The sequence below is a fragment of the Aotus nancymaae genome, unplaced genomic scaffold (assembly GCF_030222135.1).
Source record: "Aotus nancymaae isolate 86718 unplaced genomic scaffold, 86718_ANA_hifiasm-v0.15.2.pri h1tg000040l, whole genome shotgun sequence".
Lineage (NCBI taxonomy): Eukaryota > Metazoa > Chordata > Mammalia > Primates > Aotidae > Aotus > Aotus nancymaae.
This window is the reverse complement of record NW_026988454.1, coordinates 86,153,706-86,442,063: the sequence shown is the minus strand read 5'-3', so window position 1 is coordinate 86,442,063 and position 288,358 is coordinate 86,153,706. Positions and strand designations below refer to the sequence as shown.

The 288,358-nt window shown below is 36.8% G+C and overlaps 1 protein-coding gene across 3 annotated transcripts; it reads left to right on the top strand.

Annotated features, from left to right (window-relative positions):
* Positions 1–56,587: 56,587 nt before the first annotated feature.
* Positions 56,588–287,237, top strand: BCKDHB (branched chain keto acid dehydrogenase E1 subunit beta). Of its 3 annotated transcripts, XM_012471787.3 has the most exons (10): positions 56,588–56,812; positions 72,261–72,338; positions 73,912–73,980; positions 114,658–114,791; positions 115,358–115,513; positions 117,735–117,843; positions 144,900–144,997; positions 147,290–147,400; positions 219,698–219,784; positions 287,089–287,237. In XM_012471787.3, the coding sequence occupies exons 1-10, from the start codon at positions 56,611–56,613 to the stop codon at positions 287,227–287,229; spliced, it is 1,185 nt and encodes a 394-aa protein (XP_012327210.1). In that variant the 5' UTR covers positions 56,588–56,610; the 3' UTR covers positions 287,230–287,237. The 3 variants fall into 3 exon arrangements, 2 of the variants coding, with proteins under 2 accessions (XP_012327210.1, XP_064216967.1); XM_064360897.1 differs by lacking the exons at positions 219,698–219,784; positions 287,089–287,237 and adding an exon at positions 201,671–202,405; XR_010336695.1 differs by lacking the exons at positions 117,735–117,843; positions 287,089–287,237.
* Positions 287,238–288,358: the final 1,121 nt, after the last annotated feature.

Here is a 288,358-nt window from a genome sequence, read left to right as displayed (position 1 = left end):
CTCAGAGGGAATTGTTCAAACTTGAGTCAGATCATGTTGCTCCTTTGCTCAATACATTCCAACTGAGGCTCCTCTGATATAGAGGAAGCGCCCAAGTTCTTTACAGGACAGGTCTCCCCTGCTCTAAGCAACTGTATGAACGTGTCAGGCGCCCTCCTACCTTACGTGCCTTGGGCTTTCTGTTCCCTCTTCCTAAAATGCCTTTTCCCGAACAGTCTCAAGGCATGTTCCCTCACTGCCTTGTGTTTATACATATGTCCTTTTCTTAGTGAGGCCTTCATTAAATAGCACACTTAATACAATTTCCCTATTCCCTATACTTCATACCCCTTTCCTTGCATTACTACTTTTTATCATATCCTTCCAACATTCTCTATACATGAATTACTTAATTTACTTTTTTGTCTTCCCTCATTGTAATGCCAGTTCCCAGAATGCACAACTTATTTATTTATTTATTGTAGAGAGGGGTTCTTACTGTGTTGCCCAGGCTGGTCTTGAACTTCTGGCCTCAAGTGATCCTCCCACTTTGGACTCCTAAAGTGATGGGAGCATTGCAGGCATGAGCCACAGCAAATTTTATATTGGTTTTGTTCAGTTCTGTATTCCCAGTGCCTAATGCAATGCCTGATCCAGAGCTGACACTTATAAATATTGTTTAGCTATGTCAATAAAAACTATTTCTTTTTGGAAGAAAAGAACAAATTATAATTTTTTAAATGGAGAAGCATTATTAGCCTTATTAGCAAATCATGGGTAGCTCAACAGACCGATGTATCCTGTCAAGTGCTAGACAACAAGAGACATCCTTAATGGGTCCCACCCTTCCTTCCTTCCTTCCTTCCTTCCTTCCTTCCTTCCTTCCTTCTTTCCTTCTTTCCTTCCTTCCTTCCTTCCCTCCCTCCTCTCCTTTCATTCTTTCTTTTCTTTCTTTCTCTCTTTCCCTCCCTCCCTCCCTTTCCTTCCTTCCTTCCTTCCTTCCTTCCTTCCTTCCTTCCTTTTTCTTGAGATGGAGTCTCCCTCTCTCACCCAGGCTGAAGTGCAGGGGCATGATCTCAGCTGAATGCAACCTCCACTTCCCGGGTTCAAGCAATTCTCCTGTCTCAGCCTCCTGAGTAGCTGGGACTACAAGCACTCACCACCTTGCCCAGTTAATTTTTGTATTATTAGTAGAGATGGGGTTTCACCATGTTGACCAGGCTGGTCTCAAACTCCAGACCTCAGGTGATTTGCCCACTTTGGCCTCCCAACGTGCTGGGATTATGGGTGTGAGCCACTGCACCTGGCCCCACATGCTTGTCTCTGTGTTTCTCCTCTTCCTATGATATGAAGGGAAGCAACTTTGTTGACTTGCAGCTGTAGTCCAGATGTCCTGGCATTGACTTTCTGGTCTTGCTCATACCATAATAGAGCACATTCGTGGAAGTGTTAACAAGACGGCAAGGGGCAAGCAGTGTACTGATGTGTGCCCACAGCTCTGGGAAGCCACTGAGGGCAGGATGCAAGCAGTGCTGTCCCCCCTCTCCACCCCGTTGCCATCTCCCAGGAAAATCCCTGGCTCTTCGCTCTGATGGAGACTCACCAATGGCTCTTTATAATAACCAGATATTCTCTCCACCCCAACCTGGGGTTTCCCTAGGCAACCTTAGGCTTGCTCAGATTCTTCATAGAGCTGGAAAGAGCCCCTTGTGGTAAGGGCCAGAGGTGCTGAGAATGCTACCCATCACAGAAGTCTGGAATCTCATCCAGTGGGCTAGTGAGTCAGAGTTCACAGGTTCCAACCCCCATGGTAGGTGTGGAGTGGCAGTGACAACAGCTGTGGTTTAGATCCTAATCAGGAATTTCTGGTTTTGGGTGTGAGTTTGTGTAAATGACTGATTTGAAACCATGCTCTAAGACTCAGACTAAGACAGGCATGCTAAGTGGGTCAGGTCAGTATGGAGGACAGTGTCAATCACAAGTTGCCCAATCTACCCTGTGAGTGCCCAGAACACACTCTTCGCTCTCTTGCCAATCTCTCCTTTCATTTTGTCCTCATTAGCTGGCCCTTGCCACTTAATTTTACACATGACCAGGAGCCATGTGTAACAAGGTGGGAGGATGAAATTCAAGCAGCAATTCATTATGAGAAAGATAGAATTTTTCATCTTCCTCTTATAATTAAGATGGCTTTGCATCCATCCTTCTCCATTTTTTTCTTGCTATTTTAATCCACAGATGTGGATTCTAAAACTGTTGTCTTCCTCTTTCCATACTTCTTCCACACCTATTCCAACTGTCCACCAGTTTCTTTCACTGATTCCTTCCTATTCTTTTGCTTCCATTTTTCTAACCAGCATCCTTGTCCACCATCCCATCTCACTCTCGTAGTGGTCTTCAGTCCATCACGTACAACTCTAGCTCTCAAGATGTGATCCCTGGACCAGCAGCATCAGTATCACTTGGGACTGCACTAGAAATGCAGACTCTCAGCCTTCTTCCCAGACTTCCTGAATTCAAGCAATTTGTATTTTAACAAGCCCTCTGAGGAGGAGCCTCTTAACCACTGAGGAATATTATAAGCAGATTCATCTGCTAATTTTTTTTTTGAGACAGGGTCTCCCTCTGTCACTTGGGCTAGAGTGGCATGATCATTGCTCACTGTAGCCTCAGACTGTTGGGCTCAAGCGATCTTCCCGCCTCCCTCCTGAATAGCTGGGACTACAAGTGCATGCCAACATGCCTGGCTAATTTTTAAAATTTTTTGTAGAAATAAGGATTCGCGTTGCCCAGGCTGGTATTGAACTGCTGGACTCAAGCCATCCTCCCACTCACTTCCCAAAGCGCTGGGATTACAGGCACAAGCCACTGCACATGATTCAGAAATCTTGAAGGGCTCCCCATTCTCTACAGGCTTAAGTTCAAACATAATCCTGGACCTGGATGGAATTTTCAAGGTCTCCCAAAACTGTATTAGCTTCTGTTCTTTGCATTTGCTTTGCTCCAGTCAGACTCCTTGTCCTCTAATGTTCCTGCCCTCCCATGACACCTCCTCCCATACTCTTTATGCTTACTCATATCCTGTACATCTGCAGCAGCATAAGCCAAGACTTACTTCCAAGCCCAGACCAGAGCTTTCTTCTTCCTCTGAACTTATTCTTGTCTTATGCATTTATATGGTCTAATGCATCATTTAGCACCTAGTCCCTTTACCTTGCATTGAAAATCCCTATTTTATGTCTATGGATCTAGATTTCCCATGGGAATAGGTGTGTCTCACAGACATTCTTTCCATTTTGTTTCTTTTAATCAAAATGTCACCATTTTAAAAAAACAGGTTTGAGCACTTACTGTTTACAAAAGTGTTTCCCAAACATGCCTGGTGATAGGAACACTTAGGTATTTGATCAAACCATGAATTCTCAGGGCCCTTCACTGAAGATTCCAATAGAGAAAGCCTATGGTAGGGCCTTGGGAAGCTATATTTTCCACAAATGCACCAGGTATTCTTATTTTTGGGCCAGTTTTAGAAACACTGATATAGGATATAAGGAAGTAATCAGGCATTGTGAGTGTAACACAAAGATATTTAATGTTATAAAACATCAAGAAGTGTATAATCTTTATGAGGAATCTAGAATGAAAATCCCTTTTATTCTGTCTGACTCTGTGAGCTGAGAGATTTTGACATTCATGAACCACTAAAAGCTAGGGAATTTTCTCCCTGAATCCTACATTGCAAAATTTTCTAAGAGGGCAGTCTTGTTTTTAGAATGGAATCATTCAGACCAACCAGTGTCATTTTGTAAATAAAGAAAGTGAGCCCAGAAAGTTTAACAATTTGATCAAGAATGGATTGCTGTTTATTGTCAGAGATGAGTATAAATCTGAAGCAACATTCTATACCTCTTAATATATATATATATGTTTGTAGATTTTAAAAACAATTACATTGCTTTTTAAAAAGTTATGTCTTATGAATATTTTATGTAAAGACAAGAATACTACATAATTTGATCCCAAACTTTAAGAAGTGATACCTATTTTTTTTTAAAGTTAATAACTGAGATAAATAGAAAAATAATATAAAAGCAACTATCACAGTGACTAGAATAAACCTGGCATTAATATCTGTCTATCCTTCTGGTCTTTGAATTACGAATTCAGACCCTAACCTGAAAGTTCATCCATTTTCATTGTTTTAAGAATTAAGAGCATTCATTGGCTTTATAATTATTCAGACTAGAGTTTGAATCCTGGCCTTGTTACACACTGTGTAATTTTGTTCATAATTATTTAATATTTAATATTAATAATAAATATGTTCATAGTTACATATTTATCTGTGTAAGCCTAGAGTTCTTTACCTCAAAGTAGTAATAATAATGCCTTGCATGATATCCCTGAAGATTAAATGCAGTTTAGTGATGCTTGGAAAGTGCTAAGCACAGTGTCAGGCATTTACTAAGTACTCAATTCATGAATTACTGTATTATTGATTTGCAGCAACACTTTACTCTGATGAGTACCTTCTTATAAAGAGGAAATAATGGAAAGAATGATATCCGAGCCAACTACCTGACTGAATCGTAGAACCATCACTGAATACTTGCCGGATCTTGGAAATGTTATTTAACTGCTCCATGCCTGAGTTATTACCTGTATTTTGCAGATGAAGACCTTGTATCTAACTCATGGGGTCATTGTGGAAAGTGAATAAGTTAGTATATGAAAAGTGCTTCGTTCAGTGCCTGACACAACATAAATATTCAACAATATCAGTTATCATTAATTATCTCTTTCTATGCACTTACTGGCCTTCAGATTTTCGAACTCTGAAGAGATCATCTCTTCCTATTGGCAAGACTGAACTGAGAACATTTTTCTTTTTGTCTGTCAATTTCTAGGACATTTCCAAGTTTTTCATTCATCTCTGCATTTCTGCCTCTTAAGGTTGGAGGACCCTTTGCTCAATAGTTAGAAAATAAACAATTAGGCATGAAAGAAATGGCCAACAGGAAGGGAACAGGAAGAACACTGCCAATATATTGGATGTTTAGAGCAATTTTGAAAATAAAAAAAAAGCACTAGAGAAAATAATATAAATTATCAAAAGAGTTATTAATAATCTAGATGACTAGAAACTATGATAAAATCCCTTGAAACTAGCCCCCTTTTCCTGACTTGAGAAGAAAGTAATGTTAGGTCTAGAAATTCTCATTCTGATCTTCTTACCTATTGATCCAATCCCATCCTCACTAGTCCTTTAGGCAAAGCTCTTGCTGCAGTCATCTTTCCAGAGTATTGCGTGCACTGCTTCCCATTTTTGTGTGCACTGCAGCAGACTCTAACGGCCTTCCCAGTAGCCTTTTCCCAACTGTCCAGGGGCAGGGATCTGCTTCTGCAGGAGTATCCATCACTTGCCTGTGGGATTCAGACAAGGCTGGCTCTATTCCCAGTTCAAGCAGTCAGTCCTGATTGGTTTAAAGGCATCATGCATCATGGTGGTCTCATTTTCCTGCCAGTGATTGGTTTAGACATGGGCATATATCTTAATTCTAGCCAATGAAAGATGAAGAATAGTATGCCAGGAAGTTTATTTATAGGAAATAAATTCATGGGAAGAAGTAGTCCGTTCTGGGTGTAGTTATGCCTGCATTTGATATCATGAACTGCGGTAGCTTTCCTGCAACTGTGAGAACTAGGAGTAGGAGGGCAAAGCAAAAGGATGCAAAAAAAATGTGGGTCCCTGGTGATGTTGTAAAGAATGAGGTGACCCATAATAAAGCCATCTTACCCTTGAGAGTTCTTGTTAGACGGGATAATAAATTTTCGTTATTATTTATGCCAAGTTGAGTTGTTATTTCTAGTTAGAAGTACCCCTAAATAACATACAAACCCTTGTTCTACACAGACGAAGGCATTTTTTCTCCAGGTCTCATAACTTCAAGTTTTACCATGTTTGGGAAGCAACCCAGAAAAGTCCCAGTTCAGAATAATTTTCCTCTCCACTGAACTCCCTTATCTACTCGGTTTGGCGTTTCCCTCCCTCCCTCCCCCTGCCTTTCTCTCTTTCTCTCTCTCCACTCCCTCACCTCTCTTTTTCATCCCTTAAATGTAAGACCCTAAATTAGATCTTTTTGGTATTATTTACAAGCATACCACCCAAAAAACACAAACACTTTAATGTATCTTCTATGGTATTAAAGATGGAAGGAGAACAATTTTGATCTATCTAGTCTGCACACTGTTTTGTACTCACATGTGTGATTGGCAATATGTTTTAATGTAAAGAGTGTAGATTTGGGAATTTACAGATCAGAGTTTGACTCCAGGCATCATCATTTACTAACTGTGGGTTTCATGCAAATTGCTTAACCTTTATAGATGTTTTCTCATACATAAAATATGGTTAATAATACATGGCAGCGTTTAGTGAGGATTAAATGGGGCAACACAAGTAAAATGCCTAGGATGTGATGGACACCCAATACCATCATATGTAATAACTACCCATGTGTATCTATATACACAAATTTTTCTTTATTCATGGTTGCTGAAGAAGAAAATATATGCAAAGAGAACAGTGAACAGTGGGCAGTGGAATAAGTAGAGGGTCTTATCAGATCTGGAAGATATTTAGACACCATTTCCTTAATATCCTTATTGTACGGATGAGGAGACAGAGACTCAGAAGTTTTCTAAGATTTGTCAAGTCCCGCTGCTCCTTGCTGTATTTTTATGTATACAAATTAGCTTCTTTCTCCAGAATATGTGATTCTGATGATTAAGGTATATCTACTTCCAAACTTTGTTTCTTCTACCAGCATTAGAACTTGGGTCACTTGGCGAAGAAAGAAGTGTCAATAGAAACACTTTCAAGACCAGGCCAAGTGGAATTGGGTAAGAGAGAACCGGTCAGGGAGATCTAAAAAAGAAAATCACGTCATTCTTCCCAAGAGATACAACGTGAAACTTAGAAATGTGAGCTATTACTCAAAGCGAAGAATAAGGAGTGCTGGAGATCATCTCCATTCTAATTCAGATACTATCATAGGCGTTATAATCTCGGAAATTCATTTAGTCTTATTTTTCTCATGCATACATGGCCTTGTTATTTAAGTAATATTTTCTCCTTGTTATTTGAAAAGTCACAATAAATGACAGAGGAAGAGTAGAAACAAGGAAAACAAGAATGTGGAAAGCTTTGGTCACCATTAAATTTACTTTTAAGTCAAACACCAACACCCCACAGGACCCTGATTTGCTCCAACTCATGACACTATTGAAATTTACTCAAAAGAATACTCAGTGTTTTTTTTGTGATCCAGGATGAGTAGGATTTGTAGATAAAACAGTGATTAGGCTTTGTGTCCATTTTCCTGTCTCTTTAGTACAGCAGGTGTCTCTGCATGAGGAGATGGAATTTATTCCTAAACTCAGAAGCCATGACATAAACATTATGTCCTGAGACCAATCACTGTTAAGGTAGAGAAAGTGAAGAAGCCCAAGTAGGTCTTGGGTCCCCAGAACAGAAGTAGAGGATTCTTGGCAGCTGACATACCTAGTCACAGCGGGTGGCTGTTGCAGGAGTAAATCACGATACACGATTATGTAGGTGAGCCAAGTTTACATGGTAGCAGAAGACCTTATTTATGCCTAAGTTACAAAATCAGCTCCAGGAGTCAGCCAGGAATCTCGCCAATCTTCATCTTCCTTCCTTCCCACTATGCACACCCTTGAAAGACTACAGATCAAGGGAATCAGGCATTCCTGCAGTTCCCTCTTGTCTCCATATGCTTTCCGGTCCTGTACTCTTCAGACTCACATAGATGCTGAAGTTGCTTCTGTGAGCTTCCTTACTTGGAATATATATTTTTTTCTTTTTAAACTCAACCATTTAAATTCTTTTACTTGATTTTTTTGCTTCCTTTTTCCTGTCTTACATTAGATAGTAGAGATCATATTTCAGCTATTTCATTACAGTGAAATATTTTTGTTTAAATTGTTCTTCAATAATGGTAAGTAGAATTGTTAAGGTTGGCTTACATGAGACTAAACAAGCATTCACAAAGACATGATCATCCAGTATCATGGAGGGACACATTCAAGAATATCTATGACAACGCTTTTATAGGCTAGGGCTTGGAGGTAATCTTGGTATATGTCATGGTGGAAATGGGAAAGTAATGTGGGAAATGCTATCAACAGTGGTCTAGATGCTCATGGAGGGCCATGCATAGATCTTTTTAAAGACAGTACTAAGGAAGCAAGAAGCAGAATCAGTTCCATAGCACAGTAAGACTGGAGTCAATTAAAATAAATGCACACAAGAAAATAAGTGTTTTTCAGAGACATACAAATAAAATGATACATGTCAAAAATTAAAATGCATGTATATTTAAGGGGACGGCAATGGTAGTGGAGACAGGAATAAATTGATGTAAAAATAAAGACGGCATTTGCATGTGTCAGCAATGATAATGCTCCATTAATATGACAATAATGTGATGAATGTGGATGAACTCAACTCTCTGTACTTGAGGTTTCACATAAATATATGAATATCTTTATTAAGGGGAATTCTCTGAGTAGGGTAGTTGAGAGAGGTTTCTGAGTGGGCTGGTATGAATCACAAATGCTGTTTCCATAAAGGGGCAGACTTGATGCATCCCAATAATGGACTTATCTAAAATCTGGAAAGTAACGTCTCCCACAGCCAGTAGCAACCTTCTTATCTGGCAAATAGATGTAAATGTCAACATGATTGTGATCCTGGCAGGTATTGCTGAGGGCCATGTAGTTTGCATCATCGAACATAGATATCAAATGCTTGTCCAAGGTAATATTTTCAGCATTCTATCGGGGGTAATACCTAATGTTTGTACACTTTATATTATTCAAAGCACTTTTTAAAAAATCCCCTTTGATTCTCCTAAAGGTGGCTGAGTCAGATATTATTATATACGTCACAGATAAAGACTGTGAAACACAGCATAGCTCAGTGATTGTCCCATGTCACACAAGTTAGTAGAAGATTTGGTCTAAAGCCCATGCTTCTGAAGGAACTGGTATGTTTCTTTTCTCTCTCCTCATAAGAATATACAAGCTGACTGGGTCATGTCTCTTTTTGCTTTATTCCCAGAAAGTTCAGAGCCAGATTTGAAGCCTTGTGAAAGAATTTCAACCGCCCTTATCATCTGCATATTTGTGTCCTTTCTGCATTGGTCTTAAACTTACTTTTTTCTTTTTTTTCCTGGTCATAATTCTTTATTTCCACTTATATTTCTACTCTTCTATTATTCTAGAGCCACTATAGACTACACTGGATAATTGGTAGAAGAGGCGGGAGTATAGATAAATGCATGAATGTAAAGAAAAGGAAAAAAATTTTTCACAACACTTAAATAAACCATTGCTTCTTGGGAAGAAGAGATCAGATAATTGGCTCTAATGAGCCTCGCCACATTTAGAAAATCTCTGTTTGGATTATGTATGATTTAATTATTATTTGGACAACTATGATTAATGAGAGAACAAATCTCTATAACTTCTATTGAGTAAAAAAGATAATTTTAGATTTTAAAATTTAGCAAATCAAAATGACCCTAGTTCAGTATACCTTATTTTGTTACGGGTAAAGAACAGCCAGCCATCCAATGAAATTAAGTTCTCTGGAGCAGCCTGGTTTTTGAGCATCAAATTAAGATACTGGGTTTGTGACTTCTGTCCTCCATTCATTATATGGATTGCCCTTCACATTGGATCATGTGTCCTCAACTCACCTGTCCAGCTTCATCCCTCTCCCGTCACTTCCCTCTGGCATCTGACATTCCACAGATTCACAAACTTCCTAGCTGATACCCATACTGAGTCCTCTGATGAATTCCCTTTCACTACTTCCCCTTTCAGGCCAAGTTCATGTCATCTCTCTTAACCTTTCTTTGATTTGGGTTCCTCATTGATCAGATTACTCAAGCAGAAGCCATCTTCTCTATGCTTCATAAGATTTTGAAAATGCCACCGTTATTATTGGCTTATTTGTCTCCCCTGATATATTGTGAACTCTTTAAGTTCTTGTAACTATTTCATGGTCATCTAGGCCCTGATGTGGCCTATTATCGGGCTTGGCTCATAGGAGGTATCCAATTTACCTTTCATAATGAGTGAACACAGCTGGTTGAAAAGATGTCCAATGAGGTACCTCATGCATAGGTCAACAAGACCTTTCACCAGGTCACAGTCATATCTCGTCCAGAAATGGTTTATTTTGGTTTGATCTCTACTCCCTCGGCTCCCAATTATAAAAACTTATTGCCTTTCATTTTTTTTTACCTTACTTTGGTCTCTTTTTAAATTTTTATTGTTTTGAGACAGAGTCTGACTCTGTCACCCAGGTTAGGGTGCAGTGGTGTGACCTTGGCTCACTGCAACCTCCTCTTCCTGGGTTCAAGTGATTCTTCTGCCTCAGCCTCCTGAGTAGCTTAGATTACAGTGCTCTTCATTGGCCTTGCTAATTTTTGTGTTTTTCATAGAGACAGAGTTTCACCCTGTTGGCCAACCTGGTCTCGAACTTGTGACCTCATGTTATCCTACTTCCTCGGCCTCCCACCTTTATTCTTTATTTTTCCTAATGATTAAGTGTATTTTATCTCAGAGCCTAGCTGCCTGCTTTAAGAGTTATTTTTTGATTGCCACTATTTAATAAAAACATCTCATATTTTATCTGGCAAAAGATGCAGAGGTCAACATGATTGTCATGTTAAAGGATATATAGGTTTTAGGATATAGAAATATTTATATTCTATGAAATGTGTCTGAAAGTATATACAGTTGGCCTTCTATATTTACGGGTTCCACATTGTGGACTCAACCAACCAGATTGAAAATTTTGAAAAAATACTCATAAAAAATAATACAGTAAAAATACATAATTGTAAATATAATATAATAATGACTTATATAGTCCTTATATTATATTAGATAGTAAAAGTAATTTAGACATGATTTAAAGTATGTGGGGGATATGCATAGATTATATGCAAATACAATGCCATTTTACATAAGGAACTTGAGCATCTGCAGCTTTTGTTATTTGTAGAAGTACTGGAACCAATCACCCATGGATACAAATGAATGATTATATATATATATGTATAATATATATATGTGTGTGTATATATACATGCACAGTATACTGATATATATGTATATGTGTATATATATATATGTGTATTCTTATTATGAAATATGGTTTCTATGATCAGTTCCTAAGTGTCAAGATTGAGCTTTAACTGAACTTTTAAGTTTCACTCTCCTAATATGAAATAAATATGAATTATTTACAGAAAACCTAGAGATAAATACCAGTTTTTAAAAAGCCATGCTTGTTATGTTCTCACTTATTAGTGGGAGTTGAACAATGAGAATTCATGGACACAGGGAGGGAAACATCACACACTGGGGCCTGTCAGAGGGTGGGGGACTAGGGGAGGGACAGCATTAGGAGAAATAACTAATGTAGATGATGGGTTCATGGGTGCAGCAAACCACCACGGCATGTGTATACCTATGTAACAAGCCTGAACACTCTGCACATGTACCCCTGAACTTAAAGTATAATAAAATAAAAAAAAGAAATACCATTTGACCCAGCAATCCCATTACTGGGTATATACTCAAAGGAGTATAAATCATTCTGTTATAAAGACACATGCATATGTATGTTTATTGTGGCACTGTTCACAATAGCAAAGACCTGGAACCAACCCAAATGCCTATCAATGACAGACTAGATAAAGAAAATGTGGCACATATACACCATGGAATACTATGCAGCCATAAAAAGGATGAGTTCATGTTCTTAGCAGGGACATGGGTGACGCTGGAAACCATCATTCTCAGCAAACTAGCACAAGAACAGAAAACCAAACACTGCATGTGCTCACTCATAAATGGGAGTAGAATAATGAGAACACATGGATACAGGGAGGGGAACATCACACACCGGGGCCTGTCAGGAGGAGGGGGACTAGGGGAGGGATAGCATTAGAAGAAATACCTAATGTAGATGATGGCGTGATGGATGCAGCAAACCACCATGGCACATTTATACCTATGTAACAAACCTGCACGTTCTGCACTTGTATCCCAGAACTTAAAGTATAATTAAAAAAAGAAAAACAGTCATGCTCATTATTATGCATGTGTTCATCCCTTTATTATAAGAACATTTATTGACTCCAGAAGTGGAATAAATGCTATGATACAAAAATAAGATGAACAATACCTATGTCCAAAAAGCTAATGGGAGCATAGCAGGAGCTGATGCTAGAGTTGGGTGTAGAGTCTAGACATGAAGAACTGTGTATATCATGCTAAGGAGCTGGTTCTTTCCCCGTCACCAGTAAGGAATTCTTAAAGCCTTTGAAGCAGGATAGACACAAGATCTTGCCTCTATTTGTACTTTAAAATATTCTCCCTAATTCTTTGAGAAAAATGGAATAATGGCGATATAAACCAGTAGATTATTGCTAAAGGCCAGGAGGGAGAAATTGAGAGCTTAACTATGGCAGTGGGTAAGGGATGGAGAGGAAAGGATGGATTAAGCAAATAAGTAAAATAAACAGAATGGTCACTGTAATTAAAGAAGGTGGAAAAGGGAAATACCTAGGACAATTATGGGTTTCTAGCTGGGCATTGTGGGAGTGCCATTTATGGGAAAAGGGAACACAGAAGACCAAAATTAAACAAGAATTCATATGTAAAAATAACTACGTCTCATAAGTAGTTATGTGTGAAAGTGGAAATTCTGTCACTTATCATCATTATTTAAAAGTCAAGGTCCTGAAAATAACACTTTAAATTAAATTTAATTTGACTATAAGAGAGCGTAACATGTTTCTTTGGTCAGGCTATTTGTTTTACCTTTATATTCTCGGAAACAAATGTATTGTTGAAATGAGAAGCTGAGGCTGAAAAATGGCTTGGGTCCAACTCTTCTGAATTTCAGTATGCTATGCTGGTGTCTCTGCTGGTTACTATCAATGTGATGATCACTTGGGTCTGATAATGCCCCAAACTACCGAAAGCACAACTGGTTAGTTAGAATTAATAGAATTCCCCACCCCCCAACAAATTTAATGATTTAAATCATTGCCAGTCAACCATTTTGCAAATGTAGGCTATATAATAAGTCCAAGTTGAGTAAGTATATGAATGGTGTATGAATAGACAATACAAAAAAAAAAGATAGTAATGGCTAAAAGGTATTGAGCACATATTATATGCCAGGTGCTATTCTAAATCTTTTCGATTAATCTTCACAAGTCATGGAATTAATGACTACTATACTACTCATTTTGAAGATGGGGAAACTGAATCGCAAGCTTACCGAAGGCCATCTGCAAGTAGGTAGTTCAAGCTAGTAGAATATAACACCAGATCCTGAACTCTTAACCATTATACTAAAATGTAGTGAATAATGACCTCCTAATACAGAGTAAAAAGGTGTTGAAGTCCCCAGTTGTTATTGTTTTGGGGTCTGTCTCTCTCTTTAGATCTGAAAATATTTGCTTTATATATCTAGGTGCTCTGATGTTGGGTCCATATATATTTACAATAGCTATATTCTCTTGCTGAATTTATCCCTTTATCATTTTTTAATTCTTATTGTCTCTTTTTAGAGTTTTTGACTTCGAATTGTTTTATTTGATATAAAAAATATAGCGGTTCCTGCTTGTTTTTGGTTTCTGTTTGCATAGACTATCCTTTTCCATCTATTTCACATTCAGTTTATATGTGTTTTTCAGATGAAGTGAGTTTCTTGTAGGCAGTACGTAGTTGAGTCATTTTCTATCTCTAAGGTGGGGAATTTAATTCATTTGCATTCAAGGTCATTATTGATAGGTGAAGACTTATGTCACAGTGTTAATTGTTTTCTAGTTGTCTTACATATCCTTTGTTCTTTTCTTCCTTTATACATTGTTTATCATTGTAGTTTAGTGGTTTTCTGTAGTGATAGGGTTTCATTTCTTTTTCTCTTTGTGTATCTGCTCTACCAGTGAGTTTTATACGTTTGCATGGTTTCATAATAGTCATTTTTTTACTTTAAGATGTAGGACTCACTTGAAGATTTTTGCAAGCCCAGGCTAGTGGGGATAAATTCCCTCAGTTTTCGCTTGTCTCAAAAAGGCTTTATTTTTCTCTTGTCTGAAAGATAGCTTTGCTGGGTATAGTGTTCTTGACTGCCAGGTTTTTCTCCTTTGAGCACTTTGACTATTTCATTCCATTTTCTTCTGGTTTATAAGGCTACTGCAGAGAAATATATGTTATTCTAATGGAGATTCCTTTATGTGTGACTCGATGCTTTTATCTTGATGTTTTTAGAATTCTCTTTGTCTTTGACTTTTAACAGTTTCACTATAATGTGCCACAGTGAGTAGATTGTTAGACTGAATCTTTTTGGAGACCTTTAAGCTCCTAGATCTGGATATCAATATCTCTCCTTGCATGGAAAGATTTTAGCTATTATTATATTAAATAGGTTTTGCTACACCATTTTCCTTCTCTTTTCTATTTGGAACTCCCATAAATGAGAACATTTGTTCACTTAATGAGGTCCTTTAAGTTGTGTAGCCTTTCTTTACTCTTTTTCATTTTTATTTCCTTTATTTTGTTCTGGCTGGATAATTTCAAATACCCTATCTTCAAGTTGAGAGACACTCTGCTTTTTTTTTTTTTTTTTTTTTTTGAGACAGAGCCTCACTCTGTTGCCCAGGCTAGAGTGCAGCAGTGCAATCTTGGCTTACTGCAGTCTCCGCCTCCCAGGTTCAAGCAATTGTCCTGCCTCAGCCTCCTGAGCAGCTGGGACTACAGGTACATGCCACAATGCCCAACTACTTTTTGTATTTTTAGTAAAGATATGGTTTCACCATGTTGGCCAGGCTGGTCTTGAACTCCTGATCTCAAGTGATCTGCCCTCCTTGGCCTCCCAAAGTGCTGGGGTTACAGGCATGGGACACCGTGCCCAGCCCAAGTTCAGAGATTTTTTTATCTGCTTGATCAAGGCTGCTGTTGAAGCTCTCTATTATTTCTTAAATTCATAGAAATAATTAGGGCAGTATTTCTCTTGGCTTTTTAAATGATTTTTACCTCTGTTGAATTTATCATTTGTATCATAATTTTTTAAATTTTGTTGAATTTTCTGTCTATATTTTCTTGTGTCTCATTGAGTTTTCTTAAGATCACTATTTTGAATTTATTTTCCATCAGTTTGTTGATTTTACTTTCATTGAGGTCTGTAACCAGATAGTTACTATATTTCTTTGGTGGTATTATATTTTTTGCTTGCTTTTACATGTTGTGTCTGTGTGTCCCTATGTTGATGTCTGTGTATCTGATGGAACAATAACCTCTTCCAAAATTTCTATAATGGCTTTTGTAGAGAAAAGCTTTCATCTACAGTTGGGTTTTGGTGGGCCAGTTTGGAAGGATGTAGTGATTTTATTTTCAGACAGGTACTGTGCAGTCAAGAACACTATACCCAGCAAAGCTACCCTCTGATAGCTTCTGCAGCTGTTCAATGTCAACAACAACTGTGAGAACCTCAGTATCATAAGCTGTAGAAGTTTGTGGCATAGCAGTGGCAGTGTAGGTCAGTGTCAAGGGCTTTTGAAGTTCTCCTATTTTTGTTTTCCCTACAATGAAGAGGCTTAGAGGAGGGAATCCTTCTTGATACCAAGTGTGAGGTGGCTTACTATTAATAGCAGCTGCAGTGGCACTGAATTCCAGGTGCAGGTGCTTAAGGCAGCTGTGGGGCCAGGATCCTAGGCTCAGGGTCTCACAAACCTATTGTGATACCTGGGTCTTGGGTTGCTGGTTCATTCTCTGTAGCAGGGTTGGCTGTAGGTAGCCTACAGGACCAGAATCTATGATTCTGAGGTACCACCTAGCACTGCTCATGGAACTGGATCGTAGCTACAATTCTTACCTTTTCGGGACGTGGCACAGCACTGGCCCACTTCCAGGGAAGAAGGAGTGCTGTGGATGTTTGGGACTGTGGAGCAGGGAATGGCTATAATTTGGGTGTCTGAGCCAATAAGGTTCAGTGTCAACTTGGGTCCCAGGGGATGAGGCACCATATAGTGACTCTAGACTCTGGAATGGTGGGGCTCAGCAGTATACCGACTCTATGAGGCTACATGCAGTGGCAGCAGGTACCCTAAAATTGTGGAGCACAGCTATGATTTGGGCCCTAGGGTTAGGGGAAGAAATAGCACAGCAATGATTCCCCTTCCCAATGAGAACAGTGTCTCAGCAGCTCAGACCCTAGAGAACTATTTCTTCTCCAGGGAAGCAGTGTCCTAGAGTTTGGACAAGGTGTCTGAGTTCAGCCACTGCTCTGTTTCCCTGGGATGTGTTGTACTATGTCAGCTCAGCCCTGAGATGTGTAGCTGCTAACAGCTTGGCAAGGCACCACTTCCCCAGGGGGCAATGTGCTGCTTCAGCTCAGGCCCAGGTGGTGTGACTGTTGTGGGCAGCCCAAGCACCACTTCCCCAAGATGGTTGGCACGGCTTCAGGTTAGTTACTGGAGTGTGTGACTGCTGTGGGTGGCCAAGGCACTGTTTCTTGGGATGCAAGCAGCTGCAACAACTTAGGCTTTGGGGAGGAGGGGCTGCTTTGAGTAGCCAAGGTACTTGCTTTCTCAGGAGAAAGAGTTCTGTTTTGTCTACAGCTCAAGGAGGAGGAAGGAGCAGGCAGAGTAGCTCCACATCTACTTGGTCTCACAGGATAAAGTGTAACAGCTGCTCAAAGCTAGACATGGGGATGTCAGGCCACTGGCCTAGGGTGGTTTGGTGGTAGCTTAGTCTCAGGGGTGAAAAGAAGCCATGGCTATTTGTCTTTGGAGAACGACACACTTCTGTAGTAGTCCCAGTTTCCAGATAGTACAGCACAGGAGCCACAGGCCACAGGGAACAGGGACAGTGTTAGCTCCTCTGGAGACAGCACAGGTATGTAGACCCCAGGAAGCTCCCTCAGCTGGACTTAGTGCCTGTGAGGACTGTAGGGAACCCCAAGGGCCAGGTCTGTAGGTGTCCAAGGTGTCGATGGATGTTCCTGGGATCCTCTTCATCTCTAACTGATGAAGACGAGTCAAGACCTGGTGAAATACTATGAAGTGTTCGCCTGTAACCTTTGTGTTATATTTCGTCCTTCTCAGTGTCAAACTCTCCCTTCCCCTCTGTTTCGTTAATTCTTCCTCATTTTCTGAGGCTGTCTCTCAATTCAATCAAAGATTTGAGATCATCATTTACATTCTAAAACTCATTGATTTTAGCTTGTTAATTCTCCTAGGTTTTGGCATTTTAAATCCTTTAATCTCTTTTTATCTTTCAACAAATTATTTATTAACATCACATTACAACGAGTGACAAAAATTAGCATCTAATTCTAGACATTTAGAGTTAGATTCTAGAATGAGGCGTTGGAATAGAAAAAAATATTTTGTTTTCTTGTGATTGTAAAACTGTCATCTTAGTTTAGGTACAGCTAGTGCAACATTTTGTTCAACCCCACAGGCTCCATTCCCTTGACTATTTGTAATATGCTTGGGTTGCTCACAGGAGAAAGACACGGTCAACATCAGTAGTGAGCAACATTTTCAAAATGCATTTTCTTGTCTTAAATAAAAGTTATGCCATTATTCCAGTAATCTCATATGGTCTTATTACTTCTGAACATAAGACATGAGCTTTCAACATTCATGTAGGTGAATATTTCCCATGTTTTTTGAGGATTCCCAAAAGACTTCAGGAAGATCCCAAAGTAATTTCATGTGTTTAATTTTTTCACAATAAAAGAAAGGAGCAGTGTCAATCCGTGAGAGACAGACAAGCAGTTTAATTAAGACCCTCTTCATAGCTCAGTTTCTGGTGCATGAAGAGATTCAATTAGCCCTCTTGCTCTCAGTTCTTAGAAAGAAGAATTTGAGAGGAATAAGAGCAATAGCTACCTGTATTATTTCATAGCCTAAGAAGAGAGAAAATAGATGTTAAAAAAACAGAAGCCAAATCCTTTCATCCTAGGCTATCTGAAAAAGAGAGATTCTGTGGAGCATGGATGCAGAAAAGAAGGAGTTTTGCTTATGAGAAAAAAGAAACTCTGGACACGATCACTCAAGACCAGAGAAACAACCACTAAAAGAAATTAGTGTCAATTTCATTGTCACCAGGAGGGCACATACCAGAGAAGCTGGGACAAAGCCTGGGATAGAGCCCTTAGCATTCTTAGGCTTACTGGTGCTGTGGTTCAACAGTTTTTGAGGGGATGGAGAGAACCAGAGACCACCACCATCTTGTGTAAAAAGGATATGATAGCAATAAAAAGGCTTCGAAAATCAGCTACAGATCAGGTTGTACACCATCTGAAATCCAGCCTGTACTTGCTTTCTTGTGAAGGGCTTGAGAAGTACAGAGATACCTTAAACATGTGAAGGTGACTCTTTTGAAAGGCAGAAGGGGGCCTCTTCATGAACCCTTTCTACTCATTGGTTTTCCTGTCACTTCACCATTAAAGCTAGAAAAGAAGTTGCAAGCTATCTCACTCAGCTAGCTTCTTATTTGGATGCGACATGAATACTATATACACAATTTAATGAATGACTAAATCTTCCTGGTTCTTCCATTGCACAGGGTCAATATTTGTCTTCAACCAAATAGCTATGATCTTGTTCAAAAAAAAAACTTGTAAACACGGGCCTGATTTTTTTAGTCTCTATCCCAGAAAATTGGTGGATCGCTCCTTGGTTTTTGTATGATTCAGTGACTGACTTTGCCACATCCGTGTGCTGTCGTAGCCTTGCAGCAACTGCTTTGGGTTTATCATCTTCCTGGTGGACTAATGGTTCACCAATGATGCCATCAATTCCATATCCACGAGGTGAATTGAATTCCAGGTTATAGGCCCTTCTGCTAGGAGAAGATCTTTAAGTATTTCAAATGGAATGTTCAACCTGATCACTAGATGCACTTCACAGGTTTTGTCCAGGACATCAGCTTGTCCTAATGTCCTAGGAAAGTCATCTGGGAGGCAGTGCTGCCACATCTCTTCTCCAACTCCAACATCATTAGGCATGTGATCGCAGGTCTGGAACCAAAAGACCTTTCTCTATGTACTGCTTGGCCGTGTCACCGACTCTTACTCTTGACGTTCTCCCACGAGAAGTGGCTGCTAGAGAAATGTCAGAGGCCTAAGTTCTGGGCGATCCTCTTGCACAAGGCACCCTTGTCGCACAAGGTACACTTGCCCTAAGCAAGCAGCAAGAGGATGGCTGCTCAGGAATTTGGAAGCCACTGCTTTGCTAGGAGGGTGGTGGCCAAATGCGCAGCCCAGATGGCAGTCCCAGAGGAAGCCCCAGAGAATTTTGTTTCTTGGCTCCTACCTCTGGCACCTTCTGCTCACATTGAAACTTGCCAGCCACCCGCCCTTTGGCTGGAGGCAGAACTCCAAGAGGCTTCTGGTTCAGACACTGCAGGGTGACCTTTTATTTTCAATTCTTAAAGACATTTCAGAAAATTAGGGCAGGCATGGTAGGTAATTTTAAGAGTAGGCATGCCTTTTTCTTAGGCATAAAAGCACACTGTAGGAGCATCCAATACTTCAAGGATTCAAACTAAATCCTCTTTCTCCTTACAACGATGTAAGAAACAAGGCAAAATTAAATAGGCACAGATTATTTGACTCTTGAAGGAGAAGAATAAAAGAATCTCTTGAATGATCCAGGCATATATATATAAATATATATCTCCAATGTAAATATATATATCCAATGTAAATATATGTGTACACACATACACACACACACATATATATGTTTCTATTGCTGAGTACCTTTAAAGCCTTAGTTATCTCCTAGCCCTCCTATTCTCAGAACTAGTAGTATGCAGGAAAAGGCAAGAACAAAGGACAAATGTCCCAAAATCCCAAAGAGAGTGTGACCAAAGAAACTGACAAGATAGAAATGCAGAAATGGGTCCAGGGGAGCCTAAACTAAGAAGAAGATAGGAGAAAAGTGTTCCGCCTGCCTTGGGCTCCCAAACTGCTGGGATTACAGGCATGAGCCACCATACCCGGCCGACATACTTATTACAATATAGGAGATTTCACCGGAAAGTTCCTTTGTGTTATTTCCTAGTCAATCCTCCATCTCTTGTGGTCGTGTCTCTAAGATGGCCCAGTGATTACCACCTGTTGATATTATGCCCCTGTGTAATGTCTTTCCACATTAAATAACGTTGACCAGGGTAACAATAGGATACTGGGGAAATGATGGAGCTTCTCTTTTTAAGATTGGTTTATAAAGACATTGCAGCTTTCTTCTTTTTTTTTTCTTGCTCTGTTGCCCAGGCTAGGGTGCAGTGGCATGATCTTGGCTCACTGCAACCTCTGCCTCCCAGGTTCAAGTGATTCTCCTGCCTCAGCCTCCCGAGTAGCTGGGATTACAGGCATGTACAACCACATCCAGGTAATTTTTGTATTTGTGGTAGAGACGGGCTTTCGCCGTGTTGCCGGACTGGTCTCAAACTTCTGACCTCAGGTGATCTGCCCACCTCAGCCTCTCAAAGTGCTGGGATTATAGGCATGAGCCACTGCGCCTGGCCACCATTGCAAATTTCTCTAGGGGAAGCCAGCTGCCAAATTGTGAGGGCACTCAAGTAGCTTTATGGAAAGACTCATGTGGCAAGGAGCTGAGGCCTGTTGTCAACAGCCAGCAGGGAACCAAGACTTTTTGCCAACAGCCATCTTGGAAGTGAATAAACCAGCTCAAATCACATCAAACCTTGAGAGAAGTGCAGCCCTGGACAATGTACTGACCTTAGTCTCCTGAGAGATCCTGAAAAAGAAACATTGGCCTATACCACTCCCAAATTTCTAACCCACAGAAATTATTTGATAATGAAATTCTGATTTCAAGCTGTTAAACTTGGGGTGTTTGTTATGTAGCAACAGATAGCACTAAACCCCCCCACCTCTGATTTTTTCCTTATGATTAAATTTGCCTACTTAAGAACATCATACAAATAGACTCGTACTGTTTTATTAAAAATAAAATTATGTAATTTAATTTTATTCTTAATAGTTTGAACTTTTTCCTGAAACTTTTCTAATGAAATTTTTGCTGACTGAATTACAAAAGAGCAGCAGCTAATGGAAAGCACCTCTTACTTGTCTAGCAGTTTCTTATTTGAGTGTGTATGCATGTATGTGTGTATGTGTTTAATTATTTAGCCTTTTAAATATATTTTCTTTTCATTTAAGAGAATTTTGTTTAATCTGTAGGAATGAGCCTTTTGAGATGTCTCACATAACCTGGTTTCCATAAGGACCTAACTCAGGGCCTTGAATCTAGTAGGTATTCAATAAACAAACAGTAAATACGTAACTAAAATAATCAGTTATTGCCATCAATTCCAATTGCCTGAGTGATAGAGGATCAGACTGTGTGCCACTTGTGCTGCATTTTGTCACTCATACTTCCTGAACTTTCACCTATGTTACAAATCATACAGATGTAGGTGTTTGATGGGGCCAGCCTAAGCATTCTGTAGCAATGTACAGCAGCTGGGCTGTATCTTGCATCATTGTATGATTTAAAAATCATACCCTACTTAAAACCTGCAGGCTTTGGCTGGTAATCTGTCCTCAGGAATGTCAAGACTAAATCAAAAAGATGTACAGAATACAATCCCTCTTTTCTGAACACAATCTCTCTTTTACAACCTCTCTGAATAATACTGTTATTCATTTTGGAAAGAATATGCCATATGTAATTTCAAATATAGAAAAATGTAGATGCATTTTATCTACAGCCAGTATACTGTGTGAAAACTGTTGTATAATGGAAATTTTGAAAGAAGACTGTAGTCTGTTGCTTAGATGGTGTGGAATTATAGAATCTGGCATTAGCAATGAAAACTTCTTAGTAGTCCTTGGGCCATCTTTTCTCACACATTTGGGAGACTAGCTCAAATAGAAAATTGTGTATTCAGTTACAGATGACATGAATTCAAAACATTAGGAAGAGGGGCTCCCATAGTCATTCTTAGAAAGCCACGTTCACCTTCTGATGATTTTAAAAAATCTTTTTTTAAAAAAAATCGTGTGTGTGTGTGTGTAGAGAGAAAGAAAGAGAGATGATTTTTGCTATGTTGCCCAAGCTAATCTTGAACTCCAGGCCTCAAGTGATCCTTTCACTTCAGCCTCTCAAAGTGCTTGGATTACAGGTATGAGCCACCACACCTAGCCCTGTGCCTTTTCAAAAACATGTTTTTTTTTTTAATTTTAAAAAAATTTTAGACTTGTAATCCCAACACTTTTGGAGGCCGAGGCCAGAGAATTACTTGAGGTCAGGAGTTTGAAACCAGCCTGAGTGACATGGTGAAACCCCATCTGTATCACAAATACAAAAATTAGCCAGGCATGGTGGTACATGTCTGTAATTGCAGCTACTGCGGGGGCTGAGACATGAGAATTGCTTGAACCTGGGAGGCGGAGGTTGCAGTGAGCTGAGATTGTGCCACACTATTCCAGCCTGGGTGACAGAGTGAGACTCTGTCTCAGAAAAAGAAAAATAAAATTATACAACTAAAAGTAATTCATACTAATTGAGGCCGTCGCTAGGAGAGTGGAATGCAGAAAGCAGATAACCAAAATGTAAATTCTTAAGACTCCAGATATGATGAGTCCTGCCAAAAAGACAAAAGAGTCAACTTGAAGGGGCTCCCATTGGCTAAATCTGGGACAATTGGAATAAAAAAATTAATGATGATAGTAATGCATTATAATCCATTAATAAGAAACCACATCCCTGAATAAACACATAAATGATTATGAAAAGCCATTTTTTAAAGTGGAGTTCTAAGTAACATGCACAGAATGATGGAAATAGAAAAATTATTATTTGGTAAACACCACAGTAATAATTGTTTTCAGATCAGGATTCATCAATGAGTGATAAAATTTGCTCCTAAAAGTATTTGCATAGTGTCAAAGTATTTTCCTGCAAGACAATTATTGGTTACAAGGAGAAAAATAGTAACTTTACAGTAGAGAAACCTGTCGGATACCACTTTAACCAAATGGTCAGTTAGTCTCAAAGCTGAAGAAACACATTGATACCATGTGTCTTCTATTAAGCCTCAACGAAGAGGACACAAAATCATTTCTGTGATATTATTGCTAAAAAATGCATAACCTGAATTTAATCATAAACAAATATCAACAAGCCCAAGATGACAGATGTGCTACAAAACAACAGGCCTGTACTCTTCATAAATGTCAAGGTCTTGAAAGGCAAAGGAAGACACAGAAATTGTCTGGATCAGTGCTTCAGAACTTTAGCATATATCATACATACCTGGGAGAGCTTGTTAAAAACATAGATTGCTGGCTGCGCACGATGGCTCACACCTATAATCCTGGCACTTTGAGAGGCGGAGGTGAGAAGACTGCTTGAGTCCAGGAGTTCTAGACCAGCCTGAGCGACCCAACTTAGTGAGACCCTGTCTCTAAAAATTTTTATTTTTTTTAGTTAGCCAGGTGTGGGGATGTAAGCCTATGGTCCTAGCTACTCAGGAAGCTGAAGGTGGAGGATCCTTGAGACTGGAGTGAGCTAAGATTTCACTACTGCATTCCAGCCTGGACAACAGTGCCAGACCCTGTCTCAAAAGACAAAACAAAACACAGGTTGCTGACCCCCTAATTCCCACTCAGAGATTCTGATTAGTAGGTCTGAGATGGGGTCTGAAAATCTGCATATCTAACAAGTTCCTAGGTGACAGCACATGTTGGTGGGCTGGGGATCCCCCTCTTTGAGAACCAGTGTTCTAGAATGGGCAAGCTATGGCCCATCAGCCACATTCAGCCTGTTGATTGTTTTTCTAAATAGAGTTGCACTGGAACATAACCACATCCGTTTATATATACTCTATGGCTACTTTCGGCCAAGTTGAGTCGTTCTCAGAGAGACTGTCTGGCCTGAAGAGTATAAAAAAATATTTACTATCTGGCCCTATAGAGAACAAATTTGCTGAGCTGTGTTCTATAATGTAGATTAGCTAGGCAATATGACAAATGTATGTGTGATCCTGTCTTGAATTAGAATCTATGTAAGAAAAAAGGATATTTAGTGGGACAATTGTTAAAATTTGAATAAGGTCTGTAGACTAAATAATACATTTTATCAATATTACTTTTCTGGTTTTGGTCACTATAGTGTGATTATATAAGAAGTTAATATTTCTAGAATCTGGATGGAGAGTACATGGGAATTGTTTGTATAATTTTTATAATTTTGTATAAGTATACAATTATTTTGAAATAAATGCTTAGAGAAAACCTTAAACAGAAAAAAAATTTGTCCCTTATAAGATATTACATAGGTAACTGGGCTGAAACTGTGTTAACAAAGTGTACTTGGGCTATGAATGATTATGGGCAATCTGAATTGCTCCCTGAATGGTGAGGAAAATTACGCTAATTCCCCAGTTACAGAACAAGCTTCAATCTATGGGTCAGAAATTGATTTTGACTTTTACCCAGATGTAGAAGACATTTTGAAAAAAAAAAAAAGCAGCTGACACCCAATTGGCCTCTCAATCACAGCTCTTGGTCGGGAGATATTGCTTGTCAGGTTGTGTGTGTGTGTGTGTGCGCGCGTGCGTGCGTGTGTATCTGCAGAACTGTACCGGACTGGCTTATAGTAAGCATTTTTCTATTATCAATTGGTCTCACTGATACTATTATTGTGCTTGATTTTGTTGTAATGAAACTCCCAGATTGTCACCTAGTATCTTTGTAAGGAGCAAGGAGGAGCTGTTTGGGACACCTACTTCTGGCAACTGAGCAACATGGGAAGAATTTCAGCTTCAAGTACACCTTGTTCCTACAGACTTCTCTGTAATCCATTCTTGTGTCCCTTTCCCACATCCCCCGGCAGAGAGAAGGCAAAGAGGAATCCATTCTAATTTCCTTTTTTCCTCTACCCCAGACCTTTTAAACTTGGTGCAGATTCTTTCTGGGAACCAAACAGTTCTGTGACTTGTCTATATTAAGTGAAGAGCTTCAACAATTTCTAATCTCACATAATTTAAAAATAACAATTTTCTTTTAAAAGAAGCAGGGCAATGTGCAGTTTTTCCCCCTTTACATGATTTTTTGCTTTTAGTTTGCACTACAATTTCTCCACTGAGGTCTCAGGCCTGGTACTTAAGCCTGCCGTAGGCGCTGAGCTCAAGGAAAAGCTCTTTTGAGCAATAATGGAGCTCCCACCACTCCTGCACCTGCTCCCTCCTCCGGAAACTCAGAGTGCTCCTTTCTCCTGATTAGGCTTGGTGGGTGACCTGGTGCTGAGTTTCTGCCGTCTTGAAGTTTTATGACCAGTGATAGGAAAGAAGTGGGTAGAATTCACATCTATTCCAAAATTAGCTTACAGAAATCAGTTGGGGAACGCAGGTGAAGTCTCCAGAAGCATATTCCACCACTACAACCTTATTTCTCTTAGATGGATCCCTACTAATCCCCCTTTTGTACCTTTTATTAGTCCTTACAATGTTAATACTAATGTGACATAGGCATCAGTATCCTCATTTTCTAGGTGAGGAAATGAAAGCTTAGGGATAAATAATTTGCCCTGGAATATACAGTTTGTAATTCTTAGCTTGTTCTTATCTAGCTTATTTTTCCTTCATTTATTTATAAAGGATTACAGGTAATATAACAGGGGCACCCTTCTGCTTACTGAACAAGGTCTACGAGGAAAGCCTTTCCAGTCTTCCACTGCTGTTTTCAAATTCCCTTTTCCACACAGATCAAGACTTATCACATACACACACACACACACACACACACAAAATACTCTTATACAATAAATGATGCCAATACCAGCTTCTCCAGACCCCAAAGATTTAGGGAAAGTCTAACTTTGAGCCTCAGCAACCCCTTCTTCCAAATTCACACTTTCTTCCATAACAGTCTCACTCATCTAAGGTTTTCTCTAGAAGAAAAAGCATGCTGCCATGTGGCCAAGGGCAGGGCCCATGTTTGGATAGAGAGGAGTAGAGGTAACCTTTCATCCCAAGAGTGGGTGCTTTTGTTTGGAGAAAGAGTTGGCTGACTGCCTGCTTTATGTCCCCTTTGACCTGATGATGGCACTTGCAAGCTTTGGAAACTGTCAGGGAGGCCAAACGGTTGCAACCTCCTTGTTGGATCAAGGGTGTATCCACATTTCACAAGGGAGTACTGTGTAGCATTTCAAAATAACTTTCCAAGAAATTTAATTTTTGTCTTTTAATTTTAATTTTTAAAAGTAAACGTAGGGATTGAGAATGTTGCTGTATGATAATGGCCATGTGGTTATTTAAGAAAATGCAAGTTTTTAAAGAGATGTATACTAAAATGTGTATGGATGAAATGTTATATTAGCCTTAGCATACTCTAGCAACAATAACAACCAAAAAGCCAGACAAAACAAGTAGGAAAAATCTTGATAATCACTGAAACTGGGTGATGGATAAATGTGAGTTAATTTTATAGTTGGTTCTACTTTTGTCTATACTCTTGACATTGTTCATAATAAAAATTAAAAAAAAAATGAAAGTGTGAGCCTGTAAGAAGATGTACAGAGAAGGCAACGGTGTCCTTTCCGAGGCTCTCCAGCTTCTGCTTTCTTAAGTGTGTTTATTTTATTCTTTATAGCGTAAATGTGAACTTAGGTAAATTACCTAAACTCTCTGAGTCTCAGTTTTATTCATTACTTGTTTTATAGTCACCTATATTTTTATTAAGTGGTAAATAGATTATGAAATCCAACAGTTGATGAGAATGAGTGTAATTTCTAAAAGACTGGAACACTTTGTTTGGGTCTCTGTCCTGTTGCTTAGAGCAAAAGTTAAAGTATATTGTTTTGGCATTAAATAAAAAGTGGATTTTTATGTAAAAAAGAACAATTAAAAACAGATATAAGAAACACTTTGGTGTTTATTAGAAACAATATAGTAATAATGACATGATACATAAGCGTATACAGCATTAACATAAATTACGTTAATAGAATATCATATTAACGATTATCCTGTAGGTTATTATAATTTTCAATATAAAAGCATATAATAAATATTGGTATCCCACCATCATATTGATATCTCTGTGTACAATTAAGGAAGCAGAAGTCGGCCATATGATCCCCAACCTTCTTTCGGGTGATGTATTAAGTCAGAGTAGGCTGGGCTATGCTGTGGTAAGAAATCTCGCTTGCTTACTCAAGCTCTGTCTTGCATGTTATAAGATATTGTGACATGGACATCAAAACAAGCATATTTCAGGTTGCCACAGCAGAGAGAACTGGCGGGTCATTTGTCCTGAAGTAGGATATATTCCTTTTACATATTGGCCCATGGCTATTTAGTGAGCAGTAAATGTCCCTGCCACAGGTGGGTATGTGACAAATATAGACCCACCCTAGATCTGAATCTGCTGTCACTTCTGGCTGGGAAGATCCAAAAAGGCTTGAGAAAGAAGTATTGTTTTTGTTTTTTTCTTTTTTCTTTTTTCTTTTTTTTGAGATGGAGTCTTGATGTGTCACCCAGGCTGGAGTGTAGTGGCATGATCTTGGCTCACTGCAACCTCCGCCTCCTGGGTTCAAGTGATTCTCCTGCCTCAGCCTCCCAAGTAGGTTGCATTACAGGTGCCCACCAGCACACCAGGCTAGCTTTTGTATTTTTAGTAGAGACGAGGGTTTCGCTATGTTGGCCAGGCTGTTCTCGAACTCCTCACCTCAAGTGATCTGCCCTCCTTGGCCTCTCAAAGTGCTGTGATTACAGGTGTGAGCCATTGCACCTAGCCTGGAAAAGAAGAATTGTTTTTGTAGGATCTAGATTGAACAGTTACTCTAGAGAAGCAATGCTGGGAGTGGCGAGGTAGCCTGCAGATAAAGGAAGAGCACAGAAATAATAAAGGACTAAATGTTTTAGAGATCTATTTTGCTATAAAGGACAGGCTCTTTAGGAAGTTCTGGGAATAAAAATTCAAAATCTTTATTAGTCAGTTTGTAGAGAGTCACTCATACCATGCTAAGGGGTATGGAAAAACTTACTAAAAGTGTTTGAAACTTGAATTGATACTATGGAATAGGAAGGAATAGTCTAACCATGCCATGCTATGGATAAGAGTTCCCCAAACCTAGGAAAGTAAAGAGACTTGCCCACAGCCATATAGCTAATTAGTAAAAGACCCAAGATCAATGTCAATTTTCCGATTCTAAATTCAGATTTGTGCAGCTACCCCATGATTTGGGAAGATTAATCTGGAAGTTGTGCACAGCATGGACACCATGGTAGGGAGGCCACAAATGGGGAGACAAATTTAGACGATATACTTTTTTCGAAATGAAGGAGAAAGGACTCCGAATTAGATCAGTTATTAAGAGAAACAGATAGTTATGTGATTGGACTTAGAGGGTGCTTTCCCATTCCTTCTTAATCCCATTTACAAGGAATTTAGCTACATTTACACTCCTACCTCTGATGAGGTTGGGAGGAAAAAATGAATGTGTGTAGCTTCACATCACATTCTCTCTCCTTATTTTCCTCCTCTGCTATGCAGTGAGGAGGGACTGTGGTGGTCAAACTTAGCTTTGACTGGGTAGATGCATTTGATTCTGTGTCAGGGAGGTGAGAGTTAATTAACATGCTCATGTGGCCATAGAACAAACCACCTTTTCAAACTCACTATCATCAGTAAGAAAGCTACTACCTTGATTACTATTTGTGTCTTTCATGAGACTTATATTTCAATTGGCTCTAAACTCAGGAGAAGAAAGAGTGGTTATTTATTATCCCCTTCAAAAATAGCAATAAAAGGAATAGAGGCTGTAAAAAAGAATTGTAGAATTTTAAAATGAAAAAAAACAAAAAACAAAAAAACAAAAAACCTCAGAAATCATCAAATCATCCAGGTCAACACCTTCTATTTAAACAAAGGGGAACTGAGTTCCAGAAAGTTTGACACATCTGCAGTTAAGTGTTGAATCTAGTTCAAGAATCTTTTTCCTACTTGATTGTGGATTAGATGTTATTGGGAAAAGAACAGACTCTAAATAGAAATAAGAAACTAGCAGCATGGGCAGCAGGAAAATGGAAATGTCGACCTGGAGATATTAAATTGTTTAAGAGATTTATTTTTCTTCCAGAAAGTTTTCTGTTTTGGTATCCAAATGTCTCACTAATTCATTTATGCTTTCCACCTTTAATGGCATGTATTGAAAGTTCTTCCCTGCTCCAGTCATGTAAACATGTACTGAGAAAATACAAGTAAATATAGAGAATGCAAATAAACATATATGGCATAGATTGAAAATATAGATAATATTTATGGCTTAATTTTTTACATAAAGATTTTAATCTAACTGGAATTTTGGTATATGGCTTGAGTTAGGTGTTTAAATATTCAGGTCAAAATATAATTTACTGGAAAACCCATCCTTTTCTCACTGATTTTAAAGTACCAGCTCTGTCATATACCACTCATACATGCTGGGACTATTTCTGAACTGCCCTTTTTGTCCATCAATTTGTCTGGCAGCATCTTTGCCAATTCCACTCTATAGTAGGCAGTATTGGACTTCACATGAAAATCATCATAGTCAGCATGGACATTCAAGTCAGGCACTGAATTCCAGCTTACCTGGGTTTGAATCCAGGCTATACCACTTGTAGATGTATGTCCGTAACTATGTGAACGAACCCTCTTTGAGCTCAGTTTATTCATCTGAAGAGTGATAAGAATTGTTCCTGACAGAATTGCTCTGAAGACCAGAGAAAATACATATAATGTGCTTGCTACTCTTTCCTGCACAAAGAGGAGAGCTTTCATTATCATTGGCCTCTGAATGATGGGGGAAAGAGATGAGAATTGTGAGGGACAGAGAAGAGGAAGCCCAAGAACAGTGCTTTGAAGGATACTTTATTTAGAAGAGTAGAAGGAGGAAGAGGAATCTGAAAGAAATAATGAGATTTTAGAGAAAGAGGGGAAAAAGAAGTGGCAGGCTAAAGGAGGGGGAAAAAAAGATTAGTCAACAGTGTCAAATGTCTCGCATCAGTCCGGAGAGATGAGCGCTGAGAAAAGGCTAGTGTTGAGTGTCACCTTTTACTTCCTTTAAGATGACAATTTCAGGGTTATGCCTGTGCTGAAGCCAGGAAAATGTCATCATGGTTAACTCTATTTGCTTGTTCTTATTGATCTGTTTATTTTGACTGACCTTATGTGCATCTTGGTCTATCTGTTATGATTCTTCATGAGAAACCACAGTTAATTCAACATCAGCAATCACCAACTTGAGAGTCTTCAGGACCAGTGCTACAACTCATCCCTCAACCCAATAAAGCAAAGCCCAGGTTTCCTAAGATGACATTTATAACCCTCATGATCTAAGCCTAAGGACTGTTTCAACTTCACTCCCTGTTGCTGTTTGTTATGTATCCTTTTGTCCTATTCCAAAGGAACCTGTTCTAACACACTGCTCTGCCTTTGCTCAAGCTAATGTTTAACTATGTGGAATGTTAGCTCCCTATATTAAAGACCCTGGTCCAATGTCATTCTTTTCACATGGCCCCCCTTTTCTTGGCTGAAAGAAATATTCAATGTTTCATTTTCAGTCTTTCAAGAGCAACCTGGCCAATGTAGTAAAACCCGTCTCTACTAAAAATATATATTTTAAAAAATTAGCCAGGCCTGGTGGCACATGCCAGTACTCCCAACTGCTAGGGAGGCTGAGGCACAGAACCCGGGAGGTGGAGGTTGCAGTGAGCCAATATTGCACCACTGCACTCTAGCCTGAGTGACAGAGCAAGACTCCATCTCAAAAAAAAAAAAAAAAAAAAATGCAATGGAAATTCCCAGGCCCTGTCCCTCCTTCGGTGGTCTAGAGTAGAGTCTCGAACTTCGTATTTTGACTTGCATCTAGCTGATAATGATGCAGTAGTAAAGGAACTCACTGATAAACATTTTTGTGTTTAATTTTTTTCTTTTTTTGAGACAGGGTTTCTCTTGCCCAGGCTAAAGTGCAATAGGGTGATCATAGTTCACTGCAGTCTTGAACTCCTGGGCTCAAAAGATCCTCCTGCCACAGCCTTCTGAATAGTTAAGACTACACACACATGCCACCATTCCCAGCTAAGTTATTTTATTTTTATTTTGTAGAGATGGAGTTCGCTATATTGCACAGACTGTTCTTGAACTCCTGGCCTTCAAGTGATCTTCTTGCCTTGGGCTCCCAAAGATCCTGGGATTACAAACCTGAGTAACCACGTCTGACCCATTTTTGTATTCTTTAAGGGAGTTATTTCTTTCTACTTTGTATTGCGCACTACATGTTTTGCAGAATGGTCTCTGGAACAACTTGCCTGTATCTGTCCTAGCTTACACACGTTTCCAATGAATTGATATTTCTGTGCACCAAGGGTTTTAAAGTTGGAAAGGAGGCCTATGTTGGTTGGTTGGTGAGCCACACCCAAAGAGGGAAGCAACATTAATTAGCCATCTTCCTCTCCTCCCAGCTATGGCTCCAGGGCAGGACCTTAACAGGTGCAAGGATGCCTCTTGCTCAGCATGACAGACATTGGTGACCACTTGCGCCATACAGATGGTCATGGAATCATCTGAACAGGAAGGAAAATCCTGCTGTAGTGTCGGTGGAATTGTGTAAGGTCTTGAGTTTGGGTGAGCCAGTCCAGAAACTATTCTACATGACTTTTTTAACCTTGGAGATGAAGACTTTTGAAGGCATGATTTGTGTCTGGTTTGTATTAGTTTTCACATGGTATTCAACATCTTTTTGCTGAATGAAAAGGATAGTAAATATACACTACTTTGCTCTGGGAAAAGAAGCACATGAGTACTTTGAAGCCAACTCCAAGATGATCTTGGAGGGAGTGGCTTTGATTAAATGACTTATCCCCACATGTGCTCTGTTCTTTTTTATAAATGGAAACTTGTGATGCCTGGCTACTATATATTTTACTTTTTTTTTAAAAAACCATAAGGTGTTTTAAGCCTTTTCGCTATATGTATTTCATAGACATTTTGCATTATTAATAAGCTTTTACTTACAATTCACAGTTATGTCTGCTAAATTCAGTACTGTAAATCCACATCCAAGTTTATAAAGCATAATAAATTTGATGATTGCTTCTTACATTTTGCTTGAAAAGGGTTACTCTAGCTATTTCCTTACTCATACTTCTTTAGAATAATTAAGGACCATGGGAGACCATGTAACATAACTTTAAAAGAAATTTCTGTCAAGACTTGATTTGAACCCCATTTTCTGCCCTAAGCTTCAGCTTTCTCATGTATAAACTGGAGTTAATACCTGCTTTTTAGGAGAGTGAAGATAAAATAAAATAGTGTATGCAATGTATGAGGCTTGGCCTATTATTATTTGACAGATGCAAAGGCAGATATACTGAAAGGCTGAAATGGAATTGCTATTGGAAGGTGAACTAATCAAAAGGCACCTTGAAATCTGTACATTGATTTAGAAAATTTAAATTGTAACCTTTCTTAAATATGTATTATGCAAATCATTGTACAATTGTACTTTGAAGAGTATTATCAAGTGACAATAATTTTTATTATCTCATGCCACCTGGTGTCTCGATCAAGTTACTACAATCCACAATTGTGAGGTTTTTTGGGTGGGAGTGGGGGAGTTGTTTTCTTTTCCAGAGAGATAAGGCAGCTTCCATAATTATGAGTTTCTAATAAAAAACAATCCTAGCTAATGTTACTAGACTTTTTTTTTCTGGAACAGGCACATATAAATCTTTTACATGTTTTTACATATGTAAATTAATTCAACAAATACTGAGTGATTGGTATGTACAAGTAACTTTTATATATCATGTGATTTTGTCATTATGACATCCCTCTAGGTAGCTTTAATGTTCTCTCCATGAGACTTGAAGGGTTAAATTATATACCCAAGGTCATTCAGCTAGAAACAGAACTGGTATTTAAACCAATTACTTCTCTTACTGTGTCTATTATAGCATTTAACAGTTAATTTACCCTAACTTATTTGTATAGTCAGTTTTCTTTTACAAGAGAATCCTTCCAATATAGCAACCCTATCAGAATCTTTAATAGCGTTGCTTTCTTTGGGTCTGAATGTTTATTCTATTTTAATTTCTCAATTCAACTTTTAGTTGTATGTCTTTGAAAGATTTTTTAGTGTTTGCTCTAGGAATTGTAAGGAATTATTTCTTGAGGGCTTCATTCTTAACATATCACTTTTACTTAGACTTAGTATCACATTATTTCATGCAAACTGTAAGAATCTTGGACAGTATAATTCCATTTATACTCCATCCTTTATCCTATCATTGCCTCATATTTTACATCTAAATATATTGCAAACTCCAGAACACAATGTTATAATTTTTACTTTATTTATTTTTATTTTTTTAAAGATGGGGTCTTGCTATGTTGCCCAGGCTGATCTTGAACTCCTAGGCATAAGCAATCCTTTCATCTCAGCCTCCTAAAGCATTAGGATTATAGCTATGAGCCACCATGCTCACCCACAGTTTTTACTTTAAATAGCCATTTGTCTTTTAATGGAATTAAAGGTATGAAAAAAGGTGATACCTTTTTTGTTTACCCACCTGCTTATGGCTTTTGATCCTTTTCATTTCTTAAATCATGTCCTTTCTTTCATTTCTGATTCTGGTTATTTGATTCTTCTCTTTTTTTCTTGGTCAATCTAGCTTAAAGTTTGTCAATTTTTTTTCGATGTTTTCAAAAAACCTAGCTTTTGGTTTCATAATTTACTCTATTTTTTTCTGTTCTTTATTTCATTAATATCCACTCTAATCTCTATTATTTCCTTCTTCTGGTTGCTGTAGACTTAGTTTATTATGTTTTCCCCCCAGTGTCTTAGGCCAGGGATTTGGGTTATTGGTTTGAGTCTTTCTTCTTTTTTAATTAGGCATTTACTGCTGTAAAATTTCCTCTAAGCACTACTTTAGCTACATATGTTTTCATATGTTGTGTCTTCATTTTCAATCATCTGTAACTATTTTCTAATTTCCTGTGCAGTCTGTTGTCACACTGTTTTTAAGAAATACCTGAGATGGGGTAATTCATAAAGAAAAGAGGTTTAATTTGCTCACAGTTCTGCAGACTGTAAGGAAGCATGGCTGGGAGGCCGCAGGAAGCTTATAATCATGGCAGAAGACAGTGAGGAAGCTGGCACATCTTACATGGCTGGAGGAGGAGGAAGAGAGATGGGGAGAGGTGCTACACAGTCTTTAAACAACCAGATCTTGTGATAACTCACTGTCATGAGAGAACAGCACCAAAGGGGAAATATGCCCCCATGATTCAATCACCTCCCTCCAGGCCCCACCTCCAATATTGGGGATTACAATTTGACAAGAGATTTGGGCAGGGACACAGACCCAAACCATGTCATTTCACTTTGATTTATTTTTTGACTCATTTGGTTTTTAATTTCATTCTTTACTCAATTGTGGTCAGAGGACATACTTTGCATTATATCTATTCTCTTCTTCCTTTTTGTTTTAGAGATGGGGTCCCGCTATATTGCACAGGCTGGAGTGCAGTGGCTATTTACAGGTCCAATCATAGTATGGTACAGCCTGAAATCCTGGGCTCAAGTGATCCTCCTGTCTCAGCCTCTTGAGTAGCTATGACTATAGATGTATACCACCATGTCCAACTCTTTCTGTGCTTTTAAATGTATTAATATTCCCACATACCTCTAAATTAACTCCTGTTACCTGGATCTCTGGGGCCATCCTGGTTTCTGTTCTTTCTGAAGCTGTTTGTTTCTTCAATTTTTGTGGGCCATCCTGTATTTTAAAAAGTCATCATAATTCTGTGTAAGTTAGCAAGAAGTGATTTCAGTAGTTGTAACCTAAGAACTCTACTTGATAAAAGAGTGAGTGGGGAAAGGTGGTAGCTGTTCTTCTCCGGACAGAGAACGCAGTGTATACAAAGGCTGTTTGTTGTTTATAGGTTTGTTTGTATGATATATGGACTATTTATATCAAAGACACTGGATGGAGGAAAGCTTATTAGAAATGTAGATAGTCTACCCTAGTCCTACTGAATAAGAGTTTCTCAGTATGGGGCCTAGATAATCTAAAATTTGAACAAGTTTCTCAGGGATTACTCGGAAAAATAAATTTGAGAAACACAGCATAAGGCCACACATTTTGCAACAAGAAAAACATGGACTGGAAAGCTTTAAACTGCTTAAACTGAGCTTAGTCAGTTTAATCTCTTTGATCTTGTTTTCTTATCTGTAAAGTAAGTGTGGTAAGACCTTGTCATCAAGTTGTTTTAAAAGATTAACATGTGCATAGAAAAGATTTTGGTGTTTCCTCAGTACAGGAAGAGTGGCATCAGTTTTAGGTGTTTAGATTCCAAAACCTAAGTGAAAGGTAAAACTTGTGACTAGCTAAAATTACAGTTGAAAATAGTTTAAATCCACAATAATAAAGTGTATCTACATTTATGCATCATGTTGTAGAAAAATGCACTTTTAGTAAGTGTATTACTGAAAATGTTTACTGAAGAGTTAGGATATGTTAGAATAGCTGAACACCATGTAAAGTAGGTTTGTGATTAGAAGCCATGTTCTATTTTTAAAAGATACAAATATATATTCTTAAATTGTTTCTCAGTCATGCTCCAGGTCAAACAAGTGTGGAAGAAGGGCAGGTGATTCTCCGTGTAGTGTCATTCCAGAAACAGCTGATGGGTGTTCTAGCTCTGAAATGTTACCACTTGATGAGGTGTGGGGGGCCGGTGAGAACGGCACGTCTGCCGGGGTCTCTCGACCTGCAAGAGGGTCCCAATACCTGGAAGAGAGAGTGCGCAGAAGAAAAGAAAAGACAGGACAGCTGGAGTCTGGAGGGCTGGCCCTAAAACCAGCAACTTTATTGTACACAGAATTAGTATATATATCTTTTTCTACCTCATTTTACAGGAACATTCTTTGCCCCACCTCATTTACATAAGCATTCTTAGTCCCATCTCAATTATCAGAACAGATGCCATTATCTTAATAAAGGGAAGAGAGAGCCATTAGGCAGTGGAAAACACACAATGGGTACAATCAAGTCACACAATGGGTACAATCAAGTCATGCAGGTAGGTCTCATTATCAGGGTGAGGAAACCTATAGTTAAAATGTTAATGATCTATGCAAGTCAGAGAGGCGATAGACCCATTAACTTTGCAAATAGCAGTCACAGGAACAAGCATGGGACCCATCAATAGAGGGTAACCAAAGTCATAAAACTAGCCCAGAGCAGGTACTTCAAGAAACAATGCCTAGTAAAACCACACAGCCTTCACCCAGCCTTTTAGGTCAGTGGACCAGAAATAGGCTTCTGCAAACTCAAACTTCTATTAAATCTCTCGTTCACTGGTCTCAACTGCTTCCAGGGGGTGAGAAACATGTCCGGGCTCAAGCTCCATTATGGCGGGGACACTGAGTGGTCTCAACGCTGGAGCGATCCCCACATCTCCCACTCCTTTATTTTCTTAAATGCAGTTCAAATATTTTGAGCTGCAAACGCTGGAGGGAGGAGAACACAAGATGAAAGAGAAACGGCAGAAGAATGACAAGCAGAACAACACAGCCACCAATGGCCAGAATGCTGGAAAAAGACGGCAGGTGATAACTGTGGGTCCAGGAAAACAAAGTGTTAACAATATCACGGGCGACAGTATCATCCTGTGGAAGATCCTGGCGCGAAAAATCAATGGCATGAATTTGTTGTAGAAGCCTGAAAACATCAAGGGACAAGTTATTATGACTCCAGATACCTTGCAAATGGGCCTTGACCAGAGGCCAACTCCATTCAGTGTCATTGTAAGGTGTATTGGTAACACAAATATATTTAAAATCAACATGACAGCGTAGTAGCATGCGAGATTGCATCTTGTACACTTTATCCCCCAAAAGGGTAACAGGTTGTTCCAAAACATTAAGTTTAGCTTCCAATTTTTTATCAATATCAATTTGAGTACCCATAGAGACAGAAATATTTTGAGCCAAATGATTAACATAGGTAGCAGTTTGCACACTGTGAGCTAGACTAACAGCAGCTGTAGCAGCAGTAGCTACCACAGAAACAATGGCCAAAATACTAGCAACAAGCAAACCAATAAAGTGTTTAGGATGGACTATGAGGTCTCGTATTTGATGAAGAAGTTGCATACTGTGTTCATCATACCAAGAACCTGTAGGATTAACGGGAAGCATAACATAAGGAGGCTGATGAACAATCATAATAACAGGAGTAGGAAATACAGTTGAATCAATACAGTTAGTAAGAACACAGTTGGGACAAGTTATAAAATAATGTCCACTTTCCTCATCTATAGATATATTCCCATATAGAATACTAAGGAGAGGCTACACAAGCCTGTTCATAAATGATTTGTAGGTCAAAATAGCCAACATGGCTATGAACATTACAGCCAAAGTTTTTGAAATTCCCTGTGAGTTCACAAGTTGGGCTGCTTTAATGCAAAGATGCTTCATCTGGCCCCAGGTAGGCAAGGGAAGATGTTGATGTTCTGTGTCTGGTGATGCTTTCATTTGGCGGTGTCAAAGAGGTGGAGGTGGTGGTGTTAGATGCAGCTATTTGAAGCTTGGGATCAAAGTTCCGGTTTTTCTCATTGACAGGAGGTCCATGTTTCATCAACCACTCCGGTACCCATAACAGGCTTTCAGCAGATCTAGGGAAAACACAAACATGTCCTCGCCCCCATATTAGGACGGGATCAGGTCCATTCCACTTGTTAGTTAAGACATCCTTCCACAGCACCTCAGCTTGTGCTCTGGGACTAGGGTGCCAAAAACGCTCAGCAGCAGAACGTCCTTCTGCATCAAAAATCAAAAAATTAAAAATATATAGAGCATGTCTAAGCCAAGTATGAGGAGTCTTATGTAAATCAGCTCCTGACTCCCCCTGTTTTATTTTTTGTACAGTTAAATTCAAAGTTGCATGAGCGTGTTCTACAATTACTTGTCCTTGTGGATTGTAGGGTATACCTGTACTATGATGAATATGAAACTGAAAGCAAAAAATGATTAAATCCTTTGCTGGTGTAAGCAGGAGCATTAGCTGTTTTAAGGATTTTAGGAGGGCCTAAAATAGAAAAGACCAATAAGCAATGGGCAATAACATCTTTAGCAGCTTTACCTGTATGAACAGAAGCTACTAAAAAATGAGAAAAAGTATCAATAGTTACATATATATATTGAAATTTACCAAAAGGTGTAAAATGAGTGACATTCATTTGATATACATGGCCACTCTATAGTCCTTGAGGATTAACTCCATAATGAAAAGAACTGGCAAGCGAGGAAGACATGCAGAGCATTGTTTAACGATTTGTCAAGTCTGTTCTCAAGTAATTTTAAACTGTAAACAAAGACTGTGAGCATTTTGATGATGCAAAGCATGAGATGCCTGTGACTGTTGAAGAGGAGTTAACACTGGAAAAATAGAATGAGTGAGAAGATCAGCCTGTTGATTTCCTTTACTAAGAAGTCCTGGAAGATTAGAATAAGCTCGAATGTGACCTATAAAAAAGGGATGAGAGCGCCGTTGAAGAGATTCCTGCAGAGGGATTAAAAGGTGAATGATAAAGGAGGAATCAGTTGAGCACAAGGGAGTAGTCTCCAAGTGCTGAGCAAGTTGAACAGCGTATTGGCTATCAGAGTAAATGTTAAGAGGAAAATTCCAATGAGATAAAACAAATTGCACTGCAAGGAGTTCAACTCTTTGAGCTGAGGTTTGCTGAGTCTGAAAAGAAAAAGTTTGATTATTAACTGAGCCAGCAGCAATGCCAGATGAAGATCCGTCTGTGAAAGCCAGGTGTGCTTGTGTTAAAGGTGTCTTGACGCAGATCTGAGGAAAAATGAGTGAATTAAGAGTGTAAAATTGTAAACTTTTATCAGCGGGAAGATGACAACTAATTTTCCTGGAAATCCAGCAAAAGCAATTTGCCAAGTTTCTGAGAATTGCCAAAGCCAAGTTTGTTGAGGGCCTGTATAAGGAACAATTTCTGAAGGCTCATATTCAAACAAAGCAAGGGCACGAGTCCTGCATTTAGCAACCAAAGCTGCAACCAAATCATAATAAGAAGTCACTACCTTTCCACAACTAGCAGGGAGGTGTAGCCATTCTAATATCCCCTGCTGCCAGAAAACACCTGTGGGTGTGTACTGTGTATATAGCACACAAAAGTTCCAGAGTGTCTAGTCTTGAATTCTATTTAATTTAATTTTTTTTTTTTTTTGTTAAGGCTTTTTGAACAATCTGGAGGGTTTGCATGGCTTCAGGAGTAAGCTGGCATGGTGAATCAGGGTTGGAAGGTCCCTTTAGAATATTAAATAAGGGTTTTAAGTCTCCGGTGGTAAGTTTGAGACTAGGTCTGATCCAATTTAAATCACCTAAAAATTTCTGAAAATCATTGAGAGTTTTTAATTGAGAGGTATTTAATTTTGGAATTCCATAAGATATTTTTTGTGATTAATTACTCCTCCTAAATAGAGATAAGGAGCAGAAGATTGGATTTTCTCTGAAGCAACCACAAAGCCAGCATTAGTCAAACATTTCTGCAATTGCACAAAAGCGGATTGCAGAAGAACATCAGTCAAAGCAGCAATTACAATATCATCCATATAGTGAATAAGAAGAATGTCAGAATATTGTTGTTGGACTGGAATAGCCTTTGCAACAAAAGTCTGACAAAGGGTAGGGCTGTTAGCCATGCCCTGAGGCAACACTACCCATACATATCTATCCCAAGGTTGCTCATAATTAGTAGATGGAATACTAAAAACAAACCTTATACAGTCTTTTAAATCAATAACAATTAATTTCTATTCTTGAGGTATTACCACATTGGAAACATTTTTGGTTGCTGCGCTGATAGTGAGCATTACTCATTTGATTTTTAACATAAGCAGCTACAGACATAGCAGCTTGAGCTGTGGCCATAGCCAACCCTTGTTGATAAGAGGACCCAATATCAGCACAAAGCTGAATATAATCAGTGATAGCGCCTTTTTTCTTCCATGGCTGTATGGCTGCTTGACAGGCTGGATTAGCATTTTCAAATGCCAATTGTTTAACTAACAAAGTACCAGCCTTTCCATCTTGAACCAATCGGCCTACTGCCTATAAAAGGTGGGACACAAAATCTCGATAGGGCTCATCAGGTCCTGCTTAATTTTTGCCAACTCCTCAGTCTTAACCCCGGTTGCCGGGAGCTGCCTCCAAGCCTGCAAGGCTAATGTGTTAATCTGCCCATAGGCTACCTGGAGGAGTTGTGCTTGTAAATTAAGATCTTCAAACTGACCTTTGCCAGTAAGCATATCAAAAGAAACTGGAATTTGATGAGTACGATTTCTTTGTGCCTGATCAAAAGCACGATTATCATAATTAGTTCTCCAAAGGAGATAATCTCCACCTGAGAAACAAGCTTTTGTAAGGCGGCCCCAATCATGTGGAGGTAAGGCTTCTTTTGCCAAACCTTCTAATAGAGAAATAGTATAAGGGGCAGTAGGGTTATATTGAGGAACAGCCTCTTTTAATTCTTTTAAAGTTTCAGGTGGGATAGGCTGATATTTATGGACTATTTGTCCCTGAACATTTTCAACTTGTATAACAGGGAAAAGGGAAGGGAAGATACTATTTACATTAGCAAATCCTTTCTTATTAGATAACAAAGCATGAGTTAGGGGAGTTATTGGAGCAGCATCTGTGGCTCCTTAAGTTATGGGCACACTCCCAGTAGAATAGCTTCCTGCACCCATTTCATTTCCTTGTACTACAGGAAAGCACTGCTGATTAGTGACAGCACACGAGCACAGCGAAAGTAAATCCTGAAACTGTCGAGCAAGATCAGGAGGCAAAGTAAAAGTTACCAGGCCAGGGACCCATTGTGGAGTAGTATGGGGAGTCCTGGCTGAATCAACAACAACCTCCGTCAAAGTTTCCAATGGATCAGGCTGGTATTCGGTATGAGAGTCGACCGAGTGTCGCTCTGACTCTTCCTCCTGAGCCACCGGAGGTGGTGCAGCGTACCTATGTAGCGCTGCAGGGGAGAGAGCAGCTGTAGAAGTACAAGGAGGTGCAGAAGAGGGAGAAGGGCAAACATAGCCACGGAGTTTAGACCAAAACAAAACCAATACTTCACACTGAGGTAAAGACTTATTATGGAGACAAAACTGATCAATCTTTTCACCAATAACAAGCCAAGTGGCTTCATCCAATACACCACCTTCGGGTACCCAAGGACAAATTTCTCTAACTATGTGCACAAATTCCTCCACAGTTTTCAGTTTAACATCATGACCATGAGACTTAATCATAGACTGTAAAAGCTGAGTAAACATTTTATTGTCCTTAGACTAGTTGCCCCATGTTTTACTCCAGATTGAACACTTAAATTGAAATCAAAAACTTATATACAAGATTATAAATTGACCAAAACTTACTGCTGCAGCCTTCACTCCAAATACCTTTGAGCGTCACTTTATCTCTCGTGTCCAGGCCCCACGTCGTGGTCGCCAGATGTCGGGGGCCGGTGAGAACGGCACATCTGCCGGGGTCTCTCGACCTGCAAGAGGGTCCCAATACCTGGAAGAGAGAGTGCGCAGAAGACAAGACAAGACAGGACAGCTGGAGTCTGGAGGGCTGGCCCTAAAACCAGCAACTTTATTGTACACAGAATTAGTATATATATCTTTTTCTACCTCATTTTACAGGAACATTCTTTGCCCCACCTCATTTACATAAGCATTCTTAGTCCCATCTCAATTATCAGAACAGATGCCATTATCTTAATAAAGGGAAGAGAGAGCCATCCGGCTACAAGCTTAGGCAGCGGAAAACACACAATGGGTACAATCAAGTCACACAATGGGTACAATCAAGTCACGCAGGTGGGTCTCATTATCAGGGTGAGGAAACCTATAGTTAAAATGTTAATGATCTATGCAAGTCAGAGAGGCGATAGACCCATTAACTTTGCAAATAGCAGTCACAGGAACAAGCATGGGACCCATCAATAGAGGGTAACCAAAGTCATAAAACTAGCCCAGAGCAGGTACTTCAAGAAACAATGCCTAGTAAAACCACACAGCCTTCACCCAGCCTTTTAGGTCAGTGGACCAGAAATAGGCTTCTGCAAACTCAAACTTCTATTAAATCTCTTTCACTGGTTGCGACTGCTTCCAGGGGTTGAGAAACATGTCCGGGCTCAAGCTCCATTATGGCGGGGACACCGAGTGGTCTCAACGCTGGAGCGATCCCCACAATGAGGCAGAAGAAGCGAACTAGAGAAATGGCTACCAGCTGTTAAGTTCTTCCACCCAAGAATGCCCGTCTATACTTGTGGTCAAATTCATTGATTGGCAAAGCAAGACACGTGGCTATGACTGATGTCAGGTGGCTAGAGAAGTTCAATCTACCTGAGTTCTTAAAAGCACAGGGAATAGAAACATTTGTATCAATACTCTTTTCCACATGGGGTCTGGATATTAGTTTGTTTTGAAAGCTCCCTAGATGATTCTAATGTGAAGTCAAGGTGGAGCGCTACTGGTCCAGGGCATATACTCCTTGAAAGAAAGGGAAGAATCAATTGCTCTGCTTAAAGTCTCAAGTTAGTTTGGGTAGGTTAAATGTGTGCATTTTGTGACATAGGCTGACTTCTATCTTGCCTGTGTTTAGGAGTGGTTTACCTGGTGAGGAGAGCAAATTGTCAAGGGTTGTTGGTGGTGACCACTGCCTGCCTGTCCCTGTGCTCTTCCTTCTTTTCCACACTGGTGACATTCTAGTGTCCCAATGAAGTTTCTGATGGAGGTAAGATATGGATCTCAAATTTCTTTTGTCCCAGTATTCGCAATTATGTAAGCCATGATTTTAATTAAGCTTTTAGAAACCTGGCAGTACTCATAAATTACCTGGGGGAATTTTTAAATGTCATTATTGCTGGATTGGTATGTATTTTTACAGATGAGTAGCTCTCTCTAAAACAGTGTTTTACATACAGGCAGATATCAATATTTGGAGCAGTTTTCTGAGCCATTGCTTGTATCTAAATCCTTCCACTGGGCTAGCCCAAACTTCCAATAATGTCACTTTCTGATGCGCTTTCTTCAGTGACTGGCTTATAGGGCTCCTGTCTACATAGCATGGTTCAAGTGCTTAAAGACTGATCACAGTGCATCTCAAGCCCCTGCAGCAGATAAGAAGCCAGAGAGAAGTTGCCAAGATGCTGAGGAAGGGGAAAGAGGAATAACTCACATGCTAGAAGGGACAGGTGGCTTAGGTCAGGGGTTGGCTTAAAATAATGTTGATTAAAACACGGTCTCTGGCACATGCGAGGCTCTTAGTACACACTAGTGAATATTAGAATCAGAATTCTTAAAATTAGAAGTACCCTGAACAACCTGTAAATGAAGCATAAATCCTCCCAAGAGGCTCCCTGAATAGTGTTCATCCATCCTGTGTTTGACTATTTTAATAATAGAGAATTCATTACTTCTCATGACAGTCTACTTAATAAGAAGTTCTTTATATTATACTAGAATTGCTTCTTCCAGTTTCTTATTCTTCCCTCTGGAGCTAAATAGTATATTTAACTCTTCTACAAGGGAGCCCATCAAACTTTGAAGGAAAGCTAATATATCACTTTTAAAATCTTATCTGGACCAAATATCTCTAGATTTTTAACCCTTCTCAAGATGACTTTAGGTCATATTTGAAGAAATCCACAAAACACTTTCTAGAAACTCTTGGACAATGTAAACATCTTCCTAATAGTTTATCAAAAGCATTCATCCAGTTAGCTCCTGTTCTTCAACCAAGTCTCTGGCTGTTATGCCCCTGTCCCCCAAAAGATATGTTGAGCTTGACACTCCCCACCCCCAAACCCAGTATCTAACCACTGGTCCTTATAATTTAAGCTTATTTGGAAGTAGCATCAGGGAAGATGTAATTGGTTAAGATGAGGTTATACTGGAGCAGTGTGGGCTTCTGCAATATGACTGGTGTTGGTGTCCTTATAAGAAGATAGCCATGTAAAGATGTGGAGATTACATGTGATAACAAAGGCAGAGACTAGATTTATGCAACTGCAAGCCAAGGAATGCCAAAGAATTCCAGAGAACCAACAGAAACTGAGGGAAAGGAAGAATTTCCCTACAGGTTTCAGAGGGTGCATGGTCTCGCTGACACCTTGATCTTGGACTTGATCAGAATCACAGACAAGACATTTCTGCAACCAGTTTGTGCTACTTTGTGACAGCATCCCTAGGAAACAAATACACTTTAACTATATTCTGGACTTTCTTTTGATTCCAACAGGATCATTCCATGTAGTAATTCAGTGAAGTAAAGAAAATCAGGGAACTTTTTCATTATCCTAAGTCCTTAGTTGAAACCAATTTCATATAAACAGAGTCTGTGAACTAATGCACTTGATGTTAAACATGCTGTGTGGGGAAGAATCTTTTAGTCAGCATATTTAGATATGCAAATATAACTTTATTTTTCTATAATTTAATTTTTAAATAATAGTGCTATTGAGATATAATTTACATATCATGAAATTCACCCTTTTAATGTACAATTCACTGGTTTTTAGCATATTAATGGAGTTGTGCAACCATCAACATTATTTAATTTTAGAACATTTTTCATCACCCCAAAAAGAAACTTTATATCCATTAGTAGTAATTTTCCACATCCTGTCTCTACTGATTTGCCTATTCTGGACTTTTTATATAAATGGAATTTTATAATATATAGTCTTTTAAAGTGGCTTCTTTCACTTAGCATAATGTTTTCAAATTTCCTCCATGTAACACTACTTCATTACTCTTTAATAACAGATAATATTCTATTTACAGATATATCACTTTTGTTTAACCATTCATCATTTCATGGGTATTTGGATTGTTTTCATTTTTTTGCTATTATGAATAGTGCTGCTATTGTACCAACTTTGATGTGTATACCTTTTCATTTTTCTTTGGTATATACTTAGGAGTGGAATTGCTGGGTCATAAGATAATTAGATAATTATGTTTAAAAAAAACAAAAAAAGGAAAGAAAAATAGAAGAACAAAATTAAAATGATAACTGTGTTTAACATTTTGAGGGTCTGATAAGCTGTTTTCCATAGCAGCTGCATCATTTTACAATCCCACCAGCAATGTACAATGGTTTCACTTGCTGTACAGCCTCACCAACACATTTTATAGATTTCTCTTTTATTTAATCGTCCTAGTGGATATGAAGTGGTATCTCATTGTGGTTTTGATTTCCATTTCTTGAATGACTATTGATGTTGAGAATCTTTTCTTATGTTCATTGGCCACTTGCATATCTTCTTTGGAGAAATGTGATTCAAATCCTTTGTCCATTTCTTTAAATAGACTATTTTTTACAGCAGTATTAGGTTCACAAAAAATTTGAGAGGAGGGTGCAGAAAATTTCCATATACTTTCCCTCAAATACAGAGCTTCCTTAATCATCAATATCTCCACTGCAATGACACATTTGTTATCATCAAGAAACCTACATTAATACATAGTTATCACCCAAAGTCCATAGTTTACATTAGGGTTCACTCTTGGTGTTGTACATTCTGTGCATTTGGATGAACGTATAATGACATATTTCCACCATTATAATATCATACAGAATATTTCCCCTATCCTAAGAACCCTCTGTGCTTTTCCATTTATCCCTTTCTTCCCTCAACTCTTGGCAGCTCTTGATCTCTTTTACTTTCTCCGTAATTTTGCCTTTCCTAGAATGTCATATAGATGGATTCATATAGTATGCAGCCTTTTTAGATTGGTTTCTTTCTCTTAGTCATATACATTTTAACTTCTATGTCTTCTCATGGTTAAATATTTCTTTTTTCTTTCTTTTTCTTTTTCTTTTTTTTTTTTTGAAATGGAGTCTCACTCTGTTATCCAGGCTGGAGTGCAGTGGCAAGATCTCAGCCCACTGCAACCTCTGATTCCCATATTCACACGATCTTCCCACCTCAGCCTCCTGAATAACTGGGACTACAGCCATGCACGACCATGCCCAGCTAATTTTTGTATTTTTAGTAGAGATGGGTTTCACCATGTTGTCCAGGCTGGTCTCAAACTCCTGACCTCAGATGATCTGCCTGTCTTGGCCTCCCAGAGTGCTGGAATTACCGGCATGAGCCACTATGCCCAGCCTAATATTTCTTTTTAGTGCTGAATAATATTCCATTGTCTGGAAGTACCATAGTTTATTTGGTTGCTTCCAAGTTTTGGCAATTATAAACATAGCTGCTATAAATATTCTGCACAGGTTTTAGTGTGGACTTACATTTTCAGCTCATTTGGGTAAATACCAAGCGACACTACTGCTGGATTGCATGGTGAGAATATGTTTAGTTTTATAAAAAACTAAACTGTCTTTCAAAGTGGCTATACCATTTTGCATTGCCACCATCAATGAATGAGAATTCTTTGCCCATTTTTTAATTGGGTAATTTGTCTTTTTTATTGTTGAGTTTATGAGTTGTAAAAAGTATATTCTAGACATAAGTCCCTTATTATTCTGATTGCTGGGTCTCCTCAAGTTCCCTAGATCTTGATGCCATAGCTGCATCTCTCTTGGCCACCTGGGAGAAGCATCCTGCTCTTTCAAATGCCATATGCTGGGGAGCCTGAGGATTTAGTGATACTTTGCTAGGTTCATCTACAAAGAAGGATACCTACAGGTCTTTCTAATCTATAGATCCACCTCCATGGAAGGTGAGAAAAACCATCTCTTACATCAGTATGCAATTTGCAATCTTTTCTTTTGGTCCTAAGCTTTGTGCCCTAACTCATTCAGGTTTTTGAGGTTTAATACTTAGAAACCAGTCTATAGAATTCAAACTCTTCTCTCAAATTATTGTCTCTGTTATCAGGTTTAAAATCTATTTTAAATTCAAAAGCAAGAATTGATTTCTTTTCTTTTCCTTATGATACCTCTGTTTGAGTTTGAAGAGGGCAGAAGCCAGGATATAATACTGCAAAAGTATCATCTTGCTATATAAAATGGTAGTCTAAAAGCAAGCTGAGACTAAGCAGGTACAAGTTGCACAGGTAGTGAAGCTTAGTGAGAGAAAGTGATGCAAGAGTCATTCTAAAGAGTGAAGGGCAACTTTACTTTGTATTGCAACTCCATAGTCATGGGTTCTGCAATTGAAAGTAGCTCAAGCGGGGGGGGGGGGATCCAAGATTGCCGAATAGACACAACTCCAGTGCACAACAGCTAGCGAGAGAGATGCAGAAATCCAGAGATCTCCTAGTTCCAACCAAGGTACCAGGTGCATTTCCACAGGTCTGGTCTGATGGTGAGCAAAGCCCACTTAGGGCAGACCGAGGCGGGGAGGGGTGCTGCTTCGCCCAGAAAGTGTATCTGACCGGCAAGTCGGAGGCTCCCGCTCTGGCACTCTGGTCCAGATACAGTGCTTCCCCCAAAGCCTCAGCAATACACAGAACAGGGGATCTTTGCCAGTCAAGCAGTGTGAATTACAAGTGTGGAGTTGAATAATAATCCAGGATGGTGTCCCAGATTGGCGCACAGACCTAAACAGATGCATAAGCCCAAAAGGCAGCTGGGAGAGCCTGTAGTCTGAGCTATCGCCTCCTCCACCACTCCCCTCAGCCCGGAGAGAGAGGGAGCTGTAAGCTGGAGCAGCTGGGCAGACCCCTACCCCATGACCGGAGAGAGAGGAAGCCGAAAGGGGGAGACAGCTGGGTTAGGCTGGGCGAGTCCCTCCCCTCCCCAACAAACCACAGAGGGATGAAGCTCTGACTCAGTGGGTTGCACAGCCAGTGCCACAGTCTGAGCTGAACCCTGAATGTTCCAGCCCAGTGGAGGAAGGGCACAACCCACCACTAGAGGGGTGCGACTGGGCTACGTGTTTTAACACAAAACACCGGAAGCCTACCTAGCAACAGGATGGCGTTCTTGACAACCCAGCAGCGCCTACAGGTCAGAGGAAGAGTCGGGCCTAATCTCCCAGTAGAAACAAAAAAGACATGGGAAGCTTAGCTAGTAACCTGAAGGAGTCCCTAGAAATCCAGTAGCGCCTCCACAGGCAGACAAGCGACCTCATCAAGCAGCTCCCTGACACCACAGTCAGGTAAATCCTCAAAGATGAGAAAAAACCAGTGCAAAAAAGATGAAACCATCAAAGACCAGAACACCTCTTCTGCTTCAATGGATCACAACTCCTCAACAACACAGGATCACAACTTGACTGAGAAGGAGTGTGAGGAATTGACAGAAACAGGTTTCAGAAGGGGGATAATAACAAACTTTTCTGAGCTAAAGGAACACGTTCTAACTCAATGCAAAGAAACCAAAAACCTTGAAAAAAGGTTAGATAAAATGCTAACTAGAATAACCAGCTTAGAGAAGAACATCAATGACTTGATGGAGTTGAAAAACACAGCACGAGAACTACGTGAAGCAAACACAAGTTTTAATAGCCAAATCGATCAAGCAGAAGAAAGGATATCAGAGATTGAAGATCAACTCAATGAAATAAAAAGAGAAGGCAAGACAAGAGAAAAAAGAGTGAAAAGAAATGAACAAAGCCTCCAAGAAATATGGGATTATGTGAAAAGACCTAACCTACCCTTGATCGTGTACCTGAATATGATGGGGAGAATGAATACAAGCTGGAAAACACGCTCCAGGATATTATCCAGGAGAAATTTGCAAGCCTAGCAAGGCAGTCCAAATTTCAAATTCAAGAAATACAGAGAAGTCCACAAAGATATTCCTCAAGAAGAGCAACCCCAAGGCACATAATCGTCAGATTCACCAGGGTTGAAATGAAGGAAAAATTGCTAAGGGCAGCCAGAGAGAGAGATCAGGTCACCCACAGAGGGAAGCCAATCAGACTCACAGCAGATCTCTCGGCAGAAACCCTACAAGCCAGAAGAGAGTGGGGGCCAATATTCAACATTCTTAAAGAAGAAGAACTTTCAACCCAGAATCTTATATCCAGCCAAACTAAGCTTCGTAAGTGAAGGAGAAATAAAATCCTTTAAGGACAAGCAATTACTGAGAGATTTTGTCACTACCAGACCTGCCCTACTAGAGTTCCTGAAAGAAACACTAAGCATGGAAAGGAACAAGTACCAGTCACTGCAAAAGCAAACAAGTTGGCAAAGACCAAAAATGCAATGAAGAAAATGAGTCAACTAATGGGAAAGAAAACCAGCTAGTAACAAAATGGCAGGATCAAATTCACACATAACAATATTAACATTGAATGTAAATGGCCTCAATGCCCCAATCAAAAGACACAGACTGGCAAACTGGATAAAAAGTCAAAACTCATCAGTGTGCTGTATTTAGGAAACTCATCTCAAATACAAAAACACACATAGACTCAAAATAAAGGGATGGAAGAAGATTTGCCAAGCAAATGGAGAACAAAAAAAAACAGGGGTTGCAATCCTAGTTTCTGATAAAATGGACTTCAAACCAACAAAGATCAAAAGAGACAAAGAAGGACATTACATAATGGTAAAAGGATCAATCTAACAAGAAGAGCTAACTATCCTAAATATATACGCACCCAACACAGGAACACCCAGATACATAAAGCAAGTTCTTAATGACCTAAAATGAGATTTAGACTCCCACACAATAATAGTGGGAGACTTCGACACTCCACTGTCAATATTAGACACATCAATATGGGGATCACTCCGCCAGCGTAGAGACCCCTCCGTGTCTCCGCCATTACAGAGTTAGAGCCCGGACATATTCTCCCCCCCCGCTGAGGGCAGTTGAGCTGAGGAAAAGAAGGAAGTGAAAGAGGCCTGAGTTTTCAGAAGCCTATTCTTGATCCACTGAGCTAATGGCATGTCTGGGTGAGGACTGCGTGACCATTTACGAGACTATTGTCTACCTTGAAGTTCCCGTTCCAGGCTGGTTTTATGACTCTGTTTACCTGCATTCACTAAATCCTGTGATTGCTCACATGTTACTAGAAAATTGCTACCCCTCAAATTATCGCTTGCCTTGATGTTACTTACTGTAACTATAGTTATTGATAAGAGGATAAGAATCTTTATAGGATAAGAATCTTTTGTTTGTTTTGTGTTCAGTGACCTTTAGATAAACCTGTATGCTACCCCCTCCCCTGCTTACTTTGTAATTTTCTGTTCCCTCCTGATAATACTTTTGTAATGGGACCTACGTCAGTCACTGTATGTAAAAACATATATAAATTCTTGTGCAAGAGAATAAACTGTTGTCTTGGGCCTGGTCTGATTCAGCCCTCCAGACCTCATTCTTTCTGTCATTCTTTTCTTCCGCGCACTCTCTCTCCCAGGTATTGGGACCCTCTTGCTGGTCAAGAGACCCCCGGCAGACGTGCTGATCTCACGGACCACAACACATCGACAAGACAGAAAATTAACAAGCATATCCAGGACTTGAAGGCAGAGCTGACCTAATAGACATCTACAGAAATCTCCATCCTAAAACAACAGAATATACATTTTTCTCAGCACCACATTGCACTTACTCTAAAACTGACCACATCATTGGAAGCAAATCACTCCTCAGCAAATGCAAAAGAACAGAATTCATAACAGTCTAGCCCACATCGCAATCAGATTAGAACTCAGGATCAAGAAACACACTCAAACCCACACAACCACTTGGAAACTGAACAACTTGCTTCTGAGTGTCAACTGGATAAACAATCAAAGGAAGGCAGAAATAAAGATGTTCTTTGAAACCAACTGGAATAAAGACACAACTTACCAGAATCTCTGGGACACCTTTAAAGCAGTGTCGAGAGTGAACTTTGTAGCAATATATGCCCATCAGAGAAGAGAGGAAAGATCTAAAATCAATACTCTATTGTCAAAATTGAAAGAGCTAGAGGAGCAAGATCAAAAAAACTCAAAAGCTAGCAGAAGACAAGAAATAACTATGATCAGAGCAGAACTGAAGGAGAGAGAGACACAAAAAACCCTTCAAAAAATCAATCAATCCAGGAACTGGTTTTTTGAAAAGATCAACAAAACAGACAGACTGCTAGCAAGATTAATAAAAAAGAAAATGGAGAAGAATCAAATAGATGCAATAAAAAATGATAAAGGGGATATCACCACTGATCCCACGGAAATACACACTACCATCAGAGGTTACTACAAACAGCTCTATTCACATGAACCAGTAAACCAGGAAGAAATGGATAAATTCCTAAACACTTGTACTCTACCAAGACTAAACCAGGAGGAAGTCGAAACCCTGAATAGACCAATAACAAGGGCTGAAGTAGAGGCAGCAATCAATAGCTTACCAACCAAAAACAGTCCAGGTCCAGACGGGTTCACAGCTGAATTCTACCAGACATACAAAGAGGAGCTGGTTCCATTCCTTCTGAAACTGTATCAAACAATACAAAATGAGGGAATCCTCCCTAACTCATTTTATGAGACCAACATCATCCTGATACCAAAACCAGGCAGAGACTCAACTGAAAAAGAAAACTTCAGGCCAATATCCATGATGAACATCAAAGCAAAAATCTTCAATAAAATACTGGCAAACGGACTGCAACAGCACATCAAGAAGCTTATCCATCATGACCAAGTAGGCTTCATCCCGGAGATGCAAGGCTCGTTCAACATATGCAAATCCATAAATGTAATCCATCACATAAACGGAACCAAAGACAAAAACCACATGATTATCTCAACAGGTGCAGAGAAGGCCTTTGATAAAATTCAACAGCCCTTAATGCTAAAAACTCTCAATAAACTAGGTGTTGACAGAACATATCATAAAATGATAAAAGCTATATATGACAAACCTACAGCCAATATCATACTGAATGGGCAAAAGCTGGAAGAATTCCCTTTGAAATCAGGCACTAGAAAAGGATGCCCTCTCTCACCACTCCTATTCGATATAGTATTGGAAATTGTAGCCAGAGCAATCAGGCAAGAAAAAGAAATAAAGGGTACTCAATTAGGAAAGGAGGAAGTCAAACTGTCTCTATTTGCAGGTGACATGATTTTATATCTAGAAGACCCCATCATCTCAGCCCAAAATCATCTCAAACTGATAAGCAACTTCAGCAAAATCTCAGGATACAAAATCAATGTGTAGAAATCACAAGCATGCCTATACACCAATAACAGACTTAAAGAGAGCCAAATCAGAAATAAACTGCCATTCACAATTGCTACAAAGAGAATAAAATACCTAGGAATACAACTAACAAAGGATGCAAAGGACATCTTCAAGGAGAACTACAAACCACTGCTCAACGAAATAAGAGATGACACAAACAGATGGCAAAACATTCCATGCTCATAGTTAGGAAGAATTAATATCGTGAAAATGGCCATACTGCCCAAAGTAATCTATAGATTCAATGCTATCCCCAATGACCAAGCTACCAATGACCTTCCTCACAGAACTGGAAAAAAACACTTTAAAATTCATATGGAATCACAAGAGAGCCCGCATAGCCAAGATAATCCTAAGCAAAAAGAACAAAGCCGGAGGCATCACACTGCCAGACTTCAAACTATACTACAAGGCTACAGTAATCAAAACAGCATGGTACTGGTACCAAAACAGAGACATAGACGAATGGAACAGAACAGAGACCCCAGAAGAAACACCACACATCTACAACCATCTGATCTTTGACAAACCCAGCAAAAACAAGCAATGGGGAAAGGACCCCATGTTTAATAAATGGTGTTGGGAAAATTGGCTAGCAATGTGCAGAAAGCAGAAACTGGACCCCTACCTGTCACCTTACACTAAAATTAACTCCAGATGGATTAAAGATTTAAACATAAAACCTAACACCATAAAAACACTAGAAGAAAATGTAGGCAAAACCATCCAAGACATAGGCATAGGCAAGGACTTCATGACTAAAACACCAAGAGCAATGGCAACAAAAGCCAAAATAGACAAATGGGATCTAATTAAACTCCAGAGCTTCTGAACAGCTAAAGAAACCATCATTAGAGTGAATTGGCAACCAACAGAATGGGAAAAAATTTTTGCAATCTACCCATCTGACAAAGGGCTAATAACCAGAATCTACAAAGAACTAAAACCGATTTACAAGAAAAAAACAACCCCATTCAAAAGTGAGCTAAGGATATGAACAGACACTTTTCAAAAGAAGACATATATGAGGCCAACAAACATGAAAAAATGCTCATCATCACTGGTCATTAGAGAAATGCAAATCAAAATCACACTGAGATATCGTCTCATGCCAGTTAGAATGGCGATCATTAAAAAATCTGGAGACAACAGATGCTGGAGAGGGTGTGGAGAAATAGGAACATTCCTACACAGTTGTTGGGACTGTAAATTAGTTCAAACATTGTGGAAGACAGTGTGGCGATTTCTCAAGGACCTAGAAATTGAAATTCCATTTGACCCAGCCTTCCCATTACTGGGTATATACCCAAAGAAGTATAAATCGTTCTACTATAAAGACACATGCACACATACGTTCATTGCAGTCCTGTGTACAATAGCAAAGGCCTGGAACCAGCCCAAATGCCCATCAATGATAGACTGGACAAAGAAAATGTGGTACATATACACCATGGAATACCACGCAGCCATAAAGAATGATGAGTTCATGTCCTTTGTAGGGACTTGGATGAATCTGGAAAACATCATTCTCAGCAAACTGACACAAGAATAGAAAGCCAAACACCATATGTTCTCACTCATAGGTGGGTGTTGAACAACAAGAACACGTGGACTCAGGGAGAGGAGCATCACACACTGGCGGCGGTTGGGGGGGTAGGGGAGAGACAGTGGGGGGTGGGGAGGGAGGGGAGGATAATATGGGGAGAAATGCCAGATACAGTATGCACCTAAAGTAAAATAAATAAATTAAAAAAATTTTTAAGACAAATATTTTTTAAATAAATTCTAAAAATTTTGTCTTATATGAAACCTTATAAGTTGACATTGACATTAACATTGTCATTTTAATTACCTATTATTTGAATACCCTATATAATGACATTCAAATTAAAGATTTAGGACCAATGTAAAAAAAAGTAGCTCAAGCAAAGAGGAGAATACATTTTAAGGATATGGTAATGTCTCATAGAACCCCAGGACCAGAAAGCTGTTAGGACTTGGGAATAAATGGAATCAAGAACTCAAAATGTAATTACACTCTTCATCTTTTCTGGTTCACAAAATTACTAAAATTCCCATTTTTTTTTTTTTTTTTTTTTGCATTTCCTAATGGCATTTAAAGATTGCCTGATCTTTCTTTCTAAATTAGACTTCTGAAATTCCCAGAAAAGGACAGTTTACCAAATCAAGTAAATGCAGCCAGGGCTGGGAGAATGGAGGAAAGTCCCATTCTAATAGCATGGAGATTTTCATTGTTATCAGGCAATTGGTGTGGTAGAGTTGGGGAAAATTAAAAAAAAAAAAAGTAGTTTGCAAAGTAGGTGAATCTGGCAGGTGCTATCTTTGTTGTTCCTGGCTACATGTAGTTGGAAGTTAGCACCTCTTAGACCAGCATACAAAACCTTCAAAATCTCCCTTTAATCTGTTTTTTCTACTTTCTCTGTTAACCCTGTATCATTCCCTATTCCCTGAATCTGGAAGCAGCAAGCTACCTTCTCTTCCTGGAAAGCACTGTGCTCTTCATGCCTATCAGCCTTTGCACATGTTTTTTCTTAGTTTGGAATTCCTTTTCCTCCCTAGTCTGCCTGGTTACTTCTACTCATCTTTTAGGTCTGGCTCAGTGTTATTTCTGGAAACACTTGACTTTCAAAGAAGAGTTTATTGCTCTTTTTGTGTTTCACTCTGTTTGCACTATTCTAGGACCCCTATCACACTGGGGTCCTAATCTGTCTCTTTTTTCTACCAACTTGGACATTTTAAAAGTAAAACTATGACTTAATCTTATTTGTCTCAATGGTGGCTTGTCATTGGCTTGTATATAGCAGAGTTCAATAAGATTCCCATCAGTTATTATACTATTTTTCTGTTTTTCTCCCAGACCTAAGTAATCTCAGCAACCCCAGGTCCGTTAACTGTCGATAAGTAGAAAAAAAGCTCTGTTTATTTTTAACCTTGTTCTTTACTCTCTTTATTTTAAACCCAAATTTGACTATTTAAGTGTAATTTCATTTTGTTAGCGCATTCTTTCATTAAAACAAAAATACTCTTCATGAGCTTGCAAAACACTCTCACACTATTAAAACAGCAGAAGTGAATACTAACAAAAACCAAGATGAAAAATTTCCCAAATGTTAAATTTTGGACTTAGTGTGGGAGTAGGAAAAATGGAGACATAATTGTGGTTCTCCCTTAGGCAGTTTTTAATTGCTGTTTCTCAATCTCAGAAATACATCTGTCTGCCTTTCCTTTCACCCAGTTTCTACTCTCTCCTCTCTTTCCCCCGTGCAAAACCAAAGATGGGTTGAGAGGCCAGGCATAATGGAAGAGGAATGTTCTTTTCCTCCCTTTCTTCTTCAAATCCTGTTTTGGGCCCATCCTTCCCCACCCACTCATTTTCATCTGACGTACACAGTCACGATTGCCTCTTGTCATTTTTGATTTTACAATATTTCATATTTTACATGTTTTTTTGGTAAATTCATAGACAGAGAAGGTATCCTGGTAAAACGCTTTGATTAGAACAAATTTACATAGTTGATTAGTATAAATAAAGATTAGTGGCTTAAATTCTCCAGGTTTCAATGCTACTTAGACTAAGCCAGTCTTGTAATTTTCGCTACTTCTGGGCAAAATGTATCTGAATTGCTATTCAGTGGATTTGAAGGATGAAATCTAAGTTTACCTCTTTCATCTCTCATTTAAATTTGGAAAAACAAAATCAATAAAAATTGATATATGCTTATTAAGCATTTCAAGGAGGGTGTGAATAAGGAGTGGAGGCTTTGAGCAGTGACTCCAGCAGTTTTCTGAAAGTCAAAACCAATAACCAATGCCAATCAGTAGCTCTCTTCAGCTTTGACACAATAATAGAGACAGAATAGGAGAGGATAAAAAAGGGTTACATTAAAAAAAAAGTATGGATCTTAAAATGAAAACAACCATTGGAAATGGCACTGTAGATGACACCGGAAAAGATCGCTTCCAGGCACTGTGTGGAACTTTGCAGACTCGGGTCCTCACACCAGGCCCGCACAGCTGACGTCGGGGAGGCTCCACCCCAGAAACTATTTCCTTGGCTCCACCTCCGCCTCCCCAAGCCCATTTTCCGCATGCGCACAAGGAGCAGAAGCCGGCCACCTCGCACGTCGCCTTCCCCGCCCCGGAATTGCCAGTTCCGATTGGTCCATTTCACGGGAACGCCCCTCTGGCCCGACCAATGTGGAAGCCGTCTCGGGTACTCCGCCCTCCCCACTGGCAGCGAGCGGCTGCATTGCTTGAGAAACCCGGCGGCAAGCGGGGATGGCGGCTGTGGCTGTGGCTCCGGCTGCCAGCTGGCTGTTCAGGCTCAGGGCTGCAGGGGCTGAGGGGCACTGGCGTCGGCTCTGTGGCGCGGGCCTGGCGCGGGGCTTTCTGCACCCCGCCGCGACTGGCGAGGATGCGGCCCAGAGGCGGCAGGTGGCTCATTTCACTTTCCAGCCGGACCCGGAGCCCCGGGAGTACGGTGAGCCAGGGACTGCCCACCGGGTCTCGCTGCAGCCCGGACACCCAGGCTCGCAGACGCTCGCGAGGGGCAGGGGCCGGCAGGCAGCAATCCTTGCATCCCAGCTTAATCCTGCCTTACCCTCTAGAACCTCCCTGCCCCAGGGTGTAACTGTGATTCACTTCTTGCTCTAATTTTTGTCACTGTTCCGCCCTTGGGACACAGCCCCCGCTCCCCCGCACCTCTGAGATGGGTGAGAGGGCATGCTGCCGTCTGGAAGGGCCTGAGGGTGGAGGGGTGGTGCCAGGGAACGCCCCCCTTCCTTTCTCGACCATCCTTGCTTTCTCAACTCAGGCCTTAGGTGTTGTTCCAGCCTGTCCGGTAGTGGGCCACTAGCTTTGGTGATATATATATATATATATCGTAAGGATTCAATGTTCATTTTTATGCACAGACACAAGTTACTTTGTCCCTTGGTTTCTTCTTATCTACAGAAAAACAAAACAAAACAAAAAAGCATATATATCCACATATATATATATTTTTTCTGCTGAAACTAAGTAACTGAATTGATTTTCCCAAGGTCACAAAACAGGTTCTTCCTAGAGATGAGAAAGAATCCAGACTTTCCACTTGAGCTTAATACTGAGCTTGTGCCTGCGCTATGCTGCCACTTAGCCAAGGAGGTGAAGGTGATGGGAGAAGGAAGCCATAGGAAGGGAATGTAGCAAACTCCTCATAGTGTGACTATTACATGATTTTTACCATTTCTGCAAGTTTCATGTAATGTTCTAAAGATCCAGTGTTTCTCATCAGAATATCAGGAAATTGTAGGGAAACATGTATTTCTTCCTTGTCTAGTAACTTCTCACGTACACGTTTGAGCTGACATTTTTGGAAGTGTGTCTTTCCTTGTGGATAAGAATGAAGATTTTTCGAGTGCTTACCAGGGTCAGGCACTGTGTGTACGTTTCATCATCTCATTTAAGGCTTAGGACAACCTTAAAAGGTTAGTAATGTTTTTATTCCCGTTTTGCAATTAGGTTAATGGAAGTGTCGAGACAGTTTGTCCAAGATTACACAGATAAGTTAGTGGTAGCTCCAAAGCTCCAGCTTTTGAATCTAATTGGTCATATTCCAGAGCTTCTAGTCTAAACAATGTACTAAAATGTGTGTAGATTTACTAGGAGGGTGTCTCATATAACAGTAGGTACCATAAAGGTTAATAGTAGTTTTTTTTTTACACCACCAAAATAAGCCCTCAATTGTGTCTTCAGAGCAAAGAAATTTTGGCCTCATACTTGAGAAATAGAGTACAGGTTTTCTTAATCCACCTTTCCATAGTTGTAAATTTACTAAAATCTAAGTAAAATGATACCATGTTTATAAGCTTATTCCTGTCATAAAAGTAATACAAGCATATTACAGATAATTTGGATAATGGAGAAAAAGTTAAAAAAAATCACCACCCACTACAGTAAATATTGCTAACATTTTGGTGTGTATCCTTTTTTTTTCTTTCATTTTATTTTACTGTATATCCTTACAGGTATTTCCTTTCAGTTTAGTGTAGTATTTTCCATAATTTTAGTTTTAATACAAATACAATTTACTTAATCAGAAGTATTTTCCTAGAATGTAGTTTTTATAATGTTCTTGAGAATTTAGAAGAAATGTTCCGTGGAGTAAAGATGCTACAATTCTTTTACAAGTTAAAATCTTGACCCTGGAATCCGATTGTCCTAAGTCTGATCTTCTTTTGGCTATCTGTAACTTTGGAGTTATCCTCTATATGCCTCAGGTTCTTCATATGTAAGGGGTTAATAATAATACTTACTTCAGAAGGTTGTTATGAGGGCTACACAAAACAATATTAGTGATATACTAAACACAATGTTTGACAACTGAGAATCAAGCATTCACTCAAGAAGTGGAACCTTTAAATAATTACCATTATGTTTTTGTTGTTTTAGTTTTGCAATTTTATAAATAATGCAGATATAAGCATTTCATGTATATGGCTTTTATGTATCTGAGATTATTTCTTTAGGATAGAGTCCTGAATGTTTTAATGGATTTTTAATGCATAGTTCAAATTTATACTCCAGTTTATACCCCATGATATGTGTAAGAGTGTGAGTATTGGATGTTAATGCTAAAATCAGGTGTGTGCATGTACATTCTTGGGTATTTTGTGCTAACTGTACTTTGTTTTACTTTTTATTTGTTTCATTTCCATTGAGGAAATATTTTCATTCCATTGAGGAATATTTTCTTTTGTTTTTGTTGACTTGATTTATTTTTACTTAAGAATTGAGTATTAGATGCATTTACATATTTTTAAAAGTATATCAGTATTTTTCCCATCAATACCAATACTATCTACCATTATTGCATAGCTGCTCTTTTCCAGGTGTTGTGTTAGACATCAGTTTATAATCCTCACAGTAACCTTGTGAGCTAGATATTATTATGCTCATTTTAAAGATGAGAAAATTGAGGCTAAGAAATGTTAGTACTTGCCCAAGTCTGGTAAGTAGCAAAGCCAGAGTTTGAATCGTGATGTGTTTGACTCCAAAGCCTCCTATACTATTTATATACTAGTATTTTGTCTATTAAAAATATTGAAGAAAGATGCTTTCTGCTTTTCACATGTGCTGCAAATACTTTTGACTCTTTTATTTTGGTTGTTTTGACATATAAAAGGTACTCCTTAAATAGGAGGTAGTCAGATTAGATTCTGAGTAGGTGACACTGATGCTGCTTTATGCTGGTATGTTTGCTGCCTTTATTACACTGTGTTGTTTTCTGAGAACAGTTCATCGTGGCCTTTCCATGCCCCTGATTCTTGGGCATTATATGCATGTGAGCTTGTTTATTCAGTCATTCTATGCGTTTTTATTTTCTTCTGGATGCCAGACTCGGCTAGCTACTAAGGATATGATCGTGGACCTGTTGGAGGGTAATCTGAATCTTCTTTTTGGACACTTTGTCTGCCAGGAAATTCAAAGCTTTTATAGTATTTTCATCCAGGGTTGGGCTACCCATAAGAAGGCCATCTGTATACTGGAATATACTCCCATTCTTTAATTGCAGACCCCTCAGATCCCACTCTGAGGCTCAAGCAAAGAAAAGGGGGCTATCCTGAAAACCCTGGGGGAGCACTGTCCAAGTGTATTGTTGTTTTTCTTTGGTATTAGGATTTTCCCATTCAAAGGCAAAAGGGTATTGGGATTCTGGGGCCAGAGAAATGGAAAAGAAAGCATCTTTTAGGTCTAGGACTGAGAACATTTAGCATCCCCTGGCACCTGAACCAGGAGAGTATATGGATCTGCCACCAATCAGTGGACAGAGATAACAGCCTCATTAATTATTCTGAAGTCTTGAAGTAGCCAGTATTCCTTTAGAAGGCTTTAGAACAGCAAAGGTAGGGCTATTGTAGGGAGAACTTCAGGATCTTAAGAGCCCATGGGTAAGTACTACCTCAGCTGTGGATGCTAGGCCTTTCCTTGCTTCCAGCTTAATTAGATATTGTTTTTGATTGGGAAAATAAATAGCTGGGGATCTTTAAGCTGTATTTTGACTGGCATTGCTGTTTTAGCCTGTCCTGGTTTTCCAATATACAATGACAGTGGGTTAACCTGTTTATTAGTGTGGTCTGGGACATTGTCTGTATTTTTGACTACTAGCAATTTCACCAGATGATGCTTAAATTGTAGTAGTGCCCCTGTTTTAACCACATATTAGTACGTATGTCTCTTTTCAACAGGGGCACTAGACAGCTTGGTACTACTAGAAATTCCTGTTGGAAGATTTGTTTCTCAAATTGACAAATGAAAGGAGGAATAAAGGATCTTATTTATGGCTTTCCTTCTATTCCCATAATGCTTGTGGCCTGGGAGGAAAGTTTTCCAACATAAACAGCAAGGAAAGAAACTGAATTTGTGTAGAAAAGAAACTGAACTTGGGTGCCCATGACATCCAGTTACCTGGGGTTCCTCAGTAGTAATTATGATGTTCCTGAACAGTGGTATTGAGGAAGACCCCGGGCCCCTTCAGTCTTCATCTGATTTCTCTTTTTGGACTGCTAGAATTTTGCCTGACTGAACCCCTAGGTGGGAGCAGGACCAGTCAGTCTTCCAGTGCCAGGGGTCATAACTGGTGCCCTCACATTTTTGGTAGGGGACTGGCAGGGGCTTACTACAGTCCTTTATCCAGTTCTCGTTTTTCTTGCATTCGAAGCAAGAGCCTTTGCTGTCTAGATTATCAGAGGCAAGCAAAACTAACCAAATTTCAAGTGGCTGGTGTGCTCCATCAATTCCTGCAGGCCTGAAATAGGTAGCCTAGGAATTCCAGATAAATAGAACACATGATGACTTGCTGGAAATTCACAGGAAACAAAAATAACTATTCACAGAAACAAATAAAAGCCTTCCACTAGAAACTAAAAAAAAAAAAACAAACTATGGTTTTATATATATGCATTTACAAGTAAAACCTGAAGGAGAACAAATGGCAAACAAATGAAAAGTAGATGCAAAAACAAACAGGAAACCATCCCTAAATTTTTCCTACTTAGTCCACTCTGGAGGCTACAGTGTTATCCAGAGCCCCCCCAAAATCCACATAATGAATATTCCTGATACACAACTCAGTATCCCTAATTCTACCAGTATCACCATACATACTGTCCAATCAAGAAATTCGCTCTAGGCACATGATCGGTAAGCACTCCAGTACCAGTTTGTTTGGTAAAGTTATACTTAAGTTGTGTAAACTTGAAAATTGTTTAGACTTACTTAATTTATGAGTGCTCCTTTAATTATAAGCCAATTTGGTAGACATGACATATAACAAGTGTACATACAAATAAACACATTTAGACGTGGATATACACACACAAATGAAGATCCAGTAGCTTTTACCTTGGAATTCTAGCCATGAAATAGCAATACAAGCCCACTGGTTTTACTTTGTTTGCCCCAATGGGTAATACAATGAAGGCTGTGAACCAAAATTTTGGGTAAAGCAGTTTCCCTGGTAGTTTGATTTTTAAAGGACAAACCTCCCCAGACTCCAAACACTGGGACCAAACAGCACCAAAGGAGAACATCACCTACTAACCAGGCCTGATCCTACTTAGAACAGCAGTACAAAAGACTGGATACATGCACCTCCATCCCACTGTCCCATTCAACAGCAAACTCCAGAATTTCAAACAATACTGGGGGCAAACAGTATTGCAAAATAATATTAAGTTTACCGAATCCCTATTTCCGATGACTATATCAAACACACAAAAACAATGCCCAGAACACAGTCCAACTGCTGCAGCAACAAATAAGCCCAAGAACGTCCAAACTGTCTCATTGTCACCTTGCAAGAGAAAATTCCAAGGAGGCCTTTCACTAGACCTCAGAACCTCTGCTGAGGGCGTCCCCTTTGGAGAGGTTCAGGTCTGGAGTTGGATCCCCTGGGGTGTCCCCCTTTGGGGTCAAATCTTAGAGTGTCAGACGTCTCTGAGTTTAGTTGGGCATGGGTGCTGCTTTGTGTGTTTTCCCCCCAGAGGTGATGGCCTACTATGAACTTTGTTTTGTCCCTGGATAAAGGCCTCGACTTCTAGCATCCTTATAATTTGATAAGACCACACTTTTCCCTTGCTTCCCATTCCACTAGATTGATAGCCATGAACTTTAATGATAGGAACCGGAGGCTGGGTGCATTTCTTTTGTCCTTAGCCAGTCAGAGTAGGATAAAGGAGGTCAAAACTCGTAAGAGACATTATTGTTTACCATTACTGGTTAACCCTATAGGATAATTTGGCATAAGAACCTGTAGGAGAATTTATCATAAGAAAAGAAGGTTTAAGTCACCTGAAATGTGTAAATTCACCCTGTGAGCTGCTGCAGCCAATTGCAACACACGTAGGGATCAGGGACTATAGCCGGGGACTAGGCAGCTTGGTACTACTAGAAATTCCTCGTAGAATTCCTAATAGATTCTAATAGAAAAGAGTCTTCCCCTTCTCCCTCTTGATATGGGCAGCTATCCCCATTTACCCGTTGGCCTTCAGGTAACACTGGAGAGTGGCCCTGGCCAGTTGCCCAGAATTACTAAGGAGCGACTAGGCCACTGAAAGACTGAAAAAGAAAAAAGGAAAAGGACTGAGGCCTCTCATCCAAACTGGGTGGTGGTGGCTTCCACATAGAAAACTCTTGGTTTCACTGGAGAGTGGCTCTGGCCAGAAACCTGCAGTTGCCTCTGTGCTTAGTTAGGCACTGTCCACTGAGGGGCCCGAGTTGGAAAGGGAAAAAGAGAGAGAAAAGCATTCCCCTGTATGAAGCAGAGAGGAAAAGGGAAAGGAGAAGAAAAATAAATCTCCAACTTTGGGCTTACCTCCTGGATGGCTTACCAAAATATGTTACTGGTGGAAGATGTCCAGGTTCTTGGCAGTTTGAACAAAGAATTGGACAGAAGTCACAAAGCAAGGAATAAAATGAAGCAATAAAAGCAGAGATATATTGAAAATGAAAGTACACTCCATAGGTGAGAGCAGACTTGAGCTAGTGGCTCAAGAGTGCAAGTTACAGAATTTCCTGGGATTTGAATATCTTTTAGAGATTTCCCATGGATTAGTGTATGCCCTATGTAAATGAAGTAATGGCCTCATGGTCAGTCTGATTGGTCACTTTCTGCAACCAATCAGAAGCTGAAGTGAAGTTACAGTTATACTCCTATGCAAGTGAAGACTTGGCCCATGACCATCCTGAAGGGATCAGTCAGGTACTCTGAATGTTTTCATCTGCCACACAGAAAAGGGGCTGGAGGATTACCAAGGGAGTAGCCTCTGGTCCTTTTGTTACTTGGGTGTGGAAAGTTGGGGTTTTCCTTTTGATTTAGTTTTAGGAGGTCAGCATGAATTGGCCTTAAGTTCTCTGCCTCCAGACCTATTCTACCTCAAAGGAAAGAAATGGCGAGCTCTGCAATATAATATGGTAGTACTAGATATATATATATATATATATTTAAAGACAGGGTCTCACTCTGTTGCCTAGGCTGGAGTGCAGCCTTTACTTCCCAGGCTCAGGTGATCCGCCTATTCAGCTTCCAGGGTAGCCGGGACTACAGGCATGCACCAGGATGTGAATTTATCCTGGATGAGCTGCCAATTGCACACATAGGGAAAAGATAGAAAAGAGTCCTCCCCATCCCCTTCCCGGTATAAGCAGATATCCCCATTCCCCGCTTGGCCTTCAGGTAACACTGGAGAGTGGCCCCGGCCAGTTGCCTGGCTAATTTTTTGTGGTTTTTGTAGAGACAGGGTTTCACTGTGTTGTCCAGGCTGGTCTTGAACTCCTGGGCTCAAGCAGTCCTCTTGCCTTTGCCCCCCAAAGTGCTGGGATTATAGATATGAGCCACCATGCCTGGTTAGTACTGCTAGATTTAAGCTATATTTTGGAAGTAATACATTTGGAAGTAGGATTTGATAGGTTGAATGTGAAGGACAAATAAAAGGAAGACATTGAAGATACCTCACTGGTCTGTGGCTTGGGCACCTGGGTAGGGGGTAGTGCTGTTTGCTAAGATGGAAAGGGAGCCAACACCAGAGTTCAGTTTTGTGTTGTTGAAAAGCCTAAGACACCCAAGTGGAGAACTGATGACTGTTGGATATAAAAGTCAGAAGCTCAGAGAAGAGCCCTGGCTGGGTTGGAGATAACCATTTGGGAGTCATCAACATATAAAGCAGTTTTAAAACCACTTAGAGATTGAACAGAGGAGCCAGCTTAAAGTAAGGGAAGCACCATTGTTCCTTGACAGAATTTACTAGGTGCCTTGAGATGGGGCAACCCGAAGACTCTAGACACAGTCTCTTCAACTTGACACCTTTGTTCCTCTTACTTTTGTTGTCTTTAGTTGACCCTTCCTGCCTTCCTCTGCCAATACCATTTACTTCCTTTCTTATCATGGATATGTGGCAACACTGGCACCTTAAAATGGCAATTGCATTTATGAGTTTTTCATTTCTTTTTTTTTTTAAGAGATGAGCTTTTGCTGTTTCCCAGGCCGAAGTGCAGTGGCTATTCACAGGCACAATCATCATATACTACAACCCTGAACTCTCCTGGGCTCAAGCAATCCTCCTGCCCCAGCCTCCTGAGTATCTGGGACTATAGTCACACACTACTGTGCCTGGGCCATTTACATTTTAATACAAATGTTCTGTCCCTGACATTTGGATTCTCCCTCAATCTTATTTTATGAAGTAGATGTTGGCTAACTCTTCAGTAGAGTTTAGAATAAGATAGAGGTACATACCTGGCAAATAGAAAGGGATTCCTGGAGAACAGGGTATCTGGAGGGAGAGTGGAGGTTTTGTTGGGGAAAATAGGTAGTGTTTTATGCATCCTGTTATTTCAGGATATGAATTAGTGCTAGATTGTTTCATTAACATCATTCGTTCTTCACGCTTCACCAGGCATATACTGATTGTCACTTGTGTGTTTCTAAGAGGAATATGATGAGAATGTGCTGTAACACACAGGTCTATATCAAGAACTAGGCAGTACTGGGCTGGACGTGGTGGCTCATGCCTGTAATTTCAGCACTTTGGGAGGCCGAGGCGGGCGGATCATGAGGTCAGGAGATCGAGACCATCCTGGCAAACATGGTGAAACCCTGTCTCTACTAAAAATACAAAAAAATTAGCTGGGTGTAGTGGTGCATGCCTGTAGTCCCAGCTATCAGGTGGCTGAGGCAGGAGAATTGCTTGAACCCAGGAGGTGGAGATTGCAGTGAGCTGAGATCGCACCACTGTGCTACAGCCTGGGTGACACTGCAAGGCTCCGTCTCAAAAAAAAAACCCAAAAAAACGAGAACTATGCAGCACAGAGGAAAGCCAGTGCCGAACTGTTGGTACAACTTTTACTCTTTGCAGATAGTCGCTAATTTTCAGTATCATAGCTGTCTATTTTTATGTGTTTGGGTCTAAGCTATAAATATACTCACTGACCATGTGCTCTGCTCTTGGCCTTACTTATTTCTGGAGATTGCTGCCTGGGACCCCATTTGCCCCTTTTCTCAGATGCTCTGTCCCTGTGGGAGGCTTCTTTCTCCCTTCAACGCTGCTGCTGCATACCACATAGTTATTAAAGACTTACACTATCAGACTGTTGATGCAGTAACACCTCTCATTTGCCTCCCTTCTTCTGCAGTTTGTCGTTGAATGTCACATTGGTAGGTCTTTTTTCTTACACATTCTTTTCTCTTGATGTTATTGGTTAAACATTTTTCTTTTAGTTTCTTTAAACCTTTATTGAAACAGTGCTTGCATGTGTTTGTTCATTGATTCATTCAACAAATATTTATTTAGTATTTATTACGTGTGAGGCCCTGTTGTGAGCACTGAAGACACAGCTCTGATCAAAGGCATTTAAGAATACCAATCCTCGAGCTTATGTTCTGTTGTTGTCTTTGCATTCTGCCTACAGTTCACCTCATTTTTTCAGCAATCCCAATGATCTGCATATTCAGGATTCTTTACTTAGTACAATTTCAAGTAAACAGCTCAATGCCAGCCATAGGCAACCATTAACTCACATCCTTTTAACAATAGGCAACTATTAACTCGCAGCCTTGATTTAGGAGAAATTGTGCTGCTGTATTTTGCTGTTGTTTGTTTTGCTATATTGTTTTATCTTGAAAAAGAATTACCAGTCTGGTTTTAAAATGTAGTAGCCATTTATTAATACTGACGATTGCATAATTTGGTAGCTGTATTTAATAAATTTTGGTGATGTATATAATTTTTTTTTAACAGTCTTACCAGTAGTACAGCTTGGTTAGCACACGTTATAAGTAGGTTTATCTTACTTTGGCAGACAAAGCATAGTCTATCAATGGTCTTTGGTGTATCCTCTAGGAGAATAAATAATTCTAGGGAAAATACACATTTTAAAAATTCCTACCTGTGAATACCTTGTGATATTTTTTTGCCTCATCCATAAATCATGCTGTATCCTTAAAAAATAATTGAAAAGTAAATGTTGCTCCATTAAAATTTGTTATTTAAAAATTAGAAAAGTATCTGGTAGAATAGCAATTAATCCAATACCCTAAAATTTTGAATCTATTTGAAAAAAGTATTCAGGAGTGAAAGTTTAGGTATTCACATGGAAATAATTACCTTTAAATACACTTACTAGTAAATTATTTTATACAAGATGAGTAGATTCTTTGTCGTTATCAAGCAATAATTTACATGTTTATTTTGTATGATTTTTATTATTAAAGTCTTTGCTTCCTTCCTACTAATAACTTGCTGAGTATCAGTGCAATAAGATATCATGTCATTCAGTATTACTCTGAATGTTCAGCAGACTTGAAATAAACAGCAACTTAGATATTTAGATATTTTTATTCTGGCTTGGTTCCTAGCTATGGAAATCCTCATAGACAAGTAAAGATCTTGCTTTATGAAATGTATGCAATAGGAGAGTCAGTGGGAATGTCACTAGGATTGGGAAAAATGTTTACCCAAAACAATTATCTTCTGAAGCTGGGCACCAATAAATACTTTAAGAATATTTATGAAATGGAGAAGGATTTAAGGAAAGTACAGATATAACTCGGAGATATTGTGGGTTTGATTTCAGACCCACTGCAGTAAAATGAATATTGCAATATAGTGAATATTATAGTAAAGTGAGTCACACAATATTTTTTGGTTTCCCAGTGCATATAAACATTTTGTTCACACTGTACTGTAGTAAGTGTGCAATAGCATTATGCCTAAAAGATCAGTGTACATACCGTAATTAAGAAATATTTTATTGCTAAAAATTGCTAACAATCATCTGAACCTTTGGCAAGTCATAATGTTTTGCTGGTGGAGGGTGCTGCCTTGATGTTGATAGCTACTGACTGATCAGGGTAGTGGTGGCTGTGACAACTTCTTTTCAAAAAAAAAAAGACAACAATGAAGTTTGCTGCATTGATAGACTCTTCCTTTCATGACAGATTTCTCTGTAGGATGTGATGCTGTTTGATAGCATTTTACCACAGTAGAACTTTTTTCAGAATTGGAATCAGTTCTCCCAAACCCTGCCACTTCTTTATGAACTACATTTATGTAATATTCTTTTTTTTTTTTTTTTTTTTGAGACGGAGTTTCGCTCTTGTTACCCAGGCTGGAGTGCAATGGCTTGATCTCTGCTCACCGCAACCTCCGCCTCCTGGGTTCAGGCAATTCTCCTGCCTCAGCCTCCTGACTAGCTGGGATTACAGGCACGCGCCACCATGCCCAACTAATTTTTTGTATTTTTAGTAGAGACGGGGTTTCACCATGTTGACCAGGATGGTCTCGATCTCTTGACCTCGTGATCCACCCGCCTCGGCCTCCCAAAGTGCTGGGATTACAGACATGAGCCACTGCGCCCGGCACGTTTATGTAATATTCTAAGTCTTTTGTTGTCATTTCAACAGTGTTCATGGCATCTTCATCAGCAATAGATTCCATCTCAAGAATCCACTTTCTTTGGATTTATAGAAAGCAGTAGATTCCATCTCAAGAATTCACTTGCTTTGAATTCTTCAGGTTGCATCCATAAAGAGCAACTCCTCATCCATTAAAATTTTATCATGAGATTGTAGCAATTAAGTCATATCTTTAGGCCGCTCTTTTAGTTCTCCTGCTACTTCTACCATGTCTGCAGTTACATTCTCCTTTGAAGTTTTGAACTCTTCAAAGTCATCCATGAGGCTGGGCACAATGGCTCGTGCCTGTAATCCTACCACTTTGGGAGGCCAAGGCTGGCGGATCATCTGAGTTCAGGAGTTTGAGACCAGCCTGGGCAACATGGTGAGACCTGGTGTCTACTAAAAATACAAAAAAAAAAAAAAAAAAAAAAAAAAAAAATAGCAGGCATGATAGTGCACACTTGTAATCCCTGGGTTGGCTGTGGCATGAGAATTGGTTGAACCCGGGAGGTGGAGGTTGAAAAAATAAATACAAATAAATAAGTAAAGTCATCCATGAGAGTTGGAATCAATTTATTTCAAACTCCTATAAACACTGACTTCTTTTTTACTGTTTTTTGAGATAGAGTCTCAATCTATCACCCAGGCTGGAGTGCAGTGGTGTGATCTTGGCTTACCGCAACCTCTACCTCCTGGGTTTAAATGATTCTTGTGCCTTAGCCTCCTGAGTAGCAGGATTTACAAGTGTGCACCACCACACCCAGCTAATTTTTTTGTATTTTTGGTAGAGGATGGGATTTCACCATGCTGGCTAGACTGGTTTCAAACTCCTGCCTCAAGTGATCCATCCTCCTTGGCTTCGCAAAGCTCTGGGATTACAAATGTGAGCCACCATACCCAGCCAGTGTTGACATTTTGACATTTCGTGAATCATGAACATTCTAAATGGCATCTAGAATAGTTAGTCCTTTCCAGAAGATTTTCAATTTACTTTGCCCAGATCCATCAGAGGAGTCATTATTCATGGCAAATATAGCTTTATAGACTATATTTCTTAAATAATAGGAGTTGAAAGTAGAAATTACTCCTTGATCTGCAAGCCACAGAATTGATGTATTAGCAGGTATGAAATCAATGTTAATCTTATACATCTCTGTCAGAGCTCTTGGGTGACCAGGTGCATTGTCAATGAGCAGTAATATTTTGAAAGGAATCTTTTTTTTTTTTTTTTCCTGAGCAGTAGGTTTCAATAGTCGACTTAAAATATTCAGGAAATCCTGATGTAAATGTGCTGTCATTCAGGCTTTGTTGTTTTCATTGAAAGAGAGCAAGCAGAGTGGATTTAGCATAATTCTCAAGGGTGCTAGGATTTTCAGAATAGTAAATGAACATTGGCTTCAACTTCAAATCACCAGCTACATGAGCCCCTCACAAAGGTGTCCACATGTCCTTTGAAGCCAGACATTGACTTTTCCTCTTTAGCTGTGAAAATCCAAGATGGCATCTTCCAATAGAAAGCTGTTTTGTCTCCATTAAAAATCTGTTGTTTAGTGTAGCCACCTTCATCAATGATCTTAGTGAGATCTGGATAACTTGCTGCAGCTTCTCCATTAGCACTTTATGCTTCAGTTTGCAGTTTTATGTACTATGATGGCTTCTTTTCTTAAACCTCATGAACCAAGCTCTGCTAGCTTTAGATTTTTCTCCTGCAGCTTCCTCACTTCTGTCAGCTTTCATAGCATTGAAAAGAGTTAGGGCCTTGCTCTAGATTAGGCTTTGGCTTAAGGGAATATTGTGTCTGATTTGATTTTCTATCCAGACCACTAAAATTTTCTTCATATCAGCAATAAGGCTATTTTGCTTTCTTATCGTTTGTGTGCTCACTGGAGTAACACTTTAAATTTTCTTCAAGAACTTTTCCTTTGCATTCACAACTAGGCTGTTTGGTGCAAGAAGCCTAGCTTTCAGATTTTCTGGACTTTCATCATGCCTTCTGTGCTAACCTTAGTCATTTTTCACTTATAAAGTGCGAGATATGCAGCTCTTCCTTTTACTTGAAAACTTAGAGGTCACTGTAGAATTCTTGATTGGCCTAATTTTCATATTATTATGTCTCAAGGAATAGACTGAGGAAAGGGAGAGAGAAAGGGGAATGACTGGTCAGTGGATCAGTGAGAACATACATAACATTTATTGAGGTTACTAATGTAATTGTCTTGGGGTGCCATGGCAGAATGTCAGAAGGCTGTGGTACCCCAAGATAATTATACCAGTAATCTCAAAGATTATTGATCACAGATCATGACAACAGATGTAATAGTAATGAAAAAGTTCAAAATTTTATGAGAATTACCAAAATGTGAAGGCACAAAGTAAGCATGCTGTTAGAAAAATGATGCTGATAGACTTGCTTGATACTGGGTTGCTACAAACTTTCAATTTGTAAAAATTGCAATATCTGTGGAGCAAAATAAAGTGAAGCACAATAAGATAAGATATGCCGGTATCTATTAAGTGGCATAGCCTTAGCCATGTGGTATGATTAGACCTGTGGTATAATTATGTATCTTTTGCCATAGGTGATATAAAATAATTTTTGAATAAATTCCTATTGTCTCCACCAAATAGAAGAGTAGAAACAGGCTCTGATTGTGGGCACAGAGGACAGAGGACTTATCTGACTGGGGATTGCCAAAACCTGAAGCCTGGGCATCCAGTACTGTTGAAAGGATGAGGGAGACATTAGATGCCAGAGCAGGTAGAACATCAGAAGGCCGGGGTATCAGTGGATAACAGGAAGAAAGATGTCATATTTCAGAATCTGCTGTGGAGCAATGCCCCGCTAGGGAAGAATATAGGTCTCCAGGAAAAGGACAGTTGAAGGCAGTAGCAGTAGCTGTTATAACCCACATTGGGAGTTACACCTTGACTGTTGGGACATACTAGGCTACTGAATAGCATGGAGGTTAGGTGGGGCAGTGATCAGGGTAAGCAGTAGGTATTTAAAAGATTTGTTATCAGCATGCTGTGGGTTAAGGCAACCACCAGTGTATAGATCAGGCACTAGGATGAAGAGTCGGCCTCTGGATTTGAGGAGATTTAGGCTGAAGCCTTTCTGTGCTCTGAGTTGTACTTTTGCAGAGGAGTTGACCTAAAGTTCTGTGATGACTGTGGGCACTGGGTGGCACCTAGGCTTGAATCAAAGCTCCAGTGTAATGATGTTTCTCAATTCCAACATTTATAACTTTATCAAATGAAGCTTTTCTATACCATTCAGAAAAGTACCAAGGTCAAGATAGAAGGACATGGACAGAGTCCAGAATCTAACAATAAATAGCTAATATTTATTCAGCACTCACTGCATCAGGTACTGTTCCGAGTGTATTACATTTACTGCTTCATTTATTCCTTCCAAAAAATCCATTTAGGGGATGGGCACTGGCTCGCAGATAATCTATTTAAGTAATAAGACAAGAAGAAGGACTAAATATGATGTGATTAGGCATAAGATTATGGTATTTTCCAAACTCCGGCAGTTCTGGGTACTAAAGTTTAACTTTAGCTTTCCTTATTGTTTTATGGTCCATGACGATTTGCTTTTGAAAACATATTTAACACAAGCCACTGGTCATGCGTAATCCTTATGACTTGGTTCCTAACACCTGTCTGTGGTGTCTTCCGAGACCACTCACTTTGACTGGTCCTCTTTTTTGACTTTCCGTAGGTCTTATTGTCTACACACATTAAGTCACTGGGTTATATTCTTTCTTCTTTTTTTATATTATTACAAAAAATTATTTAATATGAGTAAATTTTGCCCCATTAACAAGCTTCTTCTCCAGGTCTGTATTGTTTTTCTATCTTACAATAATTCAGCAGTTTGCATAATGCCTTTCTTTGTATGTTGATTTTAGTCAAGTTGTAATCAACTGTTAAGAAACTGGTTGTTTTTACATATTTTACAATGTATGAAATTTTTTTTTTATTTTTACAGGGCAAACTCAGAAAATGAATCTTTTCCAGTCAATAACAAGTGCCTTGGATAACTCACTGGCCAAAGATCCTACTGCAGGTAATCCTGATTTGTGCTTGAATTGTTGTAGCTGTGTTAATTCCAGAATTGAAGATTTGCTTGAAATATTTATGTGGAGCTCAATGGTTAACATTGAATCTACCTGAAATTTTCAAAGGCCTGCCCAAATGATTAGGGCTAAATAATCAAATTGCAACATTAGTCCACTTATTACCAGTTAGTTCTCATGTATATCTAACACCAAATCAGCTTCCTCTTACAGTATGTGTGGTCCTGATATTATATTCGTAACTTCTGGATTAAAACCTACTATGTACTCCTGTTTCTCTGGCATATAGAAAAAACAAAATACCTTTTGATTCAGCTATTTATTTCTAAAATGAAGACTTGATTTTATGCTTCCCTTTGGGATACATTGTCATTCAGATTGTATTTTGGAAAAAATTATAATATTTATGTATAATTTTATAAGTAACTTAATCTTCATCATATTAAATTATCGATACAAAACCAATTGTTCTTCCATTATATGTTTTCTAAATTTAATTGGCTTTACTTTTATTTGAAGTAAATATATGTATATGTGTATAAATATATGTATATTTTGTATATTGAAGTAAATATATGTATGTGTGTGTACATATATTTAACATGTATCTATTTCTGTATATACAGTATATAAATGTGTGTATGTATGTTTACTACACATTGGGCTTCCACTTGAGAATCTGTAGTTTTAAGATTAAATGAAAAACAGGTTATTTTTTAGGGAGAAGTGAGAGCTGGACTGAAGAATGATTAGATCTTGATTTGTTCTGAATGCTACCTGAGAATGATTGAACTAGATGAGTAAATTCAAACATAGAGAAGGGTGAGTTTTTTCTTGAGGTTCAAAAAGCTGGTTAGGTGCATTTTGAGACTAGCATTCAGCTCTGTGAATACTCTCTATTTTAAAGCTCCTGCCAATTTCCACTCACACCATTCTTTGCCTTGCTCACTGTGTTCCATCATGTTTGCTTCCTTTCTGCTTCACACACGAAATCCCTTTCCTATTTGTGACTGTTCCCTTAGCTTGGAATGTTCTGATGGCTAACTGTATACTATGTCTCAGGAAAAACCACTGGCCTGGAAGTCTGGAGCATGAGTTCTTCCTCTAGCTTTCTGAGTTGGTCAGTCACTTTACTACTTCTCTGGTCTCATTTTCTTCATGGATAAAACAAATGAGATTCTAGATTGGTGGTTCTTTCTTAACTGGGGTGATCTTAGCCCCTACTCCCACAACTGTCTTTACGTTTAACAATGTAAGCGAAGGCACTTTTGGTTGTCTCAACTCTGTGTGTGTGTGTGGGGGGGGGGGGGGGAGTAACTGTCATCCAGTGAGTAGAGACCAGAGGTGCTGCTATATATCTAAATTGCATAGGACAGGCCCTCACAACAAAAGAATAGTCTAGTCTAAAATGTCAATAATGTAGAAGTTGAGAAACCTCGATCTATATCTATGGTTCATTTCTCTTTCGTGATTTAAAATGTAAACATTTAAATTACTTACTTCTCATTGTTAGCATTATTTAGGGATTATTAAGTAAAACATTATTTAAATAATGTTTTTCAGTAATATTTGGTGAAGATGTTGCCTTTGGTGGAGTCTTTAGATGCACTGTTGGCTTGCGAGACAAATATGGTAAGTAAATATCTATATGAATAGTATTCTGATAGAAATTTTACTAAAAGATCTTAAAAATACAAACTATGCCTACTAAATTTTTTGTTATATTCTCATTGTATGGATGAATTCCTTTTCATTTCCAGTGCCACCTGCAGAATCCTTTGGCTTAGATTTCCTCAAATGTCTTCTAGTATCCCTCTGATCTAGTTCATGTTACACATACAGTGTAATTGATTCCAAAATCATCATCATTAAATGTATTGTTTATTGTTTCATTCTTCTGTTCAAGAACCTTTGATGTTTTATTGCTGCCTGCCTCAGCCAATTTCAATTCCATTGCCTGTAGTTCACGATTCTGCCTGTTGGTTTTCTATTAGCAAATTTTACCTTTTCGAGAAGAGAGAGAGAGGGAGAGGGGTTTATTTTTTAAAGAACTGGCTCATGTGATTGTGGGGCTGTCAAGTCCATAGGGCAGCCTGGCTGCCTGAGTTTCAAACTCAGGCAGGGTTTCTGTTTTAGTCTTGAGGCTGAATTTCTTTTTGCTTGGGAAACTGAACTCTTTTAAGGCCGTAAATTGGTTATATGAGGCCTACCCACATTATATAAGGTAATCTGCTTTATTCAAAACCTACTGATTTAAAGCCTAATAACATCTAAAAAATACCTTCACAGCAACTTCCACACCTGTGTTTGACCAAATATTAATAACTGGGTGCCATAGCCTGGTCAAGTTGACATATAATGAACCATTATATACATTATCCTTCTTATCTGTTTTATCCCAGCTGATGTCTTTTAATTGGCATGTGATTGATTTCTCCCCATTGCTTTTATTAATTTCATTTGACTCAGTTAAAATCATCAGAGTGCATTTTGGCCTGTCTTTGAATTCCCACTCTTCTGACTTGCTGTGTAAGGGATGTGTTTTGACCTCTTATTGTAAGGGATACCTTTGAAGTGCTTTTGATACTTTATTTTTTTCTCTTAGTCTTATCTGATTTAGAATTCAGCAAAGCAGTTCTCGTGAGGGCTGGGAGGAGCTGACATCGCCCTCTCTTCTTTCCTTTGCCATTGCTCTATGTTGCTTGTGTGTTCATACAGGGCGAGAGGAGTGAGGGTCTTTAAGATTTTTCAAAAAATTGTCTCTCTTTCTGTTCTGCTGTTTCTGAGGTTATGCTGTACTTAAATACAAGAACCCATACATGTTCCATGTCATGTATTGGGAACTTCCAGCTTAGCCTTGTCTCTTCCATTTGTAGCAGGTTGAGTTTCTGGGTCCAGTCCCTCTGCTTTTTCCTACTTCTAATACCTTCTTAGAGCTTGAGGTAGTTGGGCAAAAGATAATTTTTCCTGATCATTTAGACTCCTGTTACAAACTTTTAGGTCTTTAAAAAACAGTTAAAAATCTTTACACATTTGATTTCAAAAGTAATGCACATACATTGTAGACAACTTGGAGAATATGGAAAAGCATAAAGAAAATAAAAATTGCTCATATTTTCAGAGATAACTTGGAGATAACCACTGTACATATCTTGGAATATATACTTCTAGACAATATTTGAATAGTTTGTATATATTAACTAACATTTCAAACACAGAATTATACTTCTGTAACTGAATCTTTTTTGTATCTGGTGTAGCTATGCTGTGGAACAATGTCTAGACTTCTCGATTCCATCTTGCCTGACTCAGTGTGGTAACATGCCATGTGCTTGTATATGCTGGTGAGTCCTTTGTTGACTGTCTGCCCATGTCCTCTTTCATGACACTCTTCTTACCTCTTCTGTTTGGTGCATTTTATCCATGCCATCTGCTGCTCACCCACTGGTGACTCCTGAATTTCTATCTCTAGTTCAGACTTCTGAGCGTCAGATCTGTGTATTCAGTTTCTGCTGCACATCTTTACCTCAGTGTCCCATAGTCAATTCAGACTCAGCATTTCCACACCTAGCAAATGTATGCCTCCTAGTACATTTCCTATTTTGGTGACTATGTCACCAACCCTTTAGTTACCTAAGCCAGACACTGGGAAAATTCTGAGTGTCTTCCTTCTTTCTAGTTCTCCACAACCAGTGAAGTTGTACACTTGTATCTAATCTGGCCCCTTCCTTCCATTCTTACTGCCCTAGTACTTCAGATCTTTAATTTTTCTCTGCTCGCAAAATTTCATTTCTTTTCTTAGCAATCATCACTTCTTTAGTCTCATTCTCCCTCCAATCCATTCCCTCTCTTGTTGCCAGTGTGATCATTTTAACATGTATATTTCTTAGCAGGACATACAAAAGACTTTGAGATCTACCTAGGTAGCTACCTGACCTCATCTGCTTTTGTTTTTATTTTTAAAACTGTCATTAATTTTCCACACTTTTAAGGGGTTTGACTATGGAAGTTTTCCAGCCAAGTCTTCAAAATCCTTTAGAACGTCTTCCTTTGTTTTTTTGAACTAGTAATCTTGGTGCTCCTGAACCACCACAAATAAGTTATCAACTGATCTCAGACAATGAACCTGTGCCAGACTTCCCAGTGAAATGACAAAATATATCTTGCCGCGGTCTCTGCGGATTTTGCATGGTGATCCAAGTTTCTCTCTCACTTCATCTGCAGCTGTTTGTTCAAAGCCAGTAGGTACAGTGGCTCCAATAGTGACTAGAAGCTCAGATTCACTTTGAGGTCACTTTCTGTCACTTGTACAGACCTCTGGTTCTCATGAAGGTTCACATCTAGGAGTTGGTTAGTGGCTTCTTCATTGTCACACATGTTGGCTGTGCTTCCAAGGTTCCTAATGCTGTCCCTTTAAAAGCAGTACTGTCCCTTTAAAAGCAGTACTGTCCTATGCCTACTTGCCAGGCTCTGGGATCCACAGATGGGCATCAGGAGATTTTGGAAGTAATCTGCCATCTGCAAAGACTCTTTCAGCTCCCGCAGTCCATTGGCCTCTCGCGCTCAGGTCCTATTTTATCTATTTTTTATTTTTTACTCTACAGACCCAGGAACTTGAGCTTATTTTTATTTTTATTAAAACTAATGTTGAGTTACTGGATTTTTCTCTTAAGTCTCTGTTGTTTTTTCATCCCTCTTCCTTTGCACATGCTATCTGAGTCTCTCTCCCCTGTCTGATTACCTGGTAGCCTCAAGTTTCTCCTTCAGAAATTTCCTCTGTGAAATTCTTCCAGACCCTCCAAGCAGACCCAGGCAGTTCTTTGTCACTATTCACACTGCATCTTTTAAGTCTTGAAAGTTGTACTGTATTTTTTTCCCCAACGTATCTCCACGCCAAACAGTTGTCAAAGGCAGCAGATCTTTAAACTGCTTCACGGAATGCATTCCTAGGACCTAATATTGTGTCAGGCAGTATTTATGAAATGCATGCTGTTGAGTGAATTTACCCTTTGCTCTCACTATGACAGTGAATTTACCCTTTGCTCTCTACTGTCTCAGGAAGGGGGTTTCCCTCCCTAAGATTAATTATTTGGGTTGGTCTGATTTTATTTTCCTTAAAAAATAGGTTAAAACAGGGAGAAACTAACTCTTACTTAAATAAGTCCAGTGCTTTTAGAGGACACCTGTGAATTTATATTTCCTGTCATGGCAGGAGCCTGAGCTAACTAATGGCTAAGTAACTCTTAGCTTTATTGTCAACAGCTGCTGTGAATTTTAACAATTTTTTTAGGGCAGTCAAGTTACATTTTAGTAATTTCAGGTTGAGGATGTTGATCAAGAAGAAAAATTAAATCACGGATACACACTAATGAGAATAAGTGAGCTTCTGCTTTCCGAAGTAAAGAATAAAGGAAAGGGTGAAGAGAAAGATATTAAAATGCATTTTTCTTGCGTATTTAAAAAATGTCACATACTTAAAAAAATTATCTGCCCTTTTGAGTATAGACCAGGAATTTTTAGCTATACAGAAGCATAACCGTCTGCTTAGCATTTTTTTAGGATAATTTGTATTTAAAATAACTAAAGGATTATGTTGATATGGTTCATTATAACAATCAAGTCACACTGCCTTAAATGATGAAGCAAAGAAAACCTCTTGTGCCATATCAATTCACTTTCTGAAGAGAGCTGAATGTGGAGTGGGAGAGGATCACAGTCAGTAGATGGCAGCCTACACTTTGAAATGAGAACATCCCTGTTGGCATTGTACCAGTACTTGAACTGCTGCAGCATTTTGTATTCCATCAGAAGGCAGAATTTGAAGGATTGTGCATTACTGACATATGTTGTAAAGCTGAATACTACTTGATATGAAAAAGAAGGAATTGCATAATTAGAGGCAATGCTATAACAAAAGGAAGAGAGACATAGAGCTGTTTGTATTCCAGATGATCCAGATGAGTGTGGACTTAGCATCACTAAACTGCTTCTCTTCCTTGTCCTTTGATAGAACAAAATCGTATGAGTGCTTTGAAAATTAAAAGAAATAAAATAGTATGTCCTCATCAACATTGCATTCCAAATGGCAGCTTTAACTACTGTAGGGAATGAGATGTATTGATTAGAAGCAACAGCTGGAACTCTGGGGAAGCAGGGAATGGGAGAGGGCAGTTAAAGGCAGTTGATTTGTAGGGTGTGTGTGATTTTATGTTGAATGCCACATATGCTTGCTTCCTTCCTTCCTTCCCTCCCTCCCTCCTTCCCTCCCTCCTTCCTTCCTTCCTTCTTTCCTTCTTTTCTCTCCCTCCCTCCCTCCCTTCCTTCCTTCCCTCGCTCTGCCACCCAGGCTGGAGTTCAGTGCAATCTCGGCCTCTGCTCACTGCAATCTCTGCCTCTCAGGTTCCAGTGATTCTCCTGCCTCAGCCTCCCAAGTAGCTGGGACTACAGGTGCCCACCACTATACCCGGCTAATTTTTGTATTTTTATAGAGAGGGGGTTTCACTATGTTGGCTAGGCTGCTCTCAAACTCCTGACCTCAGGTGATCTGCCCGCCTGGGCCTCCCAAAGTGCTGAGATTACAGGTGAGCCTCCATGCCTGACATCACACATGCTTTCATTCACGTAAGTAATGAGACAGATTCCTCATGTCATGTACAAAATCCGTACTCATTATCATTCTCTGAGAGAGAGAGAAAGAAAGAGAGAGTGTATGTGTGCATGTGTGTTATTCAAATAAGATTTTGGTGTGTCAGGTTTAAGGTATGTTTGTAACATTCTTCTGTACTGATATAACTATTGCCTGGCTGTGGTTCTTAGAGTATATTTGGTCCACTTATTGGAGGAAACTTAGGTGAGGAAAGGAATAGCTGAGGACCTCCTGAATTAATCTACAGGCCTAAACATCTGCCTTTTCATGGGACTTGATATTTTTCCATTACTGTATCCATTCCTTTACACCACAAGTATGGCCTGTCATAGCAGCTTGGGAAAACTAATATAACCACTTACTTGTTTTCTTATGTAAACATCACAGAAATGTATAACCAGATACTTTAATACACTGAAGTCAGGACAGAAAACTAGGACAGGCATGTGGTGAAGGCAAGTTTTCGTCTGTAATATACCAAAATGTGGGAGTTGATTTTGGGCCTCAGTGTTCTCATCAGTAAATTGAAGGGAAAAGACCAGGTGGTCCTCCTGGATCCTTCCAGCACATACATTTAGGTCATTTTTGTGGTTTTATTTGCTTTTAAAAAAGAGGAACACAGTTTTTTTTTCATGTTTTGATTCCCTTTACATTTAGAGGTTTTTTTTTTTTGAATATAGTTGTTTTAGCATTTTGGAACCTTAAGCATTTAATTTTTTCTTAAGATGTCCCTTTTCCAGCGTGAGTTTTATTTTATTATTTATTTATTTATTTCAGATTCAGTCTCACTGTGTTACCCAGGCTAGAGTGCAGTGGTGAGATCTCGGCTCATTGCAACCTCCGCTCCTCCCACTGCCTGATTTAAGTGATTCTTGTGCCTCAGTTTCTGAGTAGCTGGGATTACAGGCATACGCCACTACACCTGGATAATTTTTGTATTTTTAGTAGTGATGGGGTTTTACCATGTTGGCCAGGCTAGTCTTGACATCCTGACCTCAAGTGATCTGCCTGTCTTGGCCTCCCGAAGTACTGGGATTACAGACTTGAGCCACTGCACCTGGGTCGTTTTCCAGCATAAGTTTTAAATTTAGGCAAAATCTTTGCTCTCATAATTTTTTGAGAATTATGAAATTAATGTCTTTAACAGAAAAAAATGACCTTCCATTATATGTTCTTGTTGCAAAGAAAGGGTTACTTGGGTGATACTCATATTCTTCGTGTATTTAGTGTCAGGTTTCCATCGTAGAATGACAGTCTGTGATATGGGAGTTTGGTTTCTGGGTTGTTGAAACTAATTTTACCAAAGGAAATAACCGGATAAAATTCATGAAAACTCCTTAGGGAAATCGAATAGATACATGATTTATTTCCCCTATTGAAGTATATTATTTATGACATAAAAGCAGATTGAATATCATATATAGATTGTGAGATGTCTGAGGAATTTGGAGTGAAAACAGATAATAATAAGTTGGCATAAATCTGGTTTCTAATATATTTATTAAAAATACTTTTAAAGGATTGTTAGTAACTTTAAGTTGCTCTTGATATTACAAAATTCCTTTGTTTTCCAAAAGTACACATGTTGGCAGAACTAGATGAACATGTTTAATATGCCTTTTTTTCTCCACAATGCTTTTTTCAAACATTAATTTATTTCTAAAAATTAAGGTCAAATATATGTAACATTTACGTTTTAATCATTTTTACTGTTCATTGTTATTAATTATACATTCACATTGTGGTGCACTTATTACCACCATCCATCACCAGAACTTTTTTCATCTTACAAAACTGAAACACTGTAACCATCAAACAATAACTCCCATTTTCTCTCCAACAGTCCCTGGCAAGAACCCATTCTACTTTCTATCTCTATGAATTTGACTACTGTAAGTGCCTTATGTGAGTGGAATCATACAGTATTTGTCCTTTTGTGACTGGCTTATTTCATTTATAATAATGTCCTCAAAGTTCATCCATGTTGCAGCATGTGTCAAAGTTTCCTCCCTTTTTAAGGCTGCATAATATTTTGTTGTATGCATATACCATATTTTGTTTATCTATTCATTTGTTGATGGTTGTTTGGTTTGCTTCTACCTTTTGGCTATTGTATCTAAGACTGCTATAAATACTGATGTGCAAATATTTGCTAGTGTCACTGCTTTGTTAATTCAGAAGAACAAAGTTAGAGGGCTACTTTCTTTCTTCAAAACTTACTGTAAATCTATAGTTATCAAAACAGTGGGACAATGGCAAAAGACAAACATTGATGAATGGAATAGAATAGAGAACCGAGAAATAAACCCTTGAATATCTGGTCATTAATTTTTGACAATGGTACCAATACCATTTAACAGAGGAAAGGACAGTCTTTTCAACAAATGATGCTGGGAAAACTGGATATTCACATGCAAAAGAATGAATTTGGACCCTTACTTACCATATACAAAAATTAACTCAAAATGGATCAAAGACTTAAATATAAAACTCTTTGAAGAAAATGTAAGGGAAAAGCTTCATTAATTGGATTTGATAATGGTTTTTAAAATATGACTTTAAAGGTATAGGCAACAATAAAAAGATAAATTGGACTGCATCACAGTTAAAAACATGGACTTTGAAGGACACTATTAACAGGGTAAAAAGGCAGTCCACAGAACAGGAGAAAATACTTGCAAGTCACTTATCAGATAAGAGGTCAATATCCAGAATATATAGAGAACTTCTAAAACTCTACAAGAAAAAGAAACCAATAAGTCAATTAAAAATAAGCAAAGGACTTGCACAGACATTTCTCCCAAGAAAATATATAAATTACCAATGAAAAGATGCTCAACGTTACTAATTATTAGGAAATGCAAGTCAGTAGCACAATGGAATACCACTTCATACTCATTAGGATGGCTTTTATCAAGGAAACAGGAAATAACAAGTGTTGCTGAGGATGAAATTGGAATCATTGTGCATTGTTGGTGGGAATGTAAAGTGATGCAACTGGAGTGGAAAACAGTAGGGTAGTTCCTCAAAAAATCAGAATTTCTGTATGATTGCAATATGCCTTTCTTTTTATCTCATTTAAAAAATCCAGCTGAATGAGTTAACATGGAAAATAGAAGGGAAATATTATCGATGCATACTTTATTTACTTTAGCTTTTCTTATTTATTGCTTTGATGACCTTTTGTTATTTTCCAAATAAAGATTTTAGACACTACTAATATTAGCATGAGTACAAATCGTCACTGTATTTTAATTTCTCTAATTTATAACACTGACCTCTCAGAACTTTAGTTCTATATAACATGGATATAGACTAGATAAGAATTTCTCAGCCTATCAGCATTACTTATTTATTTCTCTATTTATTTGTTTAAGAGTCAGGGTCTTGCTCTATTGCCTAGGCTGCAGTGTGGTGGTACAATCACACCTCACTACAGCCTTGAACTCTTGGGCTCAAGCAATTTTCCTGCCTCTCACAGTATTCTCACTGTTGGTCTGTTGACCAGTGGCTTAAAAAATAACATTTAATAAAATAAGATATTTAATATATTTTGTAGGACATCAGAGCTGGGGAGAAATGGAGGGTATATCTAGTCTAGTGGTTTTCAACTGCTCATGATTTTGGCAATGTCTAGAGATATTTTTGGTTGTCACACCTTGGGGGGTACCGCTAGCATCTGGTGGATGGAGACCTAGAATGCTGCTAAACATGCACGGAGCAGCCCCAATAAAGAACTGTCTGGACCAAAATGTCAATACTGTTGAAGCTGGCTGGGCATGATGGCTTACAGTTGTAATCCTAGTGCTTTGGGAGGCCAAGTTGGGAGGATTGCTTGAGACCAAGAGTTTGAGACCAGCCTAGGCACCATAGCAAGATGACCCCCACCCCTACAAAAAAAAATAGTTAAGTAGGATGGCACACATCTGTAGTCCAACTACTTAGGAGGCTGAAGCAGGAGAGCCCAGGAGTTTGAGGCTGCAGTGAGCTGTGATCATACCACTGCATTCCAGTCTTGGTGACAGAATAAGACTCAGACTCTAAAAAGAAAAAAAATAGTGCAGAGAGGCTGAGAAACTCTAATCTATATCCATGTAATGTGGAAACTGAAATTCTGAGAGGTCGAGTTGCTCAGTGTCAAGTGGTCTGGAGCTCGTTTCCTAAAACCTGGTTCTAGGCTTTTTGTACTATATATTTTCCCCTCATTTATAAATGAGCAGCTAATTTATGTAAAACATTAAAAAATAAGGAATTCTAATAAAGCAAAGCTCCTGGGTTTTGATTATTTGTGGAATAAGAAGCTAGTGATCAGAAGCCCATATTAAAAAGTTGAAAAAAATCTATTTTTGTTATTCTCTTGTGTACCAGATTTTCTGAGTGCATTGGGTTATTCTGGGGTGGGAGCTACTGCTCTAACAATTTTTTAAAAAATTTAATTGATGGCCGTGCATGGTGGCTCACGCCTGTAATCCAAGCACTTTGGAGGCCAAGGCGAGCGGATCACCTGAGGTCGGGAGTTCAAGACCAGCCTGACCAACATGGTGAAACCCCATCTTTAAAAAAAAAAAATTAATCGATTAAACAATAAATGTTAGAGCTGCCAACAGGTGTTCTCTTTGACATTTTAAGCATCAGTCAGAATGTAATGACCTTAAGCCAGTTTTTCTCAATCTTATTTAACAATGACATGCTTTTAAAAATTTTCAAATGTATGCATCAACAGGGGCTTGGAAGATAGGCTTGGATTTAAGTGAACAAAGAAAAATGGGAGTATAGGTAATTATTGTCAGAAAGTATAAAATTGATTCATATATCTTTTAAGCTTCACAAGAATTAGAAGAATGAGACCATGTTTATTTTATTTATTTATTTATTTATTTTTTTGGGGGACGAAGTTTCGCTCTTGTTACCCAGGCTGGAGTGCAATGGTGCGATCTCGGCTCGCCGCAACCTCCGCCTCCTGGTTTCAGGCAATTCTCCTGCCTCAGCCTCCTGAGTAGCTGAGATTACAGGCACGCGCCACCATGCCCAGCTAATTTTTTGTATTTTTAGTAGAGACGGGGTTTCACCATGTTGACCAGGATGGTCTGATCTCTTGACCTCGTGATCCACCCGCCTCGGCCTCCCAAAGTGCTGGGATTACAGGCGTGAGCCACCGCGCCTGGCCAATTAGGAATAATATATATTAGAAAAGTAAAAGATCTTTGTTTTGTATTTTTATTGTCAAATATGATATCCACATTGTCGAGCCACACATACATAATATGAAGGATGTTGCTAAATTAGCCTCCTAAATCTGATGCCTAGTGTTCTGAAAATTCTCTTCTAGACTGGTACCTTTAACAGGGCGATTAACTCTGACATTTTTCCTTTCAGAATTTACAAGTTTTTGAATTATTTAGAATTTTCGAATATTTTAATTGTTTTATTTTAATTTGTTTTGTTTTTGACAGCTCACTTTCTTTTTATTTATTTATTTTTATTTTACTTTAAGTTTACTTTAAGTTCTGGGTTACATGAGTAGATCTTGCAGAATTGTTACATAGGTATATGCATGCCATGGTGGGTTTGCTGCCTCCATTCCCCCGTCACCTACATTAGGTATTTCTTCTAATGTTATTCCTCCCCAGTCTCCCCACCGCCGCTATCCCTCCCCTAGTCCCCCATCCCCCAACAGACCTCAGTGTGTGATGTTCCCCTCCCTGTGTCCATGTGTTCTCATTGTTTAGCACCCACTTATGGGTGAGAACATGCGGTTTTCTGTTCTTGTGTTAGTTTGCTGAGAATGATGGTTTCTAGATTCATCCATGTCCCTGCAAAGGACATGAACTCATCGTTTTTTATGGCTGCCTAGTATTCCATGGTGTATATGTACCACATTTTCTTTGTCCAGTCTATCCTCAGTGGGCATTTGGGTTGGTTCCAGGTCTTTGCTATTGTAAACAATGCTGCAATGAAGATACGAGTGTGTGTGTCTTTATAATAGAACAATTTATAATCCTTTGGTTAGATACCCAGTAATGGGATTACTGGGTCAAATGGTATTTCTATTTCTAGATCCTTGAGGAATCGCCACACTGTCTCCCACAATGGTTGGACTAATTTACACTCCCACCAACAGTGTAAAAGTGTTCCTGTTTCTCCACATCCTCTCCAGCATCTGTTGTCTCCAGATTTTTTAATGATCACCGTTATAACTGGCGTGAGATGGTATCTCAATGTGGTTTTGATTTGCATTTCTCTAATGACCAGTGATGATGACCATTGTTTCATATGCTTGTTGGCCTCATGTATGTCTTCTTTTGAAAAGTGTCTGTTCATATCCTTCTCCCACTTTTGAATGGGTTTGTTTTTTTTCTTGTAAATCTGTTTTAGTTCCTTGTAGATAGATTCTGGATATTAGCCCTTTGTCAGATGGGTAGTTTGCAAAATTTTTTTCCCATTCTGTTGGTTGCCATTTCACTCTAATGATTGTTTCTTTTGCTCTGCAGAAGTCCCTAATTAGATCTCGTTTGTCTACTTTGGCTTTTGTTGCCATTGCTTTCGGTGTTTTAGTCATGAAGTCCTTGCCTATGCCTATGTCCTGAATGGTATTGCCTAGGTTTTCTTCTAGGGTTTTTATGGTGTTAGGTCCTAGGTTTAAATCTTTAATCCATTTAATTTTAGTGTAAGGTGTAAGGAAGGGGTCCAGTTTCAGCTTTCTGCACATAGCTAGCCAGTTTTCCCAACACCATTTATTAAACAGGGAATCCTTTCCCCATTACTTGTTTTTGTCAGGTTTGTCAAAGATCAGTTGGTTGTAGATGTGTGGTGTTACTTCCGAGGCCTCTGTTCTGTTCTATTGGTCTTTATCTCTCTTTGGTACCAGTACCATGCTGTTTTGATTACTGTAGCCTTGTAGTATAGTTTGAAGTCAGGTAGCATGATGCCTCCAGCTTTGTTCTTTTTGCTTAGGATTGTCTTGGCTATGCAGGCTCTTTTTTGGTTCTATATGAAGTTTAAAGTGCTTTTTTTCCAGTTCTATGAAGAAGGTCAATGGTAGCTTGATGCGAATAGCATTGAATCTATAGATTACTTTGGGCAGTATGGCCATTTTCACGATATTGATTCTTCCTAACCATGAGCATGGAATGTTTTTGCATCTGTTTGTGTCCTCTCTTATTTCATTGAGCAGTGGTTTGTAGTTCTCCTTGAAGAGGTCCTTCACATCCTTTGTTAGTTGTATTCCTAGGTATTTTATTCTCTTTGTAGCAATTGTGAATGGGAGTTTGCTCATGATTTGGCCCTCTGTTTGTCTGTTATTTGTGTACAGGAATGTTTGTGATTTTTGCATGTTGATTTTGTATCATGAGACTTTGCTGAAGTTGCTTATCAGCTTAGGGAGATTTTGAATGAGGTGATGGGGTCTTCTAAATATACAATCATATCATCTGCAAATAGAGACAATTTGACTTCCTCTTTTCTTAATTGAATACCCTTTAATTCTTTTTCTTGCCTAATTGCTCTCGCTAGAACTTCTAATACTATATTGAATAGGAATGGTGAGAGAGGGCACCCTTTCCTAAGTGCCAGTTTTCAAAGGGAATGCTTCTAGTTTTTGCCCATTCAGTATGATATTCTCTGTGGGTTTGTTGTAAATAGCTTTTATTATTTTGAGATACATTCCGTTGATACCTAGTTTATTGAGAGTTTTTAGCATAACGGGCTGTTGAATGTTATCGAAGGTGTTCTCTGCATCTACTGAAATAATCATGTAGTTTTTGTCTTTTCTTCTGTTTATGTGGTGGATTATGTTTATAGACTTTGTTATGTTGAACCAGCCTTGCATCCCCAGGATGAAGCCTACTTGATTGTGATGTATAAGCTTTTTGATGTGCTGTTGCATTTGGTTTGCCAGTATTTTATTGAAGATTTTTGCATCAATGTTCATTATGGATACTGACCTGAATTCTTTTTTTTTTTTTTTAGTTGTTTCTCTGCCAGGTTTTGGTATCAGGATGATGTTGGTCTCATAAAATGAGTTAGGGAGGATTTTCTCTTTTTGTATTCTTTGGAATAGTTTCAGAAGTAATGGTTCCAGCTTCTCTTTGTATGTCTGGTAGAATTGGCTGTGAACCCATCTAGACCTGGACTTTTTTTTTTTATTGGTAGGCTATTAGTTGCTGCCTCAACTTCAGACCTTGTTTTTGGTCTATTCTGGGGTTCAACATCTTCCTGGTTTAGTCTTGGGAGGGTGTAAGTGTCCAGGAATTTATCCATTTCTTCTAGATTTACTGGTTTATGTGCATAGAGTTGTTTGTAGTAATCTCTGATGGTAGTTTATATTTCTGTGGAATCGGTGGTGATATCCCCTTTATTATTTTTAATGCATCTATTTGATTCTTCTCTATTTTCTTTTTTATTAGTCTGGCTAGTGGTCTATTTTGTTGATCTTTTCAAAAACCATCTACTGGATTTATTGATGTTTTGAAGATTTTTTGTGTCTCTATCTCCTTTAGTTCTGCTGTGATCTTAGTCATTTCTTGTCTTCTCCTAGCTTTTGAATTTGTTTGATCTTACTCTTCTAGCTCTTTTAATTTTGATGATAGGGTGTTGATTTTAGATCTTTCCTTGCTTCTCATATGGGCATTTAGTGCTATACATTTCCCTCTGGACACTGCTTTAAATGTGTCCCAGATATTCTGATACGTTGTATCTTTGTTCTCATTGGTCTCAAAGAACATCTTCATTTCTGTCTTCATTTCATTATTTATTCAATAGTCATTCAGGAGTAGGTTGTCCAGTTTCCATGTAGTTGAGCAGTTTTGAGTGAGTTTCTTAATCCTGAGTTCTAATTTGATTGCACTGTGGTATGGTTGTTATGATTTCTGTTCTTTTGCATTTGCTGAGGAATGATTTACATCCAATTATGTGGTCAGTTTTAGAGTAAGTGCAATGTGGTGTTGAGAAGAATGTATATTCTGTGGATTTAGGGTAGAGAGTTCTGTAGATATCTATTAGGTCTGCTTAGTCCAGATCTGAATTCAAGTCCTGGATATCCTTGTTAGGTTTTTGTCTCGTTGATCTGTCTAATATTGAAAGTGGAGTGTTAAAGTCTCCCACTATTATTGTGTGGAAGTCTCTTTGTAGGTCGTTAAAAATTTGCTTTATGTATCTGGGTGCTCATGTATTTAAGATTGTTAGCTCTTCTTGTTGCATTGATCCGTTTAACATCATGTAATGCACTTGTTTGTCTCTTTTGATCTTTGTTGGTTTAAAGTCCATTTTATCAGAGACTAGGATTGCAACCCCTGCTTTTTCTTGCTCTCCATTTGCTTGGTAAATCTTCCTTCTTCCCTTTATTTTGAGTCTGTATGTGTCTTTGCATGTGAAATGGATCTCCTGAATGCAGCACACCGATGGGTCTTGACTTTTTATTCAGTTTGCCAGTCTGTGCCTTTTGATTGGGGCATTTAGCCCATTTACATTTAAGGTTAATATTGTTATGTGGGAATTTGATCCTGCCATTTTGATACTAGCTGGTTGTTTTGCCTGTTAGCAGTTTCTTCATTGTGTTGATAGTCTTTACCATTTGGTATGTTTTGGCTCTGTAGCTGGTGCTGGTTCTTCTTTTCCATGTTTAGGGCTTCCTTCAGGAGCTCTTGCAAGGCAGGCCTGGTGGTAATGAAATCTCTCAGCAGTTGCTTGTCCGTAAAGGATTTTATTTCTCCTTCACTTATGAAGCTTAGTTTGGCTGGATATGAAATTCTGGGTTGAAAGTTCTTTTCTTTAAGGATGTTGAATATTGGCCCCTACTCTCTTCTGGTTTGTAGGGTTTCTGCCAAGAGATCTGCTGTGAGTCTGATGGGCTTCCCTTTGTGGGTAATCTGACCTTTCTCTCTAGCTGCACTTAGCATTTTTTTCCTTCATTTCGACCCTGGTGAATCTGATGATTATGTGCCTTGGGATTGCTCTTCTTGAGGAGTATCTTTGTGGTGTTCTCTGTATTTCCTGGATTTGAATGTTGGCCTGCCTTGCTAGGTTGGGAAAGTTCTCCTGGATAATATCCTGAAGAGTGTTTTCCAGCTTGGATTCATTCTCCCTGTCACATTCGGGTACACTGATCAAATGTAGATTAGGCCTTTTCACCTAATCCCGTATTTCTTGGAGGCCTTGTTCATTTCTTTTCACTGTTTTCTCTAATCTTGCATTCTTACTTTATTTCATTGAATTGATCTTCAGTCTCTTATATCCTTTCTTCTGCTTGATCGATTGGGCTACTGAAACTTGTATATGCTTCGCGAAGTTCTTGTGCTCTATTTTTCAGCTCCATCAGGTTCTTTATGTTCTTCTTTAAGCTGGTTATTCTAGGTAGCATTTTGTCTTACCTTTTTTCAAGTTCTTCGTTTCTTTGCATTGGGTTAGAACATGTTCCCTTAGCTGAGAGAAGTTTATTACCTACCCTTCTGAAGCCTGCTTCTGTCAATTTGTCAAACTCATTCTCCATCCAGTTTTGTTCCTTGCTAGTGAGGAGTTATGATCCCTTGGAGGAGGAGAGGCATTCTGGTTTTTGGTGATTTCATCCTTTTTGCACTAGTTTCTTCTCATCTTCATGGATTTATCAACGTTTGGTCTTTGAAGTTGGTGACTTTCGGAAGGGATCTCAGTGGATGTCCTTTCTGTTGATGTTGAAGCTATTTCTTTCTGTTTTTTAGTTTTCCTTCTAACAGTCAGGCCCCTCTGCTGCCGGACTGCTGGAGGTCTATTCCAGACCCTACTTCCTTGGGAATCACCTATGGGGGCTGCAAAACGGTGAGGATTGCTGCCTGTTCCTCCTTCTGATATCTGCGTCCCAGAAGGGTACCTGCCAGGTGTCATCCAGAGTTCTTCTGTATGCAGTGCTTCTTTGGATATATGGGGGTCAGGGAGCTGCTTGAGGAGGCAGTCTGTACCTTATCAGAGCTCAAGTGCTATGCTGGGAGCTCGTTGTTCCATTCAGAGCTGCTGGGCAGGGACCTTTATGTCTGCTGCAGTGGAACTCACAACTGCCTCTTTTCCCAGGTGCTCTGGTCTAGGAAGGTGGGGTGTTATAAGTCCCTGATGTGCTGCTGCCCTTTTTCAGAGATACCCTGCCCAGCAAGGAAGGAGTCTAGTCACAGTCTGCCTGCAGAGGTGTTGCTCAGCTGTGGTGGGCTCTGCTCAGCTGCTGTGTAAACTTCCTTGAGGTTTTGTTTACACAGGTACAGTTAGAACTGCCTCAGTAATGGTGGATGCCCTTCCCCTTACAGAGCTTGAGCATCCCGGGTCAAGCTCAAACTGCTGCACTGTCTGTGAAAGTCCCAAGCCAGTGCATTTCACATTGCTGGTCTTTGTGTGGGTGGGACCCACTGAGCCAGATCACTTGTCTCCCTGCTTTCAGCTCCCTCTTTTTCAGGTTAATGGGCAGCTCTGTCTCCCAGGCATTCCAGGTGCTGGTTAAAATGGCCCAAATTTGTGCAGGTTTTTGTGCTGGAAACCCACAGTGCCAGCTGAAGCAGCTGTGCTGGAAACCTGCGGAGTTTGTGGGCTCACGGATAACTCCTGGTCTGTGGGTGGTAAAGACTTTGGGAGAAGTGTAGTATCTGGACCGGAGTGCCGGAGTGGCTGGAAAAGGCCCCTATGGCCTCTGTTGGGTGCGGGGGTGGTTCTGTGGTTCGTTGCACTTCCCGGATGAGGCAGCATCCCACCCTGCCTTGGCTCACCCTCCGTGTGCTACACCCACTGTCCATCCATTCCCATTGAGATGCACCTGGTACCTTGGTTGGAAATGTGGAGATCACATGCCCTCTTTGTTGCTCTTGCTGGGAACTGCACTCCAGAGTTATTCCTATTCGGCCATCTGACAGCTCACTTTCTGATTTTTGCATGTAATGTTCTTTACTTCTTATGTATTTGGAATTGCTTATTTTTTGATTCAGATATAATTTTTGGATTATAAGGTTTTTCTTTTTGCTTTAAACTTCCCATTTCAACCATAGATCATGGGGAAATCGATGTACATAGTTGAAATTTATTTTAGTGAGTAATAAATATTAGATCATAAAATCTAATAAAATCCATAAATATTTTGAAATTTTAATAGAGTTTAACATAAAATGTTATCCACTAAAAAGAGAAATTATGTCAGTCCTAAGAAGAGTTATAAATACTGTCTATTATTGCTCAGGTTGAGTGTCAGGTAATGTGTGACTTCCTGCCATTCTTAGGTATAGCTGACCCATATGTAAAGGTAGATTAGAACATAGAACTATAAGTACTATAATTATATATTTAGCATCTTTCTTTCAGATTAATAATACCTTTTAGAAGGCCACAGGAGTCCCTTTGGGACACAGGAATGGGAATAAAAACATATAAAAATAATACAATTATAAAGTTTGAGGTTTTGACAAATTTGAAAAATGTAGTAGTGCTTCTCTAAATCTCTCTATTCCTCATACTTTTGATTACCATGCTGCAATATCAGCTGTGGTGGGGGAGGAGGAGTGTTGAAAAAAATTTTGCTTTTGTGCTTCCTTGACCTAACTTTGAGACTATTAAGTTTATTTATCTTTTGTCAGAGTCAGTTTTCTCTTTTTTAAAGAAAAACCACATGCGGTGAAGGAATTAAAAATGGGCCCGCTGCCACTGCTGTTTTGGAGATTCTTAGAGTAGCTTAGATCAGTCCAGTTATGAAAAAGATTTTTTTTCTCTTTCAAACAGTGCCACATATTCCTTGATTTCAATTTCTCAGAAGTCTTGAAGATTATCAGTGTAACATTTCTGTCAAATTCCTCAAAATTAAAAAAAAAATCCAGTGAAGAGTATCAATAAATATAGACAATTTAGATTTCCTAAAATTATCAGGGCTGAAAAAGGATCAATATAACAATTTTCTGGAGCAGTACAGATTGGTCAATATCTGGGGATGCTTGTATTCTCCCACCCTGTTTTGTTCATCTTAAAACAGAAATCACAAAGTCTGTTAAATTTCAACTGCTCCCCTTTCTAGGAGTTGCATGCCTGATGGCCATAGCGGGTATGTGGCAACTTCACAATGTCATTCTGCTCAGACATTGAATCGATATTGTCACTTACCTGAAGTTACTTAACTATCTCAGGAAGTTTGAATCTAAATGTGTGGGTTACTACAGCCATACATTCTGTGCCTCTAATTCTATCTTGGAAAACCATTGTTATCGCCTTTATTGCAATTATAAAATCACATAATAATAATAATAAAGTTCACTAGGAAAAATTATTTTCCAATCAGACTAGGAGTAGCCAGTAAAAACAGCCCTACGTGGAAGACAGTATTAATGTCATTTGCCAGCTATTTTTTGAGTGAGACTGCCTATACAAAAGTCATAGAGGATTAGAGCACAGTGCTTTATTTTCCGTTCCCATTTTACATAGATGAGATTTCTCAGTTGCTTTGATTGGCAGAGTTATTGAAGGATCAGTTAGGTAAAGGTTGGCAAATGTCATGTGCTAAGAAATCACTTGGGAAGCTTCTTGGAGAAAAAGTTTTCAGTTTCCTGGTGAGCACTACACCCAAAGGCAGCTTTAGCAATGAAGTGCTTGACCTTCTCTTGTGGCATCCTGCCATCCCTCCCCTCCAGATCCTCTGGCCACCAGCCAGAAGTGGTGGCATCTGGCCAATCATAAATTAGTCAAAGGATTCTTATTCTATAATACTGGCTCTTGGAAACTCGAGTATCTTTAGTATTAAAGAATTTTTTCTCTGTTTCTGGGCAGGCTGCTCATTTAACCCACCTATTCTCTTTTCTGTTCTTTGCCAGCTTGGAGTCTTGCAGAAACAAAGAAACTTGTTTCTAAGCCAAAAGGAAACATACAAACCTAGTAGTACATTCTTAATCAATATCCTATAGACACTGAATTTGAGCATTTTGTTCTTTAAAAAAGTGGAGTTTCTTCAAAACTCAAAAGGAAATTTGAAATCACTTTAGGAACATCTTAATCGTGTAATCAAAGGCAGAAATACACCGTATTAAGTAGTATAAACCCACTGAGTTTATTCAAATCTAAATTAAGCACTGATAGGTTGGACCTGAAAAGGAAAACTTAGGAGTGTTCTCAACAAATTCCTAGATCCAGTAAGGCAACTCAGTCATTTGCATGAATAAGGCACTTCTTTTTTGGTCAAATAAAGATTTTGCAAAGTTTCTGTACAAGAACTATTTAGCATTTATAATATACAATATGTCAAAGAAAGTTACAACTCTGATTGCAATGCATAACTCTTTATATAAAAAGAGAAAGTTTGTTATCTTGACATACATTTAATGCACTAGTTGTGTTCTCTGTCATGACTGAATTCATCCTGCTGTTTGCTGAAGGGGAATCAGGAGGGGAACCTGGATCCATTGGGAGCTTCCAACCTATGCAGCCTCTTCTCATTTCTCTTAGACACTTGTAAGCAGAATTTGAGCCAAATAGACTCAATGAAGCATTCCCTTCATTCAGTTCTGGCCAGATTAACTTAATATGCCCTCATTTCTAGCTCACCCTATTTCTTTCTTAAGAAATAGGGTAGAAAGAAGTTCATGACCCACCTTAAACTCCCGTTACATTTAAAGATTTCAGTAAACTAAAATTTCAGTAAAATTTGTTCTCAGTTTTGCCAGCCTGAGTGATCCTAAGCTGCACAGTATTCATTTCACTAAGGGAGCAACTGCCAAGTTACTGCACAGTCTTTCACTGTTTAAGTTTTCTTGTAGCAGTATAGTGCCAATGCTGTTGTTATTTCATCCCACCTCCCATTTCCCTTAGAATATCTGCATGTTCCAGGGAATACAGGATCAGAGAATAGGCAGCATTCTTTCTGAGAGTTGTATGTAGTTACATAATGTATCAGAATTTCCTTGTTCAGTTTTATTTTTGTAGATCTCTTTCTGCTATTATTTGTGTCTGTTTTGGTTTCTAATTTCTGCTAAATTGCTAAGGGATTCAATCCAACTGTTAGCATCTGATGTGTTTTCTCCCTTCCAGACCACATGGAATCTATCTTTCTCTTGTGAGTCCCTCTTGTGGAGGCTTTAGCAGTTAGTTGGGCAGGGTCTTGCCTTGCCTGTCCTCTTCTTTACTGTGCACAGCCATGAGGACTGTTGTCCATCCTCTGGAGCACACACACAAAAGCCTGTGTTAGTGGTGCAATAACATAAGGATCAGTGGTCCTTGCCTTTGCTAACATTGTGGTATCAGGAGTGCTTGAGGGGACTTTCCCCAAGACCACCTCATGCATACATCAAATCTAAGTAAAAACAATGAACTTGCTATGAACATGTAAGTTTAACACAAGCCACTAGCTTTTGTTTCCAACTAGAATGGTTCTCTAAGTTCCTCTTATGTAGATATTTTGGAACTTCTGCAGCCTGGTTACTCTATCAGTGTTATTTGATTGGGTCAGTTTTATAGTTTCTGCAGAACTGGAAGCTGGCCATTCAAAATAGCTCTGGTTCCATTCACACATGTGATGTGATTGCTGGACCAACTGTCCTCAAGTTGTCAAGAGATAATAAGACAGTGGTGGGTTGAAATACGCTTAGTAGAGAAAGGCTGGTGTTGACTGATACTGTTACCACATTGACTGTAGGTACAGGAAGTAGGTAGTTACTGTTAAAGTGTAATAAACACCACCAGGCTTTGTCTAGGCTAAGGCACTTCTTTAGTGTGCCCTGGGATCACTTCGGTTATTTTCCTGGTTACAGAGACCAATTTTTTAGCACTAAGAGCTTGTTGGAGATGCCATCCTAGGAAGGTAGGTGCCTTCCAGTTTGTATGTGTGTGTATGTTTTTGTGTACATATGTGGAAGAAATATTTGAAATGGGTCTCTGACAGCTACAACGCTGTTTGCTTCACAGCACTGCTTCCCTACCTTGCCCATATGCTGCAATACTGACATGTCAGTCTTACTCCAGAGATTCAGAGTTACTGGTATGGAGTGTGGCCAGGGTGTTGGAGTTTTAAAAGGTCCCCAGGTGATTCAAATGTGTAGCCAAGTTTAAGAACTATTGCTCTGGAAGGCACTAAAATTTTAAAGATGTGGTCCCTGCCTTTAAGGAAATCACAGTATGCATAGGCCCAGGCAAAATTACAGGGAAGTAAAATAACAGTGTAAGAATGAAATAACAATATAAAATGATAAAAAGAATGCCCAGTAACTTTGTTTCTTTTATTTAGGCTAGAATTTAAATTACAGAATTAAATTATACATTAAGAATTTTGATAGAAAATGGCAGCTGAGACTTTTGGAAAAAGAAACGATTGAACATAGGCATCTACTTTTGTTCCTCCCCAAACCACACTAAAATATCAAGGAATCTTTTTTGTAAAGGCCTAAATCCACAGGGATGGGGAGAATGGGATTGGAGACGACCTGAAGAAAATGTTGGAAGCTGGAAGGTAAAGGTCTTAGGAGGCTTGAAAAAACAGAATCTGGAGTGGGCAGTGGGGCAGCCAAGAACCAGCCTGGTTTACATTAAAGAATTGCCCAAAGGCTTAGGAATTGGCTACATTAAGTACTTCTGGGAATAGGGATGAATGATGGAGTGGGGCTTTAGAATAAGGAGAATTGGTTGAAAATCTTTTTAAGAGGCCCTTAGGTCTCTAGCTTCCCTTTGTCACCTGGCAGAATCTTAAGGATAATTCCAAGGAGATTGTATTAATAAAATACATTTAGACGGAAGCGGGGCTGGGAAATGTACTTATTGTTCTGTGTGGACATGTGCTCAGCTAAAACTCTGGGGTTCTGTTACTGTGGGAGAAGGGGAGAATAAATATTGGGGGACAGTTAGCAGTACTATGCTTACATACACACATACTTGCTATATTAATATAATAATATTGATAATGATATTGATGATAACAGTAGCAGCAAACTCTTAGAGTGCTTTTTTGTGCCCAGCACTGTTCTTAGAACTTTATAATATTAACTCACCTAATTCTCAAAATCCTGTAAACTTAGTTCTATTCTTATCCCACTTAGCAGATACATAAACTAAGGTACCAAGAGATGAAATAACTTCACCAAGTTTCACAACTGAAACCAGGCCTGAGACCTCATCTTTCTGTGATTAAATCTGACATCATGATTAAGTTTGAAGAAACTGATTGCTAGTTAATGTTGTTCATTGTATTGGTTTTGTGTTCTCTTTGAAGAAAATATTAGTGATATATATGTTCAAATATAAGGAGTTATTGCTAGTTTTCTAAAAGTATTTTATGTATGTACAAATTCAAGTTGCATTAGAATACAAATAATTTAACCTTTGATGTCTCTCAATTTTTTATGTTTAAAATCAGTTCATACATGTTGAAGACTATCAAGAAGGTGGTATTAGAGTGATTAAATTGTAATCTAAAACATAACTCTGGCCACAGCATAGAGAAGCTGAGACTAAAATAGAGAGACTGGGGTGAGGTGATGGCTGAGTTCAGGGGTCATGACCTCCAGTGTGCATCAGAGGCCTTTGGAATGCTTCTTAGATCACAGAATGCTGGATTCCACCCCCAGGATTTCTGATTTAGTAGGTCTGAGGTGGCGCCCAATAGTCTTTACTTCTAAGAAGTTTTCAGAAGCAGCAGCTGCTGTGGGTCTGAGAACCACAGCACCTAACTGAGAGGTATGGAGAGTCTAAATTGTGGTAGTGGAGGGGAGGGGTAGGTGATGACCTGTTAGTTAGGGAGAATTGACAGGCTTGTGATTCTTTGAAGTTGAGGCAAATGCAGAGGCAAGGATCCAGAGTAGTGATGAGGGGTTACACACTGAATGAAATTCCCATTGGGTGTTGCAATTAGGAGGCCATTGGTACTGACCTCAATAAAAGCAGTATTCATGGAAAAGTAGGGTCAGACATAGGTTAGAAAACTGAGGTTTTGAGGAGATAGGTTAAATCCTATAATATATTATAGAATACATTTAGATTTCTTCAGTTCTGAAATGCTTGATTATACTCTGTATCCCAGCTTATTTTAGTAGGCCATCTGATTTTGACCAAACTAATGCTTCCATCGTCTTCATGATACTTTCTGGCTTTTCACTCACCTTTTGCTTGAAAATAGACATGACATTTTTAAGAAGTGTCCATATCCACTTTATTTCAAGTGAAACTCATCCTTCGGCATATTTGCTTGTTAGTTTTAGATCAGTGTAGAAAACTGATCTACTTGCATTTTCTTCTGTTTGGTGACTTTTGATCTCTTTCTCTTAGATCCTGCTTATGGGTCCTCCGAACACTCAGATTTAAGACGTCAGAGCTGTCAAGCTCTGCTGGTTTTACTTTGGGGCTTCTTTCACTATTGTCCCTGTTGCCACTATCATAGTTCATGCTCTCAGTATTTTTGATCCGAATGATATAATAATTATCATGAGTCTTTGTTCTCACTCTCCTTCCTAGTCTTAATTTAAAAATATCTGTGAGATTGATTTTCCCAAAATAAAGCTCTGATTATAACACTTCTTTACTTAAAATCTTCTCCATATTTAATAGTGAAGTCCAGTCTTCATAGCTTAGTATAAAACCTTTGTTTCTAGCTTCAAGTTTTTTCACCCATATTCTTAGCTGCACTCACATTACCCACAAGTTGCCCCCAGTCTTCTCTGCCTGTCTGCCTTTCTTATGTTGTTCTGCTCCTCAGAAAGCCCTCTTTCCACTTCAAATCCTGCCTCTATTCTGGACCCTGCCCTGCTCATCTTCCTTATAGCCTTTGCTATCTGAAATTCCTTTTAACTATTGTCTGTTTCCATCTAGTACTGTACCTGTAACCCATTATATTTATTTTCAGCCATGTGTTTACTTATTTATTACATTCACCGTCTTGTCTCCCATGATGCCCATAATAATGCCAGACATAAAGATTGGTTGAATGAATGAAGAATGGAAAACCAGTTATCATGATTTAGTGCAAAGAAAGGAAATAAAATGATGATTCATTTAACTGATACAGTAAGTATATTGCATATCAGTGAATGACTTCTAATGGAATTTTGTAAAGCTAATGCGAGTGACAGTTTAAGGAACCTCTTCTAAGTGTAGTCAATCAAGTTTGTCATCTTTGTTTTTTTTTGAGATGGAGTCTCGCTCTGTTGCCCAGGCTGGGGTGCAGTGGTGCAATCTCGGCTCACCACAACCTCTACCTCCTGAGTTCTAGCGATTCTCCTGCCTCAGCCTCCTGATTAGCTGGGATTACAGGCATGTACCTCCACACACAGCTAATTCTTGTATTTTTAGTAGAGACAGGGTTTCACTATGTTGGCCAGGCTGGTCTCAAACTCCTGACCTCAGCTGATCTGCCTGCCTCAGCCTCCCAAAGTGTTAGGATTACAGGCATGAGCCACTGCGCTCGGCCTCATCTTTTTTGATTGTTCAGAAATCTTTTTTATTTAACTTCTTAGCTTTTGATTGAGTCCTAGATATTTCAGTGAGCTGAATACTGTCCTAAATATATGTGAAATGCCACTGTTGTATTATGCTATGTTTGACAAACTTGTTAAACATTGCTTGGATGACACATGTCCATGTGTGTGTACTTATTCACACATCAATTCACATGTATTTTACTTAAGATTAATATGGGCCAACTGTGTTTTCCACACAATGGAATATTAGATGGACTCATGGGTTCACTAGCCTGATTAATGATCTGTACCAGTTATTTTCTGCTTTTTGATACATCTCATTGATGTGTTTTTTGATTCTGTTTTTATTTACTCATTTGAGTGTGAACTAGAAAAATGCTATGCACAAGTAATTAGATTGTAGAAGTGATGTGTAGGATTTGTTGGTTATAATTGATTTTAGATGAAGAAACATTTAGAGCTAGCATAAGAAATGATATTGTAAGTTATGAAAATTAGAAAACATTTCAAATTTAGAATATAATGATATTATTTAATTTTTAAAATTAACTTGTTTTCTTTTTGGCCAAACATCAATCATTTGGGGCTTTTAAACTGTATTGCATTTGGGACCATATTAAGGGTTGTAATTATGGTGTCTGTGTTTTGCTCTCTGCCTGTATGTGGGCCTTGAGTTAGTTCCAGTAGCATTGAGACTCACAGATATTTTGAAAGAACAATATCAGATATAGTTAGTGAATATTGTTTATTTTCTGGTTAAAACAGATTCTTCATTCTCTTGAGCTTTGTTTTATTAATAGGCCCTCAGTTTGGACGTAGAATTCATTTAATGTCAACCTTCTTTTGTTTACAAAGGGGAAAGCTCATTTATTTTTCGTGATTTGTTTCTGAGAAAAGGGCACCAGCCTATTTAGATAGGGCAGTTTAGGCTATTTATAAAGCTAGGCAGGTTAATTGAAATTGACAGCTTGGTAATGTCCTCCTTGGTGAATGACGCACAAGGGTTTTAGATGATGTTGGCATGCTGTTTTCACTTATAGTCAGGAATCAGCTGGAGGAATTTGTGTGCTTTGAGCTCTGGTGTTGACGTAGGTACTGGGTACAGATATGTTTTAGGAAACATCTCATTTCCATATAAATGAAGGAAGATTAAAATGAAAAATTTAGATGGCTTGCCCTTAAATTGAAGCTGGTATCACAAGGATGATGAAAATACTTCTTTTGATTTTCTGAAAAAACAGCTTTGGTTGTATTCAAGCACTGTGTAGTCGTTACAGGTTTATTCAGAGATATTTTTGTATTCATTTTTCTTTGGAATCTGTTTATTCAGCATCAGCTATGTGTACATTAATTGAAAAACTACATTTTTATTGTGTATTCCTCCAAACTCCAACTTTAATCTCTTAGAATTTAGGTTGCTCCATTTAAGAAATTTGTACAGGTACATCAAGAAACTTGATTTTAATAAAAGACAGAAGACCAAAATAGTTTTTCTTTCTTACATGACAAGACTGTTATTCTTTCTTTTTTAAAGACATAGTAAATACCAGTTTGCCTGAAATGAGTTTTTGTGTTTTTCTTTTCAAGTGTTAACCTAAAGGAGAGGCTGAAAAGCTTAAATAGTCACTTAAAGGGGAGTCTAATTTAAGCTTAACTAGTTATATAGTCATATTTCCTGAAACCCAAACATTCAGGTCATAATCATTTATTTCATTTATGACAGGGTGATTTCCAAAGTATAGAAATTTTATCTCTTAGAATCACACTGACCATACACAGAAGCAAATTTCAGTTTATATGAAGTATCGAAACACTAGTGGTTGATTTATTATTAGTTGTAATATATCTTCTATGGGCCCATGGCCCCCAACAAAACTAGCGCTGGGCAATTTCTGAAGACTGGGACTCTTGGCATGCTGAGCTGGTCCTGTACTTCCAGGTTCATGCTGGTACCTTTGTGGATCATCATGTCTGTCATACGGACCTTACTCAAATGTTATGGCAAACAGCACACAGCACATAGCTCAGGGACCCTTGAGGGGAAGAGTGAAGAGTCAGGGCTTGCTTGAAAAGAACTGTGATCTCTTAGGATCAGGTGCCTGCCCCTCATTTCCAAGCAGTGCTTGGAGGGCTTTGGGCCCCCTCGGTTGGGTTCAATCCTTGACCTGTGTAGTCTCTAAGTCGCTGTGGATACATAGCTGCAGCAGTAACATTGTTCTTCAATCCAGGAGTTGCCTTTGATCTTCAGCACTTCATTCTCACTCTTGAGGTCTCTTTTTTGCAGGTGAGCAGTAGCCAGGCTTCCTGTTTATAGCCCCCACTCTGTCCAGTGGTAAACCTCAGGATTTTTAGGTGAAGATGTTTGGATGTGTGCCTCTTTGGTGCCCATTCATGGTCTTGCTAATGGATCCAGATTTGGATTCATAGTATAGAATTGCCTATCACAGCCTTGCTGTTATGGCTGAACTTTCTTTCCCACCCCACCCTTCATCCCAGATAGATAATTCGTATTGTTGAGTGACTCAAGGTACTGTAGACTTCTTCCAGCTGGAGTGGATAGAAGTTGAGGATGAACACAGTACATGCCTAGTGGGCTCCTTCAGCTGATGGTCTTGGATCCTTAAAGACCATGCAACGTCCTCAGTCCTCAGTACTTCTCAGTGCCAATTGTCGGAGGATTCTCGGCTGCCACATGCCTCTCAACTAACAACAATTAAGTCCTGTTGTTTCTACAGTGTTTCTCAAATTCGCCTTTTTATTTTCCTCAACACTATCTTGATAATAGCATTATACATCTTATAATGCTTTATGGTTTGCAGAGCACTTGAATGTACTTTATTTTATCTGATCCTCAGATCAACTCTGATTGATAGCCAGGTTAGTAATTTTTATCCTGATTTTGTGAATGAGGAAACTGAAGCACAATCCAAGATCACACAGCTGGGAAACGGTGGAGCCACATTTAAACCCATGTATCATGATTTCAGAGCCCATGCTTTTAAGCACTATAGTAACTTGCTTATATACACCAAACTTTCTATCTGTCTCCCACTGCTGTGTTTAATCCTCTTGCGCTTCAGCTTTCTTAGTTCGCTTCCCAACTCAGAGTTTGCCCTTTATTTCCTGCCTTTGGTCACACTGTTCCTTCTTCTACCTATGCCTGTTAAAATTCTGCCCATTCTTCAGTGCCTGATTCAGTGTCTTCTTTTTCATAAAACTTTGTATGAGTCCTCCACGCCTAAAAGAATTCCCCTCCCCTCTAATAGCATTTTATTTGTGTGTCATTTTCTGACATCGTAGTTGTATTTGACTTGTCTTCCTATCACATTGTAAGTTGCTTGAGGACAGGATGGTGTTTTATTTATCCCTTTGTCATTTGTAGCAACTAACTACAGTGTTTTGCACATGGTCAAGTACATATAAAAACAAGTTATATCAAGTGATATATTTTTACTGGATCAGAATCAGAGCCTCTGATGGTGTCAAGAGGGTGATTTGGGGGAGCTTGATACTATCTCTTACAACATCTATCTAATAAGATTAGGAAGGTATATTTGAGAAGACTATATCTTCAGTTTGCTCCCTCTCTTAGGATATAACTAATTAATTAAAGGTCTTATCTAAGTTGTGACAGACAGCACTTTGTTCATCTTAAGATAATTTCATTCTAATCTTCCATATTTTTAGTAGTCTCTAATCTAGCAATTGATAATACATAGTAATTGAATTTCTTGGCAAACAAAAGAAGACCCAAATTTTAAGTATCAAAATTATTTTTATTTTACCCTTTAAGGTTTCTTTTATAATGTATTAAAAAGTGAAAGTATTTTTAAAAATTTATGCCTAACTTCAAGAGCATTTTAATTTTTTTGATAACTATCATAATTAAGATAATTTATTGAACTGTAAGATTGACATAGTAAGTTGGAAATTTCATTGAATCTGAACTGATTCGAGGACTTTTTTCGATTTAATTGATTCCTTTCCCCTGTGCCCATTTTTTTAATGAGTGGATTGTGTAAAAACAACTTGACATCTTACTACCAGTAACATCTTAGTTTTATCCACAGGTTTGGAGATTTTACACTACCTTTTTTGAGATGGAAACATGTATAAATTTCCACAGAGTAACAGTGGAACAGGGTTAACAGTGCCATCTCGCTGTGCAATTTATTGTTGAATCAAAGTTTGAATTAGCTGTTTCTTCAAAAGCCCTTTAAAAATATATTCCTAATTACTTAAGTTTTCTTGATCATTTTTATTCCTGTTTTCTTAACACACTTTTTATTTTATTTCATTGTTGGTAGCTAGGTCTCATGCTGTGACAGTTTACAGTAGCTGTCTTATTTGCATTGGTTTTTGGAGAACATATGATGGAATTTTGGGACACTGTCCTCAAAGACTTATTACATTCAGATTACCTATTTAAAACTATTTTGTATTTGTGGCTGTGATGCCAGATAACAAGGTGTAATTTAATAAATTGTAGCATTTGTGAGTTGAGTAGTTTGCAAGAGACAATGTAGGAAGAAATTTCTGTAGCAGAGGGAAGCAATCATTGATTCGGGTGTCAAGCTGCCAGTTACTGGCTATTGACTTTGGTCTAGTCACTTAAGTAAGGATTCAGTTTCCTTATTTGAAGACTATGAAGCTAGTGGGAAGGTTTTCAATAGCACTAGGATTTTGTAATTTTGTAATTAGTTTTTCTGTGGGCTTTTTTCATACTCAATCATAGTTTTTACAGATCATTAAATTATCACATTGATTCTGGCACATTAATTCTCTAGTTCTTAATTTACTTAGAGAACACATTTTTACCCCTTGTGCAATTACTGGTAAATATAACCTTGAATTTATTTTTTTCCCCAATAGATACATATAGGAATATACTTATATTCTCTTTAATTTAGAAATTAATTTTAAAATTAAAGATTAATTTACCTCATAATAATGCAAAGTTTTTTTTTTTTTAAGGTTTTCTTTTTTTTAAATCTTGTTTGGCGCTTAGCTGTTTTTTTGGTGGGATGAGCGAGAGGTTTCTAAAATAGTGCTTTTAAACAATTGCCGCAACCTCCACGGGTAGTTTATTTTTAAGAATACCTTTCCCCCTCTAACGTAGTCTTAAGTAGAATTTTTCTTCTAAAATTGAACAGTGGAGTCAATTATTTTATTTGTCCACACTCCCCCTGCCTGGGGTATTGTTTCTCTAACTGGTGTTAACTAACCCTATGTGTCCAAGAATGTATTCTGGGAGTTCTCACATTTTCTATGAGATTTAAAATTTGGGGTTTTACTGTCAACGATAATCTTGAGAAGGTAGTGTAAGCATTGTCTGGGTCGTCTGAATCACCTGCCATGTAACTAGATACTACCACATGATAAAATTAGTGTTGGTGTGTATTATTGTGTCATGGTATGTGAAGGCCAATTACTTCATATTGTCTGAAGTGTATGAAGCTTTCACTGAGATTCAATTAACAAACAGTGCTAGGAACACCTCTGCTTGCCACACCCAAAAGAACCTGCATTATAGAGATGACTTTCAAGTTTCAGGCAGGTGAATTTTACAGATTCCATTTTTTAATAGAGCAACTTGTAACAATTCATTAGAAATAAGTATATCAGTAAGTACAAAAAGAATTTTCTATACCTGCTTCTAGTGATAATTGAATAAGGCACACATATAGTACAGATTTCAATACGGTTGTGATACCAACCATATCTTTAAGTGACTTCCTTAAATTAGTGTTCAAGGACTGCTTGTTAGTGGTTTTGTTTGGTACAAGGTCCTTAACTGGTTAAGGAAGCCATGTGGTTATCGGTACTGTTTTGTACAGTGCGTTTAGGTGAATAGCTATTGTTTTCATTAGAATGATTAAAGTAAAAACAAAAACAGAAAGAGATTAAATATATTATCAGACTCAAAGCTTTGTTGGCATTGTCATTTCAAGAGAAAACCATTGTACGTTATGCTATATTTTTTATTGTTAATTTGAATTTAATTGGTAATATAGTTATTTTTGTGTTTAATTTATAAATTTGTTTTGCCTTTGTCTTTTAGTCAGGGTAAGATTGCTAAGTTTTGTTTTGTGTATATTAAAATAACATATTAAAAGTGGTTTAAGTTGACATTAGAACACATTTTTCCCTTAAAAGTTGTATATCTAGTACTTGATTTGAGAAACCTCAGTCTATGATACTGAACATTTTTGTATCATAATCATGATGGCTAACCATCAACTAGATGTTTTCTATTTCATTTTCTATGGGTTGCTTAAAATTGTGACTTTTCTTCTTTTCTGTCATTAAAAAATTAATTTCTCTAATACATGGCTACCTAAAATCATGAAATAATCCATTGATCTGTGTGTGGGTAATCGAATATTCAAAATATTGTTACCTGGCCTGATTCTTAGTTTTTGTGATTTTGACTGTCATTTCTATTTTAGTATTATTTTGGTCATTCATTTTTCATTTATTCATACATTGAACAAATATTTTTAAAATTCCACTATGTGCAAGGGACTGTACACAGAATCTTTATATTTGGGTGGGCCTATAGTCTGTCTTCACTGTCACATTTTCTAATTGTTTAAATGAAAAATTTCATGTGTATATTACATAGTGCATATCTATTTCAACTAAACTAAGTCTGCCTTGCTGACATATCTAGACATCTTAGTACATGGTGTTACCACATCATGATTGCCATAGACTGAGATGTCCCTTTCGTCCGAAATGGTGGGTTTTTTAAGCTTGTTACATTCAAATAATATTATTGAATGACTGGTAAATTCAGGACGTCGTAGTAGGTGCGACTGGACTACTAATGAAATGAATGAGACAGTCTGTGTTCTTAGCAGAGGAACTTACAAATTGTAATCTAGTCACTGAATCCTTGGAACTGATTTGGGCTTTGCTGTATGTTGACATTGTTGTATCTATACCCAGAATTGCAGACTCATTGATTACAGAGTGACTTTTGCGTTTAATAAGCATTCATTCAGTAAGCATTTACTAAGCATATACATTTGTTCCTGGTTGATTTTTATTTTCTTTAATTTGTCTCTTACCCATTATGATGACCCAGATATCTTGCCTTGCAATGTTTAGAATAATAGAGGTAGAATCTATAGGACAAGGTTGACAAACAGCTATTTCTAAACAGTGCTTCTGGGAGGTAACAATTTGAAGAATATTGTTATAGGATAGTTATAAATATAGGTAAACTTCCTAAATATGGAAACCTTGGAACCTTGGTGGCATGTGCCACCTGGCATATTATAGAACCATAAAAACAGTGCTGCTTTAAAGCAGAAGCAGAATTAGATAGAGGGAGATGTCCCCAAGAGGTACAGGACCAATGACAGCCTTGGCTAACCCTATGGGATCTGTGCAGTCAGAATGACTCTTTTGCCAACTACTTGTTCCTACTGGGGCTGAAATGGCCAGGCCTATGCACTCTCACACTGATCAGTCAATGGATGGGTGATGCCAAGCATGACCTCAGGCTTAGAGTTTCACTGCAGATAAAACAGGCCCTGAAGGGTCTGATAGCTGAAGTGCTGATATCTGTCAGTCAACAGAATTCTTAGCAACCAAGGCAACATGCTGGGTGATCTTCACAAATGGATGATCTGTACTGCATGCATCATAGTGTTCACCCTAGGCAATAAACTGTGACCATTACCTTGATGACAGGATTTATTATTCAGTGTTCTTTTTCATTTTCTAGCTCTAGATCATAAGTAGCCTAATTTAGGATGCTAATATATGGTAGATTAAGGGGAACATCATTTTCCCCTTATTACTTTCTACTTAGGTGTTAATGTTAGGTAACTCTAATAATAAGGTGACTATAACCCTTGATTTACCAAGGTTAGTCCTGTTTGCCTAGAAATACCCAGTTTAAGCCTGTTTTAGATCAGTTAACATCTAACATCTGTTTATTATTTTTAGTAACTCCTCATAGTCTCAGAAGTATCCCAGTTTGTATCCTAGTACAAGATAAATTGTATTGTTATTCTACTTAGTAATTTTTAAAATTTGTTTGCATATTTATTCTTTAAGTATTTTCCTGGCCTGTCTAATGAAGAGAATGTTCTATTTTCCATTTTTTAAGAGGGAGAAATGGTCTTCTGGATTAGCTTCATATTTTGGCTTTAGTTGAGCCTAAAGCAAATGGATTTTATCTGTATCAAATTTTTAATCATCAAGCTTTAAAATATTGTGAAATCACAACATACTCTATCAAGTATAGTATGAGTGAAATTACTGGAATGTATTATTTATTTCTGTCTCCCACTGTTACAATTGTGTCTATAATGACTTTTATTTCCCTGGTTTATTTTGTAGCTTAGTCACAAATATTTATGTTCTTATTTATCTTTCTGCTCAGAGACTCTGGGACCTGAGCTGTTTCCCTGATGTATTTGATCATTTTCCAGAAGGATATTCCAACCTATTCAAATCTAGGCCCTGAGGAAATACAACTTGCTTAGAGAGAGACAATTTTAAATCTGCTTTTATGTAAATCTTTATGGAAAAAAGAAAAACTTAATTTTATCCCAGGTAGATTTAATAACTTGCAGATTACTTTGTTCACAGATAAACTCTAAAACTAATTAAAGCTTCAGAAAAACATCTAGGGACAGAGAAAACCGAGATTCTCAGCCATTCCCTTAACTTACCAGGAGGTAATAGATTGTCATGTTAAGTTAATGCTTTTTCTTTTTCTTACTTTCTTTTTTTCTCACTTGATCTTAGCCAAAAGGCCGAGAAGCTGCTTTCTTTTTTTCTCATTCTGTCATCCAGGCTGGAATGCAGTGACTTGATCTTGTCTTACTACAGCCTCTGCCTCCTGGGTTCAAGCGATTCTCCTGCCTCAGCCTCCCAAGTAGCAGGGTTTACAGGCATGCAACACCATACCTGGCTAATTTTTTGTATTTTTAGTAGAGACGGGGTTTCGCCATGTTGGCCAGGCTGGTTTCAAATTCCTGGCCTCAAGTGATCCACCCACTTCAACCTCTCAAAGTGTTGTGATTACAGGTGTGAGCCACCACTGTGGTTTCTTTTTCTCAATTGTTTCTCTGCCCTCTTTTCACTATTTTTCTGGACTATAGTTGTAGCTGAATGTTAGCTAGGGAACAGGGCTCACTGGTGAACTCAATTCTACCCATCTCTAACTGCTTAGCGAGAGAAGTCACCTCTGGATTTAAATATGAAGTTTAGTGTTATGTAATGGACAATATCTTTAACAGATGGTGCATGGCCAGTAATATAGAACTTCTTAATCATGTTCCCTTTACAAAAAAAGAACACTATTGGAAAGTTATGGTGTGATTTTATGCTTGATCTTCAACACATGAGAAATTGATAAGTCAAATATACATACAGTCAGCCATCTGGCATTGCACAAATGTTTTCATTGACTTAGGAGGTCATGGAGGTATACAAAGCAGGAGTAGCACAATATAAGAAAATGGCATGTTACATAAATATTTATTTCTTTTATTCTAGTTATCTATACTACTTATAGCAATAAATATATCAGAAATGTTAATTTTATTCAGTTATCTGAGGTTTAGAAAGAAGTGATTTAGATGGCATTTACTTCCCCCCCCCCCCAATCAAAGCTGCTGGGCATTGAGGAACTGTTTCGGAGGAGGCATAGTTTTTTTCTTCACATGAAGTCAAAGCCACTAACCACCTAATTAAACATTGGCTGAGCATGGTTTGCAGCACTTTGATTTATATAGACTCCTTCTTGCAACTTCTTTTGAGCCTCCGAAACTTACCGAGTCATTATAGACCCCAACTGCCCTTAAAAGATAGGAATTTCAACATCTTTCGTTTTAGTCATCATTTGGACGAATGACTTAAATTATCATATATTTCAGGAACATTCATTTCTTGAGCTAAACTGTGTGGTGTGTGTGAAATTACTATATTATCACATAGACACTATTTAATAGTATTGAATTTGAGAAAGTGGGTTCCAAATATCAAATAGCTGAGTAGAAAGTATAAAAAGACTTAATCCAGTTGCTGAGAATGGGGCAGAAAAAAACATGTGATTTTTAAATCCAAAGAAACTAGCTCCCCTTATCTAATGTATCCTTTCAAACTAAAAATGTGTTAAATACTGTCACTGTGCCAGGCAAGTGCTAAGCACTGACACTCTCTCTCCTTGTCCTTTATGGACCTCAGGCTGATCCTCTTTTCTCCCAGCCTGGCTCACTGTCACTCTTTTCAGCACTACTGTTGATGGTCTTTTCAATATATATATATTTTTTTGAGACGGAGTGTCGCTCTTGTTACCCAGGCTGGAGTGCAATGGCGCGATCTCGGCTCACCGCAACCTCCGCCTCCTGGGTTCAAGCAATTCTCCTGCCTCAGCCTCCCGAGTAGCTGGGACTACAGGCACATGCCACCATGCCCAGCTAATTTTTGTATTTTTTAGTAGAGACGGGGTTTCACCTTGTTGACCAGGATGGTCTCGATCTCTTGACCTTGTGATCCACCCGCCTCAGCCTCCCAAAGTGCTGGGATTATAGGCGTGAGCCACCGCGCCCGGCCTGGTCTTTTCAATATTTTTACTTCTCAGCTTCTTATCCTTTTCTTCTCTGGCAATCTTATCCTGCATCCTACCTCAGGCTTTCATTCTCACAGGCATACTTTTGTCATTAGCAAGAACTGCAGTCTCTCCATAATCTCAGTTTGAAGCATCCTCAACTCTGATTAGCACACTTCTGGTACCCTCATTCCAACAATCTTTTGACCTTATTGATTCTTAAAATCTGTGGATTTTACCACCTTATTGCTGTCTTTCATTTCCCTGATCACCTTTCTTTCTTCTATACCCAGTTAAAATTCCATGTCATTATTTGCTTGGCAAAACCTAATTCTAGTTAAATCCATCCCTCTGTGTGAATCCTGAGCTGAATGTCACTGGAGCAAAACATGCCATCATGCAACTGATCTTTAAGTTCAAGGCTAGGAAGTTCGGGGTACTCATGTTGCCTGCCCATGCCTCATGGTCCTGGTCCATTCGGTCTTCCATTCTCCCAGATGGCTATTTCATACATTTCCCCCCCTCAAAACAGCTTCCCCCATCCTTATTCTTAGTTAGTTATGTAGTTTTACATTTAACTGAAAAGATAGATGCTATTAACAAGAACTTGGATAAGCTCTTATCACTGCATGTATCCATGTACCAGCATCAGTGCCCTTATGCCTTCTTCCCTCCTGCACTCTGAAAGAATCTAAATGTTCCTATCAACCCCTCCACACTAGATCCCTTCCCTGTCACCTTTTCAAAGACATGGTTCCAGTTATTATTCCTTCTCTCCATTTCATTGATTTTCTCAAAATAATCAATCTTCTCTACTGATCATTCCCATCAGCCTGCAAATATGCTGTTATTTTTTCAATCTTAAAAATCTCTCTTGCCGGGCATGGTGGCTCACACCTGTAATCCCAGCACTCTAAGAGGCTGTGGTGGGTGGATCACCTGAGGTCAGCAGTTTGAGACAAGCCTGGCCAACATGGTGAAACCCCTGTCTCTACTAAAAATGCAAAAATTAGCCAGGCGTGGTGGTGGGCATCTGTAATCCCAGCTACTCGGGAGGCTGAGGCAGGAGAATTGCTTGAACCCAGGAGGCGGAGGTTGCAGTGAGTGGAGATTGAGCCACTGCACTCTAGTCTGGGTGACAGAGTGAGACTGCATTTCAAAAAAAAAAAAATCTCTCTTGACCCCATTTTTCCCTCTAGTGTGACTGTTCCCTTTCTCTTCTCTCTTCTCTCTTCTGTTTTTTTCTGGTAGAGGGGACAGAATAATTACTCTGTTGCCCAGGTTGGAGTACTGTGGTGTGATAGATTACTGCAGCTTTGACCTTCTGGGCTCAAGTGATCCTCCCATCTCAGCGTCCTGAGTAGCTGGGACTATAGACATGTGCTACCACATCTGGCTAATTTTTTTTTTTTTTGTAGAGATGAGGTTTTGCTATATGGTCTCGAACTCCTGGGCTCAAGCGATCCTCCAGAAGTGGTGGGATTACCGGTGTGAGCCATAGTGCGCCTGGTCTCTTCTCTCCTTTATAGCAACATTTATCCACATAATTGTCACTACTCATGGTCTTCAATTTCTCTGCCGCTGTTCTCCTATTCTGACTTGACGTCACTGCAATCAAGTTTTTTTTTTCTCGTCTCTCTCTCCTACTTTGCAGAAACAGTCATGTTAAGGTCACCAATGATAAAATCCTCAGCCCTCATCTCACTTTCTAATAGTGGTATAGACAGAAGTTAATCACTCTTTTCTTGGAAACACTTTCTTTTGAGACAGCACATTATCCTGGTTTTCCTCCAAACTCTGGCTTGTTTTCCTTTTCAACTTGGCTGATTATGTCTCACCTGCTTGTCTTACTAACATTGGAGTATCTAGGATACAATCTTAGATCTCTTCTTTTCTCTCCATTTAAATTTACTAGGTAATCTTATCCAATCCCTTGTTATTAAATGCTATCTTTATGCTTAAGACTTCCAACTTATATCCAACAATCTAATCGATAGCTCTACCTGAATGTCTGAGGGCATCTCAAAGTGAACATCTCCAAACCTGAGCTCCTGATCTCTCACCCAACATGCTTCTTCATTTTCCCTTTCTCAGTTACTGGGAACTCTGTCCTTCAGGTTACCCAGGCCAAAAGACTTTGAATCATTCTTAGTATTACTCTGACTCATACTCCACATCCATTTCATCAGCAAATCCTATTAGCTCTATCTTTAGAATATATCCAGAGTCTCACACCATTTCTCCACCTTCCCTGCTATTATGCATCATTTTCTCTTACTGAGATTATTGTGGTATCTGATAATCAATCTTGTGGTGTCCACCCTTGCTATTGACAGACTGTTTACAAAATACCAGTCAGAGGCATCTTGTTGAAATGCAGCTCAGAGAATGGCATGACGTTACTCAAGAACTTCCTGTTTTCCTTACTCACCTGCTTTCTGGCTCATTCTCACATTTAAGAGTGTTTACGATGTCATGTCCTCCGGGGCCCTGTCTGATCTCTGTCATCTCCACATTTCATCCTTTAACTCCCTGACTTTATTTCCTATTACTCTTTCTTTTGCTGTAGACCAGGCAATCTGGACTCCTTGCCTTCCCTCTGATGCGTTAGACATTTTCTTACCCAGTGGTTTTTGTACTTGCTGGTCCCTCTGCCCAAAATATTTATTCTCTCAGATATATGCATGGTACCCATCCTCATTTCTTTCAACCCTTTGCTTAACTGCCACCTCTCAGTGGGGCTTTCCCAGTCTCCTTATTTAAAAATCACAGTAGTTTCTACCCACCCACCCCCAACTCCATGCTTCATCATTTAACAAACTAAATGTTTCCTTCATTTATTTTGTTTTTATTTTGTTTCCTCTGACTAGAATCCTTCATGAGGATGTGAATGTTTTCGTTTTGTTTGCTGCTGTTAGGAAACTGTATAATATTAAGTACTTCAAAAACATTTGTTGAATAAATGTATGAATTATTTTAGTCTTTTCAGTATTATAATTTTTCTGTTGCACGTAAGAAATGGAGCCTTAGAGTGTTTAGTAATTCGTGGATATAACACTTAAACCTAGGTCTCTCTTGGCTCATAGCACAGTCACTGTGTGCATTCATTCATCTATCAGAATACTTAGAGGGTACTACAAGAACTTTACATTGGATTAATTGTATCATAAGATAGAGGAAGTCATCAATACGTGCATCTTATTTGTGTTCTTACTCTCAATCAGTATCTGGGAGAAAATAGAAACAGATTTTTAACAGTTTATGTTCAAGTTGCTACACCATGGAAACTTGTCAGAGAGAGTTGTTAAACTATTTCCTCAAATCAAACATGTTTTGGAGTAAGAAAGTTCTGAGAAGCTCATTTTTTTTCTGCTTTCTATTGGCAACAAGGCTATAATTTCTTACCAAGATGAAAAATATCTGAATCCCATGAACTTGAAGTAGCAAGGAATCAATAAGAATGCTGCTAGTTTGGTTAAGGTGGTTCAGGTATTTATTCCAGGGCTGTGAATTCCATGGGAGACAGCTGGAATTTACGTTCATTTTATACCACCGAGTTGTTGTTGGTTCAATGGAATCATAGATTTTCAAAAATTATCAAGCTGCTCACAGTCAAATAGGGAATTGATGAGGAATAGAGGTCACAATTTCAGAAGATAGTCGCAGATCATGATGAGTATGAATCACGCTTTCAGTTTTTGCAGCTGCTTATAGGGTGGCAAACTACAGGATGTGTCTGGTTGGCATTTCCCAGCACCTGCCCCATGTTTCGTTCATATTCAAAGGGAATGATTAAGCTAAAAGTGAATTCTGCATATGAAAAAGAACTGGTATCCTTGGATTATGGAAATGAAATATGAATACCATGTTTCTCCCAAAACATTTGGTTATGTGGCCAGACTGTGGCTATTGTCTTTGTCCATCCAGAACCCTGAAGTTAGAATTTCTAATGAAATGCTTGCATTAGCTGAGAGGTGGTGAAATGTCAAGTGAGAATTGAATTATACGCTAATATAATTGTACCTAGTGGTTTGAATGGATCATCTAAAGGGTTTCTCTAATTTGAAGAGTCTCAAACTCCAAAATTTACCTCCTTGTTGGTGGGCACAGCTCTTTCAATTGGCAGAGATTATTTGCTGCTGGGCTTTTGGAGTCCCCTGCAGGCACAAATGTTGGCAAGGATTTGATCAGTTTATGCACAGATTTTGGGGCTCCCCCATGCTGTGTGTGCTCTTCTTTTAGGGATTTAGTCTCCATTTTCAACTGCTGGTAGCCCCAGATTATTTTCTGACACCTCAGATCAACCAGACTGAGTCTGTTTGAATTCTAGCTGTCCAACTCATAGACTGGGGAGTCCTTTCACAGGACAAGCCTTATGAACGTCTTGGTCATCTACTGGGCTTAATTTCTTTCAAGAGTCAAGACTCCAGTTTATGCCTACTTTTGGTCCTTCAATGCCTTTAAATAGCTGTTTGTTTTATTTTGCCCAGCATTTATAATCATTAAGTGTGGGAAGGATAGTCCGAAAAAGGCATCTCTGATATTGCCTTCAGAACCTCGATAAGCTGTTATGTATAGTTTTTTCATTATTATTGAATTTGAAATACGACTTTCTAATTTCCATCATAGTTTCTTCTTTGAGCTGTGGGTTATTTAGCCATATATTTAAAAACATTTCTAGCATAATAATTTTTCTAATTATCTTTTTATTATTGATTCCTAATTTAATTATACTGTGGTCAGAGAATATATGTAATTTTAATCCTTTAAAATTTGTTGACATTGGATTTGTAGGACAGAATACGGTCAATTAATGTCAGTGTTTTCTGTTTACTTGAAAAGGATTTGTGTTCTTTGCTTTTGGGTGCAGTGTCCTTTTATGTCAGTGAGGCCATGTTTGCTGATCATGTTTAAATCATCTCTATTTTTTTACACTCCCTTAGTTTTTTTGGTATGCCTTTTTTGTCAGTTACTAAGATTAGTACATAAAAAGCATCATCTCCCACTATGTGGTGAATTTGTCCATTTCTCCTTTTAGTTGTGTTAACTTTTTCCATTTATTTGTTAGACATTCCACGGTTAGATAACATTCTGTTGTTAGATAAGTGTAGATTTAGAATTGTTTATTTCTTGTGAATTGAATCCTTAATAGTATGCATTTTCCTTCTTCATCTCCGGTATGCTTTTTTTCTGAAGGTCTGCTTTGCCTGCTATTAATATAGTGACATCAACTTTCTTTTGGTTAGGTTTTTTATTTTATATTTTTCCTTCTTTTTTTTTTTTTAAACAACCTTTCTTTGTGTTTATAGTTTGTGCTTCCTTTCAAATAATTAATTGGGTTTTTCTGTCTTTTATACTAGCAAGACAGTTTTTATTTTCATTGAAACATTAGATTACTTACAATTAGTATAATTATTACTTTGATTTAAATAATTCACCATACTATTTTTTAAAATAGGGACAGGGTTTCACTGTGTTGACCAGGTTGGTCTTGAACTCCTCATCTCAAGTAATCCTCTTTGTCTTGGCCTCCCAAAGTGCTAGGAGTACAGAGGTGAGTCACCGTGGCCAGCCATACTATTTATTTTCTGTTTCCTCTACCTATTCTATACTTCTCCATCCCATTATTAATTTACTGAATTTTTAAATGTATTATGTACAAGGTTACTCTCATTTGCCACATAACCTTTTTTCTTTTTTTCTATTTTAAGGAAAAGATAGAGTTTTTAATACTCCATTGTGTGAACAAGGAATCGTTGGATTTGGAATTGGAATTGCAGTCACTGGAGCTACTGCCATTGCAGAAATTCAGTTTGCAGATTATATTTTCCCTGCATTTGATCAGGTAAGTGAATGACTATTTCTAAGGTTGTTCAGTCCACGAAGTATTGAAGTATTATCTCTACCCTTCCACCCACCACCACCCACATTCAAGGAACATTTTATTACCCTTTTACTAATGTATTAAAATTATCATTTTGTTATGAGCATATATTTAAAGATCTTATAGAATAGTTTAAGCTAATGGATTGGGGCTGGGAAAAGTGGCTCACACTTGCAATCCCAGCACTTTGGGAGGCCAGAGTGGGAGGATCACTTGAGGCCAGGAGTTCAAGACCAGCCTGGGCAACATAATGATAATGAGAACTGATATCTATAAAAACTACAAAAATTAGCTGGGTATGGTGGCATATACCTGTCACCCTATTTATTCTGGAGGCTGAGGCAGGAGGATAACTTGAGCCCAGGAGTCCAAGGCTAGACTGAGCTTTGATCACACCACTGCACTCCCTGGGTGATAGAACAAGACCCTGTCTCTCTAAAAAAAAAAAAAAAAAAAAAAAAGAAAGAAAGAGGACAGATTGGAAGGGAAGGATTCATTATGCCATGCCCTTTCTTTCTGCCCCTCAGATTGTTAATGAAGCTGCCAAGTATCGCTATCGCTCTGGGGATCTTTTTAACTGCGGAAGCCTCACTATCCGGTCCCCTTGGGGCTGTGTTGGCCATGGGGCTCTGTACCATTCTCAAAGTCCTGAAGCATTTTTTGCCCATTGTCCAGGAATCAAGGTATCCTCATTTATGTACTTTATTTGTTTTCTAATTGACGTTTCCATTTTGGTTCATTCTATTAATATCTATGCTTATCTAGAGGAAAGAAAACAAAACAGGATTCTTGGAATTTATGTGAACTTAACTGTATTTAAGAAAGGGAGGTTAGCAGTTCTTTCAAGTATGCTATCCAGTGCCCAGTTTTATCTTTTGAAGCAGCACTGGTTTTATACTCTGGCATTAATTAACTTCATAGACTTCAAAGAATAAGACCAAGAACATAGTTGGTTTACCTCCCCTCTCTTTCAAAGCTTTATGTTTCTTTCTAACTTAAGTCTTTCTCACTTAACTGATGATGGGGTGATTTTAATCTTCTAGTCTATGTTTACCTCAAAGTCAGAGGGATAAGACTTCTGCTCTTCATCTATTTTTACTTGTTAAAAAGACTGAGAGAAAAGTGTCACCTAGATTTTTTTTTTTTCTGTTTAAAATAAGGTAATACTTTCTCAACCAATTAATTTTGAAGCATCTCCTTTTAATAGCCTGTCTTTCACAAAAGCTTAGGTAAAAATATTTTGATTATTTTATGTCCTAATTTTTTGTATTATCATCTTTTCTATTTTTGTTTACTGAATAAGCTTTTCAGGGTATCATTATAGAAACCTACAGATGTGTGAATCCAGAGATGTATATTTGTTTTTTGTCCACATGAATTGGTTGTGAACATTTGTCTATATTTTATTCTTGATTTCCTTTTTGTTTTTTTCTACCAGATCAAAGTTATAAGCTTATCTTAGTTGAGCAGAGGTTGCCTGATTTTTGAATGTGAGCTAGAAGTTGTAGAGTGGGAAAGAAGTCATGTTCGAAGCAAGTTATTTTTGTGCTTGAGTGCAACATTAATTCACATTTAATATTTATAATATTATATTGTTTTTAGGAACAGTCCTTTCTGACTATCCCTACCTTCTTTTTTCTTCCTTCGTTTTCTTTCTTCCTCTTTTTCTTTTTTTCTTCCAGCTAAAATGAACATATACATAAAGTACAGAAGGCTAATATGAAGAAAGCAGATAAAGGGAAACTAAAAAGTAGGAATATAAGATAAAGACATTGTGTGATGTGGTTATTAATGTGTTCAGAGATCCACTGACAGAAAATAAAATAGTGACATTTTTGATGCTCTTTTATTTTTATTTTTTTTCCTCTTTTATTTTTAAAATAAAACCCTTCAATAAAAATGGCTTTGAAAGCCAAATATAGCTTGCCTCAGGAAATCTTGAGTCTTTGTGATAAATTCAGGTTTATTTTCACAACTCTTCCTTGTAAGATTTGTCTTTATACAATTATTTTATAATCATTTAAAATTAGACAAAATTTATGATTTGAGGCAACATGATATAGAAGTTAAGAGCTTGAGCTTTGTTATCAGTGGGAATTGGGTGAGAATCTCTGGTCAAGCAAGCAGTCTGAACTTAGACAAGCTACTTGTTCTCTCTAAACCTCAGTGTCTATTTCTAAAGTGAGGAAAATTATAATAGCTACCTAGTGGGGTTGCTATGAATAGTAGATGAATTAATTCACAGAGTACTTGGCCAAGTTTACACATGTACTTCCTACTGTCATTATCATTTTCCTCATCATCACCTTCATTCTCAAGAAGTTCCTGGGGCCCTTTCCTGTGAAGTGGAAATGTGAACTATCCACACTTTTCTTTTTGCTTTGCCATAACTAGACACTATGGTGCCTGGATCATAAAACTCAGTGGATTAATTTTTCACTTATGAAATGAAGACCATATTTTTTTCATGGGAAAGAAGGAGATTTTAACATGTTAAAACTGGAGAAGAGAGTTGCATGTACTTTGAAAGTAGCAGGAGATTATTAGTAGAAGAGATTTCTTTATAGATAAACACAGGTAGATATTAACAATACTACATTTTTTGCTTCGATGAATGATCTTTGCATGGTCCTTTTACTTTTTATATAGGCAAGTTTAGCTTCTTAAGAGAAGAGTAGTATCTTAGTTAATAGAACATGGTAGGCATCTGATAAATATCTGTTGAATAAAAGACATTTTTATTTTTATATAATAAACTTAGTAAGTAATAATGAGACTAAAATAAATGCCCATTATTTATTTTAAGTTAGTGACAATTGGTTGTTCAAGTATCACTCCTTTTTAAAAGTGACTTTACTGGGATATATTTTACTAAAATTGTCTTAAAAAAATCTGTTTTTGCAGGTGGTTATACCCAGAAGCCCTTTCCAGGCCAAAGGACTTCTTTTGTCATGCATAGAGGATAAAAATCCTTGTATATTTTTTGAACCTAAAATACTTTACAGGGCAGCAGGTAAAGGTTTTCTTTATTTTATATTTGTAAATATCTTTATATACTTTGTTTTTTTATAGCTCAAAAAGTTATATCTTTTTTTTCCCATATGCTTGATTTATATTTTCCTTGTAAAAAAATCCTGAATTTTTTTTTGGTATTTAGTTTGTCCTCAGGTGTAAATTTTACATTTGGGAAAAATTTTGATCATGGAAACAAAGAGGCATTGTGAAGTGGTGGCAACAACAAAGGGACTATGTTTAACTACATGGTAGGTGCTGAGTAAATATGGATTAAACAGAAAAGGAAAAGTAAATGAGCTAATTTTACTAAATAATATCTAAGATTCCTTTTAGCTGAAGTGACCATAAAGGTCTTTCTTCATTTGAATCGGATACCTTTGATTGTGAAGGAGGTGCTGTTAACAATTATGCTGTGCTATCAGGTCTATACTGGGATGCCTGTGTGTAAAGCAGACTGAGAGGTTTGGTCATCCTCTTTTTAGCTCAAAATCCTGATTTAATAAACATACATCTGTGACTGCTAATTTCTTCACTGTAATAGAAATTTTAAATAGCAAATGATTTGTTCTATCTAAATTATGTTTTATATTGAATTCAAGAAACATTATCTTGGCAAATCACTCTTTTCCTTACAGTTAAGTTTAAAAACACGTTTTAATTATGATGTAATTGACATATAGTAAAATGCATAGATTTAAGCTTCAATAAGAGTTTTTGACAGACCTATATATCCATGTAAGCAGTGTGCAAAAGAAGGTATAGAACATTTTTAATCATTCCTAGAAGCTTCTTCCTGACCCTTCACTGTGGATCCATTCTCCCTATGCCAAAATCAGCCACTTTCTGATTGCCATCAGATTATGTGTACATGTTTTTAGGCTTTATATAAATGTAGTCACACTGCATATATTCTTTTGTGTTTGCTTTTACTCGACCTAATGTTTTTGAGATTTATTCATGTTGTTGAATGAATTCAATATGTTGAATAAACCATCAGTAGTTGATTCACTTTTCTTTGCTGAGTAGTAGTCCATTGTATGAATATCTATTGTTCCTTTCTATTACAATAATATTATAATTTTGTACAATATTAGAATGTTACTACTAAGTAAGGAACATTGGATGCATATTTATTGTTCATTTCTATTACAATAGCATCTTACAACTATGCACAATATTAGAACGTTACTAAGTAATGAACATTGTTACATCATATGAATGTTCATTGTTCATTGTAGTATTATTACTACTACTACTAATTTTTCTTGTTATTCTTATTTTTCTAACCTAGTTACTAAGGAAAGTAGCTTGCCTCCTCTTCATCAAGCTAATATTTTGTGAATAGCATTAGTATATTACAACTGTGTTTCTGGAGCCAACCTGCCAATGAATTGACCCGGAAATGCCTCTTGGCTGTGGGGAAAAGAACTCCCACAAATCTGAGGCATGCACAGTATTGTTCAATAAGTAGGATTTTGTTGTATTAATAGATCACAATTTATTCATGGCTCATGCAACTGGGCTTCTGTTTCAGTGTATCCATTCCCCTGTGATGAGCTTTTCAAAGTAGATGTGTCATTTTACACTTTCATTGGAGATTTTTCAGAGTTCCTGTTGCTATTAAGTTTAAAAACAGATTTAAAATTGACTCTAGATTTTATGGACTCTATTATGATCTGTATCCCATTATGTAATAAAAATTAATGAATGTAAGAATTTAAAATTTTGAAGTGAATAAGAAAACGTCAAAGATACATTGAGAATAGCTATTTGATGAAAATGATTTCTAATACTTTGGATATCCTGTGGCTATTATATTTGTAATGCCAGCCAGTTGTTATAGCCAATCAGTGCAGAAATTTTTCAGTATTTACTAAATGAGACTGAGTAAGAAACAGTTGAAAAAGTAATACTTACTTTGCTGAAAATTTTGAAACCAGAATTGGTTAGGCAAATAGTTAATGTTAGAGGATCCCTGCCAAGAGAATGCACTTGAAAAATTTGTTCTAGGCTTGGACTTGGGAGAGATTATGAAAGACCCTGATGAGGTTCACCATTCAAAAGGTTTCCAGAAGTTTCCCCATGATCGATCCGGTAGCATTTCAAGGATTCTAACTCTTAATCCCTTCTTGACTCCCAGTGGCTCATTAGAGGTCACAATGATATTACCTCTTTCAAAGCTAGAAAGCTTCTCTGCAGAAGAAGTTGGATAGAAAATAGGGGTAACCAGCAAAGTCTTCATACTAGTCTTCTCCTTTCTGGGCCAGCAGAATAAGCATCACCTGCTAGCTTATTAGAAATACAAATTGTCAGTTTTTATCCAAGACTTGCAGGATTAGAACCTCTGGGATCAGACCCCAGGTCTGTTTGTCTTAGTGGCCTATAGGTGATTCTGGCCCATGCTCAAGTTTCAGAAACACCGCCTGAGGTCAGTTCTGAAACAATAACTGATGTTGCCTATGTTCATTTATCTTATTTTACTATTGGTTCTTATATGGACAGGATGCTTTTGACCTATGGTTTTCTTAGATTTGACCTCTGGTTCAATACCCGTATCTTGCAGCTGACCATATTTTGGTTTCTCCATTTACTTTTTTTTTTTTCTTTTGGATTTTCTGAGCCTGATTCTGTAATTGCTCTCTGCATTTAGCCCACCCTTTCTAGCCCTGTATCTCAAATGTACTTTACACTGGTGGTGTAAACTCCAAACTTACAGTTGTTTGGAATGATATAAAAGGAATCGTGCATTGTGATTCAGCTTTGATTGAGGAGGCCTCTGGAAGACATTTTGTATTGTACTGAAAGAATAAAAGAGACAGTTAAAAGAAGGTGCTTTACATTCATTTCAAAGACCAGAGCAGCCTGATAATTTCTGCGTGTTGGTATACTTGTAGTATCCATAAATAAAAATTTAATGGATTGATTTTTCCCTCACGTCGCTTTTTAAATTTCTTACATACATTTGGGAATAGTTAAAAGTGAGTGGATGAAAGCACAAAATTTTACATTTAAAGTTTTTTAAAAGAGTTCATATCAGGACTCATAATGGTTTATGGATGGAGTAATAAACATGGATGTAGAATTATAAATACTGGCTGACATTTATATAAAAATAATTGGGAGCTAATTGGGAGTTATGTTTATTACATAATGGTCCATTAGGTTAATTATGCAGTATAATCATCCCTCAGTATACTCAGGGGATTTGTTCCAGCCCCTTTACCCCAGTACCAAAATCCAGAGCATACAGGTCCCACGGCTGCCCTGTAGAACGTTCATGTACAAAAAGTTGGTGCTCCATATATGTGTGTTTCATAGGCCATGAATAATATATTTTCCATCCACATTTAATTGAAAAAAATTTGTATATAAGTGGAACCCTCCTATTCAAACTGTGTTGTTCAAAGGTCAACTGTAATCTTAACCAAATGGAATGTAGTCAAGTATAAGTAAGGATACAAAAAGAGGTGAGTGAATGCCAAAGCTGGGCTTTTCCCCTGAAGTTATCTTTCAGGTCCTAGACACATTGAGCTTCTGCTTTGATGATTCCATGGGGCCCTGAGGATGGGAGATGAAATACAGGGCTCACTTTAGGTAGAGACTTTGCTAGGAGCCCTTGATTAAAGCCTCACATCCGCAGTGTGAGGTGCAAAGGTGGCAGGATGGAAACTTACCTGTCTTTGTCTTGCTCTATCCTGGTGGAAAAGGAAAAAAAATCTTTTCTGAGAGTTTTTATCGCAGGATGGGTCTTTTACAGGATTATAATTTGAATTGTGCTAGTAGTGCGGTCAGAAAGCACTTAAGCACATAATTAAAGTGATTCTGTGTGGATGGTGCCCATTTAAACTGTCAGAGGAAAACGAAATCCTCTCTGGAGTCACTTCAGCTTAGGTTAGCAACAACCCAAATACTCCCATAGATAAAGTTCCAAGTGAAAGATAGAGTCTCTTTGAGCAGAAACAAGAAAAGGCAACTATAACTCCATGCAGACTTTAGATAGTAAAACTATTATATAAAAAATTCAAAATGTAGGCTGGGCATGGTAGCTCGTGCTTGTGATCTTAGCACTTTGGGAGGCTGAGTTGTGAGGATCACTTGAGCCCAGGAGTTTGAGACCAACCTGGGCAATATGGCAAAACCCTGTCTCTATACAAAAAAATGCAAAAAGTGGCCAGGTGTGATGGCATGTGTCTGTGGTCTCAGCTACTTGGGAGGCTGAGGTGGGAGGATCACCTGCGCCTGGGGAGGCTAAGGCTGCAGTGAGCCATGATGGCACCACTGCTCCAGCCTGGGTGACAGAGTGAGACCTTGTCTCAAAAAAAACGTCAAAAGAAAGCAAAATGTGGGTTTCATATAAAAAAAGAAGACACTTGAGAATACAAGAAGGCAACAAGCAAAGTTGAAGAAAAAAGAAAAATATAATAAAAATCTCTGATGGTTTAAGCCAGAAATTTATAAAGAGATGAAGGCAGAATTGATAAACTGGAAGATAAAACCAAAGAGATAACCAGAATATAACCTAGAAAGAAAAAGAGAAAGGAAAGAGAGGTTGAATCTAGAGGGAGACTGAGAAGGTGTAAATACATCCAAGGAAACCAACATGAGACTATTTCCTAATAATATTCATCAGCAAAATTTTGGGGACAAAAAGGTGATTCCCTGGCATATTTTTGCCACTTTGCCTCGTCAGAACTAAACCAGTACAGAACTAAACCAGTACAGGAAATATTTCAGAGAAGCATCAACTATTGCTTGCTTTTCCCTTCCACAGTACTATCAAGGTAGAGATGTTATTTTCTCGTCTGGAGTTGTAGTCCATATATAATCCCTAAAATAAAGTAGGTAAAAGATACTAGGTAAAGGGTTTCTTAGGAAGCTAAGGGTCGGCATCTAAAAAGTTAATTTGTCAACTTTAAAAAGAATTTACCTACAGTGTATAATTTTAATCTGTATCCATATCATTTATATTACTAAATCCTGTTTAAGAGTGATTCACTTACAGAGGTAAATGTAACACTTTTGCTTATGGTTGTAGTGCATAGCTTTCACTCACTGGTTAATCTGGGCATCTCTAGGTTTCTTCTTTTCTTTGTAGAACATATTCTTTCCATGCTTACTGCCCTTGTCTTACCCAATGTGGTTCTGAAGGGGCTGACAGTCATTGTATCTGACCTCCATGATCTCAGGACATGGACAGGTGCCTCAAGCTCAGCCATTCTGATTTTGTTTCTGGGATTTTCTTTGTGGGGTCAGAGTTTAACTTTCTATGGGTGGTTTGCCTGGGATGATGGGAGACTACGGCTCCTTTAATCTTTCTTTGATTAGTAAGCTACTTTCACATCTCTCCATTTAATCTCATTTTAAGTTTAATGTACTTTGAGTTTCAGTCTCCTGTAGATTTTACTAATATCATAGGTAATTTTGATGAACACATAATCTTGGCTAGAGAAGAGATGCCTCTTTTAAGATGAAAATATCCTCTGTTAATAGCACAATAAACTACAGCTGTCATGATTGAGCATAGATGCTACTTTTGTCTTGATAGGTGAAGTAGGAACCCCCTTTATTTACTCATAATCATATTTCATAAGGTTGCTGAGAAGATTTAAGTAAGATTATCCAGGTGTGTATTTGTCTAGTCTTTAAGTGCCTTTTGAACACTTATGTGCCAGACACTGGGCTTTCTTGTGTAGACATGGGGACTGTGTCATTTAATCCTCACAACAAGCATATCAGGTAAATTCTGTCATCGCCATTTTATAGATGAGGAACCTAAGGATTAGGGAAATTAGACAACTTGCCCAAAGTTACAGAGCCAGAATTAAGCATATTTGGCACAGATAATGACTTTAAGAAATTTGCTCAAGCTCACAGAAATAATGAGTGATGGATTTAGGTTTTAAACCAGGACGTTTTGACACCAGAGGCTGCTGTCTTTCTAATACTACCCTATTTTGCATCCCACCTAATTATTATGGAATGGACGACATAAATGAAATATAAGTTCCTCCACTGTCTTAGTTTCATGTCAGGAAATAGTTGTCTAGCTTTTAAAAGTTTCCCACAGAATTAAAATGATATTATTTTTTATTTTTTTGAGACAGGTCTCCCTCTGTCATCCAGGATAGAGTGTAGTGGTATGATCGCAGCTCACTGCAGCCTCAACCTCCTGGGCTCAGGTGATTCTCAGCCTTCGAAGTAGCTGGGACCATGGGCATGCGCCACTATGCCTCGCTGATTTTTGTATTTTTTGTAGAGATGGAATTTCTCCATGTTGTCCAGGCTGATAAAATTATCTACTATTTAATTGAATAGAAATTTATACAGTTGACCCTTTTTATCTGTGGGTTCCACAGCCATGAGTTTAACCAACCGTAGATTGAAAATATTTGAAAAAATAATTACACTTGTGCTGAACATGTACAGGCCTTTTTTCTTGTCATCATTCTCTAAACAATACAGTATAGAAACCATTTATACAGAATTTACATTGTATTAAGCATTATAAGTAATCTAGAGATAATTTTAAGGATAAGGGAGGTTGTGCATAGGTTCTATGCAAATCCTGTGCCATTTAGATCAGGGATCTGAGCATTCATGGATTTTCGTATCTTCAAGAAGACCTGAACCAATCTCCCATGCATGCCAAGGGATGACTGCACTATTCATAGCGATGCCTTAAGGTAGTACATCCCTGCGTAGTATGTAGTCCAAGATTTGAATATATGTGTATTACATTAATTTCTCCATTGGCATAGGATTAATTTGCTTCTTTGAAAGTTATAAAAACTACATGTCATAGTCTGTCTGGTTACAGGTAGGGGGTTTGGGAGCCTTTGCACCTTGTAATCATTTGTTGTTAAGGGACCTAGTCATATGTCCCCAGATAAAGGCAAAGGCAGCAGGGAAATGTAGTCTTCCTGCATTTGGGCGAGAAGAGATGAGGTTTGTCCCAGTATTGTGCAGTCACGGTTCCTTTTGATCTGTCTGACTTTGTCATTTCTGGGCCTGGTGCTGATAAGCTGCTCTCTGTGTAAACCTCTGTGCTGTGGTGACTCCCCTGCATGTCCAGCTACAACATTTAGAAGTGTTTCTTTCAATTTAGCCATTAACTTTATAAATTGTACAGATGAAAATAAAAATAATACATTCTTTATGCAGCACTTTTCTTGAATTTTATTTCTACTTATTTTAAATATGCAATCAATACTTGTAAAACTTTAGGTTTCCTGAATGTAGAAGAAAGTAACCTAATAATATTTTCTATTTTCTGATTATTTATTGTAATTATGACATTTGAGTGCAATGAATGTTTTTAGAAATGGAAGAAAGATGTTTAGAAAAGGTAGATAAGGCAGAACAATCTAGCTGATATAAAAAATGTACAAAATAGTGATGATTCAAAAAGAGTGAGTCATTGTGACATTATCACATATAAGCATCTTGTGAAGAAGATATTCTTTAATGTCTTTTGGACTTCTGGTTTTACTTAATTGATGGATGTCATGGATACATGACATCAGTGAAATTGAAGTAAATACGACTTTCATCTGTGAGTCTTCTAGTGGGAAATCAAGACAGACTAAAAGACTAAAACCCTTGTATTGTCTGTCTTGTTTTTTATTTTTTTGCACAGTTCAGCAATTCTGGTCTTGTCTAGGCTCCCTCATAGGTCTATAGTCAGTTGCAGGTCAGGGGTGGGTGGGTTGGATTTGCTGATCATAGTTGGGCTGTTTCACCCATTATGGCTAGTAGGCTTTAGTCTATATGTCTCTTTATACCCCTGCAGGCTAGCTCAAGCTTGGTCACCTGGTAGAAGCAGAGGTTGTAGGAGAAAAAGTAGAAGCATGAAAGGCCCTTGAAGCATAGGCTTGGAATTGACATACTGTCACTTCTACTATAGTATGTTGACCAAAATAAGTCACAAAGTCAGCCCAAAGATTGAAGAGAAGGACAAATAGACACCATCTCTTCATGGGAAAAGATGCATACTCATTGCAGAAGGGTGTGAATACAGGGAAATTTGGATTATATCTATTGTTCAGTCTTTTATATATGTTTGTATTGAAAAGTACAAACAAAGATAAAAGGAACTTATAAATTCATCCTCTAACTACTGTTGACTTTTTGTTGTATATACTGTCAGACTATTTTATCTACACTTTTAAACATATGTTATTAACCAATTTGTTTCAGTTTCCATTTGATTATAAGTTATTTATTTCATATTTATTCTTTTATGAAGTAGTCAAGTAGATTTCTATTTCTTTCTTAAAATTGCATGGTAGCATTTATTGTAAATCAACAGTTCTAATATCTAAAGCAAGCAGGACTTCAGCTAAAAGGCAATTATTCTATTTTGTAAAGAGAAGGCCCTGATTTAGTATTGAGTAGCAAGAAGAATCAAAAGGTGTTCAGTCAACTTACAGTGCAGTTGCTTTTGAATCTGTTTGTATATCTTCTGTGATTGACTTAATAAACTGAACTATTCATGGAATAGGACCCAGTAGAATTTTCTTATACTATGCTATATTCTTAATATTGTTCACTTTTCAGGCTAAGTTTGATCATAAGCAGGTATCTACTTTTGATCATTAGCTTTAAGGTATTTACATTCTCAATAACTAAGCTTTAGATATGTGGTAGAGTGATTTAGTTTTGTTCCTGAATAAAATTTTAATACCATGAGTCATGTGTTCTCTTTGTAAAAAGCTCCAGCCTTACAGAACACTATAGCATAAAATAGTGAAAGTTCCCTTTCTCTGTGGGTCTCACTTTGAACTCCTTTCCTTAAGCCTTTTTCTGTGCCTTTATATTTATATTTATATTTATATGTGAATACATAGAATACATTTACTTTCATGTAAACAGATTTTGTGTATGTAACATAAAAGTATTATGCGGTAAACATTGTTTTGTAACTTGCTCTGCAAATTATTTTCTATCCATTTAGTCAAGTATGTGAATGTATAACGTATACACACACAAATAATACAAATAAGAGCATGTTACAAATACTGTATTACTTGCTTTTCTTACCAATATATTTTTGATATATTTCTGTATATTTTCACATTGGCTTAGCTGGTTTTTATATTCATAAACCCATATTCATTTTATAGTCATAAAATTTCTTCACATGTACCATCACATGTATCCTTTCCCTATTATGGAACAAGGGTCGTTTCTAAATTCTGATTACATTAAACAATGTCGAAGAAAACATCTCTGCTTGTGTATATGTGGGTATGTAGAAGAAGAAAATTGCACCTATGTTCTTTATTCTAAAAACTCTGCAGCCTGTATCTCTTAATCCCTTTCTTGCTTTCTCTAAGCCCCATATATTCTTCAGTTTAGCCCTGAGTAAAAAATGATTGATGAAGCCAGATACTGTGTGTCTAAATAGCAGTTAGTGAAAAACTATGGTGGAAGGATAGGGAATTATTGCCACAGGTACTGTGGGTTCATAAGACTCAATAAAATAAGTATTTGTTACTGAAATCTAAGAACGAAAACAGGAAATGTTTGTCAGACATTTAATTTGGCAATTGTAAGAGTGAAAACCTTGTGTTTTTATTCTCTTCTATATCAGAATTTTGTCCTTTTTTTAATTAAAAGAGTTAATTTTTTAAGAGCAGTTTTAGGTTCACAGCAAAACTGAGAGAAAGATACAGAGATTTTCCACATACCCACTGACCTCAAACAAGCATAGCCTTCCCCATTATCAACATCCCCATCAGAGTTGTACATTTTTTACAGTTGATGACCTACATTAACACATCGTCATCACTCAAAGTCCATGGTTTACGTCAGTGTTCACTCTGTGTTGTGCCTTCTATGGGTTGTATAATGACATATATCTACCTCTATAATATCTTACGGAATATTTCCACTGTCCTAGAAATTTTCTGTGCTGCATCTGTTTGTCTCTCCTCACTTCAACCCCTGACAACCACTGATAATCTTTATTGTATCCATAGTTTTATCTTTTCCAGAATGTCATAGAATTGGAATTATACAATATGAAACCTCTCCAGATTGGGGTCCTTCACTTAGTAATATGTACTTAAGGTTTCTTCATGTCTTTTCATGGCTTGAGAACTCATTTCTATTTAATTCTGAATAATACTCCATTGTTTGGAAGTAACACCTTATTTATTCATTCACCTGCAGAAAGGTATCTTGGTTACTTCTAAGTTTTGACAATTATGAATAAAGTTGCTGTAAACATACATGTGTAGGTTTTTGTGTACAAGTAAGTTTTCAACTTACTCAACCTAGTAGTAATTTTTTAATAAATTTGGGAGCTCCAGTATTAGGTGCATATTATTTAGGATTGTGATATTTTCCTGTTGGAGTAGTCCTTTTGTCATTTTGTGAATTCTCTCCTTGTCTTTATAATTGTTGTTACTTTAAAGTCTGTTTTATCTAAGAATACCTACTCCTGCTTGCTTTGGTTTCCACTTGCATGGAATATCTTTTTCTATCTCTTTACCTTGCGTTTATGGAATATGTGTTAAGTGAGTCTCTTGAAGACAGACAGTAGATACTTGGTTGGTGGATTTCTATGTATTCTGTATCTTTTAAGTGGAGCATTTAGACCATTATATTCAATATTAGTATTGAGATATGAGGCACTGTTTCATTCATCATGCTAGTTCTTGCCTGAATACATTTTTTTTTCAAAGTTGTCTTTTTTTTATAGGCCTTGTGAGATTTATACTTTAGGGAGGTTCTATTTTGGTGTATTTCAAGATTTTGTTTCAAGATTTAGAACTCTTTTTAGAAGTTGTTGTAGTACTGGCTTGGTAGTGGAGAATTCTTTCAGCATTTGTTTGTCTGAAAAAGACTATCTTTCCTTTATTTATAAAGGTTATTTTTGCTGGATATGAAATTTTTGGCTGATAATTATTTTGTTTAAGGAGGCTAAAGATAGGACCCCAATTCCTATTGATTTGTAGGGTTCCACTGAGAAATCCACTGTTAATCTGAATGGTTTTCCTTTATAGGTTACCTGATGCTTTTGCCTCACACCTCTTAAGATTCTTTCCTTTGTCTTGACTTTAGATAACTTGATGACCATGTTCCTAGGTGATGATCTTTTTGCAATGAATTTCCCAGGTGTTCCTTGAGCTTTTTATATTTGAACGTCTAGATCTCTAGCAAGGACAGGGAAGTTTTTCTCTATTATCCCCACAAATATGTTTTCTGAACTTTTAGATTTTTCTTTTTCCTCAGGAACACCAATTAGTCTTAGGTTTGGTCATTTAACATAATCCCAACTTTCTTGGAGACTTTGTTCAGTTTCTTAAAATTCTTTTTTTTTTTTTGTCTTTGGGTTAATTTGTAAGTCTTATCTTTGAGCTCTGAACTCCTTTCTTCTACTTGTTCTAGTCTGTTGTTGAAACTTTGCAGTGTATTTTTTATTTCTCTAAGTGTGGCTTTCATTTCCAGAACTTGTGACTGTTTTTTCTTTATGATATTTATTTATCTTTATACCTTTTCATCCATATCTTGTATTTTTTTAAAAATTCATTTAAGATTTTTTTTTTTTTTTTTTTACCTTTCCTGGTACCTCCTTGAGTACCTTAATAATCAGCCTTCTGAATTCCTTATCTGGAAATCAGAGATTTTTTCTTGGTTTGGATCTATTGTTGGAGAGCTCATGTGATCTTTTGGAGGTGTTACAGAACTTTGTTTTGTCATCTTACCATAATTACTTTTCTGTTTGGTAGACTGTTTCAGTGGAAAGATATGGAACTCAAGGGCTGCTATTCAAATTCTTTTGTCCCATGGGTTGATCCCTTGATGTGATGCTCTCCCCCTTCCCCTAGAGATGGAGCTTCCTGAGAGAGCTAGATTGCATTGATTGTTATTGTCTTTCTTGCTTTAGCCACCCAGTGGTGCTACTGGGCTCTGGGCTGATGCTGGGGAATGTCTGCAGAGAGTCTTGTGAGGTGATCTGTCTTCAGGTCTCCCAGCTGTGGATGTCAGCACCTGCTCCACTATAGGTGGTAAGGGAGTTAAGTGTACTTTATGAGAGTCCTTGGTTGTAGTTTTGTTTAGTGTGCTGGTGTTTTTGAATGCTGGTTATGCCAGCAGTTAAGTTGTTATGTGGACAGACTCAGAACCTTGGGTTAGCCAGGACGTTGTAGATGGTGGAATTAGCTGTTTTCTCCTTCTTTGGAACAGGGTTATTTTATTATTCCAGAGTTGATTGGCCTCTAGCCAGGAGGTGGTGCTTTTAAGAGAGTGCCAGCTGTGGTAGTAGAAGGGGGATATAAGCTTGTTCTTCGTTGGCCAGGATGAGTACTTGGGTTCCCCAGGCAATGGATGGGACCCTGGAGTTCTCAAGAGTTCCTAGAGTCTTTTGCCTTGGGCTAACAGGATTGGTAGTGAAAAACCATCAGGTGGGGGCAGGCCTAGGAGGGTCTGAGCTCAGATTCTCCTTGAGTGGGGCTTGTTGGGGCATGTTTCTCAGGCCAATAGATTTATGTTCCAGGGGAATTATGGCTGCCTGTGCTGTGTCATACTGGTTGCCACGAAACGGGGGAAAGCCAGCAGTGACAGGCCTCACCCAGCTTCCACACAGCCAGCAAGGTCAGTCTCACCCCTGCCATGTCCTGCTGACAGCGCCAAGTTTATCTGGCAGCTGGGGAGAAGGGATAGATCTTGCCCCAGACTACAAGCCTTCATGATGAGAAAACAAGCAGGGCTCTCAGGCCTTGGCCTGCACCATCAGCTGTGGCTTCTGTGCTTTTATCTGGACTTCCGGTTTGCCCCCTGGATTCTGCTCAGGAAAATTTGTACTCATTTGGAAGTATTATGAAGTTTAGCTAGAACCTTCTTTTACCCTGTGGCCCCTCCCTAATTCCACTGGCTGCCTTCCCCAAGGACCCCTGTGAGATAAATCAGGGATGGCTTTCCCTGGCTTGAGCTAGGGACTGGGAGTGCTTACAGGGCTTTTGCCACTTCTTCTTCTTATTTGATATTTCACTTGGCTGCCTAAATCTGTTTTAACTTCAGGTGAGGTTAAATTCTTTTGCGATCTGGCTTTTTTGGTTCCCCAGGGGGGATGTCTGTTCAGAGGCAGACTTTTCCCCCACTCATACTTTGGGAACCCACAGTTTTTCAGCTGTCCCGTGGAGTTTGTAGTGTCAGGCTACTTCTTTCAAAGGGTCTGTGAATTCTTTTGGTTTTCCTGGTGTATTCCTGTGGTGGTTTTTGGAGCAAAAGTTCACAGTGTAAGTCTCTACACACTGTTCTCTCTGTCCAAGTGGGAACTACATGTTAGTCCTGTCTTGTTTCTGCCGTTTTCTCCATGTTGGTAATTTAGATCTTTGTATTTCTTCTAGCTTTGAAAATTTTAATCGTAGAAAATTTTCTTTGCAGTATCATTTGATTAAATGTTTTAATACTTGTATTTAGAATAATGCCTGACACATCATAAATGCCTAATAAATGTTAATGGTATTATTAAAAGTTGTTGCTATTATCATATAAAAATCTCCAATGATTTATTTTAATATTAACTCTTAAACATAAGCTTTTATTTAGAGTGTTGGGGTAAGAGAACTAATTAGAAGTAGTGTTCTAACTCAGTAGAGAGGGAGGGGTAAGGGTCTATAGAATGTTAGCAAGTGGAGTCAGCTGAAATTTAACCAATTTCAGGGTTAGTCTAAAACTACCAACAGAGTAAACAGACAATCTACAGAAAGGGAGAAAATATTTGCAAACTATGCATGTAACAGAGGTCTAGTATTGAGAATCTATAAGGAACTTAAACAAATTTACATGCCAAAAACAACCCCAAGCAAAAAAGTGGTCAAAAGACATGAGCATACACTTTTCAAAAGAAGACAGTCATGTAGCCAACAAGCATATGAGAAAATGTTCAACATCACAAATCATTAGAGAAATGCAAATCAAAACCATAATGACATACCATCTCACAGTGGTCAGAATAGTGATTATTAAAAAGTCAGAAATTAAGAGATGCTGGTGGGCCGGGCACGGTGGCTCATGCCTGTAATCCCAGCACTTTGGGAGGCTGAGGCGGGTGGATCATGAGGTCAAGAGATCAAGACCATCCTGGTCAACATGGTGAAACCCCGTCTCTACTGAAAATACAAAAAATTAGCTGGGCATGGTGGCGTGTGCCTGTAATCCCAGCTACTCAGGAGGCTGAGGCAGGAGAATTGCCTGAACCCAGGAGGCGGAGGTTGCGGTGAGCCGAGATCGCGCCATTGCACTCCAGCCTGGGTAACAAGAGCGAAACTCCGTCTCAAAAAAAAAAAAAAGAGATGCTGGTGAAGTTGTGGAAAAAATGGAATATTTATACACTGCTGGTGGAAATGTAAACTAGTTCAGCCATTGTGGAAAGCAGTTTTGTGTTTTCTCAAAGAACTTAAAAAAGAATTATGACTTAACCCAGTAATCCCATTATTGAGTATATACCCAAAGGAACGTAAATCATTCATCATAAAAACACATGCATGTATATGTTCATTGCAGCACTATTCACAATAGCAAAAACATGAAATCAACCTAAATGTCCATCAACGGTAGACTGGATAAATAAAATGTAGTACATATATAGCATAAAAAACTATGCAGCCATTAAAAAAAGAATGAGATCATGTCTTTTGCTGGAACTTGGATGGAGGTGGAGGCCATTATCCTTAGCAAACTAAAGCCAGTGGAAAACCAAATACCACATGTTCTCACTTATAAGTGGAAGCTAAACATTGAGTTCACACAAAAAAGGGAACAACAGACACTGGGGGCCTACCTGAGGGTGGAGGGTGGAAGGAGGGTGAGGATCAAAGTACTACCTATCGCTGAGGTTGGTGGATTGCTTGAGCCAAGGACTGGAGAGCAGCCTGGGCAACATGGTGAGACCCTGTCTCTACAAAAAAAATACAAAAATTATCCAGACATGGTGGTGTGCTCCTGTAGTCTCAGCTTCTTGTGAGGTTGAGGTGGGAAGATCACTTGAGCCTGGGAGGTGAAGTTTGCAGTGAGCCAAGATTGCACCACTGCAGTCCAGCCTGGGCAACAGGGTGAGACCTTGTCTTTAAAAAAAACCTCCAAAAACCAAAGAACAAACTGCCCATCACTTACTAATTGCCTGGGTGATGAAATAATTTGTACACCAAGTCCTGTGACACGCAGTTTACCTATATGGCAAACTTGCATATGTAGCCTTGAACATAAAATAAAAATTAAAATTATAGATTTTCGGAAAAGGGAGGAATTGTTCTTGCAGTTTAATAGCCTTTGATTGGGTGATTTTAGAAAGAGAGGTGGGTAGAAACAGTTGCTGGGTCTGTGGTAATATGAGGGCCACTGTGGTACATATTTAGTTTTTCTGAGACTCTTGCAGATTATTTAGGATTATTTAAAGTGTATTCTAACATATTTGGGCATGTGTTTCATCATGTTAAATCAAGCATAAGCTTCCACTTTTTGACTACAGGCCATTCCTAATGTGTTTCTTAGAATGTGTGCAAAATCAAATATCTGGAAGTCAAATATTTACTTACATTTAATAAATAGATTTCCTTACCAAGAGAGCTAGAATAAAATTTCATTTAAACTTCACCTTTACACACGGTTGTCATGATACAGTTTTCAACATTTTATATATACTTTTAATTTTTTTCTTTTTGAATTGATCAATTCAAGTGACTTAAATACAGTGGGCATTCAGCTGAGGTTAAAAATTTACTGTATACAACATAGCAAATAATTTCTTTCTTGACCCCAATTTTATAATATTCTCTTTGGCTATATCAGTGTTTTTACTTTTCTGTTTTTTACTTATAAAGTATTAAGGGTAAATAAGAATTCTAATAGTATAGAAACATTGCTATATATACCATTAACAATGGTAAAACAGAACACTTGACTAGCAGAAAGGGTGTTGAGCTTCCATTTTTGTAGATAGCTTATCTTCAGAATTTCAAATTTAGAGTAAAAGGCATATAATAAGCCCTTTAGGAGTTTTCATCTACACTATATATATAAATGTGTATTGAGCATAAGTTGAAAATATGAAAATTTAGGTCTGCCTATACTTAGAGGCAGATAGGTAGAAAACACTAAACTGTTAAGGCCATTAGGTATTTAGTAATTTTCACGTATATTTACTTTTTTTTTTTTTTTTTTTGAGACGGAGTTTCGCTCTTGTTACCCAGGCTGGAGTGTAATGGCGCGATCTCGGCCCACCGCAACCTCTGCCTCCTGGGTTCAGGCAATTCTCCTGCCTCAGCCTCCTGAGTAGCTGGGATTACAGGCATGCGCCACCATGCCCAGCTAATTTTTTGTATTTTTAGTAGAGACGGGGTTTCACCATGTTGACCAGGATGGTCTGATCTCTTGACCTCGTGATCCACCCGCCTCGGCCTCCCAAAGTGCTGGGATTACAGGCGTGAGCCACTGCACCCAGCCCATATTTACTTTTTAAATAGAGAAATAAAGTAGTAGACTTATAAAAATTAAAGTCGAAAAATTTTTCTCAGTAATATTCTAATAATTTAGAACATTTATTAATTTTATTAATACTCCTTCAGTGTCTCTCAGTGTTGAACTTGAATTTATGAATTCTAGCTAATTTATCTACCTCTAGCACTGACTATACCTAGGGTATGAAGTGATGACTAAATAAATAAATTTTAAATCATTGGACTATAAATCATAGTTTCTGCCTATATAAGTAAATTTGGAATTCTTCACTATTTGTAGTATTAATCCATGATTTAATATGAAGGAATTTATATTCAAGAGAAATGTAGATTTCTAATGGAGGAGTGATATACAGCAACACACTGAGGCAGATAGTGGGTGATAAGTATGTATAGATTCCACCTGCTTTATGGAATTTAAAGCTTGATTAGTGTGTAAAAAATTTATTTGAGAAAATGGGAATGAATTTCTGGGAGTTGGTGAGAGAATTCTAGATTTAACACTTGATCAGTCTCGGGAAAAACAGCCATTATTTAATCTTAAGGTTATATTTTCTATTTTAAAACAAATATGGCAAGCATAACACCTCCCTTTTTAAAATATACAATTTTTGCAATTTTCAAGACTTATGGAAAGGATCAAGCTTGATATATGTTTACATTAAATATTTCTGAAACTCATTTTGGGCAGATTTCTATATACTATAATAGTAGTTATGAGCTTGGACTGCAGAGTGACAACTTACTGTCCATAACTGAGTATCTTAATATGTCTTTGCCTGTTTCTTCATCAGCAGCATTGGGATAAATCTAGTATCATTCACATTGAGTTGTAAGGATAAAAGAGATGATACTTTAAAGGTGCTTAAACAATCATAGTATGTTGAAAGGACTCTATAAATATTAGCTTTTCTCATTGTAATTAATATATTGGAGTTTTCTCTATTTCTCATCAAAGGTGACTTTTCATCGAAGTGCTATTTATAATTTAAACTTCTGTTGAATCTTTGTCAGTTGTCTGTCATCCTTACACTTGCCCTTCTGTGTTCTCTTCTGTAATTCATGGGCTGGAAACAAGTAAACTATATTTTTGTCACCCCCTTTTTAGCTAAGTTCCTTTAGAGGGTTAGGGGAATAGAAAGGAAGCCATTGTGGCTTTTCAGGCAACTTTGATAGTGGCAGTTGAGGAGAGTTTGCTGTGCTGCAGTGACCATTGTTCCCACAGTGTTGATGGCAGCCACGTTGGTGACAGGGCATTTAATAGGGATGGTTCTGCTAAGCAGCAACCACTAGTGGTTCTAGCACTGATAGTGGCTTCTATCGGCTACTGGGTCCAGCTCAGAAGTGGTAGCTGCTTCCTGATCCCTGGTTTGCATTGTTTCGCCATTTGTTACTCTAGCCCTTCCAACATCTTTGTAACAGATTCCCTGAAATAAATTAATTTTTTCTGGAGAGGTTGCTCTCTAGAAGAGGGTGTTCATCAATAAAATCAACAGCTATCATTTGATGTTTAGCTATTCAGTAAGGCATTTTGCAGTCTAATAAATATAGCATATATTCCCTGTATATCTTTCTTACCGGAAAACAATTGTCTTTTGTCAGTGTGTCCCAGTGACTTTTTCTGTTTCCTCTGCATTTAGGAAGTCAGTGGACACAGCTAATTCTTAGTGTCTAGTGGGAATTGTTGCTTCTCATGGGTAACATTGGGTTTATAAATACCAAGGGACTTACAGTACCAAAAGCATGATGTGAAAAATATATTAAATATATACTAATATTTCAGTGATTGAAAATCATCTACCCAATTGAAGCCAGTGTATTTCATTGATTCTAAGCTGCCCTTTTCCCCTCATATTTTAATATCTCTTGATATTGGAATGTGACTTAAAATCAATGGCATGTTGCAGTCATCTCATCCAGTGACCAGTAGTTGCTGTTATATCCTAATATACAAATATCAAAATCAGTAACACAGCTTAGGATAAAATTCCAGAGACACCAGAGAAGGTGTCTCTTGATAAGGAGAAGACTCTTTAGATAAGGAGATGCTAAGTGGTTGTGGTGAGATAGAAGGGCGAGGAGTGGAAAATCACAGTAGTTTAACAACGCTTGGAAGCAAGAGTTTAAAGTAGATTGTACCTAATTACTGAGCTCTCTTGAGAGCCTAGCATTAATTTTTAAAATTTTTAAATGAATTTATTTCAAAAAGCACTGCATCTCTGATGTGCTTGGTGACACAGAATGAGATTCTGTGGAGAAATGTGGAAACTAATGATTATATGTCAAGGAGTGAGTGAGAGAACTACATTTGGATTTCTTCATGAACTTTAGGAATTGATTAAACAAACTTATTTTATGTTTTGTTTTTATGTCTGTGTCAGGGTGATAGATAGTTAAAAACCCTTATCTAATTAAGTCTACAGTTTTTTCTTCAATAAGAATAAAATAAAAATTCTAAAAAAAAGTGTATCAGTTTAATTAGCAGTTTTTTCCCTAACGCTTCATAAAATAATGATGTACTTTATTGAAATATTTTTTTCTATCTCCATATAATCCTTTTTGTTAGAGGATATTTTTTCCCTTTTAAACTCTGTGTGCTAATGTAGAATGGCTTTAAAATATCACCCTTTAATTTGGTGTTCAATTTTTTTTTTGCCAGTTTGCCAATTGACCTTGTAAAATTTACACTCTATGAACAGACTTTATCCTATATGTAGTTTCTTGCTATGGAAAATGCATTGGAAAATATTTGCCAAGGGAATTCAAATATATTAAACGTGAAAGACAAACAACTGCCAGTAAAATTGGTGATAGGAGAACTTTTGCTATGCTGTTAAATGCTGCATACTAGAGAGTACATTAAAAAAAAAACCCTAAGGGTGATTGCAAATACTGAATAAGTTGTGTTATAAATGTGGTCAAATTTTAATGTGTTGTATATTAAATATACTGATGCATATTATGAAATATCCGTCTCATTAAAGCTTCTTTTTTTGTTTACATTAAATGAGACAGGAAAATGTAATGAAGTTAATTTAAAAATTTTATGAGGAATATGAAGGTGCCTTATCATATCGTTACTTTTGTCATTTATATTTGCCAACTTTTTTTTTTGAGTTAGGAGTCCCACTCTATTGCCCATGCTGGAGTGCAGTGGCACAATCTCAGCTCACTGAAACCTCCATCTCCCAGGTTCAAGCGATTCTCATGCCTCAGCCTCCTGAGTAGCTGGAATTATAGCTGTGTGCCACCATGCCTGGTTAATTTTTTTGTATTTTTAGTAGATAGGGGATTTCACAATAATTGCCTAGGCTGGTAGGCTGGTCTCAAACTCCTGATCTCAGGTGATCTGCCCACCTTGGCCTCCCAAAGTGCTGGCAATATTTTGCCAACTATTTTGAAAAGATATCTAATGTATCTCATTTTGCAAAAAAAAAATTGGAAATGTGAGATTTGCCAGTTAATTAATTATTGAAGAAAAGAATTTGACTGCATTTGAGTTTAAATGGGTCTAAGGCTGTTTCAAGTTACTCTTGCTGTTCATTTAGAAATAACAGGTGAGTTTTTTTATTTTTATTTTTCAGTATTACTCAGTGATAATAAGAAAACATTACCCTCTGAAACAATAACAGTATAAAACATTTACAACCTTAAAATTGTGTTTTATATGTAAAAACATCTCGGTTTAAGAAGTCTCCTGGCTGGGTGCAATGACTCATACCTATAATCCCCAGCACTTTGGAAGGCCAAGATGGGAGGATCACCTGAGGTCAGGAGTTCTCTTTTATTCTGGGGAAGACACTTACTTTGTCATTTTTGTCTGTCATGGTCACCACATTTGGTCAGCTCTTTTGTAGACTGCTCCTCGAATTGGGTTTGTCTGATATTTCCTCATGATTAAATTCAGGTTATGTCTTTTCGGCAAGAGTATTATAGAGTGATAGAGTGTCCATTTCAGTGCATCATCTGACATGACATGGTGTTGTGCCCAGCTTACTTGTTTTCTCTCTTCTGTTATAAATATGCACTCCACTGCTAAGAATGCCAGCTTTTTGCCTTCATGCATCTAATTATATTTATTCTTCAAGACTTACCTTTTTAAATGGTTTTCTCTGTTTGCTGCACTTCATTTGATCTCTTACTTCCTTGCTTTCCTTTTGCCATTATACTCAGTAAAATCTTGACATCCTTATGGCTTGAGAGTCTATATTATCATGTTGTGGAAGCCTTACCCGCTGTTGCTTCCAGGAGACCTTTCTGCTTTATTTCCTTGGGACATTGAGACTTACTATACCAATTTATTTTTTCCAGACAAGCTCTCGATAATCACTATGGGTTAAGTCATACCAAAGTTTGGCACTTAATTATTCTTTTATTTATTGAAAGTTAATTTTATCTTCTAATTAGATGGTATCTTCTTGCCAGCATGGACAGTCCTACAGATTTTTTTTTTTTGGCATTACTTGGAGAGAGAAATACATATTTTTAATAGTATGTTGATTCAATGTTTCTAATATAGATTGTTAATCTTTAGATTTTTCACTAATTTAAGGTGAAGAGGGGAGGAAAAAATTGGGTACAACCATGTTTAGGAAATGATTTAAAAGTGATTACTAGAAGAAAGTGCACTTAGTTTTCTTGTTCTTATATTCTTTCTTATCTCTAGCATCAGTACTAAAAGTAACTGTTGGTACAGAAGTGAAAATTGTCAAAACAAGACTGTGATTAATAATCTCAAAACCAAAAGGAGATTACAGATTCAGAAAATGACCATTGTAATATGGAAATCCAGTATTAGTTTATAGTTGATTATCAATTTTTTACAGAAAATGATACGTGATAAGAAAAACTCTTCCTAGGATGAAAATTTCTTTATAGCTTTAATGACTCTATCATTGAATTATTTCAAATTGTGATACTATTTTCTTCCTAAGAGCTTATTAATGTGTCCACATTCTATTCCAATAATGGTCCTAAGATTACAGGTAGGATACTGGGACACTAAAATAATAACAGTATTTTGTCAGAGACAACCAAACTTGTTAGATGCAGAGACAAGGTCACAACTGGATTTCTGGTTGGGTGGATTTACCCCCCTCCTACCTTTCCCCATTAGACTGAATCTTAATTAACCAGATAGGCTTTCTCAGGTATGGAGACTTGGAATATGCTGTTGTAATCAGACAGCATGAGCTAACATGTTTTAGAAATGTACTTGACTTCATTTTAAAAAGAGAACATTTATGATTTCTCACTATATCATGTATAATGCAATGTGAATAAAGCCCTATCCAAGTTTCATGTTTGTGAGGAAACTGCAGATTAGTGACAGGGCAGACAAATGACCCTATTATCTCTGTAATGGTAATAGTGTGCTTCACAGGGGAACTAGTGTCGTTAAGAGTGAGTTGTTTTCTTGCAGATGCTTTCTGCACAAGCTATTAATATATTAAATCAGAAGGAATTGGAAAGTGCTGTCTAGGGACTTAGGAATATAATTTATAAGTTTCAGTCTTCACGTTTACTTGAAATACCATGTAAATCTGTTTTTGTAGATGTATACACAAGCATAAACATGGTTTCATGCATCAATTTCTTTGTGCATATCTTATTTTTCTGTATGGAATGTCCTTTATTTTTCTTGTGTCAAGTACCTCTATCTCTAAGACCTGCAGCAGTGTGTCCTCTGTGATGAAACCTTTTATCCCTGTAACCAACTTGTTGCTTCCCTTTATATTCCCAGAGCAGTTGGTTCCCATTGTTATATTTTGTTTTCATTTGTTGTCTGATAAATCTCTTTCCACCTTCATAACTCACAGTTGAGTGTGTGCTTCTCAATGGCAATTCAGTTTTCAATTCATATTCCAGCATCTTGCATGATGCCTGCATATATTGAGTATGCAGCAACTATTAAATGAAAAATGTATATTAAATATAGTATATATATATATTATTTACATACCTCGCCTCCTCCAAAAATGTGTTTAAGATGGACTATAGGCAATATAGCAAATTAGAAGAAAACTGGAAGAGAAAAGGAGGAGGATGGGAAATAGAATGGGGCCAAGGATGAACTAATTCACACGATGAATCTCTAAGTGAATGTGTAGTGTGAATGAGTACATTTGCACATACAAGGAAGCGCATATGTGGAAACTTAAAATATACATTAGAAAAAAAAATCTATCCTGTTTGATAATTGCATTTTTGCAGTTTTGGCCTTGAAAAGTTTTCTTGTTTTTCTAAGTTGTTCATTTTATCACTATATATCTGGTGCTAAATGGTTTCTCTGAGGAATGCTTTATTAGTCTTAAGATTCTAATATGATCAGCATGTGGTGAAATGGAGTGGTGTGAGTTAGTCCCACTTCTGTGAACACAGGAATCTGTAATATGACTGTTTATGGTGCTCGTTAGTTTCTGAAGATTTCGTGTTCTAACTTCTGTCACCTGCTCTCTTTTAGAAAGCACATAGCTGTGGGGTAGGAATGTAAGAAAGCTAACTGGAAATAACAACCTTTTCCTGGAATAAATATGTTTTAAATTAAATTTAACTAAGAAGTACCTGTGAATTCTAGTTTGCTCTCCAGGTGACTTATTTGCCAAATTTAAATAAATTGACATATTAAAATTAATTCTTATTCTCCTGTTCTCAGGATTACCCATTTAAGCAAATCTCAGAAGAAGTTTTTTTTTTTTGGTTCTTAATATAACACTCTTCTTGAGTCTTATTCTCAGTATGGTATTTTTAAAATAAATAATAAAACTTTGTTCGCTTTGTTGTTCCTTAGCTAATTGTTAAAATAATGAGGCCTTATTATTTTGGGTAATTTATTTAAGACAATAGAGCAATTAGTTGCTCACTCGCAACCTGACGAAGTGGGGCAAGATGCCAACCCATTTCTTTTGGCCTACCAGCCCTTAGAGTCGTGTGATCCAAGGATTTGCTAATCACCAGCTGGCAACTGATTTACAAGGCGGGAAGGACAGGACTCTTGAATGGTGGCCACTTACAAGTAAGATGGAATGTGTACTGGCTTTAAGCCTCGTCTATTGGCATTCAGATCTTGCTGCCAGGGGAAAGACTTGATGATGGCAAAGAGCCTATGTGCTATCTTTGGTGTGTTTGTCCGATGTCATCAGCATTGTTCTTGACCCTCACTTTGGTTTAGCAATTAAGACTTGCTAAGTAGAATATACTACCCCAGTGGTATATGTCTGTTTCCCTGTCTGTTTATTTGTCCACCTACCTGTCCATTCATCTATCCATTTGTCTATCTGTCCATCCATCCATCCATCCATCCATCCATCCATCCATCCATCCAGTGAATACTGGGTTTAAGCCATTAATGAATGGGTTGAGAATTAACCTCTGAAAGCATTGTTTACAGTTGGGGCTGGCAGTCTTTTTCTATAAGAGAACAGGTAGTAAATATTTTAGGTTTGCAGACCATGTTGTCTCTGTTGGAACTAGTCAGCTCTGCTGTTGTAGGATGGAAACAGCTGCAGACACCGTGTAAATCAATGGCATGGTTATGAGCAAATGAAATACTGTTTACAAAAAAATCAACTTGCTGCTATAGTTAGCCCACCCCTCATTTAGACAGTGGAAGTATCTGACTCAATATAGTTTGGGAGCTACACAAAGACTTTCAAAGAAGTGCTTTAATGCCTATAAGTTTTCTAATACTGTTTTATGTTCTAGGTTTTTTTTTTTGTTTTTTTTTTTGAGATAGAGTTTCACTCTTGTTACCCAGGCTGGAGTGCAATGGCACGATCTCGGCTCACCACAACCTCCGCCTCCTGGGTTCAGGCAATTCTCCTGCCTCAGCCTCCCGAGTAGCTGGGACTACAGGCGCGTGCTACCATGCCCAGCTAATTTTTTGTATTTTTAGTAGAGACGGGGTTTCACCATATTGACCAGGATGGTCTCGATCTCTTGACCTTGTGATCCACACGCCTCGGCCTCCCAAAGTGTTCTAGGTTTTTAACTTAATTATTGTCTGTTTTGGGATTTACCTCAAAAAGTAATTTTATAGATTTTACTGTTTTCTTTTTTTATTTAAACATAGTAATCATTTAGAGGATATTCAGCTGTCTCTGACACTGGTTATAGAAATGTCACTGGATTGGAAATATACAAAAAAAAACAAGGAATAAATTCACCACTGTATCACCCATAAAGCATCATTACATTTAATGGTTTTTACTTATAAACATGATTTTAAAAACTACTCTGACATGGAAACATGGTCAAGATATATTGATGAAGTAAAAAATGCAGATTGTAGAAGACTTCTGAACAGTATGTATGATGTGATTCTATTTGTGAAAAGAAAGAAAAGATTATGTGTACACTAGCATGGGGCAAATATCTGAATAGATATGAATCTTAGTTTTCAAGCAGATGAAATCTACTCTCCAATATAAGCAGAAGAGATTTATTGAAGGATAATAAATAACTCACAGATTTTTGGAATCCCTGAGAATCAGGTTTAGAGGCCATATATCTAGAAACAATACATCAAATAACTGGTTCTGCAAAGAGGCCCTGGCAACTGTCAGTCTGAATCTTTGATACCACTAAGCCTAGATGCCGGATTTGCCTCCACTGTTACCAGTATTCCAGAATGAATTCTGGACAGTTACTGCTCTTCTGTGTCATCAGCTTCCAATTCAGAGTCTGCTATAAGTGCATTGGATTGGCAGAGCCCAAGTTTTGTGCCCTGGCTGCAGAGGAACCTCAGCGGGGAAGCATGTGGAACTCATTTCTGTAGTGGACAAGAGTCCTGCCTCCTGAGGTAGGGGATCTACTAATTGTAGGAAGAAGATTCAGAATCTTGGGTGTCAGAAGGAATGAGAGCTGTCCACAGCAGAGACCTAGGAAATTGTTAGCATTGGTTGCTTCTGGGCGGTGGAGTTGGAAGAGCTAACCAGGACCCTTCCAGAGGAAGGCTTTTACTTTAATTTTACTCTTCTGTGCTTTTTAAATTAAAAAAAAAATATATATATATATATATATATATATAATATATATATACACACACATATAAAACAATATAATAAAAAAGTTGATGGAGAAAATGAACAAAAGGAAACAAAAGGTTTTTGCAGTATTTCCACTGATAGTATTTTCACATAAGAACTCAAGAAGGGCTAGGCATGGTAGCTCATGTCTGTGTAATCCCAGCACTTTGGGAGGCTGAGGGTGGCAGATCACCTGAGGTCAGGAGTTCGAGATCAGCCTGAGCAACATGGTGAAACCCCATCATTACTAAAAATACAAAAATTAGCTGTGTGTGGTGGCACATGCCTATAATTCCAGCTCCTCGGAAGGTTGAGGCAAGAGAATCACCTGAACCCAGGAGGCAGAGGTTGCAGTGAGCTTAGATCATGCCACTGAACTCCAGCCTGGGCAACAGAGTGAAACTCTGTCTCAAAAAAATAAAAATAAAAAAAATAATAGCTGGGCGCAGTGACTCACGCCTGTAATCCTAGCACTTACAGGAGGCTGAGGCAGGTGGATCATCTGAAATCAGGAGTTCAAGACTAGCCTGGCCAACATGATGAAACCCCATCTCTACTAAAAATATAAAAATTAGCCTGATGGTAGTGGTGTGTGCCTGTAATCCCACCTACTTGGGAGGCTGAGGCAGGAGAATCATTTGAGCCTGGGAGGCGGAAGTTGCAGATTGCACCACTGTACTCCAGTCTGGGTTCACAGAGTAAGACCCTGTCTCAAAACAAACAAACAAACAAACAAACAAACAAACAGAAAACTCAAGAAGGCTTTTCAGCGTAACTGGGTTATCAACTTCCTATTCAGTTTTATTTTGAAATTCAGTTTATAATTTTCTCCTAGATTCAGTCATCTCTGTATTACATGTACTTGGTTGAGCAGAGAAGTTATAAAATGGTTTTCTCTCAGATACCAGTGGCTTCCTTTGGCTTGCTAGAGCTGATTCATTTTTTCTTTTTAAGGTCTACAGTATTCAGTTTTGAAAATTAAGGTATTGTCAGTGGCTATGATTGATGAAGTGTTCATAGATGTAAGGTGAAAAAAATACAATGTACTTTAAAAATTGGCCCTACTATTTTGTCCCCTTTTTTTCAAACCCATAAATTTGCTACTTTTTAGAAAATTGATCTCAGAACTTAATTTGATTTAATAAAGTTTTATCACCTGTATTAACAATTTTTAAGAAAAATTTTAGATTTACAGAAAAAGTATGAACATAGTACAGAGTTCTTAGATACCACACACACAGTTTGTCCTATTAACATCTTACATTCTTTCATTCTTTATTAAGTGTCAAGTTCATTCTTTATTAAGATTTCGTTTGTTTCTAAAGTTTATTTCTTTTGTTCCAAGATAGCTGATATATTTTATACATTTATATTGCATTTATTCATCTTTGTGGTAATGTCATAGAGCCGTATCATAAATGCTATTTCTGTTTTAAGTAATATAGAATTTAGAGAAACAATAAATAAAGCTTTGCTACAATGAGATTCTTAAATTCTTTTATGCACAAGTTTTACCTCAGAAAAAAATAACGTTGTTTATTTTTTTCCTGTTCTGTATTTAGTTGAACAGGTTCCTGTAGAACCGTACAACATCCCACTGTCCCAGGCCGAAGTCATACAGGAAGGGAGTGATGTCACTCTAGTTGCCTGGGGCACTCAGGTGAGTAGCATTGATTCCAACTGTTAAAACCTATGTTGTGCTTGAAAGCTCTCATTTTAAATCCTGATACATGAAAAATGGAAAGCAATGTTTTCTGTATATCTCAGATTAAGTCTGGTGCTACTGATGCTCACTTCTTTTTTTCCCCAACTTTATTGAGGTGTAATTGACTAAAATTATATATATTCAAGGTATATATGCGATGATTTGATATATGTATACCTTGTGAAATGATTACCATAATCAAATTAATTAATGCATCCATCAACACACATATTTACTATTGTGTGTGTGTGTGGTTGGGGGGGGTGGTTAGAACACTTCAGATCTATTATTTGCTCTAGTCACTGTGCTGTGTATTAGATCCTGAGAACTTCCTCATCTTATAATTGAAGGTCTGTGGTACTGATTTCTGAGTGAAGCTGAGGTGTAGTTATATTAAAATGTGTAAGCATGTGGTGGTCATAAATATATTGCAACAGTATATTAAGTAAAAACACATCTCTTTTGAAGTACATTTATACCCACGTTACTTTTCCTGCAAATGACAATCTTTTTCATCACATTTCCTGCCATCTCTCATGGTTACTTTGCTGGCCATGTGGACCCATCCACTGCTCCAGCCTCAGAATTCCATATCTTTCTTTTTTCCAGTGACCCTCTCCACTGATCCAGTTCATTTCCCTCCAGGCTTGTTGTCACATTGCTCTACCTCCCAACTTTCTCTCTGGCCATAAACTCCTATTTCTTCCACTTCTCTCTCTCCTTCTTTTAAAGATACGGTCAATTTTTCTTTTTCTGTATAAAAGAAATCCTTATTTTAGGAACTTAAGGGCAACACAATATAAAGAAGATAATAAAAATAGATTTCAATATCACAAGTTCCTGCTCTCCTCTCCTTTTGATTTGTGGCGTGGAGAGCTATGGTCCTCATGGTTTCTCTCCATCAGTGAGGTAACTGTGCTGCTTGGTGAGTTATATTCCATTGACAATGCCCTTGGTGGATGTGGCAAACCTTTTTGCTGTCCTTCAGTCCACTTTTTTTTTTTTTTGAGACGGAGTTTCGCTCTTGTTACCCAGGCTGGAGTGCTATGACTCGATCTCGGCTCACTGCAACCTCCGCCTCCTGGGTTCAGGCAATTCTCCTGCCTCAGCCTCCCGATTAGCTGGGACTACAGGCACGCGCCACCATGCCCAGCTAATTTTTTGTATCTTTAGTAGAGACGGGGTTTCACCATGTTGACCAGGATGGTCTCGATCTCTTGACCTCGTGATCCACCCGCCTCAGTCCACTTTTTAATCCACATCTCTGTTACTCTCAGCTCATGACCTTACTTCTCTTTTCAGTAGGGAAGTTAGGGTGTATTAGGTATTAACTCACATGGCTTGCTCTTCCTTTTGCTTTTAGTTCTTTTCTTCTTCCCTTTGTCTTTGAAGAAGAGGTGTCTGGTTTTCATAACAACCTCTGCAAAATCTGTTTCAGACTGCATTCCATTTTATCTTCTCCAGGACTGTGATCTATTAGCTAGTCTCTCTCTCACTTGCATCTTCAGTTTTCCATTTCTTGTTGCTCTTATTTAAAAAGTATGTCTCTCTTCACTATTTAAAGAATTCCTCTCACTGTAAATACCATTACATCTCCTTCCTTTTAGCACTGAACTTGAACAACTGTTTTCTATTGTCTATATTTAATTTCCTAACTTCATTATATTCTTGTACCTGTGAGTTCTGTTCCCACTAATTTACTGTTTTTGTCAACATTACTAATTTAGTTGTTTAAATTCAGCTCTTATTCCTGCTATGGTATGTGATACTGGCTGCTATCCCTGTAAAATCTTTTCAGCTTCTGGAATACACTGTCTCCTGGTTTTCTTTCTAGCTCTTTAATTGTTCTTTTTATCCCCTTTTTTTCTTTCTTTCCCTCCCTCCCTCTCCTTTTTCCTTCCTCTCCTCTTGCTCCATTTTTTTCCTTAAATGTTTGTAATTTTTGCTCTTCTCCCTCTACATGCTTTCTACCTACTGATGTGACTGTTTACCTTCTGTGTGCCATCTTTGTAATCAGTATCTGTGGTACTCACTTCTCTCTTTTTCTCTAAGCACCTCTTTCCATCTGTTTTTTAGATGTCTATACTTATTATTTTGGCTGAATATGAGATTCGACATTTAAAACAAATTTATGAATTCCCTATGCAGATCAATTCCTGAGACTCTAATAGTGATGTCAGAATTCAACTAGTTTTTCAGGCTGGAACCTTTGTAGTCATTCTCTGCATAATTTTCTCTTTATTTCAGGTTCATGTAATTCGGGAGGTAGCTTCCATGGCAAAAGAAAAGCTTGGAGTGTCTTGTGAAATTATTGATCTGAGGACTATAATACCTTGGGATGTGGACACAGTTTGTAAGGTATGAATGTAATGGTGATAGAATGTCATTTTTCTAAAACCTTTGGCCAAATATGTTGTATATTTGCAAATAATTCTTTTGAAATTGTGAACTATATGAGCATTTTCAAGTGATGTAAAACTTTTGAATTTGCAGCATGAAAGAAAGTTATATAAACAGCTTCATGCTCAAGGAAACAAATCACTGTAGAATTTTCTATTTTCCTCCAGTGGTTTTCTCTGTTTAAAATATTACAAAACTGAGTCTGTACAGTCACCTTGGGTTGAGTTGTGTGAGTCATGGAGCATATCAAGAATACCAATGGTACTTGTGTTTTTGGCTTCTTATTGGTTATGGTTCAGTAATCTAGGTTTAATTTAGGTAAATGAAATGGTTTGGCTGAATTTTCATTTATCTCCAAAAGTAATGGGGATGGATTTTTTTAAAAAAATGACTCTGTATATTGTCTTAATACTGTGGATTACAGTTTAAGAGTTATGTGGAGATTCTGGCTGCTCTAATTTACGGTTTCTGTCTAAATAGTCTCATGACCTTTGGCCTGATTACATTGATCTTGTTGTTACTATTAAGATTTACAAAGCCAATAACCTCTTAAGAATATAGTTTAGTTCTTATTTACCTGTTTATATCCAATATCTTTCATATCAATTTCAAGATAATTTAAGAAGTATCTATTTTTATATTGATATAAAGAAGGTAAAGCACTCTTTTTGTAATAGTCTGATCAATTAAGGCTAACTAAATGTAATTGTAAATTATATGTACCTAGTCTTAATAGATTACAGTAGATACATGTCCAACTGATATATGTACAATTACATATATAATTGTAAAAAATAATACATGTCATTGTCTAGGTAACAGTGACATGTATTATTTTTTTCTTGATTTACTGCTATAGTCCTAAGACCTAGGCTATTTTATATTTACCGCTTTTAAGAGCTTTGGCATTCTCATAGCTTTTGCAGGCTATTTCTTGGGTTAGTTAGTGAAAATAATCTGCAGATACTACTGCTATAAAACAGGCTGTTTCTTGGGTTAGTTATATGAAAATAATCTTCAAATACTACTGCTATAAAAGTATAGCCTGGAAATTTTTTAGGTGAAGAGTGTTTTATAATTTAGTAGAAGATGTAAGATTTCTTATAGTAGATGTTTCTAAAGACTCACTTGACATCATCTAAACACTTGACATGCTTATAAATGGTTTCAACAATATCCTGAGCCCTTCTATTTGTAGTTGCTGTGATTAAGAGCACTATTTCAGATTGAGTTATTCATAGCTAAATGAAAATAATTTAATGCTTATTGTAGGCATTGTCAAATCAAGTCAGACACCGGGTTTTCTTTCAAATAGCCAAATGTTCCAAATTGTAGTTAAACCAGAGTTGGCTTCTTGTTTGCAGCATGTATCCCCCATTTATCCTGGGGTTTGCATTTTTAGTGTAGATGGTGCTTCTGTATGGGGGTATGATGTTTTGTCATGGCGCAGTGCGGGTGTGTTCATATATAGTCAGGGCAAGCACTTTTAGAACTTTATTTACGTGTGTGTGTGTGTGTGTGTGTGTATGTGTGTGTGTGTGTGTATACCTTAAACATTCAAAAAAGATTTGTAGCCGCTTATGGCAAAGCACAAGTATACTAATACTCCATGTTGGCAACTGTGGAAGCAAAGAGAGGAGAAGTTGAGGAAGAAAGAAGGGAGAAATTGTTTGTATTTACATCGATATCAGTTTGCTTTTGCATCACTGTATTGAATCTACTGGTTACATCTTTGTCTGATCCTAGAATGCAGATACATTTTCCTTAGGGCTCTATCCTACTGGGAAAGATGAAAGAGGAGACAGGCTATCTCTACTGAATGAGAAAGTGATGCATCAGACTTCTGACTTATTAGCATCATTATTTTATTTTGTTTTGGGATGCTTTCATCATGTTATTTTTCCAGTTGACAACCCTCCAGTTGTGACAGTGAAAGCCAGCTTCTTGACTGCGTTGGGTCTAATTGAGACTCTCTTCATTGCTGATGATGTTATCTCTCCTGTTTTCTTTTGATATATCAAAAGAGGGAAAATTTTGATATTTAGCTTTTTCCTCTTAGGATTTAGAGATGACCAAATATTTATATTGAAAATGAGGAATTTTTTAACCCCCAGAGTGAAGCTTTTAAAATTCATCTTGATGAATTCTATAGTAACCAAAATTTATGTTATAATCTCTTTTAATTAGTTGTGTTTTATCAGTTGTTTTGTCTTATGACTCATTTTTTCCTCAGTTTTATTCATTACGTGTCAACTAAACCCCAGTATGTATCTTTTGGAGTGCCTAATTGAGAAAAGAAAGCATATTAAAGGCAAAAATGATGGTTGAACACACACACACACTGCACAGTAAAATGACTCTTGGACACTTGAGGAATTCATACTTATTGCTTAATCCTTGATGCATGGTTTGGAAGTTATAAACCAAAATAAATAGTTGCTCGGGAATGGAGAAAGCAGCAGAGTTTTTGAATGTTGCTCAAGGGAGTTACAAAATTAGAGACTTAAATGGGCCTAGAAACCACAGCTAGTTTTTCCACTCAATTCTGAACCTAATAGTAAAAAGCTAAGCTGGAGACTTCTGAAAAGCACTATAGAAAATTCTTGAGTTTGAGATGCTTAAGAGACAGAGACCTACCCTGTCCCATGGGTGTGTGGTGTGTGTGTGTGTTTATGTGTGTGTGTGTGTGGAAGTGGAGTGGCTTAAGAGAATCAGCTATGAGAGTTCAAAGCCCTGAAGTGAGTGACAGATTGACACTGATGACCTATCGCTGCTTTTTATTTGGTGGCACTTGCTATTTGGTCTCAACCAGGTGTATAGAATCCAGGTGTATAGAACCCATGTTTTGTGGGGCTGTAGTGACAGAATTGAAATTTGAGGGGATTTAAACACATAGTTGACCTTTCTGTCAAGATATTTAACAGATTCTAAAGCTGTGAATGGTGAAAAGCAAGCAGAAAATATCTGGATAATGAAGCTATCACTTGATAATGAAGCAACAAAGACCAATCATACTCTCAATTGAAAGCCATGGAGAGTTAGGTCTTAAAATTAGAGTCAAACCACATGTAGCAGGTCATCTCAAACTCACAACACAGCCTCTACCCCTCTGAGTTTCTTATTGAATTAATGTACCTTTACTCTATCTGCCCAGCAGAGCAAGGAGTCAGTCCTCTCATTATCTGGAACTTCTATAAACCAGCATTCAATAAAAAAATTACTAAGTAGATGAAGAGACAGGAGTATTTGATCAATAACAAAGAGGAAACAAACGAAAAAGAAACACAGCTGATCCAGCTCTTGGAGTTAGTGAACAAGGACATCTTGATTGTTATGCTTAGGAACATAGAGAAAAGAAGGAACAAAAGAGGCAAGAGGATGGAGAATTATCCTAGAGAATTGTGTGTGTGTGTGTGTGTGTGTGTGTGTGTGTGTGTGTGTACATGTATGTATATGGATCAAGTAAACTCTGTGGAGCCATCAAAAAAATATATATCTGACAATAAGAACTCAATGGATGGCCTTATGATGTATTAGACTCAGTAGATGACAGCAATAATGAACTGGAAGGGTAGCTAATAGAAAATGTTCAAATTGAAGCACAAGTCAGAAAAGATGATAATGCACATTTGGGATCTGGTCAAAAAATCTGTCTTATATGCGATTTAATTCCAGAAAAAGAAGAGAGAGAAAATCAATCAGCAACAATATCTAAAAAAATTTCTCATGAAAGTTTCAGAACATTATTACACAAGCTTTGTTAACCTTTAAGAAAATTGTGTTAAAAGAAAACCATACCTACATACACAGTGGCATGACATCTTAAATTTCTGACTATGCTAGCCTAGAATTCTATACCCAGTGAAAATATCTTTTTAAAATTAAGATGAAATAAAAATAGTTAAGGTAAACAGAAATTCAGAGAATTTATTGCTAGCAGGTCTCAGTAAAAGAAGGTACTGCAAGGGAACTCCCTTCGGCAGAAGGAAAATGATCATAAAAGAAAATACGAAGGAGAGCATAACCTGTAGCCCAATATTGATTGTCTGAAAAAGTCGTAATAATTTTCTGTGAAGTTTAAGTTAAATATATGGAATTGAAATGTAAGACAATAAACACAAAAGCCAGGGGTTTTACATAGAGTTAACATATTCTGTTTTTCTAGGATTGTTATGAATTGTAATGTTCTCATTAGGTTATAATCAATGATACAAATTGTAATTGCTGATGTAACAACTGAAATAACAATGAAAGAATGCATATCTAGCAAGTTAATAAGAGAACTATAAATTAATAAAAATATTTAGTTAATCCAAAAGAAAGAAAATTAATAAGTACAAAAAAGTGGGTGGGTCAATAAATAACAGATAACAAGATGATACCCAAATATAAAAGTAATTAAATACAAAAAGATTAAATAAACCTAGTAAAAGTCTAAGATCCTCAGACTTGATTAGAAAAAACAACTACTGCCACCACGTGTAGCTTAAAAAGGCATACTTCAAATATAAGGACATCAAAATGATGAAAATAAAGAGATGGAAAAAGAAAGCTGGTGTAGATATACTAATTTCAAATAAAGCATTAAGGCAAAAAGGATTACTAGAATGAAGAGGGGCATTTCATAATGCCAAAGGGACCAGTCCACCATTAAGATATCTCATAATCCTATTTTGTCCTCAATAACATAGTTTTAAAATAAAAAAAGCAATAAACTAAACAAAACACAGAACTCAGAAGAAGTATGAACACATTCACAGTTACAGCAGGAGACTTTAAGACATTCGTCTTAAATCTTGCTTAATCAAGCAGACAAAATATTGTTATGTGTATAGAAGATCTGAACAAACAATTTGTAAACTTGTCCTAATTGTGTACCAAGCTATTCCAGAAATCATTCTTTTTAATAGAGTATGTAGCATTTGTCGAAATTGGCCAAATGCTGGGCAATAAATACAACCTTAAAAAATTCCAAAAACTTAGAATCATTTAGAGTATGTTCTGTAGCAATAGTGGAATTCGGTTAGAAATCAAGAGAAAGAAAAGGACAACTGGAAAAGCCTCAACTTCCTACAAATTAAGTACTTTACTTCTAAATAATGGTGGATTACAAAAGAACCTAAAACAAAAATTATAAAAGAGACTGAACTGAATGTTAATGAAGATACAATATATCAAAAATTTCAAGGACCAGCGTAAGCCATGCTCAGAGGAAACTTTATAGCTGTAAATACATAAATTTAGGAAATAATAAGAATTAAAAAAAATTAATGATCTGAATTTCCATCTCCAGAAAGAAAATCAAACCTAGAGAAAGTAGAAGAAATGAAATAATAAAGAGCAAAAATTACTGAAGTTGAATCTGTAGAATAGAGAAATTTAATAAAGTAAAAATTTAGATCTTTGAAGAGATTAATGTAATTGATAAACTTTTAACTAATGGAAAAAAATAGAGCAGAAACAAATGACAAATATTTGTTTGTATGATGAAGAGGCCACAGACAGTGGTAAGATGAAGAGGATGTTATGAATGATTTTATAAATAAGTTTTGAGTAAAGCTGACAATTTCCTGGAAGAATATAAATCATTCAACATTGATACAAGGGAAATTAGAAAATCTAAATAGTTATGATCTATTAAAAAATTAAATGTTATTAACTCCATACAAAGAAAACCCCAGGCCTAAATGGCTTTATTGGTGAATTATCTAAATATAGTCCTTATGCACACCCTTACTGTGACATGGTAATTGCCCATAAACTGCATACCTCTACCATACCTTGGCTTTCCGTTGAAACTGCTCTCTGTAACCCTAACGTGATGGGCAAGCAGTCCAATCCCACGCCATCTTGGCCCCCCGCGACTTGTAATAAGTAACTAAGGTCTGTAATTTCCACCCTACCCAGACAATGTATAAACGAACGCTTATCTTGACTTCTGTAAACCACTTAATAAGAATTGGAATGTCCAAAGTCCACTGGCCCTCGGAATGTCTGAAGCCCCTCGCCCTCACCCCCGCCCAAGAGGTGGTTTCCGGGCGTAAAAGGTCTTGACACCCTCCTTTCGGGGCCACGGGTTAGAGAGATGCGAGTCCTCCGTGGCCGCCGGCAATTAAGACCCTGTAATTTGGTCTAGCCTTTGTCTCAGTGGTGATTTCATGCTCGCTTGGTTACAACATTACGGAGAGTGGAATCAAAGGGAAAACTTTCAAATTTTTTTTTTTATAAGGCCAGCATAATCTTAATATCAAACCTATTTAGGATAGTATAAGAAAGGAAAATTGTAGACAACTTTTAAAATAAATGTAGATCACATAGGTAATGTTCATAAATATTCACAAAGCAGTTGATGTAATTCCTTATATTAACAGAAAACAGATAAAGAAAAACTCTGATTATCTTGATAATGCAAGAGAAGTATTTATTAAAATTCACTATTTATTCATAATTAAAATTTTGTAGCAACCTAGAAATGGAAGTTTTTTTTTTTTTTTTTTTTTAAGACGGGGTTTCACCATGTTGGTCAGGCTGGTCTTGAACTCCGGACCGCAGGTGATCCGCCCGCCTTGGCCTCCAAAGTGCTTGGATTACAGGTGTGAGCCATCATGCCCTGCCAGAAATGGAAGTTATTATCTTACTCTGATGAAAGAGTAGCTGCAAAATGCCTGCAGCAAAAATTATAATTCCTAGTGAAATTTTGACAACTTTCCTCTTGAGATTAGGACTATCTAGGAAAAAATTTAGTGATACTTACATCAGAACTTTGCACAGAAAATCACAAAATATTATTCAGGAAAATTAAAGACCCATAAACTAAAGCATATAGCATGTTAGTCAATTGTAAGGCCAAGAAAAGCCAGAGCAATCTTGAAGAAGAACAAAACTGGAAGACTTAATTATTAAAAGTTGAGATGTGTTATTAGGGCTGTAGTAATTACAATATTATATAGGTATAAAAATACACAGATAGACCAATGTAATAAAATAGGGGTCTAGAAACAGACCTGCTGGTTATCTGATTCAGGACAAAGGTGACTTTGAAATTTTGAGAGGAAAAGGTGTTTTTTTCCAATAGAGGATGTTGATTCATTTAGGTACTATGAAAAATAATTGTATTAACTCTTACCACACAAACATCAATTCCAGCTGAGCTGCAGATCTAATTGTGAAAGAAAAAAAAATAACGCTCTTGGGAGAAAGCATAGGTGAATATGTTCATGTGATCTTCTGCACTAACGAGAAACACTAACATTAAGAAAAGACTGATAACATTGTGCTTTATCAGAATTAAGAAAATTTATTCATCAAAAGGTCACCAATAAGAGAGTAAATAGATAATCTACAGATTTGGGGAAACTCAAGGAAACTTACATCCAGAAGTATCAAGTACTTTTACAATCAAAAAGAAAAGACAAATATCCAACAGAAATGTGGGGAAAAGTCTTGAAAAGGTGCACTAAATGTTGGCAAGAATGTGGAGCAGCAATTCAAGTCTACTCTCATAGACTATTGTTGATAATATAAATTTGTACAACCATTTTGGAAAATTGTTTGGCAGTATCTGTCTGAAACCTGTAAACTAGCAATTCTAATTCTTTATGTGTATATATGAAGAAATATACAAAAAATAAACGCAGAAATGTTCATGGGAACATTATTTCTAGTAGCCCTACACTGTAAACTGACTACTCATCAACTAGAGAATGGAGCAATAATAAGTAAATGTAATATTGTTCAGTGAGAATAAATGAACTAAAAATGTAACGGAATAATGTGTATTCATCTCACAAACACAAAGAAGCCAGACTTAAGTAAGTACATACTGAAAGATTTCATTTATATAAAGGTCGAAAATAGACAAAACTAATTGGTGGTGTTAGATGTCAGACTAGTGATAATCATGAGAGTGGTTAATAATTGGAGCAGTGCTAGGGGGTTGCTGGTGACAGTTTCTTGTTCTCAGTGCAGATTATTTAGGTTAAATTTTTGAAAATTTAGCAGAACACTCGGTGCACCTTTTTTTTGCATATATGTTAAACTTCAACAAAAAGTTTTTTAAAAAATAAAAAGAAGCTACATCTTCCGTTTAATTCATTTCCTTTCTTCACATTGTAGTGAGCCCTTTTATGGACTCGGGGAGAGCCTTGGTGTCCTTAGCCAGGAAGTTTCCTTTTATCATGCAGCTCTGTCCACACCCTTCCTTCAGTTTCTCCCGGCCACTCAGCTCAGTTGTCATGCTGATGTGAAACAGGAGCTCATAAGCAGAGCTGTTCTCTCCCAAGCCTTCCCAGGAGTAAGAACAGTGGTTAAGGTTATGGACTTTAATGGACTTTCCTGCTGACATACAGACCACATTCAAAATGAGTTAAAAAGGAGCGGTGCTGTTAACAAAGCAGTGGCCAGGCCGAATAGCTTTTGAGGTGGTCAAGCTTGAAAGGAAGATTTTTCTTAAATAAGGAGAAATTCGGAGAAGCTGCCTTCAAAAATAAGAACTTGTTTTTGGCAGGAGAATGAACGAAAGGCTTTGAGAGAAACTCAGATTCTCAGGAATTATTGTCATTTAATCTAAAATCAACTGCATAACAACAAGGCAAAATAGAATTGAAGCTCAGTCATTTACAAGGTCTAGGTGATTTTCACATCTATAAAGAAGAAAAAACAGACATAATTCTGACATGTTTAAACTTTACCTGAAGATTAAATTGTGGTAATTATTAAAATTTATAAGAATTTGCCTTTATAACATAGTCTTTTAAATTTCTCTTTTTTTGTTGTGTCCTGCCTCCCAGATTAAATTCCAAAGCATATGCTGCTGGGTTTGCCTACATAATATGTCCAGAATCTGACCACTGCTTGATCCTGCTCCAGACCGCTGGCATTTGTCACCTAGGTTTTGGCCATAGCTGCCTAACAAAGATGGTCAGAAGCCGTCTTGCACTTCTGACCATTCTTTGCCATAGGCAGAGTTGATACTTTCAGTCTGAGCCATATCATATTCCTTCTAGTCTCAAAAGGCCTCAGTGATTTCCCATTGAGAAAGAAGTCAAATTCCTTACCGTGGCCTACAAGAATATACCTGATGCCATCTCATTCCACATCCCACCACCCTTTAGAAAACGTTTTTTTCCCCAGATATCCCCTTTATTCACTCTGCTATTCTGTTAGGCACTACTCAAATACCATTAAGGCCTTCCTTGACCAGCTTATTTGATATTGAATCCTACCAAGACTTCCTTTCATCTTTTTCTTCTTTCCTCTTCTCTGTAGTGATTAGCATGAGCTAAAATGTTATGTAATCTTGTTATTTACGTTGTTGATCTTCCAAGTCCTGTGACAGCAGAGATTTTTGTCTTTTGGTTCAGAAAGTCCCAGTACCTGCAACAATGTCTGTCATAGGATTAGTGCTCAATAAATACTTGCTGAAAAGTTACAAATATTAGCAAGAGAAAGTTAAACAATGCTATGAAAACTGTTATAATATTAAAATGTTTTCAATTTGGGGCTTTTTCTTATTCTTGGTGCTCATACAAAAGTTTAAAAAGTAACTTTAGAATAGTATTCTATGAATAAATACACTAGTTTATTCTAAATTGAAATATTTATTTAAAAGTTTTAAGTTTTACTTTGACCTTGCACTTCATTTTTCTTAATGGTTGTCTGTGTTTCATAATGGCATACAGAAATTATTTATTTGAATTCTCATTAGAATAGGACCAATTTCTCTACTTTGAAAGGCAAAGTGAAATTGACTGTACAGTAAACTTCAGCTATGCTTAATTTTCTAAGAAATGAGTTTTATGGATAATTACATTTTCTGAATAGATGGGAGTTACTATTTGTGTAGCAGCTTTTAAAACTGGATCTGCCCTGCTGAATTTCGTAGCCATTGCAGCCCCTGTGCACTGCTTTGGATAAGGGTTCTCTGTTCAAAAACACCCTGTTACAAGATACTATCTCCCAGGCCTCCTGCCCCCTCACTCTCTGCCCAGAGTAATCTCCTACCTTTTAGAAGTTCTTGGGAAGTTTTTTTTTTCTTTTTTTTTTTTAATTTTAGCAAAATTAGGAAATGATAAGGAAAAGGTCTTCATCTCTGTTCCCTCCACTTTTCTTTCCAGCTCTTTCTTCTGCTTTCCCTTTCCTTTCTCTTTTAAACATACGTTATGTAGCAGAAGATGAAGTGCCCATAGAAATGAATAGTTGTTCTCTGGGTACATATTGGGCATCTCTAGCCTCAAGATATTTTAGGGGTAGGCTATCACAGGCACAGGACAAGGCCCTAGGGAAAAGGAGCTGCAAGTAATTCCGCCGTGGAATGAGGCAGTGACTGTAGCTGGGAGGAAGGGCTCAGTGTCCTTAGATTTAGCATTCTTTCCTCCTATCCATTCACTCCAGAATTTCCATTCTTGCTACAGAATACTTCACTGGGGGCACTGGATAACAAGACAGGCACTATAAGGCTGGCAGGGTGTATGGGAATGGAGAGGATTGAGGAGCAGAGGTCTTCAGCAAAAAGGAATGGGGAAGGAGTCAAAACTTGGTAATTGGATGAAGGACCTACTTTGTTTAATCTTTGCATTTGCACCTGGGTGTTAATCACTAAGTTTTTGTGAATGGTGCAAAACATGTTCTGAAGACCCGTAGATTAAATTAGAAATTTAATTCTAACTTGGTAACCTTTAATTTTTAAAAAAAATTTTCATAGGTACGATTTAGACTACCATAAATTTCATTTTTTATTAAGGTTGCGAACACTAGCAAGATAATATTTAGGGTCTGTGTTTTGCACTGAATAGCTTTAAATTGTTTTTTTTTTTTTTTTTTTTTTTTGAGACGGAGTTTCGCTCTTGTTACCCAGGCTGGAGTGCAATGGCGCGATCTCGGCTCACCGCAACCTCCGCCTCCTGGGTTCAGGCAATTCTCCTGCCTCAGCCTCCTGAGTAGCTGGGATTACAGGCACGGGCCACCATGCCCAGCTAATTTTTTGTATTTTTAGTAGAGACAGGGTTTCACCATGTTGACCAGGATGGTCTCGATCTCTTGACCTCGTGATCCACCCGCCTCGGCCTCCCAAAGTGCTGGGATTACAGGCGTGAGCCACCGCGCCCGGCTTAAATTGATTTTATGGAGAAGTTGAAGAATTTGTCTTGAGAGAATCTCCAATATTTACATATTATCAATTAAAATATATATTTTAAAAATTGGTTACATGGACTTAAGTGAATAAATCAGTGACTGAATAGTAGCTATTTTGCTTGAGGCTATGTCTGTTTGAGGGAGCAGAGGGGGACAGAGAGGAAGCTAATGAGAGCAAGAATATTCTCAAACAGTTGCGGGATTAGGGTGGAAAGGGGAGCTAGTAACCACTTGTAACCACTAGAGGCCTCTCTTAGGCCAAGTTTCGTGGTTAATACCATTAGGTTTCCACAGCGGGGACTGGCTCTGCCACTGTAAATTAAACCTGTTATAGTTCTGAATAAATAGTATGACAGTAGTTTTATTCTGGGGCATTATTATAATGTAACCTAAATGTTTTAACTTATATATCAGAGTAACTGATGGTCTCTTGGATTGAAAACAATAAATTAGAAATCTTTTCTCATTTCTTTTTCTCTAAACCTTTAGTTAAAAATGTAATCAAAAACTATTGCTAGGTAAAATTATATGTCTTCTTGACTGTACAAGGACGTATGGGTTTAAAATTATTCTTGTTATATGCTGTGTTTAATTGTTGAATTTTTGATGACAGACTGTAAGTAAAGTCATTTTAAGTCATGTTAAAAGTTGTGTGTATTTCTTTTATGCTTATAATAAGCCTGTAATATAAAAAAACTATTTAAGAAATGATTGAAAAATCTTTTAGACTTAAATGCTTTTCATTAGAAGTAAGGAAAAACAGTCTCATTTGGAGTTTGCAATTATTTTGGATATGGTTTGACCTTGCAGAGAGAACAGGTAGGGTGGTACCCTCCTTTCAGATGAGAATAGTTTGTTTTTCTGTTCCAAAACAGGATAGCTGACAATTTGAAAGTTGGTCCCTCTTGCTAAGTCATTCTTCCTGTAGGATTTTCTTTGTCATGATCACAACTAGTTAGTTGTTGTACTAATTGGAACAAGTTCTAGGCTGTTGGATGCTGTATTGGGATGTGGCTACTACATTGATTGCCCTGACAGCCCTTGGCCACTTCCTGTAAGTCCCATGAGGGCAGGGAATTTTGTGTATTTTGTTCATTGCTATATTCACCAGAGTCTTGAAGAGTCTAGAATATATTAGATACTTCATAAATACTTGTTGAACGATCTAAAAAATAACATGTGGCATTTGGTTTTTCAGTGAAAGAAATTAAAGAAGGAACTGCTAAGTCCTCTAGAAGGAAAATACACTGAGAGTATCAGTCATGCCATGGGGTCTTTTTTAAATTATGATTTACATTTTAGGTACATTTTAAAGAAGACTAAAATAATAACTATAGGTTCCGACCTAGTGTTGTATAATATATCTTACATAACAAGACTTAGTTGCTGGTAAATGATAAATTTAAAAAGTTAAAACTACATATGTTATGCATATTTCCTTTTGTATTCAAACAATTCTTCTAATTAGACATCAGAGTCATTATTTTATATGGAAGAAAACTGAGGTTTGGGGAAGGTAGAGCAGCTTATAGCCAGTAAGGTGCAGCGTTGGCTTTAACCCAGGTTGCTGGATAATAAAAATTATCACTTGAGAGTTTTGCTGATCAAATGCTTCTAAATGTCAGCTTGCAACATATTTTATCACGTCAGGAATTTTCTTTCACATTTGCCTACCTTTATGATATAAAGATACGTGTTTTATAGGTGGGCAAATGTGGCCTGTATACACCTTGTAAATCACACTACCATATTTTCTTTCATTTCGCATTTTTTTTCCTTCCACATGGAATTGGAGAAAGCAAGATTAAGTTATGTAATTACATTTTTCCATTTCACATCCCACTTGATGTGTTTTTGGTGTCCCCTTATACACTTAAATCATTTGAGTTTGACTCAAGATTTTCATTTTGTTTAAACTATATGCTTTTGCTTTTATGAATAGCAGTGAAAAGAAAGAAATCCATTACCTCATTTCATGATGAATAAAGATTATAGGTACATTATGTTCTTAGTTTAACATTTTAGGTGTAATGTAAGAAATCTAAATGTGTCTGACTTTCTGTTCTTTGATGGCCATTTAACTCTCTCCCATTAAAGTGGTACTTTTATTTTAAAAATTGTAGTATTTATTCTGTAATCAACAAGAATTTCTTTTTCTGTTTTAACACCCTGACTTTGCAGTGCTAAGCTGTGATAATTGAACTTAAAAATTTATGGAAACTGTGATGTACAAAGGTTTAACAAAAGGTTTAACCTTTCTAGTTTATCTATTTTAAAACTGGGGCCAGGCATGGTGGCTCACTCCTATAATCCCAGCACTTTGGGAGGCTGAGGCAGGTGGATCACCTGAGGTCAGGAGTTCGAGACCAGCCTGACCAACATGGTGAAACTTTGCTTCTACTAAAAATACAAAAGTAGCCGGGTGTGGTGGTGGGTGCCTATAATCCAGGTACTTGGGAGGCTGAGGAAGGAGAATCATTTGAACCTGGGAGGCAGAGGTTGCAATGAGTTGGGATTGTGCCATTGTACTCCAGCCTGGACAACAAGAGTGAAACTCTGTCTCAAAAAAAAAATTTCTCCCTGCCCCCCCAAAAAAGCTGAGACTACCCTCATTGGCATGAATAGTCAATCTTTCCAAACACATATACTCATTGTGCTTTTATTTTTTTCTTCCAGGAACTTGGTTTGTTTCTTTACTTGTTTATATATATTTTTAATGTGTTTAATTAAGTTACATAGTTTCTTACATAACTATTTCACATCTCAATTTTATTTTTTAATATTCTATCTACTTGATGTTGTGATCGTATCATTACAGTTTTTTCTGTGTTTCCCTTCTCTTTTTCTGAGTGTGGCAGAAGAGATTTAAAAATTCAAGGAATCCATTAACATAGTGCTAAAACACACAGTATAGTGGAGCTTGTAATGCAAAATACCATCTTCCCTCCCCATCCCTACTCCCTAAACACAGCCGCTTTTAACCATTTCTGTATTTTATTCTTCTGAAGGCTACTTCCATATCTCTAGCAATACACTGCACAGATATTTCTGCTATAATGCATTATATACATTCTGCAGAGTAAATTGGACTCTCCAGGCATGCTCACTAAAAATAACAGGGTTTATGGAAAATAAAAGTACGTGGAGCAAACCACTTAAAACAGCTTGGTAACTAGAGCGAGAAAGGGTTTTTAACCAAAATCAGGAAGGAGTGAGCTTGTTGAGTTATGGAGTTCAGGGCAAATGCATCAAAGTTGGGGAGAAACATGTAATAAACACTTCTAAATCAGAGCAGATGGGCCAGTCTGAGCCAAGAGACATAGTGTATGGTACTATATTTCTCTGAGGCTTGAGTCAGCGCTGTGGCTCTGCTTTGCGTTTTGCTTTGTTCCTAAGTGGCATAAAACAATGTGCTGGGGCAGATTGCACATATGCCAACACCACTGGATTGGTTGCCGCCACTTCTGACTGGAAACACATTTCACACTTGTGCCAGGAAAATGGACTTCTCCTTGCTTAGTCCATTCCCTCATGTGTTTAATTGCAGGGTTAGGTTTGATCGGTGGAGCCTGGGTCACGTCTTTATCTTGGCTATAATAGAGGATGGTAAACAGTTTTTTTACATTCTATTTTGGGAAAGTGGAATTCATAATTAGGAGAACTATCAAAATGTGGAGAATATGTTAAAAACTGTTATTCAGGAATCAGGGGTCCACCACATGCACTCATGCACACACATGCATATATGTGTTTACACTCACACACGTGTGTGTATCAATGTCCATAACTTTTGATTTATAAATTTTAACAGAATTTATTTACCACTATGACACATAACAATTTGGTGAGCTTGCATTCCCTGCTGTCTTCATTTTAGCATTTCCTCAGTTTTGAGTTATAATATTACCTATATTTTATTTTTTCTGCTGATTACCTCTTGATTTTATTAATTTCAGTCTCTATATCTTATTCCATTAAATTTTCTCAGAATCTCTTGACTTCTCACTATGTAAGAAGATGATGTTAATGCCCTCTACTCCTATATCCACCACTCTTGCCTCCCTTCCAATTCCCATTTTCTGTCAGCTGGTTATTTTACATTGCCAAGACTGATAACATTACATTCTGTTTTATAACCGAAATGAAATAATTAAACTTTCCAGCTTTGTCTCTAAGTTGATTTTAAAAGTTGAAAAGCAGTATACATTGTTAATATTATGATAACAAATATTTTTCATCACTGATGGGGGTAAGATTTTTTTTTTTTTCACTTGAGGTCCAGTGCTTTGTCTTTGGGACCTTAAAAGGAGATTCTCTTGGCATCTAGATCAAATGGTTTGCCTTTTTAAATAGTGCATTAACTGTTCAATGTCTTACCACATTCTGGATGTTTCATATTTGGGCCATGGCATTCTTTTAGATTCTTTTGGATTTTTTAGCTTTAATTACATTTCATTTTCTCCTTGAAAAATCAAGACAAGCCTTTAAAATATTTTGAAGATCACTCATACTCTATTTTACACTTCTTTTCTTTCTTTCTTTTCTTGAGACGGAGTCTCACTCTTGTTGCCCAGGCTAGAGTGCTTGGTGTGATATCAGCTCACTGCAACCTCTGCCTCCTGGGTTCAAGTGATTCTCCTGCCTCAGCCTTTCTAGTAGCTGGGATTACAGGCATGCATCATCACACCCGGTTAATTCTGTATTTTCAGTAGAGACAGGGTGTTACCATGTTGGTCAGGCTGGTCTTGACCTACTCTTATTTCTTCCTCTTCAGGAGCTCTCTGTTTTCCTTTTCCAATTTTGACTACCTTTCTCTACATCTGTTGCACAACAATCTCCAGGGATGTTTTTCCACTTCACTCTTAAAGGCGCCATTTCCTGGGTCCTGTGATTTGCTCTTTCATGGTTGTCTTTCTCCTTTTGTTGGAGTATGTTCATAACTAACTTTTTAAAGCAAAGGGTGTATTGAGTACGGGAGGTTTTCTGACACTTGAATTTGAAAAAACGTTTTTGTTTGCACTCACATTTGATTGATATTTGGCTGCATATAGTATTCTAGGTTCACAGTAACTTAGGACTTTGAAGATAATGCTTCATTATATACTAGTATCACATTGGGGTAGAAAATGTTGATATCATCCTGATTCTTATTCTTTTTAACAAAATCTCTCTGTGTGTTTGTTTTTCTGGAAACTTTTGTGATTTTTTTTGGTACATTTTATACTGAAATATTACAGGTATAAATCTAAATGTGAATCTGCTTTACTCATCTTGTTTTGCCTCTCATGACTTTCCTCTGGGAATGGCCTACATATTTAAGGATAATTATATTCTTTCTTTTTTATATATTTTCTTTTCAAAAAACTCTTAGCAGTTGTATGATAGGACAGCTAGGTTGATTCTCTCTGTCTCTCATTTTTTTCTCTTTTAGTTTTTGTCCCATTGTGTTTTCACAATGTTTTGCATATTTAATTTATTGTATTATTTAATTTGTTTGAATATTTCAACTTCATCAATCAAAATGTCCCCATTGTACTCAAATCCTTTTGTATCATGCTATTTGTTTTGCTTTTTGTCATGTATTTTCTTCAATTGTTATGGGTATACAAATTATTTTTTCAAGTTAGGTTCTATAGAATATCTGTTGCTTCTGTAGTGTTTCTTTGGTCATAGTTCTTTTCTTCATTTGTGATTGTTGATTATTCTGGATAGCTTACTGGTGTGGTTTTCCTTTATGTCTCTTTCTTCTCTAGGCTTTTTCACTATTAAAAAAGTTGCATAGATCTGTGCACATGGTTGAGACATTGCTTTAAGGTGAATGAATGGGAAGTTCATCCTTAGGCAGAAGGGGTTGTTGCCACTAGGTGAGCAAATGGGGTACTCTTGATTCTTGGACATCAATGCTCATAGTATAAGCCTGCCTTTGCAGGCAATTTGAATGATTTTTTTTTTTATCAGAGACTAGCTTCTTTGCTTGGATTATCTCTGGCATCATGGTTGTTTTATTTGGGGGAAGTGAAGCAATTGATACAACTGTGTTATTTAATTCTGTTGTTTTTATTCTCAATTCTTATACTTACCTCTCCACCTGCTCATGAGCTCACCTTCTCTTTGAGAGATTAGCTGCTGCTTTCACTGTACCCCCATGTATCTCAGCATTAGCTTCCTCTACTCTTTGTTTATATTTGTCAGCACACCCACAAAAGGCTTGTTTCAATCTCTTTTGTCTAATAATCACTACCCCTTTCCAATGTTGTTGTTTTTGCTGTTACAGGTTTTTCCTTTTGTATTCATGTCCTGTCTTGAGAGAAAAGGGACACGAAAGCATGTACTCAGTCTGTCATCTTGAACTAGAAAGTTTCTCTATTACATTTTCTTATTTTTAATAGGCAGCAAAATTTGTGTATCTTAGTCTATATATTGTCATTTCACCGAAATCTTATTTATTCTAATAGTTTGTTAGTTTTCTCAGATTTTCTAGGTGGATAATCATATTCTGTAAGTAAAACCTATTTTATCTCTTCTTTTCTAATCTATATTCTTATTTTTTCTCATTTGTCTAGAACGACTGAATGATGATGAATGAAAATAATGATAGCAGACATTAAATGTGTTATTTATCAGGCCCAATTTGAACTGATTGAATTATTAAGTAGAATATTGGAAATATTAACTTCATTATATAGATTTCTGCCTTACAGAGAAAGGTATCAGAAATTTTCTGCATAATTAGTGTTTCTGAGTAAAAGAATTTGGCACTTACAGCTAAATACCGAGTATCTTCTATGTTTCTTTTTCCAATAGCCACAGTTCAGAATTGGGCTTTCTAAAACAGTGTATCCTTCCAATGGAGTTTAACCTAATTTTATTATTATTTTTTAAAAGTTTTATTTTATTTTAGGTTCGGGGGTACACATGCATGTTTCTTACCTGGGTATGTTGTGTATGATTGGGGATTGGGCTTCTAGTGTATGTACCCATTACCCAAATACTGAACATTGTACCCAATGGGTAATTTTTCAACCCTTGCTCCTCTCTCACATTCCCTCCTTTTGGAGTCCCCAAGTGTCTATTATTTCCATCTTTGTGTCTGTATGTACCTGTTGTTTAGCTCCCACTTATAGGTGAGAACATCCAGTATTTGACTTTTTGTTACTGAATTAGTTCACTTAAAGTTTACCTAATTTTAGATGGCAAAGCTGGCAAATCATTATTGTGCAACACAATATTATTGCAATAAGTCAATTAAAAACAAGTCATTTTGTTGGCAGCTATGAATCTTCAACTCTAAAGCCAGTGAAGATCCAGTGAAACAACTGTTGCTAGAAAGATACTTGCATGTGAAAATACAGCCCTCCTGATTGACAGCTAAACAAAGACTCATTGCAAAAACAGACTCATTGCTTTTACCTCTGTCCCTTCTTTGCCTGGTTAGATCTAAGACCTGATTAGTCTTTCAGCACAGAGTTTACAGTTTTTTTCCTTCACGGAGCTTTTCCTGTTTTTTTTTTTTTTTTTTTTACCATTGTCTTTTAAGTCTGCCTTGGAGTTGTCTTCTTAGTGTTCCCATGGCATTTTACATCCATTTCTTTCAGAGTAGATATTCCTTAGTGTTATAGTCTTTAGTATCCTTATCTATTTCTCTCTAAGAGATTGGGTTTCTTGGAATCTCAGTTTTTTTGGGATGTGGATAAGAATCTTGAAGTAGGTAGAAAAAGACTTCTAAGCAGCTTGAGGCGCTACCATAAACCCATGCATAAAAACATGTACATTTAGTCTGTACGAGTGGCTGCTAGGCACTTAATCATATCCCATCAACTTTTACATTATATAGAATCCTAACAAATTTTTAACTTGGTTTCATAGCCCACATTAGATTGAAAGCAACACATTAGAAGATGGGGAAAAGTTATGTTGATGAAGGTAGGGATGTTTGCAAGATCTAAAGGTGATATATTGATAAGCTGAAAAGATAACTGATGAGAAAAGAAAAATCTGTGAAAAGTACATACCTATATAGTTTTAAAAATCACAGCCATTTGTATTCATTTAATATAGAAACAGGGTAAACATCTACCTTGATAGCATAGTATTATAATTGATGTTCCAAATTATATCTGTCATTGTGAAGAGATTAATTTCTGTTCCATATGCTGTGTTTGAAATACAATATTATTGCTTAAAGGTATGAGTGGGGCAAACTCTCAAATGTGTTGAATAACTCAGTCCCCTACAGTGCTAGATAAATGAGTTCTTGTTGGTTTCTTTCTAAAAGCTGCAGGGTACTGGTGCTTTGCTTCTAATCATTAATTTTCCTTTGGTTATATTCATATTACTAATAATGTTATTAAGTCATCTTCTGTTAGAATTTTTCTATAAATTTCTAATTTCTTATGTAGTTTTGGAAAAGAATAAAATGACCCCTTTCTCTTGGCTGTTAATATTTTTTCTTTAATTCTTTTAATCATGGAACTACTTATGAGTTTTACTGGTTGAAGTCTTAGTATACCACCAATTCTGATACTATTTTGCATTACCTCTAATATTTTCTAGACATTTCTTTAACTGGATTGGTGGGAAGGAAAAAGGAGGCAATTAATCCTCCATTTTTATAGATTGAGATTTTGAGGTATGACAGATATGACATGCAGTAACAGTACTACAAGTCCCTGTGCTGGGGCTTAGAACTATTAATCTTCTTGGTGTGAATCGTTTGAGACATGTTTCATATGTCTCTCCATGTGGTTAAACTCTTCCAGGGGAGGTTGGGCTGGTGGTGCCAAAGGGTGGAGGGGGTTGACTAATCTATTAAATAGCCTTTTATCTGTGAGTCTAGTTTCTCATTAGTATTTCTGACCAGAAGAATAGATGGTTGGAAATGTGGATTTTTGTTTTTAATTAGTCTCTCTAGGGATGAGAGGCTTATTTTGAAGAATGGAATTTTAAGGAAGCCTGACAACCTCAGTTTCCATGTGACTGAAAATGTTTGGCAGCTGAAAAACGTTTCACAATTATGAGTTAGAGCCAGATTTTCCAGTGGCTAAGCTGCTCTCTGAGAGTTAGACGCAGGGCAACTCATACTTCCACTTTTAGGTCTCAGTGGCTCCCTTTAGGGTGCTGTTCATGGGACTCTAATGCTCCTTCCTTCCCAGTGGTCCAGAAGGCTCTCACAAGTTTCATTCTTCTATTGTGTTTAATAACCTGATGAAATAACCATATTTCATCTCATATTCATGTATTTATGTATTTTAATCGGGTCAGTTGATATTTACGACAGGCATAGGTCTATAAGCATTTCATGTGCAGTAGCACAATCTCAGCTCATTGCAATTCTGCCTCCCAGGCTCAAGTGATCCTCCCACTTCAGCCTTCTGAGTGACTGGACTATAGGTGCACACCACCACACCCAGATAGTTTTGTATTTTTCTTTTGTAGAGGTGGGCTTATGCCATGTTGCCTAGGCTGGTGTTGAACTCCTGAGCTAAAGCATTCTGCCCACATCCGCCTCCCAAGTCAAGTGCTGGGATTAAAAGAGTCAGCCACTATGCCTGGCCCAAAAAATATGTTTTTTTCCTCTCTTATACCACCATAAAATTATAATGCTACTGTATTGCTACAGTTTTACAACTAAGAGTAGATTTTGCCCAAGATCCTGTAGGAAAATAGTGAAGTAGCCAACAGTGCACAGACTTTGGAAGCCACCCAGTTCATCTCCCTGTGCACTTCAGGGTGACACCCTGACAAATGGTTGCTGAGCACCCACTGGATTCTTCCCATAAAATGAGGCAACTGTTGCTTTTGTTATGCAGTTCTGAGGGGAATTGATTAGGGTGGTTGGCAAAATTATAAACATTATGGAATAATTGCAAACCTTCTTGGAAGGCTGAGAGGTTTTTGTAAAAGCTTCAGAAAAGATGGGCCAGGTGCGGTGGCTCACGCCTGTAATCCCAGCACTTTGGGAGGCCGAGGCTGGTGGATCACGAGGTCAAGAGATCGAGACCATCCTGGTCAACATGGTGAAACCCCGTCTCTACTAAAAATACAAAAAATTAGCTGGGCATGGTGGCGAATGCCTGTAATCCCAGCTACTCAGGAGGCTGAGGCAGGAGAATTGCCTGAACCCAGGAGGCGGAGGTTGCGGTGAGCCAAGATCACGCCATTGCACTCCAGCCTGGGTAACAAGAGCAAAAACTCCAACTAAAAAAAAAAAAAAAAAAAAGCTTCAGAAAAGAATGGGCTGAAGGCGCTTAGTTCTTTTATCTTGAGGCTTGAAGCATAGGGCAGTTGGAATACAAAGGAGTTTATCTGAATAACTTGTTTGCTCCTGTGGTCCTAAAACTAACTTTTGATCATTCCAGATGGCTCTCTCAGGGGCAGGTTGACCAGGGATATTATCCACTAATAGTGATTGCTTTAGGCCTTGGAACCTGGCCTTTAATCTTTACCCTCTAGTGGTGTTGGTTTAAAGCCTTTGTCATTTAATATGTGCTGTGTGAATAAAGGCCGTGAAGGCCAGCATGTGGTGACTGGCGGCCATTAACTCCTTCGGATGAGAGGCCACAGACACCCCTAGCCTGCCTGTTCACTGTATTCTGTGTCTGAGTGGATTTGCTCATCTGTTGTGGGGTCAGGGTCTGCCTATCTGACCCCGACATAGTTCTAATTGTTACAGTACTCCTTTGTTGAGCTGAAGTTTGCCTTTCTCTAACTTCTACCTATTGATTCTTATTCTTTCCTCTTGTATGTAACTTGCCTTCAAATATTTGAAGATAGCCTCCTCATACTCTTACATCTAGGTTAAATATTCCATCCATTCCTTTCAGCTGTTATTTAAATCTCCTGGTTTCCAGATTCACCACTATTCTAACTATCATTTTTTAGACATAGTCTCTATCTCCAATGGCCTTTAACTTAAAATGGCATTAAAATCGTCCTTTAGATATGGCTTGACTAGCTGAATGCCTAGTAGAGCTGTTTTCCTAGAAGGAGATACATGCTTTCTATGCTTCTGTTTTGGAATACATGAAAAGATAGTGCCTTTCTTAGCATTGGATTTGTTAAGCAGATGCACTTATGTTGGGGATGTTACAGACAAAAAACAAATAGAAAGTATGTTGGAAAGGTGATGTTCCTACAAGAACAAATTTAAATGGCTGTTAATTTTTAACAGCATGATTTTGAACTATCAACTATAAAATATAGGGCATATTATAGTATATAATATTGGTAATAATGCCTGAGTGAATATTCTTTTCTTAGAAGGGCACTTAGATGCTTTTGTTTTTTGAACAATTCCTGGATAAACTTGTTAGAGTACTTTGTATCTGTTAAATTTTGCATTCTTTGTCAAAAACTTTCAATTTCACCAAAATTCCATCATCATTTTCCCTTCACAGCAACATGATAGTGCTTTTAATTTTCTCCATGTTTGGCCACATTGTTTACTTATTTTTTTCCCTACTTTTTTTCATTCTGCTCTTTCCTTTGAGGCAATGTTTACTTGTTCTATATAGAGTCAACATTTGGTGCAATACAACTAGATTGTTAGAAACTTTTTAAAAATTCTTACTCAGTATTGTTATTAGCATTGTTTTGTCCATTACCAACCATTTACCCATTTTGTTTCCTACAATAATGTTAACTGTGGTTTGGTAGATGCTCTCAGATATTTACCAGGGACAATTTTGTAAGTGGAATATTGTTTACTCTTAATCCTAAAATCAAATTTTTAAAATGTCTATTGACCTTACTGTAAATTTAGGCTACATATCTGATAGATTTTTCCAAATTATGGCAATGAGAGTTTTGGTCGCATCTATTTTATGTCAAGTAAATCATTTTACTGCATTGTATAGTGTCTTATTTAGTTTTTCCATGAGGTAATTTTTAAAACTATATGGTTATTGGGAGATATTTAGTCTAATAATACATTGCCTACAGGGGCATTCAATGAGAAGTTTCTTGTGTTACAAGGAAAAGATGTTAAAAACCCAGAATCTCTCAAGTAAATTGTGGTCTGTAACAGTTCCACCATCCCTGGGGAAGGGCGGCGCATTGAAACTTCCATTACTATTAATCTTGAGAGAGAGCATGCATGGTCTTGTTGGACTGAAGCCTCTAGCCATCTTATCAAGCCAGAGCTACAAAAGTAGGATAACTTTGCATCCCTTTTTGGCCCATTAGTTAAAATGAAGATGGTAGGAGTGGATAGACAATAGATTAGGTTCTTTGACAAGTAAGTGTTGAGTGACAGTCATGAATATTTCCCATTTCTTTATTTTACCAATTGTCTCCCTAAAGTTGCTTACCAGAAATATACAGTAAGAAGCTGAATTTTCTTGGATTACTTAACTTGTCTTAGAGAATGGGTGAGAAAGGTTTCCAGCTGTAGCTGTCAGTTTTTTTTCTGCAGCAGGCGCCTGCTTTCAATGTTTTCTGAGGATAACACGATACATTCTTTGCTTCTTTTGCTACCATTAAGCATATTATGCTGCCTTTTGTAGGCAGGCCCCAGGCTATAAGGCAAACTGGTAGTCTGGTTACCGCACTGAGCTCTGAGCCATGGAGAGGGATCTCTGGCCCTGGCTTTTCCACTGGTTGCTGGATGACCTTGGTCAAGTGAGTCAACCTCTTCTTTATCTTCTTTCCACTTTGTAAATTGAGACTTTCTTTTTTTCTCTAGTCTTAAAAAAAAGTTTGCAACCATTAAATAAGGGGTAAATGAGAGTTTCTTGAGTGAGTTAATACCTCTCTGATACTTTAGTTAATATAGATGGGATTACTTCTTGGATTACTAAAGTAAGTTAAACAAAATACACTACCCACATTTAACTTGTACTACAGATTGTCTATAATTAAAGATGTAAGTCTTATCTAATTTGTATAAGTCATTTCAGTCTTTTTTGGAGGAAAGCAATATAGTTATTTATGTTGTCCCTGTAAATTGTGTTATAGCGTTAGAGAATTTCTGGGGACACTGAAGAATTGTTTTAAGTCCCTTAAACCCTTAAACTCTCCTTAGGGAGTCTAGTTGATTCATGTGGACCCTCCAAATTATCTTGTTTCCCAAATTTTAAAATTGCATTGGGATTATTTCATCTCTTTAGGGCTTTTACTTTTCAATTTAGTTTTGCTATACTTTTACAAAAAGTAGTGGATGAATTATGCTCACTCTGAAAAGTATTTGTGTTCCAGTTCATATAAATTTATTCTAGGTTTTGCATCCCAGAAGTATTCTATGTCTTTAAAATTCAGTTAGCTTGTTAATACTCCGGTTCTCATATTTGAGTGCCCTATAAACCTGTGTACTTTAGTAACCTGAGCTGCAATCTGAAGTTAATAATACAATCTGTTCTTAGGTATGTGACCATAAAACTCCTTAAAGAGAGTCTTGTGTGTTTATGAATCTGAAAGTACTGAGCTTGAGATAACAGTGAGGCTAAAGTCTGATGTGGGGGTTAAAAATTATAATAATATACTAATGGTAGAGATGTTGTCTAATAAGAGTAAGTCTGTGACTCATTTTAGTTCCCTTGCTTTTTATTCCTGTGAGCCATAGAAAGAACCCGCTGTAGGGGGTTAGAAATATTCTTTCTTAAGATTGTGGGATGAGAGAGTGGTTGCTTTTTCCAACCACCATATGTGGTGATTAGGCTCTTCGGAATGACATTGGGGTACACGCTGAGCAAACAGCAACAGTCTTCCAAATAACTTATAATAAATAAAGTATGTAAGACGTTTCCCCCAGCCAGATGTAATCTTCAATAGTAGAAGAATAAATTTAAAGTGACTTCCCACAGGAAAATTTGGGAAAAGCCTGGATGGACCAAGAAGTCAGTCATGCTGTTAGAAATAAGCAAATTCCTTTCCTCCTTTCAGGTGAGAATATATGATGGTTCATTTAAATTTTGTTTCTATGATTTCTGGGATTTCTTAGAAAATGTATGAATAAAACCTAAAAACTCCAGTGAACTAAAAGTCCATTTGAACTGTTTGAATCTTTGCTTTGCATTTTTGCTTCCAATATTCAAAAACATTTAAGCAGATGGTACTCAGATAAATGTGGGGGCATCTCCCTGAATGTGTAGTAACAGATCTAATTTTTGTGAATTGAATTATACTTTACATCTAATAGAGAAAGCAGTAGTTCCTGCGGATTCTTGAAAGGAGGCAATCTAAATCACCTTTAGTCTTTGAGCTTTCTCTCAGGTGCCTAATACAGCAGCTTCAGAATTTCTAGGAGGATGAATGTGGGGTTTGGGGTGGGAGATAGCTAGAGAACTTGTCTTGAAATGGCATTTTCTTTGCACACACAGTGGGTTTTATGTTTACTTAGATGGCCTTGGGATGGAGGGGTTTGTGATAGCCAGGCTTTGGTGCTTCTGCTGCTCTCAAACGAGACCTGAGCCACATGTGGAAGCATGTGTGTAGAAACTTGAGGTGTACTGATCCAAACTGTCACCAGCCTGGGATTTCAGAAGGTTTCAGAAATTTGTTCTCTCTGCTCGATGAGAGTTAAAAAGTATAGCAGTGGGGAGATCTAGTATGAGGGCCTGGACTTCCAAGCTTCCAGGGAGAGCTGGGCTTGGGAGACTAAGAACTCCTCTGGGAAGCCTGAACATGCCAAGTAGTCTTATAGCAAGGACTGGTCACTAAAACACAACAGAAGACATCCTGCCAAACTTGGATCTCCTGAAGGCATTCTTGTTAAAACTGTGCATTCATTCCATTTTTTTTTTTTCATTTAACAGATAACTCAGTGAGCACCTTCTAGGACCATGTATTCTATAAATGGAGGACAAAGTAACAGAATAGAAAATATTTTGCCCTCTTGGAGCTTAGATTCTATTGTGGGAGGCAATCAGTAAACAAATATACTAATACATATTTAAGTCAGGTCACGATAAATTTTATGAAAAAAAAATGAAGTAGCTTACAGAGATAGCAGAGTGAAGAGAAGGGCTATGATAGATAGTTAGATGATTGTTGTCACTGACCACTGCTCTCAGGTGGTGCCTTTTGAGTAGACACTTAATATCTGAGAAGAAGAGTTGGCAGCATGAATAGCATGTGCAAAAGGCCTGAGGCAGGAATATGTTTGTCCTGTTGGAGGAACAGCAATAAGCTTACTGTGGTTGTGGTAGAGTAAGCGAGGACTGTAGGAGGTAAAGTCGTGGAGGTAACCAGTGAAATAAAATAGGGATACCCACTCTTATCATTAGTAATCAACACTATTCTGGAGAGTCTAAATAATAAGACTAGTTAGTAATCAACACTATTCTGGAGAGTCTAAATAATAAGACTAGAAAATTAAAGAGTTGTTATAAAAATGGAAAGAAAACATAAAGTTATTTGTATTTTAGTGAACATGAGTGTATGCCAATGGAATCCAGAAAACTTTCACCAAATAATTTAGAATCAATGAAATAATTGAGAAAAGAAGCTTGAAATGCAATGACTATTTATGAAATCTATAGGTTTTCCTCATGCTATTAGTAAGAAATAGCCAGAAATGGAAGCTGACAAAGATCTTCTATTTATAATTGAAACTATAAAATACCTTAGAATAAATTTTACAAGAAGGACAGTGGATGCATAAAGAAAAGAATAAAATCTTAGGAAGGACGTTAAAATAAGACTAAAATATAACATGTTCTTAGATGTTCTTAAGTAATAGCACATAATACCACCCCAACTTGCATTCCAAATGAGCTTTTAGGTTTTTTTTTTAACTACCTAAAAATATTTAAAAACATATATAAAAAAATACATGCCCAAAATAGCCAAGAAAAAATAGTGAAGAAGATTTTCTATTACTTGAAATTAAAATTTACTGCAATAGCATGTAAACAAGCTATGACTGGGAATTTACATATGGATCAGGGATCAGCAAATTTTTTCTATAAAAGGCCAGATAGTAAATATTTTCACCTTTGTGGGCTACATGGTCTATCTTGATTATTCAACTCTGCCCTTACAGAACTATTTCAGTCCATTTTGTGTTGCTGTAACAGAATACCACATTCTGGGTAGTTTATAAAGCATGAGATTTATTTCTTATGGTTCTGGAGGCTAGGATGTCTAAGATTGAGGTGCTTGCATTTGGCAGGGGCCTTCTTGCTGTACCATGATGAAGGACAAGAGAGTATGTGCAAGAGAGAGAAGGAAGGGGGCCAAATTCCTCCTTTTTCAAGAACCTACTCTTATGATAAAGTCATTATGTAATGACATGAGGGTTCTGTCATCATGAGGGGTCCATTCATGAGGTCTCTGTCTAATAACCTCTTAGTCCCACCAAACACTGTTGCTCTGGGAATTAAGTGTCCAACACATGGACTCTGGAGGACGCATTCAAACCACTACAAGTGCAAAAGCAGTTGTAAACAATAAATAAATCAATGGCTGTGACTGGACTCTTCATTGACAATGGGTTTGCCAATTCATGATACAGATCTTAAAACAAAATAGAGCTCAGAAATAGATAATATATGATAAGAGTGCTACTTCAGGTCACTTGGAAAGGATAGTTTACTGAATAAATGGTGCTGAGAGTTTATATGAATTTGAAAAAACGTATAAATTCTACTTAGTTATACATACTTAATGTATAATGCTTTAAATATAAAAACCAAGTAGTAAAACAATAGAAAAAAAATTTAAAAGAATTTTGTTGTAACCTAGCGCTGAAGGAAAGTTCTGAAACAAGGCAGAAACTATAGAAGCTATAAAGAAAGGATATTTGGCTACATAAAAAAATAATTTTATGGCAGAGTTACTATAAAGGAAAGTAAAAATGGTATTCTGTGAAAAATGTTTGTGACACATGTAACAGAAAAAGGGTTATTATCTGTAACATCCAATGTACTGCTAGAAATGACCTAGTAAAAACAGGGTAAAGAACAGTTTCTGAAAGGAAAAACCAAATGGGCAAGGACTATAGGAAAAGATGCTGAGTATAATAGAAACTGCAACCTTTTATGAAACAGGGAATAGTAATAGTACCCACCTGATCGTTCTGTTGGAGGGATAAATCAAATCATCCAAATATAAGAAAGTGGTTGGGGCCAGGTGCAGTGGCTCACATCTGTAATCCTAGCACTTTGGAAGGCCGAGGCAGGCGAATCACTTCAGGTCAGGAGTTCAAGACCAGCCTGGCCAACATGGTGAAACGCCATCTCTACTAAAAATACAAAAATCAGCTGGGAATGGTGGTGCATACCTGTCGTCCCAGCTACTCGGGAGGCTGAGACACGAGAATCCCTTGAACCCAGGAGGTGGAGGTTGCAGTGAGCTGAGATCACGCCACTGCACTCCGGCCTGGGTGACAGAGCGAGATTCTGTATCCAAAAAAAAAAAAAAAAAAAAAAAAAAAGTGGTTGGTACCTAATATATGTTAGTTTATTGGACTGTAGAAATAAAAGCATGAGTAGACCAAGATTGCCATGAAAGGAAACTTATTTTTTGCAATTGCAAATAACCAGAAACAAACTGAATAGCCCATCAATAGGGAAATAATTGAATGAATTATCATACAATTTTACTGTGGAATTTTATAGAGTTATTAAAAGTAATTAGTTTAAATTAAATTATATCCATAGGTTTAGGATGTGGTCCACGATGATTATTTAGGAGGAAAGCAAATTTTAAGGCTGGGTGCTGTGCCTCATGTGTGTAATCCCAGCACTTTGGGAGGCTGAGGCAGGTGGATCATGAGGTCAGGAGTTCAAGACCAGCATGGCCAACGTGGTGAAACCCCATTTCTACTAAAGATAGAAAAAATTAGCCAGGGATAGTGGTGCATGCCTGTAGTCCCAGCTACTTGTGAGGCTGAGGCAGGATAATTGCTTAAACACTGGAGGGTGGAGGTTGCAGTGAGTTGAGATAGCGCCATTGCACTCCATCATGGGTGACAGAGTAAGATTCCATCTCAAAAAAACCAAACCAAACCAAACCAAAACACTATATTGCTGCAAAATTTCTAAAAACAGACTACATGTAGTTCACTGCTTTCTTCCAATAAACCTTTCAAAATTTGTTCTCTCTCTCTTTTTTATCAACTTAGTGTCATTACAGCATAAACTTTCGGTGCAGGTTACAATACCAAAATGCTTTCACAGAATTAAAGTATAGACATATTTACGACAGCATCCCTGGATTTTGGATGTATGCTACCTGCTTATTATAGTGGCTCTATTTTCTCCTTCACTGGCAGACTGTCACTTGTCACTTCCCTGTGCTGGCTGATGAGTCTAATGCACTATAGCTCTTTCTTTAACTCTTTTTTTTTTTTTTTTTTTTATCTCTACTACTGATTGGGAAATCAGAGAGCTAGAATCGATCAGGATCAACCATAGAACTGTTAACAGAGAGAGGAAAATGGGCATTCTTTATAACTAATAAACTATGATTTTGTAGTAGATCTATTTTATAAATCTAAATATGTTATCAGTATTTTTCCAAATGTCTCTTCTTTTATCAGAGAAATTTACTGTGGACTCCTTTGAATAGCAGAATCCCCATTTTCAATTATATGCATACATGTTTATATTCTCTTTATAATACATATACATTTATTTGTATATGTATATGTGTATATACCATATATATACTACATGTATTAAATTCTCCTTATGATATTGTTATTACTATGTAAATCACCTATAAATAAAATTATAAATATAAATTTAAATAATATATTTAATATTATCTTAAAGAGATATATATGTTATAGATATATTTGATATATATGTTATAGATATAGCATATATCCATATCTGTGTTATATATGTATGAGTGTGTGAGTGTGTGTGTGTTCTCAATGACAAGCATATTAAAAAACATAACAGAAATCCAAGGCAAAAATTGCTCAGGAGTCTTTTAATCAAGTCATTATCTTCATTTTCATCCATGTCACCATGTGAATACGTAATTTGCATAGTAATATATAGCAATATCATGAATAGATTTTAAATACTTTATATTTTCGTTTAATGCTTTTCTGCTGTCTTTTGTTTTTAAAGTTGTTTGTCCCTTTCTCTCAATACTCCCTGCACAGAACTAACATGTCCAATACTTGTAGCTTAATGTGCTTGTTTTTATATTTTCAGATATCAAAGGGTTTTTTGGACTTAATCATTGTTTTCATTTTGGCACCATTTTTGCCCTTATCTCATTAGCAGAGTTAGCCTAAAATGTACTAATTCTAGTAACAAATAAAGATTCCATTTCATTTTATATTCAAAGGTGTGGATTTCTACCTTGATCCATTTCTTAAAGTGGCAAGGGATTTTTATTACTCTAGCTGTCTCCAGGGCAGTGGCCTTTCTCATATCATTTTAGTATAACTTTTACAAAACGAATTCTGTAAATATACTATGAAACTTTTTTGAGATTGTTCCCAGTTAAGAATCAAAATTAATTACTTATCTAAACATTCACATTCTTTTATATGTTGGGAAAGTTCACATCATTGCTCTTATCTGCTTCTAAATTCTTTCTATCTGGATTGATAGTGTCCTGCTAGTTTTCAGAATCAAGTGCTTCTTATTTCTCTGAACCTTATTAATCTTAATTACACCTCCCTGGCTCTGAGGATTGTTTAGAATTTCTTTAGGTAAAGGTCACAGCTATTTGTAGTTCTTAATCTTTGCATTTTATTGACTTTGCTTTTAAAATGTTCGATGAAATGGAGTTCTACTGTAGGGACTCAGTTTGTTAGACTGAGTACTCTTTCATGATAATCTATGTATATCAGGTTTTATTCAGAGACTTCTAAAAGGAACTATGCTTTTTTTTTTTTAAATTATTATACTTTAAGTTCTGGGGTACATGTGCAGAATGTGCAGGTTTGTTACATAGTTATACATGTGCCATGGTGGTTTCCTGCATCCACCACCCCGTCATCTTCATTAGCTATTTCTTCTAATGCTATCTCTCCCCTAGCCCTCCACCCCACCAACAGGCCCTGATGTGTGATGTTTCCCTCCCTGTGTCCATGTGTTCTCATTGTTCAACTCCTATTTATGAGTGAGAACATGGAGTGTTTGGTTTTCTGTTTTTGTGTCAGTTTGCTGAGAATGATGGTTTCTAGCTTCATCCATGTTCCTACAAAGGACATGAACTCATCTTTTTTTTATGGCTGCATAATATTCCATGGTGTCTATGTGCCACATTTTCTTTATCCAGTCTATCATTGATGGGCATTTGGGTTGGTTCCAAGTCTTTGCTATTGTGAACCTTGCCTCAATAAACGTGTGTGTGTGTGTGTGTGTGTGTGTGTGTGTGTGTGTGTGTGTGTCTTTATAATAGAATGGTTTATAATCCTTTGGGTATATACCCAGTAATGGGATTGCTGGGCCAAATTTCTATTTCTAGATCCTTGAGGAATTGCCATACTGTCTTCTGCAGTGGTTGAACTGATTTACACTCCCAGCAACAGTGTAAGAGCATTCCTATTTCTCCACATCCTCTCCAGCATCTGTTGTCTCCTGATTTTTTAATGATCGCCCTTCTAACTGTTGTAAGATGGTATCTCATTGTGGTTTTGATTTGCATTTCTCTCATGACCAGTGATGATGAGCTTTTTTTCATATGTTTGTTGACTGCATAAATGTCTCCTTTTGAGAAGTGTCTGTTCATATCCTTCACCCATTTTTTGGTGAAGTTGTTTGCTTTTTTCTTGTAAATTTAAGTTCTTTGTAGATTCTGGATATTAGCTCTTCCTCAGATGGGTAGGTCGCAAAAGTTTTCTCCCATTCTGAAGGTTGCCCGTTCACTGTGATGATAGTTTCTTTTGCCATGCAGAAGCTCTTGAGTTTAATTAGATCCCATTTGTCTATTTTGGCTTTTGTTGCCATTGCTTTTGGTGTTTTAGTATGAAGTCCTTGCCCATGCCTATGTCCTGAATGGTATTGCCTAGGTTTTCTTTTAGCATTCTTATGGTGTTACGTCTTACGTTTAAATCTTTAATTCATCTGGAGTTAATTTTTGTATACGGTATAAGGAAGGGATCCAGTTTCAGCTTTCTGCATATGGCTAGCCAGTTTTCCCAACACCATTTATTAAACAGGGAATCCTTTCCCCATTGCTTGTTTTTGTGAGGTTTGTCAAAGGTCAGATGGTTGTAGATGTGTGGGAGGCCTCTGTTCTGTTCCATTGGTCTATATCTCTGTTTTGATACCAGTACCATGTTGTTTTGATTACTGAAGCCTTGTAGTATAGTATGAAGTTAGGTAGCGTGATGCTTCCAGCTTTGTTTGTTTGTTTGTTTGTTTTTTTGCTTAGGATTGTCTTGGACGTGCAAGCTCTTTTTTGGTTCCATATGAAATTTAAGGTTTTTTTTTTTTTTTTTTTTTTCCAATTCTGTGAAGAAAGTCAATGGTTGCTTGATGGGGATAACATTGAATCTATAAATTACTTTGGGCAGTATGGTCATTTTCACAATACTGATTGTTTCTAACCATGAGCATAGAATGTTTTTCCATCTGTTTGTGTCCTCTCTTATTTTCTTGAGCAGTGGTTTGTAGTTCTCCTTGAAGAGGTCCTTCACATTCCTTGTTAGTTGTATTCCTAGGTATTTTATTCTCTTTGTATCAGTTGTGAATGGGAGTTCACTAGTGATTTGGCTCTCCGTTTGTCTGTTATTGGTGTGTAGGAATGCTTGTGATTTTTGCACATTGATTTTGTATTCTGAGACTTTGCTGAAGTTGCTTATCAGCTTAAGAGATTTTGGGCTGAGATGATGGCATCTTCTAAATATACAATCGTGTCATCTGCAAAAAGAAACAATTTGACTTCCTCTTTTCCTAATTTAATACCCTTTCTTTCTTTCTCTGGCCTGATTGCCCTGGCTAGAACTTTCAATACTGTGTTGAATAGGCGTGGTGAGAGAGGGCATCCTTTTTTATTTCTGAAATTCTAAACCCCAATAAGCCGAACAGAACATAAATAAAAACAGATGTACAGAGCAGCAGTTCCCAACCTTTTTGGCACCAGGGACTGGTTTCATAGAAGATAATTTTTCCACAGACTGGAGAGGTGGGGAAAATGGTTTTGGGATGAAATTGTTCTACCTCAGATCACCAGGCATTAGATTCTCATAAGGAGTGCGCAACCTAGATTCCTCGAATGGGCAGTTCACAATAGTGACTGCACTTCTATGAGAATCTAATGCCACTGCTGCTCTGACAGGAGGCAGAGCTCAGGCAGTAATGCTCCCTTGCCTGGTGCTCTGTGGCCAGGTTGCTTGCTCTGCTCCTGCTATGTGGCCGGGTTCCTAAGAGGCCACGGACCATACTGGTCCATAGCCTAGGGACTGGGGACCCCTTGTGTAATGGATGTAGTATCAGTCACCACAGCCTCCTGCCTTATTATTCCACGAAGAAACCAAGAAAATAGTTTTAAAAGAATATTGTGGCTATTTAGTTTAGAACAATGTACTAGGTAGAGAATTAACCTTTTTTTTGCTATTATCACAGATAGAATAGGAATGTTTATGTGCCTCAGCTGGAGGGGTGAGAGTTTATATCTGTATATAAATACAGATCAGGATAAAGGTTTTGAACTTAATAATAAATGGTGTCTTAAACTTTTTATGTTTTAATTTTCAGAACAGATTATAGTAACTGCACTAACGATAGCTATGCTGATAAGAATGCAGAGAAAGGGGAATGCTCATACATTGGTGGTTGGAACGTAAATTAGTACAGCTATTATGGAAAACAGTATGCAAACTCCTAGAAACTAAAAGTAGAACTACCATGTGACCCAGCAATCCCACTGCTGGCTGTGTATGCTAAACAAAGGAAATCAACTTATAGAAGAGGTATCGCCTCTTGTGTGTTTGTTACAGCATTATTAATAGTAGCCAAGATATGGAATCAACCTAAGGGCTCACCAATGGATGAATGAATAAAGAAAATGTTATGTATATATACACAATAGAATATTATTCAGCCATAGAAAAGAGTGAAGTACTGTCATTTGTAGTAACATGGATGGAAAGACAGGGAAAGAAAGACAAAAACATGTTATTCACTCATATGTGGGAGCTAAAAAATGATCTTATGGAGATAGTGAGTAGAATAGTAGTAACAAGAGCTAGCAAATAGTAGGGGGAGTGGAGAATGAAGAACAGTTGGTTAATGGGTATCAAAATGCAGTAAGAAGGAATAAGTTCTAGTGTCTAGTAACACAGTAGGGTGACTCTAGTTAACAATAATTTATTGTATATTTCAAAATAGCTAGAAGATCTTCAATGTTCCTAACACAAAGAAATGATCAGTGTTTGAGATGATAGATGTCCCAGGTACCCTGATTTGATCAGTATGCATTGTATGCTTGTACCCAAATAGCATGTGTGCCCCATAAATAGGTACAACTGTTATGTGTCAATAAAAAACAAACAAAAATAGCTATTTCTTGTAATGTCAGGCATTGGCCAAACAATTATATTTACTCCTTTTTATGGCCTCATAACCTACAGGGATAGTTACTATTATCATTTCCATTTTACTTTTGAGGAAACATGTACTTAGACAAGGTGAGTAACTAATGTATGGTTAATTGCTGAAAATATAAAAGCTAGTTCCCAGAATAATAACTTCTGTAAAGTAGAAGAGATTATTTTTGAATTAGTGTCTGAGCTGGGACTAAAAATCTAGATTAATCTGATATCAAAACCCATGTTATTGATCATTGAGGTATATTTCTTCTTACTTGATTGCCACATTAATTATGTCCAAAGGCCATTGGCACTTAGGTTCTGTAGAAATAATTGTGTAGAATAAAATTGTGTTTCACCAGTTCTCCTTGCAGTTGTTTGTGTAGTGGATAGGATAATATAAAATCATAACTGGTTCTTGAACAATCTTATTTTGTCATCTTTGAGTTTTATGAACAGCAGATGGCAACAGAACAATGGTCAGTCAGTCTGAACAGTGAAACTTTGTTGGGAAATAGTTTCAGTGAGCACTGGCACTGGGAACAACTGGTCAGTCATATCATTCAGATGGGAATGGCTCTTATTGGCTTTAAAACTAAAATATTAATGACTAATTGCCAGCAAGATCAGGCAGTGCTGCTCAGCCAGGCAACTTCACCTTTGCTCCATATAGAAAGGCTGCTTTTGTAGCCTCTTCAGTTTTGATGTGAAATGTAAAATTTATTTTTCAATCTTAGGTTATTCAAAATTCTATTCAAAATAATTGTTCTTTAGCTATTTTAGTATGCCATTATTCTTCAATAAAATATTAGAGTGTGAATTATTGCCTCTTCTCTTTAACTTTGTGTTGCTGTGTTTCCAAAGAACTTTATCCATATAATGAATGCATTACATATCTTATGGTTATTTGATTACATGCATATTCCCAGCTTAACCAAGGACTGTTTGAAGGAAGGGCTGTTTTATACAATTTTGTAATGTAACAGGTAATAGACTTTTAGGTGATCAATCAGTGTGAAACTAATTTTAACTGTAAAATGAAAGTCCACTGTTTTGGCTCTGTTGTTCATAATGTATATATTCATTCACTTAAATTTAACTCAACCTATGTTTAGCTGGAAAAGTGAAAATTTTATCTCAGAAAATAAATTTAAGTTTGGGTTTCCAAGGCTCTCAATTGTTTACATGGGTAAAAAGCTAAAGCCCTCACTGTACATCAATTTCAAACATTTTTCATATATTTACTTATTTATTCCTTACCACATCAGCAGAGGTAGTTACATTGAAAATACTGAGGCATTGAGAGGTTGAGTAACTGGCCCCAAGACACACACCAACAAGGGTTAGTCAGGATTTGATCCCAGGCAATCCAGTGCCAGAGTCTGTGCTCTTAACCTATACTCTATGCAACTTTGTTTATCTGTTATGTGTACGTATGTAAGTCAATATGTACAGAGAGGTTGAAAGAGACTTTATCTGATATTTTGTAATGAATGTTATTATCACTTCTTGGAAAAATTCAGAATTTTGCAGAGGAATGTATTTTTCTAAGGTCAACTTTCAACCTCAAGTAAAATAATTTTAAAAAAATTCATATAGATTTACTTTGAGAGACATTTAGATGCAGTGGAATGGGTTTGGAAGAGGACCAACAGAAGAATAAGGAAATTTAAGTCATGCTGTTGTAGAAGACATTATAAACATTTCATTTTGAGAGCATTTTATAAGGGAATTGAAAGTGTTTTTCAGATATTTGAAAGTAGGAATTGGGAGATTTTAGCTTTGTTCTTTATAGTTTTGGTGGACAAAATTAAAGTCTTTGGTAGATGCTTTATAGCAGTAGGCTTTAAGACCATTTAAGGAGGAAATTTTTGCATGGATGGTGGCCTTAGGGAATAATGAACATTTTTCTATCAGTGTGCTTAGATAGAGGTTGAAAACAAAGATGCCACTGAGGATAATCAAGCATTTGGCTGACTGAGTAATTGAACTAGGTGACCACATTTAAGTTACCTTCTAGACCTGCAGTTCTAAGATTCTAATAACTTAGAAGGAATTCTGTTTTATTAATTTACTATGTAGTGATACCTAGTGAAATTTATGATCATTAATACCAGTGTTTGCAAAAAAATAATGCCTGTCACAGAATTATTCATTATAAGCTCATGGAAATTCACTCTTCATTCTCAGTGTTTATTATGTGTCAGACACCTTGTTAAGCATCTTATTATTTATTACCTTTATACTCTTCACAGTAAAATTCCGAGTAGGAACTGTTATTATCTTCTAGGTGAGAGGTTCAGATATGTCCATGTTCACATTAACCAGTGAGTTGGCCTGACCAGAGCTTGAACCTGAGGATTTCTGACTCTAAAACCTATACTCTTAACCACTGCACAAACTTTTAACTTTCTAGTTCAGATCAGAAATTGAAAATCAAGGTAATTACCATGGCAAGGTTCTCAGAATATGATACTTTTGTGATTTACGTAAGAAGAAAAGGTTCAGGCCATCCCCATCAATTGGAGCAGACTGCCATAAAAAAAGGAAGAGTGAAATAGAAGAATGAGGGAAAGGAAAGGGAGCAATGATGTGTAGAAGCTATTTCATGTCTAGTTGAAATGTGTTATAAAACTTAAATGTATTTTTTACAATTCTGTTTTGGGTGGCATAAATTTATGAAGCGAAATTCCCTCCCTCCTTCTCTTTCTTCCTTCCAAATGGGTATTGAGAAGATTTTAATCTTTTTTTTTATTTTTATTTTTTGAGACAGAATCTTGCTCTGTCACCCGGGCTGGAGTGCAGTGGGGCAATCTCGGCTCATGGTAGCCTCTGCCTCCTGGGCTCAAGTGATTCTCCTGCCTCAGCCTCCCGAGTACAGGTGTGTGCCACTACGCCTGGCTAATTTTTGTATTTTTTAGTATAGACCAGTTTTCGCCATGGTGGCCAGGCTTGTCTAGAATTCCTGACCTCAGGTGCTCTGCCATCCTTGGCCTCCCAAAGTGCTGGGATTACATGCGTGAGCCATTTCACCCAGCCTTATCTTTAAATTACTCGGTAAACAACTGTTTAAAAGAAAAACCTTAGCCACATTACGTTTAACAGAGTTCAACTGAGCAAGTAACAATTCACAAATTCAGCCTGAGAAGCCAGAGTAGGCTCAGAGACTCCAGCGCAGCCAAGTGGTGGAAGATTTAAGGACAGAAAAAGGAAACTGACATAGGGAAAATGGAAGTGAGGTACAGAAATAGCCGGATTAGTTATAGCTCGGCCTTTGCTTTATTTGAACATGGAACTGGCCACCTTTGATTAGCCAAAACTCATTGATTGGCACAATTTTGGCTAGAGTCTGTTTACAACTCTATTGCAGTTATAGTTTACCATGTAAAGAGAAACCTTTAGGCTGAACTGAAAAATATGTAAGGAGGAAGCTTTAGGCTAAACTTGATTTAACACAGCATGTAATATTTGACAACCTTTAAGAGGGGGAATTCCTTCCTGTGTGTTGGAAACACAGTCCTGGATATTGACTTAAGTATGTAGAGGTAGTGTGCATTTCAAAGTGCCACCGGGTGGTAACTGTGGGAATGAAAAAGCCATTGTCTTACTTTAGATAGAGTCTGGTCGACTGCTGTCCAGTAGAACTTTCTGGGATGATAGACATGTTCTTTATTTGTGCTGTCCAATAGGTAGCCCCTAGCTACATGTTACTACCATGCACTTGAAAGGTGGCTAATGTGACTGAGGAAATGAATTTTTATTTATTTAAATTTAAAATTAAATAGCTACATGTGGCTAGTGGCATTATTGGACAGAGTAGGTTCAAATACTTAGGTATCTGGAGTGACTGAATACGTAACAGTGGTAAAATTATACCTTAAAATTGTTTCCTTTAGTATTTCTTTTTCTCTCTCTTTCTCTTTAAAAGTATAAAGTAGTTCAAACATTCAAAAGTATGGAGTATAATACTTTGAATACTCATTTTCCCAGCAGCTAATATTGATAAATTAGAACGTGTTGACTTCTTTGCTTCAGTTCCTTTTAAAGAACTAGAATGTTACAGTTGAAACTCCTTGTATACCTTATTTAGGTGTGGTTTCCTGAATATTGTGTTTATAATTATCTTGCATGTTTTTATACTTTTACTATGTATGTGTGTGTAGTATTGCTTTACATGTTTTATATTTTAAACGTACATGCTTTCTTATTGTTCATCTTTTTCTATTTGCTTGTTTTTGATCTCCATTATGCATATTTTAGAGTTATTCATTCAACAAATTTTTAGACTACCTACTATGTGCTAGACATTGTTCTAGGTTCCTAGGATAAATTATCGAATAAAACAAAGATCCCTTCTTTTCTTGTCATTAATATTTGAACTAGATGAGACAGGCAATAATATTTAATAAACATTTTAAAAAGGAAATTATGCATTATGTTAGAAGGAGACACTATGGGAAAAAGAAAGTAGATTATAGTAAGGGAGTTAGAAATAATTCGAAGGGTAGGGGGCCGATGGCTGCAATTTTAAAGCAATTAGTAAGGGGAGGCCTCATTGAATAGACAGTTGAGCAGATTTTGAAACAGATGAGGGAATTAGCTGTGCAGTTTTCCGGGGGAAAGAATACTCCAGGCAGAGGTAACAGTCAATATAAGGGCCCTATGGTAGAAGTGTGCCTTGAGTTCTTAGGAAACACTAAAGAGTTTTGTGTGGGTGGAGCACTGTTAGTGCTCCTCTGACAGCAGCTGTGTCAGAGGGGACATGAGAGTGTTTGGGGATGGGATGTTAGGACTTGGACTTATCTGAGTGAACTGGGACCATTGTGGAGTGAAGCGATATATTATATTATAGAAGGCTTGATCCGGCTATTGTGTTGGAATACACTGAGTAGAGTCAGTGAGACCAGTTAGGAGGCTCTTGTAGTAATCTATAAGAGAGATGATGGTTGCTTGGCTCAACCAAGGTTCGGAACAGTAGAGGTGGTGAGGGAAGTGTTTAGATTCTAAGTGTTTTCTAAAGGTAGAGCCAGTGACAGATGACAAATGGCAGAGTTTCATTGACAGATTAGGTGTAAGGAGTAAAAAAGAGGAATCAAGGATAACTCAGTTTTTTTGGTCAGAGCTACTAGGAAGGTGCATTAGCTGCTGACTGAAATGAGATGACTGTAAAGATAGAGTATGTGGAGGGAAGGTCAGGAATTGGGTTTTGGCTGTGCTGTATTTCATGTATCTTCTTTGAGTCTGAAGTTTGGGAAACAGGTCAAAGCTGAGAATATACATTTGCAAATCCTCAGCATATAGTGTTATCTGTGAGACTGGACCATGTCACCAAGGGAGTGAATATTGATAGAGAATAGGTCCAGAGAGACAACGTTGAGACACTCCAAACTTTACAAATGAGAGAAGAGACTAAGGAGTGATCAGTGAAGAAGGATGCACAAGGTAATGGAAAATCCTGGAAGCCAGATGGGCAGAAGGTCAGAGAGGAGTGTATGATCAGTGTGCCAAATGATGCTGATAAGGTGTCTTAAGATGACTGCTGAGAACTGAACCACTCACTGGTTTATCAATGCTGAGGTCACTGGTGAACATAACAAGGAAAACGTAAATGGAATGTTAGGGGCAAAAACATGAGGTGCATTTAAGAGAAAATGAGAGGAACTGAAACGCTAACAGAACATTGTTAAGGAGTTTTGTGGCAAAGGGTAGCAAAGAGGATGGTATAGGGTGGTGGTAAAGGTCAAGAGAATGTTGTGATTATTTTAAATCTATACTAAATAAATGAGATAAATAAGAGCATGATGTGAATGCTCCAATACGAACACAGTTCTGAGTAATTTACTCATATCTATGCATATATTTTTTCTAATTTATTTTAACTGCTCATATTCCATTGTATGACTATTTCAAATGGATATTTAAATTGTTTTCTACTTTTCTGTATTTCATACAGTGCTTCAGGGAATATTTTTATACATGTTTTCTTACGTACATATGCAGTATTTCTCTCTGGTAAATTCCTGGGAATGAAACTTCTCATTCCTACATTATCAGTATTTTGAACTTTAGTTGGTATTGTCAAATGATTTTACAGTAGTTGTACCATTTACACGCTCACAGGCAGTATGTGAGATGTCCTGTTGTGATCAATCTGATTGTGTGAAATGGTATCCTACTGGGTTTAAATTTGTCTTTCTGTAATTGCTAATGAGGTTGAACATCTTGTTTGTAAATTTGTTTCCATTTTTCTATTAGGGGAAAATTTTTCTTACTGACTTGTGGATTTCTTTATATTATTTGGCTAAGAAATATTTATGAGTTATATGCAAGTATCCTTTCTCAGTCTGTGGCTCTGTTAATGTTGTCTTTTGATGGACAGAAGTTTTAAGTTTTGTTGTGGTCAAATTTATTCATCTTTTCATTTATGGATTCTACTTTCTCTGTCTCACTTAAATCCTTCCTTATCACAGGATCATGAAGACATTTTAAAATATTTTTGGACAGTTTTAAAGTTTCACCTTTCAAACTTAGATCTTTAATCACACTTGATATTTTTAGGGTGGTTTAAGGTAAGAGCTCTGTTTTATTTTTGATCCTACACCATGCATCTTTTAACATTATCCACTGTACATGTACATGTGGGTTTGTTTTTGGGCTCTCCATTTTATATTTCTTTGTGTCTTTTTAGAACCTTATAATACCTCTCTATGTTAACAATATAGCTTTATAATAAATTTGAATGCCTGATAGGGCAAATCTCCCCAGTTTGCTCTTCTTCAGTTTTTTGGGTGCGGCGGGGGCAGGGAGGGGAGGTGGTATTTTTGGTCTTTTTATTTTCTGTAGGAATTTGAAGATTAATTGTTAAGTGACACATACACACACATACACAATTCAAATTTTGATGGGAATTGTATTTAATTTATAGATAATTTGGGGAATATGGCATCTTGGCAATATTAATTATTCCTTTCCATGAATATTGTATTGTCTTCATTTATTCAAGCCTTCCTGTGTTCTTCATTAATCTTTGCATCATGGGGAATAGAGTGGTGCTGGCTGTTAACCAGGCTGGGGGCTACTCACTAACACCTTTGCTACATCTGGGGTATAATAGTCCAGTGGTAATGGGGCATCAGGCTAAATGGATGAGAATAGATAAAGTATAAAAATTGGGTAGGTTTCCAGAGACCCAAATCAGTCCGGGATAAAGGCAAATGTGTAGTTTGAGTTCAGATTGCCATCAGTAGAATGGTTTGGCAGGTGTAGAAGATTGGTATCTCTCAATCAGGCAAAGGATTCTATCTCTCAATTGAGATAGGATTGAGGCAAACAACTCAGGCATAGAGCATCAGGACTGTATAGCCATATCCCAGCCACAGACTAACTGGACAGTATGGCCAGAATCTAGTCACTAAAAGTCTGGACAATAGGATAAAACAAGGTACGAAGAGACAAAGTAAAAGGGAGTACACCTGGCACTGAGACGGGAAGTAAAGGGATAGTAGGAGAATGATACTAAGCCAGCTCATTCCCAGTCAAAGGCTTATTATGTTTCATTCTTCAGCACCAGTACAAAGATGGGAATATCAGGGGAAATAAACCCAAAGATAGTTGTGTCCCAATCAGGGGGAAGAGGGAAAGAGTGGGGAGCCGTGTGGTTCCTAACAAAGATTGCTCCCTGATGAGGTAATAGAAAGCTGAACCAGTATATAGCTGATATAAGAAGATCCAGTGTAGATAGAAAGAATATCTTAAACTCATGTCTGGATAAAACTAGATTAAATTAAGTATTGTTTGACAACTGCTAAGAATTAACGAGAAAAGTCCTCAAATATCTCTATCTATATAATTTTTGAGTGAGGCTCTCATTCTGTCACCCAGGCTGGAGTGCAGTGGTGTGATCTCTGTTCACTGTAGCCTCGACCTCCAGAGCTCAAGCAGTCTTCCCACCTGAGCCTCCTAAGTAACTGGGACCACAGGTGTGCATTACTGTGCCCAGATAATTTTTGTTTACTTTTTTGTAGAGATGATGTCTCATGGTGTTGCCCAAACAGGTATTGAACTTCTGAGCTCAAGTGATTTTCCCTCTTCAGCCTCCTGAAGTGCTGGGATTATAGATGTGAGCCACTGTGCCTTGCCAACTATCTATATTTTTAAAAATCTCACTTTAAAAGTGTTTCTGTGTAATTGTAGAGACTTAGAATTATGAAGGCTATATTTATGTTTGTCTGTTTCAATAAATAATTTATCTAAAGATGAATCAACAGCTCACTTATCTTTTTATTTCAGTAAACTGAAAATAAGGAGCCACAAGCTCTCAAAGTACCTAAGAGAAAATACATGATTTCTTGAAGCCTGATCAGTAATCCCCAGTCTATAAAATGACAGCAGAAGCCACAGGGTTTTTATGTTAGGAAACTGATTGGGAAACATGTTAAGTATTGATACATAGGAAAGACTGAGGTGTTTGATGACAGATGTAAGTGGAGAAAGGCTGGTGAAGCAGGAGATGGAAGGGCACAGTCTGGAGATTGTGTGCACACATATGTATGTGAGTGTACGTGTACACATGTACGCATGTAGGTGGGTGTGTTAAACCACAACACAACATGACTGGAAGTGTATGTTGTTGTAGAAGTAATAACTAGGCAATGAATGTTTTCAAAAACATGTTAGAAAATTAAGTTTCCTTTTGAGGTAATATCCCACAGAGATTCTAAAAGAGGCTGCACATAAATCACAAAGAGCTCCAACTTAATTATAAGGAAAAAAAAGCACAGTTAAAATTACCCTTAAAAGAATTAGCATACTTTTTTGTTTTGTTGTTATTTAAATAAAGAACAGAATCGTCTTTGCCCTGAGGGAAAAATGGATAGCAGGCAATTGCTCATGTGGCTTGTACTTAATGTATGTGTGCATTTATTATAATAGTGACACATAATGTCTTTTAACAACTCATGGAAGAAATTAGTTTCTTTTCTAGCAAAATGCTAGCCTTGTTGAAGCTGACAAAAGTCATAATGATTTTTGGCTCAATAAAGTAATGATAGCTTGGAAAAAGTAAAGGAGTAAGGCAGCAGAAGAAAGATGTCTGTAACACAACAAATTATTTAAACAAAAGATACAGTGTTTTTTTAATTGGATTCTCATGGAGTGTTGGTCTAAAATATGCTGACCAAAGGCAGTATCTGGAAGAAAGGAACTTTGGATTTCTGAATCATAGTTCTTCCAGCTTGGATTCAATTCAATTCAACAAACTTTTATTGAGCATCTGCTCTGGAGCCAGATGGCCTGAGTGTGGTTCTTGGTTCTACTGTTCTACCTGTTTGTCAGTTTCCTCATCTGTAAAACAGACGTGAAAATAGTAGTTCTTAATCCTCTGTGACTTTTTTTTAAGGATAAACAGTATTTTAGTGTATGTAAAGTACTTAGAACACTGCCACTTTTACACACACAGAAAGTCAAGTGAATTAGAAACTGGAAACTGAAAGGTACTTATACTGTCTTAGTGGGAGAGACAGATAAGAAACCCTACAATTTCAGTAGTATTTTCTTATAATACCAATAACATGTTTATCAAAAGGTTTCTATGGGAACACAGGAATTGAAAAAATAACAACATTAAGGGGATAATTTTCTGGAATAAAATTCATAAAAAGGTTTTCAATAGGAAAAAAAATCTCTCAAAAGCCCAGGAAACAAAAGGTAGAGAAAGTGAGAGGCTGGGACACATTCATTTCTGTCTTTTTGAGCTTCCTTCCTTGCTGGACCTAACACTGCATCTCGTCACCTTTTAGATACTTGGTAAAAACATGATAGAGATCATTTTAAGTTCTGATACTATTTTCATGTGTACTCTCAGTCACAGTATCTAGTTGAGTCTCATGGAATTAGAATAACCAGAATGGCAAACTACTATTCCAAAGTGTAGTGCTCTGTGGTGTTAGGCAAAATATTGACCCCTGGGTTGGATTAGAGCACCATGAAGAAGGAGCAGCACTTTTTATGTCATGGTCCTTCTTTTCTACTCTGTCATTTCTAATGAATTAAGCAGAAGGGAGGCAAGTATTATCCAATTAGAAATAAAAGAGAGTGCCAGGCACAGTGGCTCATGTCTATAATCCCAGCACTTTGGGAGGTCCAGGCAGGTGGATCACTTAAGCTTAGGAAGGCAAGACCAGCCTGGGCAACATGACAAAACACTGTTGCTACAAAAAATACAAAAATTAGCTGAGCATGGTGGTATGTGCCTATGGTCCCAGCTACTCTGCAGAGGCTGTGATGGGACAATCACTTGAGCAGAAGTTGCAGTAATCTGAGATGACTCCACTGCACCCCAACCTGTGTGACAGAGTGAGACTCTATCTCACTAAATAAATAAATGAATGAATGAGAGAAAGGAAGACATTTTAAACCAACATGTAAGAATCACGCTTTAGGAAAATCTTGATATTGTAATAATTTGTGATTCTCTAACCTGTGAAAATTGTAAATTGTTAAGCAATAAAGAGAAAATACATTTGTGGATGTGCAGAAATGTGAGGTTCTCAGTACAGGGGAAACATTGTGAGAAGGAAGGTGTCCATCCAGTCTGTGGTCCCCTGGTCCTCCCTTGCCTCTCCTATGTGTCTCATCCTGCTTAGGCTTTGACCTTTGTCTTCCATGTTATCCTCTGTTGCGATGCAACAATTGGGGCATCTTGTGGTTGACGTTTTAAGGTAAAATAAAGCCATGATGACTCCTTGCTGTTCCATTGGCTGGCCCTGCAGTTCTCCATGCTCACTGTCCCCCTTCCTGCCATTGCTACTACAAAAGTGCTCCAGACCTTCTTTTGTGGGAGGAGACATGAGAATGTTTTTGCATCTTACTGACATCCTACTGAAATCAGGGAAGACAGGGCAGTACAAAGCTGTCAGCCCATTCTACCCTGGCAGACTTCTTCACCATTGCAGCTGTATGCTGTCTACCCGACACTGGCTTACAGGATCGAAAAGGGCTCTCCCAGAGGGTTTCAGAAGCTGAGCACAAGCTCCTAATGGTTGTGGAGACACCCCCTTAGTCTTTCTGAATTTTTTACCATCTTCTATCCAGCCCCATGCTGACACGCACTTGTACACACTTGCACACATATATACACACATATATAGACAAACTTTCACATTCACCCACCCTTCTCCTCTGACATACAGACACACCTTCAAGGGCCCAGATAACATTTAATCTCTAGTTAGACACTTTTGTCCTTATCTCATCCTAGAAGCCAATCAAACTTACCTCCTTTTCTTTGAGGCAGGGAAACTGCTTTAATATTCTGCTATTGCCATATCTATGAGTAACTGTCATATAAGCTCTCAATTCTAAAATTCTGCATGGTCCAAGCCAAATCATTTTGGACCATCGAAAGAAAACCATTTCTCTTTCAAGCTCTTAGCATAGAGAGTGTGGGTTGCAAGACAATTGCTTCTGCAGAGCTAATTTTTAAATTACTATTTGGAAAATTATAACTGAACAATAATGCCTTTGTCCTTGGCTGTATCTGCCTGCCTCCCAAAGCCAAAGCTCTTTCAGCTTTACTGGGTAAAGCAACAAGATTAGTAAGAATAAAAATAAATCAGATAACATTTCAAAAATATTATCCTGTTAAATCTTATTACCTAGACTCAAGTTATATCACACAAGAGAAATACTCAATCAGCTATATCTTTAAGGTTGTCATAACAAATCTGGCTGATTTCCACACATATTTCTAACCAGAATTATTAGTTTTTCAAAGATATGTTGCAGGTGAGCTAATGTTAGATGTAGAAGGGAAACTGTTGATCGAAGTTTAAATTCTGATTCCTCTGCTTCACTTGGATGTCTTTACAATTTATTTAAACTTTCCAAAATCTTATTTCTGAAACAGGCATAACGATTCACGTATGACAATGCTGCGTATTGTCTGTGCTTTTGGATGTTCTCTAGACGGATGTCAGCAGCCAACTAAATTTATTATTAGAGACTTATAGTGAATGGAAATGGCTCCTGAAGTGACCCCTGTTCAGTCCAGAAATAGCAGCTCCTTAAGTAATCACCATTGTGAATTGCTGCTAATGGCTGCATTAGTGGAAGTCTATGTTGTGATGAGGACCACTTTAACATTGGGGTGGTTTTCGTTCTTTCTGCTGCTTAACATTCAGAATGATCCATAGCTGAAGCTAAGTTGCTATTTAAAAATCTACAGTGTTTTGTCAATGGGATTTCCAAGTATTATTGCCTGGTAATTAAAAGACCTGATTGCCTCAGAGTTTTTCAAAGAATAAAATAATACATGTGAGTGTTGCAAACTTCAACTGTATTTGAATGTTAGGTGGTTGTTATTAATTTTTACTAACTCTCACTGTACTCTATTTCTCCCTCATCTGGTTTTCCTGCTCTCTCTTCAATGCTTTGGGAAATTCATGTTCATAAAGCTTGATTTTTAAATGAAACAATTTTTTCTCAGAGTCAGCACCCCAGTGTCCAAGGTCATCTGTTGTCTTAGTGTCTTTTCTACTGTTGAATCTGTGTCTTGAGGCTTCTTTGGTTCTTTTTGGATCTGTGATTGTTTTTGTTTTCTGAACATGGAATATATTTCCAGTTATGCTGCTTTTTTATACTGACCTACATTCTGCGCTGCATGGTTTTGTTCTGTTTTGCTTTTCTCTAGTATTTTTTGAGCTTAGAGCTTATTTTTATCATTTATAAATTGGTTGGAAAACAAGATTAATTGACTCAGTATTCAACATTTGAATCAAGTGAAAATTATGTGCAAAATACAATGGTATTGCCGGGATATGATATGAGCCCAGAATGCCCAGGTTTCTGGCTTGACTACAGGATCAGTGGTGCTGTTATTCACCAAGACTGGCACTACAGGAAGTAGAGCTGAAGTAGAAGGGAGAGTGAGGCAGAATAAGGGGATGATAGACAATTGCTGTTAGCTTTGCATGGGGGAAAGTTTGAGGTATCCCAGTGGCTGGTGTGATAAGTTAGAGAAGCTCTCACTCCAGGTGGCAGATCTGGGTATCATTAATATAAAGACAGTGATGGAAGCCAAAGGAGTGAATCAAAGAGAGTGGAGATGAATTCCCTTTGAATGATCACCAGGCTTGCCATGTTCTTCTGTAAATAGATACCCTGGTTGGAAGTGTGTGTGTGTGTGTGTGTGTGTGTGTTGTGTGTGTGTGTCCCAGAATAGCAGTAGTAATGTGGAGGTATGTATGTCTTTAAGGTAATTGGTAGGCTTCCTGTAAACTACAGTTTTAAAAATGATTGACAGTCATAGGCTAGAACTTCTCAATCATGATACCATGTATTTATAGTTTGTTTATTGTGGGGCTGTTCTGTGCATTGTAGGATGTTTAGCAGCATCCCTGATCTCTACCCACTAGATGCTAGTAAGCTCTGCGCACCCAATCGTCATCCCCAGTTGTGGCAACCAAAAATGTCTTTAAACATTGCTAAATGTTCCTTAGGCTAGATAATGCCACCTGAGTAAGTTCTTCTCTGAATTTATATACAGCATTTTGGGAGGAGCCACATTAACTTTTGTGTTCCAGAATAGTTGAAAAACACACTCACGTCTGCAGTTATCCTGACTCATATTTAGGAAGCAGCTTACTCCTCCATCCTGGAGGATCAATTGAGTACTTTTACCATTAAAAAAAATCCTTTGCTGTACATAAAAGTACAGATAGCTGCTAGCTTCAAATCAAATTTCGTTTTACTTTATGTGTATATGATATATAAATAAAAAGGAGTTACCAGGACATGTTGTACTCCAAATAGTGAAATAGCCTGTAGTTATGACTTAGTCATTTCAAAGGAATTGCTGTCACTTCTTTATGTGTCAAACACATTTTAAGGCAGACCAGCTCAGAGTACTCTTGGGGTGGAGGTAAAAGGGTGGAGTCCAAGTGATAACATGAACCTTTCAATAGTGATTTGAATGTAAAAAGTTTTAAGCATAAGAGCTAGTGCTTAATATTTTTAAACTTCATTCTTGTTTATAAATTTCATAAAGCAAAAGAATATGAGAGTAATTTAATTACCTGCCATGGAAGCTAAATTACAGCTTAAAAACCTCCTCTTAAAATAACTCAAGTTTTAACGAATCATTTATAAGGTATGTTGTGGCGTTGTTGTAAGCACCTGACTGAATGTTTGTTGTTCTGAAATAATGCTATTATTTATTCTATTAGAATGTAGACTCTGTGAGGGAAAGGGTTTTGCCCATTTTCTTCACTTTTCTTTCTCCATGTCCCACACTTCCTTCATATTTCAGTGCACAGTGGTGTAGAGTGTGAGCTGGCTTGCAGCCTGAGAGAGCAGTTAGTACCTTGTTTTAGTTGGTTCTGCTTCTTCTCTGACCTCTGCTGGCCTCCTCAATAGCCACTGCCACTACCCCACAGGCAACATCTTTGATATTCTGGTTGGGGAGATAACTGAAGCCTAGGAGTTTAGATTAGGGTGGTATCACTTCTTCTCACAGATGAATCTTTACTTCTGGCATTTACTCCTAACTCTAAAAAAATTGTGGTATTAAACATTTTATATGACTCCTAGAATTATGGCTTAGAATTCCAGCCTCTGTCTCAATCTTTTTCTATCAAATGAAGGAAGAAAAAAAATGAATTCTAGCTTTTGCAACATGTATTCAGTCTACACTCAGAGGTTAATTCCTACTTTCCCAAATCGTGGTCACAGCCCTTGATCGACAAAAATGGGAAGGAAAAGGGAGAGGGAGAGAAGAGTTTTTTTTATCTTGAAGACAGGAAGAGTCATATCTGGAGAGCTGAGGAAGGTGGGAGGCCTCTTCTGTGTACTTCTGTTGTCACTTGAATGGAATGACTAAGGCCATTTTGAAACCCGAAACTGCATTTTATTACTGAATGCAGAATTGGGTTTGGGATCATCCAGGCTTATACAACATAAGGGGAAGATGGAGTGACTATAGTATGGCAAGTATGAATCTATCTTGTGAGAGTCCACATGGTACAGTGGATACAGCAAGCTTATCTAAGCTCAATTACTGCTTCCATGTATATACTTGGGCAAGTCACTTAACCTCTCTGGTCCTAACCCCTCATCTATGAAGCCTACTTAGGGTTATGAAGCTTTAATGTAATTATGATAAAGGGGCTTAGTAGTTATAGAAGCAATTGTTATGGTTTAAATGGTGAATGAATAGATTGTTTATTGGCTTAGGAATTATGTGATAACTATTCAAGAATTGTTCTTTTGGTCGTTCTGGGAGATTAGGATTCTTATTTGGCCTCACTACTGACTAGATAGTACTAATAGTTAAGTCATTTAACTTTTTAGACCCTGGATTCACTTTATTCACAACTGTTGAAGTTGAGGATCTTTCATTTGGTAAGCTTGGGAATTCTATTTTGTTTTGCTATTTAAAAACCTAGGTCTCTTGTTGTTAACAATACCTCTGTTAAGTAAATTGAGTTCTGACTCATCTGCTGGATCTAAATAGCCATGGGAATGTGAAGCTTTTCACAAATAATACTATGATTTTTCAGATAAGTACATGCAAATAGAGCCAATTGCTTAATTGATATTTTACAATTATGTATTAAAGCATCCTGTTCAAGGTTTGAGGACAGTATAAATTAATTTAAAATGTCTAGTGAACACAGCCTATCACAGGGATATGGGAAAAGGCAAAATTCTATTAAGATATTATTTTTAACTGAATGTTCTTCATTTCCAAGCAGTCTGTTCCTAAAAGGGGTGTAAATCATGTGTCTGTTCTGTGCTTAGAATTCTCTCTTTCTGCCATTTGTTTATTGTATAAACCAAGAAGATGATGTATTATCAAGAGACAACTTCTATTCCCAGCCTAAATTTTCAAATATTATTCATCCTCTGTTCTCATGAAAAATTACTTTTAGTGTCTGATACTAAAATTACTTTTAGTATCTTTGTCTTTTAGGTATTTCTGTTTGTGTATAGTATTTGCAGCAACTAAACATCAACAGCTGGTTTGTTCTCTCATTTTTTTCATGGTAATGGGAGAGAGTTAAGTTATTAAGAATCAAATCTGACATACAAAAATACTTTGAACATGAGCTGTGTACAAATTTATTGAGTTATTAACTTACTGGACATTGCTGCTGCTGTGGGGACTTTATCATATAAATTTAAAAACTACTATAAACAAATGGAGAATATGAATCGACACAGAAAAAAAGCTCAATTTTATGCCAAAGTGATAGCTAGCACTATAGCATGCTTACTGTAGGCAAATACGTTAAGAGCTTTGTGTGCATTATTTCATTGAAGCCTCCTAACTATGCTACTTGGTTGGGTATTATTAATCATTTTTATAGATGAAGAAGCTGTCTTAGACAGCTTAAGTAATTTGCCCATGTTCACACAACTAGTGAGCAGAAGTGCTAGGGATTGAATCCAAACCACCCGATTGCAAAGCCCATGGTGAAGTTGCATTTTAAAGTAACAGAAATTTCCTTCATACAACACTGTGTTTATTTATTTATTTTTCTATCAAATGATGTGGCAAATTGAGAGATTTCTGGAGAAATTCAGGCCCAAACAATGTTATCGCTGAGATCATTCAGATTATTTTCAACATTAGCATTTAATGAGTAAGACTGTGTCTTAAACTGAACATATTTATAAAAGAATTAGAGGAAGGTAACTTAATTCTCCATTCACTGGTGTCTTAGTTGTAAAACCACATTTTGAAAAGGTTGTTGGTCATAAGTTATTTTAACACCTTTTCCAAACTTAATTTTCTGAAGTTAATAAAATGCTCAGAAAAATTTAGATTGTTTAAAAGCAGTGAATGAACTAAAACCTAAGTAAAGCTCTGTACTTTGCATACATATGGTCACCATCTAAGATGGTTACTCATCCTTGAAAGGATAATGTTTAAAATAATATTTAAAATAATGTAAACCTAATTTCTCAACATTGGAATTTTTACTAAGTGTAATTATATATAAATCTGATACTGTCTTACTACAAGAGATACTGAGTGACATAAATATTAAGCATAAATGATTTAATTGGACTTTTAAAATCTACTCTCCCACAGTTAAAAGTCAGTTAAATAGGTTGTTTGTAAAATTCTTTATAGTCTAGATTTCCTTCTTCTTCCTTCTCTTTCTTCAACCCCTCCTCCGTCAGCATCATAGTCATGATCATCATCATCCCCATCACCACTGTCATCATAATCATCATGGCTATCTTTTACATTGTTTTCCTCGTGACATCTGCATCAGTAATTTAACTGTAAGCAATGTAAATTAAGGAGCAGTTTATTTGGAAAGATAGCTTGTAGTTTTTAGTTTGAGGACAACCTGAAGAACGAGGCCTTGTAGAGCTGCGCCGAGACAGGCGGCTAGGCTTAAGATGCGGGATAGATGTCAGCAGATATTGATCTCTCAGGATTAAGGTCCCTTGGTTGAGCTCTGGGGCAGAGGGACCGGTCTAGTTCTGTAACAGCAGTGTGCAATGGAAATGTTAAATTTTTTGTGTGTGGTAAGACCTACAAACATCTAGGAAGCACCGTAGAAGAGGAGGAAACAGCAGATCTAGAGGGGAAGGTTGCAGAAAGCAGTAGATGGTCTTTTCAGGTTTCACCATTGAGGCAAATCAGTTTTTGGATCTTGTACACACATGTTGTTTAATCATGCGTTAGGCTTTCAGGAGAGTTTTATTTATTATTCTTGGGCTATGTATCCATTCTTTAGTCAAGGGAATGTGGTATTCTTTGATTGACAGCCCCTCCAACATTTTATCTTATTAGGAAGGCATAAACTTCCAAAGGAAAAATTACCTAAGGAGAAGACATGGATGATAGGCAAAAAAGCAACATGCTATGTCATATCACTTTACTGTGCATAGAAATAATAAATAAAAATGAAATTTTTCCTTTGATATAGTAGTCACAGGAGATCTTTTGCCCTAAATTCATAGCTATATTAATAGTGTTTTTCTGAATATTCTATAGTTTTTTTAATGACCCTTGGTGAAAGAAGATTTTTAACTATAACTTGTTTTTAATCCTACAGAAGAAGATAATAAGTTTTAGCATTTATAGACCACTAATTTTTCATGGCTTTTGTATTTTAAATGTTATTATTAAAATAGAAATTTAGGTCTACAGAACTTGAATTAAATTGTCTTTATGCAACATTTCATAATAAATTATATGCTGAAATAATTATAATCATTACTTTATTACAAAATAACTTTCTGGGATGTTGTATCAGCATTAGTGTTTATGTTTTATTGGGACATGTGCAATGTGCCTCAGATGTCAACAAGGATGGACATCAAATCACCATTTCCCTTTTTATAATCAACTCTCAAAAGGTGAAAATTTCCCCTCTGATTTGCTGGTATCCTAATATATTATTAGTTTATTTATTTTATTATTTTATTATGATTTACTTTATTTCTATTTTATCCTGATTGTGTCCCCATCTCTCTTAAGGTACCTATTCTTTTTTCATGTCATAGTTTTTTAATAAGATTCTTTTTGAGAATTTAAATGTTTTCCCTCTAAATTCTGTATTATGAAGTGTGATTGTAATGTGAGTGATTTTTAAAGTTGTCTGTACACTGATTTTTAAAGATAATTCCAGCAGCTTGGGTACAATGGCTCATGCCTGTAATCCCAGCACTTTGGGAGGCCTAGGCAGGAGGATCACTTGAGCCTTGGAGTTTAAGACTAGCCCAGGCAACATAGTAAGACCTCATGTCTACACAAATAAAAATAAAAGAATTAGCCAGGTATGGTGATGCCCACCTTTGGCCCCATCTACTCTGGAGGTAGAGGTTGGAAGATTGCTTGAACCCAGGAATTCAAGGTTACAATGAGCTATGTTCACACCACTGCACTCCAGGCTTACTGACAGTAAAATCCTGTCTCTTTTCAAAACAAAACAAGACAAAGAAGACCAAGGAAAGCCAGAAATCCCCAGAAACTGAGAGAGGCATGGATGATTTCCCTCTCAGAGTCTCTGGCAAGGAAATAACTCTGTTGACACCTTGATTTTGGAATTTTGGCCTCCTGAACTGTGAGGGAATACATTTCTGTTATCTTCAGTCAGGTGGATGGATGGATGGATAGATAGATAGATAGATAGATAGATAGATAGATTAGATAGATAGACAAACAGATAATCTCTTTATATGTAACAAAAAGATCATTCCCCTTCAAATTTCCCAAAATGTGTGAAACAAAAGCTTCATTGTTAGAACAATTTTTTCTCTGGGTGTTTTGAAGAGGAATGTTCGTTGTTTAAAAATGAGTCTGATTACATTGTCACCACATGTTATATCTGCTTTTTCCATATACTTAAAAAAATGCGTTTAATAATCTCCTGCATTGTATACTTTTTGAAGACAGAGCCCAAGTCTTATTTGTTTTGGTTTTATACCTTATTGTACTTTTGCTATCAGCACAATGTAGTTTATAAACTATAATATGGAAAAGAGATAAGTACCATAATTAATTATGAGGACTATAATATACTAATTGCTGTTAATATTTTCAAAATCTATTAGAAGTAGGAAAGTTTCTATTGTTTTCCAAAAATGAATCATCCATGACGACCTTTCATAATTCATTCCTTTGTTTCCATTGATAGTGGCTTCTACTTTACTGTGTTTTAAACCATTTTAGTATTAAATTCTCAAATACTTTCATTTACAAAAAATAAAAGGACAAAAATTCATCAACACCTGTGAAAAGAAGAGAAAAAAAGAAAAAAATTAAGATAGCTACAAACAGCTTATCAGTAAGGAATCTGCTCTTATCAAAGAGCAAGCAGTGGGAATAAATAAATTGGAGAAAACAATCAGTTTTCCGTGTTATAGGAATCATACAACCAGAGGATTTTACCACTGTCTTATAACATATGGGGATGCAAGCCATGAGTTTGGCTCCATGTGATTAGAGAGCAATGGAAATTTAGTTTCCCCAATTGGAATTTCCTCTGGACTATATCATAGCCTCCTGAGCATAAAGAATATGCCTAATAAACTGTGTTTAATGTTTCTTATTTTTTTATTAGAGAAATCTGAAGGGTATAAAGATGTCAAATGGCACTAAATGTCCTAGTCACTAAAGTTATTTTTGAACAACTGATAAGACAAAAAGCCAGCAGCAGAAATTTGACTACTGGTTTCTGGTGGCCTGACTGTGCCATTAGGGAAGTGATTTGTTCCCTGGTGCTATTTACCTTTGGTTATTTTCCCCTACAGGCTGAAAGCTCTATAATATGCTTGTCTCTGAATTGAGAAACTGTTCATTTCCCTTTGGATCATCAAAGTGGCTGCAAATAATAAACTTAAGTCAATAAGACGAAGAGTTAGAAAAAAAATGATCCATGTTATTTAACTTCCTCTCTTAAAGTCACATTTATATATATTTGCATGCTTTGTGTGTATATGGTCATGCATCACTTAACGACAGGAGTACATTGTGAGAAACATGTTGTTAGGCAATTTTGTTGTGCAAATATTACCGAGTGTACTTACGTGAACCTAGAATCTGGATAGCCTACTATACACCTCGGCTATATGGCATAGCCTATTTACTGTTCCTAGACTACAAACGTGCAGCATGTTACTGTACTGAGTATTGTAGGCAGTTTTAACACAATGGTAAGTATTTGTGTGTCAAAACATATGTAAATATAGAAAAGACACAGTAAAAATACGGTACAATAATCTTATGAGGCCGCTGTGATACATGTGGTGCATTGTTGGCCAAAATTTTGTTATGGGTGCATAACTGTATATACATATGTATATGTAAAGTTGTTTGACTATCTAAGGAAAATTTGATCCAAATTCATAAAATCATCCATTTTTATGAAGCTTTTTTTGTGCTTTAGCTCTTTATTTGGAAAGTAAACTGTCTCCTGGTAGCTCTCGATGGTTTAATTGGTTACCACTTTTCTCTGTGCTGGTGAAATCTAGTAGCTCCTTATTCGTCTAAGCAGAATATACTGCGTTTGACATCTTATGTTGGGTTAGCTTTTTAGTCATGAGGTATAATCGTTAATAATATTTAGCCATAATAAATGCAGTCATCTCACAGTACATGTTTTAAAAAATAGCAACATACGGTTCAAAACAGAGACTTCTAATTATACAATTATGGAGTCACAGGAAAGGATGTTTTCAAATTTGTATACTTATGGTTGTATTCTAAAATCTAGTAGTTTCCTGATGCAGTTTTATAGTTTTCTATCATCATTTACACATATTATATCCACATTATTAGAATAAATTTGCTTACTGGAGTTACAGCTTCCTTAATGTTATTTATGTGAGACTTCTTTAAAAAGAGGAAAAAATCATAATGTTTAGCCTTTCTACAAATTAATCTATTGAATATTTGCTGTACACTGATGCCCTAAAGTACAGCAGTGAAAAAACAGTCTGTCCTGTCATGAGGCTTCTAGTCTGATACTGGACTGATTCACCACTTTTGGTTTAAAGTCCTAGTTTCTCTTGTCTTTAATGTCTGTCTGTCTGTCTTCCTCTTCTTTCTCTGTGAATACACACACACACACACACACACACGCACTATATATATATATACACACACACACAGACGTACACTTATACATATGATACTATATATTGTCTATGTGTATGTATATATAAATATATTCTTTAAAGATCTACAATTCATATATATTAAAGATATATAACTCATGTATATCTTTAATTAAACATATATATTTGTATATATATTTAAACATATATGAATGTATGTTCATTAATATATATGAATGAATAATGTAACAGTATAAGTATCTTGTTTGGGATAATACATATGTATTAGTCAGGCTTCTTCAGAGAGATGGAATCAAGAGGTGAATAGATAGATAGATGAGAGGGGATTTATTAAAAGGATTTTTTTCATGTGCTTATGGAGGCTAAGTCCTATGACAGGCTGACTGTAAGCTGGAGATTCTCGGATGCTGGTAGTAAGTCTCAGACTAAGTGTAAAGGCCTCAGAACCAGAGAAGACAATGGTGTTACTCTGAGAACCCAGGGGCGAGGGAGTAGGGAGGTGACACTGATATAAGTCCTGGAGTCCAAAGGGCCAGAGCCTAAAGTTATTGTCCAAGGACAGAAGAGGAAGGGTGTATCCCAGTCCCAGCAAATAGATGGCCACATTTACCTTTTCTCTGTCTTTTCTTCTTTGGACTCTCAGCATATTGGATGGTGCCTGACTGCAATAAGGACAGATCTTCAAGTTGATAACTCAAATTAACCATCACAACATATATGTGTGTGTGTATTTTATATAGTTTTTATTGTAAATTCTATAAATCAAGACATTGTTTACGTATAAGAATAACACATTAAGAATTTTAATTCTGCCTTTATGTTGTACTATATATCCTAAGTTTCCCAGTTAATGTTCTGGTTCTGTAATATGTCTGTTACATTAATTTTTTTCCCAGAATCTTTCTTTTGTATTGTTTAAAACAAAACAAAACACAGTAACTGACAAGGCACTGTTTCTGCTGAAAAGCTCAGAAGCATTCAGAAATCACTGACAGGTTCTGTTTTCACCAGTTTCTCATCAGCTTTTAATAGTTCAGGTGCCTGAGGAGTAATGGTCATCAGGCTGAGTCAGGGATTCATATTTTCAGGGGCTTGAAGAGGCAGTGGGTTGAGACACTCTCTTTTCTGTTTAGAAGGTACCAGAGGAAATATTCAACAAAATTTTCTTATTCTTACTTAAAAAACATCAACTTTGTAAACATCTTTTCATCACTGGCCTGTAGTTCTGTTGAGTAAAATGTTCTAAAGCAGTAAACACTGGGTCTGATGCCATTGAGATTAAAGGTAAGGATCAGGGGAGCAGCCCAAGGGGGCAGGCTGCCCAGATGGCTCCAATGCTCCCTCAAGCACCAGGAGAGTGAGTACCTGCCTTTTCCCAGCTCAAGCTTGCTGATTCGGGGACTACTATCTAAACAGTGATCCTGATGAGGGGAGTAGACAATGCAAGGTGTGTACATGTGTAATATATCAATGTACCTTGATATATTATTTGATGAGAGTTAGTAGAAAAAGCATCCATTGCAGCAGCACTCATACATTCTATCACTGATGTTCAAGTTAACAACATGAAGATGTAAGTTATATTTTTCACCTTTATACTGTAACTCTTGGGGTTATAATTTTCTTCCAAAATTTTTCTTCCAAAAAACTCTTCCGTAGTTCTTTCTTTCAAGCTATAGAGTGCCTACACTCTATGCCTCTAGTTACAGTTTGCTGTTTTATTTACAAATGTTTTTTCCTCAATATGAGGCCATTGCTGTAAGATGTCCTGGCATAGGGAGTGGTATCATATTGTGGTTTCTAAAAGTGGTCCTGAAACAGCTCAGTATTGAATGCAATGTGGATATACTTATTAATGTTAATCTCCCCACTTAATTTTATTGAAAAACCTGACCTTTGACATTTTCCAGATTGGATATTGGACTCTGCTGGTTGAAGTTTATTGAGAATTTGGAGATTTATGTCTTGAATGTCTTTCTCCAGCCAATCTTTCCTTTCCACTGTCTTGCTTACTGATCAGCAGCTTGCTGCTGCTCCAGGCCAGCTACAATATTATGGTTTCAGTGTCAGTCATGAGGAGTCAGTTGTCTTCTGATTTCAGAATTATGGTTGGCTGTACCAGTGTAAAGTGATACGCTTTGGCATCATACAGTTGTAGGATCAGGGAGCAATAACATTGAAAGCTATGTTAAGATTCCACCCTCATAGAGGTTTCCTGGTTACATTTGAGGCTGTGGTTTAAAATACATGAACTGCACACAGTGTAGGTAAGTAAGTGTGAGAAGCGTGCATTTATATATATAACCACATGTATTTATAGGTCATACAATTTTGTAGTAGATGTGAGAAATTGTCATTTTTTTTTTTTTAAAGACAGATTTATGAATGATTTCTTAAGTTATTTGGGACTCTAGGTAGCCAAAAGAATAATGGTACCCTAATAAGTTTCTTTTAACTTATTGGAAAATAATGATGACATTAGCCATCATCAGAACTAAAGGGCTACTTTAAAGTAGATTAAAAAACATCAATTTATATGCTTGTTAGAGATTAATTTATGATGAGTAAAGCCCCGAACCCAAATCTTAATTTTATTTTTGAATATAGTTAAGATTTGCCAAGTGAAGGCAGAGGTGTAGGTAACCTCAAGGCCCATGACAGTAGTGATGGTGAGGAGATGAGGAGATAAATATCTACAACCCAACCCCACACCATGACTCTATGAAAAGAACTTCCTAGTCTTATCTTCATTGTTTAGGTCTTTGGATTTTCCAGCCCCTATTTTGTATGGGTCCTGAATTAAACCTGGTTCCTTTCATGGTACAACCTTTATTTTCTTCCTCTGCTTTAAAACATTGGTTGTGGGTTTTTACTTCCTCTTCATACCTGTTGTTACACTAGTTTTAGACACCACTCTCACCGCTAGTTGCCTGGACCAGCTGCCAATACTGATGGCCAAAATAGGCAGTTTAGTAAAAACTGATGGTAGGGGTATGTGTGTGTATGTGGTAATAAAATACAGTATTACCATTTATCTTTTATGTAATGTTTTTAGAAAACTATATTTTGGATAAACTTACTAAAACTTCTTTTAGTCAATAAAACTGCATATCATCTATTGCAGGTGTTCTTGGTACAACATTTCTCCTATGAGGGACTAAAAAAATTGTTGGGTCTCTTGAAACTGGAAACAGACTCTCACTCTTTCAGTAGTATACAAACACACTGGAGGGCTCACTTTTACCAGGAGTGCTTCAGAAGTATGGTACATCACCTAGTGCAATATGGGGGAAAGCTTCAGAGCCATAGAATCCTTTTTCCTGCATATTTAAAATTCCAAATGCCATAATCGTCCACTTATGTCATTTTGGAACATATAGCAGGACTACTGAACACTTAAATTTTCACATTATCTTGGATAGTTCATTGTTTTTCTGGGGTTTAGGAACACGTGGTGAAGACATGTCTCAAATTTCTTTCTTTTGAACCACTGGGTCTGCTTTGCTCAATGTAACTTTACAACAAAATGGATGTTTATACTGGTAAATATCCACAAAGTATTTGGGAAGGCCAGAATGGAAGTCTGCCTAATTCAGTGTATAATTTTGTGGGCAAAGATAACGTAACAGAAAGTACATCTTGATATTTGGGGAAAAAATATCGTTTTGCCAAAGATGTTTCCTTAAAGTATAGGTTGCAAACTCTTGGACAGAATCTGGCCTGGGGAGACATGTTTTGCTTGGCTTTCACAGTATTAAAAAAAAAAGTAAACCGGAAATGAGTTTGGCCCCCTAAGTCAGAGACTGTGTTCTTTGGTTGTCCACACCACCTTCCACTGCTTATTGCCTTTGTTATTCCTATTAATCTTGGGGTCATGAGTTAATTGTCTTGTGACTCTTGCTAAATGAAAGCTGTTAGCAGTCTGTGATTTGTGTACCTCATCCTTTTAAGTTGCTGTCAGACTGGGAAGATGAAATTCCTTTTCTTCCCCTTTCTTCTTATTCTTGTTAGCTCCAGTTCCAGTTTGGACAATAGCAGGCTTCAGGTGGACTTTGGAAAAGGACAAATGGAAGGATGGGAGGAAAGCCCCTCTGTGCTCTCCAGCATGGTCAGTGGTCCTTGGCTGTCAGAAGGGATAGAGAGAACCAAGGGAAAGCCTCCTCACTGTCAGTCTGTGGCCAGGGGAGGAGGAGCAAATAAAACTTGCTACTCACCTTGCCTTCCTGTCTGCTTGCTTCTTGCCCATGTATTTTGCAGACATTTACAGCTGAGGCCAGTTTATCCCTACTCATTCATTCAGCAAATAGTTTTGAGGTCTGCTGAATGTGGAACGTCATATACCCTGCCAGCAGTAGGCAGTGGGGGAAGATACAATGAAAATAAAACATGAATTCACTACTGTCATGGGTTTGCATCTCATGAATGTGGTTTTAGCTGCTTTGTAAGACTCTCACATTTCATCTGTATCCTTTCTCACCCAGCCGTATTGTCGCCTTAGAATTATTATTCTTATTTCTTTTCTTTTCTTTTTTTTTTTGAAACAGAATCTTGCTCTGTTACCCAGGCTAGAGTGCAGTGGCGTGATCTTGGCTCACAGCAACCTCCGCCCCTGGGGTTCAAGCGATTCTCCTGCCTCAGCCTCCTGAGTAGCTGAGATTACAAGCGTGTACCACCATGCCCAGCTAATTTTTGTATTTTTGGTAGAGACGAGGTTTTACCATGTTGGTCGGGCTGGTCTCGAACTCCTAACCTCGTGATTTGCCTGCCTTGGCCTCCCAAAGTACTGGGATTACAGGCATGAGCCACCATGCCCAGCCTATTATTCTTATTTCTTAAAGGGTATCTCTTCTGTTGAGAGTACACAGTGGTTGCTTAACACTTTCTTCTGGATGTCAAGTAGATTATTTTTAGAGGCCTGCTTTTTTTTTTTTGAGTGATCAGGATAATTTTCAGCATTTTTTTTAAATAGGCTCCGTTTGCTTTAGTCTATTTTGCTTCCTTTGCTGATCTTTGAATAGGGCGATATCAGTTTGTACAGGCTCATTTGCCCATAACCAGAGTGTGGGTTCTCTTTGCTTCCACTCTCAATTTGTTCGCTGGGGGAATCTCCTACTCAGATTTCCATCCAAAGGGTAGGAAGTTCAGTTCCCAGCTTGATCTCTGGTGTAGAAGCTCTGCTGTACAGGTAAGGTCTTCTTCTATGCTGCCAGCTTTCCACTTGTTTTCTCTGCTATTGAACCAGGGGTCACACACTAAAGGGCCTGCAGAGATTAGACAGATGAAACAAAATTAGTGAAGCAGTATGCAACCTATGGTAGCTGTGGACAGGACTTAAAGGCAGTATTTCTAAAGTGCTTTGTCTCTTTAAGTGGAATTTGCCTATGACCAAATATGGTATTTGGGTCTTTAGTATGAGGCCCTCACACTAAAACAGTGTTTCTTAAATTTTTCTGACCCTGGTATCACACAAACACACACATGCACACACTTATGACTAAACCAGAAGTCCAGTATTTTACATATTTCGGAGTATTCTGAGAATAAAGTCTCAGAACTGAGATTCCTTATTTCAGGGATTTGAACATTTAGTAGCTTTTGGCAAATATATTCCCAAAATATTTCTTTAAAGACTTAGGCCAGTTTACATTGCCTATGGCAATGTAAGGAAGATTTTAACTATATACCTTTGTCAGAATTTAAATTTAAATTATTTTCTGAAATTAATTGGTGAAATGCCACTTTATCCTTATTTTTAAACTGATTTTAAAAAATTAGTAGAGCAATAGAACATTTTCTTTGTTTAGTAGTGGTATTTTCTCTTTTATAAGAATTAGTTATTTTATTGATAGACAATATAGCAAAATGACCAACTTTTTATCATAAAGTAAGCCAAGCACAAAATCTTGGATCACCCCTCAAAAAAACAGAAGACTATCATTCACAACCTAAGCTATTGTAAGTGTATTTCACTTCTTCTGGGATAATGGCCAGAAAATGTTACTGTTGTAGTCCTTGTCAATGAAAGCATTACAGAATAAAGAATTGTAAATCAAATAGGAATGCATTATTGATATTTTTGTGCATTATAAGGAAAGAAAATTACTGAGCCTTTTTTTCCTGAACAAAAGGATTTAAACCTAGATAAAAAATGGTTTTTAAATATTAAATTGCATTTCTGGAGAACTGTTATTATATCTTCTCACTGATATCCTATTAGCAATAATATAATTTTTGACCTTAAGAGTTTTGTGCCTCTGTTGTGCCACTGCTCTCCAGCATGGGTGACAGACCAAGACCCTGTCTCAAAAAACGAATAAAACACAATAAATTTCTGTGCCTCTGTATTCCTACCTTCTCTATTAAATAATCAATGACTGTTTTATGGGCAAATAATACTATTTCTGCTAAATTTTTCCTGAATCCACCTGTCATATTAATAACTTAAATACATAATTAAAACCATGTGATGATTGGTTTTAATGAAGATATATGTTATGTATTTTATTTCTCTCTGTGCCATCTTAGTTATATATACTAAAAAAGATGTGTAATTTTTGCTGAAATACCCTTTGAGTTTTACTCCAACATTTTTTTGAGTCATACCCCAAAAAGACCCAAAAGATTTTAAGCCTTGCCCATGTATTATGAACTACACATAATTTTTGTTTCGTAATGGACCAAAAATTCATTTATTCCAACAGAATTGGACCAGGTTTTAGAAAATAGAACCATTTATCCATGGTGATACAGAAGTGTAGCAGTGTTTATACTTTTGATCATTCCTTTGGGAAGCATGATCTTGGTAGACAACCAGCTGGCTTCAGGGAAAATTGTACCCTTGATACGTGCTTAAAAGCAGTGTAAAATGTAACTGGCTGACAATCCTGGTTTTGGTTAGGGTCATTTTCTTCTTATTCATGGTATACTGGGAGCACAAGGGATGATGTCAGTTTCTACCCTTTAGAACTCTTATGATGGCCAGACATAGTATTTCCCTCTGTTGTCAACACTTGAGAAAAATTTGCCAAATGGAGACTTATGAATTGAAAAGCAGAGGATATTAGTAATTGTTTTAAGAGGAGAAAAATGCATTTTTCAATATTATTTTAGAAAAGAACAAAGGAGTTAAAATTTAAAATTCTAGAAAAACTCATTTTTAACAACAGTAAGTTGATGTTTAACACCAGTATCATGCCTTTCCTTGTTTTTTATTATCACTTAAAATACTCTTTAAATTATTTATTTATTTTTTGGGTATGCTTTGCCCTAGGGCATTGTGGTAACATACAGTACAACCCTTTAGGGACTTTGGTTAACTCGTCTTTGCTTCTCCAGTATTAGCACATGTGGCTCAAGAAATTGTTTTAATATGAACTGATGGTCTTTGGAATTTATACAACATTAAAGGTTAATTGAGAAATTGCATGTAATACTCAAATAAGATGGTGAAAGTGATTTTCTGGTATGTACTAATGTTCAAAATGTTCTTAGTTGGTGTTATTTATCTCCTAATTACTGGCACAATATGGAGCAAAGCTATGAGGCTCAAAGGTTCTTTAGTGTGTAACTTGTCTCCTTTGTTTCCATAGCAGTGAATTACAGGTGCTGTTACTATATATAAGTTATCTTTAAGATTCTGATTAGCTGATTTACCATTGAAGATTTTTCAGGAGAGGAATGCTGTTGTGGATAAGCAGTCTGACAGAGGATCTGTGACACTGATGATATCAGAAAAATTTTTTTCCGGTGTCTGTTTCAGAATGGAGGATGGTGAGGAAACCAGAATGTGATGCTTTTTAAGGAAAGAGGACATGGTAAACAATTGAGATTTAATTATATATTTTTCCATATGGAGTATCATATTCTGAAAAGATTTTCTTTCCAATCCTCAAAGAGACCAGTTTAAGAAATTAGATGTATTAAGCATTTTAAAGCACTAAATCAACAACAAAACATTAAACAGGGCAATTAAAAAATGGAGAAAGGACCCAGATAGACGTTTCTCCAAAAGAGATATGCCACTGGCCAATAAGCACCTGAAAATTGCTCAACACCACTAATTATTAGGGAAATGCAAATCACAATCACAATGAGATGCTATCTCACACCCATTGGGATGGCTACTGTCATCCTACATAAAGTAAAACTACAGAAAGTAAGTGTTGGCACAGATGTGGAGAAACTGCATCTCTGTGCACTGTTGGTAGGAATATAAAATGGTATAGCGTCTTTGGAAATTAGTATGGCTATTTCTGAAAAAAATTAAACAATTATGGCATGACTCAGCAATTCCACTTCTGGGTATATATACAAAAGAATTGAAAGCAGGGACTTGATATTTGTACACTTATGTTCATAGCAGCAGTACTCACAGTAGCCAAAAGGTAAAAGGAACTTAAGCATCCATCGATAGATGAATATATAAACAAAATGTGATGTATACATACAGTGGGATATTACTCAGTTTCAAAGGAGGAAAATTTTGACACATGATATAGCATAGATGAATCTTGAAAACATTATGCAACATGAAATAAGACAGTCACAAAATGACAAATATTGTATGAATCCATTTATATAAGGTTCCTAAACTAGTCAGATTCATAGAGACAGAAAATAGAATGATACCAAGGGCTTGGAGGAAGAGGGAATGAGGAATTATTGTTTAATGGCTACAGAGTTTTGCTAGGAGGACGGATAAGTACTAGTGATGGATGGGCGTGATGGTTGTTTAATAACATGGATGTACTTAATGCCACAGAGCTGTACAATTAAAAATGGTTAAAATGGGAAAACAAACAAAACTATCTTTATGGGGTTTTTCAGTCAGCCTATAATTATAACCTCAATGCTAAATTTGGAACAATATAATATGTATTAACACCATGGTAACAAAGTATTCACTTGAATGAAGGTAAACTGCTGGAATTAGTGAATGATAAAGATAGTGGAACGATACCATAAAGACAGTGGTCTTCATGGTTAGGTCAGGTTCTGAATTTGCCCAATACTGTGCTGTAGCTCACGAACTCTCACTTCTTTATTTATTAGAAGAGCGGAGTGTATTTATAGTAAGGCTTTAGTTATGTGGTACCTCCAAATGCCTCCTGCCCCTGCCAACTCCAAAGAAAAAGCCTAGAAGGGCCAGGAAGGGTCTTATAAGGATAGGAAGTGTGGAAGATGCAGCAACCTGAGTGTGTTTCAAAAGTACAACTTGCCTTTTTAGTAGTCCTTTTCAACAGTTTTCTAAAATTCTGTGATATGGAAGTCAACAGTATTAATAGCCAAATCACATGTAACAATTTCTTTTCTTCATAAAAAGAGATTGATTAAGTTGAGGTGGAGATTAGGTATAAGTTTAGAAAAATATTTTAAAAAACTGATAGAAAAGTAAGAATGAAGATACAAAAACAACCTGACAAGCAGCTACTTCAATCTTTGAAGTATTATTTTGGCAGAAATAATTATGTTGCTACCTACAGGTGGTTATGCTTTGTTTGATGTTTAAGCTGACAGGGAAATGGGGCAAAAAACTTTTGAAAGCATTTATTTAATATTTACCCATGTTTAACTACATCTTTAATAAATGTCCTCTAGTCCAGTACAATACCTTTGCCACCATGGTGACCTTTTTTTCAGTAGAAAAGGGAAGTTTGTGTTCAAGACCAACTCAATATTTGTGTATTTGTTGCCATCATGCATGTTTAAAAAGGTACACAGAAGTGTGTATTGTACTGCAAACTCCTTATTCTAAAATGAGTCTGGAGTAGGAAAAACAGGTAGAGCGAGTAGGCCCAGGGTAGTCCTCTATCGCAGTTAGAACGATTAGAGCTTAGGTTTTAGGACTTCTCTTTCAGCATCCTAATAATATTAGCAGTCCCTCCTAAGATGTGAAAGGCATCAGAAACTTCGAGGCTTGAAGAGTTATTCATGTAAATTACTATGTCTTTGTGATGTTTAGGGGGAACAATATAAGCAACATTTATTTAGGGTCCACATATACAATGTATTAGGTATTCTAGTGAGGTACAGAGTATTTGATAGTTCTGAATTTCATGCTCTAGAATGATTTGGAGTGCTGAAGGAGATAGTATAGAGACCACCCCTCCACCCATGAAAAAAAATTCCTCAAAACAAATAAAGATACGTAGGTCCTTTTTCAAGCTGTTTATCTTTTACTAATATACAAAGAGCATAATTTGCTCAATTTAATATCTGTTTGCCATGTGCTGTGTTCTGCAGTAGACATTATAAGAAAGAGTTTCTGTCTTTAAACTTGTAATTTAGAGTGAGGTTGGAGGATTAGTCATACATATCTGTAGTATGAGGTAAATCATGTATCTTCCTAAGATAGAGGGGTACAGCAGTGTGTGCTGCCTTCACCTTATTACTATACTTGATTCTTGCCCTTGTAACCTGGTTTTAGGTTTCATATAATATTTTGCATTGTCAGATCCCTGAAATTCTACTGGTAAATGATCACTAGTATGTAGACTATCTGACAAGAAAAAGGAGGAAAAGTACCATGGAGTTTAATGTAAGAGAAGGCCCAGCTGGTTGGGGGGACCAGAGAGGAAGGGTTGTGTGAGATGGGTCTTGAGGGAGGGATAGAATATCTGCCAAGGTGGGGAAGGAAGTCTGAGGCGAAAAACCATCGATCACATTCACAGAGTTGCAAGGGGACTGACATGCCTGGAACATAATGCATAGAAAGCAAGTTGCAAAGGTAAGGTTGACTGACAGGAACATGTTTATTTGAAATATTTTGAAGTAGCTTTCAGAAAGATATCCACTTTTAATTTTGCAAAAGCAGTTTTTCGTAGGTTCTTCAGTATTTCCATTCTGATTATACAAATCATTGAGGAAAAAATGAACCAGTGAGGATGTCCAAAAATTTCCCAAATGTTTCATTTCTTTGTCAACATTATTTGCTCATTCTTTAGCTCTTTATGCAATTGTCTTTGTGCTCTGCTTGTTCCTTTTTGTACTTTTTCTGCATGGGTGATAAAGCCTGACAATTTAGTTTTTCTTGGTTTACACTTTCCTACAATAAAATATGTGTAATGCCATCACTAACATTTTTGCCAGAATGGAGTTCTCAGAACTTTCTCTGAAGCTCAGGACTATTTTTTTGTTGTTGTTGTTGTTTAGCACTGGTTTTTCTCCAGTGGAATATCAGAGGAGGTCATGCTGATTAATAAATTGCTAGGCATATAGTAATACGTTTGTTAACCTGTGATTAATTACAATGTTTTTCTGGCTAACTTGTTACATGCATTTGGCTACAAAACAAGAAAACATCTCAAAGAAATGTATCTAACTCATTTGCATTGATATTTGAGGTTCATCAAAATCCTATTCTTAATGATTCTAGATTGTATAAATAATGGTCTTGATTAATGAAGTATATGTGCTGTGATTTTATCATTAATTGTACTTATATGTGTACGTCACATATATGAGGTTCTCCTGATTTTGGAAGGAACTGAAGCAGACTAGCTTTTGTGTTTCTTTTGCTTTTTATTAGCTGTGTATTCAGATAGAAGATATTAAAAGGGCTATAAATTGCCTATCCAAAATGTTGCTTTTTTTTTTTTTAACCTTATCTTATTAGCAGTCAGAAATAGGCTGCTGTACTTGGTGTAGGTAAGGATGAATTGTCTGTAGGTAGACAATCTTGCTATAGATTTTGAGGAGAAAATAAAATAAAAAATATAGATAGATAGATGATAAATGTTTTGCTTTTCAAATGTTGATGTTGCGCTTTCAGGCATATGGAAGCTTTGTGGTTTGTGTTTCTGTATCAGTTCTCCTAGAATGACAACTTAACAGTTTTCCTGGTGGATTGCGTTAAAATCTTTAAAGGCTATATTCACTAAAACATATGTCTAATGTTTGGGCAGCCAAAGGCTGTGCAATCATTTTAACAGAGTATAACTTAGCAGTTCTCCTATTACCACAGATATCTTATTGTTAAAACTACGTTAAAATATCATCAATTTGGAGCCTGCTACTTCATCATTAAATTGTTCTTGGATGTGGTCAAGTATATGCTTTTGCACTACCTTAAAAATGGATTGTGCTAAGAATGCAATAGCATAAATAAAAGAGGATATGCATAATAAGGTTAAATAATTTTTAATGGACTTTTTTTTTTAAATCTAGCTAACTTTTCTTGAGTGTCTACAATGTTCAGAGCACTGTGCTAGACATTCTGCATAGATTAATTTATGGCCTTTCATAAAGACATTTGGGTAGAAAATGGATAATGGGGAAAAGTCATGGAGTGGCCAAACAAGAAACAAGTTCAGGGTTCCAGCAGAACATGATGCCTTGCTATATCTGCCTTTGGCAATGCTGTGTGTACAGGGTTGGGATTTTGATTGCTCCTATTGTGATAGCATGCCACTAATGCTCTTTTGGAGGGAATGACTAACTGAAGTGAGAAGACTACGAGCCTTTCAGGACTATTTTTAATGCTTTTTTTTTGACAAATCTTTTAGATCCCTTGCAAGAAACAAAGTCCTTTTTTTTGTAGTAGAGGACGCAGAGTGTCCTGAGTTATTCAGAGTCCTGATCTTTAATTGGCTTAGCTTTGCCTGATGTCATTTGCCACCTCTAACTCATTGGTGCTCCATCTGCCATAGGTCAGAATCCAGGAACAGTTCTTAGTGGTTAAAAGTTAGAGAAGCAGATACTTGCAAATCCAGCCTTACGTGATCTTTCCTGGCTTTCATAGGTTCAGCTTTCATCCTGAAAAGTTGTTTACACACTTTTTTGTTTCAAGTGATGAATTTATCTCAGAAGAAAATTTAAAAACTTTAAAATTTATTTTCTTTGGAAGAAAATATTTTTAAACTATTATTAGTATTGTATCTATGGTTATTTATCTTAAAAAGGTTAATGGCTATCTCCATTGAACATACTGTATTAATTTTTACTAAGTATATAAAAATGCTAAACATGGTTAGGGAAATTTCTTGACAGTCACATATTATTTTGCCTAGATATGTGAACATTAAAAGTCTATTAAAGTGGACAAAAATATATACTTTAATCAGAATATCTAATTAAAATAGAAAGAATACAGAGAGTAAGTAACATTCTCTTGTTTTGTAGATTTATGCTGATCTCATTTTCACAATACTAACAGTGTTAATAATTTCCAAAGTAGTATAGAAAAACAATCTTCAGGAATTTTAGTAAATTAAAATTGTAAATGATTAAAAGCATATCTATAACAAGTTAAATTTCTACTATACCTCACAAAATGATTGAACTGTTGTCAGTTTAATATATGCTAATTGAGTGTGACTGAAAATATCAGTACTGTAAATTTTTGCATTTTCAGAATTTTGGCATAACTTAATACATTTTAATACTTTCAGATATCAGCAATGATTTTTAAGAAGCAAAAACGAATAATAAGTGCTTTCCAAATGAAGTGAAGTAACTGAATGTAAAATACTCAGCTCAGAGCCTCGCACATAGCAATCTTTGTGACAATCATTGTTTATAATTGTAATTGTTACTTCTGACTCCTATCTTCTTGCAGCACTATTTTTGTTCCACTTGTTTGTAGATTAATGGCAATTTCCACAAACTAAAAGTATGATTACTTTATTGTATTTTTTTCCTGTGGTTCTTGGTGTTTTCGAAATTTCTGCAATTATTTTCATATCTGTCAGCCTAACTCATCTGAGGACATGCAATTTTTGTAATGCACATACAGACGTGTTGCAGAACTTGAACTTGTCCGATGCCAGTAGTTTATTGCTCATTTTGTCGAGTATCTAACAGCTTTGAGGACCAAGTGATGACCTGGATATGGTCCTGACCTGAAGCAGATCACACAGAATGGGATGGGAAGACTGGCTCCCTGCGTTGTTAGTGTGCCCGTTTGCTTCTGGAGTTTGGGATCTCAGGATTCCCTTGTTTCTGAGGCTAGTCCTAAGATAGCATAAAAACATTATTACATTTTTTGAGAAGATTATAACTACAAAATAACATGTAGTTTTAAATCCTTGGCACTAATTCAAGGGCTTTCCCTTTATTTTTATTTGTTTTAGACTTACTAGAGTACTTTCAATGATCTAAACATACATAAAGCAAAAAGTAAAAGTCTCTTTTCTATACTTCCTTCACTGGAAATCCTCGGGAGAAACAGTTTTTGATATTTCAGTATGAAAGTTTCTGGACTGTTTTTATGTGTTGGCTCAATTTACATGTTGAAAAGATATATTTCTTGGTGTGCTAACTGTTGTGGTGGTTGTTTTCACAAAATATAAGATTATATTGTCCTGCAACTTGCTCATTTACCAATTAATTTGTCATGGGTGTTTTTACATGTCCTCAGTCTTTTTCATGGCTGCATAATACTCTATTGTGTTGATGCATATTGGTCTATTTAGTCATTCCTCTGCTGAAGGACACTCAAAAGGGGTCCAGATTTCATCTGCTTACAAATCATATTGCATCAACCTCAAAGGTCGGAAGCTTTTGTCCTTGGTCATCTGTGCTCGATTTCACCACTGCACTCTGTGGCCATCTGCATAGGCTATAGGATACATAGGCCATCTGCCCTGGTTGCTTGTTGGCTTTCACGGATTATTCTAAAGCCTGTCATTTGATTTTGGATAGGCCTGAGCTCAGACAAAAAGGACCAATTTAGTTGTGTAGGGTTTTAGGGTAACAACATTTTTATAGAAGTTTCTATCTGCTAGAAATTTAAGATGCACTAGATAGCTTGTATGGATTTTGGCTGTCATCCTTCTTTTCATTGTTTATTCTTAAAGTCAAGACATCTTTTAGAAACACTTTGAAACTACATTTGTTGTTTTGTGATTGTGAAATACTTCTTTTTTTTATATTTCTGTACAGGTACATTGAAATTTAATTTGTGACTCTTACAAATGGCATAATTAATCACAGTCATAGAAAGCCCAATACAAATATCCTAAGGTTAGCATTTCACTGGTGGTGGAGTGGTATTCATTAAGGTGTTCATAAAATTTTATGTTCTTCAGCCAGTATTTACTTAGTAGATACGGTAACTTATTTTTGTCATGGCTACTGGCCATATCTTGGGATTTAACATATGCTGGTTGAAACTTCTGCATACTTTAAAAATTCTGAACTATAATCACCTAGAATGAATGAAATCTTTTATTTCAATAAATATCTTTGCTTGAAAGATTTCATTTTGTATTTATGAAATAGTAACAGATTTTAATAAAGGTGATATCAAATTGTAAGAAAATCTAAAGACAAAACTGCCATTTCTCTTTGGTACTATGGTAATTTTTCAACATATTTTAAACAATAACCCATTGATTTTAATAGTTTTTACCTGCCAACACAGCTGGCATCCTGCTATGATATCATTGCTAAACTTTTTTATTTAATATTATACAGAGTATATCACGCACAGTGTGGACAACCACATTTAACAAATGTTGAGAATACATACTCATTGTTTATGACATTTTCCCCCTTAAAATGGAGTGGGGTCATCAACCAGATTTTAGAGCACATTAACAAACGGGGTTCTAACCATTTTACTTTTGCAAGGATTTCTTACTGCTGAATTTTTTCTTTGCTTTCACGTACTATTTTTGTGTTTTCCTTTTCCATAAAACAGTATTTATTAAGGCTATTGTTATTTATATCCAAACATGCCCAAAATGAATAAAAAACACTTTCACTCTGTAACATGAAGAAAAATATTGACATTGAAATATGAAATACGGTATTTCAGTTTATAACACAAATGTATCTTATAATAAAGGGTATGCATTTTTAATTGCATATGTAGAATTACAAATCTCATTTTTCTTTTCTACTGGGATTATAAATCTTATTGAAAAAATTTTTACAGTACAAAAATCAGAAGACTGACCTGTCAAAAGGGAATTGTAACTTACTGGCATAAAATTGAATTACTGATTTTTACATTATTTGTTGAATTGATAGAATTTTTATTACTGAATTAAAACCACCATCATATACACAAAGGGATATTCTTTATGTAGTTATTCATAAAATAGATATTCTTTTTAACATCAAATTTTCCTTTGCTCTTTCAGTCTGTGATCAAAACAGGGCGACTGCTAATCAGTCACGAGGCTCCCTTGACAGGCGGCTTTGCATCGGAGATCAGCTCTACAATTCAGGTAGGGTAATTCTTGGAACTGATTTCAATGCTTGTACGATTGCACATGCCGATTCCAGAAGAAAATAAATTACTTGTCACAGTATATGAAAGCATGCATTTTATGGAAATGTAGTGCATGCTTTCATATACTGTGATAAGTAATTTTTTTTTCATTTTTTATTCTGACCATACTTTGCTGTTCGTTAGTTAATGGTCTAATTAATCTTCTAGAAAATATATCTTAAAATAGTAAAAGCTGAAAAATTTTTTATGGGAATAAGAACGTTTGGAATGAGTCTACTAAATTAACTTTGCTTATGTTTGCTGGGTTAACAGGAAAAGAAAAATGTTATTTGAATCTGTTCCCATTCCCTGTTTATATGTCTTAAGGTTGTTATGGAATTGGTTGATTGTGAAATTGATCTTAGATTTTCACAGCCGTCATGTTCTAAAAATGAATCTCTCAAAATTCAATAATTTAAATGTAATAAGTAATTTAAAAGTTATTTGTTATGTTAGTTATTCAAATTATGCTATGGTATTGGAAATGCTTTAGAAATTGTTTGAAAACTTATCTTTTTTAAAACAATGCTGAAGATGCCACATATCAAGAAAAAATTTTATACTCTTCTTTCTGGAGAGTTTTACCTAAAACTGTATTCAAATTTATATCGTAGACACACATAAGATAATTTAAGGTAGTTTCATTCTTCCTAATTTTTAAATTGAAAATTAAGTAGCCATATTTTAAATGGAAGGTGCATGTATCTTAAATTCAGAATATCCTTGCAGTTTGCAAACACTTTACTTCTCTTTACTGGTGTGAAGATGCTTTAATTATTAAGATACATGAATAGAGAATTCCTTTAAGAGTATATGGCTTACTATATTGTTATAGAATTATGATATATGGATAATGGTAAGTTTTTATTTTACATGTTTAACCAGCAAACAATGATTTTTACCAATGAAACACCTTAAGTGCTAATTGCAAAATTACAAATATTTGTAAATTAGATGAAGCCAATTTAAACATAAATATTTTAAAAACTAGATCAAAGTAATCCCTATAGTCAAAAACAAAATTTATTTTTATATTTTATATATAATCACTGATAATAAGCAAATATTTGAATTTTGTTGATTTGCTGTTTCCTAGTTACTATATCAATTAAAATTTAAAACATACTGATTACTATTATATATCACGAGTACTTAGTATTTATTGTACATTTTATACATTGAGTAGCGTGATACAAAGATCAGAGCAATCATTTTAAGCCAGGGGCAAAACTGGAAAAAGAAACTGGATTTTCTGATTTATAGTTAATATGTAGTCTACTAAACCACTTGAAAGGATAGTGGTTGTTGCTAATTGAAACTTTGACAGCCTTGTTATGTTTTGCTCACTGCTTATTGATATCGTAAAAGTTTCATTTGCATATAATTATAAAAAGAAAAAAGTAGAACAGTTGGAATTAGATACTGTAACTCCTCTTGTGAAGTTTGCTTTCTCTAAGTGTGCTTTTATAATTTGATTGCTGTAAGGTATTGGTAGACTGCAATCGAATACAGCATTTTTTAGAATGGAATTAGAAAGATGATCCAATCTAGTATCTCTTGGTCTTAATAATACGTGGTCTCGTGTTAATAGAAAAATGTCTCTCAGGCACCAAGAATACATTAGTGAATCCCATTTTGAGAAACACTATATTAAGAAGTAAACATAGTCACTATAACCAACATAAAATATCATAAACATAATATCAAATTCAGATCCTGAAATTATGTGATAATAATCAGTTGTAAAAATTGTCAATGAGATTATCAGGATATAATCATATTTATATAATAATATGAAGACACCAAGATATACCATCTTGTAACACTGTCAGACTCCCAAGAATGGGTTCATAGATCCTCGGGTGTCCATAGCCTATAGTTTGAGAAATGTTAATATAAACCAACTGTATTCTTTTTACGGATGAGTGTCATCCAGAGTGTTTGTGACTTACCCATTTTATAAAGACAGTGAAATAACTGGGGCTAGAAAGGAGTCTTGAATAAACGTTAAGTGTGTGCATATGCACTCTTTATTCAAAATCCCCTGCCTTCCACTAGAAAGATAATAGAAGTTTTGAATCCACTATAAAATGTTCTGTTCTTCATGGTATAATTATTCAACCAGCTAACCACAAAATGACTTAAGAAAATAGTGTAATATTTGATGGAGGAATTATATTGAATATTTTGGATAATTTGAATTTATTAATATGAGAAATTTAAATGTACACAGTGTTTTTGCTTAATTCAGATTTTATTTACATAAAGTATAGAAAATGAGCTTTAATAAAATTTAATGAGCATGATATCCCCAAATGTTTGCCTCTTATGGCTTTTATTTACTGATAAGGAAGATTAGAAGAAAAGAAAACTAGACACTTGAAAATGTTTTTTTTCTTTTTCTTTGGTAATTTTTGTATATAATTTTGGGTAATCTGAGTAATAAAATATAATTTTCCGTAATTCTTTCATGCACATATTTAACTATGCATTATGTTGTATTGAGCATCCTCTCTGTGGAAAGCCTTGTTCCATATTGTAAGTGAAACCTGTATCAGATTACCAGTGCCTTGGGTTGTTTAAACTGAAATCACCTAAGCTTGAGGTACAATTTGCTTTCACCACTTAGGATGATTCATATTTCTCTATTTCTTTTTTGGGGTATATTTTGTCAGGTTAAAAAAGACAAAATAGGGTTAAGACATTGAAAGCCAACTTTCTGGGATGGCAAAGAAAATGTACACAGACAACTTATCATTGTTGTATTGGAAAAGATGTTTTAAATCGTGGATAAGAATGATGTATAAATCTGCGTACTTTTGATTAAAATGTGATGTTATTGTTTCAACAAATGCAAGTTTTATGTCAAAGCAAATGAAAAAAAACACATTTGCTCCACAGCCGATTTTTGATAGAAGATATCTGGTAGCTTTTTAAAAGCTCATAGTATATCCTACAAAATTGCTTTTAAAATATTTTAATAGAATTATTATTAATAGTAAAATTACTATTTTTAAATACATTAAAATTTGAAAACACCTGAAAATATGAACTATTCTGTTTCATTCAAGTTTTTAATTATTACCTATATGAAAAATATTGAAGAGAATATACAGCACTATAGAGAGTATTCTTTTAAGTTTATATTTGTATTTTTAGATAGAAAAATTATATTATGCTATATAAAATTAAATATCAAATAAGGGAACTTTTGTTTATAAGAAGTAGTATTAGCATTACTATTTAAAGCTATTTTAGTGTACAGATCAAATATGAAAAGAATGAATGTAAGATGGAGTCATCATTTGTTTACAAAACTCTCATTTATGGCAGATGGCTCTTTATTCGTGCAAGGAATTCAGTGCCCACATCTTAGGTTTGTTTCATGCCTGCTACTTTTTTTGGTAAACCTATTTTACAATTTTACAGAAATTTATTGTTAACAGTCTTAGTTTGGAATAGTGCTAAACTCACAAAAGTGATTAGAAGACTACTTTATATTGATTAGATGTAATTTTTAAACTTATTTATTTAAGGTTTCTTTATACAATTTATATGTATAGAGAGAAATAAATGATTGCAAAAATTAAAAACAGTGCATCTATTCTACGAGGTGCTTTGCATTTCTCTTGGATTTAATTTGGAAATTAACTGGAAGGCAGAACAAGCTGAGGTCTGGTATATTTGGCCCTGCTCTGGGGAAGATTTCTTGGTCAGTCATCTGAAGCTACACTCTCTCTTCTTATCTAATTCCCATCTGTTCTCACTTCAGGGTATGGGAACTTTTCGTTCTTTTCTTTTACTTGACACATACTGTAACTTAAAATGCTTCTTTTAGGGAGTCTAATTTGTGGAAAAGTGCAATGACTATAGAGTTTAAAGAATTCATTGTTCTTTTTATTGTGTATTTTGAGCAAAGATTTTATTGTTTCAGAAAATTATATGAATTAATTTTATTTGATGCTTGTATTCCTCAGCTTCGTTTAACCACATATTTTCCAAAAAAAAGCCTTTAGGGTGTAAAAGTGTTAACCTCATCTATTTTAATATCCCCCAAATTAATTTATATGTTCTAGAATGTAATATTTAACATAGCTATTATTTATTTAAATATTAAGACCAGATAATTTATGGTATTTTGGCTGGTTTAAATAGAGTAAATTTTTTTAAGGATTGTAAATCGGCCTTTATTATTAATTTCCAACACACCTCCATAATGAAAAAACAAATCCTGAGTCTGATAGAGTTGTGTGATAATTTCTTTTAAAAGTTATTGTTTTTTTCTCCTGCTTTGGATTCAGTGCTTAAAAAGAGTGCCAAAAATTTTAGGGATGTGGTTGAGTTAAAGATTTTTTAAGGAAAAAAAAAAAAAAAAAAACACACACACACACACACATGGAAGCAATAAGTCTGCAATAAAGAGTCCAGTTGGAGAGGATGCTAAGTTTCCATACCATTGTTACATCCTTTCTGTGCGGTCTCTTTCCTTAGAATAAGAACTCAGAAATTGTGGATACTAACATATATTTTTTTAACATGATCAGATTCTAATAATTTCAAAGGATCTTTATAGGGCCTACAGAAATCGTTATGTAAAAGAAAAGCTTTTATAACTTTCAAGTTAAAGGAATTTTTGCTTTTCTCAATGTTTCATGTTAGACTAGTTTGTGGAGAAGGATTTTTTCTTATAAACTTATTACTACTAAATTTCCAAATACTCTTGTTTAAAGATATCAATCTGAAAATAGGGGAAAAGGTCCTATATGGTCTTGAATGTTTACCATTCTGGAAAACATGTTTAATTAAAATTGCCATACTGATAAATTGTCACCAGAAAAAATGATAAGATTAGTAATTTGTTGAGTAGCTTACTGCAGTTTTATAATCTCAATTAACAAAAATTTACCAGTGATGCAAAACCTTTCCTAATAGCAAGAGATAAAACAATCAGAACAAGTATTCTTCTATAGTAAAAGATGGAGCCATAGCATCAGAAAAGCAGTTTAATGTGGAGTATTTGGACATAGGATGGTATTTTAAAAATGCCATTTCTTCCTGAAGCCTGTTTAGTATTCTATAAAAAGCTTCTGTGACCACAGATGGGAACCAAAGTCTAAGTCACTCTGGATATCTTGTGGATTGGGCTGCTTCATCACTGTTTGTAGTTAAATCCATGTTATACTCTGTTGGTTCTCCTTCTTGCTCTAACCACACCTGGTCTCCTTCCATATCGTCGTGTCATTTGCTTGTAAATACAGCCAACTTTTCACCATCAGCCATTTCCCCATTCTTTCCTGGGAAGTCTTAACCATTTGCATCGTTATTCTGGAAACCTTCAAACTTAAAACTTTCAAGATTTGACCTACTGTTGAGCTTTAGATTCAAAATTCCAACTTTTTGCTAATTTTTGTAGAGATAAAATTGTGTAATAAAATGATTTATCTGGAAAAATTTGAATGTGAAACAATGAGAAAAGGTAGGCATATATGCATATGGTTATTTGCTAAGTTTATGGAAATCAGCTTATCTAAAAATGAACTCATTTCTCTTCAACTTTTTCTGGAACTTTTAAACTTTTTTTTTTTTTTTGAAACGTGGTTTCGCCCTTGTTGCCCAGGTTAGAGTACAATGGCAAGATCTCGGCTCACTGCAACCTCTGCCTCCCAGGTCCAAGCAATTCTCCTGCCTCAGCCTCCCAAGTAGCTGAGATTACAGGCATGTGCCACCACACCCAGCTAAGTTTGTATTTTTGGTAGAGTTGGGGTTTCTCCATGTTGATCAGGCTGGTCTCAAACTCCCGACCTCAGATGATTTGCCCGCCTCGGCCTCCCAAAGTGCTGGGATTACAGGTATGAGCCACTGTGCCCAGACTTTTTTTTTTTTTTTCCAGAGGGAGTCTTGCTCTGGCTCTGCCACCTAGGCTGGAGTGCAGTGGTGCAATCTCAGCTCACTGCAACCTCTGCCTCCCAGGTTGAAGTGATTCTCCTGCCTCAGCCTCCCAAGTAGCTGGGATGGCGGGTGCTCACCACCATGGCCTGCTAATGTTTTGTATTTTTAGTAGAGACGAGGGTTTCATTATGTCTGTCAGGCTGGTCTCGAACTCCTGACCTCAAGTGATCCTTCTACCTCTTCCAAAGTGCTGGGGTTACAGCCATGAGCCACCGCACCCAGCCTAGACTGTCTTCTTTGTCTCTAGCTGCTCACCTCTCATCTCATTACTATTCATTATTTTCTTAAAACACACATCAAATTTTGTTCATTGCTTGTTTGAAAACATCCAATGGCTCTTCTTCAGGTATAGCAAAAAGATCTTTATGTCAGCATTCAGGATCTGATCTACCCAAACCAGTGTCCCAGTGTTGTTTCTCACATCCCTTTTTGACTCCAGTATGACCTACTGGCTATTTCCTGAAAGATAATTATTTCATGTGACCATCCTTTATTAAGTATTCTGAGAATAGCCTTAATATGGGTGTTTCATCCAAGAATTAGTGTCCTTATTTTACAGACACTTAGAGTTTATCAGAAGTAGATGATAAACTGGCAATTATAGTGCATGCTAGAATGGAATATTCAGAGAACTATAGGATTATAAAATACTTGCTCGTGTAACCCAGATGTGGCAGCTAAGTTAACTCATGAAGGATAAGTATGAACATGGGAGTGAAGGTGGGTAGGTATTTTGGGTAGAATGAACTATATGAGTCAGGAATCAGGCAAAGGATTTGCTATTAAAGTGGTTTTGTGTGGTTGAAGACTAGCATGTAAAGCTGTAGTGTAAGGTAAGGGTTGACAAGTAGATATGAATTAGATTCTAAAGAAACTTAAATATTAAGGAATTAGTTTTTGCATAGAGGAAATAGATATGAAAGAGAAAAACCAGCTCGCATAGATGTAACTTCCAGTTTTCTCATATAATGTATATAAAATACACTTTATGGAGTTCTTGGCAAATAGGAAGTAGTAGGATCTTAAAAAATAACAGTCATAGTTACTACTATCATTTAAGGCAAAGGAATATAAATGAAGAATTTTAAGTAGTAGATTAATATAGATAGATTTAAAAGAAAAACTGAGATAGTTGTGTAGAAGATACATTGGGGAGGAGTGAGAGAGGAAGTGATGGAGTTGCTAAAAAGCGAGTCATGGACTGCAAAACAACGTTTTAGTCAACAATAGACCACATATAAGATGTTGGTCCCATGAGATCATAGTGGAGCATAAATAGAGGCTGATATATGGTGCTTGATATGGGCATTGCAGATCAAGTATGAAAAATGATTGATATTTTGATATTTAGTGCTGGTTCTGGGACATTTGGTATTCCATGTGAAATACATATATATATATATATATACCATCTAGGTTTGTGTAAGTATAGTCTGTGATGTTTAAACAACCACAGAATTGCCTAATGCTTTTCTCAGAATGTATTCTTGTCCTTGTGACTCATTACCGTATGTGATTAAACTAGGTGAGACTTGACAGTCTTCTAAACCAAGGACATGGGAGTAAGGTTTGAGAGAAAGGTGAATTTTTCAGACAGTAGGATAGAGAATCTCAAAGAAAGACTTGCTGACTGACTAGGTAGGAGTGGGGCAGGGATTGAAGTGGATGATGGAGAGGCAGACAAGTCAAGAATAAAGCATAGCTTGGTTTCTAGGGTGGGTGATTTTCGAATAGAGGTGCAGTTTTACTGAGATGGAGCATATCATTGGAGAACAGGTTTAAGCAGGTGTGTGTGTGTATATATATGTGTGTGTAAGATAATGAGTGCATTTTGGATTTGTATCTGAAAATGTGTTTCTGGAGCTCAGGAGAAAATCTAAGGGTAGGAAATGGGTAAGGATTCATCCTTTTATAGTGATGGATGAATTCATGGATATAGATATGGTCACATAGGCAGAAGATAATCTTAAGAAGGGAAAGTTTCTGAAGAAGAAGCCACATTGGTTGAAGAAGCCATACCATCATTTAAGAGAAAGGAAGTTATGAAGGAGAGTGAGAAGGAGTGGCTACAGAGAAGGAAGGGAGTAGGAGAGAGCCATTACAGAAGACAAGTGCGGAAGAGTTTGACAATAGCATATATGGCCAAGAATATTAAGTGCTTCCAGAATTTAACTCAGCTAAAGACTAATGGTCCTACCTTACATGTAGCAACTGGAAGACACTGGTGACTGATGAAACAGAAGGGTGGCCGGGAAGCCAGATAGTTTTGGGGCTGCTGAGGGAATAAATAGTGAAGACTTGAAGCAATGAATATAAACTACTGTTTCAAGAAACTTTCATAGAAAGAAGAGGAATGAAGTAGTTGGAACTAGGTTTGATCTCTTAATGCTATTCACTTGTCATAGAATGCCATTTCCTCAATTTGCAGTCCTCCCTGCCAGCCTCCTTGTCTTCTCCCTCTGCTCCCCACCCTCCTCCCTGTCTTCATTCTCTCCCTTCCCCTTCAAACCATCTAGCAATCGGGTTTTAAACATCTCTCAAATCTGACCTCTTTTTTCCATTTCCCTAATTAAATGAACTTAGAAAAAGAAAAGAAAACCGCTAAACCAAAAAGGAAAAGGTGGAAAATATATTGGGATGGGTAAAACATTTTTAATCGAAAAATTAAAAAGCAACAGGCTCAACCATATTGTCACAGATTAATATATTTGCATAAAATGGACATTTTTATATGGCAAAAACAAGCACAATTTAAAAAACTGACAAATGAGAACATGTTGAACACATGACAGAAAACTAACGTGTACTCTATTAAGCATTCTTAAGTGTCAGTACAGAAATTAATAAGGGCTTTATTTAAAGGGTCAGAAACAGCTTAGCTTTAAAACTATTTACTGCCAGCAAACATGAAAAGTCTGCCACTTACTATTGATAAAATGCTAATTTTAAAAATGAAATATTGTTTGTTACCTGTAAGAGTGGCACTGCTTAAAAATGAATTATATTTTGTGCCAAGATGATGCAGAATGTGAATGTATTAATAGAAATTGATTCATCTTTCCAGGAAGTTAGATTGAGAATATGTATCAAGACTTTTCAAAGTGTAGATTTCCTTTGACTTAGGAATTCTAGGAATCCTCACTTAGGAGTTAAACACAAAAATATGTATTCTTCTCAGTGTTGTTCATTTGATAGGAAAATATTGGACACATTATTAATGACAACAACAGGAATATATTTTAATATGATTTCTCCACTTGAATGTTACAGATTTATCAAAATCATTAAAAGAGTTGTTGATAACATTGTAATATTTGTCTGAATAAAATAATAAATGAAAACTCACCTGTTTGCAAACATACAGGTACTTTACTTGCTCAATTTTATGAAAAGAAAAAAAAACTTTATATGTACATACATCTAGGCATAGGGAAAGAAAATTGCAAAATAAGACTTATTAATTTGTATTTTCTAATTGTTTCTTCATTTTTATGCATATATATATACATCACTTTTTAAATAATTAAAAGCGTTATTATATATAGATGTTTCTCTCACATGGCATGGTTCTTTTAAATATTCCTAGTTGTTTTCAGTAAAAAACCTATTTTTCTTATAATTGATTTGCAAAGATTTCATATTATTTTCTTTTAACATAATTCCTTGATTGTGTACATTTGAGTTTTGGGATTTACCGTTCATAGCGATGGCAGTTACTTACTCAGAATTGTGATGTGGGATGATTTTAAAACCAATACCACTTCACCGTGTAAGATTTGGTTTTTCCACAGGTTAGTGTCTGTTTTCTACAGGGATGGCATATTTTGATTCATTGCTCTTATTACAGAAGTGAACACAACATTGTATTAGGGTATTCAGATTATTTAATTTTTCCTTATTAATCAGTTAATGATGCTGAGAATGACATTACTAGCATGTAATTGATACTAGCATTGGGATCAATGCCTATTTTCCATCCCTCTTTTTGGTATTAAATTTATCATGAATTGCCATCCTTCTTTTTGAAGTCTTTCTGGATTTAAGCCAGTCAGAAAAAAGATCATATTTCATCTCTCTGAGTAATAAGTGCCCCAGTTTCTCTCATGCAATCCTTAATATTTCTGCAGTCAGAGGTAGTCTTCCTTGAATTCAAAGGTGCATTCATACCAAGCTCCTCTACTGTTTTCTCTGTTCTTTGTCACCACTACTAAGGATGACATTTATATTTACATATTTACCAATGAAGTTTCGTAGACTGAATGGACTATTAGTAAAATAGATTCTCTGAAGGAAAACATATTTAAAAAGTTACAGTGATTTCTATGACTTGGTCCCTTTTAGTTGTTTTTTTAGTACATTAAAAGTTGTAGTTTCTGTTCAGTGCAGTGATCCTTGAAAATATGGTTGTATTGTCAAAAAAAATTATAATGGATTTAAAATATTTTATTTTCTTATTTGTATGAATGATTATATTTCAATACATATATTTTAAAATGTACAGCCTTCAAAATTATCTTCAAAATTTTCTAACTACAATATGGTTATTTAAAATTTTATACATGAAAGACATCAGATAATGTATCCATAACCTGGCTGATTCCCTTGGCCACTTTGTACATTTTAGGCAAAAATGAAGGTGCATATTTTAGCCATGTTTTGTCAGCATTGTATTCGCAATGAGTAACAGGATGGATCTGCCTCCTGGAGACAGAACTAAATTTCTCATTTTGTCATGCCCTTTGTAGGCAGTAACGTTGGTGAGGTTTATAGCTCATTTTGGTTTGTCAATTTAGCATAATTAAACTTATAGATCAAATTAGTTTGTGTTTTGTTATAAGGGCCATCATGAATGAACTCAACTTCACTCATTCATGAACTCATGAATGAGTTCACAGCTCACCAAAATATAGTCAAGTTTAAAATAGACATTAAAATAGAGATTAACTACTGCAAATGCATTTTCTGCTCAATTGGAACTTAAACACTTGTGAAAATTAAGACAAATTACAATCAGGACTTATTGCAAAAAACAAGCAGTTGAAAATGAAGGTTATAAGCAGAAATCATCTAGTTGATAATTGTTTTGATTTTTCAAATCTATCAATATTAATGTGAGTCTTCAAGATGTCTGAAAATTTGCATTTGATTGGAAAACGTTGGATGTTTGATCATTTTCTTTGAAGTTAAATTAAAGAAGTGACTTTATTTTTCCTTCTTGATTCATTTGAAGAGACATACTTTTCTGTTTTAATCCTTTAGAGGATCAGATAATGACATTTGCTATCTAAGATAGTTTATATTTCAGATGGCACAAAGAGTCTATTTGTCTTTATCAAAATTATTAGCTGAAAAAGATATAATTTATGACTTTCTTAAAGGAAATCTAAATACTTATGTTTTTAAAAATGCCTTAAGGTGACTAACATTTCAAAACCCATATTTGTATCATCCATGTTTATAGTTGTGCCATTGCTTAAAACAGGTCCTGATTATTTCCTTTCTTTTGATATGATTAGTTTGCTCTCTTAATTGCAACACTTAACTCATTTCTTTTCTGGATTGATTTAAATTCTGGTCTTCAAAAAGCAATAGTATAAAATAGTCACCATGCTTGTGTTATTGGGCGCTTTCTCTCTGAGATGGCTTGTGTTTTTAAGTGTTCTCGCACCATTTTTCTTCTTGTCCTGCTAGTCTTTTTTCTAATAGCAATGGTTAACTCTAATTTATATTAGCAATTTAAAAAATTGAAACTTAATCTTGCCTTTTCAGCTCGTTACTGAAGAATCTCCTGCCTCTGCACTCTGACACAAAATTTATGCTTTATTTTTTAACCATGAACTTTTCTGGGCATAGATTTCTACCTAAGTGTGCATAGCTGAACAACTTGAGTGTATTTTGTGAGTAATATTCCAACATCGCACGATCCTAAATTTTATTAAAACCAGCTTTTCTGTGGCAGTTCCAAAACACAGTTCAAGTACATTAAAATAATGAAGTACTGCATAAATATGTATTTTGTTATCAATTTACCTAATAAATTAAATGCAGTTTCCATTTCAATAAAACCTATGTACTTTATTAAAATAGGACCTTTACTAACCTATACCTATAGTGAATCATGGGAGCCACAGTAGCATGGATAAATCTTCCTGGTAATAAGCATGCCACTTGGATAACCTTGTATCTGTTCAGAGAACCACAGTATCTTTTCTCCTTCCTAACTACCTTCTTGCTGCTCTCCCTTTCTTCCTTTAAAAAAACAAAAACAAAAAAAACTTTCCAGGCAGTGTCCTCCATGCCATTCTTGTGAACATGTGGACCTTTGTAGCAAAACTATAATATTTTTCTCAACATGGGCAAACTAAGCATTATTTTGGGTAGTTTGTGCTTATTGAAAGCTTACTTCATCCTAGTAGGCTAAAATAGAAGTATCCTGTAATATTAGATTAAAGTAAAGGAATGAGGTTTGATGTAGGCAAATCTGTTTTTCCTCCCTTGTGGTTGATCAAAGATGATACTCATTTAAAATACCATGAAATTGCTTAATACCAGTAGAGAAGCATTTTTAAAGTGGCTCTTGTATCAGTATAAGGGATTTATGTGTGTGTGTGTGTGTATGTGTGTGTGTATATGTGTGTGCGTGTCTGTGTATGTGTGTAGTAAGGGATATTGATTCTCCCTATGTTTTCAACTTAAAGAATATATGAATTAACTTTTTTTTTCATGGTTACTTTTTTTAAACTGTGTAATTAAATGGAGTGTGATATACAAATTTTCTGCTTATGCTGTTAATTTTCTCCAAGGATCTCATAGTTAACCTTAGCTTTACTGATGCTACTAGAGGATATTTGGGGGATCAGTACAACACATAATTAAGAAAGATATTCTTCTCCAAATACAGACTAAGGGACAAAAACAAGTGGGAATTAAAAAAAAATTAAAAACAATTTCTCCTTAGGGTAAACTCAATTTTAATTTTTCTCTTTAGAACAAATGTCTTATTTTGAAATGTTGATTATGCTGTTTCACGAGATTTGCTAAGTACTTAAACATTCATTTGTATGACTTTTCTTACTACTTGCCTTGTTATTTAAAATTGGGACAAAATATTTTGTTTATTGATGAAGATACATTAAGTCAATAATCTAAAGCAGCATTATCTTTAACATCAACTTCACATTGTGTAAGTTAAAAGATTCCTTTAGAACCAGAGGCTTAGCTCACTGGCTACTAGTTAATGAATTATTTTCCTTAGGGATAAACTCTTAGCCTTAAAATAATGTCTTCTGAAAGGATATAATTCCTTATTATACACATATGGATGCTTCCTTTGAGTTAGTGGGGAGGATGGGTGGGCTTATCAGGTACTGGTTTGTTGAAAGTTATTTGCCTTTCAACTATGAAACCAGTAGTACAGCATGTTTAAATTGATAAGTATTTCATAGATAGAATCTGAAGCTCTTTGTTATTAGTGAAGGTTTTCATTAGTAAAAGTTAATTTTTTGGTGTCACAGAGGTAGAGCATGATTACCTATATTTATCTTTTTATGATATATGCAAGAAAAGAATTTAAAGTATGATTTTATTACATTTGCATTGGTTTTCATCAGACTTTGGCCATCTGTATGTCAAATAGAGCTGGCATCTATATTATGATACATTTCTCTCAAGAAGAAATGTTCAGAAATACACAGTAAGTGACCACAGTTTCAGCTTCCATGTAAGGCTTAAGAGAGGTGAGCTGGTGGGGAGTGGAGAAATTAGACCCACTTCTTGTTGATCCAACTGTTAAAAGCATTGTTCTCTTTTCTACCAGGCTCCTAAATTCTTATTTACTTGCCTAAATAGGAAGCTTGCATAGAGTCAGAGAGATCCCAAGCTGGTAATGGAATAATGATGACCATATACTTTGTCTTCCATAGTGAGACAACAGACATAAACTGAGGTTTTTTGATGTAAACCAGGATGTTCACTTATGTAGTTTTCATGCTACTTTATGGGAATATGTCAACCACCATATTATGCAATTAAAATTTAAGTAAAAGATTAGTGATAATGGAATTAGGACTGTATAGCAATTTTTCTTAATCAAATTTAGGTCTCTTACTGTTTAAGAACTTTAAAAAAGATCAGGAATATAAATGCTATTCCTTGGTTCAGTGATTATTTTTTTTTGTATTGTTGATGTAGGACTTTTGCTCTTTTAGCTCAGCTAGGTCCAGGTTCTTATCTCACAACCAGGGACAGACACCAGAGAGTGAGTGGAATATAATTTATTAAGCAAAAGGAAAATTCTCAGTAAAGAGAGGGGTCCTGAAAAGCAGGTTTCCGGTTGTTCTCTTCCAGTTTTGAATATAAGGGCTTTTATATAAAATCTGATGGGGCTGGGTTCCCTATTTGTATAAGGTGCGAATTCCTCGTGGCTCTACCCCATTACCCCAGGGTGCACATGGGTACTTAGTCCGCCGAGGGCATGGTTAGACAAGCCCCCTGTGCAAGTTCCCTTATCTGCACAAAACACGGGTCAGAAGTTTGTCAGGGACCCTTTCCCTTACTGGTTAACTCTTTTCAATGTCAAAGAAGAATTTGAGGTTTCTTTACCAGTAGCTGATGCTTCTTGTTCACATCCGTAATTTATTCATAGTGACAAACTACTTGAAAATCACTGAATGACTTATAGTTTGCTGTGTTGGAAATTAAATAATTCTCAGTAGTTTGATGATACCAATGATTCCTAAATAACTTAAAAGCTTTCTTTCCCCCAAATTGGGTGTTAATAGTTAGTATTGTGCACAAAATGAAGATAAAAATATTATATGATTTAATATGCCTTTTACTTTTTAGCTGCTTGAGTAAGTGAAAAATAATGATCTTTTCTATTAATAACAACTTTTAAAGTTTTACAAGTTTGGTGTTTTGAGATAATTGCTAAAGGGGCAAATTACACTGTTATTTAATGGTGAATTAAGGATCTAGGGAGAATTGTTAAGCATTTCATTTTATTATTTCAGTAAACTTTATTTTTATTACATTAAATCATATTATTAAAGGCCAGAAATTATTCCAATTTTGTTTAATGGCATACTGACATGTTATTAATCAACCTTGGGGTCTGTGTTTTTGAAAAATACCTTGATGAGAAAAGTCCATTTGGCAAGATCAGGATCTCAGAAAATAGGGATTTAGAAGCAAATAAATATGACATGAAATATACTTAAAATGTATATTTAAAATAAGGACATGACTTCCTAAAGAAACTGGAATAATGAGTGTTTGCCAACTGTGTAGATACCCCTCCCCTGAGTAATTTTCTGTTCATAAAATAATGCTGCAATATATGATTGCTTAAGGCAGAATCTTCCAAACAGACTATACTTTATCTTAAGATTTATAAACTAACTTTAATATAATAAAAGCTAGTCACACACATATATAAACATATATATATATATATAAACATATATATATAAACATATATATATATAAACATATATATATATAAACATATATATATAAACATATATATATATATAAACATATATATATATATTTTTTTTTTTCTTAAATGCTTTTGAAAATGCCCAGCCTTTTCACATATCCCTGAGGGCTTAAGCATATGATTTTCATTGCCTGGTCTTTGTTCATGTATGGAATGGATGAGTAACACATACTATTGGGAAGCCTAGGGGCATGGGTAGAGGGGTGGGGAGCATTCATGGTTAAGTAAGTGTCCTTTTGTTTAAGGAGACAGAACATATCTGTGCGTATATAAATAGATGTCACATTTTAAAATTCCAGTAAACAAATACAGAGCTGTTTTTTCAAAACATGGATATGCTAAACCCTCATTGAGGGATTGTTGAATGCCCAGTTCATGTATTTCTAGAACTTATTCATATATTTCCTCGCTTTTTGTGAGGACGGAGGAGTTTCTTTATATTGTTCTCTTTATGGTTCTGGTAAGGCATTTTAAATAGTATGGTTGCATATAAAATTTCATTGCAGAATCTAAAATTTAAGCTATAAATAGCCATTTTTCAATTGATTCCGTGAGTACTTTACATGTTATTCATAGTACATTGTTGAACTTCTCCCTTCTTTGAAATAGTGAGAGTGCCAAGTATATCAGGCGATGAAGTAATTATCAAATTGCACTGATTAGTAGCAAAAAGATCAAGGGAGACTTAAGGTTAAGATAGTTGACTAGATGCAGCCAGGAAGTGCTGCTCCCACTGAGAGAGATCAAATTTTAGATTAAAGCACCATAATCTGGTCATATCGTTGGAGAGAAAATGGTCGGAGTGGATGAAGAGGCAGTGCTGAAATGAAGGCTGAAAAGGGAGGAAGCTGGGAACCCTGTGCTGTGTACCTGAGCACCAGGGCTAGTTCCCAGTCATGAATGACTTGTGGAAAAGGGTTGAATGAGGAACTGAGGGAAGGCTCACTCTACTGCCAGCCTCTGGGATCCTAGATCCTAGTTTAGGGGAGCTCCATGTTTCCCTTAGATACGTGAGCTGGCAGGGGCATCTCCCTGGAAAGCAGGCAGAGACAGAGTTCTGCCCAGGATTTTTTGGCACTGGGCAGTTCCAGAAGAGAGCAGCCATAGAACTGCTGCTCTATGGGAGGGCTCTTTATCCCTTTCTGGAAGATTTTGGACCCCAGCTGACCTTCAAGTCAGGAGAGAGTGAAACCAGCTTCCCTGTGAACTAGGGCACATCTATTCTGCAAGCCCTCCTGCCTGTTGGCCCCACCCAGGGTCATGCTTAGCCACCCTGCAGGAGTGGGTGCACAGCACAGTCTCTGCAGCACAACCTGAGTATGTTGCTGTACCTGAGTACTTTCCTAGTGACTTAGGAGCACATTGGATCCTCCCAGTACAGCTGGAATGCCAACCCAAGCCACAGGATGTCCCAGTGCCCCCAGGGCTGCTTCACGCAGCAGTTTGGAAGTAGGGAGCCAAAGTCTGTGGCCAGCACTTGAGTTGGGGAGGAAGGGGCAAGATCTTCAGGTTACTGGGCTGGGGTGGGAGCTGGGTATGTCTACTTCCACAGAGTTGATCCAGAGAGAGTGAGGCATATCTTCCTTCTGCAGCCCCTGACCAAGGAGGCCCCAGAGCCTGAAACACCTAACAAAAGAAACACAGGCACAGCCCCAGTGATTGGAAGGAGGCTCCCCCAAGGTTCAGGAGCAGACGTGGTGAGGGGGTCATGTCTCTTCCCCACCTGTCAGGATCACCACCTGCAGGGTTCTGTCCTGCAAACCCTGATGTAGTGATGGATGAATAAAGTACACCGACACACAGAAATTATGCTTTGCCAGTTTGACTGTCTGTGGCTGCTTACATACTACCTGGAGAGTGCTGTAAACAGTTGCAACCGCCAGCCTTCATTAGCCAGTGAGACTTGCATTTATTCAGTAAAGTTTAATTGACGTCGGCTTGAGTCAACATCACTAGAGGTTAAAGATTAAAGGAAAGGTTCCTGTGCCCAAAGCAAATGCCATTAGAGGGTAATCTCTCTGGTCGACCTCTCCCTGAGAGGGCCATCTGGCTCAAAGGTTAGCTTTCAGACCACATGAGTAAACAAGTTAGTTAATTAAACTCCCCATATTCCTTTGTTTCTATTCTAATTTATTTAAGGGGACAAGACTGCCTTCAGCCAAGAACTATAGAAAAAACCTGTAGGCCTTCCCAAAGGGGTTTGAGACTATATGCTATAACTTTCTCTAATATTTTTCCTTTAATACTTTTGCCACCACCCTGACGGAATCCCCACACCCGCCTACTGCAGATCATGCCTGGGAACATGAGAAAGAATAAACGAGCCTCATGGTGGGGTATTAACTTAGCTAATTAATGGTCATTACTCTTAAGCACCATCTAATGGATTACATCTGAGACTACAACACCAAAAATCTATCACACTACTATATGCTCTTTTGAAATCCAGCACAAGAATTTGTAACCAGAAAGGGGTCCCAATTCAGACCCCAAGAGAGGGTTTTTGGATATCTTGCAAGAAAGAATTCAAGGCGAGTCCATAAATTGAAAAAGCAAGTTATTAAGAAAGTAAAGGAATAAAAGGATGGCTACTGCATAGACAGAGCAGCCTCAAGGGCTGCTAGTTGCCCATTTTTATAATTATTTCTTGATTATATGCTAAAGAAGGGGTGGATTGTTTATGCCTCCCCTTTTTAGACCACATAGGGTAACTTCTTGATGTTGCATGGCACTTGTAAACTGTCGTGGCGCTGGTGAAAGTGTAGCAGTCAGGATGAACAGAGGTTACTCTTGTTGCCATCTTGGTTTTGATGGGTCTCAGCCAGCTTCTTTACTGCAGCCTGTGTAATCAGCAAGGTCTTTATAACCTGTACCTTGTACTGACCTCCTATCTCATCCTGTAATTTAGAGTACCAAACCATCTGGGAATACAGTCCAGTAGGTCTCAGCCTTATTTTACCCAGCCCTTATTCAAGATGGAGTTGCTCTGGTTCAAACACCTTTGACATTTCCTCCCTCTTTTAAGAGAACCCTTAATCCTAAGGGTTACAGAGGGATGAAGAGCAATCTTCTGTAACTTCTTGATGCTGAATAGAAGTGATGGTGTTCCTCCCTAAGTATTCGGGTCTTTTACATTCAGGGTAGAGAGGAGCTCAGTCAGAAAGCATCAGTATGTTGAGGGCAATATATAACTCTTCAGTTCTGACAGAATGTGTTATCTGGAAGATTAATAAGTATTTGAGAAAACATTCAGTAAGCTTATTCTTCATTCCTACGCAAAGAGTACAACAGCAATATATTTCACAACAGTAAAGCCAAATAAGCAAAATTATCCTAAGCAAACTGAATAAGGTTTTCCATGAACTCAGCAAGCTGATTCCGACGCGTGACCAGAATTAGAATATTAGTCTAGATTTCTAAATTACCCATCCCTCTTGTTTTTTCTGAGTAGCAGCCAGAGATCACTGGTTGGTTCACAGAGTAAACAGGGTTAGTCTAAATTGTGGAAAAAAAACTCAAAAACAACTGATGAGACTAGAATTTAATTACAGGTATACCATAGTTCTTGAAACATAATTTCTTTCTTCTCTCCAGTTTTCCATTTTTACTTAAGACATAATGGTAAGACCAATTTACTCTATTAAACTTGGCCTGACTATTTGCATAAAGTTCAGCAAGAATAATTATTTTTCACGTAAGCTCTTTTTAAATTAGCTTTGATAGAACTCTCTTCCCTAAAAGGAATCTTAGATAAGATTTCTTAAAAGCTGAGCCCTGCCATGGGTTTGTACCCTCAAGTACCTAGGCTTTGGGTAGATTTATCTCCTTTTGAGGTCTCAAGATAACTTGGGGCTCCTGGGCCTGTCAGAAAGTGACATTTTGTTACTTAACCACAGGCCAGGAACCCAGTACAGGGACTTTATAGACAAGGTATGAGGCCAGTTTTACCACAGGTCTTTTATTGGGTCTAAAAGTTAAGTTCAGTTCCTCAAAGGAGAGCATATCATTTTAGTCAAAGCCTTGGTGTATTAGTCTGTTCTCACACTACTGATAAAGAAATACCTGAGATTGGGTAATTTATAAAGGAAAGAAATTTAATTGACTCACAGTTCCGCATGGCTGGAGAGATCTCACAGTCATGACGGAAGAGCATGGGAGGTCTTACATGGCAGCAAGCAAAAGAGAATGTGTGCAGGAGAAATCCTCTTTATAATACCATCATAACTCATGAGACTTATTCACCATCATGTGAACAGCCTGGTGAAACAAGACAACAATTGTCTGTGGATGACAAAATGTCTTAGGAAAACCACAATCAAAAACACAATTGACAAAGAAATTTGTTACCTCTGTGGCATACAGTGATTTTATGTAACTATTATAATTATTAATAACATTTAGTTATTCATATTAGAATTGTAGAAGTTTCCCATAAGTTTGGAACACATATGAAGCATATTTATAGAAATATAGCCCAAAGAAAAACATCACTTCCTGTATGAGTTTAATATGCCAAATAAGCCAAATTTTACCTTTATATTAGTGAATTATTATTGTTAAATCAAATTTTTAATAAAACCTTATAAACAAATCTATTTAACTTTAATTAGTTTGACCATAAGGTAATATTCTCATAAACCTTTTATAACCCTTTACATTTTTTTGTTAACGAGCAGATCAGTGCTAAGAAAAATGTGTTGTGCTTTTATTCCAATGCTTAATTTATGGAAAAACTGAATAATACCCTTTTAACTTTAGCCAGTATGTTCACACAGAATCTCTTTTACAATTAATTTTTCACAAACCTTCCACAACTTACTTAAACCTTCAGCTTTATTTTATCTAACTTAAAACTGTTCTTTAACCTTTTAATCTTAGGGAAAAAAATCCACATTCCCCTGCCTTCGTATAATCTTTTACCACAAAACACATTTCACTTTCTTTACACGCCTTGCATGTAAAATTGTTTTTAGTAGTCTCATTTACATGTTACAGTGTTAAGTCTTAGCGAGTTTTACTTTTGATGAAAACCTTGATAAGGTGTTTAGGTGTGGAGTCTAGGAAAACAGACAGAAGCCAGATAAGGGCTGACTCTTTACAGCATAGCTAGGGGTCATGGCTTACCACGTGTCCCAAGTCTTATCTAATATGTAATGATCCAATGTAGGTAAATTGAACAATTTTCCAAAGTCAAAGAAGCAGTTTATGACCCTAAACCATTTAGAAAGCCTAATATCTGACCTACCTAATTTAAATCAAATATCTAAATTTTGAAGACTTCTTTATTTTTTCAATAATTTTTAAAACTATCTTCATTTCCAAAAGATTTTTAAAGTCATGTGAACTAAATGGCATTCATATTTTACTTTTCTAACAAAATATCTGATTTAAGCACTTATTATTTTTAAAGTAATCAAAACTTTTCATATATAAACATCACATACACACCGCATGCAAATACATAGAGAGACAAAAGGTCCAGTAGTTGTAAGATTTTTAATTTCCAGTTTTTAAGTTTCTCTTTAAAGCATGCAATTTTCAGGACCTAATTAGCAGACACAGCTGGAAGGCAAAACTGATTTCCAAAAATTAAGGGTCCCATTTTTATTGGGAGTCTTATCTCTCAGTGGAGAGTGGGACATTTCCTTAACTTCTCGATGGCCAAGAACATGTTTCCCTGATCCAAACTTGCAGAGCTGAGTATCTCCCATAACTGCCATTAGATAGCCCCAAAAGTATATTTCCTACCTAGTTATCACATACCAAAGCTATATCATAATGTGAAGTAATTTCTGATAACCCCCAATGTCAAAAATGTCAGAAAATGCAGTGCAAAACAGAACAGAGCCTTAGATTTTGAGAGGGATTTATCCACTTCCAATTTCTGGGCTTTTATGAGAAAAACAGGATTCCCCCCACCCCAAAACAGAGTCTGTGGTACCTCTTTTGTCTTTTCCAATGCTGTTAAAGCTTGAATATATGCTTTTAATTAAGCTGACTTTTAACCATAAGCTCTTTTAAAAAAAAACATCCTTTTAAATTTCCCTTTTTCTTTCTTTTTTTTTTGACAGAGTCTCACTCTGTCACCCAGGCTGGAGTGCAGTGACACAGTCTTCACTCAATGCCATTTCCACTTCCTCTGTTCAAGTGATCCTCATAACTCAGCCTCTCAAGTAGCTGGGATTACAGGCATGCACCACCATGCCTGGCTAGTTTTTGTATTTTTAGTAGAGATAGGATTTTGCCGTGTTGGCCAGGCTGGTCTCAAACTCCTGGCCTCAAGTGATCCCCCTGCCTTGGCCTCCCAAAATGCTGGGATTACAGATATTAGCCACCACACCCAGTCCTTTTAAATTTCTTATTACTCAATTTTAGCCACCCCAAGTGGCCAATATTTCTGGCTTTTGAACTTTACCAAAGATAACCTCCCAGGTGCTCAGAGAATGAAAAAAATTCAAGTTTTGTGGAGGGGAGGAGAATTAACAAATGGTAAAGGTAAAACATACCAAATCAGAAAGGACTCATTCACTAAGCCAAGCCACCATTGCGATGACGGAGACCAAGAGAAAGTACTGCCACATGGTTACAAGTCCTAAATAACAGAAAAGATAGGAAAAGGAAAGGAGAGAGAGAAAAGCATTGCCTGTGTTGAAGTGGGGAAGGGGAAGAGTTCAGCGAGGCCAAAGAAAGACTCACCCATTTCAGCTGATACTAAATCAAAAGTTCAGTCTGCTGTTTGTTGGTCATGAAAGGATCTTTTCTGGTAGTCCCGTCAGCTCTTAAATTTCCCCTTTTAGGAAGACAAAAAGCTCCCCATGTCCTTTGGTCCTGTATACACTGAATTCTGTCACCCACAGCCATCAGCAAAGATTGCAAGGCAGATTAATCCAAAGAGAGTAGCAGTTAACATCTCATAGTGCCAAACCCATTCTTAGCTGAGAGATACTTTACTGAAAGGGGCTTCCAGCTCTCTATATTTTAGAAAAGACTCTAACCTTCCTAAGTTGAGCCTCAAACCAAGTTTGCTCAAGTGTTCTTGCCTTTTATTAAGAGGGGCCTTTAACCTACTCTGTCTTAGGAGAGCCTCTAACTTCCCTAAGTTGGGTCTTTAACCCAATCCCATTCTTTACCCAAGTAAAGTCGACCAGTTGGTATGTGCAGATGATTTTCCTTTGGGTCAGAGGGTCTCCTTAATATGATCCCTTCTTTGGTTTGCCAGAAAGATGTTACCAGACCTCACCACTTTATACAAAGTTAGCCTTTGGGTCGGGAGGTTCATCAATATTTTTCCATCTGGGTCACCAGAAAGATGTTACTGGAAAGGGGTCCCAATCCAGATCCCAAAAGAGGGTTCTTGGATCTTGTGCAAGAAAGAATTCGAGGTGAGTCCATAGAGTAAAGTGAAAGCAAGTTTATTAAGAAAGTAAACTTTATAGAAAAGAAATTCCAACCAAGAATTTCATTTCCTGCCAAACTAAGCTTCATAAGTGAAGGAGAAATAAAATCTTCTTCAAACAAGCAGTTGCTGAGGGAATACATTTCATCTAGACCAGCCTTGTAAGATATCCTTAAGGAGTGCTAAACATGGAATCAAAGGAACCAAACCTTCTACAACAAAAACATGTAAGTACATAACCCACAGCCAATATAAAGCAACTATACAATCAAGTTTATATAACAAACAGCTATCAATGTGGTGAAAGGTTTGAAATAACTTATACCAACCTTGAATGTAAATGGGCTAAATTCCACACTTAAAATGACACAGAGTGGTAAGCTTGATATAAAGACAAAACCCAATCATCTGTTGTCTTCAATAGACCCGTATCACATGTAGTCATATCCAGAGACTCAGACCTATCATGCAAACAGAAAGCAAAAAAGAACAAGAGCCACTGGTCTTTTTTTTTTTTGAGATAGGATTATACTCCCATTGCTCAGATTGGAGTGTAGTGGCACTATATCAGCCCAGTGCATCCTTGACTTCCAGACCTCAGGTGATCCTCCCACCTCAGCCCCCCAAATAGCTTGACCACAGGCCGTGCCACCATGCCCAGCTAATTTTAGTTATTTTGAGTAGAGACAGAGCTTCACCATGTTGCCCAGGCTCGTCTTGAAACCCTGGGCTCAAGCAATTCACACGCCTCAGCCTCTCAAAGTTCTAGGATTACAGATGTGAGCCACTATATCTGGGTAGGAACCACTATTCTTATATCAATAAAACAGACTTTAAGCCAATAAAAAGAAGGACAGTGAAGGGCATTACATAATGATAAGGGGTACAATCCAATAAGAAGCCTTAACTGTCCTAAATATGTATATACCCAACATTGAAGCACCCAGGTTCATAAAACAGTTTCTTCTTGGCCTACGAAAAAACTTCCACAACCACACAATGATACTGGGAGACTTCGGCAACCCACTGACAGTGTTAGAAAAATCATTGAGGCAGAAAAGTAATAAACTCTGGACTTTAACTCAACATGTGGCCAATTGGACTTAATAGACCAATTGGACCTAATAGAACTAGTATTCTACAGAACACTCCATCCAACTACTGCAGAATGTACATTCTTTCCATATGCATGTGGGACATGGATTCTAAGAGCAGCTACCCATGCTCAGTCATAAAACAAGTCTTAATAGATTTAAAATCAAATGAAATCATACCAAGCATACTCTCAGGCCACAGTGCAATAAAAATAGAAATCAATATCAAGATCTCTCAAAACTACACAAATATATGGAAATTAAGCAATTTGCTCCTGAATAACTCCTGGGTGAACATAGAAATTGTCAGAAGTAAAAAAAAATTATCTGAAATTAATGAAAATAGGGACACAATTTCCCAAAATCTCTAGGATTCAGCCAAAGCAGTATTAAGAGGAAAGTCCTATGGCTTTCATTAAGAAGTTAGAAAGGTTTCAAATTAACAATCTAACTTTCCACCTAAAGGAACTAGGAAAAACAAAAACGAAAACAAAGAACAACCCTAAAGCTAGCAGAAGAAAACAAGTAGCAAAAATTAGAGAGCTTAATGAAATTGAGATGCAAAAATCCATACAAAAGATCAATGAAACCACGAGGTGGCTCTTCAAAAAAATAATAATATTGATAGAATACTAGCTAGATTAACAAAGTAAAAAAGCAGAGAAGATCCAAATAAGTACATTTAGAATTTACAAAGAGGACATTACAACTGATCCTACAGAGATCCTTACAGAATACTATGAACAACCCTATGCACACAAACTAGAAAATCTACAGGAAATTGATAAATCTCTGGAAACATAAAACCTCCCAAGATTCAACCAAGAAGAAAGTGAACACTTGGAACAGACCAATACAAGTTAGGAAACTGAATCAATAATAACAAAAACCTACTGACCAAAAAGCGCCCTGAACCAGATGGATTCACAAACACTATCAGACATACAAAGAACTATTACCAATGCTACTGAAACTCTGCTTAAAAATCAAGAAGGGGCTCTTCCCTAACTAATTCTGCAAAGACAGCATCAGCCTGATACCAAACTGTCACAGAGACAAAACAACAAAAGTAAACTTCACGGCAATGAACATAGATGCAAAAATCCTCGACAAAATACTAGCAAACCAAATTCAGTAGCACATCAAAAAGTTAATACACTATGAACAAGTTGGGTTTATTCCTGGGATACAAGGCTGGTTCAATATAAGCAAATCAATAAATGTGATTCACCACATAGGCAGAAGTAAAAGCAAAAAACATATGATTTACCTCAGTAGATGCAAAAAAACCTTTTGATAACATTCAACATCTCTTTATGATAAAAAACCCTGAATAGGCTAGGCATTGAAGGAACATACCTCAAAATAGTAAAAGCCATCTATGACAAACCCACAGCCAACATCATACTGAATGAGGAAAAGCTGGAACCATTCCACTTGAGAACTGGAAGAAGACAAGGATGCCCACTTTCACCACTCCTATTCAAGATAGTATTGGATGTCCTAGCCAGAGCAATCAGGCAAAAGAAAGAAATAAAAGGCATTCAAATGGGAAATGAAGAAATCAAATTGGCTTTCTTCACCAACAATACGATTTTGTCAGAAAACCCTACCGACGCTGCCAAAAGGCTACCAGAACTGAAAAACAATTTTAGCAAGGTTTCAGGATACAAAATCAATGTATCAGTAGCATTTCTATACACCAGTAACACCTACTTGAAATATATACTAAATTATTTTTTAAAGCAAGTTATAGATTTTTTCTTACAAATTTTTGCAATGATCTTTTGAGGATGCCTTTCCTTTTGCAAAAGGCTTATTACATACCTTTTCCTTTTGCAGTGTTTAGTTCTATAATCATGATATAATCAACGTGAGATATGTTAGAGGACAGGATGTCCAAAATGCTGACTTTTCTGGCAAAACCTATGTTGTCAAGTAGTTGATAGAAGTGTTTTCTAATAAAACTAGCACAGTGCTTATTTGTTGTATGTCAGTACAAACCAAAGGAACTTGAGTTTTCTAGCTGGTCAAATCTTAAACACAACAACCAGTTATTTCTATCATTGATTACACTTTTACATTTGCTTAGCTTTAAACTATATTCCAGATTTTTTGTTTTGTTCCATTACACTGTTAAAGGGAAAAGAGAAAATATTCCATGAAGTTTTGCTGAAACAAAATTTTGGAATAAAATGAAATATGAGCTATGCTGTAAAACAGACATTGCAAAGTGAACATATGGAATGAAGTTGTTTTATTGGAAAACTCAGATCTGTGGAGGTGGCAGCATTTGTGTTTGAGGTTCACAAATGTCAGTGTTAGTTTAAATGGGATAATGATGCTTAAAAAGAGAGCAGAATTTCCAGTGTTCATGGAGAAAAATACTGATAAAACTTGATTTTATTAAAAGTAGGAAGTAAAATAAAGTCATATAAAGAAGTCTTCACATTTTACCTGAACTCAAAGGGCAATTCTCTTGTATCATATGGCTTCAGTTAGTTGGATTTACATAATCTTATGTCAATATTCACTAGCATCGAGGTGGAGCCACTGTAATAAGAAATCCTGCAGGCTATATGGAGAAAGAAAGTTTTTTTATTTAACTAGATAAGTTCAGTTATAGATTGTAACTGAATAAGTCTGGGAAAAGTATATGATAGACACAAGAAACTAAAAATTAGGGCACAGAATATAAAATTTAAAATAAACAGAACCTTAGAGAACATCCAACACAGTTTTCCATCTCGTCTGCTTTGATCTCTCTGATCTCCTTGCAACTACTTCCCATGCCTGGGAACGTGCCCACACCAATCTACACAAGGACAGACAGAAGCTTCTGCACAGAGCCAGAAAGGATCCTTAGACCTAGAACAAGCTCTAACCCCACTTAGAAAAGAAAGACTTTTCTTGAGAAAAGACTCTGCAAAAAGTCAAGTCTGCCTATGCCAAATCTGTTTTTAAAAACAACTATTTCTTAATAAGAGCACATGCTCCCCCATCCTCCCACTTCTGGGTTTGTGTGTGTGCATGTACCCAAGTGTATGTGTGTGTTATTTGATGGAAATAGAAACTCTTCAAACATCCACATTCTTCCTTTGGAAGAGTAGCTATTTATTCTGTGATTTTTGTCCATCTTTTGTTTATATTAAATACAGTTTTCCTTGTGAATTGATGTTAACTGGCTTTTATTTTAATGTCCTTATTAACAATGTAACCTGATGTTCATCACCAGTTTGTTTGTTGTTCTTGTTTAGGAAGTGGCACCTGTTAATAAGACAGAGCAATAGACCAATTTTTAAATTATCAAGCAGACATTTTAGCTCCTTAATTCTATGTCTTCACTTTGTCATTCCTTTTTGTTATGTAATAAAAAGTTTCATTTAGATGAGTCTTCAAGAAAGTATTAATAGGAACAGCCTGTTTCAACAAAAGTGTTTCAAGAATGTTCATTTTTCAATGATTAAAAAGAAAATCTTACACACCTTAAAGTTTTGAAAACCTTTGGGCTAATCAAAACACTCTGTAGGAAATATTGGACCATTGAAGGTCAAACTAAGTGATTAATTTGAAAGAGATATGTTTTTTCTAAAGAGTTTTTCTTCTTTATTTTCCAACCATTTATTATTGATTTGCTAATATTCTGTTTAAGGAAAATAGAGAACATAAGAAGTGAAAATACAGAAAGACATAGAGCTGTCATTTATTAAGCCTCTACTCTATGGCAGACAGTATTCTAAGCTCTTTACCTGGATTACTTTATTTTCAACACTGTTAAAACTATAACTAAAAGCAATACTATAAAATAGGAGCCACTCTCATCTCCATTTTATAGATAAAGCAGGTGAGGTACAGAGAAGTTTAGCAACTTGACCAAAATCACACAGCTAGTAAGTAGCAGATTTGAACTTTGACTATCTCATTTCAGACTGCTGGATTTCTCTAAAATCTATCTCTAAGAGAAAAGATACTGTGTCTCTATTAAAAGTTGAAAAACCTTTCTATCAAACCTTTCTATAAATATCGTATATTCTATGAAGAGTTTGGAACACTGGAATTAGCTATGGTTTTTCAGTCTATTTTAATATATGATCAATATGTTTTATTAGAAAAACAAATACTTTACATAATCTCTAGCTGAATAATCCTTTTTATTTGTTTAAGCAGGTTTAAGCAGTATGATAATTTCACAAGCATTATAAAATTATCAAATTGTTTAACAGTTGATTTGTCATAAAATTTTATCAATTTTGGCTAGCCATGTGCAGAAAGCAGAAACTGGACCACTTCCTGACACCTTACACTAAAATTAACTCCAGATGGATTAAAGACTTAAACATAAGACCTAACACCATAAAAACCCTAGAAGAAAACCTAGGTAAAACCATTCAGGATATAGGCAGAGGCAAGGATTTCATGACTAAAAACACTGAAAGCATTGGCAACAAAAGCCAAAATAGACAAATGGGACCTAATTAAACTCCAGAGCTTCTGTACAGCAAAAGAAACAATCATTAGAGTGAACGGGCAACCAACAGAATGGGAAAAACTTTTTGCAATCTACCCCTCTGACAAAGGGCTAATATCCAGAATCTACAAAGAACTAAAACAGATTGACAAGAAAAAGACAAACAAAACCATCCAAAAGTGGGCAAAGGATATGAACAGACACTTTGCAAAAGAAGATATATATGAGGCCAACAAACATATGAAAACATGCTCATCATCACTGGGTATTAGAGAAATGCAAATCAAAACCACATTGAGTTACCACCTTACGCCAGTTAGAATGTCGATCATTGAAAAATCTGTAGACAACAGATGCTGGAGAGGATGTGGAGAAATAGGAATGCTTTTACACTGTTTTTGGGAATATAAATTAGTTCAGCCATTGTGGAAGACAGTGTGGTGATTCCTCAAGGACCTAGAAATAGAAATTCCATTTGACCCAGCAATCCCATTACTGGGTATATACCCAAAGGATTATAAATCCTTCTGTTACAAAGACACATGCACACGTATGTTCATTGCAGCACAGTTTACAATAGCAAAGACCTGGAACTAACCCACATGCCCATTGATGATAGACTCGACAAGGAAAATGTGGCACATATACACCATGGAATACTATGCAGCCATAAAAAATGATGAGTTCGTGTCCTTTGTAGGGACATGGATGAATCTGGAAACCATCATTCTCAACAGACTGACACAAGAACAGAAAATCAAACATTGCATGTTCTCACTCATAGGTGAGTGTTGAACAATGAGAACACATGGACACAGGGAGGGCAGCATCATACACTGGGGTCTGTTGGGGGCAGCTAGGGGAGGGAGAGCTGGGGGGTGGGGAGGTTGGGGAGGGATAACATGGGGAGAAATGCCAGATATAGATGACGGGGGCGTGGAGGCAGAAAACACATTGCCATGTATGTACCTATGCAACAATCCTGCATGATCTGCACATTTACCCCAGAACCTAGATGTATAATAAAAATTTTTTTTTGCCAGTTTATTAAAAGAAGTAGGCATTTATGAAATCATTTTTGTGCTACTTTTTTCTTTAGAAAATAGATTTCATACTATATATGTTTTAAAAGTTGTAGATACTCCAAGTTTTTAAATATCAAAAAACTTTCATATTACTGAGAGGACATATTTGGCAATGAAACTCTCTGACAGTTTACGGTTCTTTATAGACAATATAGATATTAATTGTTAGGTGGGATGTCTGTATGTCGTCAGTTCTGAGTGTGAAGGTTTTGGTCTTTAATTTGTCATTCAACTTGTAACTTACATTTCCCAACATTAAGATGACCACATCCTTTGCTTAAAAAAAAAAGTAACAGTAACTCAAGGAATGTTTTCAACCTTTTAATATCCTTTAAAACTTTTATTTTACTATGTTCTGGAAGAATGAAAAGCAGTAATTTTTAAATTAACATTAAATATAAAAGAAGTGGGGGCGTATATGACCAGACCAGTTAATTCTACACAGCCTCTTTTATGTTTGTTTTTACATTATCAACAAACATGACAAAAATTTCCTAGGCCTATAAAATGTATTGTCATCATACACTGTGGAGGGTAATATATGGTTTTAAAATTTTTATTATTCAGTTGAGTTAAAAGTACTCAGTTAAAATTAAGAAAGCATTAGGAAAGTGCAGCTGACAACAGTTAGTCTTTATCTGGGAGTTCTACATCTGTGGATTCAACCAACCATGAATTGAAAATATTTGGGGAAAAAACACAATAAAAATAATACAACAATAAAATAACAGAAATACAGTGTAACTATTTACATAGCATTTACATTGTATTAAGTATTATATGTAATCTAGAGATGATCTAAAAGATACTGGAAGATGTGTGTAGGTTCTAAGCAAATACTTTATTGTTTTATATAAGCAACTGGAAAATCTGCAGGTTTTGTTATCTCAGGGAGTCCTGAAACTAACACCTCATGGATACTGAGTAAGACTGTAGTCTGTTCCAAGTAGTTCTTTGTCTCTAACTGATTGCTCTGGACAGATTATGTGTCTAGTTTTTAGTTTTACTAATGATTATTATTTGAGCATAAACAGAATTTACGTATTTATAAAACCTTTAGGGAAATTGTATATCACTTTTTTGGGAGACATTGCGGTATTTTGGGGTTGTTAAATTGCATGTCTAGATTATTTGGGTATTGTTTACTGTTTAGTAGGGCATACAACTTTTAAGCCCTCAGGATAGGATAATGTTGTATCCTTAAGCAGTATATTTCCCTTTAGGCTTGCAAGGAATTGATAACTCCTTGCCCTGTGTCTCTTTTACTCTTAGCTTTATATTTAACTTCCTACTATCCTAACATTCTTGTAATTGTACTCTTTATACTTTCTATTAATTGTGTTTATTTCGGTGGGAGAACAAAGTATAGAAATAGTGGTTTTGAATTAGGTTGTTTGCGTAAACTGATAATTCATGGAAATTGACTCAATCTATTTTCAAACTAAAGCATGATGATGGAGGTTGCAAGAACTTCTAAAATGTTAGAGTAATAAAAGTGGGCATGGCCTCTTAACAGCCTAGGAAAACTTGAATGCAGTTTACTGCCACCTAGGAGTGCCTTTGAGACTGTCACGTATTTTTCCTTTACTATTTTCCCTTCTTCCCAATTAAAGATCTCTCTCTCTCTCTCTCTCTCTCTCTCTCTCTCTCTCTCACTCTCAGTGTTTATCATGTGTTCCTAAACATTTACTGTTTCTCCTATATGCCTTTAAGAATAATTATTTTGTAGGCCATTTAAATTTAATTCTGGTGGCTTGGTAGTTGACATTAAAATTTCCTTTGGTTGTGAGGTTGATTATTGAGTTGCTCGTAGAAGGTTGGGAGTACAGTGTGATCACTGAATTTATCTTGGTCTTAAAGATGAGCAGATGCCAACTCTTTAAAGGATAGTTCTTGTGTGAAAGGGTTAATTCAAATACTTCTTAGGACTAGCTTTTAGAAAATAAAAGTTTTGTATTCTAAATCTTTTATTGTATTTTAGAAAACATAGCAAGCCATCATTTTCTTCTTCCAAGATTCTAAATGGCTCATTTAAAGTAACAGACCACTTCTCTAGTGGTCTTCATTCTTTCAAAGGAGAGGGAGTTAATTAGAGGTGTCATAAAGTGATGCTTTTTAAATTTTTAACTCAAGTTCTTTAGGTCTATTTGCTGTGCCCTACCTCTCTTTTCAGAAATTTAAAGGAAGAAATGATGAGTTGCTGAAGCAGATCACACACACACACACACACACACACACACACACACACACACACACTTATTTTTAATTTCACATCGATTTATTATCTATTTCTTCTTGACACAGATGAATGCCAAATGCTTAATTTCAATTCAGAGTGAGGCATGAATTTACTTAGTGTCATAGCTTTAGGAAATTTGATCAACATAATCCTTTAAGTTATTAGTAATTTAATGGGAAAAAAGTAAGACATGGAACAAAACTAAAGATTGTTTTATGTGAATTTGTGTGAACAAAGAAATATTAGACAGAAAGAAGATTTAGGAAATAGTCTATAATTTGCTGAAGATAAGTCTATGGTTAGTGATTAATTCAGAAGTAGTTACATACTGATAAAGTCAAATATGTTATGCTTGTGAAAATTTGAACACAGAGTAAGAAATGAGACATGTAAGCAAACTGTGGTATTTTTGTACATTCTTCAGTGGTAGGATTCTTCACTTGTAGAAGGCATTTAGCAGATCTGGGTCATTGTTACCTAGGCAGAATTGAGGTGGTGTAGAGATTGGTTAATACCTTTTGCCATTGCTACATTTTGGATTTTGAATTTTTGGATCTGGTTAAATTTGCAATACATTTTTATTCTCTAATGTTTCCTAAAACTTCTGACTTTCCTAGAAAAGTGAAAATTATTAGGTGACTCAAGAAGAAAAAGAAAACTCAAAGCTTCCTATCGAATGAAAGAAACTGAACCATTAACTTAATTTCCCTTAAAAATAGCACTAGGCTCAATTGATTTTATTGGTGTTACAGGTGCTCAATGTTTTATATACACTGTTCTAGAAGATTGATGAGAAAACCTAGCCCATCTCATTTTATAAATTTTGTATAACTTCAAAACAGACAAGGATAGTTAAAGAACACAAAACTGTAAGTCAGTCTCACTCAAAAACATAAGTGCAAAGTTTTTATAGCAAACTGAATCCAGAAGTTTTCAATACCAGGTTGGGCTTATTCCAGGAATGGCAGATTGACCTAACATTAGACAGTCTATTAATATAACTTATTACATTAACTGACTAAAAAGAAAAAAACTTACATAATCATTTCAGTGCATGCAGAAAGAGCATTCAGTAACGTTAAGTACGAGCTTATAGTTAAAAGAAGAATTAGAAACTTCCTTTACCTGTTAAAGGTTATTTACCAAAAACCTATCACAAACACCATATTTAATGGTAAAATATTGGAAGCATTAGCTTTAATATCAGAAACCAGGAAACCCACTGAAACTAATTATATTTATTGTTGTACTAGATGTCCTAAGACAGAAGAAAAAAATAAATAAAAACGCCATTCATTGACAGAATGTGATTTTCTACATAAAAAATCTAATTTAGTCCATATATATTGCTTATTAGAATTAATTGGAGTTTAACAGTGTTGCTATAGATAAACATCAAATACAAATTGAAAACACAAACCTTTAAAAACATCGGTATCTATGGTAGTGACTATAGGTATCTAGAGACAATCTTTAAAAAAATTATTTGAGACCTTTATGGAAAAACTATGACTTAAAATAATTTAAAAAAAAATTTAATGCCTTTTTTTTAAACAAAAGACTATGTTCACTGATAGATTAATTGCAATAAAAGTTGTTACTTAATGGGTCTCTAGAGTCAGTCCAATTTCTAAGAAAACCAAGTGGGGTTTTTTTTTGAAAAATTATGACATAACAATTTAAAACACAATTTTAAATTTTTTTTTTAAAGACTGTTTCATAGATAGAGAAATTTGCTGTAATTTAAGTTGTTATTTAATGGCTTTCTAGGGTCTGTCCAATTTTTAACAAAACCAAGCTTTTTTTTTTTTTTGAAATGTGACAAGTTGATTCTAAAACATTGTAGAAGAGTAAGAGCCCAAAATAGCCAAGATACTCCAAAGATGAAGAACTGAATAAGGGATGATTTCTGTTACATATTGAAGCAAAGGAGTCACCCACATGTAGATGATGTGGGCATAACTTGTCTCTGTCCCTTATAAGACCCTGAGACACACAGCACTGATGACACCTGTTCTGCGTCTCACCTACCATGGGACCAGATGAAGTTGATTTAACTTGACTTGTCCTCCGAGGCTTTTCTTCCTATCATACTGAACTGCTCTTGGGCATTAAATGAAAAGGAATATAATAATGTCTAATACAGGGAGGACTTTGACTGACAGTGGTTCAGCAGTTGCTCTAGAGCCAGCCTGCCTGAATTCAAATCTCAGCTCTACTTCTTATTTGCTGTATGATCCTGGATGGTTAATCTTTCTCTGCTTCAGTTTTCTTATCTAGAAAATGGAAAAAATAACAGTATTTCTTGTGTATGACTATCATGAAAATTAAGTGGACTAGTGCCACATAAAACTGGAACATCACCTGGCACACAGTGCTCAGCAAGTATTTGCTAATGTTTTCATTGTCTTTATACCTTTATTCTTCTTATCAAAATGCTTTCATGCTTGTGTTACTCTTTGACAACACTTTCCATTAAGTTTAATTTAATGTTAAATTGTATTCAAACAGTACATACCTTAAGTGATAAAGACAATAACATATGTATTTAACAAATGAATACTGAACACCTGGTGTAGGCTGAGGTTTAACTTGACTAGGAGATCAAATAAGTATCAGTTTATTAGGGAGACATTTTTCAATGAAGAACACGATTACTGAGATCCACTACAATGGGGATATGTAAATAGTACAGTCTAAACATTAAAAAAAAAGGCTGCTGAGTGAACCTAAGCAAATCAGTGCAGAAGACTTCATAAAGAATATAGGATTTTCTCTGAGATCGATGAATACATAACATAACATAAACATATAAGCCAGCCATTCACAGAAATCAGATTATTAAGAACCTTTGCAAGGTGTTGCAACAGTGTGTGTTGATAGAAAGACACCAACAGATCAGATCAATAGTTTCATTTCTTAATGGCAAATGATACAGAAAATTATGGAAACAGATAAATCAGATGAAGATACAGCATACTCTGACATGAAGGTATAGCTCTTCATTTTTTCATATAGTCTTACAGCTGAAGATTGATAGCAGACTTGAGTACTTTCATTTCCTTTATCCTTACCCCAGCTTCCTTGTGGAAGTTGGCTTGATGCTTCCTGGAGGCTCTTCTGGAGACTGGCTATGAGACTACCTGGTAATTGAGAGTAAGTGACTGGCACATGTAAACTACAACAGTCTTAGATGGTGGTTACGGTGAAGTCAGAGTCAGTTTCCAGAGGTATTCATAGGACCAACCTCCAGCATATCCAAGATCTGTTCCTGAAACCTTTCCTCTACACTCGAAGTAGAACCAGGGTCCTCAAGCCTCTCTCATCGTTTAAGTTACATAGCTAATAGCTAAGCCTGAGACTTGCTCCCTAGTCCTTCAACTTGTCTTCACCACCAGCTTTTCTTTCCCAAGAGGCATAATGGCCTTGGAGAAACAGCTTTATTTAATCATACAGACTACAGTTAGAACCTACTACTTGATAGCTGTGTTTTCTTAAGTTATTTTCATGTATAAATTTCAATTCCTTATTTGTAAGGTAAGGATGATTATAGCTAACATATAGGGTTTCCATGAGCTAACATATGCAAAGAGCCTTGTGCATTGGCAGATATTTAATAGGAATGTAGTAAATTGTTTATATTGTTTTTTCCATATTCTAAAATTGAACTGTATCCAATATTAAATCCACCTGCCCCCCGTCAATATTCTGTACTTCACAGTGCTAATTATTTTCTATTACATTTTTTCAACATATCCCCCATGAAAGAGCCTCTGTTAAATTTTCTGTAAATTAAAGCTTAAGTCTCCACATGTGTCCATGAATGACTAAAAAAAGTTCTTCTAGTGAAACATAAGATCATCACTGAAAAAGTAACAAACATAAAATATATCTAAATATTTTAGAACATTTTAAAATTTTATTTATATTCACACGAGGCCTATTTTAACACAGAACATTGTGTAAATGTCCAGATTGACATTTCTTAGACCATATTGTCTGATTTATTTTAGTAGAAGATGAAGCACACACTTCACAACGGAGTATAACATTTCCTGAAGTTGTAGATAATCCATTCGAATTGAATATGTCTATATGTGTTTTGGGCTACTTAACACTGCAAATGCAAGTTCAAAAAAATTAAATTGAAAACATAGAAATTATTCCCAAAGTAAAATCATGGCCTACTTTACAATTTATTCAATTTAATCTACCAAAAATTTTTGAATGCTGGATACTGCAAAGAATTCTATAATCACAACTAAAGGGACGGTCACTGACCTTGGAAGAGCTGATAGTCTAGTGAGAAAACAAATATATGAATTAATTATAATATAAAATAAAATAAGATGAACTAAATTGAAAGACTAACCTGTAAGATCCACTAAGCAGTGGCTATTTTTTTTTTCATTTTCCCCTTATGTACACAAGTATTTATTTGTATTATTTTCATAATTTGGGAATTGTGCTGTGTGTTTTGATTCCAGCTTATTTTCATTTGGCATTATATCATGAACAGTTTCATATTCTTAATTATGTTCAAAAATAGTGTTTAACGGCTGTAAGGGATTCCATTATATTCTTCTATGTTGATCATTGAGATTGTTTACTCACTGCTACAAGCCTCAGCAGAAATAAAAGAGCAAAAATATCCCTAAACATTTATTATTAATGTAAAGTGTGTTCAAACTTATTTTCTACTATGTACATTAAGCAAAGTTAGTGTCAGATCTTATATTATACTGTTTAATTTTGTATATATAATTAAACAGTACTATTCAGACTGTTAAAATTTCAGTACTTTTGCATTTGCTGAGGAGTGTTTTACTTTTGATTATGTGATCAATTTAGAGTACATGCTGTGTGGCGATGAGAAGAATGTATATTCTTTTGTATTTGGGTAGAGAGTTCTGTAGATATCTATCAGGTCCTCTTGATCCAGAGCTGAGTTCAGGTCCTGAATACCTTTGTTAATTTTCTGTTTCAGTGATCTGTGTAGTATTGCCAGTGGGGTGTTAAAGTCTCCCACTATTATTGTGTGAGAGTCTGAGTCTCTTTGAAGGTCTCCAAGAACTTGCTTTATGAATCTGGGTGCTTCTGTTCTGGGTGCATATATATAGTAGATAGCTCTTCTTGTTGAACACTTTACCATTATGTGATGCCCTTCTTTGTCTTTTTTTATCGTTGTTGGTTTAAAGTCTGTTTTGTCAGAAGCTAGGACAGTAACCCCTGCTTTTTTCTGTTTTCCATTTGCTTGGTCAATTTTCCTCCCTCCCTTTATTTTGACCTTATATGTGTCATTTCATGTGAGATGGGTCTCTTGAAGACAGCATACCAATGGGTCTTGGCTCTTTATCCAGCTTGTCAGTCTGCATTTTTAAATTGGGGTGTTTAGCCCATTTACATTTAAAGTTAGTAATGATATATGTTGAATTGATCCTGTAATCATGATGATGGCCGGTTATTTACAGACTCGTTTAAGTGATTGCTTCATAGTGTCACTTGTCCGTGTACTTCAGTATATTTTTGTAGTGGCTGGTAATGCTTTTTCCTTTCCATATTTAGTGCTTCCTTCAGCTCTTGTAAGGCAGGTCTGGTGGTGGCAATTTGTCTTAGCATTTGCTTGTCTGAAAAGGATCTTATTTCTCCTTTGCTTATGAAGCTTACTTTGGCCAGATACGAAATTCTGGGTTGGAAATTTTTTTTTTTATATAATGTTGAATATTGGCTTCCAATCTCTTCTGGCTTATAGGGTTTCTGCTGAGAGGTCTACTTTTAGTCTGATGGACCTAGCCTTTCTCTCTAGCTTCCCTTAACTTTTTTTTTTTTTTTAATTTCTACTTTGGAGAATCTGATTATTATGTGTCTCGAAGATGATCTTCTTTTGGAGTATCTTACTGGAGTTGTCTGCATTTCCTGAATTTGAATGTTGGCCTGTCTAGCTAGGTTGGGGAAGTTCTCGTGGATGATATCCTGAAATACGTTCTTTTTACATTGGTTCCATTCTGTCTGTCTCTTTCAGGTACCCCAGTCAGTCATAGATTCAGTCTCTTTACATACTTCCATATATCTTAGAGGTTTCATTCATTCCTTTTTATTCTTTTTTGCCCTTCTTTTCCACCTATCTTATTTTAGGAAGATAGCTCTGAGATTCTTGCCTTTGCTTGGTCTGTTCTGCTAGTAATACTTGTGATTGCATTGTGAAGTTCTTGCAGTGCATTTTTTCAGCTTTATTAGGTTGGTTATGTTCCTCTCTATACTGTCTATTTTGGCTGTCAGCTACTGCATTGTTTTATCATGATTTGTAGCTTCTTTTTATTGAGTTTTAATGTGCTCCTTTAGCTCAGTAACATTTGTTTTTATTCACCTTCTGAAGGCTACTTCTGTCATTTTTGGCACCTCAGCCTCAGCCCCATTCTGAACCCTTCCTGGAGAGGTGTTGTGGTCATTTGGAAAAAGGAGGCGTTATGGCTTTTTGAGTTTTCATCAATTTTGTTTTGATACTTTCTCATCTCTTACCTACCCTTGAATTTTTGAGGTCACTGATGTTGGATGGGAGTTTTTTGTTTTTGTTTGTTGTTGTTGTTGGTTGTTTTTCTTTTAACAGTCTGGCCTCTCTTCCAAAGGGCCTCTGTGGTTTGTTGGAGGTCTGTTCTAGACCCTAGTTGCCTTGAGGTATTAAGGTACCAGTACCTGGAGGTATTAACAGTGAAGGCTCCAAGTGTGCAACCCTAAGAAAGATGTGTTTCCTCTTCCTCCCGACACTCCATTCTTTGGGGTGGGGGTGGCGACCAAATATACCTGTAGGAGGTGGCTGGAGACCCTGATTGGGAGCTCTCACTCCAGTGAGGAGAACCAGGATCAGGGAGCCACTTAAAGGAGTAATCTGACGTGTTTTGGTGGAGCAGCTGTACTTTATTGAGGACCCCTGTAGTCCCTGATCCATTTGGGCTGTCCGAGTCCCACAGGCTGGACCAGCTGAGAAACCCAAACAGCAAAGGTGATGGCCTGCTCCATCTACCATGCATGTTGTCTTAGAGAGAAATTAGTACTCTTGTCAGCTGTAGTATACAGGCAGAGGTGGCTGGAGACCTCAGTTGGGAAGATCTACCCTCGAGGAGGATTTGTAGCTCCAGGCCCCATTTAAAGAAGCAGTCTGGTCATGCCTCAACAAAACAGCTGTGCCATGCTGTGGAACCACCTATGCCCTGGTCAGCTTGGACTCTCCAAAGCCCACAGGCTGGAACCACTGAGTCATTCAAACAACCAAGGTGATGGCCTGCCCCTCCCATAAGGCACTCTGTCTTAGGGAGAGATCAGACCTCTGTCCATAGAATATAGGCTGGTGGGAGGTCCCGCTTAGTGAGGAGGAATAGGTCGAGGTCCTACTTAAGGAAGCAGTCAGGCCACGTTCTGGCAAAGCAGCTATACTGTGCTGCAGTACTCATTCCTCATCTAGACCATCTGTACTCCCCAAAGCCCGTGGGCTGGAATGGCTGACTTGTTCAAACAGCAGAGATAGCGGCCCTCCTCTCCCCACTGGCGTTCCATTCTCTCTCAGGCAGGTTCCACTCTGTTACCAGCTGGCTGGAATTCCAAGCCATTGGGTCTTACCTTGTGAGGTGCCATGGAAATGGGGCCTGTAGACTGACACTACTCAGCCCCCTAGATTTAGCCACCTTCCTAGGGGTATGTATGGACCTCCTGCCTTGCCGGGAATCCTAGGGCCAAAATATATAAAACTCTGGGTCTCTGTGTGTGCCTGAGCAACTGCTCTGCTGAGACTCCACACAGTTCTATGTGTTGGACCCAAGGCCCTGTTGGCATGGGCTCATGAGGGGATCTCCTGATCTTAGGAGAGTTGCAAAGATCTATGGTTTCTTAGGGTTGCACATTCACTCACCACTTCTCTTAACTGGAGTTGGGGGTTCCCTTGACTACATATCACTCCCAGTTGGGCCATCACCCCACCATACTTTTCTTCATTCTCCCTGGGTTGAGTTGTTTTCCTGGTCAGTCCCACTGCAAGTACCTGGATATTCAGTTGAAGATGCTGTATTTACTCCACCCCTTTTGTTCCTCTCTGTGAATGCCATGCACAGCAGCTGCTTCTGTTTGATCATCTTGGCCCCTGATCCCTTGTTTTTTAAAGTTATTATTTACTTACTTTTAGAGATAGGATCTTGCCATGTTGCCCAGACACAATCATAGGTCACCGTATCTTTGAACTCCTGGGCTCAAGGAATCCTTCCACCTTGGCCTCTCAAAGTGCTGGAACTACACGTGTGAGCCACCACACCTGGCCTGTTTTCTTCGTCTAAAAAATGAGTCTCTTAGTAGTTCACTGGGATGATGTAAAGAGTAAATTATGGAAAAATAGGTAAAGCACCTACCACAATATCTGTTATATATTAAGCACAGAATAAATAACCAATTCCTTCTCTTTTGTTCTTGTTTACACCACAATTTAGAGCATCAACTAGTCTGTAAAAGATTCTGTAAAAGAAAATGCTGTATCAATTAGACCCGTTTTAACAAGTGAAAATATCTGCCAGGGATCTTTCTCCCATCAGGGAAGTTGTTGGACTAGGGTCACTTCTAAGGTTCCATTAGACCCGTTTTAACAAGTGAAAATATCTGCCAGGGATCTTTCTCCCATCAGGGAAGTTGTTGGACTAGGGTCACTTCTAAGGTTCCATTCATATGCTACGACTTTAGGATTCCAAAACAGGAAAATAACTGGTATGCTTCATTAGGTAGTACAATGTCAAGTTTAGGATAATTTAGTTTGACAGTTAGATTATAAAACAGATGTTAAAACATTTATAAATCTCAATGAGTTATTTTTTAATTCACAGTCGAATTATCTTAAGATTTTAAGCTATGCTTGATTGTCTTAGATTTCCTTGAATCATAATGATTTTGTTTGTATATGAAAAGTAGTTCCAATTCTGTATCATTATGAGAAAAAATACTCAGTGAAACTCAAACTGCTTTTTTTTTCATTTTTTGAAGCCTTTTTTTTTCTTTTCAATCCACTTTCAGTTCTTTATAAGAATATAAAATATACTCCTTTTCATCAAAACTTTCCTGCCCACAGCCACTAAGTTCGTATCATATGACTATTTGGTGGGTAACAATATTAGCAAATATGTTTCTGATATCCATTCTTTATTTAACCTTACTCTTAATGAATGGAGAAAATTATGAAATCAAGGTACTTCCCACAAGGAATTCTTAAAGCGCTTTATACCGATAACTTTTGTCTTGTGACTGCTGTTTTCTTTGCCTAGAAGCAGTGGAAGAAATGAGAGGAAACTGATCTCATTTGTTTTAATCTCTCAGTGGCTAGCTATTATTTCTCTGCAGCCTGAACACGGGTTTTGTTACAGAACTTTTTGTAGACTGCCTCATTGTTTCATGCATAGACTATGCTAACCTTGGATCACGGTGGAGGGCAGAAGCTATTTAGAAGCACCCAACAGTGTGGCTTTTATTCTGATTGTTTTTAGATGTGACTAGTTGGCTCAAACCAGGTTTCCCAGAACAGAATTTTAGGGTGGGGTTTAGAATTAGAGCAGCATTTCTCCAGAAAGATTTACCCTGTCAACCTTTTATAAATTAGTATTCTCGCTGGGCTTGCTCTAATTCTTTAAAACATTTGTATTCCAATTCCTTTCATCTTTCGTTGAGCTGTCTGGATTAGATGTGGCCTTTCTCTCCGATTGTGCTTCTGACACACACTTAGGGCCTCTGCAGTTTCTCTCCTTTACCCTTAAGGGGCAGGCTTGACTAAAATTCAAAGATGTCTGTGTTTTCTATTGCTGCTGTACCCAAATACCCTAAACTTAGAGGCTTAAAGCAACACAGATTTAATGTCTTACAGTTCTGTAGGTTTGGAGTCCAACACACATTTCACTGGGCTAAAATCAAGGTGTCAGCAGAGCTGCATTCTTTTCTGGAGAATTCTCTAGGGGACTGTCTGTTTCCTAGCCCAATCTAACTTCCAGAGGCCTCTCACATTTTTTGGTTCATGGCTCCTCTTCTTCTGTCTTCAAAGCCAGAGAAATTGCGTCTCTCTGACCCTTCTATAGTCACAGCATCTGCTGAGTGACCACAGCTAGGGGAAGTTCACCAATTTTAAGGGCATGTGATTACCTTAGGCCCACCTGGGTAATCCAAGCTGCTATTCCCATCTCAAGGTTTGTCATTACACCTGCAAAGTCCCTTTTGCCATGTAAGGTAACAAATTCATAGTTTCAAGGATTAGGACATGGACATTTTGGGATAATTATTCTGCCTACCACAATACCTTTCTCTTTTCCTTAGTAGACAACACTAATCTGGTGACTTGAAGGAGCCTAGCCATTTCTCTTCTACATCACCACAGTGGGCCCAGGATATAGTCATTTTAAAAACATAAAACCCAGTGTATCAGACTCCAGGCCAGAGCTCCTCAGCTGACTGTTTCTATCGGTTTAACAGACTGGATTTTGGCTGTCTCTCCCTCCACTCTCCTCCAGCAGCCTTCAGTCTTGTTTTGAGATGCTTTCCCTCCTGTGGTCCTCAGTCTGCCAGTGTTCTTCTTCTAACTGTCCTCATCTCTGTGTGTCAGGATATACACTGTACTCTATAGAAATGGCAGTGGAGCCCCAACAGTTTTGGATCTTTGGGCAATAATTCGCAACCTCATCAGTCCCAACACCCTTCCCATTGTAGCTTTCCTCTATAAAGAGAAGTTTGGAGCTCCTAAAACAAGATTTGAAATTTATTTATTCAGTTAATCATTCAGATGTGCAAGATGTAGGGAGAATTGGATATAGAGATATGGCTCCTGCCCTCAAGAAATTAATAGTCAAATAGGGAGAAAGACATGAAATATAAGCATTGCTGTATGTGGGACAGATGTCTTTATATACAGTTGGTCCTCTTTTTGTATCCCTGTGTTCTTCATCTGTGGGTTCAACCAACCACAGATCAAAAAAATTTGAGGTGAGCCATGTTGGCTCATGCCTGTAATCCTAGCACTTTGGGAGGCTGAGGTGGGTGGATCACAAGGTCAAGAGTTCGAGACCAGTCTGACCAAAATGGTGAAACCCCATCTCTACTAAAAATACCAGAATTAGCCAGGCATGGTGGCGTGTGCCTGTAGTCCCAGCTACTCATGACGCTGAAACGGGAGAATTGCTTAAACCTGGGAGGCGGAGGTTGCATTGAGCCAAGATTACACCACTGCACTCCAGCCTGGGTGACAGAGCAAGATTCTATCTAAAAAAAAAAAAAAAATTGGAAAAAGAAAATTGCACCTGTACTGAAGGTATACAGACTTTTTTTCTTGTCATTGTTTCCTAGTCAACACAATGTAACAACTATTTACATCATATTATGTATTGTAAGTAATCCCGAGATGACTTAAAAGTATGTGGGAGGATATACATAGATTTTATGCAAATATTCCACTATTTTATATAAGAGACTTGAGCATCTTTGGATTTCGGTATCTGTGGGAGGTTCTCAAACCAATTCTTTATGGATACCAAGGGTTAACATATGTATATATTTACATATGTGTGTTAGTATCGTTATAATGGGAGCACATGAAAGATAAGCCCTTAAATCTCCCTCAAGCATTCAGGGAAAGTTGTCCAGAAGCAGCTAGGGTTGAGCAGCAAATATCATGACCCTACTAACCAGATAAGTCTTTTCCTTTCACTTAGGCCTTATGGAATAAGCTATGCTTGTGGAATTTTTTGTGTGGAAAATAGTTATATGACACAATCTGCATTTTTCTTCTCACTGTTTTTAGAGGGAAACAGTAGAAATCAGAATACTGACTGACTCTTTACTAGCTATGTGGTCTTATTGAAATTTTTTAGCTCTTTAATCCTTAGTTTTTCCATTAGTAGTACCCAACTTGCTGAATTGTGAGGTTTGAATGAATTATTAAGGTTAAGCTTTTAGAATGGGACCTACTACCCAGAAAATATTTAACAATATTATTGTAATGTTTCACCATCACCATTTATTATTACAATCTCTGTTGAATTATTCACCACTTTTCTGCCTCATCATATGAAACAAATTTTAAAATTTAGGCCAGCTTCTTCCTCTTACTGATGGTTTAGGAGTTGCCTCCAATGCCTAAGGATAGCCCTCTGGTTGAATTGCAAACGTGGTTGTATTTTGAAGGCAGGTGTACACAACTTCCAGAGTAGGAATGTGTGTATTTAGTTGTAGTCATTGTCAGTTTCCAACAAGATAATTTATAATGCTTAATTTATATTAGGAAGATCTCACATTGTTCTCTTCTGTAAATTATGCATGTACTTTTAAGTCTAAAAGAAACTGTAATTTTTCACTCTGAATAAGGTATATAATTATAATCTTGAAGGTGAACTTCAAAGTAGCTTCATTTAAAATATTAATAGACAAAACATAAGATCAGTTCTTTTCAGGACTGGCTTGTCAGCCACATGCTAGATCTGCTTAGAAATCTTCAGTGAAATAGGAAACATTGTGTAACTGTTACCTAATGTAAAGGCTGCTAAATTTAAAATGTGCTAAATTTGAGTATTTTCTATTTAGTCTCAAATAAGCAAAAGGAAATCTGAGTTATATAAAAATGAAAGCATGTATTCAGCCTTTATAAAACTATTATAAATAAGTTCTTTTTCCTACCAAGTTAAATATGTTTACATTTTTAAAATTTTAGTTTTATTAATTATAGTATCATAAATAGTAGCAAATATGTTCTTAGATAGTTCTAGGTTCTTCCTTTATAATGTACATAGACAAATATCTTTTTTAAAAAAAAATTTACGTTCCACAGAGGCAACAGGTTTTGATCATTTCTTATTTTACCTGCTGATTACAGTTGTAAAATATGTTCTTTCTTCTACCTTATGATTGACCATTTCTGACATGAAAGTTAAGAATTTGTATCATGTAAACAGACTTTTATCTCCTTTCTCTTTTTTTCATATATATTGATAATTATATTTTTCATGTTTACTTCTATTTTCTATCTTTCCAAGTTTGCAAAACATTATTAAAACTTCGTTTCTAGTTCACTAACAAGACCCAAATCTAAGTCTCTCAACTTTAGGCTCTACTTAAGTATCCAGAGTCACAATTCAGAGACCATTTCTGGGGTAGAGACCTGTAAAAGAATCAGTTCTTTTTACAAAAACAGAGAAATTTGTTCTCCTAATATTTGCATAGCCATAAAATTGCAAAAGTTATATTGGTTTTACATTATGATATGATTTTTGTAAATGACATTCTAATAAAAATTATTAACATTTGGTTATGGTGGCAATGGTAAAGAAACACAATGAAAGCAAATATTTTCTTATAACATTTATACATATGCAGCACGACCGTATTTCTGAAACATAAATAAAAACATAATGCCTTCTTAGATTTTTATTTTGACTACTGACTAAATTAAACCATCCGTAATCTCACAAAAAATGAGATATTTTCTTGCTACACTTCTGATATCCTCCTACCCCCTGAAAAAGTATGAAATTAGTACAAAGCCAGTAAAAAATACCAAGAACACCCAGGGTAGATTTTATTCTGACCTAAACAAGCTTATAATATGAAAGTGGTGTTATTTTTTAACAGATAGTAAATTACACATTATAGTTCCTCTAGGGCCAATAGCTTCTCCCCATGCAGCTCTTGTCACTCTTGGGAGGTGCTTCCTAGAATGTGTACTGAGAAGGATACTGTAATTAGTGATGTCTGCTTTGGGTGCAGAATGTCAGTAGTACACATTTTCCATCCTTAAATATCTGGACGGGAAGGCATCTAGAGACCAGAACATCTTATTTCTTCTGACTCATAATTTAGGATCTTTCATCAATTCTACTGAATAACCTGTGGTGGAAAACCACATTTCTGCAGTCCTATCCTTCATCCAGGTGGATTATCTGAACATGCTTCCTGTGAAATGGTCATGGAAATGTAACTCACATAAACATTGACAAGTTGCCATCCTGTGGTCATCAAGATGGTGTTGGATTCTTTATGTGTGAGGCTGATAAGGGCTCTATGTTCAATTCTTAGTGGTCCTTTTAAACCTATACCTGTTTATAGTTTTCATTAACATGCCCATACCTTATTTTTCGTGACTCCACAGAAACTTCCAGAGAATTGAACTTTGCCTAAAGTTTAAAACAGGAATTTTTCAAATCGCTTAAATGAAAAATAGTTTTAAGTGTATCCCAACTAATATGAAACAGCAAACTAATGTCTAATATCCTTGGGAGCTGTAAAATATTCAATAGTAATCAAATCATAAAATGATTATTTTCTGTTTTTCTATTACTCTCTACTCCCAATTACATTTTGTAAAATGTAAAGAATTGCACCTGCAGTTGATGGAAAAATACCATCATGAAATCAAATGTGTTTTCTGACTTCATATGTGTACTGTAGTGTTTAATATTAAATAAGCTCAGAGGATACTTACATGGAGTCTACTGCCTTTGCTGAGCAGAAGAGAAGCAATGATTAGTAGAATGTGGTACTTACTCCAAGGAGCATTCATTTAAGAGGAGGGATGCTCCTATTTGGGTCTTCATTGTATAAAGCATTTATATGTATATTACTTAACAACTAAAAGGTCTGTACTTAGGCAGAATACTGCCATCATTGCTCTTTTCTTTACTGTAATGGTACCATTCATGAGGTCCATGGAAGCCAACCTCTCACACATTCTCTCTTAGACATGTGTGTTTTCTAAAGTGAACTTATTAGAAATTGGGATTTCCTTAGGTATCTTTACCTAGAGGAGACTTTGGCTTAGTGACTGATGGTTCTGTATAAATGAAAAGCAAAATTAATGGGAAATATATTCACAAAAGAAGGACTTTAAAATTGGAAAAATAGCATGCATCGAGAATAGTATAAAATTTTAATTCCCCCATCATCACCAATAAACATTTATGAAGAATCCCCAGAGTGACTGACTCTGAATTTTGCATCTTAGGTTAAACTAGCTTTTGCATTCTGTTCTTGCTGTTTTATAATACTCAAAATGTTCTCTGTTAATTTTCCTAATGATTGTTTTTTTTAGAATAAAGCAGAGAATACCTGTGGGTTTAAAAATGTTTAATCTTGATGAATCAGTTGCAATTTAGAAAAGTAGAGCATAAGCATAACAGTTAAGAACTCATGCTATGGAATGGGACAGAGCTGATTTCAAATACTGTTCTGCCACATGCCAAGTGCATAACTTGGACTAGTCACTTACCTTTCTGAACCTCAGTTTCCCCACCTCTGAAGGGGATAATGAAGGTTCTTCCCTCTCATAGGGTTCATGACAGTTAATGAGATAATGTCACATGCTTAACACCAGCATCTTGTATATACTCCATAGGTGTTAGCTGTCTGTTGGTAGTAATATTATTGGTGTTTGGTTACAGAAATCCACTTTCTTCATTTTTTTTCCTCCTAGTAATGCCTTTTGAAGTATTCTGTTGTTTATAAGCACATAATACTAATTGACTTTTGTTTTTTTTTTTTACTTGTCGGTTTTGTTTCTATAACTGCACAGAAAAGTGATAAATTGTTAGCTCATATTTTCTTTCAACACATAGATAGTGCCTCCCAACATACATGAATTTTAAGACACTAAAAACCCTTAAAGAACTTTTTTTCATCAGTGTTTAGTAAGTGGGCTTACCTTCTAGCGTATGGACTAATTCAAAGTGTTCTACAGTAGAGGGGAATTTGAATGCTGGGCTGTTTTTCATACAGTGATTTCTAACTCTTTCCCCTTCAGTATTTCCCTAATATATACTTTCTCATCAAGTATTTCTCTTAGACTTCTCACACTTTTGCCATCACAACTCACTTTCATTTTCCTAGAGCTCTTTTCTTCACACTGATTTTGCTGCTCCTTTTCAATTTTTCCAACCTTATGGAATTATTCATGAGAAAAGCAAAATTATTTTTTATATATGGTGACTTTCCCCCACCCTTTCAGCTTACAGTAGAGACAGCTGAGAAAAAAAAAATCACTGAATTAGGTCATTCAGGGGTCATTTATTTATAATAGCTGTTCGGCAGTGATCTGGTTCTCAGTCCTAGTTATCCATTACAGTTTCCCAGCATTTAAAAAAATTCTGATGCCATGACCATACCCAAGAATAATTATATCAGATCTTCTGTAGGTGGGACTCAGGCATCAGTTTTTAAAGCTCTTCAGGTGATCTTAATGTGCAGCTAAGTATGAGAGATACTGTAGTACAGTGTTGTAGGGCCTAATTAGGTAGGAATGAGATGGAAAAGAAGAAACCAGGACAGGAAATGTAGACTTATCTTGGTAAGTTTTGGTAGTGAAAGGCAGAAGAGAGATGGGACTGTAACTCAAGGAATTAGCAGGAAATACAGCATACTCACATCAGAAAGAACATTCTAGCATATATTCATTAGCATATATAGCAGTGAGTCTCAGCTACTCCCTCAGGGCAGTGTATCAGTAATTTAGGGACTAGAGATGAACATGCATTTGGCAAAAGTTCCTAGTTAATTTTGATACACCTTTCCCATCCCCACTTCCCTCCCTTCTCTCTTCTCTCACTAGCCTCTGTCTACATGCTGCTATCCTGCCCCCTCTACTAGTGGTTACCTCATCCTTTTCTTTCTTAAACTGGGTGAGAGAGCATCTCAAAGTTGACTTCCCTTATGGTGGCCATATGGCTCCAGCAGTTCTAAGCAGGAGTTCTAAATTCACCCTGATTAGAACATTGAGGTCATATTTCCTCAACTGGTAACTGAGGCTGGGGAATGGAATATGCTCATTTGCTAAGCCAATCAAGAAAGTACATGGGAAGATGGGAATGGTTGCTGGTAGACAGCTAATACTACCCACTATATATTTAAAAGTCGCAATGATTCAATGTAATGAATTATTTTACATGTGCAAATTATGAATGCTTTTGTATGGGGACAGTTTTGAATAACATATAGAAAATACTATATAGTACTGATATTTTTCAGAGCATCAAATATTTCAGAGAAAAAATCTGTGGTATTTTAGAATATAATAAATATCAAATAACTTACTAGATCAAACACAGTTTGTTGACTTAAACACTGTAGAATATAGCAATCTGTAGCACGTCTTACTGATCCTTTTTTGAAAACTCATTACTATACAATGTTGCTATTGTGGCAGAATATAGGACTTCTATAATTACATTTCTGGAGATTATTAGGCAGATGTGTGGCTTTACCGTTTCTGGTTACTATATTATAGGAAAATGTGATTGCTAGGTATGTCATTTAAGACCCTGCAAACTATGTCTGAAAACAGAACAAATGCCAGTTAGAGTTTTAAATGACTGTCAAAGCCTCCTGCAAAATGAAATTAGCAGTTGAAATGTTAGAAAATAGGCAGCAATCTAAAAACTGTTTAAGAGAAAGTTGATAACTATTGATTTTAGGACTGTTTTGTGTACAATGTAATTGACACATGTTTGAGTTAATCCATTTGATGCTAGTGATCAGATTCTTAAGAAATGGTTTGGTATCTCAAAGCAGTTTCTCAACTAGACAGTTAGCAGAAAACCTCTTACTAGTTTTGGAAGTTTAAATTGTCAAACTTCAATTACCTGTTCAATTTGGGATTAATGTTTGAGATTAAAAATACATGAGCAAAAATCTCGTAACTCCAGTTTGATCATGAGAGAAACACCAGACAAATTTCAGTTGAGGGATATTCTACAGAATACATGCCCAGTACTCCTCAAAACTGTCCAAGTCATCAAAAAACAACGAAAGTCTGAGAAATTGTCACAGCCAAGGGATCCTAAGGAAACAAGAAGACTGAATGTAATTTGGATTCTGGATGGGATCCCGGGATGGAAAAAGGACATTAGGGCAAATCTGAATACAGGTTGGGCTTTAGTTAATGTGTCAATACTGCTTCATTAATTGTGACAAATATACTAATGTAAGATGTTAATATTAACAATAGTGGAAACTGGTTCTAAGATATATGGGAAAGCTGTGTACTATTTTCACAGTTTTTATCTAAATTTTAAAATACCTCAAAATAAAAGTTCTTTTTAAAGATGTGGGAATAAATTTTTCGGGAAAGAGTCTCTGACACAAGGTTACTGTAGCAGAGCCTGAATGCTACTGTTTGACAAATGAAAGAAGTCCTGCATTCTTGGAGATCTTCTCTGTAGTCCTCGAGGCTGAGGCATCAGTTAGATTTGGCATTTGAGAACTTTATTGTTGGCCTATGAACTTCTGTTTTATGTCTGTCTGTAACTTTGTTTCACCATGGTGTAGTATAGGTTAAAGAAGCAAGAAAACTGATTTCTCTTTCAATATCCACTGTGTGCCAAATGTGCTGGAGTTCACTAAAATTAACACATCTAATTTTTAGAAACTTGTAGGACAGGCCTACCATTTCTACAAAAGAGAAAAACTGAGACTCAGAAGAGTAAGTGACTTGGCCAGGCGCAGTGGCTCACGCCTGTAATCCCAGCACTTTGGGAGGCCAAGGCGGGTGGATCACTTGACTAATTCAAGACCAGCCTGGGCAACATGGTGAAACCCTATCTCTACTAAAAATACAAAAGTTAGCTGGGCGTTGTGGCTTATGTCTGTAATCCCAGAGAATCTCTTGATCCTAGGAGGCAGAGGTTACAGTGAGTTGAGATCGTACCACTGTACTCCAGCCTGGGCAACAGAGCGAGACTCAGTCTCAGATGGGAAAAAAAAAAAAAAAAGAAGAGTAAGTAACCTGCCCAGAGTCACACAGATGCTGACTGACAGACTGCATGAGAGCCTTGTTTATTACTTGACTCCAATTTCCAGCCTTTCTACCTTCTCATATTTATGCCTTCTTTGTTATGGAAAGATTCAGATTAGCAACGTATTCTTTTTAACCTGTGCCTATGTTTTAAAAAAACTTTTTAAAAGTTTGACATAAGTGTAAGCCTTCAGAAATTGCAAAAACAGTACAGATGCTCCCCAGCTTATGATAGGCTGACCTCCCAGTAGACCCATTATAAATTGAAAGTATTGTAGGTCGACAATCTATTTAATACACCTAACCTGTAACTTAGCCTTACATACCTTAAATGTGCTCATTAGCCTACAGTTGGGCAAAAACGTCTAACACAAAGCCTGTTTTATAATGAAGTGTTGAATATTTCATGTAATTTATTGAATACTGGAAGTGAAAAACGGAATGGTTGTATGAGTAAAGTACGGTGTCTACTGAATACATTTTGCTTTTGCACCATTGTAAAATCAAAAAATTTTTAAGTTGAATGTTTCTTAAGTTGGGGACTGTATTTGTTCATTCTCACACTGCTGTAACAACATACCTCAGACTAGGTAATTTATAAAGGAAAGAGGTTTAATTGACTCACAGTCCCACACGGCTGGGAAGGTCTTACAATCTTTGAAGGATTGTAAGGAAGCTTACAATCTTTTGAGTTTCACCTTGAAAGATTTTGTCAAACTTTTTAGTTTTTTATTACAAAATAAATAGTATTTTCTCCACCCTCTCTGTACCTCATATTTGAGGAATTCTCACACTTCTCTTTGAGGATGTCTTTCCCCACCCATTTTGGTTTATAGTGGTAAGATTATACCAGTATAGCCAGCTTTTATGTATTTTGTGATCTCACTACTATGAAGATAGCACCCTTCAGCATTTATTCAGAATAATATCTCTTAAAAAAAAGCCATTTCCTGACTTTATAAGGTCCTTGGGGTTTCTTGTCTTCCTTTCCCCTCCCTGCCTCCCTGCCTCCCTGCCTCCCTGCCTCCCTGCCTCCCTGCCTCCTTGCCACCCTGCCTCCCTGCCTCCCTGCCTTCCTGCCTTCCTTCCATTTTTGCTCTGTGATCATCTCATCCGTATGTCCTTTTCTTTTTCTCTGCCATTTTAGTGTTAAAATGGTCACCTGACAACCATTTGAATTGAGCTTTGTCGAGAACTAAGGGCTGAAGTTCTTTTTGTTCAAACTCTGCTTCTGTTACCAGTGTTGAGGGGCTAAAGACTTTCAAGCCCTTCTCATTCTCCCAGCTTGAGAGATATTAAGATAAGGGAAAATTAGACTTTTCAGATAAACCTTGATTTGTTGAATGCTTGCTATGTGCCAGACATTGTATGCTAGGATATCTTCTATTAAAAGGATTCAGGAAGGGCATTTACTCTTTCAGCTACTGGAGTTTGATTTTCTTTATTACCATGCTGATTGGTGTATGCTGGCAGTGTGACTGTTTGAGTGGAAAAGGGAGAGCCACGCTGTCTTGTCACTTACCTAGTTGATAACAGATTCAGGACTCTCGTCTCTTTTCTAGTATGGTATTAGCCCTAAATTCAAAGAAGTTGAGATGTTTTGTCATTCTTTAGTTTTTCCCAAAGGGAACATTTTTTACAACGTAAAAGGGTAGCTGACTGGAATTAACTTATGCTTTCTAAGAGATCGGTGCATATCTAGAGGTGACATAATAGAATTTTCAGACAATCAGAAATTGCATAAATCAGAATTTAAGGGAAAACAAATATACCCTCCTGAACTTTGTATAATTGGGTATACAGAAACTTTCTTATTTTATTTTGCCTTCATTTTTAGACTAACTTGCAATTAGTTGCTAGGTAGCAAAATTATTATGGTACTAGCTCAGAATTTGCTGTATTTTAATCAGCCTTGGTGACTGGAAACACAGAGAGAATGTCACTGAGGGAAAAGGTTTTTCTTTACTGCCCCTAGATAAAACAAATGAAAATCTCTTTCTTTTCTTGGTAGATTCCTAATCCTTGCCAAAGGAACAATAGACAATATTTATAAAAATCTGATCTTTGTACACGTTGCTAGGTTACTCAATTTTGAGCCTTTTTCTTTATAATACATAATCATTTAAAAAATACTGAAAGAGATAAGAAATAGGGAGTGGAAACCAGTAGTGTGAGTAAATGGGAAATTGATATCTTTAAGGCAGTAGATATGGTAATAAATATATTGGATTACTAGAAGAGAAAAAGTATTTGAATGGTAGCCAAGATACAAACTACAGTGAAGTACTTTCAATTCTAAAATCCCTTATTTTAATTTTTCTAAGTTTCTCAGGAATGGGCATTTTAGTATTGCTCCTTAAAAAGTTTTTTTACTGAATGAAATAATTTTCCTTAAATTACAAAACATAGGCTCTGCTCATATTGATTGTGTGTTTGACTTACTGCTCACTGTATTGTGTCTAACTTAGATTACCAGCAAAAATATTATTCACATCTAATGATATTGCTGGGTATCCTATGAATGAACCCTGATAGGTTACCTAGAGAGTCTCGTAATGCTCCCTAGCTGCTCTTGGAAAGTTCAAGACTATCTGTCACTGTCTTCCTGCCAGGGCTGGTCCACTGGCCATCAGACCTCTGGTTGCATCTGGTTGTCCTCTTCTTCCCACTGCTCCATTGTCGCCCTTTGGGTGTCTCCCCCTCCTCCCTGTGCTAATGCTGCAGTTTCAGGGGTCTTCTCTCAGTAACTGGATCTTACCAGGCTCCTTTCTGTGTTCCTACCTTTGCACTTGCTGTGTGACCTGGCAGGAGTGCTTCTCCTGGATTCTTTGTAGATCTGGTTTCTCCTTCTCAGATGACACCACCTTAGAAAGCCCTTTCCTGAGCATACTATACAACTCACCCTGTTAGTCTCTACCACAGTCCCCTTACTTACTTCCTTTTTGGTACTCCTTAACACCCCGCCCCGCCCAACTAAAACATAGAACTCTGAGAATAAGGACATAGTAGACACTGAAATATTAATAAGTGATTGAAACATGAATGCATTTTTAAAAAGATTAGTACCAACATCCTAAAGGCTCCTGGAGAGGGGCATTTGAGCTGAATTTGAAAAGTGGAATATGTGAAGATAGCAGGGTGTAGGAAAACACGGGTTTGAGAAAAGAGAGGCTTGTGTAGAGGTGATCTTATTTAAAAAAAAAAAAAGCTTTGTAATGAATGTAGGCATGTGCATGTCTTTACTGGGCTTTGTAGGGGAAATAGGAATAAAGCATAAGCTTTGGGGAACTAGGAAAACCTTTTATCTAGGAAAGGGACATGATCAAAATGGCACCAGTGTGGCATCTAGTGGATGAGTTGAAGGTTCAGGAATTGATAAGAAGTAAAAGTGTCCACACCATACTTCCTGTCTTGCTGATATACGTATATATATATATAGGCTCATCAGTGACTAAGCTCATTAATACCCCAGGGTGAAACACAATAGAAATACAAACAGGAATTGTTTGTTTAATCTATATTTATGCATTCACAAATATTTGCTGATGCCTGCTCCATGTCAGGCATTGTACCTGTGATACATCTGGGCTTGTAAATCTGTGTATATGATACTTGGCAATGTTTTTGCATATCTAAAATGAGACACCATTTAAGAGATGTAGCTGTTGATACTCAAGCCAATGAAGCCAAAGCTGGCAAATACCTCCCTAAATAGGAAGGATATGTATTTAATTTGAAAAATGTCAACGTATTTATTACCCTACACAGTAATAATTAGATATCTAGAAACAACTACAGGTATGAAATATAACTGTTGAAATGTGTGCTTCTTTTAAGAAACTCCAAGAGCTACATGGAAGCATGTATTGTTTTCTTGTTTTCCTTCTGATATGCTATTTGCTCCTGAAATACCCATTTTTTTTTTTCTGCCCAGACGTACACACACAACCCACTTTAGCTGTAACATCCTTAGATTACTATGTCACAAATTTTACCTTGTTTTGAAATTGAAGTACAGTGGCTGATTTTACCATTTTTGCGTTTATTTGAAAAGCTGAATTGTAGTAATTATCAGCAAAGATAGTTGTTTTGCTCAAAAAGAGGTATATTCTATCTTGAAACCAGGTTATATTGTTACTGCCCTAGAAAACGAAATGGCCTTTTCAGAATATTAGCGTTTGTAGCTCTTGCTTATTGATAGGGAAAAGTTAGTTGCCATAGTGATTTAACAGCCTCTGGAGGGAATGCAGTCATGGCCTTAAGCATCCGGCAACCCACCCAGATGAGAGAGCCCCTCTGAAAAGGATTTCCTTCCATGGAAATTGAGTTTCTGAAATAAAAAGAGTTTAATTTTGTAGTTTAGATTTGCTTATAGGTTTGTTTTGCACTTTTACCTACTGTAATTAAACGAAAAACATTTATAATAAAGACAGCATATGTTTCTTTAGGGATGACATTTAATAATAGATTTTTGTGTTAATCATTCCATAAATGTGTTCTCAAACACACAAAATGGCCTTTATATTTTTATTCATGTGAGCTATGGAGCTTAAAAGCAAACCACTTCGACAAGTTGTTGATCCAATAAATTTATCAATATTTGGGGGTTTTAGAGTTTCAGTATATATTCTTAGGTGGAAGGAACTCTCATGGCCCATCAAAATCTGCTCAAGCTGTGCTGGGTGAAACAGCATTCATCTATAACATTCATGTAACATGAGCAAACCTGCAGTCGGTTGTTCTGAATGCTACATTGCTCACAGCTCAGGTTGATGTGTGAACACTGTATTTACAGGGCCAATACTGCACATTTGCTCTGCAGCTGTGTTTAATGGTTATCAGTTTGGCACACAGCATGACTGCTTTGGAGGGAGAAAAGACACTTCTCATCCCTTTTTGGCAGTTATGAAGTAACTGAAGTACCGACTGCTGAATTGATTCACATGAACTTAATTAGATTTGCTACATAATTAACATTCGAAGAAACCTAAGGAAAATCCATGTGGGTTGGTGATTTGTTTTGTCAATTGTCAGCATGTGCATTTTGTGGGGACTAGGAATTGAAAATGAAATTGTAATGCACCATAAACCCATATGTATTATATGCATACATAATTTTTAAAATAGTTTTTAAAAGTGATGCTTCACAGCGATGACTGAAATGCTTATCTCAGACAACTGGGACCTGTGCACAGGGACTGATCCATCTGCATGTGTCCATGTCTGCTTGATGGCACTTATGTGTGTACAACTAGCTTTACACCTGTCCCAAGAGCCCACAGCTTTTTAATAAACACCCCAGTGCCAGCTGTTAGGGCTGTGCCAGTAACCACTAGTTGAAGATGGAGAGTGCAGTCAGAGACGGTGAGATCATATAGTGCACTTGTATTTACATTTTAAGGTTAATTTAATTGCAATGGTTTGTTCTGGTATGTGTTGCTTTAATTGCAAAAAAAAAAAAAAGGATTTTAATTTTATACTCAAAAGACATTTCTTTAAATACTCTTGAAGTTTTGTTCTTTAATATTAGAGTTCTACGAAGCGAGTTAACTGTGGAGAATAGCTATAAAATATTTACTGCGAGGAGAGGTTAAATTTTATATTCCAGTTTAAGTTAAGGCTAGGATAAAACTTGGAAACTATGTTTATTTAAAATATTTTCTAATCTGTCAAAAAGTTGTCACATTTTAATCAAATTACTTCATTACCTAAATTTGTCTAGCCATAAATAAGGAAATAAATGAGAGGGAACAATGATTTTTTTTTACCCTTATAGTAAAAAAGAAAAAAAACCTTCAAACTTACATCCTACCGTAGGTTCACCATCAAATCTCAAGTCAGAATCAGATTCAGATCAGAATTCAAAACCAGTTTTAGAACTCGAGTGGCAGCTCATGCCCTGCACTCAGGCAAACTACTAGGAATTAACCCGAAAGTTCCACCCATGTCCATCCTTCCTCTCATTTGCTTATCTTCCCAGCAAGTACTAAAAAGAAAAAAAAAAAGTACAAATTTGTACAGAACCTACTATAACTCTAATTAAAGAGATCCTGTATTCATGAGTGACTGACCCGTGGGTCCCCCAAAAAGGAATTAAACTGCTAAGCTTTTTATAAATGTTTTTAAAATCTCAATTGGACTTGACATAAACAAACAGATAATTCTGCTTGTTTCTTTTTCATAGGTATGGTAATAGCACAAAGTACAGAATTCCCCTTGTATCCAAGCAAGACTCTTTTGAAAACTTAAATCTAAAGTCTTCTGCAGTGCACCTAAAATTAACCAGGAGACTTGGTGCATATACCAACAAATGTTGTACACCTGTGTGATATTGGTCACCTCACTTAGCCTCTCCCAGCTTCAGTTTACTTGTCTTGACTACTATATAAAGTTGTTGAAAGGATTAAATGAGACTATATAAATAGTTATTTTTATTTATAATTAAATAATAACTGTGATTATTATTTAGTCTGGATAACTGTTTTTTTTTTCTGTACACATGCACATATTCCTTTTTTAAAACAGGCATATAGGCAAATATATTTTTTTCTATATGCCTCCATGTTGTTTCTCTGGATTTCTGCCAGAATACGATGTGCTGATTATGCACAGAATTGTTTGTTTGTCAATGAGTGCTTATATAAGCCATTATCTTTAGCGTATGACAGATATGCAAACTCCCGTTATTTCTGGTACCCTCTAATTCCTAATTGAGGGACATGATTGAATTTATGTAGTTGAGCCCCAAGTAAGTAGATAAAAATTATTAAGTAAATGCTGTGGTTCATCTAAACAAAGTACGTGACTAATAGCATTTTATATGAACTATATACATTTAGTTTACCTAAGTTTATTAATAATATCTCTGAGCATTTTAAATTTTATATTTTATACTTAACTCTAAAAGTATACAGAAGCAGCTTCCAGTCACTAACTACCTCTTCATTAATGGATCAATGCATTGTTTTATCAGATTTATTAGAAATTTATCTATACCGAGCATGTAATATGTACTTTGTGAAAGTATGTATAAAACTGGGTTCATCTTATCAGCATACCATTTACCCAATTATGGTAGTAAAAAAGGCAGCATGTATACTTTCCCCCAAATTGTGAAATGTCTCCCAATTCTTGTAATTCTAATGTGAAAATGTGTGCATGCAAATTAAGACATTCAATCTGAAAAGCTTCTTTGTATAAAATACTAACCAAATTTAAAGTTAGAACCACAGGGTAAATATAGTAGAAAAGTATATTTTGGATTCTGCATTTTATTTTCATTGGATACTGACAATAATTACAATTGCTAGATTTGTTTTAATGAATAGTTTGAACTCATCATGCTAGCAAAAATCATCTGCATATAAATAATAGAGCAATTTCCAGCCTTTTCTTACTTAGGTCAGATATTCCTGCCAGAAACTTGTTTGCTTTGTTAATTTATTCAATTATTAAACTTTGAGAGTACAAAGATAAATTTACTAATGGTGTTCAATTAGCAAATTTCTGATTACATTTCCCTAATATTGATGGTAGCATAGAACATTTATTTCTGCTGTGCTTTATTAGTAAAACTGCAGTGATCTGGTGACCGGAATTAAACTGTTGAAAATGCCTGGGTCTGATTTATTCATTGAGCAAAACCAAGCTTTAAAGGCTGTGTTGCTATGGCACCCAAGATTAACTGTAAAAAAAAAAAGTTTAATTTTAGTAAAAACATTGGTACATCTCTTTTGGCATTGTGTAGATAAAAATAGATCCCTCTCCCCTTTTTCTGGTCTTTTTTTAAGTTTAGCAAGTTCTTTTGCATTCTTTTAAACATACACTAAAAGAAATTTAGCATATTTAAAGAGAAGGGAAAAAGCAGTAAAATAAAACAGTGTTTTATCAAAAGATTATAATTTGTAAAATAGCAAATATTTCAGTCATTTTATATATATATGTATACTTTTTATTTAATCTCATTTAATTCTTTCAAAAACTAGCTTCTCAAACTTTTTAGAAAGATGGTGCCACATAGGGAGAAATCACTCTATTCTAGTAGTTTCATTTTGTAATTAGTCTTCAAACTTAAAAACAGGTTGCAAAACTGGGACAGTGACAAGTCCTTGTAGAAATCTTAATTTTAATATCACTCCAATCTTCCAAATTCTAAAAGAATATATTTTCTCTTTCATGAGACAAAGGAATTGCCCAGTAGCTTTAGCCAGGAATGATTTCTGCCTTCAGAACACCATTTGGTGGTGTTAGACTGCTAGATCAAGAATTTGTGAAAGAAAACAAACAAGAAGAAAAATTGAATGCTTTGTATGATCATCAAAAGTTACTTTTCAGGAGTATTTTACATTCTTGGTACCAAGCAAATCAGAAATCCTACCTTACCGAGAGCGATTTGTTCATGAGATGACCAGTGCTGCAAGTCCCTTATGTTTATCATTATGTTTCCACATTCTAAGGAAATTCCACTTTCAAACGCCGTCAGTGCTTTCTTCTATAGGAAGAATTTGAACTATAAAATTTGAGAAGCTTCAGCGTCTGTGGAAATTTGAGAGCATTGCCTTTTTTCCTCTTTATTGAATGTAAAGTGTTTTAACAAAAGCATGGTAGCCCGGTACATTTTAAATGTCAAAACTTGCACATAGTGTATCTCATAAGGAATTTAAACTTGAGACTCTGAACTTTTAAAGCCTCAAACATCTTTAGAGGCCAATCACAGCAAATAAACAGAATGTGTTGCAGAGAGCTGTAGTGAAGAAAATTTTTTTTGCCGTTGTTTCTCGCAGTACTCTGCAGGTGAATGTGGTGAGGAAACTTTGGGTAATAGTTCAAGACTGTATCCAGGGGAGAATTTGAAAGCAGATCCAAGCTTTTACAGATTTTACCTGGAAAAACAAAGTGATTTGGATGAGGTGCTAGTTCTTACCTTTATGATTGCTAATTTAGATTTTATAGAAATTGAAATGAGTTAATATTTTAAAATATTTATGTATCATCTCTGTACCACAATAAGCATAGTGTACTTTTTTAAAAAGTGATTTTATATAAGATTATAAATTACAGAAATGAGTTGTCACTTCCTTGTTACTTATTTCTGGTTTTAAAATAGCAAAATTTATAAAGCTATAGTTTTGGGAAAATAGTAGGAGTTGATATTCTTGTAATTGATATACTAATCTCTAAATTAATACATAAATTATTGATTTAATGTTAAATTTTGATTTTAAAATTTACTTCAGTTTCTACAGGTAATATATTGAGATTTTGACAATTTTATATTAACATATGCTTTTATTCTGACACAGCTATTGAATTGGAACCATGAATCATTTCTATGCATTTGTGAATACCATTCTCCAACTTTGTTTTAGGTAGCTAGATTGTATCCAAGGAAACCCATTTAGATCAGAAATAACATTGCTTTCTAACTTCAAAAAATAAGCATCCATTTAAAAAATGGAATCTGAATGTAAATAAAAATCCTAATTTAGGATTCAGTTCCATTCTTTAACTAGCAGAAAGAAATCTTAGGGAAAAAAAATTTACCAAATTGCCAGTAATTTGCATTAAAGAAGAGATGGATTTTTTTTTTTTTAAGTCAGCAGACATTGAAGATGGTTCAGTGAAGTTAAGTAATAGAGATCTCAGATTCTAATTTAGTCAAGATGATTTTACATAGAAGCTTTGTTGAAATAGGTGTGACAGTAATGTTTTAGGTCTTATACAAATCTGGATGAAATTATATTATTCATCTACTGTCTTCGTTATGTTGTTTCAACTGTGTTTTAAAAGTGAGAGACCTTATATCAGAGTATTTGTTCTGTTCATCTCATGTGCATGGTCTTAGCAAAATCAAATAAGCATAGCTCTAACATTTAGGGGAGCATCCTGCTAGTTTTGGGGTAGGTTAGGGACTCTGCTTTGTGAATAATTAATTTCATAGATCCATACTTTTGAAAAATTGGTACGTACTAATATATTTTTAAGCTTTATTTTTAAAACATGATATGTATTGTTTAAAGCATTTGCTTAAATGAAAAATAATATTTTACCTTCGTATAGTTGTATTTATTTTATTCAGTAATGAAATTAATTTGGAGTTGTTGGCATACTGCCTTCACAGGTTTCTGTGACTCATTTGCTGAGAAAGTGTGATTCAGGACACCAGAATCATTTTTTCTCATTTGCTGAAACTCATGTTTTGACTATGGGCAAATGTTCATGGCAGATTTAAAACAAATTTAAAGTAAATATTCTGTGATAATATTTGGAAGCTGAGTGATGTCTAGCCTTACATAACTATGACAAATATAAATCTGTGAGTTCACGGACTTTAAAAGTATCAAATATACATCATTTTAGAATACTGGTTTTGTTTTTCTCATATTCTTAGAGTTTAACTCTTACACTACTAATTATGACCTCTAAAAGGTAATTGCATTTAGAAGCAAAATATCTGCTGTTTTATTAACTTAATAATTAAGGACTAAATGGAGTTCCAATTTAGGTTTAAAACTAAGTACATTCACACCTCATTTAAAGCTTTTTCTTGATTTTGTTTTCTAGTGAAGAAATGATAGCTTCACGATCTCTGTATGTCTTGTTCAGTACTCATTATATTTACAGCTTAATTTAGTCCTGTCCAAATAAAATATATTCTCATAGTTAACTGTGTTGTGGTAGTATAATGATTACATGAAATAACCTGGACCTTGTTGTTTGCAAAGTAATTTAAATGTTAATTTTCTGAGTTATTACCTGGAAATTAGGTTCCTCCAAGGAGGAACATAAAATCCTGATTTTTCAGATAATCCTACGGGAAACGTATGCCTGTTTTGACTTATGATATGTTTCTTAAAACAATGTCCTGCTTTTCTGACTTTACATTAAATATTTAGAAAAATTAGGTAATAGTTTCTCAGGAAAAGAAAGGAAATTTATCAGTCTATACCAGCTATATAAGAAGTAGGAACATATATAAAAGACCTGTAATTTTCTGATCTCACTTTGAACTTTCCTTCACAGTTTTCCAGCTCAAGATGGTATGTAGTCTTGCACAATGAGCTGTATCCAACTTTCTGTCAGAAGAACGGAGTAAAAATTATTCCACATTGTTCTTAGAAAGAAATCTGAGCCTGGAATTGTCTTGCATTAAAAACAAAAAGCAAATGATTGCTTAAAAAACAGACCAAATAATATTGGATGGTCTTTATTCTTGACTCTGTTTTTTAAAGTGTGTACACGTTCATTACATCCATTTGTCTATTGGGCTCTTTTACTCATAACTTTTTGGAAGTCGAATGATAGGCCACTTTTCTATAGTGGGAAAATAGGTGCTTTGTGGGGGCGCAGAGGGATTTCCAGTCCCCCAGTAAACAGCAGTTAGTGTTTGGGTGTCCTGCTCCCCACCAGGGGGCAGCACCGGCCACTGCCTTTCCTAGAGGCCTGAGTGCATTCTGGCTTTGTGGCAGTGCTCGCCACCGTTCTTTCTCATACAGCACTTACGTTATTTTTGGTATTTTTCTTACACGTTTTTGGCTTAGTAAGTGTTTAATAAAGTAGCTTATTAGGCATTGTGCCATATGGATGCTACTTTTCAGGTTTGACTGTTCTGTGTATCTGAATTTTGTCTTTAATGATGATTTGGTCTACCATTTCAAATACCTTGTGTTTATTATAAATATGAGATTCCTTTAACTTATAAAACCTAGCAGTTATTGAGCACTATGACATGTCAGGCATGAAACCAGGTACTTTTTATATGCTGCTGCAGAATCTAAGTAGGCATAGAGGCGAGATCACAACAGAATTATAAAACAATAGGAAAATGCAATAATGGGAAATTGTATTACTTCTATATTAATGTTGAATAAACAGTCTCGGAGAGGTTAAATCACATTAGAGCAAAGATTTCTTGAGATAGATTACCAAATTCCATGCTGTATCAATTATGAAACCTTGCGATGAAAAAAAACAAAAAGATTTGTTGAGGGTGACTGAAGCCACAATGTATAGTGCCTGAGACAGAGATTTCAGTGATGTAACTCCAGTGACACTGTGACAAGAAGAATTAGGGACTGACATACTTAAAACTTGAATGGAGAAGTAGGGTTAGATATTAAGAGATCCCAAGGAATCTTGTGAAAACCCTAATATATGTGTATTTATAGGCACGTAATATGTAACATATTACATTCATCAAAACGTGGGAATAAATGATGTACTCTTAATTTGTAAAAACCCCATAAATATATTTTATTTACTTTTAAACCATAATGAATCTTATTCTTTTAATTTGTACTTGTCCGCTCCTACCTGCTAGAAAATTTAAAAGTTCTCTGTCTTCTCTAATTTTAACAAGATACTTTGTTTTCCAAAAATAAAACACAACAAAAAGATAAATTTGTTTTGTTTTTTTTTACAGAAAATAGGCAAATGAAGACAATTTATTTTGCCCATGTCTATGATTTTATGATTTAGAATTGTTATTTCACATTGTTTGCTTTCTTTTCTGGCCATTATGCGCATAGCAATCCAGATGGCTAATATATAAACAACGGAGTTATGCTTATTAGAATCATTTAGTATAGCTTAGGAGGTTCCCAGTACCCAGGACCATTTGTTCATTGCTCTGTGTTTTACCTTCATGCTCAAGTTAGTTTTTTCACCTCCTTCACATATCTTAGCCTCTACCTTTCTTTATATGTGAAAGAGTCTTCTAAGACTGAACTTAACTCATATGCCCCTCAAGGCTATGTTCTAAAACCTTCATAATCCCAGCCTACCTCCTGTATTACCTTTTTTTTTTTTTTTAAATGAATGACAGGTTCTCATATTGCCCAGCCTGGCCTCGAACGCATAGCCTTGCCTCCTCAAGCGCCTGGACAGCTGGCCTGAGCCACCGTGGCTCCCTACCATTCTTTTTCATTCCTAATTCATTTTTTCCTTTATTATTGCTATTCTCAATAGTAGTGTCTTAAAATTTGCAGAAGAGTGACTAAGAAAATGGGCTTTTTAGTCAGGTTTGAATATTACTTGGCTGTGTATGTCATGATTTGACCCTGGGCAGCCTCCTTTATCTTGGTTTCCTCACCTGTGAAATGGAGTATAACGTGGACTTCATAGCTTTGTTAAAATGGTTAAATGAGATGAAATATAAGTCACTTAGCCCATGCCTGGTGTCTTATTATTAATGTAATTAAGAATGAAAATTCTCCTGTTGCCAAAAGGCATATTGAGAAGTAAATTCAAATACTATATTCTAAAATTTCATATGCGTCTTTTGGAAGAAATAGCTACTCTTCTTTAAGCACCTGATAATGTGAAAGCACATAAGACAGCAGAATATATGTAGGTGGTACTACATTGTTGTTTTGGGGTTCATTTTCGGTCCTTCTTACTGGACCCTGGGTGCAACTTGTGACCCCAAATAGCTAGAGAAAAGTTTCTCTAGGTGACTCTCTGTAGCCTCTGGTTGTATGTTACACCATAATCTGCTTGGGAGCCTCACAGCCACGTCTGTCATTGTTCCACATGGACTGAGCCAGCTCACATACACAGCTCTGCAGGGAGAAAGACCGTAAACAAACACTCCCTGTTTCTAGCCCATATTTTGCATAATACATGTAAGTCTCCCAACAGCCCTGTGGGCTATCCCATTATTTAATCCCCAATTTATGTGGCTTACTTTTTCTGAATGAAAAATCATCAAATATGGTTTTGAAGATATGGAACAGAAGAATATGATTAATCTGAATTGTCGTGAAAATTCAGGGCACGTGGTTGCTGTGGTTATGGCGTCATGCATTTATAATGGAGAGATACTTTGTCTCCATTAATCTACAAACCTGCCAATGGAATTCAGTATTTCTCTCTCTCTCTCTCTCTCTCTCTCTCTGTCTCTCCCCCTCTCTCCCCCTCCCTCCCCCTCTCCTCCATCTCCTTCTGTGTGTGTGTGTGTGCGTGTGTGTGTACACACACATATATACAGCTTCTGCATTAAAACACTGAGGCTGAACAAGGGTGTCCTGTTTTGATGGTAGTTCAAAGAAACATACACATAAATTATTTATGTGTGAACCAACTGAGTGAGAAGTAACCATATAACTGCTTGATTGACCTAAGGGTCTTATTTCCAACTGCTTAAAAATAAGTGTAAACTGAAGTTCATGGAAGAAATAACTTAAGGCTTTTTAATATACTTTTGCTAGTAAAGAGAATTTCAAGCTGTTTCAGTCAGTCAGCATATATTCTTAAAAAAAAAAATTGAATACCCTATTCATAGTCTTCTCTTACATATCCTTGAATTATCCTCCATGATTTTTACAATACATTTTATGTACTTACAGTAGTATTTTATAACAATGCAATGCCACATAATTTATAGTAATCACTTCCAAATTAAAGAAGCCCTATGTATAAAATCACAAATTTATGTAACATAAAACAGGAACTTTTATTCACATAACAATATGATTATTCACTTTACTATTTTACTTTATTTCAGCATCATTTATTACAAAAGTAATATTGTTTTATAAAAACCAAAACAATATATTATAAAGCAGAAAGTGGATGTCTTCTCTCACCTCCTTGTCATTCCCAGCCTCAAAGGGTAACCACTGTTTACAGTTCACTATGTCCTCACAGTAGATGTTTTTCTATGCTTGTGTAGACATATAGATATATTCCTGGAAAGAGTGATGCTTTCATTCTTGAGGAGTTAGGAGCATTGCTATCTGAAAAAATAAAAAGCTAGTTTGATGATGTTAGTTATTATGCTGAAAGGAGTGATTTTAGCAAATAGTGACAGATCTTCTTGTGGTGGGCCAGCTTTCCAAGTTACTAGTTCAAGAGAATAGTCATTGTATAACAGGTGTAAAATCAAAGGCATTTAGTAAAATTATTTTACCCTTAATTTTCCGTGGATAGTTTGTTTATGAAGAGTTCAGTATTCAGGGAAGATGGAAAAACAGCGTTTTGTCAGCTAAAGTAATAAAACTGACCTAATCCCAAATTGACAATTTAAAGCTCTTTAAAATTACTTGTTGCAAACAAGAAACAATCCACCCAGTCTGTCATCTCTTTTCAGCTTATTAGTAGTGGAATCTCTTAGGTGGCTCTTTAAACCGTGTGTATTAAAAGTCCTAAAGTTGTTTGTGGAGATTTCCAGTTGCTAGGGAATACCGATAGTTATTTGGTGTTTGATATTGTAAATCATGGTAGTTATTGGGGCCAAAGGGAGTTCTGTAAATGTCCAATAGGTTCTTTTTGGAGCTAATTTGTGCTGTTTGCATTTTCTTTCTGCTCCAATACGCTTATCACTGGAGGAAATCACACAGAGGGTAGGGATAAAGCATGAGATATCATGATTCTTTCATGTAAAAATTTCTACTCAAATTAGAATGTAAACATAGTATAATATGTAAAAAAATTTGGGCTTCCTTAAGTCCTTTATAAAGCAAGGCAATGTGCAAACAGATGAATAAATACCAAGGTTTTATTTTAGGTAATAGCTGTGAATGTTAAAACTAATATTATTTTCCTCAGAATAGTTTAACCACCTCCCTCTTTTAGATTTTTTAACTCTTTAAACATTTTATATTCAGTCTGGGCTTGGTGGCTCACACCTGTAATCCCAGCACTTTGAGAGACTGAGGCTGGGGATCACTTGAGCCAAGGAGTTTGAGACCAGCCTGGAAAACATAAGTAGACTCCGTTTCTAAAAAAAAAAAAAAAAGGTCAGGCGTGGTGGTGCGTGCTGGTGGTCACAGCTACTTGGGAGTCTGAGGTGGGAGGATTCCTTGAGCCTGGAAGGTTGAGGTTGCAATGAGCCATGTTTGCACCACTGCACTTCAGCCTGGGTAAGAGAGTGAGACCCTGTCTCAAAAAAAAATTCAAATTTGAATATTTTACTAACGTTTTTTTTCTCCCTGAAGGTATTTGTGCAGTGTTCTACTGGGGTTGAGGTTTTACATGTTTAAATCAGGTCTGTAGCTTCATGGGGCTCATAGTCTCTCACGGGAGACAGATAATTGAGCAACTGCAATGGATTATGCCGAGTTCAGTACTCTGGAAGCTCGGAGCGGAAGCCCCTCCTTCATCTGCTCTGTAGGGTTGGGGAGGTGCTGTCAAGGAAGGCTTCCCAGCAGGAGTGATTCCTGAGGTTAATAACCTGAGATTTGTACATATATCAGTTAGGCAAAGAGCTATGGACTTGGATTATGAGTGGCCAGAGAACCAGCAGCATCTGCAAAAGCCAGACTATGAGAGAGATGAGAACACAGTCAAGTAACTGATAGAAGTTCAGTCTGGCTGGCGCATGTAGGAGTTACAAACATTTATTATGAAAGTAATACATGTATATTGTATAAAATGTGAGGAAAACAGGAAATGAGAAAGTATATATTCTCGCCAATTTCATTCTGCAGAGTTAACTACTGTGAATTTTTGTTGCATTTTAATCATTGTTTCCATTTATAGTCATAGAACAGCATGTTTGGTATTATCTCAGTCTGGCTTAGACAATAGATATTTTACAGGTATAAAATGCATGTACATACATGAAAACATAGTAAAATTGGAATCATGCTAACATGCTGTTACCTGCTTTTTTCATATTACAATATACTTAAATATTTTTAATGTGCTTGGATGAAATTGTATTTCGAGTAAGTGAAATATTTTAAGTTGCACTATTTCATTTCTTGAATAAAACATATTTTTGAAGTTAACCATCTTGATTCATGTCTGCAGGAGGAATGTTTCTTGAACCTAGAGGCTCCTATATCAAGAGTATGTGGTTATGACACACCATTTCCTCACATTTTTGAACCATTCTACATCCCAGACAAATGGAAGTGTTATGATGCCCTTCGAAAAATGATCAACTATTGACCATATAGGTAGGTGTGCTCTGCATTTTGAGAAAGCTATTATGTGTCCCTGACGTTAATGTCCTATTAACCAAGACACAACCGCCGTAAGTGTTTTGTACTTTGGTAAAAGGCAACTTTCTGAACAAAATACGTGCTTTAGAAGAAAATTCAAATTTATAGTAGTATATTTACATTTTTGTTGTTGTTTTTGAGATGGAGTCTCATTCTGTTGCCCAGGCTGGACTCCAGTGGTGTGATCTCAGCTCACTGCAACCCCTACCCCCGAATTCAAGTGATTCTCCTGCCTCAACCTCCCAAGTAGCTGGGATTACAGGCATCTGCCACCATGCCTGGCTAATTTCTGTGTTTTTAGTGGAGGTGGGGTTTCACTATGTTGAAGCCGGGCTGGTCTTGAACTCCTGACCTCAAGTGATTTGCCTGCCTCAACCCCCCAAAATGCTGGGATTACAGGCATGAGCCACTGCTCCTGGCTATATTTATATTTAATAGAAACATATCTAGCATATGTATATGTGATTTCTAAAAAAATTGATGCATGCATATGTTAACATAGAATAGTCAATCGCTAGATGATGATGCTCTCTACCATGGTTTAGATTGCAAGTATACTTTATACCATTGTTTCAAGTTCAACCTTTATGTATATATTTTTTCAACTGCTTAAACTTTTCATGAATAGGGGTACTTTCTGTATTTAAAAATGGCCCCTCAAGAACCATTAATTTATGTTCTAGTTATTTACATGATAATTCATAATATTCTGAAATTTGCTTGTATATTATCTGAAAAATGGATTTCCTGAGCAAAAGATCTGTTTATTGTATACAAGGGAAAATTTTACCTGAAAAACAAACATACAAACCCCAAAACCCAGCACCACTACCATTTCCAGAACCTTTTTTAGCAAGTGAATGTTTTTTACATAGTAGATAATAAATGGTATTTATTCATTATGATTTTCAAAGTCATGCTTATCTGCCCCTTCAGTGGTGTTATTCTAACAAAATGAATAGCACAGATTATTAAGTTAGTTTTTCAGAGTTTTAATATAGAAGTTACTATCACTGACCCATTGGTTTTGAAATGTTTCAAAATGAGTGGATACAATTAGATCCTTTACCTTTTAA

Excerpts from the sequence above, each read along its gene's own strand:
- BCKDHB (XM_012471787.3), top strand. The coding sequence starts at position 56,611 with ATGGCGGCTGTGGCTGTGGCTCCGGCTGCCAGCTGGCTGTTCAGGCTC. Across the intron at positions 56,813-72,260 it reads CCCGGAGCCCCGGGAGTACG|GGCAAACTCAGAAAATGAAT; the intron begins GTGAGCCAGGGA and ends TTATTTTTACAG. Across the intron at positions 73,981-114,657 it reads TGGCTTGCGAGACAAATATG|GAAAAGATAGAGTTTTTAAT; the intron begins GTAAGTAAATAT and ends TTCTATTTTAAG.